General features: G+C 41.7%; 6 protein-coding genes and 1 non-coding gene across 12 annotated transcripts; 3 read left to right on the top strand and 4 right to left on the bottom strand.

Annotated features, from left to right (window-relative positions):
- Positions 1-30873: 30873 nt before the first annotated feature.
- Positions 30874-31861, top strand: LOC132495817 (taste receptor type 2 member 38-like). Its single transcript, XM_060107744.1, is given in 2 exon segments — positions 30874-31607; positions 31609-31861. Coding segments are annotated over 2 exon segments (987 nt in total).
- A 25106-nt stretch (positions 31862-56967) lies between these two features.
- On the top strand, positions 56968-62052 carry PRSS37 (serine protease 37). 2 transcript variants are annotated; one of them, XM_060108720.1, is made up of 5 exons: positions 56968-57001; positions 58653-58794; positions 60321-60571; positions 61196-61332; positions 61912-62052. In XM_060108720.1, the coding sequence occupies exons 1-5, from the start codon at positions 56968-56970 to the stop codon at positions 62050-62052; spliced, it is 705 nt and encodes a 234-aa protein (XP_059964703.1). The 2 variants fall into 2 exon arrangements, with proteins under 2 accessions (XP_059964703.1, XP_059964702.1); XM_060108719.1 differs by having other exon boundaries at positions 60321-60574.
- A 17029-nt stretch (positions 62053-79081) lies between these two features.
- On the bottom strand, positions 79082-88423 carry SSBP1 (single stranded DNA binding protein 1). 3 transcript variants are annotated; one of them, XM_060108108.1, is made up of 7 exons: positions 88352-88423; positions 87615-87681; positions 85561-85621; positions 84757-84897; positions 84463-84550; positions 82484-82572; positions 79082-79241 (listed from the first exon to the last, which is right to left on the bottom strand). In XM_060108108.1, the coding sequence occupies exons 2-7, from the start codon at positions 87636-87638 to the stop codon at positions 79198-79200; spliced, it is 447 nt and encodes a 148-aa protein (XP_059964091.1). In that variant the 5' UTR covers positions 87639-87681; positions 88352-88423; the 3' UTR covers positions 79082-79197. The 3 variants fall into 3 exon arrangements, with proteins under 3 accessions (XP_059964091.1, XP_059964093.1, XP_059964094.1); XM_060108110.1 differs by having other exon boundaries at positions 88293-88361; XM_060108111.1 differs by lacking the exon at positions 88352-88423 and adding an exon at positions 88134-88270.
- A 3333-nt stretch (positions 88424-91756) lies between these two features.
- Positions 91757-91860, bottom strand: LOC132496543 (U6 spliceosomal RNA). Its single transcript, XR_009533443.1, has one exon. It is a non-coding gene; the product is annotated as a U6 spliceosomal RNA (small nuclear RNA).
- Positions 91861-95164: 3304 nt separating this feature from the next.
- Positions 95165-117558, bottom strand: WEE2 (WEE2 oocyte meiosis inhibiting kinase). The gene is made up of 11 exons (XM_060108584.1): positions 117205-117558; positions 112081-112277; positions 110040-110091; positions 107843-108015; positions 106158-106279; positions 100682-100828; positions 99908-100015; positions 99690-99775; positions 98751-98921; positions 96957-97099; positions 95165-95321 (listed from the first exon to the last, which is right to left on the bottom strand). Exons 1-11 carry the CDS (start codon positions 117556-117558, stop codon positions 95165-95167), a joined length of 1710 nt encoding a protein of 569 aa, XP_059964567.1.
- An 11303-nt stretch (positions 117559-128861) lies between these two features.
- DENND11 (DENN domain containing 11) lies at positions 128862-174679 on the top strand. Its single transcript, XM_060108218.1, has 9 exons — positions 128862-129129; positions 151173-151272; positions 152434-152592; positions 164335-164488; positions 168792-168930; positions 169834-169965; positions 170103-170253; positions 170762-170830; positions 172465-174679. Exons 1-9 carry the CDS (start codon positions 128862-128864, stop codon positions 172658-172660), a joined length of 1368 nt encoding a protein of 455 aa, XP_059964201.1. The 3' UTR covers positions 172661-174679.
- Positions 174680-183414: 8735 nt separating this feature from the next.
- AGK (acylglycerol kinase) lies at positions 183415-271068 on the bottom strand. Of its 3 annotated transcripts, XM_060108220.1 has the most exons (17): positions 270525-270740; positions 269711-269856; positions 265257-265374; positions 238582-238621; positions 235657-235736; positions 230488-230563; positions 224978-225070; positions 223233-223265; positions 221803-221897; positions 216382-216451; positions 203364-203443; positions 200406-200463; positions 195124-195271; positions 194566-194660; positions 188192-188262; positions 186142-186226; positions 183415-184721 (listed from the first exon to the last, which is right to left on the bottom strand). In XM_060108220.1, exons 3-17 carry the CDS (start codon positions 265355-265357, stop codon positions 184584-184586), a joined length of 1263 nt encoding a protein of 420 aa, XP_059964203.1. In that variant the 5' UTR covers positions 265358-265374; positions 269711-269856; positions 270525-270740; the 3' UTR covers positions 183415-184583. The 3 variants fall into 3 exon arrangements, with proteins under 3 accessions (XP_059964203.1, XP_059964202.1, XP_059964204.1); XM_060108219.1 differs by lacking the exons at positions 269711-269856; positions 270525-270740 and adding an exon at positions 270971-271068; XM_060108221.1 differs by lacking the exons at positions 269711-269856; positions 270525-270740 and adding an exon at positions 266276-266371.
- Between the last annotated feature and the right edge of the window lie 1787 nt (positions 271069-272855).

Genomic DNA, 272855 nt, shown 5'->3' with positions numbered 1-272855 from the left:
CTGCACGTCCGGAGCCTGTGCTCCGCAACGGGAGAGACCACAACAGTGAGAGGCCTGCGTACTGCAAAAAAAAACAATTATCAAGTGGCCAATCTCATTCTGTCTATTCTTTTTTTTTTAAAGGTAATATAAAAACTTTTATTTTTCTTATGTCTACTCTTATTCATGTCTCTCCTTAACCTTGGGTTATTCTGAAGCAAATCTCAGATTTCATATCTTTTATTCTGAAAATATTTAAGCATATTTTTTAAAAAATAAGAAATTTCACAAAAGCCAAGCAAAATACTGTTATCACACTTAAAATATTTTTTAAATAATTCTTTAATCATCAAATTAAAGAATTATTTTAAAAAAATTTCCCTCATTGTCTGATAAGCATTTTATAGTTTGTTTGTTCTACTCTCATAAGGATCCAATAAGATTTATATATGACTAATTGATTTATGTCTGTTAAGTCTTTTTTAACCAGTAAGGTTTGTTCTGTAGATCTGCCCACAATCTGGATTTTGTTGATTGCATCTCCATGCATGCCAACGTGTTTCTCTATCCTTGTATGTCCTATAAATTATTATATCTACAGTTTTGACAGATACAGTTTGGTTTCTTTTTAACATGAATGGTGCATAGATGGTACAACATCTTCCAGCAAGAGACACATAAAATCCAGCAGTCTCCTTTTTTTTTTTTTTTTTTTTTTTTGCTGTACGCGGGCCTCTCACTGCTGTGGCCTCTCCCGTTGCGGAGCACAAGCTCCGGACACACAGGCTCCGCGGCCATGGCTCACGGGCCCAGCCGCTCCGCGGCATGTGGGATCTTCCGGGATCGGGGCACGAACCCGTGTCCCCTGCATCGGCAGGCGGACTCTCAACCACTGCGCCACCAGGGAAGCCCCAGCAGTCTCCTTTTTTTAAAAAAATGTTCACAGCCATTGGCGAGCATTTCTTTGATCCATTATTTCATTAGGAGTTGTGATGCAGTGACACTGTAATTTTATCATTCTTTGTTCACTTATTAAATGAAATATTCCTATAGAAATTTCCCCTCATCTATCATTTGTTTCATAAAGGTACAGTTTGTATAGGAAAGGCAGGATAAATGTTTGACTCTTTATTTACTGGTTTTCAAAATAAGGAGTAGTTTCCCTAGCATCCTCCAAAGGGGATCAATGAGATTTTTTGGTCCAATATCTTTATGAACTCATAGATTTAAATACACTTCATCTGTATTAATCCATTGATGTTATTATTATTATTAATGCTCATATTGCCCCATCTCTGCCCACTGACAGTCTCTGCAAGTTGGCTCTTGGTACCCTTTGGCACTTTCCCTGCTTGCTGATTTAACATGATAACCTAGGCTCCTTTCCTACATTTCCTGCCCCTCGTCTCAAATCAAACATTTCTAAGGAGTCCTGCTTCCTTTTAGTGGCAACAGTATTTAGAAACTATAATCTGGATAGAGTCTGTGAAATTTAACCTAGAATTCCAGAACTGAAGGGACCTTATGGATCATCTTGACCAGTGCTGCCTTTGGAGCCCCAAGGGGTCCTTGAGGATTTTTAATTTCAAAAAAAATACAGAAATTGCACATTTATCTATGTTAGACTCATTATGAACCCTAGCTAGGGATTACAATATTTTGTCAAGAAGTTGAAATCAGACACTCGGCACTTGCCCCTGCCCCACTCCTACTGAATCAGAATCTCTGGGGTTAAGGCCTGGGTATCTGATTTTTTAAAAACCTCCACAGATGATTCTGATATGCAATCATGTTTCAAAAGCAGTGAACCCATCTATTATAGGTTCACTGTTGGCTCCCTGCCGAACAAACTATAGTATCTCTGCAATGCGCTAGGAATCCTGTGTGCTCTTCAAGTGTATAGAACACTGAGATCGAACACATGAAGCTCATCTTGTTGGGATACTAAATTTAGAGTACTTTAAGCCAAAATTTGGCTTTGAAGTAAAGATTCATGAAGTTCAAAACCTAAAAACATTATCCTTTATATTCAAAGATCCACCATAACTTGGGCTTTGAAGTATCTTCTTATTAGTGAGGAAGGATTCAGCAAAGTCATCCACATTTACTCTTTCCATGCTATGGGAGGTCACAGGGAAACCCAGAGAGCCCAGAGATCAACTCATCTGCTCAGAGGGATGAATATTGGTATCATTTGTCCAGATACGGAGCGTAGCAACATAGCACGTGTCTGAACGAAGAAATAAAATACCACGTTCCTAAGGGTGAGTATTGTGATCGACACAGAAACAGGACTTGAGGAGAGAAAAACCTGACAGCTATTAAAGCAGGGACCACTGGGACCATCAGTGGCACCCGGGCCTCTGTGCAGACTCCCTTAGTCTTTGACCAGGAAGGCACAGACCACCATGCACAAACTCAAATGGGGATTATGCCTCACATGCAGTCCTTTCTAGAAATCTTCCTCAGTGCTTCCATCCTTGGACTTGGTCCTTTGTTTGGATCAATTCTGATTCTGGACTGAGTTGTGGCTCTACCCTCCATGGGCAGCAAGTAAATAAACCCCCCATCACTCCCTTCACATCCTTCCCCTGGATGGCCCAGATATGATTGCATGTACCTCTTTCCTCTGACCCCACTACTGTCCTTCTTTAGAAGGACCTGTCTCTTAGGGGAGGGCACACCATCTTTTACGTTTTGTACAAGAATGTGGACACAGATATAGCACTTCTCCAAAAGCATGAGAAACTATGTAGAGCCATACTTTAATGCAGAAATGCACTGCTCAATAGGGAGTGAAACCTAGAGCTAGTCACAATCAATACACAAACCAGAGGAAGGGAGAAATATCTTGTCGAAAGAAGAAGTAAACAAATCCATTAACAAGTTGAGTGGTGTGATTGGAATGATTCCTAAAATGAGTTTCATTGACCTAACTAGCTTCTTGTATTTCCACAAGTTATGAAAAATTGTACATTAGCCATATCTAGAATCAGACATACTGAAAAGCGTAAAGAGAAAGAAGAGGAGAGAAGAGACTGGAAGGAGCAGAATTATCTATACTAATGGGCCACTGGTTTTGAGGTCTCACAAGTTTAAAATGGTTTCCATTGCTTATGAGACTAAATACTGTGTCATCTATTACCATCTGACTCTTAAAAATCATTATCACTAAGTTTCTGGTCTTCTATGTGCCAGGTATTTTCCAAGCTTGATTAGATATCTGTATAATCCTGAAAGGCAGTTACTTTATAAACGAGAAAACAGGTCAAAACGGTATAAAACTTGTCAGCAACCACAGACAAATGGTGGAGCTGAAATTCACTACCAGTCTGCGCTCCAGGGACTGGCTTCTCGGAACACACACTCCCCGACAGCACCTTCTCCACTTATCAGGTCAAACAATATCTCCTCCAGGACTTCAAATTAATAACCCTCACTCTCTTACTCCCAAGCACTCTATCTAGACTTATAACCCTGATGAGAATCTGTCTTCCCTACTAACTTTGAAGCTACTAGAGGAAAGTGAGTACGAGTTTCTTGCCCCTCCCCAAGTCATCTCTCTCGGCCTGAGAGTCTCAGATACCGATTCCCTTGGCTCTGGGGCAGCTGAGTGGAGCCAGGGCAGAGTCCAGGGCCATTCTTCTGCTGGCAGTTGCCGCCCCTGGAAATCCAGATCGCTTTCAATTAGCCGAGTGATGCCACCTTCCTTTTTTTTTAATCACTGTATCATTTTTAAATTTTTTATTTTATATTGGAGTATAGCTGATTGACAATGTTGTTAGTTTCAGGTATACAGCATAGTGATTCAGTTATACATGTACCTATATCTTTTCTTTTTTTCAAATTCTTTTCCCATTTAGGTTATTACAGACCTGTGCTATAGAGTATGTCCTTATTGCTTATCTATTTTAAATATAGCAGTGTGTTGGGATGTGTCCATCCCAATCTCCCAATCTATCCCACCCCACCCCCTGCCCCAGTAATAACCATAAGTTCATTCTCTAAGTCTGTTATCACTGTATCTTTTTCTTAATAATTGTTTTTTTTTTTCCTTCTCCTTGTGCTCTCTGATGTGGACAGTGCTGGCAAGAACTCCACCATGCCTCAGTGCACGCTACCTGGCAGGTGCTCTAAGTGAGTATTTGCTGATTGGGGAGCAAGACTGAGTGGAAACACCACCACAGGATCCTTTGGCCATGCATGTACTGCAGGGTCCTCTTTCCTGTTTCCCAAGAGGAAAGGTGGGGAAGGAATGGGAACAAGTGTGCCTTCATCCCAGGAACCTCACCAGTAATCACAGGGGCACTAGGGAAAAGGAAAGAAAAAATAAAATTTGGATTTAAAAAATAATATAAGATAGAGGGCAGTTATTTATTTTACAAAAGGATCCAAGTCAAGCTTTCTTTAAATCAATCTTTGAAGTATGAAGGAGTGGTACATCAATATCTCCAGGGAGATTTTTTTTAAGAATATACAGCTACTTCCCTCTCCATTTGACCTGTGTAACGATTGCTCATAACCAGTAATAGCCTTCAAGTGAGTTGTAACATACAAAGAAATGGCTGAAAACCAACTCTTTATAAATGAATAGTTTATATTCTTTACCAGAATATATCCTAGTAAATGCACTTTCTGGAAAACAACACTCTTCACAGCCCCTTCTTAAGCCCAACCACAGCTGAACACAGCCCCACATCCCTCTCCTGCTCTCTGTACCCTCCTACTTCCAGCTCAGAACTGCCCCCAACTCCACTGCAGACCCCCTTTCCCAGGCTGATTATGAGCTGAGCTGTTCTCTGCTCTGAATCCCCAGCACAATGGTTCTGTCTGCTTTTCTTCATCCATATTGTTACAGACTCACTTCATTTAGTATATCTTTATTAGAATGTCAAGGGAAGTCTGGAAGGGAAAAAAGGTAAAATCCTGTGATCAGTCTACCATCTGGAACCCTTCTATGTAGGTTTTAAAAGTTCCCTAGATCACTTTGATGTTCACCTCCCCTCCACTCCTGTTTGAGAATCACTTGGGAAACCTTGAGTTCAGTGGATTTAATAACATTGAATGACATTACCCTATGAGGGGGAGGGGGAACAGCAGGTGTAAATTAAGGACAGTGCAATAAGGGACAAAAATGAAGTAGGAGACAGTAATAAAGAAAAATGAAATACATTTGGAGGGAGTAGTGGGGGATGGGTGGCTCCTTGAAAGTTTTCAGCCCCATCAAAGCACCCCTCCCAACTCTTCCAGTATCTCCAGTATATCAATGCACCCTCTCTAACCTCAGCTCATTTGTGACCAAGGATAAGTTTTCCTAAGGCTTTTCCCCCAAAGGTATGTCTACTTTCTTAGGTTTACAACACCCCTTTTCTTTTTCTAATTGTAAGCTCTTAGGGTGTGAGAATTATGCCTGCTTCTTCTTATTTCCTTCCTAAATACCTACAAGCAGAATCTACATAATCAGTACTTACTGACCAATAACATTTTATTCCTTGACTATTTATAAAATAACCTGAATACTTCCTAATTATAGTACACCATGAAGGTACTTTAGAGGATACAATGATGGTACCTGCCTTAAGTGGACTTAAATTCCAATACCGCTATTTCCTTCTACCCAATAAAGGCAATGTATGGTAGAAAGAAGAAGAGAAGGGATGTGCTCTTTCTTGAAAATCAGAAGACCTTAATTTTATTCCTCATTCTGAAAATAACTAGCCAGATGACCTTAAGAAATTTACTTAAGCTTTCTGGTTCTCTGTTTCCTCGCTTACAAATTAAAGAGGTTGAACGAGAAGATCTACAAAATTCATACCAGCTTTTATATGTCATGTTTGAGTGAGTCACCCAAATTGCTTGCTACTTTACTCTTCTCTTCCACAGAAGATCCCTGTGCTAAATACATCATTGGCATTTTCCTTCTTCATCATATGCCCAAGTTCTCTTTCTGAGAGCATGCTAAGCACAGCTTGAGAAGACCTGAGCTTGCTTTTTAGCCCTACCATTTCTTGCTGTGGTCGCCAAAGAATTTATTAAACACTCTTGAATCTCAGTTTTCTGATGTGTAAAAATGGAACTAAGAATATCTATTACTATCTATCATCATCTTCTTATTGTGAGAATCAAATAAAAACATCTTAAATAATAAAGCATTACATATCCTTATTTATTACTTACCATAGGGAAAATACTCTTGGGTACGAAACAGCATGTTCCTAAGAACTGTGTCAATCCCTCTCTCCGTGAGGGTGGCACCCCACCTTACTCAGTGCTTTGTAAAGTGGAAGATGCACGTTCCTGGCAGCTGTCCTTATGAACTTGTTCTGATATGAACTCCTATCTGTTAAGTGCTTTTACGGCCCCATGGTTCAGGTGACTCACGTGGTACCTGAGACACAGGTGCAGAAATCTAGGAAGAAGCAGCAGGAGCTATGAGCAGCAATCTTGCTCATTCAAAGTCCGATTCTCCACCAGCCCACTCATGGCTCCTCTCCCGGGCTGCCTTGTAAATCACACTATTTTTACTCAAAAAGCACATCCCTTCTCTTCTTCCCTGAAGTCTTCATTCAAAACTCCCCAGCTTGCAAATCTTAAATCCTCAGCTCAACTTAGTTGCTTGATATTTTCTTGCAGCCTCACTGTCCACCCAATCAATGTGTCCTCACACAACCTCCAGATGGTCCTCAGGCAGAAGAAACCTTTTTCATACACTGATGAGAAATCTCTATTTGTCACCATAATACCCTCTTAACATGCAAAAGGAAATTGGGCTGTACCCTTCTCTACAACAAGGATTGCCTTGGTTTTTCTAAAGTAAATGACCCAGCTCTAATCTTTCATACCTGTCCTGTCCTCAATACATCACATCCCCAAAGGCTTTATAAGATATTCCATAATACTAATCTTGCATGTAAAACTCCATAAATATTAATAGCCTTCCATGCCTGCTATAATTAAATTAACTAATGAGATCAAGAGCGATCTCATGTTCACTGGCAAGGAACAGTGTTATCAGAATGCCTATGGAAGTGACCACGTCTCCTTCTCTTTGGTGGTTGCTGACAGCTGTGAAATAGGAGACTGTTCTTCATACTAATATTTAAATTTTTCCCAAATGGTTATTAACATACTGTGTTACACTCTATGAAGAAAAAGCCACCCACCATTTACTAATCAAACTGTAAACACTATATGCTCAACAAAGATTTGGCAAAAGCTACTCAAGTTATTTACATCTGTAATCTGGATGTCCATTTATAGAAATTTAGCCCATAAATACACTTGCGGCTTCAGAGGTCAGATCCCAGGGAGAGGACTGGGGTTGGCTGCGTGAACACAGCCTGAAGGGGGCTAGTGCACCACAGCTAGCTGGGAGGGAGTCCGGGAAAAAGTCTGGACCTGCCGAAGAGGCAAGAGACCATTGTTTCGGGGTGTGCGAGGAGAGGGGATTCAGAGCACCACCTAAACGAGCTCCAGAGACAGGCCCAAGCCGTGGCCATCAGCGCGGACACGAGAGATGGGCATGAAACGCTAAGACTACTGTTGCATCCACCAAGAAGCCTGTGTGCAAGCACAGGTCACTATCCACACCTCCCCTCCCAGGAGCCTGTGCAGCCCACCTCTGCCAGAGTCCCGTGCTCCAGGGACAACGTCCCCGGGAGAACACACGGTGCGCCTCAGGCTGGTGCAACGTCACACCGGCCTCCGCCAACGCAAGCTCATTTAGCATTCCGTACCCCTCCCCACCCCCAGCCTGAGTGAGCCAGAGCCCCCTAATCAGCTGCTCCTTTAACCCCCTCCTGTCTGGGCGAAGAACAGTTGCCCTCAGGTGACCTACACACAGAGGCGCGTCCAAATCCAAAGCTGAACCCCAGGAGCTGTGCGAACAAAGAAGAAAAAGGGAAATCTCTCCCAGTAGCCTCAGCAGCAGCGGATTAAATGTCCACAATCAACTTGATGTATCCTGCATCTGTGAAATACCTGAATAGACAATGAAACATCCCAAAATCGAGGTGGTGGACTTTGGGAGTAACTGCAGACTTGGGGTTTGCTTTCTGCATGCAATTTCTTTCTGGTTTTATGTCTATCTTAGTTTAGTATTTACAGCTTATTATCATTGGTAGATTTGTCTATTAATTTGGTTGCTCTCTTCCTTTTTTTTTGATATATATATATATTTTTTCCTTTTTCTCTTTCTGTGAGTGTGTATGTGTAGGCTTCTTTGTGTGATTTTGTCTGAATAGCTTTGCTTTTACCGCTTGTCCTAGGGTTCCGTCTGTCCGTTTTTGCTTTTTTTAAAATAGGTTTTAGCACTTGTTATCATTGGTGGAATTTTTTATTGGTTTGGTTGCTCTGTTCTTTCTTTTTTTTAATTACTTTTTTATTTTAATAATACATATTTTTATTTTAATAACTTTATTTTATTTATTTAATTTTTCTTTCTTTCTGTTTTTTTTTCTTCTGAGCCATGTGGCTGACAAGGCCTTGGTGCTCCGGCCGGGTGTCAGGCCTGAGCCTCTTAGGTGGGAGAACCAAGTTCAAGACATTGTTCCACCACAGACCTCCCAGACCCATGTAATATCAATCAGCGAGAGATCTCCGTCTCAACACTAAGACCCAGATCCACTCAACAACTAGCGAGCTCCAGTGCTGGATACCCCATGCCAACAAACTAGCAACACAGGAATAAAACACCACCCATTAGCAGAGAGGCTGCCTAAAATCATAATAAGTTCACAAACACCCCAAAACACACCACTGGACATGGTTCTGCCCACCAGAAAGACAACATCCAGCCTCACCCACCAGAACACAGGGACCAGTCCCCTCCACCAGGAAGCCTACACAACTCATGGAACCAACCTTACCACTGGGGGCAGATACCAAAAACAACGGGAACTACAAACCTGCAGCCTGCGAAAAGGAGATGCCAAACACAGTATGTTAAGCAAAATGAGAAGACAGAGAAATACAAAGCAGATGAAGGAGCAAGGTAAAAACCCATCAGACCAAACAAATGAAGAGGAAATAGGCAGTCTACCTGAAAAAGAATTCAGAGTAATGATAGTAAAGATGATCCAAAATCTTGAAAACAGAATGGAGACAATACAAGAAACGTTTAACAAGGACCTAGAAGAACTAAAGAGCCAACAAACAATGACGAACAACACAATAAATGAAACTTAAAATTCTCTAGAAGGAATCAATAGCAGAGTAACTGAGGCAGAAGAATGGATAAATGACCTGGAAGATAAAATACCACAGAGCAGAATAAAGAAAACAGAATGAAAAGAATTGAGGACAGTCTCAGAGACCTCTGGGACAACATTAAACACACTAACATTCGAATTATAGGGGTCCCAGAAGAAGAAGAGAAAAAGAAAGGGACTGAGAAAATATTTGAAGAGATTATAGTTGAAAACTTCCCTAATATGGGAAAGGGAATAGTCAATTAAGTCCAGGAACTGCAAAAAGTCCCATATAGGATAAATCCAAGAAGAAACACACGAAGACACATATTAATCAAACTACCAAAAATTAAATACAAAGAAAAAATATTAAAAGCAGCAAGGAAAAAGCAACAAATAACATATAAGGGAATTCCCATAAGGTTAACAGCTGATCATTCAGCAGAAACTCCGCAAGCCAGAAGGGTGGGGCAGGACATATTTAAAGTGATGAAAGGGAAAAAACTGCAATCAAGATTATTCTATCCAGCAAGGATCTCATTCAGATTTGATGGACAAATTAAAAACTTTACAGACAAGCAAAAGCTAAGAGAATTCAGCACCACCAAACCAGCTTTACAACAAACGCTAAAGGAACTTCTCTAGGCAGGAAACACAAGAGAAAGAAAAGACCTACAATAACAAACCCAAAGCAATTAAGAAAATGGTAATAGTAACATACATATCAGTAACTACTTTAAATGTAAACAGATTAAATGCTCCAATGAAAAGACATAGACTGGCTGAAAGGATACAAAAACAAGACCCTATATATGCTGTCTACAAGAGACCCACTTCAGACCGAGGGACACATACAGACTGAAAGTGAGGGGATGGAAAAAAATATTCCATGCAAATGGAAGTCAAAAGAAAGCTGGAGGGCTTCCCTGGTGGCGCAGTGGTTGAGAGTCCGCCTGCCGATGCAGGGGATACGGGTTCGTGCCCCGGTCTGAGAAGATCCCACATGCCGCGGAGAGGCTGGGCCCGTGAGCCATGGCCACTGGGCCTGTGCGTCCGGAGCCTGTGCTCTGCAATGGGGGAGGCCACAACAGTGAGAGGCCCGCGTACAGCAAAAAAAAAAAAAAAAAAAAAAGAAAGCTGGAGTAGCAATTTGCATATCAGACAAAATAGACTTTAAAATAAAGACTATTACAAGAGACAAAGAAGGACACTACATAATGGTCAAGAGATCAATCCAAGAAGAAGATATAACAATTGTAAATATTTATGCACCCAACATAGGAGCACCTCAATACATAAGGTAAATGCTAATAGCCATAAGAGGGGAAATCGACAGTAACACAATAATAGTAGGGGACTTAAACACCCCACTTTCACCAATGCACAGACCATCCAAAATGAAAATAACTAAGGAAACACAAGCTTTAAATATACATTAAACAAGGTGAACTTAATTGATGTTTATAGGACATTCCATCCAAAAACAACAGAATACACTTTCTTCTCAAGTGCTCATGGAACATTCTCTAGGATAGATCATATCTTGTTCACAAATCAAGCCTTAGAAAATTTAGGAAAATTGAAATCGTGTCAAGTATCTTCTCTGACCACAACACTATAAGACTAGATACCAATTACAGGAAAAAATCCGTAAAAAATACAAACACATGGAGGCTAAACAATACACTACTAAATAACCAAGTGATCATTGAAGAAATCAAAGAGGAAATAAAAAAATACCCAGAAACAAATGACAATGAAAACACGACACCCAAAACCTATGGGCAGCAAAAGTAGTTCTAAGAGGGAAGTTTATAGCCATACAATCCTACCTCATGAAACAAGAAACATCTCAAATAAACAACCAAACCTTACACCTAAAGCAATTAGAGAAAGAAGAACAAAAAACCCCCAAAGTTAGCAGAAGGAAAGAAATCATAAAGATCAGATCAGAAGTAACTGAAAAAGAAATGAAGGAAACAATAGCAAAGACCAGTAAAACTAAAAGCTGGTTCTTTGGGAAGATAAACAAAATTAATAAACCATTAGCCAGACTCATCAAGAAAAAAAGGGAGAAGACTCAAATAAATAGAACTAGAAATGAAAAAGGAGAAGTAACAACTGACAGTACAGAAATACAAAGGATCATGAGAGATTAGTACAAGCAACTCTATGCCAATAAAATGGACAAACTGGAAGAAATGGACAAATTCTTAGAAAAGCACAACCTTCTGAGACTGAACCAGGAAGAAATAGAAAATATAAACAGACCAATCACAAGTAATGAAATTGAAACTGTGATTAAAAATCTTCCAACAAACAAAAGCTCAGGACCAGATGGCTTCACAGGTAAATTCTGTCAAACATTTAGAAAAGAGCTAATGCTTACCCTTCTCAAACTCTTCCAAAATACAGCAGAGGGAGGAACACTCCCAAACTCATTCTACAAGGCCACCATCACCCTGATACCAAAACCTGAAAAAGATGTCACAAAAAAGAAAACTACAAGTAATATCACTGATGAATATAAATGCGAAAATCCTCAAAAACTAGCAAGCAAAATCCAACAGCACATTAAAAGGATCATATACTATGATCAAGTGGGGTTTATCCCAGGAATGCAAAAAGACCATATAATCATCTCAGTTGATGCACAAAAAGCTTTCAACAAAATTCAACACCCATTTATGATAAAAATATCATCCTCAATGGTGAAAAACTGAAACCATTTCCACTAAGATCAGGAACAAGACAAGGTTGCCCACTCTCACCACTATTATTCAACATAGTTTTGGAAGTTTTAGCCACAGCAATCAGAGAAGAAAAAGAAATAAAAGGAATCCAAATTGGAAAAGCAGAAGTAAAACTGTCACTGTTTGCAGATGACATGATACTATACATACAGAATCCTAAAGATGCTACCAGAAAACTACTAGGACTAATCAATGAATTTGGTAAAGTAGCAGGATACAAAATTACTGCACAAAAATCTCTTGCATTCCTATACACTAACAACAAAAAATCTGAAAGAGAAATTAAGGAAACATTCCCATTTACCATTGAACCAAAAAGAATAAAATACCTTGGAATAAACCTACCTATGGAGACAAAAGACCTGTATGTAGAAAACTATAAGACACTGATGAAAGAAATTAAATATGATACAAACAGATGAAGAGATATACCATGTTCTTGTATTGGAAGAATCAACATTGTGAAAATGACTATACTGCCCAAAGCAATCTACAGATTCAATGCAATCCCTATCAAACTACCAATGGCATTTTTCACAGAACTAGAACAAAAAATTTTACAATTTGTATGGAAACACAAAAGACCCCGTATAGCCAAAGCAATCTTGAGAAAGAAAAACAGAGCTGGAGTAATCAGGCTCCTGGACTTCAGACTATACTACAAAGCTACAGTAAGCGAGACAGTATGGTACTGGCACAAAAACAGAAATATAGATGAATTGAACAGGATAGAGAGCCCAGAGATAAACCCATGCACATATGGTCATCTTATTTTTGATAAAGAAGGCAAGAATATACAATGGAGAAAAGACAGCCTCTTCAATAAGTGGTGCTGGGAAAATTGGACAGCTACATGTAAAAGAATGAAATTAGAACACTCCCTAATACCATACACAAAAATAAACTCACAATGGATTAAAGACCTAAATGTAAGGCCAGACACTATCAAACTCTTAGAGGAAAACATAGGCAGAACATTCTATGACATAAATCACAGCAAGATCCTTTTTGACCCACCTCCTAGAGAAATGGAAATAGAAACAAAAATAAACAAATGGGACCTAAAGAAACTTACAAGCTTTGCAGAGCAAAGGAAACCATAAACAAGATGAAAAGACAACCCTCAGAATGGGAGAAATATTTGCAAATGAAGCAACTGACAAAGAATTTCCACAATTTACAAGCAGCTCATGTAGCTCAATATCAAAAAAACAAACAACCCAATCCAGAAATGGGCAGAAGACCTAAACTGACATTTCTCCAAAGAAGATATACAGATTGCCAACAAACACATGAAAGGATGCGCAACATCACTAATCATTAGAGAAATGCAAATCAAAGCTACAATGAGGTATCACCTCACACTGGTCAGAATGGCCATCGTGAAAAAATCTACAAACAATAAATGCTGGAGAGGGTGTGGAGAAAAGGGAACCCTCTTGTACTGTTGGTGGGAATGTAAATTGATACAGCCACTATAGAGAACAGTATGGAGGTTCTTTAAAAAACTAAAAATAGAACTACCATATGACCGAGCAATCCCACTACTGGGCATATACCCTGAGAAAACCATAATTCAAAAAGAGTCATGTACCACAATGTTCACTGCAGTTCTATTTACAATAGCCAGGACATGGAAGCCACCTAAGTGTCCATCGACAGATGAATGGATAAAGAAGATGTGGCACATATAAACAATGGAATATTACTCATCCATAAAAAGAAACGAAATTTGAGTTATTTGTAGTGAGGTGGATGGACCTAGAGTCTGCCATACAGAGTGAAGTAAGTCAGAAAGAGAAAAACAAATACCATGTGCTAACACATATATATGGAATCTAAAAAAAGAAAAAAAAAGGCTCTGAAGAACCTAGGAGCAGGACAGGAATAAAGATGCAGACATAGAGAATGGACTTGAGGACACGGGGAGGGTGAAGGGTAAGCTGGGACGAAGTGAGAGAGTGGCATGGACATATATACACTACCAAATGTAAAATAGATAGCTAGTGAGAAGCAGCTGCATAGCACAGGGAGATCAGCTCAGTGCTTTGTGTCCACCTAGAGGGGTGGGAGGGATACGCAAGAGGGATATATGTATGGGGATACATATATCCCCATACATATATGGGGATATATGTATACTTATAGGTGATTCACTTTGTTATACAGCAGAAACTAATGCACCACTGTAAAGAAACTATACTCCAATAAAAATGTTAAAAAAAATACACTTGCATGTGTGGAAAGCAATGTATGTACAGATACAGGTTCTTCACTGTAACATGATATATAACAGCAAAAGATTGCGAATAGTGTAGATATCTATAGAGAGAGGATGGAGTAAATTATGAAATAAAATAAAACGTAATATTATTCAAAATCATGATATGGTGGGTTTCTTTAAATAAAGATACACAAATTCTTCTATACTCTTCCCTTCAAGAGGTGGAGCCAAGCCCCCCATCCCTCAGCCCATGAGAGTGGGCTGGACTTAGTGACTCACTTCTAACAAATAGAATACAGCAGAGCAGATGGTGTGTGATTCCCAAGCCTGGGATACAAAAGGCATTACATCTTCCTCCTTCCTCTTTCTCTTGGATCACTTCTTGGAGAAGCCAGCTGCCATGCCATAATGACGCTCAAGCAGACCTACAGAAAGTGCCAACAGCCAGCAAGGAACTGAGACCTCCTGCCAACAGCCATGTGAGTGAGGCATCTCAGAAGCAGATTCTCCAGCCCCAGTGAAGCCTTCACAGGACAGCAGCCCTGGGCAGCATCCTGGCTGCAACCCCAGGAGAGACCTTGAACCAGAACCACCTACCTAAGTATTCCTAACCCACAGGAACTGCGAGATAAGAAATGTTCATTGCTTCAAGCTGCGAAATTTTGGGGTAATTTGTTATGCAGCAATAGATGATTAATATACACGGGTAAATGTGACTTTTGAATAAATATCACTTGCATTTAAAAAAATCTGTTTGCCTCCTATCAAAAGTCCTTTTGCATCATATTCAAATATGGCTACTGGCTCTATGGAACAATGATAATTACTTTCTAGCTATAGAAGAGAAACATTTCCTCAAACCTAAGGAAAAAAAAAAACCCTCATCAGCATCATCTGATTCACCTTACTTCCCAAATTATATGGATCTCAGTAGTGAAACCTATAATCTCAATTTGAAATGCAATTTAGAAAAAAATCAAGATCAAAGAAAAAATGTTTTAAAAAACTATTACTTGGCAGTCTGTCATCAATCTTTGGATATTCTATTTCATATGAGAAACATAAACTGTGCAATTTTAATGATAATAATTGCTACCAGTAATTGAGTAACATTCTAAGAAGTTTACATAATCCATTGCATGTAATCTTTGTTATAACCCCCAGTGAGTTATTGCTACCATCTTCGCTTTCAGATGAGGAAGTTAAGCTTTAGCAAGGCCATATAACCTGCCTGATGTCACACAGCTGATGAGGAGTAAAGCCACAATTTGAATACCCGCCCTTTGGACCTCACAGCCAGAACTTGTAAGCACTACCCTGTATTCCATGTAATAATGCCCACAGTGTACTCCAGCTTAGGCTTTTGGTGAGATTGTGCTTTCGTCAAATAGTACCTGGGTCATTAACCAAGTACTTCGAACGTGTGTGGCACTGGGCGAAGCACTTAGGTGCATTATTTTATTTCGTCCCCACAACCACCCTCTAAGCTGAGACTGTATTATCCCCATTTGACAAATGAGCTAACTGAGCCTCAGAGACCCCAGATTGCCTGAGGTCCAGGCAGTCTGAATCCAAAGCCCACTTCCAAATATGATGCAAGTACAGAAAACTTACACATTCGTGATGATAAAAGTTTTTAATTTAAGAGGATGGAGGATGCATGGGAGATGCCTGTGTCCTTCCAAAGACAACCTCAGGTTAGGAAGCTTACAGAAAGAAAAGGAAAGAATTCTGCAACATCTCAGTCTCCACAGCCCCTGGGGGGTTTCAAAGCAGTTTTGTAAGCATCTGTTGTAGTAGTCAATTCACTTGAAGTTTACAACCCACAGGACTGTTTTAAATTCTCTGTGAGAGCCAGGAGAACGAGTTCCCCGTGTTTATCAATCCTTTGTCTTTAGAGGAACAGGAGATCTGATTGCAGTTTATTTATTTACTCATCAATTATTTATTAAGCTCCTACAATGTGCCAAGCACTCTTCCAGGAGCTGGTTATGCAACAACAAACAAAAAGGTAAAAATTCTTGCCCTCATGGGACTTATATTCCTGTGGGTAGAAAAAAAGAGATAAAAAAATAAATGAATATGCTGTGGAGAAAAATAAAGCTTGGGCGGGGGAAGGACGAGGAACGTGAATGAGGGTTGCAATTTTAATTAGGCTGCTTAGGGAAAATCTCATGGAAAAGCTGCAAATTATTACTGTACATAAATCGTGCAGACTCCAACGGTAATTTTTTCCTTGAATTAAAATGGTTATAAGAATAATTGCCAAAGCTCATTTTCCTGGTACTGTTATAATCATTTAGGCAAAGTAGATGGATAAAGCAGGTAGGGCCCAAACTACTGAGATGGCTATCTGAATTCATTAGGAAAAACTGGATAATCAATTTTCATTTTTTTCTGAATTATAGCCATTAGCTGATTTACATATGGCATTCTAAGCGTTCCTTTCAAAAATCCTGTGATAACACAAGGCAAGAGCTCTCATGGAAAAGAGAGGGTTAGTTTTACAGAGGCCAAGAATAACTTGCAAAGAGGACCCCAGTAAGTCACAGCTATTCCTCAAAACTCCTGGGCAAAATTTACTGACTTTGTACACTGTCGTCCGGATACTTAGAGAATGGGAAGGAAAAAAGGAGCTAATCATCTTTTTCTCCCTAGTCTGGTCACATCCAAAGTGCAAAGATCTAAAAGCCAGCTTGACCTGACTTAGCTGTGTGGCCATGGAAAAACTTGAGCCTCATTTTCCTCATCTGAACCCAAAGGGATTGTGTCTAGAAGACAGCTATGACCTACAGTGACCCCAGCAGCAGGGTGTGCAAAGGCTTATCTGCTCCACCACGTTCTGCAGTTTTGGAAATTTTTAGATGGAAAATTTCTTCTTCTAAGGCCATCTATTCCTTAGTATTCCATGCTCAGGGAGCAGTTTATAGAGTAACATTATTAGCCCATCAAAACTCTCATTTGTGAGGGATGCCGGATAATAAAAATCATTGGCATCTGCGGAAGCGTGAGTGAAAGAGCGATGAGCTATCTTCAGTTGGGGGTACAGGACAGAAGGTCCTCCACATCATTTGGTCCTTCTCAGCACAGCAAACCAAAGACCCCTCCCTCTTCCTCCTACCTGCCCACCACACATACACACTGCTCCACACCGTGACAAAGAGCAATAGACAGTTTGGAGATCTGGAGGTCCCTTTAGCACATGAAAGTTGCCATTCAGACCCTCTATCAGGAACCCATGGAAGCTTTTTCTAGTGAGACCTGTGGGACTGATCTTGGTCTCCTGTTTCTCCAGTTGCAACTCTCCCTTCTCACCTCCACGGCCCATCAGAAAAGGAATGCCCACGTGTGTTTAGCTAGACTCTCAACAACTAGTGAGGATACCACCCTCTCTTACTTTGTTTTACCAGAGAGGAGCCTGCAACAATCCATCACCTTCCCCCTTCCCCTAGGCACTTTCATTCCATTTTGACAGGAGACAGTTCAGATGCCAAGTCTTTCCCTTCATAACCTCCTTCCAGACCCCACAGGAAATCACTACACACCAAAGCATGCACACACGCCAGTACTTCACACACACACACACACACACACACACCACATACACTTTTAGACTCTTCCCCATAATAATTCTTTATTTGATCAATAAAGGCACCAAACTCACAGGGATAGAAATATATAGATTTCTCAATTTCCTGACCGCGATGGGTTCTCTAAATACCACTTCTCAGTCACAGCTCCACATCCTTTTAGAGGAACATCCTCAAATGCCCTACTCTAACTTCCCAATTCTAACTCCTTCCCCTCGCTTCCCCCACCTCATCTCAAGAATCAGAAAGAATTTCTACCAGTTACCTCACCCTGAATATTAAATCATTCATCACCACACAGACATGCACACACACATACATCCCAAGAAAAAAAGAGCTGAATTTTGTTTAATATGTGTTTGTGTAATTTTGTGGTTTGTTGTTGATGGGTTTTTTTTGTCTGTGTTTAACCAGTTCACAAGGGCATTTGATTGAAAGAGATGAGCACAAGTCCAGGCACACTTGCACGTATATATCTGTAGCCGTAAGAGAGCACACAGTTTAGGTACATACCTCATCACCCCCGCTGCTGCTCCCTCTCTCTGAAGGATGGGCTGGCAATCAAGGCAGAGCACAGTCCACAGAAAGCAGCCACAGCCCTGGTAACTGATTACTGTACTGATGTGAATGGAGTTCAAAAGCAAATGACCAGCCCGGCTCTTTCTCAGGATCAGATTTGCTAGTTAATTAGTAATCAAAGTCTCCCTGAGGCCGTCATCCCTAAGCCCTTGGGGCAAGAAGTAACCACCCTGACCCCTGGGGCACTGAATGTCTCTGCTGCAGTGAGGACGCTCCCTGTGCCTGGTAGCAGAACAAGACTGACACAAAGTGTAGATGATAAAGAGCAAAAAAAAAATGATCCTGGTGCCCCAGAAGGGCCCCATCTCTCCCAATGACCCCTAATCTCATCCACTGATCTGTGTTTGAAGGAAATAATTCTGAAAATGTTTTCAAAATAGTTTCTTCTTTTCCTGCTTCTAGGAGGGTTATTCTTAAGCTTTCTTATGTTAAAGAGACCCTTTGGCCATCCGGTACCTCCTACGGTACCTCTCTTGGAATTACATTTTTCTTAGAATTACATTTTTAAATGCATGAGACAAAATACAAAATAAGCATACAAAAGAAACCAATTTCATTGAATTACAGTTAGTAGAATACTTTTTAAATTATAGTAATGTATGTTCTTCTTTAATGATATATTGTATTAACTAACAAATCTAGCAGCTGGCCTAATAGCTACTGCAGTTTCAAGATAGTGTAAACAGTATTTTGAGATTATCTTCAACATATGATATAAAAGTATCCGTGACCTCTCTTGGAATCAGTCTTAGGTACTGCTCACACTACTGTGATTTGTGGCCTAATTTTATATTTTGAAAGACATATTAAATGTCAGTATGTCAGCAAAGAAAAAAACATAAACACTTTCCCCTTCCAAGTTCACCTGTTCTCTGAATTAAATGCACAAACCCCAGGTTAAGAACTCCACTCTATTGCTAGGCAGACCCTCCCTCAAAGGACGGCAGTGTCCTTGCCTGGGTGCCACTCCAAGTGATGCCAGTGATCCATGAACCCATTATTGCCAGTCCCAAGGAAATAAGTACCAAAACTGAGGATAAATATTTAGAAGCTTCTATTGCCACTTGTCATGGTAACTTATGTCCATTGACCCTAATAATTAAAAACTGGAGTTTGTGTTTGTGTATATATATGGTTTTTAATTTTCTTTTTCTAGTAATGTATTTTTATTTTAAATCTACAAAAGTCTCAGTCTGTGACATAATGGAAATTTTTGTTTTTAAAAAAACCTGATTTTTTACCATGGATCATTTTAAAAGCTCCGCTCAACTACTGTTATTCCTGGTCATTTGCTTTTATGGGTCAGTGAAAATTCAAGAGAAACTTAGGCCAAGGAACCTAAATTTATAACCTGTGTATCACCGAGAAAAACTAAACAAAAGTCACCATCTATTATCATTATTTCATTGTCGACACAGATTATTAAAATGGAATGAATTTATCTTTTTGAAAAGTTCACTTTCTTGTCCTTATTTTTCTCATTTCATCGACCAACAGAGAAGGAAGCTCAGCTCAGTGTTCTGTGATGACCTAGATGGGTGGGACTTGGGGGGGGCGGTGGGAGGGAGATCCAAGAGGGAGGAGACATAGGTATACATAGAGCTGATTTACTTCATTGTACAGCAGAAACTAACACAACATTGTAAAGCAATTATACTCCAATAAAAAAATTAATTAAATAAATAAATAAAAAGGGAGTTTGTGATTGACATGTACACACTGCTATGTTTAAAATGGATAACCAACTAGGACCTACTGTATAGCACAGGGAACCCTGCTCAATATTCTGTAACAATCTAATTGGGTAAAGAATTTGAAAAAGAATAGGTACATGTATATGTATAACTGAATCACTTTGTTGTACACCTGAAACTAACACAACATTGTTAACCAACCATACTCCAATATAAAACAAAACGTTAAAAGAAAAAAAAGAAATGTTGGGAACCAGTAAGACCTGCAGACCAGGTATTGGGAACCCCTGATCTACTGCATTTGTTTGGCATCACAATGACAAAGAATTTTGAGCTAAAAGAGGAAGAAAAGGAAAACTAAGGTGTATGAAGGCCTGTTGGGTACTGATGCCTTTTGCCGACATTATCTCATCAGTATTCACAACGGCCTGACAGCTGCAAGGGTCTGAACTGTCATGCGGATACTTGTCCACTCTGCATCAGAGCCCAGGCAGACCATTTAGTATTAGCCCGAAAGAACTTCAAAGATCACCACATATAGCCCCCTCATTTTACAGACGGGGAACCTCGAACCTAGCAATTTTGTGAGGTTTGCATTAGTCTAATAACGGAATGTAGTACGTGCGTGTTAACATTTAAAAAAGAAAAATTTTTGGCAGCTATATACTTTGCCCAAGGCCCTGTACTACTCACTGATTCTATGATGTTGCCTGACTAGAGATTTTGAAAAGTGTAGCCACTGGATTTAAAAAAGAGATGGTTCAGGACAGACCAATGTACAGAACTGTGATGCTGAGAGTGGTTTGTGACCCTGGTGACACAGCCTTACTTGAGCCTGAGGATGTCAGGAAAACATGTCTGTCTGGGAGCCATGGGGGCCATGCAACTATGAGAACCAGTAATGTGAGGACAAACCCTCCTCCTCAGAACTCTCCGGCCAAGCCCCTTCCCCAGACCCCGTGGCCCCATGTCTGGATCATGAAGGAGCTCCTGGGCCCCCTCCCTCCTTCCAACTCCTGAAAATACGATAACCGCTTCCTAAACACAAGTCAATTCAATGTTTAGTTATTATACGTGGCTATAAACAAGCATCTATCAGAATAGCAATGACAGCAATATTTATGGAACGCTTACATGGCCCATGCATTATGTTAAATGAGTCACAGGCATGATTTCAATTTCTCCTCATAATTACACTATGAGGCAGTGACTGTTATCACCCCAGGTTTACAGCTGAGAACCCTGAGGCACAAACAGCAACTGCCCGAAGGCTGTGTAACTAACAAGAGGAGAAACCAGAATGCGAGCGCAGGCAGGAGCCTACGCCGGAACACAAATGTGAGCGCTGCGTCCGTAACCTCACAGCCAAGAGCATGTGAAGCATGTGAGAAGTCAAACGGCTGCGCTACAGAAGACAAGGCAGCACTGAGAAATGTCACTGGAAAAAGAACTCCCAACTGGGAGGGACGGGAAAGAAAGAGATTAAAGGCCAAGACAGATGGGAGTGGGAAAGAAGGAGAGACGGTAAGATTTTGGGGGCTAAGGGGTCAGCATAAGCAAGGCACAGAGGTAAGAAAGGATGGGACCTGCTTCAGAAACTGCAGCAGAAAGACAAGGGAAGACGGTTGTGGGAAAGTCAGGAACATTATTGGAAAAGTACCCTAGAGCCGACGCATCACGGAGATTCTGTTAACAAGAAGACTTCCACCAGCAACAGGGACCCATCGCAGGCTGTCATAAACATGAAATAGATTTCCGAGCCTAGGATTTCTCTGCCTAGGACTCAGTGTTCAGGATTATCTGTCTCTGTGAGTCTTTACTCAGAATATTACTTCTTCCCACACCTCCAAACAGAACAAGACATATCCAGAGGGAACACTGTGGGCTGTACAAGCTGCATATCCACTGGAGTGGCCCCGAAGTATGGAACTCTGCTACCCTGAGATCCTCCATGGGCATTCCTTGAAGACCAAAGAGCCAGTGGATCACAGTCTATCCTGGGCAAGAACACCCGTCTCTCCCTGTGCAACCTTCCCAAAACAAAACTTTCTTCAGGCTTCTCTTCTAAAACCTAAAATAGCCATGGTCTAGTTCTCACGGTAAATCGCACTTTTCTTTCTCTCTTTAAGGCCCTCACTGTCATTATGACTCCACCACTCCAGTGTTTTTCACTGTGCACCAGTCAACTTGGCTCATGGCTGCTTCTGCATTTTTGCCTGAGGGCAGCCCTCCACCAGGGCTGTGTCTACATCCTCTTGTCCTCTGTTTTCTGTGAAAACCCCTCTCCTATTGCAAAGCCAAGTTTAAAATCCACTTGGTTATGAAATTTTCTCCAAACACTCAATTCACATTGACATTTCCTCTTTTCTGAACTACTGAAGTAATAGTACATTCAAGAATAGTGTTCTGTCTTATGGGTGAACATACCCCAAAGTGCTCGGGGGAAAGCTAGCCTCTCATCAAGCCCCTGCTGGCTGAGTTCCCTCAGAGTCTCCCCAAAGCCAGACCCACGTGAGGAGCCTATTCTGACCTCCTGAGTGGAGAAGGGACAGATGAGCCCCAGTGTGCGTTCTCCATCCTCCTAGCATTGAACATGGCAATGGATTCTCCCTTCTTGGAATAAAATCCTTATGAAAAGATACTCATCTGTCTGGATTTTACCAGCAATGGACTGTGGGTGGGTTAGATAATCCTGAAAGTATTCCTAAATAAGCTTATTAATCTGAAACAGGTAGATATAACATTGAAATCAAGTTAAATCATCTCCTGGACACTGTTTCCATGTTAAGTCTTCAGCTGGTAGTTTAGTAGTTCCCTGTATGGTGTCATAGAAAGAGCAGGGGGTTTGAAAACAAACTAGCTGGGGTTTGAATATTGGATTCTCTGCTTACTTTCCACAGACCTTGGGCAGTCATTTCAATGCTCTGAAGCTCAATTGCCCTCTCTGTACATTAGGGGTGAGAATATGTGTGACATATATTATTTTGCACCTAAGCTGAGATAATAAGTCCCTGATATCCAGTGTCGGTTTCCCAGTCCCTCCCTAACTTGTCTTTTCTGAAAATAAAGTCAAATAAAACCCAGCAAGCGGTCGCGTTAGCTTAAATTCTGTTAACAACTCCTCCTTCAGTTCATCCACCCCCAGGAAGAGCCTCACTAGCCTGGGCCGGAGGAGGTGTTCTCTTGCATCCATGGACCACTGACAGACAAGTGCGGGGCATCAGTGCCTCCCACAGGGAACCACAGGCTGACGGGGAAAAGCAGCCCAGCCCAGGACTTTGTTCTCCATGGCTCCTTAACACTCCTTCTTCCCCCATCTCTCCCCATCCCCCCACTCCCAAGCACATGCCATCTCCACACCTTCTTGTCACAAAGCATCTCGCACAGCCTCCACAGCCTACAAAATTGTATAAATTGTACCTCTTTCTTTTTATTGCAACCGAGTTCCTTCTTTCATTCCCAAAATAAGCTCTTCACATCAGACGCTATCTGGCAACGGAGAAGTTGCTTAGAGTGAGAGTAATTTCCCTGCCCAGAAATGTTCAAAGAAAGGTGAAAGTAAAAGAGACTTATACTGGGCATTACAGCATTTCCTTCTCTTGTGAAATACCTATTAGTCAGCAGTTTTACACAACCTTTCATCCTTTCCTGCCTCACCCCCACAGACAGGAATAAGTGCAAACACCGGTGTGAGTCCAAGGAGAGAGTTATTAGGAATAATATATTACTTAGTATTCACCTGTTAGTAATAAAACTTTATATTTGTATAATACATGGCAGTTTTCAGAGCACTTTAATCTGTATTATCTCTCTGATCACACAAAGAAATAGAGCAGGAATTTTTTATCCCCATGTATAATGAGGAAACAAAATGATTTGCTAAAGGTCACTCAAATACTGGCCAAGTCCAACTAGTGCTAACTTAGTTTCAATCTCGTAATCCAGTGTTCACAGAGTCTGAGTCAGTAAATCCAGAAATTGCTTTTTCAGACTAAATACTTGTTCATTCATTCAACAGATTCAAAGTTCACTCTCCACCACGTGTCCCAAAGAGGAAAGCTCAGATCCCATCCGTTATCAAATTCTACCATCCTCCCCTCACAGATGGATACTTCTCTTAAGTCCAGAGCTTGTCCTAGAGATTTCTACCATTTCCTCCATGGCTCCCCTACCCCATGCCCAGGGAACTGGCCCAATCCTGTAAGGGACCCCAATACAGTCCTAACTCACTAGTTACAGTTGACTGGACCAGCACTGGACAGCTGATCCAACCTGGTCCAATTGGATTCTCTCTCCCAGAAATTAGGATTTGAGACACAGAGTCTGAATCATATTCAGGCTGTGGGATCATGTCATGTTACTGAGAGGCAAAAATTAAGGTTCTACTGAAAATACCTGTTTGCCCAAAAGAGAACAGGATAGACATATAGAAAGAAGCAGGAGTAAGAGATTATTCAAACCCAAAGAAGAAAAAGTAAAGAGACTAGCTACCAGTATTTTTCCTATTTCTGTTAAGACCAATACACAACAGAATTTCAGGTGACTCTCCTGCTTCTTCACTAAAATACTACTTCTACAATACTACCACCACTGCTTCTACTACTAACCACCATCATCACCACCAACATCATCACCACCACCATCACCATTATCACCATCACCATCACCACCACCATTATCACCATCACCACCATCATCACCACCATCACCACTACCATCACCATCACCACCACCACCACCACCGTCACCATCACCACCATCATCACCACCGTTACCACCACCATCACCACCACCATTATCACCATCACCACCATCATCACCACCATCACCACTACCATCACCATCACCACCACCATCACCACCACCACCACCATTATCACCATCACCACCACCACCGTCACCATCACCACCATCATCACCACCGTTACCACCACCATCACCACCACCACCACCATTATCACCATCACCATCACCACCATCACCACCACCACCATCACCACCACCACCATCACCACCACCATCACCACCATCACCACCACCACCATCACCATCAACATCATCCTTTCCTGCAGCCATGTACTGTGAGTTTCTATACCTGGCAACCAAATAGTCTCTGATGGCCCTGCTATGGCAGGCTCTCATTGTCTCCCTCTGTCCAGTGTAAATACCTTCACGAGAAATTTCTAACCACTCCAGTCCAACCTACAAGCAACATATTGGCAACACTTTGCTGACTTCTACAACCACTTGCAATTGTAGGACCTTCAAATCCCCACAAAGTCCCTCTGAATTATTTGGCCTCCCTACAGAACTGTGCTTTTTAGTTCAGGATACATGTAATCTAGGGGTATGTGGTGACACACTGAGAGGTACGCAACACATCTTCTTGGAAAATCAACTTTAGTCAAAGTCCTTGGAGGAGAATAGGCAATTTGAATATTTGGAATTATGAAAAATATGGCAGTATAAAGTAATGGCATGCATAATTTTTTTCAACATAAAACACTGAATTTACAGAAATCTTCCTGTGAGCCTGCTTCCCCCAGGTCCCCACCCCAGGGGAAACTGTGAAAATAGGGAATGTCTTAAAGGCGCCAATAATGTCTCACAGCCACACACAGGCTCTGGCTATCGTTTTTGCCCTCTCCTCTGGCTTGGCCTCTCTCCCCCACATACTCCCTTGCCATTCCACTCTCTGGGAGTCTCCGTGTCACACCATCTCCCCTGTCTCTGCTAGACAGTGACCCTCAAAGTGTCACTGCTGCTCAGTGTTCTCTTCCTTTTTCCATTACAGAGAAACAGAACAGGGCTGATTGTCATCCAATGTCTCACAGCTCTATCAGCTTTTACTTAAAACCTCTTCTTCCATAATTCATATTAGTGGACAAAATAAAGCTCAAAAAGGGGTCTGAGTACCTTCTAAAGCAATCCCTACCCACAGGTCCCTGCTGGGGAAAGTGACCCAAGTATGTCCCTAATCACAAGATTCCATGCTGGCACCTGTGCTGACTGGACCTGGGCTGGGTACTAACCCATGACAGCCAGTCCTTCAACTGACTGGCATCTCCATACACCGCCTGCTGTGTGAGCACCAGACAACCCAGATTCTCTTTCTGAATGGAACGCACAGAGAATTTGCAGCAGGATCGGTTAGTAGCAAGAGCAAAACTGAAAGGCAGAGAAACAGAAATAAGAGCTGTGTGAGACCATCTTTAACCTCATCTCCCCTAGCATTACCTCTCTGCCCTCCTCCCTTTGACAGTTCAAAACGGACAGGATATGCTTTAAATTCAGGAAGCAGAGACGTCCTTCCTTTTGTTTCCTCTCTTGTGCTTCCTGTTTTCTGCCTCTTCGTGACAAACGAACCCAGACACAGGGCAGGCTGCCTTTCCCTCGGTCCACTTCCTCACTTCACATCCCCAGATGGGCAAATGGACTCAGAGCCCTTCTCACAGGCAAGTTATCAGTTAGTCATTGCGTTCAGCTTCCAGTCACAGTGGCCCAAGCATTGTGACTTAAAGACAGAAAGATATTACCTTTCTCACTTTCTCTGCTCTCTCTGGAGCACGGGTAGCCACTGGTGTGGTTTCGCGAACTCAAAAACTTCAGGGTTGAGATTCTCTTGGCTTTTCGCTCATGGTTGGAGCTCCAACCATAACATCTTAGTTCAGGCACAGAAAGAAGAAAAGGAGACAAGGGCTTTCTAAAAGATCTCACCCAATGTCTTCTTCTTGTGTCTCACTGGCTACTCTTATCTGAAAGCAAGATGGGAAATGCAGTTTATTTTTAGTTAATATTGACATACCCAATAACACAGGGGTTCTGTTGGCAATGAAAAGGAGAGAACTAATAGTCTGCAGGCAATTAGCAATAACTACCATGAACAGAATGGCAAGTTGGATGAGTGGATTCTGCCTAGGTCCACTGCATGCTCCAAACCAAGTTGTACCAGAGTTCCACCTTGGGAGCTTTCAGACGCTGGTCTAGCTTTTAATAAAGTAACACACGCCCTACACCCCATTTCCCTGCTGCTCCTCTCATGTAATCGGAGTGATTGGCAGAGCTGGATTTGGGAATTCCCGGGACTCTTGGCTACACGCCAGCTAAAAGCATCAACATCCTAACTCCTCACTTAGTAACCTTGGCCAAGATATCTAACTAACCTTCCTGAAACTCCACTTTGTCATCAGTAAAATGGAAGTCTCACTACACTCTTCACACAGCAACTCTGAGATTAAAGGACATTCAGCCTGCCATAATAAATGGTGTCTAAAATTTCACTTCTGTGACATACGGGTCACATTACTGCAAGAGTAAATCAACGACTGGGATGAGCTTGCACGGAGAGCAGGCCAGGAATTCCAGGTCTCACAGTGGTCTGGCGCCACCTCGTGGCAGCTGTTGAGTAATGATAGGAAGATTCTGGATCCCAAACTGACTTTGACTTGGGAAAATGGGAGGGAATACATGACTCTTCAGTTCGATTATCTGGGGAGTTCGGAGACGCAAGACTCATCCGCAGGTGCCATGCTTCCTAAGAGCAATTTACCTGTTCTTTCCCACTGGTCTCAGACAACCCTCTGAGGCAGGAGGTAGACAGGCCCCAGGCTGAGCAGCTGGGGTCTGTCCCCTGGGGACAGATACTCCAAGATAAAGATAACGGCAGGGGCAGGGAGGACCTGAGTGCTGCCCAGATAAAAGATAAAGAGACCATATATTTCCGTTCTTGAGGTCAAGGAGACTTCCCCAACTACATAGGAGCAGAAAGGCTCCTCGGGGGCCAAAAAGGGAGGGGGCGCCACCCCATAATAGGTGGTGTCAACCTTCCCATAGCCCTCTGTGCTAGAATCGATCTTGGCTAAGAGATGCACAGGCACACAGGGGAGGATCCGGAGTTAAACCAAATACGGACTCAGAGCCAGGCAAAGCAAGATAACTGGCCAGAGGAAACCCAGAAGAAATGCCCACATAAGTGATTCAAAGCACCACGGAGGCGCGACTCTCTCTCTGAGCCAGCCCATGTGCGCCTATTCACAGGTACTTTTTTCCTCCTAATAAACACTTTACTTGTTTCACTACTTTCCATTTCTTTGCTGAAATTTATTTCTACAAAGCAGACAAGCCAGGGCCTTCTCACTGGCCACTGGCCCTCATGGTCTAGTGGCTAGGATTCAGCGCTCTCACTGTCACGGCCTGACTTCAATCTCTGGTCAGGGAACCGAGACCCTGCTTCAAGCCACTGCAGGCCGAGGCCACCCAAGATCACCTCCATAACTGTCTACCCACAGGGTAAGAACTGAAGCCAGTCCCTAGGTAGGAATGGGGGCAGGTGCCAGACGAGAAGAAGCCAATCATGGATCACTTTATAATTCTCACAGAAGTGAAAGAAACAGTCTTGGTCAGGAGCCCGGCCTCTCCAGTCTCACCTTCTGCTACAAGGCAGCACTGGCCTCGTCTCACCTATCAGAGCACAGGGCTCCTTCCTACCCTGGTACCTTCCTGGGGGCAATATCCTCCATCGTCACCATGGCCCTACTTCAGAACACCACCATCCCAGTCCTCTGTTTCCTGTCAGTTGTCTGTCCCATTAACATTAAATTGCTTCTTTCAGTTATCTCTGTATCTCAAGTCATTTAGCCGTACTCTCCTGTCTAAATTACAATGCTCTCTCTCCGGGAGGAATACACTCTTTCACATATAAACTGCCATCTCTTCCCAATCCCTGTTGTCTTGGCTTACTTCCTCAAGGCCTCATGGGACTTCCCTGCTGTCTCTCCCCCTCCACCCCTTTGCTCTGCATCTAGATAATTAAGCAGGTGAGGGAGAGTGAGGTTGCAGGGACTGAGGAATCTCAGCTCAGGGATGTTCAAACAGGAAGCTCACACTGTTCTCAGAAACGTACATACTTTCTTACAACAGCCAAGATATGAAGGCAACCTCAGTGCCCATGAATCAACACATGAATGGATAAAGAAGATGTGATGTGTGTGTGTGTGTGTGTGTGTGTGTGTATAGTGTGTGTGTGTGAAATACTACTCAGCCATAAAAATGAATGAAAGTTTGCCATTTGCAACAACATAGATGGACCTGCAGAGTATTCTGCTTAGCGAAATAAGTCAGAGAACAACAAATATTGTATGTTTTCACTTACATGTGAAATCTATATATATTTGGTGAGAACATTTAAGTTTTACTCTCTAAGCAAATTTTATTTATACAATTCAGTGTTATACATTGTATGTTATACACTGGATCCTCAGACTTTATTTGTACCCTTTTGCCAACCTCTCCTTATTTCTTCCACCTCCCAACCACTGGCAATCACTGTTTTACTCTGTTTTTATGTTTGACTCTTTTTCTCATATTCCACATACAGTACAAGTGATACCATGCACTATTTGTCTTTCTCTGTCCGGCTTATTTCACTTCGCACAATGTCCTCACGGTCCATCCATGTTGTCGCAAATCACAGGATTCCCTTTTTCTCATGCCTGAATAATATTCCACCGTATCCATTCATCCATTAACAGACCCTTGGGTTGTTGCCATATCTTGGCTATTGTGAATAATGCTGCAGTGAACATGGGAATGAGGACATATCATTGATATCCTTTTGCATTCCCTTTGGATATATACCCAGAAGAGGAACTGCTGGATCACATGATAGTTCTATAACTAGCATTTATTGATTGGACATCATGTGCCAAGCACAATCCCAGTCATGTTACATGTGTCAATTCGGTTCATCCTCCCAACCCTCTGAGGTAGGTATTATTTTGTTCGTCATCTCTATTTCACGTGAGATGAGCGAAGAGGGTTCAGTCACTTGCCAAGTTCTCACAGAGAGGAAGCAGCAGAGCCAGGCCTTGACCTGAAAGAGCTTGGTTCTAGAGCCCACACTCTCAACACAGAGCGCCCTTCAGAGGAGGACATCTGAGAAGGGACATTATGTATGATTATGTACGCAGGACCTCTAGGCCACTGTGAAAACTTGGCTGATATGGTGAAGGAGATGGGGGGCCCTGAAAGGTTTGAACAGAGCAATGACATGATCTTAGTTATATGTTAAAAGGATCACTATTGCTGCTTTGTAGAAAGTGGGGTATGGGCGGGGGGGAAGAAGACAGAGCAGTTGTAAGGCTTCGGCAATGATCCAGGCCAGATACCCACCCCTACCCCTTCATAGCAAGATGCTGGCCTTGTTCATGTTAATACTCCTCTTGCCAAACACAGTACCTGGCATAATAATGATGGTTGAATGAAATCTTTGGCAATGGCAGTCATACTAGTCATACAGGGGAGGAACCATGCACTTGTCCATATTAAAAACATAGTCTATGATCAGTCACCCTCAGGGGTGATAGAAGGCATGCAAATGGAAAGAGGCACCATCTCAAACCTTAGTTCACAGAGAATATATGCTTGGTCTGCTGCCAGTTTCCTTAAAACCCATAAGCAAATCCTGCTCTCCTCTCCACTCATGTGGGTCCAGATGGGCATGCAAAACTGGGCTTGGGAAATCAAAACCTTGTCTTATTTGCATCCCTGATGCCAGGCCATGGTCCTCTGGGAAGGCTGTTGTTACAGAAACACCTGGGTTTATTCAAAGCTTCTGCATCACCTAAGAGATAGAACCATCATTCTTCTACTTTTATGATGAGCCTTTGTGTGTATCCAAGAGATATTCTAAAGCAGCAATATCCCTCTAAGTTTACTGTCAGAATTTTTTATGCACTCACTCTGGGATAGCTCTAGAGCAAGAGCTGGATGTCTTGTGAAGGAAAGGTCGTGGCTCAGAATGTACACTTACCCTTCTCTGCTGGGTGGTATTTGAGTCTTAGATTAGCCAAGTTAAGAAGAGACACCATGGTGAGTCTGACTGCCATTGTAACTGTGCCCTGTGAAGTCAGGAATGCATTTCTGTTCTTTTCAGTCCTGGAGTCTGCAGTAGGGATCCTGGTCAATGCCTTCATTTTCTTGATGAATTTTTGGGTCGTGGTGAGGAGGTAGCCGCTGAGCAACTGTGATCTTGTCCTGCTGAGTCTCAGCCTCACCTGGCTTTTCCTGCACGGGCTACTCTTTCTGGATGCCATCCAGCTTACCCACTTCCAGCGGATAAAAGACCCGCTGAGCCTCTGCTACCAGACCATCCTCATGCTCTGGATGCTCGTGTATCAAGCTGGCCTCTGGCTCACCACTTGCCTTAGTCTCCTCTACGGCTCCAAGACTGTCCATTTCTTTCACACCTTCCTCCTCTGCTTGGCAAGCTGGATCTCCAGGAAGATCCCCCAGATGCTCCTGGGTGCTATTTTTTCCTCCTGTGTCTGCACTGTTCTCTATTTGTGGGACTTTTTCAATAGATCTCACTTCTCAGTTGCAACCATGCTAGTCATGAATAACAATACAGAACTCAATTGAGAAACTGAGAAAATTCAATTTCTTTCATTCCTTCCTCTTCTGCGGTCCATCCCTTCTTTCTTGCTTTTTCTGGTTTCTTCTGGGGTGCTGACTGTCTCCCTGGGGAGGCACATGAGGACAAGGAGGGCCAAAACCAGAGACTCTCGGGACCCCAGCCTGGAGGCCCATATCAAAGCACTCAGGTCTCGTCTCTTTCTTCTGCCTGTATGTGGTGTCCTTCTGCGCTGCCTTCATCTCGGTGCCTTTGCTGATGCTGTGGCACAACAAGATCGGGGTCATGGTCTGTGCAGGGATACTGGCAGCCTGCCCCTCAGGGCACACAGTCATCCTGATCTCAGGCAATGCCAAGCTGAAGAGAGCTGTGGAGACCATTCTGCTCCGGGCTCAGAGCAGCCTAAAGGTAAGGGCGGACCGCAGGATGCCAGATCTATGTTGAGAGTGGACATGAAACGGGCTCTTCATAACTATGCCTCTGATTGTTCATAAAGCCTTCAGAAACCTATTCCAATTTCTTTTCTAAGGTATAACTCCAAGTCTCTCTACTTTACATCCATGATCCCACCCACAGTAGAATAAAATAATAAAGCTCTACGCATGGCCTAGGCAAGTAGAATGGCATTGGTTGTCTAGGTTTGTCTTGATAAAATGAACAAAATAGAGAAGTGAAGTACTCAGTGTAAATTCTTTGTATACTATAGCTTACTAGTGTTTGGTATGAGCCAAACCATGAGAAATCACCTCTTATGAAATGATATCTAAATCCCAAGATAGCATGGTTGGTTTTTCACATGACTGCTATTTCTTTTTTTCTTTTTTTTTTTTTTTTTGCGGCACGCGGGCCTCTCACTGCTGTGGCCTCTCCCGCTGCGGAGCACAGGCTCCGGACGCGCAGGCTCAGCGGCCATGGCTCACGGGCCCAGCCGCTCCACGGCATGTGGGATCTTCCCGGACCGGGGCACGAACCCATGTCCCCTGCATCGGCAGGAGGACTCTCAACCACTGCGCCACCAGGGAGGCCCATGACTACTATTTCTTAACATGAGTGCTAGTGGGACTTCCCCGGTGGTCCAGTGGTTAAGACTCCGCGCTCCCAATGCAGGGGCCCTGGATTTGATCCCTGGTCAGGGAACTAGATCCCGCATGCCGCAACTAAGATCTGGCACAGCCAAATAAATAAATATTTTTTTTAAAAAATAGGTGCTAGCATATAATATTTAAACATATTCACTACTATGGCAATTATATTATCCTCCTCAACCTCCACAATATTCATGGAAACATAGATATGAAAAGACAAACTTGGAAGAACAATGATGTCATCACTTGAGCTTCAAGAGGTACTACATTAAAACGCCTACAGGAACCAGAGGATGGGTCATTTTGTCTGAAAATGCACTGATTCAGAGAGGTACATTCACCTGCTTTAGAGTGGGAGAAAAAGAGAGGTAGATGCTTGCTCAGTGGGTGCCCTGGATGTCAGAGCCTGTGGGGGTGTCTCCTGGTTCTACTTCACTTGCTCACGAGGACAGTGCTTTCTTTGCCTGGTACCAAGCACTGGTCAGTCTAGTTGGGGAACCTGCCAAAATAGCCTCGCTAAAAGGCCTACTCGTGGAGACCGGCATTCTCTGCCTGCCTGCACAGGAATCTAGCCAGGAAGGCTTTCCTCAAATCACATCCTAAATGGCTCAACAGAGAGAAAGGTATACCAGACCTAGATCTTTATGGGCTTCAAAGCACAGCCCATGACCCCAGTGGCTCCTGGTTCTGCCGGCTGCGGGTGCTGCTGAGTACTGCTTCCTCCTCCCAGGACCTGTTCTTGATAACTCCCATCCCTCCTCTCTATGAGAATGGCTGAGGGCTCAGAGCAGTGAATTAATAGACATGTGCTAGTTTCCTATAGCTGTTTTTAGGATGCTTAATTTAGTTTACAGAAATTTGACATTATGTGCCTAGGTGTGAGTTTCTTTTTATAAAATCTGTCTGGAGTTTGCTGATTTTGTTCAGTCTATAATTTGATATTTTTCATTAGAGAAATTATGACTCCTCTGGATAGTGCCCTCAAGAAACTTTTTTATCTCTTTGCTCTCTCAAACAACAAAAAATTTTTTTTCTTTTTTTCTCTTTTCTCTTTTTAAAATTTTTAATGAAATATAGTTGATTTACAATGTTGTGTTAGTTTCAGTGTACAGCAAAGTGATTCAAAGTGATATATATATAATTGAATATATATATTATATTCAATATATATATATTCTTTTTCAGATTATTTTCCCTTATAGGTTATTACAGAATATTGAGTAGGGTTCCCTGTGCTATACAGTAGATGCTTGCTGGTTATCTATTTTATATATAGTAGTGTGTATATGTTAATCTCAAACTCCTAATTTAATAAGTGGAGTGTCAGACCTTTCCCAAAAGTAGTCTCACACACCCCTATGATCCTAGACCACCACTAAGCACCATGTCCAGAAGTGTGCTACTCTCTTCTCCTAGGAAAAAGGACCTGCAGGGCATACTCGCCATACTTAAAGTGTTCCTAATAAAAAATTTATCAATGTGTTTCTCCCTTGAACTTTATTATCCTCATGCATTTTGCAAGAAATACCTTGCAAAAGGTAGAGAAGGAGAGATGCAGAATAGCAGGGGAGCTGCAATTGAATAAACTTAGAAATTTCAACATTAAGATCTGAGGGCAATGCAAAGAATAATAAAACATGTTCTGTTTAGTGTAGAATCTTCCATTTACTTGGGGGAATACACACCATCATATAGGGAACATTTAAGTGGTGACAAGAGGCTGTATGTAATTCAGTGTCAAAATTTTTGGCATAAACAAAATGTGTGACCAGAGTTCAGATCACAATTTAAGTGAAATGACATAAACAAAGGGGTAGAAGTGAGAATAAGCATAGTATATTCTGTACAGGTAGGTCAAGGTCAGATTGTAGAGCCAAGCTCAAGAGCTGAGGCTTCTTCATGTTAATGGTCATAACAAAACCTTAAATAGGGAAGAGACATGATCATAGCAGTGATTTTATAAAGTTTTGTCTGATAGTGTTTTCTAATATTGATTTGAAGGGGAAGAGGTGAAGGTTTTGGGCTATTTGCACTCCAACTGCAGTGACAGATTTGAGAGTAGGATGGGGGTAGTAGGAATGGAGAAACTGAAATAGATATAACAGAGCTTTCAAAAAACACCATCAACTAGTGTCTTGATATGGTGTTTGACAGAGAAGGAAGAATCAAGGAGGCTTTCAGTGTGTGAGTGTGTTGTAATATAATGACTAACAAAAATAAAGAAATTGAAGAAGGAAGTTGGATTGAGTTTGTGGAAATTGGTAAATGTGGTTTGGAACTTATTGCAACTGGACTGACATCATGTCACCTAGTTGAAAAACACCAGTAGAGTCTTGGAAATGAAGAACTAAAATTCAGATTTGAGGACAGAACTAGAAATAGACATATGGTCATCAGAAGAGCAGCTAGTCTGGAAAATACAAATTTTTATTTGGGTTATAAAGGTAGAGGGAAAATGTTGGCAAGGTTGGAGGCCATAAATTCCTGGCCTCCAGGATTCTCAGAATGAGAATCGTTGGAATAGGCCAGATGTGTGTGCACGTGCGTGCGTGCTTGTGTGTGTGTGTGTGTGTGTGTGTGTGTGTGTGTGCCTTCCCAGCACCTTCTTTCTTCTGAGAACAACCACATCCACCTAGGGGTAACTGCTCCTCATGCGCCAGTTAGGATGTTTACCATGATCCTGCCCCTGACTAAATTTGCTGGGTCTTTTCTAGTCTCACCAATGTCTACCTTTGGGATTTTTCTAACTCGATCCAAGAAAAATTTCTAAGACATGAAATACAGCAGCTTTTCCTGGCTATGCTTCCTGCCATATTTCCTATCACAAGAGGAAATGAGCAGAGACAAGAGGTAGATATGGCAAGACCTAGTTTTATTTGGTTCTTGATGTTCCAGAGGTTCAGGTATATCCTTTGCCTGCTTTGGTTTCACTGTACAACCCTTTATTATATGCGATCAGCCAACACATACCACTTTTGCCTAAATTAGTTTGAATTGAATTTTTCACTTGCAACCAAAAGATTCGTGATACAATGATAATACATAACCCATGAATGGAAGAGGGGGATGTGACTGGTGAGTAGTACAAAGAGTTTCAGTTATACTGTAATGTTTCATTTCTTGGATTAGGAGATGGGTGTTTATTATATTATTCTTTATCCTTTTTTGTACACCTGAAATATTACATGATATAGTTTTTAAAATACTGCATCAGAGACTTGACATTACATGTCGTCTAAGTACTTTGAATATGTTGTTGCTGGGGCATTTACATGGAGGCACACCACTGTATAATTAGATTCACTGTGTCCTACAAAAAGTCTGATTTGGGAAAATTTACTTAGCACTAAATAATCTAGTTCACTTTCTGTGCCAAAATTAGTTTTCAGAAATGAAACAGATGACATGAAATGAATTTCTGAGCCTATAAAAAATTAATTTTCAATATATGTTCTCCAATTTCAAAATTGTTGGGCAAATGTTCTATTCATATTTAGAAGAACCTATACTTTAAAAGAACTACTTTCCATTTATGAAGCAGAATGCAGTTAAATATGGCTCCCTGTTAACAGGATTCAAGGATAAATTCTGTACTTTACATCTCAATGCACAATATTAACCTGAAATGGCAATCCACAAAAGAAGTTTTTAGTTCCAAATCAAAGACAGGTAACAATTAAACATTTCTAACTTTCAATTTGTATTTTTTCAATGAATTTAAAATATTGTCTCCAAAATCATACATTTGTGTTATGTGTTCAGTTGAGTAAAAATAAAAAGTTTCATATAGTTCTGGCAAGTGTTTGTCTTATGCTTGGTTAACTTCATTCAGTATATTCATTGTCAAGTACCTATAGGCATTTGAGTTCGTAACCCACTGGTTTATAAGCCACATTACTATAAAAACGTATAAAGGAAAGGTGTATTTCTTCACTCAGAAGGAGGGGGAAAGATCTCTGAGGTTTAACTTTGGCAGAATTACACACAATATCCATCACCAAATAAAATGATGAAATTTGTGGCTTAATGTACCTCCACTGAAGTTAATTCGCTGTTTACACCAGCCATCACCACAAAATCTGCAGGTCTTACCTTTATAATTGTGTATCTGGCCAATTCAAGAAGCCAAGGAATAGTGTTCCTCAAAAATGATTTCACAGAAATCATTAACACCGAAATTGCCACGTTTAAAAAACATTTTCTTGCAGTTTTGCTTTACAATTTCCAAAATCTTAAGGCCGTCTGTTAGCAAAGACACTTCAAGTTTTCTTCTCATGAGTCCATTTTGATAAGTTATATTTGTGTAGTGATTTATCTAGTTTATCAAAGTTTAAAACTTTAGTGGCTTAAATTTACGGTACTTTCTTACCATCATATTTCATAGAATCTAAAATAGCATCAATTGTAAGATACATCCTTATTTTACACACTACAAAAGAAGAAAAATTCAAAGCTGTCAATTAAACAATGCTTTCTTATCAGTAACTATGATATATCCTAAATCCAGAGATGTCATAATGAGAAAAAAAATGTGTTTCTCAGAGTCAGTGAAATATGGTATATTTTAAATCTCAGTGTATATGTTCCTTTGTTAATTTCTAATGTTGCTTAGTAGATGCATGGAGTACAACAGACTATCATGCAGTGAATCCTATTCACACAAAGCCCTGTTTTTTTCTGTAGTTCCAGACCTTTCAAGTGTGTCTGGTACACAGCTTTAATTACCACATCCATGAATATTTTAGCACAGTGGGTTTCTTGACGAATGATGCAATGAGCAGGTTTCAGTTCTTTGCCATTGCGAAATGTTGCCACCGTGGTTTAAATTCAGTAATAAGTCTGACTTTAACACCTACCATCACAGAATTTCCCCCAGTCACGCTTACTAATTTGAACTTTCTATAGTAAAATATCAAAGCTTTTCTTAGTACACAGATATAGATCATTTCTTGAAGTTGTAGATATCATGGGTACCATTTTAATAAATGCATTGGTTGCATAACCTTTTCAATCAATACTCAAGTAAATATAGCTAGCTACTTGTAATTATTATTTATACCCTTGCTTTCATCTGCTGCAATTATAAAACACCACAGATTAATTCCTCTCCAGCAAGTGCTCAGGCAATATTCTAAGCGACAGTACTTCTGGCTATAATATATTCATGAATGTTTGATTCTGTTGAAGTCATATAATTTCTCCTTCACTTCGCAGACAATCTTTAAGAAATTCATTGTCTGTAAAGGATTTTACGGCCACTTTTCCACAAAAGCATTTGGGAGACATTCTCTTTTCATTCAGACATTAATCGTGGAACATCGAGTTCTTCCTTTCAGTTAATTGAGTTTTCATCATATGCCTTCTCTACAGAGCAGATGTTCTTCAATGTGTTTCGTAACTGTATTTAAGTTTTATTTTTTGGTGAAGACACATTTTGCACTTTCAATACATAAAATACTGTTTACTTTTTGCAGAGACAGATGTTCTCTCCCATTTTTCTGGAAGCGTATAGACCCTTCCTTCCACTTTTTGTTTCCCCTCTTTCAGGAGACTTGAAACAACTCTTGCTCTACTCCAGGAAAACAACATGGCCATGTAAACAGGATAATAGCTTGTACAGTAACTGGATTCCTCCCAGTGAGACGGTGAGACAGGAGGCAGCCGGAGCGAGCCCCAGCCCCTGCGCCAATAAACGACTGCCGGGAGGGAATGTGCTTTCAGCAGTGTCAGATCTTCTAGATACCTGGATAGCTACTGAAACCTCCAAAGCTTCGAAATGTTAATTCAGATTTCTTTCTGTTTAACAGATCAAACAGAATCTAGCTGCAATCTGTGGGCCACCAGTTTGTAACCTCTGCTACCAATTTGCAGCCTCTCCCTAATGGGATATGAGAGAGTATTTTTCTGTTTGAGCAGAAAAGAAATGAGGAACTGAGACAAAGAACCATGAGATAAACGCCTAAGAAGGTGCTATTTAGGCTGAATAACTCCGAATGTAATGTGGGACTATTATCTACTGGTGCACATAGCCCTGCAGAATCCTCCTGAAAGTTGCTGAGTTTCCAAACTAGAGAGAAGGGTAGACCCTTTCATCTTACCAAGCTTCCTATCCGTTAGGCCTATAGTCTGGAGACCACAAAGAGGCTCTGAGAGCTCCCAGTATGGAGAGAGTAGGGGCTGGGTGGAGGTCTAACAGCCACAGCCCATGAGCAATTACAAGTCAAACTCTGTATTGCACTTGACTTAGTTCCTAGATCACAATGGTTCTCCATCAGAACTTTAGATATCAATTTATGGTCTTCTGGGATTTAGAATTTTAAAAAAAAAAAAATCTGAAGATTTTTTTTACCTCCTTCTTAGGTTTTTCTACCTAGAAGCCTCTGGAATGTATTTTACCTACTTTTTAAAATTAAAACAAATCACTAGAATTATGCAGGTTTGAATCTAATTTCATTGATTTTGCCTTTCAGTCTTTTCAATTACATTTTCTTCCACAATTTCTTTGGTTATTACTGCTGCTTATTAAGTTTTCGTGTTTTCTCTTCTGCAAACCACAGCATATGTAAATGACCTGCTAGATCTGACATCACATCTCTCTTTCTCTCTCCTCTAATCACATTTCTTTTTTCCTTTTTTCTATGAATTCTGAATTAATATTTTAGTAATATCTTCAAATATTCTCATTTTTTTCTGGAGTATCTAATCTGCTATTCAGACCTCTTCCCTCCACTGATTTTTTTAAATCAATAATTAAATCTTGAAGCATTTGTTTTTTAATTTCATTATATTAGGTCATATTCTTTTTATAAAATCAGTGTTCTCTAAACTCTGAATGAAAACATAAGTGAGATGTTTTCTAACATTTCCTATGACTTTATAGTGACTTTATTTCACAGACAGGCATTGGATCTTTTTTTTTTTCATAATGCTCATCTTATTTTAAGTTATTATATTCTCACACATCCATTGTTTTTTTTTGTTTTTGTTTTTGTTTTGCTATATATTAAACTTTGAAGTAGGAGGTTAGCGAGTCTTTTACCCCACATTTGAAGTTGTGATGGGACCTGATAGATGTTGGAAGCATTAAATATTGTGAGATTTCATGAAGGAAGACGGGGGAAGTATTTTATTTTCTCTGGTTCTGTTTTGCCAGGCTACCTGAGCGGAAAGTCTGATCACTGAACATAGTGTTTCTTCTGCCTGGTGCTGTGGCAGCTTGATAGAAATGAAGTCATGTCCTCCCTACCCAATTGAATGACTGTCCTCAGCAAAAGGACTTCTAATTTATTCAATGAGCCACTGCACAATGTGAAAGCCAAGTGTGAGCATCTCCCTTGGATCTCTGTGCTAGAACCTGACAGCCTTCCCACAGGCTCTACAGCATCCCTTCTCCAAGCTCCACAGCCACACCTCACCTCCAGGCCCTAACTCTTCAGATTAGGGTATATATCATAGAGTTCTCCTAGGGGGTCCTTCTAGTTATTCCCCAAGCAGGCTTATTCTGTGCATTCTGTGAATTCTGGATTGTCACCTTGTCTGAGTGGTAATGTACCTTAAAATAACACAGTAGTGGTGATATGTATGTGAATATAAATTAACTCTATCACAAACTAGGGAGCGGTTAGCTACCATCTGAAGTACTAGAGTCATAATTCATACTCCAGGGTGGTTATTTAAGATATGAAGCTTTCTAATCAGGAATTAATATCTTCAGAAATGGTCTAGCACTTAAAGTTTCCTTATTGAAAACTACAATAGCAAATGTGTTAATTAACATGAAGAATACAACACAAATTTTTAACTGATTAGGAATATTTTGTGGACCCTACAAATGCAGAAATTGCAAAAATCCAACAAACCTAGAAGCCTAATGTCATACTGCAGTGTTCTAAGCAGTATGGATGAGCTGCAGTTACAGCAGTGATGAAGACAGACTCAGCCCTGCTTCCATGATTTCACAGAATCTAGGAGGGAAAGCAAACAAGTGCATTATCATGCACTTTCCCCTCAAGGATAAAATATGAGACCGTATCATGAGACCATAGATATGGGGCACCTAGAGCCAACTGGGGCAGGGAAGGAGAACTGGCAGGAAAATTTCCCTGAAAAAAGTAACATTTAACCAGAGACCCAAAGGATGAGTCAGAATTATCTAGTTAAAGAGAGTATACAGGAATATAGGACTTGCCTGGCAGTCTGGTGGTTGAGACTTCACCTTCCAGTGCAGGGGGTGCAGGTTTGATCCCTGGTCAGGGAGCTAGGATCCCACACGCCTCACAGCCAAAAAACTAAAACATAAAACAGAAGCAGTATTGTAACAAATTCAATAAAGACTTTAAAAAAATGGTCCCCATCAAAACAAAAACAAAAAAAGAGAGTATACAGGAATATATATGTGCTTGGGAAAGGGGAGGTGGTTCTATTAGTGCTTTGTACATACTATATGCTCAATAAATATGTGTCAGGTGAATAAGTGAAGACTTGAATCCAAAAGAGAGTATATAAAGAACCAAAAGTTTAATGTTGCCAGCAGACAGTGCTAGGGGGCTAGCAGATGTAGTGTCATAAGATGTACTGAAAAATCAGAACCTATATCCCAAGTGCCTAGCAGAGTCTCTGGCACATGGTAAGCACTCAACAACATCTGCTGAAAAACTGAACGTGCAAAGACACATAGACCATGTTAAGGAGCCCAAAACTTATCCTAAGAGCAATGGAAAGTTACTAAAATATTTCATCAAGGGAATGATATGATCAAGTCTGCATTTTAGAAAGATCATTCTGACTAAGAGTGGAAAACTGTTAAAGCCAGATTATGGCAGAGAGGTTTCTTTAGAGACTGTTGAGGAGGTCCAGGAGAGAGCAGATGGTGACTGGATACAGGGTAGCAGGGAGAAAGTGGAGGAGAAGACAGGTTTGATAAGCTCTGAGGAGACAGAATCATCATGACTTGGAGTTTTATTGAATGGGAAGGAGGAGAGAGAGAGAAGCCAAGGATAATACCCTCATTTCATGATTTGGGCAACTAAATTGATGGTCTTCCCATTCAGAGAGAGGGAACTCAAGAGGATGAACATGTTTTTAGCAGAGGATGGCAATTAATACACTCAGGGGCATGTCGACACTGCACGGTCTGTGGAGCATCTCAGTGAAAAGTGAAACTAGTCAGAAGACACACCGATCTGAAGCTCAGTAGAGATTGGGGCTCAGGTTAAGACTTGGGAATCATCTTCATGAACTTGGTGACTGAAATCATGAGACTAAGAGAAGAGGGAAAAGTACAGAATTTGAGGAATAGGCAGAGGAGAAGTAAATAAAGGAGAGGGCAGAGAGAAAGAAGGAAAACCAGGAGAATGTAGAATCATGGAGGCCAAGAAAAACAGTATATAACATAGCATGATATGGGCCCCTGTTGCAAGATCAGGCAATATAAAGACCAAATGGCGTTCATTTAATCTATTGAGTAGAAGTCATTACTTGGGGATGTAGTTGTGGTGGAATTCAGACTGGAGGGAGTAAGGAGTAACTGGAAGATAGAGGAGGCAGTGAAAACTGACCATCCTTTCAGGAATTCTCACTTTGGGGATAAGAGGAAACATCAGGTCTCTTTCAATTTCTAGTTTTCTCATGAAATGTCTTGAAAGAATTCCTGTAATATATACATTATAATAAAGCTCAAGAGACAGCATTAGTCTTCCTGTGCTTGAGGTACAAAATAACAACTTTTTTGTAAATATTCATATTCATATCACTCCAAAACTCCGATCAATGAATCACAGGATGTCCGTTCTTCTTCTAGGTTTCCATTCTCAGACATCTTCCTGCAAGTATACACATGGCGGCTAATCAACCAGACAGGTCAATCACAGTTCCTACTGCCACAAAGTCTCACCAGCCCACTGAGCTGGTGTTGTTGCTGCCATTGTCAACATAGGGAGGTGACTCTGAAAATAGGCAGTCCATCTGTTTGGTGCCGGACTCTGTCAGGTTCAACAGTGGATGCTGGAAGATGGCATAAGGAAAACTACATTGTCCCTATTTTTGCTCTTCCTTAGAAGAGTTCTTGACTATCCATTTCAATCCACACACACACAAGCTGTTTTCCCCACAACACACCCACAGTACACCTAGAAGCCTTGTTTAACCATATACTACGTGTCCCCTACAAATTTTTTCCAAGAACAACTGTGGGCATGACCTTCATCTCCCTTAACTCTCTGGTAATTACAGTTTACAGCAGACTCCACTGTCTCAGCAAGATAATTATAACATTACATAATACACTTCCTAAAAACTTAGCGTTTTCATCTTAATATTACTTGAAGACTATCAAAGTCAAATCTCAGTTTTGCTATGTTTTTCATTTCTTAGAATTGTGGTAAATATACATAACATAAAATTTACCATCTTAACCATCTTTAAATGTACAATTCAGCAGTATTAACTGCATTCGTGTTGCACAATCATCACTACCATCCATCTCCATGGCTCTATCCATTTCGTAAAACCGAAGATATTTTCAACATATATAACTGAAAAACAAGTAACATCTAGAGCATTTATAGAAGTCCTATGAAGCAATATTTTTAAAATTTAATAGACAAAATTTTCAAAAGACATAAAAGAGTTTTTCCCAAAAGAAACATTATTGTCAGAAGGAGAAGGAAGAGGAGGATGGGGGCAGAGGATGTTAATCATCACTACTAGTAAAGGTAATAAAATTAAAATGATAATAAGATATTTGACAGTTAATCAGCAAAAAAATTAAAAAGCTTGACAATACCCAGTGTTGGGAGAACTCATAAATTGCTGGAGGGTGTGTAAAAGTGAACATTTGCATGCTCTATGACCCAGAAATTCCACTCCTAATTATATGCTCTAGTTATATACCAAGAGGTGTACTTACAGATATAAAACAATATGTGAATATACCAATACACACACACACACACACACACACACATATACAGAATATGTATCACATATATATATATACAAGAATACTTTCTAAGGTACGTGGTACATTTACAGTAACACTGTTCAAAATAGCAGAAAACTAGAAATAACTCAAATGTGTGTCAAGAAAAGAATGAACCAGTGTGAATTCACATTGAAATATAATACAGCTATGAAAAATAAAATACCATCACATCCAGCAGTTTTGGATGAATCTTAAAAACATTAAGAACTGGGGCTTCCCTGGTGGCGCAGTGGTTGAGAGTCTGCCTGCCGATGCAGGGGACACAGGTTCGAGCCCTGGTCTGGGAAGATCCCACATGCCGCGGAGCAAATGGGCCCATGAGCCACAACTACTGAGCCTGCGCGTCTGGAGCCTGTGCTCCACAGCAAGAGAGGCCGTGATAGTGAGAGGCCTGTGCACCGCAATGAAGAGTGGCCCCCGCTTGCCACAACTAGAGAAAGCCCTCGCACAGAAACGAAGACTCAACACAGCTAAAAAAAAAAAAAAAAAAAAAACATTAAGAACAATTTTCAGGTCTATTTTTATAAGTATATAAGATATTATTTTATAACATAAAACTTTTTCCTTTCCGGACACGTTAAACCTAAGAACGTGTAGTTAAGTTTTATCCAAGTAGCTGAGCTCCCCTTCACTGTCAAATCAGGATTTCCTGACCAGCACAAGTTTTTTAGAATTTCCACAAGGAGTGTTGAGCCCCAGCCTTGAAGCCTTAACAGAGTAGATTGCTCCCCATCACTGACGGTAAGAAGCAGTGTGCTGCTGTTATCACCCACTGAGGAGCAATCAAGAGTCCCCATATAGGACTGGTAACTGGATTTCAGGTATAATAAATAGAAAAGATGACTTAGGTCTTCAGTGTCTTCAGTAACAAATGAAATAACATCTGAAACACAGAGAGAGGAGAATCAGGGATACAACCCAGCTGATTAATGGAAACTTGGTGTGGTTATAGAGATTTCAAGACACCAGTGTCCGATAATATCAATATTTACCACATTAATCACTTAGCCTACCATGTGGTACTAGAGTTCCATACTGTACAAACACTGTACTAAGCACTTTAGGTACTTTTTAAATGTTTTTTAATTTTCACAGGAAAAAAAAAAAACCCTGGGGTGGATACATTTTATCTTATCTTACAGAGTAAAAGCTTAACATTAGGAGACGTACTTAAAGCCATACAACTAGTGAATGATGGTTGGTTCAAGGATTCCGAGTTCAGTCTATTTGATCCTAAATTCCATGTATGTACTTCTCCTCTACATGACCTCCCTGCTTCCCCTCATCCTGTCTGCAGCTTTCCAGAATAGCTTAGCTCATTTCCAATCTCCCAAAGGCTCAAGGCTTCTTGGTTCTATCCATAGTCACAGCAATGCAGCCTTTCTTACAGCTCCCTGACTTTTCCTACTAGTGAATTGCAGGGATGCTCTGAGACTAGTCATCATGATTCCAACAGCAATAAATTCATTAATTAAACAAAAAATAAAAACTTTAATTCTGGCATGAAAACATAGGGAGAGATACTTTGTACTGATGGACACTTAAATATCGAATAATACTTATTCTCTGGAAATAGGTACCTGGATTCAAATTCTAGCTCTATCTTTACTAGTAGCATGAACTTGAACAAATTATGTAAACCTCTATATCTTAAGTTCCTTATTTGTACACTGAAATCATAAATGAACTTCTCTCCTATGGTGATTGTGAAGATTAAATGTGTTAATATATGTAAGTAGCTTGGAGGAATGTTTGGCATATAGTGTGTCCAGTAAATGTTATTTCTTACTAAGGCGGTTTCAAGAACATTTTTATGTTGATAAAGTGCAAAATAATGCTCAGAAAAAAGACATAGACAAAGCCTCTCCATGACCCACCAAATAACTAAACATCAGATATTGACGGATACCTCCCTTCTTTGCCTTACTGCTGTTTCTTTACCAATGATAGCTCTAGCCCTAATATAATCCTCCTACCTCCTAAATAAAACTTTTGAGGTACCCAATTAGGGTTGGGGGACCCCAATTAGGGTTAGGATGTTCCCTCTTCTCAACTGCATCTAATTCTGAACTGACCCCATTTCTCTAACTCCATCTTCAGAATTATCCAGCACAAGCTCAAACCCTGTAAGACACCCCTTCCAACTCCCCCTTAACTGGGACACTTCTGAGGTTCTCTGGAGTGTGTTCTCCCTGATGCATAAAGCAAAATAAATCTCACTTTAAAAAAATTACTGGTTGGGCTTTCCTGGTGGCGCAGTGGTTGAGGGTCCGCCTGCCGATGCAGGGGACACGGGTTTGTGCCTCGGTCCGGGAAGATCCCACATGCCGCGGAGCAGCTGGGCCCGTGAGCCATGGCCACTGAGCCTGCGCGTCCGGAGCCTGTGCTCCGCAACGGGAGAGGCCACAATAGTAGGAGGCCCGTGTACCACAAAAAAATAAATAAATAAATAAAATTACTGGTTAGTGGGTTCAACAAGTTAGATCAAATCTTGCTTTCTCCAATTTAGGAAAGGACAGAGGAAAATATAAAACTATTAATTTTTTAAAAATCTATGTTCTAATTGGGGCTTCTCTTGCTATGTCGATGTATATTTCTGGGTCTATTGGTTTTTCATCTATACACATTACATAGCAAAGGAACAATGACTTGTACAATATCCCCAGCATTTAACGCAATGTCTAGCACATAGTAGAAAATTAATACATATATATTATACAAATGGGTTAACAAGAGATTAGAACTCACTTTGTGTGCAGGGGTCCACTGGAAGGCTATGAAATTAATGCAATGGTTTTATGGATTCATATGTGAAGCAAGCATCATCAGAAGACTAAAAGTTAATATTATGTATACATATGCATGTACTTTTTTTCCAAATCTATATATGCATGCATTTATTTTTTTAATTTACTGAATACTTATATGTACCAGGAAATATTGATATATTGGATGTTAAATATAAAGGGGTATCCAAGAGAAAAGCAGACTTTGTCTTCATGAAATGAGGGAGGTAGACAATAAGCAAATTGTGATGACACAATAAAAAAACAAATTGTGATGAGACAGTAACAGTGTTTTATGAGAAAGAATAATAAGGGCAGTAAATGAAAAATCTAATTTACTTTGGTTGGCAAAGAAGTACTTGCTGGGAAAGTGACCGTTAATCTGAGACATAAAAGCTGAGAAAAAACAGCCATGGGAAGGTTAGGGTAAAGAGTTTCCCAAGAAAGGAAATGCATGTGCAAAGGCTTAAAAATGGGGAAGATGGGCCTCCCTGGTGGCGCAAGTGGTTGAGAGTCCGCCTGCCGATGCAAGGGATACGGGTTCGTGCCCCGGTCTGGGAGGATCCCATATGCCGCGGAGCGGCTGGGCCCGTGAGCCATGGCCGCTGAGCCTGCGCATCCGGAGCCTGCGCATCCGGAGCCTGCGCATCCGGAGCCTGTGCTCCGCAACGGGGGAGGCCACAACAGTGAGAGGCCCGCATACCGCCAAAAAAAAAAAAAAAAAAAAAATGGGGAAGAACTAGGAGTGCTCAGGAATCTGAAAAGAACCAGTGAGACTGAAGCCTAGAGAGCAAGGAAAATATTGGCCTAAGGTGAGCCTGGAGAGGAGGCAGGGACCTCATCAAGCAGGGCTTCAAAGCCATAGTCAGGAATTTGTATTTTATTCTAAGCGTAATAGAAAATTTTGAAGAATTTCATGTATGGGAGTGATATGATACTATTATATTTTTAAAACATCGCTTGCTTCCGATTAGACACAGGGTTAAAAAAGGCAAAAGTAGAAACAGGTTTATTGAAGTAGACCTAGCAAAAAGTGATGCGGCTTGTGTTAATGTGGCAGCAATGAAGATGGAGAAGGTCAGATAAGTAGATGGATATGAGACCTATTTCAAAAGTAGAGTGGACAGGAAATCCAGTTAAATACTATTTTGATAATAAAATACAAATTGCTTTAGCACGTATAGTTAATTCACCTTTTTGTTATTATATAAGTTTTTAATAACATCATAAAAAGACTCAAAATATTTTAAGACTAAAAGGGGTTCTCATGCTCAAAAAGGTTGAGAACCACTGGCATAGGTAGTGTTCTCATTCCTTCTTACTCTAAGCTCTTCCTGTACATAAATCTAAGTCTTATTTAACTCCCATAATCTATCCCTGATTCCAGACCATCTCTCACTAGCTTCTAAGTCTGCACTACCACTAGATCCAACTTATCTCTATCAACAAGATATCCAGGGTCCCTTGAAGTCACTGGGACTTCCAAGGAAAGGTGAAGAACAGATCTTCTCCTAATTAAGACTGAGGTATGTACCTGGCTGAGCCCCCCAACTAAATATTGGTCATATACTCTAAATGTGTCCAGGTTTTTTTCCACCAAAGCCTTGATGCCCTGTGACCCAAGGTACTGTGTCACTCTTAACAGAGCTTTATAAAGTCACTGATTCTAAGAACTCATTAGAAACTTATACATTGACTCTTTTTCCCCCTCCATTTCTTATCAGACCCTGCCTGTTTTTACTTCCCTCTCTACCCAAGTTAGATTCCTTTATTTATCATTTCAACTATGCTCTTATTCTTTGGAACTCCCTTGTCCTAACACCCTTGAGCCATACTTCAACTGGCCAAATCTTAACTCCATTTTAATGCAACTATATGCCTTCACTGTATCTGTAGCTTTAACTTTCTTAATTTCTCACAGAACACATTAACTACACTCTCCTCTTAGAAACAGACTCCCCTGACTTGTATAAAATCACATTTCTAGGGCCTCCCTGGTGGCGCAAGTGGTTGAGAGTCCGCCTGCCGATGCAGGGGATACGGGTTCGTGCCCCGGTCTGGGAGGATCCCATATGCCGCGGAGCGGCTGGGCCCGTGAGCCATGGCCGCTGAGCCTGCGCGTCCAGAGCCTGTGCTCCGCAACGGGGGAGGCCACAACAGTGAGAGGCCCGCATACCGCAAAAAAAAAAAAAAAAAAAAAAAAAAAAAATCACATTTCTATTCCCTCCTGACCCTTAAGGTACTTCACTGGTCTCTCATCTTCTACCCTCCAAAACATGAAAGCTCAACTTCCAGTTGATCCAAGATGGAGTAGCCCCATTCCTCCCAGCTCCTCCCTTTTACAACTAAAAGAACCCTGCACAACAAGCACAACAAACAAACATAGACTCAAAGTTGAAAAGAAGGAAGTGTACTGCCTAGAAAACTGGAGACTTAAGGAACAACATGGCAGTAACTTCCCTGCGTTTACCTTTTATTTATATCTCCAAAGATCCAGGACAGAGCACAGGAGCAGCCCACAACCCAGAACCTCCAACCGACAAAGACAAGAAACAAACAAACAACAACAAAAAAAAAAACCCAAAATGACCTCCAAGTAAAAACCTGCTGCTCCTAGTTACAGGAAAGGGAAATGGGTGGTCTAACAGGACGCCTTATGGACAATACCCACCCTACTCTAACCAAACAACAAAGGAAAAAATGCCCACACACCATGGTTTCACCAGGGCTGAGCAGGCAGCTCATCTTCTATCCCCAATTCCAGTGGAAGCAGGCTTTCTGTTAGACCACCTTTTTCCCTTTCCTGTAACTAGGAGGAGCAGGTGTTTACTAAAGGCTCTAATGGATAAAGGAGGCAGAATGCAATCACAGAAGGGGAAATATAAGCAGAGAATTGGAAATCTCAAGAAAGAACCAAAAAGAAATGTTAAAAATAAAAAACACTAACAGAAATATGCCTTTGATAGGTTTATTAGTAGACTGGACATAGCTGAGGAAAGAATCTTTGAGCTTCCACATGTATCAAAAGAAACTTCCAAAGCTGAAAAAAGAGAACAAAGACTGAAAAAGACAGAAGAGAATATCCCAAAACTGTGAGACAACTATAAAATGTGTAACATATGCATAACGAGAATACCAGAAGGAAAAGAGAGAAGGGAACAGAGGAATAATTGAAATAATAATAACAGAGAATTTCCTCCAAATAAATGACATATCAAATCACAGATCCAGGAAGCTCAGAGAACACCAAGCAGGATAAGTACCAAGAAACTACACTTAGACATATCACTTTCAAACTACAGAAAATCAAAGATAAAGAAACAATCCTGAAAGAAGCCAGAGGGAAAAAAGACCTTACCTATGGAGGAACAACAAAAAAAAAGAATTACATCCAACTTCTCCTCAGAAGTCATGCAAACAAGAAGAAAGTGGAGAAAAATATTTGAAGTATTGAGAGAAAATAAACACCAACCTAGAATTCTGTACCCTGTGAAATTATCCTTCAAAAGTGAAGGAGACATACTTTGTCGACAAACAAAAATTAAGGGAATTTGTTGCCAGTAGACCTACCTTGAAAGAAATGTTAAAATAAAATCTTTAAGAGAAGGAAAATAATATACAACACAAACTCAGATCTACATAAAGAAAGGAAGGGCATTAAAGAAGAAATAAGCAAAGGTAAAAAACTTTTTTCCTATTTTTAATAGTAATTAATATCTATTATATCATAATAGATAACCGCTTGCTTAAAATAATAGTAGCAACTATGTATTCAATTATGTATGCTTACATATACACATATATATGTTAAATGACAGCAATGATATAAGGGACAGGAGGGAGGAAGTAGGATTAATTTGTTATTACAAGGTACCCCACACTACCTGTGAACTGGCATAATGTTATCTGAAAGTGGACTAGGATTAGTTGCAAATGTATATTGCAAGCTCTGGGGCAACCATATATAAACAGGAAAGTATAAAGAAGAGAAGTATAACTGATATGCTAAGAAAGGAGAGAAATTGGAATCATATAAAATGCTCAGTTAAAACCACGAAAGGCAGAAAAAGAGTGGAAGACAAAAACAAACATTCTTATTATTGTTAATAAGAAACAGTAACAAATATGGTAGATATTAATCCAACTATATCAATAATCACTTCTGAATGTCAATGGTCTAAATGCACCAATTAAAAGATGGAGATTGTCAGAGTGGATTAAAATATAAGACTCAACTATATGTTGTCTACAAGAAACCCACTTTAAATATAAAGATGCATATAGATTAAGATTAAATGGATGGATAAAGATATATCATACTAAGACTAATCAAAAGAAAGCAGGAATATCTATACTGATTTGAGACACAGCAGACTTCAAAGCAAGGAAAGTTACCAGCAATAAAGAGGGGCATTATATTATGATAAAGGTGTCAATTATCCAAGAAGACATAACCACCCTCAATGTGCATCTGCCCAGTGAGAGAGCCTCAAATTATATGAGGTAAAAACTGATAGAACTGAATGGAGAAATAGTTGAATCCACTATCATAGCTGGAGGCTTCAACACCCCTCTATCAGAAATGGATGGTTCCTCATCAACAGACAAATGGATAAAGAAGATGTGGTACATATATACAATGGAACATTACTCAGCCATAAAAAGGAACGAAATTGGGTCATTTGAGGAGACATGGATAGACCTCGAGACTGTCATACAGAGTGAAGTAAGTCAGAAAGAAAAAACAAATATCATATATTAATACATATATGTGGAATCTAGAAAAATGGTATAGATGAACCAGTTTGCAAGGCAGAAATAGAGACACAGATGTAGAGAATAAACATATGGACACCAAGGTGGGGGGTGGGATGAATTGGGAGGTTGGGATTGACATATATACACTGATATGTATAAAATAGATAACTAATGAGAACATGCTATATAGCACAGGGAACTCCACTTCGCCGTACAGTAGAAACTAACACAACATTGTAAAACAACTATACCCCAAATAAAAAAAAAAAAAAGAAAGAAATGGATGGTTCCTGAAGGCAGAAAAGTAATCAGGACATAGTTGAACTCAACAGCACCTTCAATCAACTGGATATAGTAAAAAAAATTACAGAATACTTTATGCAAAAACAGCAGAATATATATGTTTTTCAAGCTCACATGAAAAATTCATCAAGATAGACTACATTCTGTGTCATATAAGACACATAATAAATTTAAAAGAATAGGAAACATACAGTGTCTGCTCTCAGGCCACACTACAATTAAATTAGAAATCAATAACAGAAAGATAGCTAGAAAATCCCAAAATACATGGAGATTAAACAACTTACATACAAATAACACATGGGTCAAAGAAATCTCAAAAGGAATTTAAAAATATTTTAACTAAATTAAAATTAAAACACAATTTACCAAATTTGTGGATGCAGGAAAAACAGTGCTGAGAATGAAATTTTTAGCATTGGAGGTATATATTAGAAAAGAAAAAAAAAGATCTAAAGTCAATAATATGTTTTCACCTTAGGAAGCTAGAAAAAGTGGAGCAAATTAAATCCAAAATAAGCAGAAGAAAAGATATTACAATATCATAATAATTAGAGCAGAAATCAAAGAAAATGAAAATAAGAAATAGAGAAAATCAACAAAACCAAAAACTGGTTCTTTGAAAAGATCAGAAAAATCAATAAGCCTTAGCCAATATAACCAAGAATAAAAGAGAGAGGACACAAATTACTAATATTAGAAGTGAAAGAGGAGATATCACTACCGACCCCGTAGACAGTAAAAGGACCATAAAGGAATACTATAAACAACTCTATGTGGGCAAACATGAAAACCTAGATGAATTCTGTGAAAAACATAATCTGTCAAAACTCAAACAAGAAGAAATAGACAACCTAAATATGCTTATATCTATTAGAGACATCGATTAAACAATAACCTTCCAAAACAGAAAACACTGGGCCCAGATGAGCTCACTTATGAATTCTACCAAACATTTAAGTAAGAAATTATACCAATTCTCTGCAAACTCTTTCAGAAGATAGAAGCAGAGGGAATATTTCCTAAATCATTCTATTAGGCTAGCATTATCCTAATACCAAAAACAAAGTCATTACAAGAAAACTACCAAAAAAATCCCTCATGATCATAGATGCAAAAATCCTCAACAAAATATTAGCAAATCAAATCCAACAATGTATAAAAAACATTATACATACACTAAGACCAAGTGGGATTTCTGCTAGGTATGCAAGACTGGTTCAACATTTGAAAATCAATTAGGAGATTCTTCCTTATGTTTTCTTCTAGGAATCTCATGGTTTAAGTATTTAATTCATTCTGAGTTAATTTCTGTGAGTGGTGTAAGACAGTGTTCCCATTTCATATTTTGCATGTGGTTATCCAGTTTTCCCAGTACCATTTGTTGAAGAAACTATCCTTTCTTCATTGAGTGTCCTTGGCTCTCTTGTCAAGTGTCAACTGACTGTACATACATGGGGTTATTTCCAGGCTCACTATTCTGTTTCACTGTTCTATGTTTCTATTTTTATACCAATACCACAATGTTTTAATTACTATAGTTTTGCAGTATAGTTTGAAATCAGGAAGTGTGATGCTTCTGGCTTTGTTCTCAGGATTGCTTTGGGTATTTGAGGTCTTTTGTGAGTCCATACAAATTTTAGGATTTCTTTTCTATTTCTGTAAAAAAAAAGTCATTGGAATTTTGATAGGGATTGCATTAAATCTATAGATGGCTTTGGGTAGTATGGAAATTTTAACAATATTCATTCTTCCAACCCATGAATATGGGATATCTCAATTTGTTTATGTCTCCTTTAATTTCTTTCTTCAAAGTCTTATAGTTTTCATTGTACAGATCTTTCACTTCCTTGGTTAAATTTATTCCTAAGTATTTTATTGTTTTTGATGCTATTGTAAATGGGATACCATAAAACTCCTTGAAGGAATTTTATGGTAGAGAGGAAACTCCTTGACATGGGTCTTGGCAACGACTTTTCTGACATGACACTAACAGCACAAGCAACAAAAGCAAAAATCAACAAGTGAGGCTACATCAAACTAAAAAGCTTCTGTACAGCAAAAGAAACAATCAACAAAATGAAATTGTAACCTACGGAATGGGAGAAAATATTTGCAGACTATATAAAGAGATAAAGGGTTAATATTCAAAACATATAGAGGACTCATACAACTCAAAAACAACAACAACAACAACAAAAACAATTTAAAAATGAGCAGAGGAATTAAATAGACTTTTTTTTCCAAAGAAGACATCTAAATGGCCAACAGGTACATGAAAAGATACTCAACATCACTAATCACTGGGAAATGCAAATCAAAACCACAATGAGATATCATCTCACACCTGTTAGAATGTCTGTCATCAAGAAGATACAAAAATCCTTAACAAATATTAGAAAATTAAATCCAACTGCAAAGGAAGAAATATAATTGTCCCTTCCTGTAGGCGACATGATTGTCTACTAGAAAATGCCAAGGAATCTACAAAAAACTCCTAGAATACATGAGTTCAGCAAGGTCAGGGAATACAAAATCAACACATAAAAATCAGTCTCACTTCTATATACTAACAATGAACATATGAAACCTAAAATTAAAAATGCAATATGATTTACAGTCACTCCAAAGAAAATGAAATAATTAGGCATATAGCTAACAAAATATGTACAGAATCTTTATGCTGAAAAATTTTTAATGTTGAAGAAAGAAATCAAAGAACTAAATAAAAGGAATAACATGCTGTGTTCATGGACTGGAAAACTAAACATAGTAAAGGCAGCAATTGTCCCCAGACTGATCGATAGGTTTAATGAAATTCCTATCAAAATTCCAGCAAGGTCTATTAATTATGGAGAGAAGCTTATTGAACATTTATCAGACATTCAGATGAGGTTTTAAGCCCATAATAAAAGTTTTAGGACTTCCCTGGTGGCGCAGCAGTGCAGGAATCCACCTGCCAATGCAGGGGACACAGGTTCGAGCCCTGGTCCAGGAAGATCCCACATGCAGTGGAGCAACTAAGCCTGTGCGCCACATTACTGAGCCTGAGCTCTAGAGCCCACGAGCCACAGCTACTGAGCCCGCATGCCACAACTACTGAAGCCCACATGCCTAGAGCCTGTGCTCCGCAACAAGAGAAGCCACCACAATGAGAAGCCTGCACACCACAACGAAGAGTAGCCCCGCTCACCACTAAAGAAAGCCCGTGCATGGCAACAAAGACCCAACGCAGCCAAAAATAAAAATTAAATTAAAAAAAAGTTTTAGTTAGGTTCTACAAATGACTGAGCCTGTACAGAAAATGACTACTTCCCAAACTTTCCTGTTCCTAATCCATCTGCTCTCCCTCTCCAACAAAGCTCCACAGCCTCATCTCCTAGTAACGCCCCAATCAAGCATGAGATACCTTCAGTCACTCACCAGTTATCATCAGCAAGGTTAATAGGATACATTTCATGTTGATGCCTGAATCTTGTCCTGAGGATAAGGCTGTAGTGGAAACTAACAGGCACAAAGCAGGGATAGAAGGTATATCCTGCTTGGGGATTCTGAACAGCAGGAGAAAGTGCAGGCGAGAGAACTGGGGATGAGGATTCTACAAGTCTGTCATTTAGAGGCTTCTCCTTCCAGTATTGATCCTTGGTGTAAACAAAATCCTCAGGAACAAAATCTGAGTAAAAGAATGGCAAGTTGAGCAACAGTAGAGAGGCACATGCATTCGTTCAAGTGAGACAAGATTATGGCCTGGGTTGGGGTGACAGCAGTGAGAATGGAAAGATATGGATGGCTTTAAGAGACTTCGGGAAGTAGGATGGACTTTGGGATTGAGTGGTCAGAAAAAGAGAACATTTTGTAAAGTGGAAGGTAGAATTGTCTTCTAAAATAAGGAAAACAAGCAGAAGAATGAATTTGAAAGGCTGGAGGAGTAAGGAGTTTAATTTTGACATGCTAAATTTCAGGAGCTGAGAGGAGACACAAACAATGGTTTCCAGGAGGCAGCTGTATATGTGGGACCAGAGCTCTGGGCTAGAGATACCAATGTGAAGCTCATCAACAGGCAGCAGTCCCCAGTGCCAACGCCTCCAGAAAATCTGCTTTTCTGCTCTTAGTCCTCACATCCTCGAACAAGCCTCAAACTCCTTTCCTGGTCCAGAATCTTTCCAAAAGATCTAGGAAAACAACCTGAAAGGAAAGTATATCTCTTTCCCAAATTTTTACCTGTTTTAACTAATCCCACCCCCACCACAGAAAACCTTCCATAACTCCATCCTGTCTAGGAGCCTCAAATATATTTCATAAACCAGCCCTACTCCCAATGTATCTCTGTGTTCATTGTGAGGTTCAAGAAAGTATGTGTCATGTTAATTTCTCATTCCACACTTCAGGGAATTTGTGTGAGGGACTGTATAGCTTTCCCAGATCCATGAATGCTGGTTAATGAGCTGAAGCCTGGAGTATGTGGTTGAAAAGTGGTGGGTATCCAGTAGTAAGATGTAGATTGTACTTATAGTCTTTCCAGCCATGTGTGATTTGAGAAAATCATTTAAATTCTCTGTTTCGGGTCTGTCACCTACAGGTCAGGAAAAAAGAAAAAATGATACCAGCCCCAACCCTGTCTCGTCTTTCCAGGGTTGCTGTGACACTGGAGTGAGATTATGAGTTTAGGAAACTTTCAGGGTCTAGAATGATACAAAGCATAACTAATTTTACACCTCAGACTAACCTGATATAAAATCACCACTAACAATGTCTGTAAAGAACTTAGCTCAGTGCCTGGGATGCAGTAAGTGCTCAATGAATGTTAATTATTAGCATCCCTGCTCTTTGTGTTCCCAACTAGCCAGGGATGATGGTGGCAGTCTGTTACTGGCTGAGAAATCTTTTCATTGGGTAAAAAAACACTTAGAAGTACTGCCTTCTGAATTGTCACCAACCGTTCAGTAGATCCTAGATCTAATGTAATCTAGAATGTAAGTCATTCTCCAACTGTCAAAATAACCACTCAGTGAATGCTTTCCATGTCCACATTTCCATAGCTCAAAGCTGCTGATCAAACAACCAGACCAAGCTGGTGATGATGGCTGAGTGATGAAACAGTGACCACAGGGAAAGATGAAGTTAGTGTAATAAAGAAGGGAGGGGCTGAAGGAAAGTATAAGTAACTGCCAGGGAGTTCAGAGCAAACCTGAGCACACTGTCTTCCTGAACTAAGGTGGAGAATCCTGTCTCCCACAGCCCTGGTCTGAAAAACTCCATGGGGAGATAAGTCCTAAGCCTGGAGCTCCCTTTCCCGCAGACGGTTTAACTACTTTTAGGCAGATGGGCTTTTAGGGGCAGCAAATAGAGGGACCTGGATCCAGAAGTCTAGGAACTAGGCTTCCTTGTCCTTCCCTAAGAGACCCCAATAGAGGCACAGTCCCCCACCTTCCCTGGAGCAGAAGGGCCTCCATCTGCCTATCTGGAGCCCTCTTCCTCCTTCCTGTTTATGCCCAGAGCTGCTTTTCAATCCCACTGCGTGCCCCCATGCCTAACCACACCCACTGACTCTCCTAGGTGTTCCTGAGGAAAATACTGAGCTGAGAGCTCCATTTTCTGCTGGAATTCCGCACCTCACAAGGAAAGACTTAGACGGCTATGAAATTTATCTTCTGTTTGAGTGTCCTTGCTGGTATGTATCCATGACTTTCTACTCTGTCCTATAAGGCACAGGTTAATAGAGGATGGAGTGAGGCAGAGGCAGGATGTGTGGAAGGTGCAAAAGAAGAGTCAAGAAAAACTGTCAGAAGCATAATTAGGGGTCTCCTCTCTCAGACTCCAAAGGCTCTCGGGACAGGCTGAGCCCCCAGTGCTAGGCTATGGGGTAGGTTATGGTGTACACCTGCCTCAGAGAATGCTCGACAGTGAGTGTTCCACCCTGGTTATTCCAAAATGTGGGCTTCATCACAGTGGGCAAGCCTAGTGTAGTCACAAAGACAGAGTACTCATTTTGACATCTGACATCAAAAGCTTAGAGACTCAGAATGCAAGGAATGGAGAACGTGGGAGCAAAAGATCAAATGCTAGGGCCCTATGTCCTATACTTCCTGACTACCATGAAGTTCTTCTGATGGCAGAATTTGCTGGTGAGGCCTTTCCCACCACACCCTGACTTGCCTAGGTTGCATCACAAATTAGCTGTGTGAGCTTGGACAAGTTAATTAATCTATCTGTGCTTCAGTTTCTACAGTCAAAATGGGGATATTACTACCTACACTATAGAGTCATTGTGAAGATTAAATAAATCCATGTAAAGCACTTAGAACAAGAGCTCAATGTCTCTTGTCCTTAATAATAGTCCACCCTTTTTTCCTTGGGGTTTCTAACTGTGTGACCTCACAGAGAAGGGTGTGGTGAGGTACAGGACTGGGCTTGGGGAGGATTAACATAAGAACCAAGGGCAGCTGAAACAAGAACAATATTTCTGATACTAGAATCAGCCTTCCTCCTCTTTATTCTCTAGTTTTTTTAAATAATATAATTCAGTTATAAAAGCACTGCATGTTCATACTAGAAAAGTTGGAAATATTAAAAAGTAGAAACAATAAACATCATTCATAATCCCACCTCAGTCAACACATGCTAATGCATTGTCTGAATTTACTCCCAGGCTTTACTTATTTTTAATGGTTTATTTTTGTTTCTTTACTTGTTTTTAGACAATTAGATTACTGGATTAAGTGTACATTTTTATTTTTTAACTTAAAGGTTATCAATATTTCCTTTGCTGTTTAATATTCTTTACAAATGCAATTTTAACATATATGACGTTCCATTTGTTCATATACTTTTGTATTTCAATGTCCAACGTTACTGCATTGGACACTCATATTTCAACCATTTAGCTATTATAAATAGTGTTAAAATGAGCACATTTATTAATAATCTTTGTCTACATCTGATTATTTCTTTAGAATCAAGAATTCTTGGCTTTGGAAATATTAGGTCAAAGTTGATGAACCATTTACAATTCTTGATGCCCATTTCTAAATTGCTTTTCAAGAAAACAGAATAAATTCCCATTCCTATAAGCAGTAAATGAGAGTCTCTCTCATTTTACTTTCTTAGACTGAATATTACCAATATTAAACAAAAATGATTAGTATAAATATTAGGTGAAACACTATGTCATTTTGATTTACATTTTTATTCGAAAAAAATGTCAAACATTTTCACATTTCCTGGCAACTGATTACTTCTTTAAAATCATCCATATTTCTATTCAACTAGGAAGTTGTTGATTGTCTTATTCGTTCTAAGAACATCTTATATATGTTTCTCAGGGATATTTTCCCCCGCTCACTCATCTGTGCAGAAAGAAGACCATGCCCCCTATTTGGTATACCTCAAGTCTCACTTCAATCCCTGTGTGGGTGTCCTCATCAAAAGCAACTGGGTGCTGGCCCCTGCTCACTGCTACCTACCGTGAGTGCTGGGCATCCTTACCCACTACAACAGCTACTACTCATTCTGCGTCGGTGGTTCTCAAGTAGAGGCAGCTTCCCCTCCAGGGTATTTACATTTGGCAAAGGCAGACATCTTTGGCTGTCACAATGGGATGAGGGATGGGGGGAGGCTGTGCTAAGGGCGCCTACCCAGCGAACAGAGGCCAGGGCAGGGATGTGGCTAAACACCCTCCCGCGCACAGAGCAGCCCCACCGCGGAGCAGTACCCAGCCCCAAACGTCAGCAGTGCTGCTCTTGAGGAGCCCCGTTCTACGTACTATGCCTCCTCAGTCTCCCGTTGGTTCTTCAAGTTTTTTACTGGCAATAGGAATGTGTTTTGTCAGTTAAGGAACCAGCAGGTAACTGATGGTACACTCAAATTTGATTAAGTTGAGGAGAGTTCATAAAAAGAACTAATGACAAAGGTATGGTCTCGTTACAGGGAAAACACAAGGAATAGTTCAGTCCCCCCGTGTTTAGCATTAGAAAGGTGCAGTTACTACCCCTAGACCGAAAGCGGCGGGGGAGAGAATGTTTACAAGGGGAGAGGGGGAAAGAGAGAGAGAGAGAGAGAGAGAGAGAGAGCGCTGTGCGCAGGGACTGCCTGATAGGGGCTGTAACCATTGGTCAAGAGACAGCCAACAGCCACGCCCTGTGGCAACCTTACAGGAAGAAAGATGGGAGTATAAGTACTCCAACCTCTCCCTTCTCCCTCCCCTTACTTTCTGGTGCTTCTTTTTTTTTTTTTTTTTTTTTGCGGTACGCGGGCCTCTCACTGTTGTGGCCTCCCCCGTTGCGGAGCACAGGCTCCGGACGCGCAGGCTCCGGACGCGCAGGCTCAGCGGCCATGGCCCACGGGCCCAGCCGCTCCGCGGCATATGGGATCCTCCCAGACCGGGGCACGAACCCGTATCCCCTGCATCGGCAGGCGGACTCTCAACCACTTGCGCCACCAGGGAGGCCCTCTGGTGCTTCTTATTGGCCAAATACCAATCAAACACTAGAGGACCAGAAAGCCCACTGACTTAATCCACATATATCACCTTCCAAAGTACAGAGCAGGATGAAAGAGTTGTGAGTAGATCTGATGAAGCAAACAGGAGATACCCAACACTCAAGTCACCTCATTCTCTTACCTCCACCAGAATGGAAATGCCCAATCTGATAGGCTGGAGCTGGAAAGGAGGGAAAATAATATTTCTATGCCATTCATCCTTTTCTTCTCCACTACATTAAGGACACTACATGAAAACACAGTGGTTAAAGGCTCCACCACTCAACTGTGTGACATGGGTGAATACTCTTATGTGCCTCCATTACTTCATCTGTAAAATGGGGATTCAAAATAGAATCCACCTCACAGATTTGTTGTGAGTGGTAAATGACATAATCCAGAATCCAGATAAAGCCCTTGGCAAAGTATCTGGCACACTATAACATTCAACATCAGCTTAGATGATGATGACGATGATGATGATGATTACTTCCAACCCTTTATCCCTCCAGGAACCTGAGAGTGATGCTGGGAAATCTCAGGAACAGAATCAGAGATGGGACAGAGCAGATAATTGACCCTATCCAGATTGTCCGCTACTGGAACTACAGTCATAGTTCCCCCCAGGATGACCTCATGCTCATTAGGCTGGCTAAGCACGCCAACCTCAACCACAAAGTCCAGCCCATTCCCCTCGCCACCAGCACCGTCAAGCCAGGCACCGTCTGTACGCTTTCAGGCTTGGACTGGAGCCAAGACAACAGTGGTGAGTGCACCTCCCACAGAAAGTCAGGGTCATCAGTTATCCCTGAAGAGGAGCACGCATGTCTGTATAGCTGAGAAGGGAGGAGAATGGATGGAGACCAAAGGGAGATACTATATGAGTGGTCTGACAAAAAGAGACCCTCCCCGAAGTCCAAAGCTCCTCCCTTCCCAGGGTGACTAATGCTCCACTGCTTCTTCAGAGCTTTGGCAGAGGGGGCCACCAGGCCACCTGAGTCTGCACAGAGGCCATGCCATTCCTGATCGTCAGAGGTACAATTCACATTAAAGAGTCTGTGCTCCCCTCTCCCATACTGGCTCACTTAACACGTGGAGGACACCTGAGAACTTGAGTCAGGTCACCTCTTATGCCTCCAAGAACAGACACAGAGAAGAAAGAAAACTCTGCTTTTTAAAGGGACATAAAGGCTATTTCAAAATCCTCAAGGTTAACTCTCATAACCATGCACAAAACCATGTCTTCCCTTTGTCTCATTATTTTCTTCAGACATACACAAAACACCAGTTGAAATAGAAGGTGGTAATTGGAGCGCTAAATAACAATTGTGGAAAAAAAAAAACAATTGTGAACAGGAAGGTTTCTTTTATCCCTGTCTTCCCTCAGGCAGACACCCTGATTTAAGGCAGAATCTGGAGGCCCCCATGATGTCTGATGCAGACTGCCAGAAAACCGAACAAGGAAAAAGCCACAGAAACTCCATATGTGTTAAATTTGTGAAAGTGTTCAGTCGAATTTTTGGGGTAATCTTTTCTCTATATTCAAATTTCACTTACTTGTATTATATATGTCCAGTTAACTATTTAATCATGATATTTAAAAAGCTGAAAGCCCACAGCTTCAAAATTTTTTGAAAATTTGATAAGGCTGCAGCAAAGCCCCCCATTACCTTCAGTAAAGGGCCCTCCTTAGAGATGTCTGTATTCATTAAAGGGCATCACGCAGTACCTAGAGTTAATAACACTTTGCTAGGTTTTTATTCTCATAGATGCAACTTTGAAACAGGCATTGCTTTTAAAAATTAATTCAAACTTTTCACAAATTGAAACTGGCTTCACCAGTTCAAACAAATGGAGTTTGACTCATTTTACATGTGAGTTCTAGAAAGGTTTTTCTCTGATTTTCTCAATGTCACACAAGACTAGTTATGACAAAGCTAGATAAATGACTCAAGCTTCCAGTCTCCCAACTCAGTGCTCTTTTCTTGATGCAGCATGCTACCTCTAGACAGGGCGCATCCACATTGCGGACGAGAGGGCTCCTATAGGGAGAAGATCTGACCATATCTGTCTCTCTCCCTCTCTCTGCATGATCCCTTGTAGGAGGTGGCCGTTGCTACTGTCATCTGCAAAGGCAAGCTACAGGGGATCGAGGTCGGACACTTCATGGGAGGGGATGTGGGCATCTACACCAATGTTCAGAAATATATCACCTGGATTGAGAACGTCACTAAAGACAAATAAGACCATACTACTCCCTCTGCATCCCAGTGGCTCTGCCATTGACAATACTAACCACAACTTTCCCCAAATTCAAAATAAAATGTCCAAATAGAAATATTTGGATGTATCACACCAGTATCCTATGTTTCCTTATTTGTGTCTCTGTCCATATCCCATAATGATCTGAAGAACCAAGAACAAAACATGAAATAAGCACTTTCTACACTGTACTGGGTTATATCCATTATCTCATTTAATGCTTATAACAAGCCTTTGAGGTTATCGTTTATTGCTACTTTACAAATAAGAAAATTGAGACTAATATAGGTTACTTAACATTATTATAGCTGGTAAATATCAGAACCTGAAATGGAACCCCAAAATGTCAGATTTTCATCCCTGTGCTCTTAGCCTCGAAATTACAGGCAAGTCCATAGCATCACAACAGATGCTGGCTTCTGTTTTCCTGCTACTTCTCTTAACATTCAAAGGGCTTGAAGCTCTCAATTGTGTCTCAGATCTTGGGTACTGAAATAAACTCTCCCCAAAATGCAGCAGGCTGAAAGGAGAGAGCTAGTGGATGGGTAGGAGGTTGAAAAGAAATGTCAGGACAGTGACAACAATCACAAATCAAGTCCAAAGGGAGGCCTGGCAGCTCCAGAGCAAGAATGAGGAAGTCATTTAGATCCAAGGAGAGCACAGTATCAGGGCAGCAGCAGAGCTTAAGAGGTAGAGATAGTTGAGAGGAGGTGAAAGAAGGGCAGAAATTGGGTTTGGCCTCAGACCATGGGATTAACAAGGTCAAGAAAGCAGGTACCAGTCCTCTGGTTGAGAACTTGGTAAAACATCTCTCCAGGTATCCCAGATCTGGAAGTGATAGAGGAATTCAGGATACCCAAGAGATTTGGTCATATAGAACAAGGAAGGTTAAAGTAATCTCCCAGCAGATGAAGATTCAGGAAACCCCACACTATCCTTGAGTAATATTTTCTATTCCCAAGGTTTAAAATACAATCTATACTTTAATGATGTCTGTGTTAGGCAGAATAATGCCCCCCCACAAAATGTCCACAGCCTAATCTTCAGAACCCATGAATATGTTACTTTACATGGAAAATGCAGCTTTGCAGATGTGATTATGTTTATGGATGCTGAGATTATCCTGGATTATCTGGGTGGGACCAATGTAATCACACTGGCCCTTAAAAGTGGAAGAGGAAGGCAGAATATTTGGCCAGAGAGATGTGACAACAGAAGAGGCAGCAGAGATTCAAAGCATGAGATGGACCTACCTCCCACTACAGGCTTTGAAGATGGAAAAAGGGAGCTACAAGGCAAGGAACATGAGCAGTCTCTAGAAACTGGAAATGACCCTCAGCCACCAATTAGCAAAGAAATGGGAACCTTAGTCCTACAATCCTTGACAGCTTGATTTTAACCCAGTGAAATCTGTCAAATTTCTGACCTACTACTAGTACTGTAAGGTAATAAATTTGTATTGATTTAAGGTAATACATTTTATTGATTTAAGGTGTTCGTGGTAATTTGTTACAGCAGCCATAGAAAACTAATACAACTTTTAAATCCACAGCCCCTAGAAGAACTGCTTTTTATAATGGGATTTAAAAACCTTCAATGGTTCCCGATTGCCCTGAGAATATCTACACTTATTAGAATGGCATCCAAGCCTCCTTGATACTTCCCACCAACCTCATCCCACTCCCAAAATAGAATTTCTAATACTGTCTTGCCACTTGGCATTGCTTCCTGACCCTGTGAAATGTAAATCAGGTTAAAAAGAATGTCAGAGGAAAACATAAAAAAAAAAAAAAGCCCAATGCCCTCTTTCCTTTTAAGGTAGCAACCTGGTCAAGGCACAAACTTAACAAAGTTAGATCCATTCAAAAAAAAAAATTCCTTGAGTTGAAGTCAAGTCTTCGAGTGTTGAATGCAAAGGCAACACTATTCCAGGCAAAGTATTTCCTCTACTCCCATTGCCTATGACTTAGGCATAAGCAAATCATATCAATCACTCTTAGTAGATTGCAAACTGTGCGTGCTTTGTTCAAATGTGTGAAAACTCCCTTAAATGCGGCTGCTGTCTCCTCAAATGATGCAAAGAACAATTAGGCAATAGAAGCAACAAGAAAGATTAGGACTTGTTTAAATCAAAATTACTGCCAATATGACAAAAGATAACTCAAACAGCAGTGTAGATCTGGATCACCATTCCAAATCAGCTGTCCTATAGCCTCAGCCAGAGGATGACCAGAAGGAAGTCTGAGAAATGAAAATAAAATCCATAGTCCTACCTGTCAGAAAATTATCAATTCTGCAAAACAAGCAAGAACAAAACCACAACCTATCTGGAAAGAAAGGACCACAAAAGTTTCAGAATCCAGATGGAAAAAGAAACACTGAATGCATTCTGTGCTCCAAAGCCAATTAAAAGTGACCAATCCCTATTCACTGCCCATTTCCAAAAGCTCACCCAGTAAAGATCACCCAATTTATAACCATAAGAGCTAGCCCTTTAAAAACCCTCTGTAACTCCCCTTCTGTGGACATCACTGATGTTCTGTTCTTAATAAAGTATTCCCTAGCTGGAACGATTATTAATAAATGACTCTGCTCTTGACATAGGCTTTCCTGATGATTTTGTGTGGATTTTAACAGCTTGTATCTAAAGCAAAGGCTCCACTTATTCACTAGATCCCATCCCCTCTCTTCTAGTCAAGAAAATCACTCTGGTACTATTTCTCTTTTGGTCTCTCGGTCTCAGTCTCTCTGTCTCTATCTCTGTCTCTCTCTCTGTCTCTCTCCCCACCCCCCATCAGTCCCATAAACACAGAACCATGTTGTTATATCTCCCATTAAAAAACTGTATTTAGATCTCATGTCCCCTGCCCCGGCTGCTATACTCTCCTACAATTTACAGCAAAACTCCTTGAAAAGGTTGTCTATTTTCACTTTTTTTCACCAATTCCTCTCCATCCCAGTCTCTTGATCCAACTCAAATCTGGCTTTTGCACAGCACTCCCTCTAAAACTACTCTTTCTAAAGTCACCAACGACTTGTATATTTCTAAATCCACAGGTCAATTCTCAGCTCTTATTTTACTTGACATTATCAGCATCAACTGAAAATGTTACTCATTCCCTCTTCCTGGAAACATTTTCTTTACTTGGCCTCCAGGACGTCATCTTTTTTCCATCTATCTCGCTGGCTACTTCTTTTCAGTCTCCTCTATTGATTCCACCACATTCCTCCAACCTCTTAACATCAGAGTTCCCCAAGTTTTAGTCTTGGCCCTCTTCTCTTATCCATATCATCCACTTCCTTAGTGATCTATGCTAGTCTTAAGATTTTAAATATGATGTATAATCTAACAGTTCCCAAATATATATCTCCAGTTTGGACTTTTCCCTTGATGTCCAGTCTCATGTATTTTACTCATATAGTCTACTTTGATATCTAATATATATCTCAAACTTAACATGTTCAAAACTGAACTCCAAGTCTTACCCACAAGTCAACCAGCCTCACCCACGATCTTCCCCATATGAATTGATGACAAGCTGATGACCCTGCAATTTACTCAGGCCAAAAATTTTGGAGTCACTTTTGATTCCTCTCATCTCTCATATCTTATATCTAATCTATAGGTAAATCCTGCCAGATCTATCTTCAAAACATTTCGACAATCTTACCACGTCTCCCTGTCTCCATTGCAATCACCCTGGTAAACCTGGAGCAGTGCAATATCCCCCAACCCGTTTTTTTTTTTTTACAACTTTATTGGAGTATAATTGCTTCACAATGGTGTGTTAGTTTCTGCTTTATAACAAAGTGAATCAGTTATACATATATATCTGTTCCCATATCCCTTCCCTCTTGCGTCTCCCTCCCTCCCACCCTCCCTATCCCACCCCTCCAGGCAGTCACAAAGCACGGAGCTGATCTCCCTGTGCTATGTGGCTGCTTCCCACTAGCTATCTATTTTACATTTAGTAGTGTATATATGTCCATGAGTAAAAGACCAAAGTAAGTATATAAGTGAGGGCCTTGGCAGAAAATAATTTGCATAAACTGGGTAATTCTAGAAGAGTTTTAAAAAGGGATTATTTACAAAATGATGGACAGAGTACAGGGAAGCCATAAACAGATAGTGCAGTACCTCAGGGCTAGGAACAGTGGGGCACCATACCATGATACCACTGAGAGAGAGAGAGAGAGAGAGAGAGAGAGAGAGAGAGAGAGAAAGACCTTTGTGGAGGGGACCTCCTGACCGTAGCTGAGATTTTTCAGTTGGGAGACCCTGAAGAGAGTGAGCTGAGAGAATACACTTCAAAACACAGATCAGCAGACTAACAAGGCATTCTGAGATCATCTTCCACTCCTTCGTTATTCTTGACACTTTCTCCACAAGGACTTAGACATCATGGTCCAGGTCTTTGCATCATTCCCGCTTCTGATACTAATCTGCATGGCAATTGTGTTGATAAACATCCCGAGTACACTCGGACTGACATCAAGACAAATCATAGATAATATCCATTTCTACCAATCAAAGTTCAGTAATCTGAAGAACACAGAAGGAAATCAGTAGAGTTGAGTGTACACAGCAGAGATCAGCAATATATATAAAATGATAAGTGGTATGCAGCCTTCCAAGTCCCTTAAAGTCTTGACCTGGAGAATGCACAATGGCCAGTAATAAGTCTAAGTGAGCATCTTATCAGGATCCTAAAGGCCCACCCTCAAACTATAGATGCATAAATACATTCTGTATGTGGCTAACATGGATAATTTTCCATTTCCATTGCCTCCACCCTGGTCCAAGCTACCAGGATCTCTCATATGAACTGCTCAGTGGCCTCCTAACCCATTTCTCTACTTCTAATCTTTTCTCCGGTAATACATTCTCCATACAGCCACAAGAACGATCCTGTTAAAGTGTAAATTAGATCTTCCACTCCACTACTTAAAACACTTCACTGGCTTCCCAGTGCAACTGCACAAAATATAAACTCCTCATAGTATACTGTACACTGAGAATCTCTTCTAAATATCCTTCTGCATGCAACAGAATTCAAGATAAATTTTATAATATCACATGGTCTGAGTTAAGGAATAGGCTTTATTGGATAAGAGAAAACTTCTACATCCACAACAGAAATGAAAGCATGGTTCCTCCTCGTCCTCCTATGACTACACAGAGGGACCTGGGCACTGTTAGGGTAGCAGTATACATCTGTATGCCCATGGAGATACCTCATCCTCTCTATTGGTTTCACTTCTTATAACAAAAGTGTGAAAGCAACTTTGTCAGTAGGAAAATAAACAGTCTGCCTAATCCCAGAAAATCTGGACTTGGGAAGCCAGCTATTACAGGAGCTGTCTAGGAAGGCCAGCTGACCAACACCTGGGGACCTTAGATGTTCTAGTTCCCAGTGTTAGAAGGAGAAAGTCATCAATTCTGTGGGAATTGAGCTTATGTGAAACACATAAGTGCTTCACAGAAGTGAAAGAAAGATAAACAGGTTATCTTTTCCCAGATAACCTGTTGTCCAGGCAACCTAGATTGAACTCCTAGGGTTATTTTTGGATGACTTTCATCTTTGCAGTATAAATTTCCTATAAGAAGAGTGTTCAAATTTCCCAGTTTGTCCGGAACAATTATGGTTAGGTGCCTGTTGCTCCGAGTAATTTGTTAATAATGCACCCTTTTGGTGTTTTACTCACTGAATACCATCTGGCCCTAAGCTCAGTCCTTGGAACACAGTAGAACCTCAATAAATATATATGGAATAAATAAATTTTCCAGAAGTTTCATTTTTGCTTTTATCTCAAGTTTTAGATTCATTTTCTAATATCGCTGGATTTCAGGAAAAATAATGGAAAATAAATGAACTAGAAATTAAATCTTATTTCTGTACTGCCAATCATTCATCTAACATTTCTTGAGCATCTACTATGTGACAGGAAGTGTACCAGGTACAGGAAATCATGGACTAGAAAGCAAGAGAGACATATCTACAAAAAAATTACATAACGATGTGACCAATGCTTTAAGAGATAGATACAAAATATACATGTTTGCACAGAGAAGGGACCAAATTCTGCCCGGAATAGTCACAGGATTGAAAGAGGAGATAACATTTGAGATATGTTTTTTAAAATAAATGGGAGTTCACCTGGCAGGCAAGGTAAAGAAATGGGAATTCCATGCATTACTGAAATAGATGATGATTTATCCACCAACACATACCCACAGACTATCCAAGCAAGAAAATAATAAACATACATAATACTTAATTACATGCTATGCACTGTTTTAAGGTAGCTAGAGTAAGTCACTTAATTTTCAACACATGAGGTGAGTTCTATTATTGTCCCCATTTTTAAGGAGGAGGAAACTAAGGCTCAGAAATTCTCATAGAGCTAGTAATCAGTACAGCAAGGATTCTGACCCAGGCACTCTGGCTTCAGAATCCATTGCCTTAACTAAAGACCTCAAAGATCACCTATTGATGACACCTCAATAAATACAAGAAAAAAATGGGGCCTTGAGCAGTAATGTTATGTCAGAGACAAGATCTTAGATCCCCTCTTTTTAGATCACACTGCGTCATCTGCTCTGGTTCTTACTGATCCCTATAAACTCTCAAACCATGGGCTGCACCTCAAACCAACAGGTGTTTTATTGAGAACCCTCTGTGTCCCGTTCTCTTCCTTTAACATTACTCCCCATTTATCTGTATAACACATTTTATCAATTAGGGATCTGCCACTATGGCCAAATGGAAAAAATCCCAGAAGATAGTAACCTAGAATACTTGCATCCTTCCCATAGAAATGCTTTAAGCTAATGATGTGACATTAGGCAAGTGTCTTGATCTTTCTGATCCTCAGGTTGGAAATAACTAAAATGAGGAGGTACCAGATAGTCAATATGAATGAATGGTTTAAGGACCTGGGTTCTGGAATCAGGCCTGGATTTGAATCTGAGTGCCACTGCTCATTAGCTATGTGACCTTAGGCAAGCTAATCTTCCTAACCTTAAATTTGCTCATCTGTGAAATAGGCATAATAATAATAGTACCTATTTCACAGAATTGTTACAGTGATTAAATAAGATAGTGACTATAAAAATGTAAAATGCAGGAGTGTTTTTGAAACGTTAGCTATTAATAGGGTCACTCTCCTACACTTAGGATATTTTTATGAAAACTGCTATTCTTTTAATATAATATTTAATACATATAAAAATACATGTAACATATAGGTAAATTATAAAGCAAACAAAATAAGTACCCATAATCCCACCACCCAACTTAAGTAAAACATCACCAGTGGTACCATGGCACATGTGTGCTTCTTCTTTGTCCTTGTTCCTTCCCTCAGCTTCCTTCCCTCAGCTTCCTATGGTAACTCATCTTGAATTCTGTATTTACCATTCCTTTTTGAATAGTTCTATCATATAGGTATCTATCCATTAAAATATTGTATACTTGATTTTAACCTTTATAAAAATAACATGCTATAACAAATATCCTCTGCAACCAGAGCAACATGTTTATAAAAGCTATTCCTGTTACAGGATAACTGTAATTCATTTACCCAGCTGTATGATAATCTACTGTGTGAGCATTTATTTATCCATTCTCTGTGGATGAACCTTGGGGTTGTTTGCAGTTTTGTACTATTACGTACATTATTGCTATGAACACCTTTGGACCTGTTTCTTGGGTCACATGGGTAAGAGTTTCCTATAGAGTGTACCTTAAAGGTTGAATAACTAGGTGAAATTTCAACAATATCAAAATGATTTCTCAGACAAGTTAAGTTAATCTCCCTCAAAAAGAGGTGCCAATTTACAGTCCCCCCACTAGCTTCCATTGGTCTACAACATCCTCCTTCACACTTTGTTCCTTCAAATGTGTTGAAATTCGCTAGCATGGAGGTCTTGAAAGTTCATTGCAGTTTCTGGTTTTCATTTCCTGGATTAATGAGGTTGACCACTTTTTCATATACTAATGGATTATATTTCCTTCTCTGTGAAATGCCTCTGTCTTTGACCATTTTTGTACTAAGCTGTCATTTTCTTATTGCTCCATAGGTTTTCATATATTCTAGATCATATTCTTTTTGCTTTGTAGGTCTTTATATGTTCCAGATTGTATTTCAGTTATATTATTTCAAATATCTTCTCTGCCAGTTTGTGACTTGTCATTTTGCTTTCTTTATGGTGATTTTTGGTTTAAAAAAAGGTTATTTTTAACAGTTAAATTTATCACTCTTTTCTACATTCAAGTTTAAAAAAAAAAAACTCCACACCCCCAAATTATAAAGCCATTGTCCTATATTTTCTTCCCCCCAAATTTTTTTTCTAAAGAAGGGGGAAAGTTCCCCAGTAATTTTTACCTCCTATTTTTTATTTATTTAGGCCACCCCACACGACTTGCAGGATCCTAGTTCCCTGACCAGGGAGGAATCAAACCCAGGCCCCCAGCAGTGGAAACACCGAGTCCTAACCACTGGACTGCCAGGGAATTCCCCTCTTCCAAAATTTTTGTTTTTCCTTTTACTTTTTTTTTTTTTTTTTTTTTAACGGTACGCGGGCCTCTCACTGTTGTGGCCTCTCCCATTGTGGAGCACAGGCTCTGTACGCGCAGGCCCAGCGGCCATGGCTCACAGGCCCAGCCGCTCCGCGGCATGTGGGATCTTCCCGGACCGGGGCACGGACCCGTGTCCCCTGCATCGGCAGGCGGACTCTCAACCACTGCGCCACGAGGGAAGCCCTCCTTTTACTCTTTAAATAACCAAGAATTGACTTTTGCATAAGGTGTAAGGTAGAGATGCAATTTCACTTTTTTCTATTGATTTATGGATGACAAATTTTCCTAGCATAATTTATTGAATAATCTATACTTTACCCAGTGATCTAGAATGCCACTTTCGTCATATATACTTTCCATATATGCATGGTCTGTTTGTGGGTTCTCTATTCTACACCACTGTTCTATGTTTATTCCTGCATCCATAGTATACTTAAATTATCACTGTAACGTTACTTTCAAAAAAGAAAACTATCTTGCCAACTGGCAGAGCAAGCCCCCCATCTCACTCTTCCTCTTCAGGAACATGCTGCCTGGTCTTGGATCTTTGCTCAACAATACATCTTTAGAATCAACTTGTCCGGTTGCCCCAAAACACTTCTGGGAATTTTTGATCTGTAAACATCAACTTGGGGAAGGTTGACATCTTTACATTGTGATGCTTCCAATAAATAAAAATGGCATACCAATGTGTTTAAGTCTTCTTTTAATGTATTTCAGTAAGTTTTATGTCCTCCATAGGAACCACACACCTGGAGACATCTTTCATCTTCTGATGCTCTTGTATACGGCATCTTTTTAAAACTACATTTTCGCTGCTGTTGTTTGCGATTGACTTTGGTATACTGATCTTATTTCCAGCAACACTTAATTACTCATCCATAGATTCTTTTGTATCTTCTATGTAATCACAGCCTTGTAACTTTCTTCCTTTTCTGTCTTAAAACTTTTTCTTTCCCTTCCTGTGCCCTGATACAACAGATTAGTTCCTCCAAAGAGATACCAGAGTGCTCTCATTCTCTCTCTGCCAACACTCACAAATAAGAGGTCATGCGAGCACACAGTGAGATGGTGGTCACCTATAAGCCAGGAACACAGGCCTCACAAGAAACCATGCTGGTACCCTGACCTTGGGACTTCCAACCTCCAGAATAGTGAGAAAACAAATGCCTGTTGTTTACATCTCCTAGCCTATGGTATTTTGTTACAGCAGCCCCAACTAAGACAGCCAATGATGCAAATAAAAACTATGTTATACTTAGGATCCAGTTATTTTCCTGTGGGAAATCTCCTCACTCCAGATTATCTAGTCTGCTACACTGCCAGGAGAAGCGTAAGGGCAGGGCAGTACTTCTTAAGTGTTCCTTTATTTAACAGGGGGCTGTTAACTAAGGGTCCTCATTAGGGACTTCAAGCAAAATTAAACAATATTTATTTGATGAGAGTGTGCTCATATTCATGCTTTTTAAGGCTAATTGCTAAGGTTTTGTGTGTCTTTGTTCCAATCCCCTCCTCAAATTTAGAATGAGACATAAGTTAAAAGCCTCAAGGATTGTGGGAGCAGAGGTGAGATTTTTACTTCTACTTACAGTGGAAGTCGTACAAGAGAAAGGCAAGAGTAACGAGTTGATCATGTATATGGAGATAAAGGTAAGAATGTGTAAATTCGTAAGGATTAGGTTTAACTGCAAAGCACAAATCAGTGGCTTAAACAAGGTAGAGATTTATTTGTGTCTCCAAAAGAAGTCCAGAAGTAGACTGTCCAGGTCTGGTATGGTGGTCCCATGGTCATCACAGATCCCCATTTCTTCTGTCTTCCATCCTGAAGATAGTATCATGCTCCAAGACCACAAGTGGAGATTCAGCCAGAGTCCACATTTCAGACAAGAAAAAGCCAAATGAGGGTTTAGAGAAGCACATAGGATGAGCCTCCCAACAGAGTTAGTTCACTGAAGGAACTTCCCTGGAAACACCATCAAATAACTTCTGCTTATAGCCCCTTAGCAATCCTTAACTGCAAAGGAGAATAGAAATACAATATTTTAGCTGTTCACACTGTCATCCCCAATAAAATATGGATTCTGTAAATGCAGAAGGAGTAATAGATATTGGGTATCATATTAACAACGTTTTGTTGGTTTTTTTTAATGACGTTTCTCATTTTCTGTATTTTATGATGCTTTGACATCTTGGGGCCTGGCAGACCCTGGGAGGGACTTTCCCCACTCCACCCCCAAATGATAGCTGATTCCTAGAAATAGTAAAGGACTTGCCCACGAGCATGCCTTTGATTTGCACACCAAGCAACCCTGAGTTCATACCCCTCATTAGCCTTTCATCAGGCTCCTGAAGTCCAGGACACTATTCCTCTGCCTGAAATCACCCCAGGGCAAGGTACCTGACAACCAGGGACCACCCCTATTACCCACTGCCTGCTGAAATGTATTCAAACTGTCCAATCCTAAACTTGCTCAGCTCTCCTATCCTGTCTCACCCATTCTTTCCCCGTGAAAACAACAATAAAAGCTCTGACCCATGCTTTCCCCTCGGTCCTTCTGCCTCCTGACCTACCCTGGTACCTCTCTCTCCGTGTGGTCCTGGCATGGTGTGTTGCAAGCCCTCCTCTTGAGAACTGTAAGTAATAAACTCTTCGTTCAAAGGCAGTTGTCTCTGTGACTGTCATCATACCATTCCTGATTAGAACAAATCCCATGTACATCGTAAAACAGGTAGGCAACTGGAAATCCTTCCCACAATATGGTTTTCCACAACAGGAAGCTGGAATCCTGGCATCATCTGAAAGTTATCTCACAAAAATCTGCTTACAATGTGTCTGGCAGAAGAAAAATAAAGTCACTCTTGCCTCAGCATCTCTTCTGAGCGCCAGACTCGTTAACTAACCTTCACCCTCCCAAATATAAGCTAGAAAGTCTACAGTTAAACTATTTTCAAAACTAAACTCATCTTCACTCCTCAAATCTGCTGCCACATCCATGTTCCTTAGTCTCTAATAAAATGTCATCATCTACACAGCTGCCCAAGCAGATGTTTCAAAATTATCTTCTGGAGTCCCACGAAGTGGCCTCTGGGATGCTTTCAGGCACCCAGGTAGACCCACGCAGTCCACCAGGGGGGGTCACTAGAGGCCACAGAGCTCTAAATTGCGGCCGGACAGCGTGACCGGGAGTAAGTGTAACACACACCGGATGCCAAGACTGAGGACGGATGGGAAGGGAGTGTATGATATTCCCTTGATGACTTTTTATATTGACATGTTGGAATATTTTGTATACGTTGGGTTAAGTAAAAGTATTAAAATTTAGAAAAAAAAATTATCTTCTGATGGCCTTTTCTCTTACCACCAACACCTGTTCTGTCACCACTAGATCCTGGACAGGAGCTATGCGTTCTCGGTTATCTCCCAACCCAGAGCCTAGCACAGGATGCGGCACATAGTTGGTACGCGACGAATGAGTCAGTGTGAATCCTAACCATCCCTCGTGTCACCTCTCACCCCCACTTTACTAACCTTTCCAGGCTTATTCAGTGGCTTCCTAACTACCGCCAGGCTTTGCTCCTTCTAACCCTTCAACTGTCTTCACAGTTCTTTCTAAAGCACAATTCTGATGAGACATCCCTGTTTTAAAACCTTCTATGGATCCCCATTGCCAAAGTTCTCTGCAAGATTTCAACGCCCTTTACAATCTAGACCCGAGCACCTTTCGTGTTTTATCTTTGAGTGCTTTGTATACTTTTAAGTTTCTGGACCTTCGTTCGTGCTGTTCCCTCTGCTGAAAACTAACCTAACTATTCTCTTCTGGGGCCCACAGGACTCTGTTTCTACCGTGACTAGAGTGTCCCTCCCACCGTATCACACTTGTCTACACAACTCCGGCTTTTACCTCCCCCATCCAACCTCCACCACCCCACACTGCGAGTCCCTTCAGTGCAGGAGTCCTGTTATATTCACCGCTACATCCACGCTGTACGGCTGCATGGCATATAGCAGGTGCCCACATCGCCTCTGAGTGTAAAAAAGATGCCCAGGTTAATTGTAAACAGCCATAGAAGATTAACAACAAACCAAAGAAAAAAAATGACCAAAGTGGAATATGTGCTCAGTAATCCACGGACATTAATAACTCAACAAAAAAAGGTCAAGTACAATAAATTGAAATTAAAATGCTCTCCTAAGTATCTCCTGAGACTTGGTGAGATGGGCATGGTGACTAAGAGATATACCTTGTTTCAAATAACTGCAACAACAGTAATAATAGCCAGCATGTATTGAGCACTTGATTCAGTTACTTTGTGCTAAGTAAGTTACATGTATTACTTACTGTGTTCTTCACAGTAGGCCTATAAAAGTACGACTACTATTATCCCTGTTTTATTCACAGGAAAACAAAACAACAAAAATCAAAGGCATGGAGTGTTAACTCACCAGAGTTCACCCAGCTGCTCTAAGCAAAAATTCAAATGCAGGCTTTCTGACTGCAGAGCCTTAAGTGAACTATTATGACAGACCACCTTTTTCCCAAATGACTGGTACAGTAGAAAAACTAAAAAATGTCAAGATGTACACTTATTTGGACAAATAGGACCCTAAGGTCCAAAGCACGGCAGAGAGCTAATGGATGAAGGGTAAAGAGAGAAAAAGAAAAATTTCAATATTGTGGATGCATGATTCTGACAGCCAAAAAAGCTACACATCATCCTATCACAGACTGTGGGACTAGCACAGGGGCCAAGAATAGTAGTTTTGAGAGGGGACTTCAATGCTGTTGGTGCCTGCCAAAAGTCTCACTCTCTGAAAAGTGAGCCTGACAAATTCTTGAACAATCTTCCTGACAATTTCAATGCTCAGTAGGAAGGAAACCATTGTAGGAAACAATAAAAGGAGCAGACACTCTGAACTTATTTTAACCAGTAAAGAGACACCGCTTGATAAAAAGGAAGCAAGAGGAATATGTAAAGATAACCTGGTAGAGAAATTAAGCGTGACTTATCTTCCTGTGGGATCATCGGACTGAAAATGAGAAAGAATAAAGAGGCGGAGGTATTTCTCCCTCACTCATAATTCTCCCCCCCAACCAAAACCTAGTATGTACTGAACTCCTGGTGTGATCCAGATGCACCTTGCATAGGGCGCTGGTCACAAGTCAGCAGTGGGGTTCTGGTTATGCAGGGCCAATGCAAGCGGGAAGGCAGCAGGAAGGAGATCATAAGGCAGAAAGCAAAATGCAAGCTTCACGTACCCAAGTTCAAACCCCAGGTGTGCCTCTTATAGGCTGTGTGACTTTGACATGTCTCTTAACCTCTCCATTTCAAGTTTCCTCACCTGTAAAACGGGGATAATACTACCTTCTTCTCAGGGTAATAGTTAAATGAGACAATGATAAACAGCACTTAACTCAGGGCCTTGTGTGCAGGTGGTAAGCACACAATAAATGTCAGCCATTAATATGATTATTGTTACCTTGTTAGATATTTCTCTGTAGCGCATTAACCTTGGGATTATCTCTCATTTTCTGCAATGATCTGCTTGTTGTTACTCCCACCAAATCTTCGGGGCACATAATGCAAACCCTGACAGCAAAATAAGTAAAGTGACCCTACCCTCATTTTCATGTTGATGCTTCAGGGCAATCCAACTGAACAACACACATTTACAAAGCCCTAAAATGTCACTGTGCTCGGCTGAGCTGGACAAGGGCAAAAGGGTAGTCTGAGTAAAAGACAACACTGCCTTCAAGAATTACACGATATCTTTTGGGAACAATGAAAAACTACCACTAATTTCCCCTAGATGAGCTGCAAAGGTTAGACTGAAACGCAGTTGGCAATGACAAGTAATCCCCAAAACAGCCAGAGAAACATGTCTTTGGTGTTTTCAGATGTCTTTGGACTGATCAATCATCCAGAGATTTTTAAGAAATGGATGACTCTCTGAGAACTGCACCTTGCAGCAAACAGTGGATCTTATCTGGGCTGGTCTTTAAAGTCAGCCATCCTGGGTTGTGTATGTTTATTAAGAGAATACAAAAAAAAAAGAAGAAGAAAAAAAAGAAATGAAGTGTTTAAGCATGAGATGTTACGATACAGATAATGGGGGAAAAATGCATGAAAGAACATCTAGTTCACCTCTAGCACATGAAGTGGTACTAGCTTAACGTGAATGAGGAGAGCAAGCCTGGCTTGGAAATAATGGAAAGATTTTTTTCCCCAAAAAATGTAAAGAGCTTTATTTACTTCTTCTTATGAAGGTAATACATACCCAATGCTAAAAAAAAAAAAAATTACAAAATTGTAAAAAATAAGGAAAATCATACATAATCTTCTCAGAGATCATCAGAGCATTTTGATTTTTCTCCTTCCAGACTCTTCTAAGTATATATTTATATCAATTACTTTTTTTCAAATATGGGAATAACACCACACATGCTGTTTGATACTTTTTCTCCCACACTTCCATGTATCATACTCATCTTTCTACCTAACCCTGAATCCCAAAATAAAAGTCACAGGGCAGTTTTCTGCAGGTACATCCCCTGACACTGTAAGAACATGAAAAAAGGAAATGCAGGACACAAAACTTGGACTAGAAGACCCCTACGGTCTGTTACTGCTATCAGATTCCACAGGTCTACTCTGAGACTAGGCTGGGAACAGTAGAAAGTTTCTCAGGAGACGGGGCTGCCTGCGGGGGGAGGGCAGACTTTATGCTCCTACAGCCTGCGTGGTTGTGGCCCCCGGGTCTGCAGTATCACACGCACGCTGAGGCCTCCGCACTGAACACCTGACTCTGAAAGCCCTGCTGCCCAGCCTCAGAGCCTCTCAAGCAGTCTCCAGTGGGAGTCTGCAGAAGAGCCCCTCGGCTCACAGGGATCCTGGAGGACACACTCTTCTTCTGCCCTTGCACCCTGGACGCTGAATCGCTTGGGGTTGGTAATTAAGCAGTTTGGTTCAACATGTCACTTTCCCAAAGCACAGATTCATCACTCAGTTTAAACAGGAATACTAATCCGCATTAACTTCTCACAACTTTGAAGGGGCATAAAAGTACCTTTGCTGAGGAAAAAAATTAAAAGTTGCCCAAAAGACAAATTTTATCTACTTTACAATTTTGCCTAAGGAATGTGGCATAAAGGAGTGAGGACTACATCACCAGACAGTTTTAATGTGGGAACTCAAGAGAGCAGACTTAATATGCTGACTAATGGTCCCAGCTACAGGAAAAAAAGAAAAAGATGGTTGAAAAAAAATAATTAAAATTTAAAAATAAAGAAAGATAGCTGATATGAGGAAACAGTAATTAATTTTCTACTGTTCCTGGGCGAAAGAAAGCATAAAGCTAAGGAACTCCATTTTTCCTTAACCAAACTGTGAGTAAAAAATGCTGCTGATGTGTGCAGAAAATACCTTAAAACAAAAAGTCAAGGGTCCATAAAATAATGTGTGAATTCTGAACCTGTTAAAGTCCAGCGGGGTCTAAGCTACAGTTAGCACCACACTCTCTCAGGCAGTGGGGAGAGGACATGTTAAAGTAAAAGATGCATTAAAAAACTGAGTTTGTTTTATGTAATCTTTACTAGTAAATTACTAGTACTCTGTCAGAATCTTATAATAAAGGTAACTGTGCATACACAATTGTACACAGTATGTACATCAGAGACCATGTAGAAAAATAAGAGGAAAATGTCATACCTGGGGCGCTAACCTAGAGAGGCAGGGACTACCCTGAGAGCTCTGTATGAGACTAAAAGGACAGAGAATGGGGTTTAGAAAGATAGAAAATAGTGAAACCAGAGCCTATGTCATCACCTGGAGATGGACTAATCATCCCTAGTTATACTTTAGGTTTTTACTGCTAGTAAATTCTGTTTCACAAATGCTACTAGTGAAATTGTCCAAAAACATAAGACGTGAATAATGTAGGTTCATCTTGAAGCTATTTAGATTAGAGATTAACCACTGTTCAGCAAGCCCCTACAATTTAGGCTAAAGCTTAATATCCCATTGGGATCATTCATGTGTCAACATTTATTGCCTATTCTGTGCCAAGCAATGGTTAAGACGCAGGTACATAAAGAAGATACAGTTCTTGCCTTCTAGTCTATAAACCAAACAGATAAGGAAATCAGTATTTACAACCATGGGATAAACGTATGACGTACAGCAATGCTCAATAAACACTGAGTGGCTAAATCAATACTATAATAGAAGTGTGCACAGAAAAGGGGGGGGGCCTTCCGAAAGGACAGTTATCCCTCTGCCATAACACGGATGAACCTAACAGTTCACTATTTTGTATACTTATACACAGAAACCATCTCTTAAAGAATAAACAACTAGTGAATACCATAACATACAGGAACTACCAAGGTTCATGACACAAAAAGGGGAAGGAGGACAGCAGTCAGGGAAAATATTATCACTCATTTTACATAGAGTATTTTAATTCTTGTCCTCAGAAACTATAAAGACTTATCAAGATTTGGAAACGAGACTGTACCAAACAATGGCCAAAGAAGAATCGTCCATTCTATGCCTTGTCTTTCGTCTGGTCACTCAGAAATATAATGTTATCTGTAAAGAAGCCAAAGCATAAATGTTATTTTCAGAACGCTTTCTCCATCTCGTTTAATCATTCCCCTCTACCACATACATATTTTAGTGCTATTCACTGAAAAGACTTTAGACAAATTCTCAAAATATTATGTTCTTGCTATATTGCTTGCTATGTCCTTGAGAGGTATATACTATAGTTATAATGGAGCTAAAAGCTGGGCTTCAAGCGTTTATGGACAACTCAGACCTTGTGAGAAAAGGTGGGATATTTCTCATCTTCCCTGAAGATAGCTAAGGTCTTCTCAGTAATAACTTTCTACAAAAGAGCTAGTCACAAATTCTGATGCTTGCAGTGCTCAGACAGATGCCATTAAACCAGGGAGCACATCCTCACAGAGAAAAGGATCCCGGCATCACAGTCCACAGGCTGGAGGGATGGAGGAAGGACAGGGTTCAACAAACGGCTCCATCGCACAGACAGACTTATTTATGTTTTTTAAGTCTGAACACTTATATAGAACACATTTTATTTTTAAATTTTAAAACAGAATGAGTTTTATATATTCACTCTTGAGAAAATTTTTACTAATCAGTATTTCAGAGAGAACATTTTTATCCAAAAACATCAGACATTGCTCTTAAAATATTGTGTAGAAAGAGTTAGTTTAGGACAAGCAAAGGAAAAGAAGTAGTATCTCCCGTATAACACCGAAAGATCTACATTCTTAAAACTTCAGAATTATTCAAAATGGTTGTTATATAGTAATTGAGTATTTGTTGATGACTAGTCTTCTAAAACTAGAATGTTTTGGAACAGAATGGTTACTATTTTAGAAGAGATTATCAGAATTGACATCACTGTGTAAAAAAGACAAGCGTGCCACCTGCTGGTGGTTATTTTTAAGCTACATTGATCCAAAGGGGAAAAAAAATATGGCCTATAAAACAGATAAGCCAAATTAAAACTCTATTCCCTTCCATTCTAATGTCACTAAAGACCTGTTCAATTTTACTATTAGCCATAAACCTATGTCAACTGCTTAATCATTCATGCTAGTGAATACTGGTGACAAGGAAAAAAAAAAAGGCAGGTAATTTGAAATGCTTCTATTTGGCCTGGTTTATAACAATTCGCACAATCCAAAATTTGCCCTCACAACAGGTTTACAGTGGAATATGAAAGTGTTAAATGCTTCATTAATACATGATCAATAGATTTTAAACTGTCAATTATTTTATTAGAAAGCTTGGTCTTCCACTGCTGAAATCACAGGGGTAGTTCTATACCATATACAGGTCTAGAAAAAACTTTTTGAATAGGTAGATATGTCTGGAGGTTTGACCCAAGGAGGAACAGGGCAGGGAGGAAGTAATTTACTGTCAAAACACTCAAGAATTATGAAAGCAAACCGGTCAGAAAAAGACCTCATCTAAGTTATCAAGGTCAGTATACTTTCAAAGAAACCAGTAAGAAAATATACGATTATTATTTACAACAAATTATAATTTATCCATATGGCACAGTAGTTAAGACAAATTCTGGAGCAACTGAAAAGAGAAAGATAAGAGGAAAATCTGTCAATTAGGAGACTTAAGTTGTCAGACTTTTTGCCTCCAGAATTGTGAGAAAATTCATTTCTGTTGTTTAAAAAAAGAAAATAAGAGACACTTAAGATACATATAAACCATGTAATATGATGTATGGACTGGTATTTATGAAGCAGTCAAAGAAATTTCAATATTATGACATCTGGTAAAAAAAATTTAACAATAATTTCTTAATATTAGGTGTGATAATAGCACTATAGTTATGTTTTAAAAAGGAATCTGTATCTTTCAGAGATACCTACTGAAATATTTACGGATGATATAATGTCTGAGATTCCCTCAGAATAATCCAGGTGGGAGAAAAGGGGGCTGGGGCATAGATGAAATAATATTGGCCATCTATTGATAATTGTTAAAGCTGCATTATGGAAGTTTTCGTTTCTTACTATTCTCTCTCCTTTTGTGTATGTTTGACACTTTCCATAATAAAAAAATTAATTTTTAAATGATATCTAATTTGGGCATACCTCAGAAGTTCATAAATATTGAGATACTACTATAATAAACGTTCTTTTATTCCCATCTACTTATTTATCAAAACAAGGTTTCTCAGTTTTTATATCGATAAAAAACAAGAGAACAGAATGAATACTTAACTATTTTAGCAATTTATCCAAAAGGCAAAAAATGCATCATCTATCATTAAGATACATTTTCAATAAAATTTTAGTTTGTATAAATATATACTAAAGTTGTTTTGGTCAATTATGTTCTAAAAACAACTGTAATGATAACCCAATTCAAGGAGAAACCTAACATATAGAGCTCTACTGTTGCAGAATATTTTTTAATATTTTTAAATTTCTATTTATGCATGTACTTTTGTTACAGCTAATTCAATGAATGACAAAAGAGTCTTGACTATACAATATACTAAGGTGCACTTCTGAGAAGAAATTGAAATTGAAAAACAAGTTCAGAGAAAGGGGAATAATGTAAAATTTCCAAATGTTGAGGAGTTTGTATCTTTTTTAATGATGATGGATATCAAATTACTATAATATTTAGATCCATTAATACCTTTAAGAGTAACATAATTTTATATTAAAAAAATTTAATGTCAACTTAAACATGTCCAAAGGGGTATATTATTTTCAAAATTCTTGTAGAATTTTCAGAAAAGTTTGAAAACTCTGCTCTAGAGGATATCTTCTTAACCTCCCGAAGCTTCATGTGTCCATCTTTTCTATGTTGTTTTGTATTTTGTTTAATGAGAACAAAAGGAATTTAAAACAAAATCATCATGTTAAGTGCCAAACAGGTTCTGAACAAATCTGCACAAATGTCTAATGCCACTCACTTTAGTATAACTGTCTCGACACATGCTTTTTCCTGTTTAGGCCATGTCCTTCAAAGACACTAAAGGTTTCCTAAGTCCAAATAATAAGTACTGGCATAGACAGTTCAACTGATAAGTTACTTGTGAACGAAAACTGTGAGTACAGAGATAATTTTCTAAAGGAAGAGATAAATGTAGAAACCTGGAGCAAGCCCACAAACCTCACTTGGAATTCTCCTGGTGAAGTGCCTTACAATCTCATTGGCATCAGTACTAACAGCCTCAGGTAAAGTTACAACATAGCCAAGCTTTCAAAAAAGGAAAGGAGAAAAAAAAAAAAAAAAAAGAATAGCTATTATCACAAGAGCCTTACCAGCTATAATTGTTGTTGCTTGTCGTCTCACATTATTTTTATCCATATATTCACCATAGTCTACTTTCCCTTCCACATAAATTCGAGACCTGATATAAATAAAATTTACAGTTTTTAGTCTGGAGATTCTAATGTACTTTACAGGAGAGAGTCAGGTCAGAGAGGGTAAGTATACATTAAGGATGAAACAGATAATCATACAGAACCTCATTTTTGCTACCACTTCTCAAAATTCAGAACTAAGAGTACTAAAACAGAGAGTTCCCTTGTGGCCTAGTGGATTCCTAAGGAATGCTAGCTCTAGGATTTCAGGCTTTCACTGCCAGGGCCCAGGTTCAATCCCTGGTCAGGGAACTGAGATCCCACAAGCCACGTGGTGCAGCCAAAAAGAAAAAGTAGTGAAAACAGAATGTGCACAGACTTGACACACTTAGGAAAAAGGACAATGTTTTCATCCTTGAGCTAACTGTGGTCCTTATGGAAGTTTAAAAAAAAAAAAAAAAAGCTGTTCAAAATTTTAAGCCAAAATTAAAAAAAAAAAAAGCAACCTTAAGACCATGAAGAGCAACCTAGTGGCATCCTTTAAATCTCTATGGTTAATTTCCAATGTGTTATTTTCTGTCACTGCTGATTTTGGATTCTCTAACAGATTTGCTGATTTTTTCATTTATTTTTTAGTTAGTTCCTTTCTATATTAAGGTTCATACACTTACTCTCAAAAAACTTAGATTATTAAAATGCAAAATTTTCAGTTTTAGTATTTCACTCAGAGTTAATTACTAAGACTATACTGCACTCTCTAGAAGGCTGAACTAGAAGACAACTGTAACTCTGATTTCAAAGAGTAGAAAATGGCCATAATGACACCAATTTTCAGTCTAACACCACCAAAAATGTACAATACAGAAAATAGACAAGACTGGTAAAATGACTGGGTGCCAAAGGGAACAGTCACACAGATTCATCGATCAGTAGGTGAAACTGCATATAGACATTTTCCTTGAAATTTCCTGTGTTTATATGTGTATATATGCACATATCATACATACATGACAATGGAGGTACATATAAAGAAAAGGTATGCACTTATTTTAAAAAAATAGAAATTTTAGTTACTGCTGAAATTATTTTACATGAAATGTTTTATTTCTATAAAACAAGTACATTTCTAAACATACTATGACTACAACTGCTGTTAAACACATCCTTTTGTCCTTCTGTGGGTTTGGAAAAGATACTTTTTATACATAATCAATCCAAGCATTCCAAAAGGGAACTACTAAGCTTACATAAAATTATCAAATATGAAATAACTGCTGTGAATATTACCATAATACCTGTGTCAGGCTTCCGACATTCCAGACCCTCTGTTAGGCCATCGTGTGATGCCAAGAGGCAAGACACCTGCCTTCAGGATCCCTGGCCGTGGAGGCACTTGCTCACATGGTACTCGGTACCCTGTGCCTTCTCTCTTACCTCATCAGCTCCACTTAAGTACACATCCTCTTTGCCCTAAATTATAAGTTCTTAAAAGGCTAAACCATGTTAAAACCTTTAAATTAGTCACATATGGCAATGCGTTATGTTTATAGCATTAAGCATTGCATGAATACCTCTTGGGTTAACACAGAGTAATTAGTGGTACTACATAAATAAAGGAGCTACGCAGTCCATGAGAACACGTTACCAGTTTCTTAAACCAGCGGTCCCCAACCTTTCTGGCACCAGGAACCGGTTTCGTGGAGACAATTTTTCCCTGGACGGGGGTGGAGGGAGTGGAGGGGGTGGGCGGGTGGCTTGGGTGGCAAAGTGGGCCATAGGCAGGGGCAGCTGAAGCTTCGCTGCTCGCCCACCGCTCACCTCCCGCTGTGCAGCCCGGGGCCTAACAGGCTGTGGACCGGGACCGGTCCGTCGCCCGGAGGTTGGGGACCCCTGTTTTAAACCATTCAATCTGTAAGATCCTTCTTTCCTCAACTTACCCCTTTTTCACATACTGATATGCCACATCTCTCAGGCCTGGTCGGAATACTGAAATTCTGTGCCACGTTGTCTTTTGACTGACATCACCTAAATCACAAGAATAGGGAATGTGGTTACAAATGCAAGACAAGTGCCAAAGGACGACGTGTCCCAGCAAAACCAATGCCACAATTTCTAAAAGAGCAGAACAGAATTAGAGAAGGTCCTTTCTAAAAGTATCTAATTAGATAATTCACAATAAATAATGTCTACTTACTGCTGATAAAATTAAGAGCCCGGGCTTTTGTACTCACCCATTTGGTGTGTTTCATTTTCCCCTGATCGCCACATCTCATTTGTTGCTAGAGAAAATATTGTGACTGGGTTTTTTCCTTCTACCTGTCTCATGACAGGGTCCTGACCTACTCGACCAAGTAACTGCACACGATTCAGAGCTGAAAGGCAATGTGTAGATAAAACGAGACTGAGAAAAATGTCCAGGGAGGAACAGCTACAAACAGTACTCCAACTTCAGTCTTGGCATTAAGCAAAACCCAAGTTCTAGAAGGTTTGAAAATAAGTTGAAGGGGCAAATAGACAGAGGTTGGGAGGGAAAAAGAGGATTGGCAAGAAAGGAGAAAATATTCAGAGGAAGTAGCCCCACAAAACAAATGTTAAGCTCTTTATCTAAATTCTTCTTTTAAATACCTAAAAAAACTTCTTTAAACTGTCTGTAGAGTAAAAAGAACAAATCTGAATATCTTCATAAATACAAGGGACTATTTCTGTGAAACAACAGCTTTCACAAACATTCACTACTTCAGCCAAATAACACATACCCTTGGAAGACTTAGATAACCAAATAGGACTCAAGGAAATTCTCTGGCAGGAAAGTGACAAGAGTGAGTAAAAACTGACTGGTAAAGGAAGAAGGGCCCAGTTTACAGGAGCCCTGCAGCCTGGTGGGGCAAGGCCAAGATCTGAGAGGCAAATATGAGTCAAGAGCGTGATGACTAACAGATTATAACCCAACGAACACACCTCTTGTGCAACACTGAGAATATTAGCATACTGCTATAAATAACACACTTTAAACTTGGAAATCAGCTACTACTTACATCTTTCGAGAACCAAACTGCCAGCTATTTCAGACTCATGTCTTACAAACTGATGAAGGACCTAAAGTGGAACAAATGAGTAAAACAGCTTTAATCCGGGGGGAAAGGCAAATACAAACAGAAGACCCGTTCACACGTGGTCACCATCTAGTCAGTAGCTCCTATGGCATACATCCACACAAGACGAGGTGTGCCCAGCACACAGAGCCAGAAGGACCACGCAAACACTTCAGGGCAGCCTACTGCAGAAGCCCACAGGTACACAGGAGGTGTTACCCAGTATACCCAAGAGAGCTCATCTACAGTCCTCTCCCGCTTCTTTTGGGGCAATCTTCCTGATTACGGTGCCTCTGTGTTTGCACACAAAAGGTAAATACATACATGTTGGAAAAACTCATGCTTTCGACAGACCAAAGAAAAAAGTCTAAGGTAAACAAACATGATTCTTTGATAAAGTGCAAAGATATGCCTGCCCAAATGGGTCTGTCAGACAAAGGGAATCACTGCCATGTAACAGCAGCACTCAATGATAACGACAGCTATCATTACTGAGTACCCGCTAACTGCTTTACCTCATCAATTATTCCTCAGACTAAATCTATAAACTATGTAAAATTACCACCACTTTATCGATGAGAAAAATGAAGTTCAAAGAGACAGAGTAACTTGCCCAAAATCCTACAGGAAGCAAGTGGCAAGTCACGCCGAGATCCCAGGGCCGTCTGACCCCAAGGCTGCTGCTTTTCCCCCTGCCCTCTGCGGCCTCTTCAAGGACCTTCTGTGTAAGGGCTACTGCCCAGATATGAGGACACATCACTGGGAGCATCACTGGGTTCAGAGAGCTAAGCATTACACCAGAGAAACATGGGTCAAGTGGTGGCACTGTTAATAAGCGACCAATTAAAACAATACCCACTCCGGGGGTGGTACTTCTGGCCATGGAATCCTAGCGCTATGTTTGGGAGCAGAGAGTGAGTAAGAAAATAAAAATGTGAGTTACAACCTATTAAAGATCAAACTGCTAACTGCTACCTGGGTCATGATTCCAGAAAGGTGCTAATCTGAGGGCTCAGATGAGCCAGAGATCCTAAGTTTCACGGGAACAACAGTTTGCCTCATTGGGGGCACACAAAAATCAAGACCTACTGGAGGAGCAGAAATGGGGAAAGAATTAAGTTAACTGGGATACTTTTTAAAATTAAACATTTAACTCTTTTATACACAGCTTTAAAGATATCGTAATATTGTAAAATCGTGTATTAAGACAGGAATAACTCTTCCATGCTTCACATTTCAACACATGAAAAAGTATACGTTTCAAAAGTACGTATAAGTTAGTACGGATCCAAGAATATAGGGCCAACTCTACAGCAGAGTGGGGGAAATGTGAACAGGTTTCACGGAGGAATTGCTTCTTCCTTATCTTCACAAGATGAGTGAGAGAGGTGTTCTAAGGGAAAATCTATAGCACTTCGTGCCCAGATGAGCTTAAGCGAGCAAAAAGGGGTCTAGGCTGGCTCAAGGCTGGCGAGGCTGACTGAGGAGATCAGGGGAGGAGTCTGACTGGGTGACATGGGAAGCAATCCTGGACCTGGAAAACGTGTGGTGATGCTGAGACTTCCCCTGCTCTCCTCAGCACAAGGAAGCAGGGCGGGGTGGGGAGGCAGGCTGACAACACATGAGGCACATGGTCAGAAAAGGAACCACCTGTCTTATTAAAAAAAAAAAAAAAAAAAAAAGCTGGAACAACGGTTCTCATAGTCTGCAGATCAACAACGACCTTCAATGCTCTCTAACTGATCTACGTGCAAGTAGCACATGTTTTTAAAAGTAATTATTCCCATTATACATGTGAACACACTAGAAAAGTTTCGTTTTGCTTTAGTGAACATTATTTACCCAAGTAAAATCTGTCCCCAGCCCTCATGTCAGATAAGTACACCAAGGTGTGTGGGCTCAAAGGACTTTTGCTTCTGCAGGCAAAAGCCTAAAGAAAATTTGATCACTATGGCTTACAGGAACACATCCCAACACTAATATGAAGAAGTGATTACCTGCACTACAGGTCTTCGAAACATGGCTTCTATTTCCTTTTCTTACAATCTAACCTTTAACCTTTTCCTGAAGAAAAAAGAGATCAATTAAGTCCAACAGCAAGAACATGAATTCACTGAGTCCTAAGTGCCTAACTGCATCCTCGACTTTTACGCAACCCACCTTTCGACCGTATCGCATCAACAGCCCTACACAGGGGACGGGAAGGACTCCCTCCTGCTCCCAGAAAGCCCCTCTCGCACCTTCATGCCTCTTATCCCCCTTAACTTCCTCTTCCTCCAACTCACACCAAAAAATCCTGATTCTATCCCCATTTCCGTTCCACTGTCTTCTCAAATTTTATTAAAATGCAAGTTCCCTTCGGGCAGGGACTTCTGTCGGACTTTTTCACTGTTACACCCAATACCCCTAAAACAGTTCCTAAGACATAGTAAGGGCTCAATAAATATTAAAATGTTAGCACGGGGCTTCAATCTGAAACGTGTGGCCATAAAAACTACCGCCTCCAGCCCCGTCACCAAAGACCAAGGAGATCCCTGGGCTTCGCCGCCTCACAGCCGAGATGTGCGGCCGCCCCTTCTCCAAGATGACGCTCCCAACCAACAACGTAAAGGAACTGAGAGGGGCGACGAAACCACGGAGTCTTCTGCGCGAGGGAGGAGACAAGGTCCACACACCGACACAGTACCGCCTCCAGGACCCACGAAGAGCCTTCCGCCCTTTCTCCCTCCCTCACCTGACGCTCAGGTTCCGACAGCTTCCAGGCAGGAACTCATTTCCGGTTGCTGCTGGGACGCAAGACTCGCGAGAAGAAGGAGAAAACGGAAATCCCTCTGCGTGCGTCGTAGAAATGAGGCCGGCCGGCGCCGCGGGAAACACGCCCCCTTAACGCGGTAGTTCCGAGAGCTTCCTTCTGGGCGGGAGCGAATGAGTCAACGCCGCCAAGTGGTTCAGTTAACCTATTTGCAATCTTCTAGCGAAATGAAATTACTATTTGAAGAGGTTCCCGGCCCGGCCCGGGGCTCGGCAAGGTGGACGTAACAAAGGATAGCTGTGCCTCTGGAAAAAACTAGAAAGGTTCAGGCCTCCAAAAGCAAGAAGAAAAAAACAAAACAACAACAACAAAAACAAACAAAAAACGGAAAAAGTAGTAGAGAAAGAGCCGAAAGCGCAAAATTTAAGGGTCACCAAAAAAATGGGAATCAAAATAAGTAGTAATGCAATGTTTTCAAAAGTCAGAATTAAGGCAAAAAATTCATGAATAAAATATGAAAATTTTTATTAAATACAGTATTTGAGCCAGATAGGATCCTAAGGCACCAGGAAAAACGTTTTTATGTATTTTAAAAAAAACTTTCCAAGAACATTAAAGTACTTGAAGAAATATTGAACATCTGAAAATTAGGTGTATTAAAACTAACAACGTTGCTTTAAGTTTAAATATTTTGCTTTTATCAAAAAGATAATTTTACCTTCTTGGCTTTAATGGAAGTAAACTGATTGATAGTATTTTCAAAATCTACTTCTTCGCTTACTTTATTTCCAATTGCAAGAGTTGCTGTGCCTGATCATGTTTCCTGAGGAAGTGGCATTAACTTCAGCTTACTGATCTTGCCTTTATTTAGAATTCTGATATTTTGTTCATTGTGGATTTTTCTTTAATTTTAATATCTTAAAAATATTGCATTAAAGTAGCATTAATCTTGAATGCTGGGTTTCTTGGCCCCACTTAAATTTTGTCTCATTCCCCCTAATCCTGGCTTTGGTAAGGAAGAGGGGAATGGAGGCCCATAGACTGCAGAATACAGGCCAGAGGGAGCCTCCCCAGGCCTGTCCATCACCTGGTCCTGGCACTGTCCAGCTTCTAGAAAAGGTACCCTCCACATCGTTCTAATAAGCAAATCTCCTCCTCAGAACCCTACTTAAAACCTTTCAATGGCCCATTCTTGCCCTAAAAGGAAAAAACACGAACTACTTCATGTGATTTCCAACACATACCCTAACCCACTCTTAAGAGTAGGATTTACTAGTTGGTATATTTCTTGACGCTTACCTCTGTTTTACTTCCACCTTCAAGATGTTTAGTCCTGGAAACATACCATGTTATGCTGCCTTCAGGCCCTGCACAGGCATTAATCATCCCACACTCCACTGTGTTACTACTGTAACATACCCTCTGATGATTTCCTATTTAAAAATCCTATTTCCACTTGAGCTGTGGAGTCAAGTGAAAAACCAAATTCACCCTTTCCTTCAAAGCCAGTTTCCCCCTTCTAAGTTCCTTGTTTGTTTTAATAGTACCAAGATTCTCCCAGACTTGAACTTTGGAATCATCTTTGACACTTCTCACAGATCACCTACATCTGTTCATCCATATCCAATCACTTGGCCCTAAAAGTTCTGTCTTCACTAGCCCACAGATCTCTCCCTCTTTCTTTCTGTTCACAAACACTTTGGGGTAAGGAGTGTGGAAAGGTTTGTTTAAAAAAAAGAAAAGCAGGGCTTCCCTGGTGGCGCAGTGGTTGAGAGTCCGCCTGCCTATGCAGGGGACACAGGTTCGTGCCCCAGTCCGGGAAGATCCCACATGCCGCAGAGCGGCTAGGCCCGTGAGCCATGGCCACTGAGCCTGTGCGTCCAGAGCCTGTGCTCCGCAACGGGAGAGGCCACAACAGTGAGAGGCCCGTGTACCGGAAAAAAAAAAAAAAAAAAAGCAGAAAGCACCATGCAAATTGAAAATAGACACATCTCTGGCAAACTTTTATAACCTTATGAATAACATCTCAGTGGAGAATCTGGGCTAATCTGAATTCTCTCTCAGACAGGAGTTACCAATACACCTTCTCCTTAGACTGTTGGCTGGAGAAAGTTGCAAGTGCTGTTTTCTTTGACAAAGAAAAACATATTAAGATGTATAATGTCATGGAAGAACAGAGTTAAAACATTTTCTTCTGTCATCAAATAGATCCTCCTTCACAATATGACAAATACTTCAGTGTTGCTTTACTCTGTCTTCAGCATCAGAAATGTCCTTTCCACATACTTCCAAAATTCTCTACTCAAATCGTCTTTCCTTCGTTCTCCCAGTTCACTCTCTTTACACACTCAGTCTATCTTGTATTAGAATTTAAATGCCCATGAAGGTGCCTCCTCTTCCCCATTGATTGTGAGCTCTTAGAGAATAAGGACCTTGTTGTGAATATCCAGTTGGCAATTATGCTTTAAACAAGAACAGGCCACAGGCCAGAACAGAGAAACAGAACCTAGAAGGATACTTAAATAGGCCTGAAATTAGAAAATTGAAAAAAAAAGAATCTAGAAGAGTAGCTGAAATGTATTTTTTAATTAAACATACCACTTTTACAAGAATCTACAATTTGCATTTTGGTGAGGAATTCCTGAAACCTCTTCATAGTGTGCATATACCTGCATACACTCTAACATAATCATAAACTTTCTGTAGTTCATCTATGGGCCCAGAAAGTACCTTCCCAATGCCGAGAAGTGGTGAAAGCATCGTGGCTCTAATCAGTTACAATTACCCCTGGCAACAGTGGAATAATTCAGGGCTTTCATCCTTTACAAATCTAGCTGAGAAAGAGACATGTCTATTATATGTGCCCAAGTCCACAAAGTTATCTTTGGCCTTGCCTTTCTTTTTTCCTTATGATAACAGATCAATTTTAATTCTAGCACCTGCAGCTATACAAGGGTGTGCATTATAAACTTCATGGAACTGTTGTACACATTCAATAAAGTGACAACTATGCAATACCACTTAGTATCTCAAAATCAGGAACATACACTGGAATTGTTTAAACACAATCCACAGAATTAAAAACAAAATCAGAAGTCATCCCTAGTTATACTGTCAATTAAAAGTTTTATCACTTACTACTTGATATAACAGTCAATATCTAGTAGGGGATATCGGAAATGATTTCAGATTCTCATCCTGTTGTACTCTGTTGGGAAGGTTTCTTGAGTAGCTATGTGACTGGCCAAAGGTGGGTACAACTAGGACCAGAACAGCATGTAAGGTTCTACCAGTTTCTGTACTTTTTTCCTTTGTCAGTGAAAAGTGAACAGTAAGAATTACTCATCTTTACATATACACAAGGTATGCTGTGAAAGCATATTTGCTAAAAATATGGAACGCTTCACAAATTTGCGTGTCATCCTGGCGCAGGGGCCATGCTAATCTCTGTACCGCTCCAATTTTAGTATATGTGCTGCCAAAGCGAGCACTGGCCTTGCCTTTTTTCTCCCCTAAATTAAAAAAAGTCTCAGCTATGGGCATCAAGTGGTAGAGACCAGGGTTGGCAATGCTTTCTCACAGATAGGAAGCTTTGGACAATTTCAGTGCTGTAGAAGAAGATTTTTTAGGTATTTTAATCAAGTTTTCACTTTGCTTTTAAATCAGTTTTTCCTCAAGCCTCATAACTATTGGAAAATTACAGCACTTATTACTTAAACTGATTACTGTCATGTTTTACATTGATTCAAAAGCAATTTTAGCAATACTCCATAGTTACTATGGCTATTTTTTTGTTAAAATGTTTTTTGAATTTTATTTTATTTATTTTTTATAAGCAGGTTCTTATTAGTTATCCATTTTATACACATCAGTGTATACATATCAATCCCAATCTCCTAATTCATCCCACCACCACCACCATCCCCACCATTTTCCCCCTTTGGTGTCCATGTTTGTTCTCTACACCTCTGTCTATTTCTGCCCTGCAAACCAGTTCATCTGTACCATTTTTCTAGGTTCCACATATATGCGTTAATATACGATATTTGTTTTTCTCTTTCTGACTTACTTCACTCTGTATGACAGTCTCTAGATCCATCTACGTCCCTGCAAATGACCCAATTTCGTTCCTTTTTGTGGCTGAGTAATATTCCATTGTATATATGTACCACATCTTCTTTATCTATTCATCTGTCGATGGGCATCTAGGTTGCTTCCATGACCTGGCTATTGTAAATAGTGCTGCAATGAACATTGGGGTGCATGTGTCTTTTTGAAATATGCTTTTTTCTGGGTATATGCCCAGTAATGGGATTGCAGGATCATATGGCAGCTCTATTTTTAGTTTTTTAAGGAACCTCCATACTCTTCTCCATAGTGGCTATATCAATTTCCATTCCCACCAACAGTGCAAGAGAGTTCCCTTTTCTCCACACCCTCTCCAGCATTTGTTGTTTGTAGATTTTCTGATGATGCCCATTCTAACTGGTGTGAGGTGATACCTCATTGTAGTTTTGATTTGCATTTTGTTAAATGCTTTTTAAAAACTCAACCTGACAGTTTTTATGCAATTCAAGATTGACAGTATGGTTCATACAGAGATTTTTAAGATACCTAACTGTTCAGGCTGAAATGTTGACATTTATCTTTCAGTGTTCATCTTTCTACAGTTTTAGATGAATAGCTTCTATAAATTGGTAGATATGTTAGAGCTTAGTAAAGCACAGTAGTATTTCTTTATAAGATTTCTTTAACTCAAGATTGTCTGTTGGCACCTTAACGTCAGTGTTCATGTTTAAGAAACAGAACTTCATGACTGAGGGTGGAGTTTCTCACAGAGGCCAGGGGTCAACTTTCAACTGAAATGGAAGGGATTAAATCCCGAACCCATTGAGGATCCAGTCCCTCTCACACTCAGTGTCTGTGCAGCTGCCTGCTCTTTTGGTGACTTCCTGCTACTGTGGAGCCCAGCAGAGAGAAATGGAGAGAAACCAACAGTCTGGCATCGGGTCCATTCAGGTGCTAGAACAATCTTTGGGAACGTGGTAGAGAAGGGGTTGTAGACCCTAATAGTAGTTGTCAATGCCTGAGAAGAAAAGTGTAACCACAGAATTCTGGGCTATACATTGCATACTTTTAATAATATACCTGCTTATAAATCGTAAAATGTGGTTGACCCTGCAGCACTGTACCACAAGGGACATGGCTGGTGTCAGGGAGGCAAGAGATAAATTAACTCAGTTTTAAAACCTGAATAATCAACTATACTCCAATATTTTAAAAAAATTAAAATAAAAAAATACATAAGAGTACAGGGGAAAAAAACTGAATAAAGACTCATTCTTTTTTTTTTTTTTTTTTTGTGGTACGCGGGCCTCTCACCGTTGTGGCCTCTCCCACTGCAGAGCACAGGCTCTGGACGCACAGGCCCAGCGGCCATGGCTCACGGGCCCAGCCACTCCGCAGCATGTGGGATCCTCCCGGACCAGGGCACGAACCCGTGTCCCCTGCATCAGCAGGCAGACTCCCAACCACTGCGCCACCAGGGAAGCCCGATTTATTCAATTTTAAAAACTTCTTAATTTGCCTTTAAAAATTAAGGGAAAAGAAGAAAACAAGGCAGCCAAAAAGCCTACAAGCCATGAAGAGGCTAACATCATCAATATGACACAACCAGGAGTTCTCAAATGCCTTTATGACCAACATTATTTTCTATCATAGCTTGGCCATTATTAGCTTTTAGGGCCGTGAAGCTGGGCCTTAAAGTCAAGACCTGTTAGTACCAGCCTATGGAATTCTCTCTCCTATCTACTCATGGTTTCCAACGTAAATTTCTTATTCTTTGTTAGTTACATATTTATAAAGACGAGTGCTTTACTCATATTTGGCTTTGGACAAGATAAAAACCTTTATTTACAAACATTCTATTCCTTTAAAAATATATATACAGAGTAAAGGATTTGGATAAAATAAGTTAAATCACAGGAAGCAAAGCCAACTTTGTTAAAATCAAGGAGAAATTGGTGACAACCAGAGAATCAAAACCAGTTATAACAGTTACAAGAGGCTCAAAGCAAATAGATTGAGGAACAACAAACCACATCAAATTTCCCTTGAACCCTCTACCCAGTGGTTTTGTTCTACAAGTTAATAGCCAGCTCAGAAATTTGAAGTTATGTAGAGTCTTATTTCTACCCACCTCATATGGTGGTGAAGTCATTTACTTAATAAATACAACATCAGGGAAAGGGGTTGGCTCCATTCAGAGAATGCAGTAAGAAAACTACTTGCTCAAAGTGGCTGAAAATTCCTTGAGGAATAAAATCATCTAACCTGGGAAATGTTGTTGAAATCCAGGCACACTTGCTTGTAAGCTGTTACCTCAACTCAAAACAAAATTGAATTCCTTTCTGTTTGCCCGGACAGTCCCTGGGATCCTTGATAGGTAGGTAGGCAGCCTCATAGTCCACAGGCTGCACAAAGGGCTGCTTTCAGTTCAGAAGTCCATGCTTTTCCATTGTGCATCAACAAATCTAAGAAGTGAATGAACTGTTGACAGGTGGTGTTAGGAATGTAGCAAGAGAGAAGAGAAATGGCTACCAATGATAATACCTACGACCATTGCTGCTAGGAAGTCTTGATAGCTGTAGGATCTTGGCTGAAAACGCTAAATTAGGAGTGGCTTTTGAAATCTTTGGGCACCCAAGTCTGTCAGTTTCTCCCTTTACAAGAGAAAGGTTGACACAGTCGGTATCTATTTTGGGGATAAAAGGTGAGTTGGTGTGAAAGGAGTTCTTACGGGGAAGACTGTCCCCAGGTGAAGCTTGAAGACTTGGCACTCTTTCCTCCCACCAGGCGTTTGGTGCTTCTTGATCCCGTGGGGGTCCCAGAGACCCCAGGGACACTGTGGCATTCCTTGGGGGACTGGGCCTGCTGGGCTTCTTTCAGTTCTCTGGAATTAAAGAGGAAAAATGTACGCTACTTAGTTCTAAATTAGAGATAATATTTATGATCAAAACTGATATAGATGTGGCATGGACATACATACACTACCAAATGTAAAATAGATGGCTAGGGGGAAGCAGCCGCATAGCACAGGGAGATCAGCTCGGTGCTTTGTGACCACCTAGAGGGGTGGGATAGGGAGGGTGGGAGGGAGACGCAAGAGGGAAGAGATATGGGGATATATGTATATGTATAGCTGGTTCACTTTGTTATAAAGCAGAAACTAACATACTATTGTAAAGCAATTATACTCCAATAAAGATGTTTTTAAAAAATTAAATTTAAAATTTTCTAAAAAGTGAAAAAAAACTGATATAGATTTTTCTTTTTATTTCAGTATTTATAGAAACAAGCCTGAACTATACACGGAATAGAAAATTAGCTCCTGTGATTATCTTAAAAAATGGCTACCTCACACGTGCCTCAACACACAGCAGGCTTGGCTTACTGAATTCTACTGATTGGGGCATAAATGGTCTTTAAAATTAAAGAAAAATAAGAGAACAACTCTAGAGGCTATATACAAAAGCTCCAGGGGTCCGTGAAGCACAGCCCATGGGTCAAATCTGGCCTGCCACCTGTTTCTGTAAATAAAGTCTTACTGGAACTCAGCCATTCCCATTCATTTGTATATGGTCTATGGCCACTTTCACATCACTCCAGTAGAGCTGAGTCGTTGCAGCTAAGATTATATGGCCCACAAAGGGTGAAATACTATCTCGTTCTTACAGAAAAGTATGCCAACCCCTGGTCTAGACAATTTCAAAAAGCAAAAAAATATTGAGTTGCTTATTAGGAAGGATTACCTGACTAAAGGCTCAGTTAGAGCTTCCACAGCTCATTGCCAAGAAATCACTTGGGGGACTTTTCAAACTAATCATTTTAAGATGGGTTGTGCATCCAAAAGAAACTGGACCTCTAAGTTTATTCTAGACAAGGACCATTTTTCATCTGCTTTTATATTTTCAACAGTTCACAGTATGTAATAATTACTTTAAAATGCCTTCAGAACCGTGCTCAAACATCACTTCCTGACCTTTATAATACCAAGCCCACCCTATCTAATTAATTAATTTGTTAAATGAAGGAATAGATTAATAAATAAATGCCTGCATGAATACAAGCTTACATGCATAAGTAATAGGACTGCTTCCTTTGGCTTGGAAAAATACTTCTTTCTCTAAACATTTGCCAAGACAGAATATGTGCCTGCCCCCAAGATTTAATGGATTTCTAATAGATATCTTCCCTCTTTAACTATGGTTATCTTATATCGGGTGATCATCCACCAGTTACTTTAAAACTCTGGTCACTCAGAATCCTGCTAATTTTTCTTTACCAGTTGTATTTCCTTGTATTCATTTGCATTGACTGGAATTTTCTCTCTCAAGCCATCTAGTCATGGAGCATCCAGCCCCTTGTTACAAAGAGCCCCATGCTACTAGCCTCTTTGTGGGCAGGGGTCCCTGTGTCATACTGTTGGATTCCACTTGAATCCATAGAGAAGACACATCAGACCAGTCATGTCACTGTGAGTAGTACATAAATAGATTCTTTCTCAACTCCAGCGTCCAAAATCTACCTTTCCAGTGTGGCTGTCTTGAACTTTTCCAAGTTCAACTGCTGCTGAAGCTCTTCTGTTTTCCCCAGAGAGGGACAGAGAACTCGACTTTTGGCCAGAGCTGCTGCAGAAGGTCTCTCTGCTGGATCGGGGTGGATCATGTTCTGATGAGGTAGGACCAAAAAGGAGGAAATAGAACCTTCACTGTTGGGAAAATTCTCCCCACCCAAGCCAACTCCAACCCAGGTTCTGCTGGTGGATTTTGTGAAACTCGTTTCTCCTTTGTACAAAGGGAATAAATAAATGAAAACTTAGCTCCACCTGGGACAGGAATATCATCCTTATCTGGTAGCATCAGTCATCCATACCTTTGAGTTGTCCTTAAGTATCATATTTTAGAGCTGGATGAATGATGAACCAGCTTAATTGCCTTAATTTTAAGCAGGAAGAAACTGAGGTCCTGAGATAAAAAGTGGCTTGTCTAAGTTATTGACAGGACCAAGACTAAAACTCGGGTTACCCAACTCCTAGTTCAGCTCACTTTCTACCATAACGTGCTCATTTTTCACTTAAAATTAATTAAGGATATCCCACCATGACAGTATTCCTACAGCATTTATCTTCAGGTAGAGGATGTGTATAGCCTAAAATGACTGGAATACAGTAGAAAATACCTAATATATGGAAATTAGTAGTGTCGAATAATGAAGAAAACACTGACCTTTCCATTTGGGGAGCAACGTTCAGAGCCAGCTCCACCACTTATTATGTAGCCTTGAGCAAGTCACGTACCTTTGCTGAAACTCAGTCTCCCTTTCCTATATTTAGGATAGTGATATTCACCTTCTGGACTATTGTGAGAATTAAATGAATTAACATATGCGTATTACCTAGCACAGGGACAGCACTGAGGTACTCAGAATCAACTAAATCTAAGAGCAATTTACACACAGAAATAGGTGATTAGACTATGAACCGAAGACCACTGTGAGGAAAGGTTTGTCTTCTTTCAGGGAAGCAGAAGTGAGGAAGGACAAGTTTGGAACTAAATTTGAAGTGTTCAGGTAAACTGTGAAACTCAAATTTAATCTCCAAGAGAGTAGATATTTCTAAGGCTATTTTAGGGATTCTAACCATTCCGGTTCCTTAAGCCATGAAGCAAGTCTTACATATACATTGCTTTTCTAGTATAATTCTAGTTTCTTGACAGTGTAGGTATTTTTGTACCTCTCTTTGTTTCAACATAATACCTTCCTTTCCTTGTCCCTTCACATACTCAGGTATCATTAAGGACAAGGAACACATAGATTCCTAAATTAACATTATGCCTTTCTTCTGCTCAAATAACTAGTGGGATTGTCAGTTATCCATTAATAAAGTAACTTATATTTCCTCTATACACACAAAATTCAATTTTTTGAGTAATTTCACTGTTACCATTGACAGTAGTTAAAACCCTGAAATAGGAGCCTAAGAGCAGGTTTGATTTTGGAATTAATCAATTATCGAAAGTGAAATACAAGTCAAGGAACTGCTCTGAGTCTTGGTTTCCTCATCTGCCCACCTCGCAGGGTTATTAGGAAAGGTAAATGAAAAATACACTAGGATTTTTAAACTACAACAAAAGGTTTTCATGATATGCTCTAAGTTTCCTAGAGAACCTTTCAGTCTGTCCTGTTTTTTCTGGGCTTCCTAGTCCTGCTTCCTTTCCCTTCTGTCGATGGCACCACCATTTCCTTTTTCTCACCTATTTGCCATTACATTTTTTAAAAAACAGACATTTCTGTCCTCTCTTCATTTCATTAGAGACGCCACCTTGAGTAGTTGGTGAAATCCTTTGGAGAGCTCCTGAGGAACGTCTGGAAGGTTCCCCTCACGGATGTGATGCCACGCCGCACCATTGGTAGGTAATGACTCTGCTCCCGCGGCCACTGCAATGGTCAATCCCAAGGCAAATATGTCTGCTTTAGGAAGGTGCTGATAATTCTTCAAAACAGAAGACAGGAAGTTCGCCAGTTAGTTCGCCAAGTGAAGTGAGTCTAGACTAAAACACAACTGGTAAGAGAGATTCATTTGAATGCACATGAACTTAAACAGACGCAGTGGGCAAGGTTATAGCTGCTGTGGTTAGTGGTCTATCTCTAGGGAAGACAGAACACAGCACAAATCCACTTGATTAGCAATGCCCTGCCCCAGAGAGTCTGAGGCAGAATCTCAGCGCCATTTTGCTCTCTCAGGCTCAAAGAGGCTTGAAGCATAGATTGACTGATCACAGATAGGAAAGACTCCTCTTTTTCCCCCCTGATTATTATCCTGTAGAAACTTATACCCTTTTCCTAGGCCAGACTCACAGACATCTTAGAAGGTGAGCAATAAGTGAAGGTCATTCCAATGACCAAAGCTGGAAGTGCTATCAAAAGGATAGTAGCATGATAAAGATGGGTTTGACCAATAATGGCTTCCTTCCTACTAGGAAATCCATAAATTTAAGAATTCTAAGAAGTATTAGAAACAGTAAAGGACCTTCACAAAAAATAATAAAAATTTTGATTAACCCATGCTTGAGCCAGCTTTCCCCACGCTTTTTTTTGCAAAAGTTTCTCTCCTATCTTTGGTCTCCATTCTGGATAGAAAAAGGATAATATAAATTTAAATTATAAATATATACTTTTCATTTCTTGCACTGTCAACGTTCATTTGAGACTCAAAATGTTCAATGGATTATAAAATACCCTCCATTTCCCTAATCTATACCTCTTGCAAAATCTCATTAGCCAGGAAGCGACTATCTCCCTCTTCCACTTTGGGCTTGCTTATTGATGTCACATGACCCAAGTCACCTAAAAAAAGAAAAAAAGAAATAGAGTTCTTGAAAAGCATGTCTTTCTTAAAACTGGAATAAATGGAGCAGAATTGTCCGCATAAATTTTATAGGATCATAGTATACCAATCAGGTTACAAGACAGACTCACCAATTTTATACATCACATTGGCAGAGAGAAACCAATCAGCTTCATTTTCAATCTCTTCTGGGACTACTGGAGAGTCACTTTGCATCTTATGACATATGAAGATGTTACCTGAAAAAATACAGAATTGTCGTTAAGTAATGAATCCTAAACTTTTTCACCCGAGATTCTTTTCTGTAAATAACATTTCAGTCACCCTCCTTTTCTGTGTGCATGTAACAAGGCTACCAAGGTTTCTTTTCTTCCATGGAATCTCTCACACTACTTCTGAACAGCTGAGTGATTGATAATACCTATTTCAGTGAAACTTAAACCTCAAACATACTCCATCCTCTGAAGAGGCTGGTGGCCTCAAAACAAAGAAATAATCAAAACCACAAAATAGTAACCACATTTCCTCGCATTTCACATTAATGAGTGCCTAAACCATTCATTGCTGCTCACTTCGATCAGGGCTGAGTTAGAAAGAGTTAGAGCATCAGCTGTAAAAAGTCAAGATGCAGCCAATATGCTGTCACTTATCTATGAGGTAAATTAAACACTTATTTTCATACTTTTGCTTCACTATCTGGGAGTCTTTACTCTCTGTCCTCTAGGCCCAGGGGGGAAATGGCTAAAGCTCTTTAACTGAAATTTGGGCAGGGAAGGGGGAAAGGGGAACTGATGAAAGGGATTCTGCCAGCAAACAGCATCTTTGACACTTGATAGACACGCAGGCATAGATTCTGACAACAGTGGGGAAAGAACTAAATACCGCCGGAGGAGAGCTGTACTGACTAGGTTTGATGTCCAGGTGTGCCATGCCAGAGTTGTGGATGTACTTAAGCCCAAGGGAAATCTGTAGAAGGATGTCTTTGAGTTTGCACTCTTGGAAATGATTGCCAGACTTTGCATTTTCAGATATAGCAGCTTGCAAGCTCCCACCTGGGAAAGAAAAACAGGGAGTAGCCCCACAAAATGAGAGAAAAGGTATGAATCTTATAAACGAAAGCATAGTACGTATTCAATAAATTCCTCATGAGTGAACGCAGTCCAGCAAGTATAAACTGCTTCAGTGTGAGTTTGAAACATAAGATCTGCTCCCTGTCTATACCATAGACATATTGGAAAGAGGAATTAAGGGCCTTTAAAGAGGAAAAGAAAATGCCATATCCTAGGTATCCAATATGTGGCCCTATTGCTTTGAGTATGCCCCAACTAACATTTTTAAAGTTTTACCTAGTTATTAACCAGAAGGCCAATCATCCCTAGTCATGTAGCTACTATGATGTTGATGAATAATTCCATGTTGGTATCAAGCTAGTAATTATAGGCCATTAGTAATTTTAATGTAATTGGCTTCAAGTTTCATTCCATTAAAATATATATCATGAAATAAGAACATGTAATGATTGCTGATCCAAGGAAAATATAAAACCTCCATATACACCTAAACCCTATTTGAGCCACCATGTTTGTATATCAACTATTTATCATTGTTATCAATAAAAAGATAAGGCCCCGGCTCATCTGACTACCTGATCTTAGATGCCCCTATCCTAAGGTATTAGAATGCTTCTGAACCCTTTGTTTCATTAATTAGCATTTGTTGGCAGCCTCTTCAGTCAAATTAGAGACTCCTGGGACCCCCCCCTGTCAGAAAGCCCACAGCTCTACACTCCAAGTATGTATCAGAACAGGAGGATCTGAGATGGTAACTGTACTTTTAAGGAAATCGATATTTTAAAGTATCTATGTAAAACTGAATTTAAAGCTTGAGCTGCCATGTGAAAATAAGTTCAGAAAGCAGAATTCAGCCCCTTTCAGAAACACAAAAAGAGCTAAAGTAAAGGTTATTTTTTTTCCCCTGGGAGTCTTCTTAGGAAAGAATTTATGGACTGTTAAAGACATTAATTAGAAAGGAAGATTAAGTAAAGAAACAGTGCGTTGTGCTTGTTAAACGTGCAGTCACCTCAATACCAAGTTTGCGGATAAGGTTATGAGCTGTGACAAAGCCCCCGGGTCCCCACTAGCCCGGGTGTTCCTTTAGGACAGGGCCCACAGCTCTTTCATCTTCACTGTGCCAAGGTCTGGCATGTAGTAAGTATTTCCTGAACTGAATGTCTATTCTGGCAACAGAGGGAAAAGAAAGGCTGAGTCAAGGACCCTATGAAAGGTATGGAAAGAAAGAAGCATCCTAGGTAACTTAGGATCCACTTAATATGTTCCTTTAGATTATAAGCAGAGGTATTTCTAATCCCCTGAAGAGCTGCAGATATTTAGTAAGGGTAACTAGACCAGTGCTAGCAGCACTTTTAGTTACTCAGAATCTCTATAGGTAATATTAAAGATAGCCAAGAGGTAATTAGAAGAGTAGGGGTTACTGGAAAGTAATCATTTATACGACTGTATTAGAATATCCTTATTTTGCTACAGCTAAAGCTGATTGTCCACACACTCTTATAGAAGAGCATAGTTAACTGTTCTTTACTAAATAGTATTAACAAGGAAGCGTGTGTTTATAGACATAGCAATACTGAATGAGTGTAAACTTAAGTCCTCCTAATCTCACCCAGCTGCACTGGAGCCTTAGCTCTGTAACCCAAGGCTCCCCGCTGGAGTTGGCTCCTGCCAGCATGGTGCCCTAGGAGGAAACAGCCAGCTCCTGGCAGCTCTTTTCAAACCACCTTTGTGAGAGGAGTTGCTGAATTCCTTCCTTTAGATAAAATAAAGATACTCGCCCTACTTGGCAGGAAAAAAAAAAAAAAAAACTTAAGAAAAATATATCCATGTTTTCCTGTCTGCTCGTGAGGCCTAACTGATACCGAAACAAATAAATAGCAAATGCCTTCCAACAATGAAATGCAAAAAGCAGACCAACAATTCAACAGGATATTGTGTTCATACATTTGTATTCTCACAATCTTGATTTTAAGTTGCTACCAACAACACAAAGCATATTTTCCTGCTGGTAGAGTTGTTCCTTACTTGGTGGAAAAATATAACCAGTATTCATGGTGTTCCACAGAAGACACAGACTTCTGGATGTCACATCACTTGAGCAAGTATGAGAACCACCGTTCTAGGGGAACATGCCCAGTAAAACTTCTGTGACAGAGATGTCAAAAGAAAATACTGCCTTTAGGGAGAGATTAATCATCCAGTCCTGAATTGGTTAGAATCCTGGTTGTTGCAGAATCAGCCTGCTACCAGAAAACCTTCAGATTTCTGAGGCTGGCCCAGAGGTGGCTTGTAGGGGATCTTGGCTAGGGTGGCAGAGAAGGAGGGAACTTTTGATTAGTTCAGGGTTCAGGAGGGACAGGAGGGGAAATCAGATGACTGTTAGCCTCTAATAGTTAAAATCTAAGTTATCAAAATCATCTAACTTATAATCAGAGTTAAAACCATAAGCGTACATGTTCCAGCCGGACTGCTATGAGAGGCTAGGGGTGAGGGGTGAGGGTGGGCATGGGGAAACAGGGCATAAGGATGAAGAGGTGAGAAAGAGGGAGAGGATGCAGTGGGGAGGGAGTGGAAGGAATGAGGCACTGACTACTGTACTTCTTCACACATACTTTGGGCTTATTATCCTCTACTTAGAGCCATCAAGCAAAGCCTCAACATGGATTATCCTTAACTACAAACAAGGTATAAGGACATGCTTTATTTTCCATGATCAGTTCACATATGAAAGGTTCAATGTATGTGAATTACATTTTGCTAAATCACAGTCCCATTTTAATTGGCAAGTGTTGAGTGAAGTTGGTGAGCCTCCATGATGAACAAACAATGATTCCCCATAATCTATCCCATCTAGTCAGACTCACTGCCTGGCTTTCACAACCCACTGCAGTCTTCCCACCCTTTACCTTGCTGATCTTATTTCCTCCTGTAGGGTCATCTCAGGCCTGTTAGTCTCCTTACCATCTGCTAGGCCAGACCGGTTCCCAGCACGGTGCTCTTAGCCTGCCTGCTGTTCCCCTAACTGGGTGGTCTTCCTTCTCCTTGCCTAAACTCTAGTAATCCTTCTGCAAGGTCTCATTCAAGTCTTACCTCCTTTATGAGATTTTCTGCGGATATGCTAATGACAAGTATTATCAAGTTCTTACTCTGTATTGGGACTTGATATTGTGCTAGCGTTTGACATATATTGTTGTTAATTTTCAAACTACTCCCTTAAGTAAATATTACTGTCTCTTTACTCATTGAGATTAAATAACATCCCAGTGATCCTACAACTACTATGGGACAGAACTGGATTTTTTTTGGGGGGGGGGGGTACGCGGGCCTCTCACTGTTGTGGCCTCTCCCGTTGCGGAGCACAGGCTCTGGACGCGCAGGCTCAGCGGACATGGCTCATGGGCCCAGCCACTCCGCGGCATGTGGGATCTTCCCAGACCGGGGCACGAACCCGTGTCCCCTGCATCGGCAGGCGGACTCCCAACCACTGCGCCACCAGGGAAGCCCCAGAGCTGGATTTTGAACCCAGGTCTGCCTGACTTTAAAGCCCAGGCCCATCCCACCACATGGCCTCAAGCTCACATTCATCCGCTCTGAATGCTTTGTATCCACAGTTGTACCATATGGCTTTGCATCAGATTGTCTCTTTTGTATTCACTTTAACAGAGCAGATGGAATAAAGCTCCTTGAAGATAAGGACTTACTTACCTTATCTCACGCTACAGTATTTCTCACCCTAGAGCTTAATACAGTGTTGAGCCTATAGAAGGTATTCAAATGTTGAAAAGAATTAGAAGGTGATTTGTAATAGATCACTTCATCTTATTCTTTTTGAAAATTTGAAACTTTTACATTGCCCCAGTTAAAATTTACATTGCCTGCAGGTTAAAATTAGTTGTGTTTCACTTTATTAATTTTTTAATTTAATATTCTCTTTGTTAGTAGCTGAATGTCATGGAAATAAAATCAATCTTCTTTATAGAGAGAGGGAAGAGAGAAAAAGAATAGGGAATCTCAGGTTATGATAAGAGGAAATTAAGAAGAGAAGATGATACGAAAGTCTCAACCTCTCAATCACAAGTATAAGCAAAGGGTCCATTTTTTAATCCCAAAGAAACTATTAGAAAAAGGGATTTGGGGTGAGCTTATTAAGAAAAAAAACTCATGAAGTTCACAGGTAAGGCTATGAGAAAATCAGGCTATAAGGAAACAATAAGGGAAATGCCAAATCATTATTTTATAGGATATGTCTTCTATACCATTTTCTATGTTTTTAGCAACTCGTAATGTTATTTACTTACCTACTTATAAAATCAATCATGTATACGGTGATGAAGCTTTATCACTGATCACTGTCCTCAAAAGCCAGGCTGGACGTACATACTCAGGGCTATCCAGTGGTCATTAAACTTACCCAAAGACAGACTGTACTATTAAAGAAGCTCAGGGTGGGTGTATATGTTGGGGGGGATGCCGTTATCCAATATTACTGCTGCTAAAATATGAATTGCAAAATATGGATGCATCCTAAAATGATGGCAAGCTTCTATTCAACTGGTAGCACTTTTCTACTTTACCACTGAACATTTTGATGAAAATGTATTTCCGAGAATAACAATACACAGCTACTGTTATGTCACCCCTTAATCATAGATTAGAAATATCATGGATTAGAAATATGTTAATCCAAAGGACCACTCTTATAATTTAAGTAGCCCAGAAAAAAAAGGTTTTACTGGTTACGGTGTATATATGGTCCTGAAGGACCTAGGAGAACATATCTGAAGTCACTAAGTTTCAGTCCCAGCACCCCACCCCATGCCCTTACTCTCCTGAGAATACTTAAAGCTCAAAGGTAAGAAGCAGCAAGAAACATGAACAATCCCCAAACACAGGAATCCACTTCAAAATTAATCCAAATTTGGCTCTATAAGTTTACCATCCCTTCCCCAAAATCATAGGGACTATGGCTTACATCTTTTAGAATACCTAGTAAATGGTAAAAGGATGATTTACCATTCAAACCACCAGGGTGAAAGTGTTCTCTTTAAGTATTAAAGTGTGAAGGATGTGATAGCTTCTGTGTATTAGCTGTGCATCAGCTTTGAAAGAAATACGTAACAGCATAAGCCTGAAATTCCTTTCCAGCTCAACTCATTTTCTCCAGCTCTCTGTTTCCAAACAAAACAGTAGTACAGACTTTTAGGTATGACTCTAATATACCTGCCATGAACTACAAGAAGGAGGCAAAGATTTTTTTCTGAGGACTTAAAAGTTCATCGCCCTCTCCAGAGATATTAGACCACGTACTTACCATTGCAATATTCATTCTGGATGATCATGTGGTCATCTTCTGCCCAAGCAGAGTAGTAACGTACCACATGGGGGTGGTGCCCAAGCACCGCATGAGCATAAACTTCATGCATAGCCAAATTCCTAAGAGACGGAAAAGCACTGAGAAAATTGCATCAAGATAATAGACATACAAAGGTTTTTAAAAGACAAGCTATGAGGCATTATTAACAATGGCAGAACATTTACTGAGTGCTCACTGCTTGCTTACTATTTTATCACATTTAATGTTTGTAACGCCTCAGTATGATATAGTGGCAAGGATTAAGGCCTTAGAAAGTTAAGTGACTGACCCAAAGTCAAGCTGGTGATAGTAGATCTAAGACCAGAACCTTGGTTGTCCTGGACCAAAGTCCATGGTGTTTTGATTGAACATGACATATGTAGAGAGGAATCCTAGGTGGTTATTACCTCAGCAGCAGACCTGCTTTAATTCTTTTTTTTAAATAAACAAACTTATTTATATATTTTTTATTTATTTATGGCTGTGTTGGGTCTTCATTGCTGTGCACGGGCTTTCTTTAGTTGTGGTGAGTGGGGGCTACACTTTGTTGCAGTGTGCGGGCTTCTCATTGTTGTGGCTTCTCTTGTTGCGAAGCACACGCTCTAGGCGCGCAAGCTTCAGTAGTTGTGGCACGTGAGCTCAGTAGTTATGGCTTGTGGGCTCTAGAGCTCAGGCTCAGTAGTTGTGGTGCACAGGCTTAGTTGCTCTGCGGCATGTGGGATCTTCCCAGGCCAGGGCTCGAACCTGCGTCCCTGCATTGGCAGGCAGATTCTTAACTACTGCGCCACCAGGGAAGCCCAGACCTGCTTTGATTCTTATTTTCACTGTATCACCATCTAAAAACCCTGATGGGCTTAAGAAGAAATGGACTTGATTGTGGATATTGTGATGGGCCCTCTACCTTCCCTATGAAGGCTAAACAATCATTATAGTCAATATTAAACTCAGCCAGTATGATGTAGTCACAGGGACAGTCTTGGGGGCAGATATTCATTATGCAATAGGAAATTCAACACAAAAAAAGCAAAATATAGTACTTGATCAATTTCATTATTCAAATGAATTCCAAAGACTGATGTCAGATTCAGCATTTTAGTATTATATTCCCCAGAGTTCATAAAAAGCAATGGCTGAATCTGAAAATATTTGTTTTCCTTGTGGAAAGGAAGAACTTTTGAACATTTAGTTCTGGGAATGAAATTTAAATTTTTGTTAGTTTTTCCTTGCTTACAAGGAAGGAAACTTTGAAACTTGACTATTGAATTTATTATTAATGCAAAGTAGAGATAACCAGTGAGTTAATAATAACTTGGTAATATTTCTGATGAACTAAACAGGCACCAGAAGATCATTCCATAAATCTATTCGTTAAAAAAAAAACAGTAAGACCAGTAGTAAAAGCCACAAGAATTACAAAAAACAAAACAAAAACACAACATGATCCCAAATGCTCATGGTATATTTCAGGAAATAACTTATCTCTGATCTTGAAAATTCAGAAAGGTTATGAATGTGAGACAACTTTCAGAGGGTCAGGGTGGGGGTAGTGATTAAAAAAAAGTAGCAAATGACATCAGTGCCCTGATTCAAAATGCTTTGACAAATCCAAGTGTGTATTTCTAGTACATTTTAAAGGTACTCACTCATCTGATGATCCTACCAAAGGTTTCGTGGAGCGTTTTATTGCATAAACACATCCATCCAGCCTCTTAATGCACTTGTAGACCGTACCAAATTCCCCAACCCCGATTTTTTCCACCTCCAAGAATTCTTTTTCATAGCGGGAAGCCATGTTGGTTTCTCGTAGAACACATCTCTGAAATATTTCAGTAAAAAAAATAATTCTCCCTAACATATTGTGAGAATAAAATTAAGGCATATTATTCCTAAATTTCTCTAAGTTTTCAAAAAGACTTTTGAGGCAAATCCATCAATATTCTTGGTGACAAACGCCTCTGCAACCCTGCCACAATTGCTGACTACCTTCTCTGTGTTCTTTATAACCTGTCATACAACTCTGTACTGACATTTCTCTTTGCTACAGTATTACATCTTTTTCTATACTATTTCCTCTGTCTGGCCATACTCTTCTTCCCTATATGTGCCTAGAGGGGACACCTCACTCACAGCCAGAGCTACTGTCCTTAGCTGAAGGAGTGGGTGGGCTCTTGGAGGAGGATGTTAAACAAAGAGAATACCTCTCTTTGACTCTTGTTTACTTGTCTCACACTCTGGCTGCTGATGTTTCATCTCAAGTTGAATAAACATACTGTGTTCAGTTTGCTTCCCAAAAAATCTTAGTCTGGAGAACAAAATTGTCAAATTGATTATTTCAGAATGTGTGCTCAGATATAGCAACCACTCCCACTACTGGCCAACTAGCAACATCACTCATTGCTCTGCTAGTAAATAACTCGAGCAAGTCACTGAACTCCTTTATCAGTTTTCTCATTTGTAAGATGAGGATCATAGCAACTATGCCTCAGGGTCCTGTCAAACATCACATGAGAATTATATATGTTACAAATGTATATATATATATAATTCTCAGTAAATGGTGGCTATGATGACAAAAATATACAGAGATTTATATGAATCTCAATCCAAGCTGATTCGTCTCTGTGAACTCATTTTTTCCCAATATCCTCCTTAGCAAGAATTTTTGCCATCCAACTTTAAGTGCTTAAAATATCTTGACTCTTACTAGCTCTTCATTTTCAACATGCAGTCCCAGCCTGTCTTCATCAACAAGATCTATAATTTCCCTTGCCCTTAGCCAGTCTCAAGCTCTGTTTCCTCCAAGTCTGGATTTGCTAGAGCTACCAGCCCTCTCTCCATCTCCTCTAATAGGAAGATTGTTTTTGCAAAATGATGCTGTAGAATCAGACAAACCTAATTGTTTCCCATGAGGAACCCACACTTTTTTTTTTTTACTATTTTATTTATTTATTTATTTTTTAAACATCTTTATTGGAGTATAGTTGCTTACAATGGTGTGTTAGTTTCTGCTTTATAACAAAGTGAATCAGTTAGGAACCCACACTTCTGATCAGAGGCCTGAAGGTGCTGGTAGTGCTTACCTGCTACCTTACCATCCTCATCTCAGACACCAAGTACCACCTTACCATCCATATCACTCCCTCCCCCTCCCCGACCCTCCCACCTCCCACTTACATGCACTGAACATTATAATGTTATGAAAACATGCCTATGTTCAAGCATCTTAATGGCAATTTAATATTCCACTGACTTTATAATTTACTTGGTCATTCTTCTATTATTGGACATTCAGTACTCCCCCCCCTTTTTTTTTCGCTATTACAGTTAAGGCTGCAACAAACATCTCTGGTGGTAATATTTACAGCATGATTTTCTTAGTTTATATTATCAAATGAGGGCTACTAGATCAACATTATAAAAATCAATGGATACTGACACATTTAAGAGCTAAATTTTACATATAGACCTCTGGCTTTATGCCCTTTTTCTCTGTTTTGTCTTATTCATTTTTGGACCTTAAATATCTTGATTTTCCCTTCACTTCTTCTGGAGTATAGAATTTTCCCCCAGATCAAAGACAGTAGCAGTAGGCTTTAAGAATACTCCAAGGTAATGGTTCAGCAATATATTTGTTAGACATTGTCTGGTAAAGTAACAACTCGCTAAGAATATAGACTCTGATGAGAGCCCAGATAAATTTAGCTGCAAAACATATTTACTACAAGGTGTGTGGAGGGTTGGAGAGGAGAGAAGGGAGAAAGGAGGGAGGCAGGGAGAAAGAAGGAGGCATCAGGATGAAATGACTGTGTCACGACAGCTGGACCAGAGAACTGTGCTCACCTTGGCAGGCAGCCCTTGTTCCACCTTGCCTTCTCCTGGACCAGCTTCCTCACTTGGAAAAAAAAAAGTGATATCAGAGTACGATTAGCACTTATTGAGCCTAGTACTATGCTAGGTTTGGGGACTCTACAAGTAAATAAGACAATTACTTCCCCTCTTCAATCTATATTTGGGCACAGGGATAAACAGAAATTTTCAATGCAAGAACTTAGGACAGGATAAAAACAAGATATCAAGGGATACCATAGACAGCACCCAATTAATTATTTGAAGAGTAAAAGCCTTTCCCAAAAGAGAGGACATGTAAGCTAAGATTCCAAGAATGAGTAGGAACCAGCTAAAAGAAAAGAACAGGGTTTTAGGCAAATGGAACAAGGTATGCTGAGATGCGGATCAAGAGAGTGCACAGAACATATCTGAAACTCTAAGGGCTCTTCACCACCAGTATACATTTCCCCTGCAGCACCCGCCTCCCTTAGAACCCGGCCTGTCTTAGGTTCACAAGCCAACTGTAAGTATAGCAGAATGTGCTCTAATCCTGGCTAAGATGTTTTCAATTACTTTTCATTAAGCTAAGTCTCTGACGGACACCCTCTTTGGCATGAGCAGATGCATCCTGGATCTTTAAGCAAAATTTCAGTTTCTAGATCAGCCAGCTAGGTTCTTCTTCTGGACAAGTACAGGGTAGAAGTGGCAAGTGGAGGACATTACACTCGTGCAAATTAGGTGACACAGGACACTTGTGACTTACATTTAATACTACATTCTAATACTGTATAAAATAACAATGCCACGGTGAAAAAGAGGGGGAAATACCCTCTCAGAATCACTAAGTTATTGTACTAAAATGTCATCACTTTCAGGGCCAGGAATTCAAATCAGCAGTCTTTTCCTGCTAGCTTCAGTGAGAGGTGAAGCCATTCACTCTGAAGGTTTACAAAGAATCCTAAAGAGCTAAAAGCAGTGGAATAGTCAGTAGCAAGAATAGACCAGTGTGCTTGTGCTGAAGTCCTGTTTACTTAAGATCCAGGAAATAGTATTGAGAAAAACCTATTCTGGCTACAAGGCTGATTAATATGTAGTCATGGATTCCAAAAGAACACAGCATATTAACTGTTCTACAGGCTTTTAGATTGTTAGCTGTGCATTTATTTTGCTGAGTACATCTAAGCATAAATGACTGGCCTGTTGTAGAGGTGCTTCCATTCTATAAAAAAGCAGCATGGAGGACACAGTAGAGAAATGTCCCTGAGTAATCTGCATTCTCCTTATTTAGGTGATTTCTACCATTCAGTGGCCTTTGTGGAATAGTGCAGCTGGCTTTCCATTTATTAGCACCTTCAAAAGCAGTACTCTCTTTTTCTCTTCAGCAAGCCTTCCATCACCTGCAGAGAAGTTCAAATCCTTGCTTTATGGCTCTCATCACCAGTCACACCACTAGACTCAAAACAGCAATACACTCTCTGGAATGGGAACTGCACCTTCCCCAACTGCTGGATTCGTAGTAACCAGAGGGGAGCCCTTGAGTGCAGTTCCATAGCCCATTCAACTTCCTAATATAAGACAGATCTACTGCTTACTCTGCCCTGTTCTTTCAAAGAGAAGGCATTTTACGGTACACTTCAGAATGGAAAGGTGTTACGATCTCTGTGACAAAGAAGGTTAAAGCCAGCACTGACATTTAGAAAGGAGGGAATATATATAAACATGGTGTCGACTCATTCAGACAGACTTCTTGTTTATTCTTAATCTTTTTTTTTTTTTTTTTCAGTACGTGGGCCTCATCACTGTTGTGGCCTCTCCCGTTGCAGAGCACAGGCTCCGGATGCGCAGGCTCAGCGGCCATGGCTCACGGGCCCAGCCGCTCCGCGGCATGTGGGATCTTCCCGGACCGGGGCACGAACCCGTGTCCCCTGCATCGGCAGGCGGACTCTCAACCACTGCACCACCAGGGAAGCCCTAATCCTAATCTTTAACACTCCCCCTTCCACTTGGCAATAGTAAGATCAGTTCTCAAAAGTCATAGCAACAGGACACTTACAGGTCGCCTCGGGTTTTCCGCTTGCCGTTGGATTTAAGGAATTGTTTCCTATAGGACTCCGGAGTGAAGGGATTAATATTGATCAGAGCCAGTGAGGTCATCGCATCGGTGAAGGGACCAGGTGTGAGCTTCAGATGCTTAGAGCTTCGGGAGGGGAGCTTCCCTGTTGAAGAGATCCCCGGCTGGCTCACCTGGCCCTGAATGAGGATGACAAAAGACAAATCAGAATGGAGGTAATTTTTAAAAAATGGTTCTGTATCCGTTAGTTAATTAATATTTGAACCAAAGAAAGTTATGGCTGAAAGGGACCTTAGAGGATATCTGGTTCACTGCAAACACTGTAACTGGTTCTCTTATGAAAAATACAGATTCCCAGTCTACCTCTAGATATTTTGATTCCTGGGATCAGCACAGCAATCTGTGCTTTTGTTAAGCTCCACCCTCTTCCCCTGGGCGATTCTGATAGTCAGCTATGAGACCACCAATTCTAGTCCTACCTCTAGCTTTTCAAAGATGACCTTTCAGCTTAAACAAATGAAAATGACTCTAGAAGACCTGGTGCTTATGTTCTCAGACTGTATAGTTAATTTCCCCTCAATTATTCATCCCAATATTTGTTTGGTACCTACTAAGTAGCAGATGCTGGGTTAGGTGCTGAAGGGTCCAGAGGTGAATTCTGGCTCTTAAGGAATGCACAGTCTGTTAATCAGCAGTTCATTGATGTTTCAGAAATAATCACTTTGTAAGGGAAAGATTTCCTAGACTATCTAAACATGGAAAAAGAAGTTTCCAAGTCCACTAAAAATGTAGCACAAATTGAGAAAAGTTCCAGGAAGTGGGGTAAGGAGACTGAAAAGTAATACTCTAAGCCCTTAAGATGCAAGGCTTTGCAGTGGCTACAACTAGCATACCAGTCAATAGGAAAATGTGCAGGGCTTACCACTCCAAGTGGGGTACAGTAAGAGAACATCGGCCTAAAACCTAACCAGAACTAAATCAAACGACATAGGGGAGAAATCAAAGACAAAGAATTCTGATGAGACGGCAGAATGCTATTATGACCTAAGTGCCAGGGGCCAGAGGAATAGCTGGTAATAGATCCTCAAGAGGACAGTAGTAGACACAGGGGCCATGATGTAACCTCACAGTGTAATCATTGCACTGTGAGGCCCTTTGGAAAAGAATTCTATTTTGATATTCTCTGCACATGACGTTTGAGTGTAGAAGCAGAAGCTAGATTACAATATGATTCAGTATATAAAAATGTAATTAAAGAATGTGAGGCTACAAAGAATGGATATTAAACTTACTAATGAATACTCATTATTAGATTAATGATAGAAACAGAAATAAATACTCATTAACTGACTGATAGAAGCAGAAATGAAGGAAGCTATAGAGTCCACATAGTAGCCTAACATTTTTTTAAGTGAAGAAAAATTGACACAGTCAAGAGTTTTGCTGAGGGTTTTACATATGTCTTAGAGTTCAGAGGGTCAACAGCCCTGGGGATATTATCAGACAAAGCCATCAATGACAAACAATTTTCCCATAAGTTTATTGTAAGGGTTGAGTATTGGTTCAAAAGAAATAAACTTATACTATATGACATTTCTCAGTTGTCAATGTGATTCAGGAAATGAATTTAGAATTATAGTAAATCATTTTCTGAAACAATTTTTTTTGTGATGCTGATTATCATATGGAAAATAAAATGCATCTGTCACATATGAAACAGTGGGGCATCCACACCTGGGACGCTGCACATAGTTCCAGTTGCTACAGTTCAAGGACAACAAAAAGGCCTAGAAACTTTTCAGATAAAAGTAAGGAAAAGTATTCCTATCAAGGAAGACTATGAGAATTCCTAGTCTGGAAGTATGAGGGCTGATAGATTTTGTGAACTCCACTTACAATATAGCAAATATATTATGTTAATATGGACTTTATTGCCAAAATGATAGAATTATGAGTAATCCTTTTGAAATCTAAAAGAACACAGCTTGCAACAAGATTTATGAAAGTGAGTTCTGCCTAGAAGTAAAGTAGACTGAAAATTTCTGGAAAGATGACCAGGTTGAGAGTATAAACGTGTTGCAGAGAGTGTAGCTAATTCTATATAAGTAACAGCTCTTACTACAGATGATTAAGAGAAAGGAAATTTGGGGAATAGCTCCTTGACTTCTGAAGATGGTGAGAGGAGAAGGAGGCAACCTCCCACTAAGACACAACATCACAGGGACTGGGAAAGACTTTAAAGGCCCAGTTGGTATAATTAGTTCCCTGATGCTTGAATCCCTGGTACAGTGTTTTTCTACCAAGTGGTCATCAAATAGAGTTGAATGCATTTAGCCCCAGGGACCTTACTGCCTCCTAAGGAAGCTCTTCTATCTCTAGATAATTCTGCTAGGAAGTCCTTATGGGGACCTGAAGTCGTTTCCCATGATTTCTGGTCCTATCCCTCGGGCAAGGCTGAACTAAGCCAATCCTCCTTTCCTCTGCATCCCTATCTTTAGCACAACATTATGAATTATCATCCCCCTGGCCTCTCTCCTCTGACCTTGATCCAAACTATATTTTTCGTAAAGTGTGTACTTTCCCAGTTGCATTTCAAGTTTCCCTCCCAAATGTTGTTTTCTTTCTGTCCCTCAAATCTTGGCATTCTAGGGTCCCTAGCTTGGACCCCTCCTCTTCTTACTCTGGCACACAGACTATGTAAACTTATACACACCCATGGCTTCAACAACTTCCTAAATGCTGATGATATCCAAATATAGATCTCCAACTTAGGTGGTTTTCCTGCATTGCAGAACCACTTATCCAACGATTTACACCACATCTCTTTCTCCAAACCTGTACATCCTCTAAGGTGACCTACCTTGATTCAAGGTACCATCGACTCTGTCAAACAAGCAGGAGACCTCACAACACCCTAGGTCCCTGCTTTTCCCTCAACCCCTCCATCAAGTCAGTTAGCAATTCCTAAGCATCTCTCAACTTATCACTGTCCACCACTATCCAAGTTCAGGCCCTTCTTTTTTCTCACTAGATCTATTATGAATACTGCCCTGCCCCCAGGGTCTCTCCCACTCCATTCCATCCCTCACATGAAGGTCATGATTTTTCAAAACTGCCTCTGACCAAAACCATTTAATGGCTCTCTCAACACTTTCAGGATAAAACCTCAGTGTAGCTGCTACCTACCTACTCTGGGCTCACTGCCAGACCCCTGCCACTCTGAATAACAAGCGGTTTTCCAGGTGTAGCGTGATCTTTCCCCTCCATAGCTTGGTAGATGCTTTTCCCTCAGCCTCGAGCTCTCACTCCCTTCTTTTCCTGGCAAACTGCGACTCATCCTGTAAGACGGCTCTCAAACATTACTTCCTCTGGAAAGGTGTCCTGGATATCTCGAAACTTAATTCCCTACTATTTCTCATCACGCTCTACAAGTCCTCTAGCATACCTGATCTGAACTTTACTTACCGTTGTTGTTTACCTTTATTCATACTTTTTGAGGTAGTGAAGGGTTTGCCAGCAGAAGGTCTGCTAACATATCAAGGTGTTCAATTAAGTTTTCAATGAGTGGATGAAATACACATACTGTGCGTGTCCCCTTGCCTGCTTACTCTTGCTCTGAACTACATGCTCCTAGCCCACTCTCCCCATAATTTCCATGTAGTAAAACCATACCAACTTTCATTGCCCTGCATATGCTTCCTTCACCTTCATTTCTTTCCTGACTACCCACTGAGAAGCGGTCCACCCAGAGAACTCTGACCACTCTTGAATCACCTATCACATAGTATCCGTAGGCACATCTTCCCTGCCAGAGACTGCCTCATGCTCCCAGCCCACAGTGGGTTCTCAGAAAATTAATGGTTAATTGATTGGTTATTGGGACCATTGAAAAACCCACAGACAGACGCATGCGCCTATTGAAGTAGTTTGTCTACCATTCAAACAAGAAGCTTAGTATTTGCTGGTAGTTGTGGTACCCATACTCAGCAGGTACAAAAGAGACCTGCTGGCAGTGACTGTGCTGCCAGAAGCACAGATGTAATAACATGATGATTTAAGCACCTCAAGCTGAGCCAGCAGGAAGCAGAGCTGATTCCAGGCCTAAAGCTCACACACCACGGCACCAGTCTATTAGAGGTAACCCTGCCCCAGTCCTGGCTTTAATAACATGAATGATATAATAGGAGATCAATCACAGCAAGGATAAAGGAATCGGCTTACTTGGGACCTTTACCTATTTGCCACCCTCAGCTTATAAAGGAGTATCAACAAGTTACCTCCTTGTTCACATATAAGAGCCTGTACCTCACTAGACCAAGGAAGGGAGAGGACTTCTTTCTGGAAAGAGCAGCAGCAAAGAGATAAAAAGTATGTTAAATAGTGAATGTGAACATCCTTATATTAGGAAATATTAGTAAATAATCACAGAAAAATAGAGCCAGTTGGCATAATGGCAAGAAAAGTAGACCAAGCCCCAAAGATCATGTTTCTCAGTCCTTTCTCTGCCGTTGGCTGAGCTACAGGCCACTTTCTCTCCTGAGACCTTGGTTTTCTCATAGGTAGAGTACCGGTCAGGCTGTAGATCTCAATATTTTTTCCAGTTCCAATATTCTTTCACTAGGAACTTTTTCCCCACCCAAGATTTATCTGTGGCCTACACCAATGGTTTTAAGAAAACAGCTGGGGGGCTTCCCTGGTGGCGCAGTGGTTGAGAGTCCGCCTGCCGATGCAGGAGACGCGGGTTCGTGCCCCGGTCTGGGAGGATCCCACATGCCGCGGAGCAGCTGGGCCCGTGAGCCGTGGCCGCTGAGCCTGCGCGTCCGGAGCCTGTGCTCCACAAGGGGAGAGGCCACAACAGTGAGAGGCCCGCGTACCAAAAAAAAAAAAAAAAAAAAGACAGCTGGCAAGACACTTAATTCTGTTTCCTGGTAACTTTACACTCTTCTTCATTTTCACCAGGAAATACGTAACTGAAGATAGATAGATACAGCCTGTGAAACAGATCTGTCACACATACATAGGACTGGGCCCTCGTTCTCCGTCCGCGGAACCGAAGGAACACAGACCTCAGCGGCCCGGCTCCCTCCTCCCCAACGATGGACTTACTTTGGGAGTGCAGGGGCCCTCGCAGCGTGGCGGCTTGCCCTTGTCTGGCGGGGCTGGGGTTTCAGGACGTGTGAGAGAGTGTGACACTGGCGTTCTCAGACCCTGACCTGGACTCGTTTGGTCTTTTTCCTGAAATGTGTTGAGGTCACGTACGTTACTAAGGGGAGTTCTGAGAGGCGTAAGCTGTGCCTCCTGAGCAAGTCCTGACTCCTGAACTGCAGACTTCTCTGGGGTTCGGCTCTGGGCCTCCTCGCTCTCTGGTGCTTCCTTCTGCTCTTCATTCTCGTGCTCTTCCTCACAAGAGGAAAAGTTCAATTTCTGCTTCAGTTCTTTGTCCTCAGCGTTGTCACCCATCTCAGCCAAAGAGCTTTACAACCTAGCCAAGAAGGCCTCTCAGCAGAAAACACTACAGAGCTGCAGAAATGAGGAGAAAAGAAAGTAACCTGGCAAGTTCCCTAACTCCAGCCCGGCTTTCCTTCTACCAACTAACAGCTACATGGAGACACACCACTGGTTTATTCACTTAAGTACCACGTATCTGTGTGATCTCAGCTTCTCCTTATTTCCATTCTGATTAAAGAAGCCTCCAGTAACTCGTTGAGCAATTAAATCCAATTATGTATAGAGCTCTTCTGGATATCCCACAGTCTCCCTGCACCCATGTGCAACAAACTACTAGGGAAACAGGTGGATTCTTTAATTTAGCATGGCTTTAAAAATACATATTCGCCAACTGGGAACAAGCTCATTATTGGAAAGAAATTATTTTCACTCTTTTCCACCTACCATTTAGAAATATCACCCTCTCCCCCAGTTCCCACCTACCCAGTGGCTAGCAGCAGTTCCTTAGAATTCAGTATCACCTGGATATCATAATGATCCTTAAACAGCCGCTAACATGTCTTGGCTGGAGTTCATCGCCCTAATAGAGACACACCTGAGATCGCTGCCAGACACACCCGTCCTAATTCAGGCACCTCCACACCCTCCGCCCACCCCCAGGTATTAGCAGTTAAAGCTTTTAGGGAACCGGACACACTTTCACACTGAAAAAAAGAAAGGTAGAAAGATCAGCAAACAGAGAAGCAGATATATGTATCACTTGAAAATGACAATTACTTGGGCCCCAGATGCCTTATTTTGTAAAATATGTTTTCTTACTGTTTAGATATCTTTAACATACATTATTCAATTTCTTTCTCAGAGAGGCCCCTATGGATAGGGGGGGAAAAAAAGCTCTTTGAAGAAAAAAAAGGCACCAATATCACTTTGTAGGAGAAACCATGTGAAAGGCACTACATGAAAAAGGAAAATGATGTACATGAGCCCCTGGTGCCCTCAGGGGAGACTCTGGAGGGCCTGGACATGAGGAATTATTTACACGACAAATGTGGACCCAAAGAGAGATGCTGAGGATGAGTTTGGTCTTGACTGAAACAAATCCAATGTCCCTTCTCTTAATAGTCTTTGGTTACCCATTGCCTGTCACCCATCTTCCATCTTCTCTCTCTTCACCAATCCCTCCACCTCTTTTTTCTCACTCCTTTCCCGTTTCCCACCTGAACTCACGAGAATGTTAATCCAAGTGAAGGTAACTGGGGTGGGGGTGATTGTGAAAGTGTTTCTGCAGCTAAACGCCTTCTCATGCCCCAGCTTCTTGTAGGTGTGCACACCACACAATCCTTCCTTTGTCCTCCCCCAGTCCCTCTGGCCACACAAACTTTCCAAATCACTCAACAGGGTAGCTCACGGCTCACCTTTGTCAGAGACTCGGCATCCCACAGGGGCCAAGGAAAATAGAGTCATCCACAGGGAGGGGAGGCCGGTAAAGAAATTCCTATTAACTGAGACTCTGGGCTTCGGAGTGAGTTTCTTGTTTACAAACCAGCAGGCCATGTGATATAATTCCTTCACTACAACCTTGGTGCTGATCAGTTTCCCCCTCTCAAGGCTGTGGCTAGTCACCTCTCCAGGCCAGCTAGAGGCTGGCTCTGCTCTCAGGCAGGATGGGACCAACCTGAAATCCTCTGACTGTATCACGGGCCTGCAGCCAGGGCACAGGGGCTGGTGTATTGGGTGTTACCCAGTAGGCCAGGTTGGTTTTTATCATCACCCCTGCCTTTCCTCTCTGCCTTGCTAGAATTCTCAATTACCTTTACTTATGACTGCACTGTTTGCCTAGGGAGGCAACTATGCCATCGTGATGACCAACAGATGATTGTGGCTAAGGCTTCAGAATAAGAAAGGTTTAATAACAAGTACAAAAAGAATATTCCCTATTTGGAAAACAGAACAATGAGTATTGGGCAGTTGCCGACCTTGATGGCCCAAGGGAATCCCTGGAGGTGCACATCTGGCCTCTTGCCTGCAGCCCCACTATTTCTGGTGTCATGTTTTACTCTTTTCTGTGTCCTTAGCCCCTTCACATTGTGAAAGATCCCGTCTTTGCTCCAGTGCATGTTAATACCACAGGCATCCATCCCAGGCACAAAGCTTAGCATCATAGTTGAGATGAGGTGTCAAAAGGGGAACCCAAATAACCTGTGACAATAAGAGGAAAAGGAGGGAGGATTTTTCCCTTAATGTGGAACACATGTGGGTGTTCCATAAACTTTTTTGTTTGTTTGTTTTTGCCGTACGCGGGCCTCTCACTGTTGTGGCCTCTCCCGCTGCGGAGCACAGGCTCCAGACACGCAGGCTTAGCGGCCATGGCTCACGGGCCCAGCCGCTCCGCGGCATGTGGGATCTTCCCGGACCGGGGCATGAACCCGTGTCCCCTGCATCGGCAGGCGGACTCTCAACCACTGCGCCACCAGGGAAGCCCCATAAACTATTTTTGAATGGACTCGGGAAAGTAAAATTAATGTATCTCATTTTGTCTAAAATACTCAGTATTTGAATTTTTTGAAGGTGGAATGTTGTTCATATTGATATAGGGATTTCTGCACAGCAGGAAGATAATGTTCCCAGGAGTAAGAGGTACAAGGAGGAAGTCAGCTTTGCATCTTAGGACTGGGTTCCCCAAACCGTGTGCTTGGGGGAAACTCTCCTTCTGCAGACACTGCTGAGTGATGAGAAAGCTCCTAGACTCAGAGCTCCGCTCTGACCAAACCTCAGTTCTGAGGCCTCTGAGACACTGATGGGAAGCACAGAAGCAGGAAAATCCAGCTAATTCAAATCGAATTCACAAGAGGTAGAAGCTTGTATTCACCTTCGAGGTAGACCGTTCCTTTGCAAAAGTAAAGCTAAGGCCGTGGGAAATGAGATATTTGAGGGTCTGTTGCTCCGAGGAGGGACGTGCTAGCCTGATTGTCTCCTCAGTTAGGAGGGAGAAATGTAAAAAATGCTTGGACGAGCCAAAGTGAAGCTCTACCACACTATTTATTGAAGACTGAATTAAGACTGATTCATTCCAGACTCTGAAAAAATACCGATGCTGGATTATGATGTATTTGACGGGACTGCCCCACTGGGAACCACTGGGAGGTCTGGTTTCCCAGATAAGAATTGGACACTTTTACTGCCAGGCTTAATGGGAAGCTGGCAGATTCCAGGACAGGAAGTGAAGACTTGAAGCCAGCTTAAGCTGAAAGCAACTCTCTGGGCTTTGGATGGTTGGGCCTAGAATCTGAAGACCAGAGACACACTTGAGGGAACTCCAAGATGGTGGAGGAGAGAAGTTGACCTTTATCCCCAGAATGTGCCCTGTAGAGGCAACAGTGCAAACTCAGTGTTCTCAGACAAGGGCCCATGGACCTCATCAACATATGGAGGAATCAGCTCCAGCTCACTGAGGAAACGGGACGAGGAGGCAGTGATATCTCTCAGGTCCCTCCTACTTCAAGCCCATCGTCTTCCTTGTCCTCATCTTGCTCAGTCTCTCATCACAGCCGGAAGTGTTTCTCAACCCCGCAGGGCAATGTTTGCAAAACCTTAGAAAAAAGCAGAACATGTCATCACCGACGTGTATTGTTCAGCTCCCTGGACAGATCCACCAGCCACAGTGACGGTGAGCACGTGCTGGGCCTGGACCCGTCCCATCAAGGGTCTCAGGTGCTCCTGACTCCTAGCAGCTCTCTTCCTGTGACAAGGGTGGTCAGCAAAGCCAGGAACCGTGAAGGAGACCTTCTCTTGATCTCCTTCCCACACCAGGAGAGAGTGCACAGAAGCAGCGGCTGCCAGTCGCAATCAGTCTAGTGATAATTACAACAATCATAAACAATATTCACTAGCGGTACTTATATTTGGCCACCACATTTCTTCTTTTGAAGTCCTTGTACATCTATGTCTAATGAGTAGCATTCCCAGCAGAACAGAATTCCAAGGAAAGACTGTGGGCCAGGTAAGATAAAGCCTGGAAGTCATCTCAAAGCTTATGAGTCTATCATGAATACTTTTCTTCTTGTTGTTTTGCTTTTTCTTGTGGAAATGTTCAAACACACCAAAAGTAGAGGAAATATAGTATAATGAGTCCTGATGTACCAATAACCTAGCTTCAAAAATTGGGGGCAGTTTTACAGTCTTGTTTTGTTTACATCTGCAAATTTCTTGGGGGTGGGTGCTGGAGTATTTCAGAGCAGATCACTGATAACATGTCCTTTCACCCATGAATACTTTGGTGTTGTTAGTAAAAATCCTTAATCTATTTATTTGAAATCTACTATATAACTATGTAATGAGTAATCAGATTCTAATGAATTGCTTCTCTTGCCAGAGTTTTCCATTTGCTAGAACTAGAGGATAGTCATCAAAATAGCTGTTATAGGGCTTCCCTGGTGGCGCAGTGCTTGAGAGTCCGCCTGCCGATGCAGGGGACGCGGGTTCGTGCCCCGGTCTGGGAAGATCCCACATGTGGCAGGGCGGCTGGGCCCGTGAGCCATGGCCGCTGAGCCTGCGCGTCCGGAGCCTGTGCTCTGCAACGGGAGAGGCCACAACAGTGAGAGGCCCACATACTGCAATAAAAAAAAAATAGCTGTTATAATAGAGATATACTACTTGTCCACTCACAAGACAGTATTCTTCTTAGAACAGGTACAGAGTTCTAACCTCATATCCCAATAATTTAGAGATGGTTGATATACTGCCCATACTTTAAGGAGCTGATAGTTTAAAATGATATAGATTTATTAGTCTGATCTTTTCTCTATGGGCCACAGTTAGGAGAATTTAAGTGGCACTTGACCATTCCCAGGTTCTCTAAAATTAGAGCAGGTACAAGTTGCCTATGTGACTGAGTCCAAAGCCAGCCCTGCAGCCACAAAGGCGAGATCTCTGTCTCCTCTGTCTCTTTCTCTCTCTCACACACACAACATACACAACACTTGCGTGCACGTACACACACACACACACACACACACACACACACACTCACTGCTTTGTTGTTTTTGGTTTTTTTTTGCAGTACGCGGGCCTCTCACTGTTGTGGCCTCTCCCGTTGCGGAGCACAGGCTCCGGACGTGCAGGCTCAGTGGCCATGGCTCACGGGCCCAGCCGCTCTGTGGCATGCGGGATCTTCCCGGACTGGGGCACGAACCCGTGTCCCCTGCATCGGCAGGCAGACTCTCAACCACTGTGCCACTAGGGAAGCCCCCCACACTCACTGCTTTAATGGGAAGAAATTAGTAGGGATGGAAAAGACGTTCTCAGAGCTGGACCTACTGTACCTCAATCTTGACTCATTCCCTTTCTCTGCTCTGAGGGGTGGGACTCAAGAAGTCCCAAGGAATTTGTCAAACATTCTCAGTCATTTCTTCACACTTCTGACCCAATTACAAGATCCCCACACTAAAGTTTTGCATTCATAAAACTAAGAAAGGCAAGGTTTTAATGATTTTTTTGAAGTGTGATTAGGAATGAAAGCTCTTCCACAGGAGGTGACCAGCAGAAACTCTAAAGACAGAAACTTAAAATATTAGTCTCTCAGAAGAGAGTGTGGGTATGGGGGATTGGAGGAGAAGGAGATTGCTACTCATTATACGTCCTGCATGCAATTTGATTATTTAATCTTTGCCATGTATATATATGCCAAATATATATATATTATATATATATATATATATTTAAACCTGTCCAGAGTGTGCTTGAATCACTTTGCTCACTCCTCTTCATTTCCTGACCTCTGAACTCTGGAGGTCCCTGAGCTCAGTCCCCCAAACTTTTCTCTGTCTACACTCACTTCCTTGGAACATCATCCAGCCCATAGCTTTAAACCCGATCTGTAAGCTGGTGACCTTTGAATTGATATCTGCATCACATACCTCTCTGTTGAACTTCAGACTTGAAGCTACCAAATCAAATCTCCCTCTGGTTGTCTAACAGGCATCTCAATCTCAACACGCCCGAAAACAAACTCCTGATCTTTCCTACCAAACCTATTCCTCCTGCAATTTTTTCATTTCCCAGTAAATGGAAACATACCAAAAATCTGTGAGTGATCGTTGACTACTCGCTTTCCCTGCAGCTGTGCATCCAATCTATGAGAAATTCTTTCAGTTCTCTCAGCCTCCTACTACTGGCATCCCCTGCTTTCCCCCAGCCCCTCTCCACCCAGCAGCCAAAGGGATCCTCCTAAAATGATCCTGCACTCAGATCCTCCAGGGACTCCCATTGCACTCAGAATACGGAGCCCACCCCTCTACTAGGCCCCCAGGGCCATAGGATCCACCCCACAACCTGTCTGATTCCTGCTACCCGCTCTCTGCTCTAGTCTCCTCGCTGTTCCTCCAGACGCCGAAACCTTTCCCATGTGTCTCACTCACCCCATCGCTTCCTTCAGTTGTCTGCTCACAGGTCATTTATCAGAGAGGTCTTCTGCATCAACCCCATCACCCATTCTCTGGTCCCTCACCCTGTTTCACATTTCTTCACAGCACTTACCACTACATCATATATTATATATGCAATGGTTCATTTAAAAAATTCTCTCCCTCATCCCAGCCCCAGTAGAATCTAAATTCCATGAGGATAGGGACTTAACTCTTGCTTGATGCTGTTTTTCCATTACCTGGAGTAAGGCTTGGCACACAGTAGGTGCTGTGAATCAAGGCACACACTATGTGTCCTATGTACCCTTATGATGGACACTACCACAGAATGGATACCTTTTACGAGGTTTCAGATGTTTAATTTCCAACTCCATTGCAAATTTCAGAGGCCTAAAAGGGAGGGATGTGTGGATTTTAAATAACTTAGTAATTTTGAATATATATTCTATTCTATTAATCCCTACACCATTTATGGCTCAACCGGAACTCAGCGTCTGTAGTATGTGATTTACTGTGCTTTCAACTTGGATCCTGCCAACAAGTGCCCAAAGCGCAGATGATTCAGTGCAGATGGGGCTGACGTTATAGTTGTGTGGCTAATGTATAAAGTAAATGTGTCTCCTCCATTCACATTCTAAATTTCACCCCGTTACACCTCAGCTTGTCCCACAATCTGGACTCCTGTTTGGACCACTGGTATTTGCCCTGGTCCACTAATTATGCAGACTGATCATGGAGGCAGAACAACCTATTCCTCACATGGATGGAAGACTACCTGGCCAAATAAAATGGCTTAGTTATATAAAGGTGTTGACCCTCCTCCAGTAAATATGTACAGATGACCCTTGAACAGTGCAAGGGTTGGGCTCGACCTTCGGCATGGTCAAAAATCCGCATGTAACTTACAGTGGGCCCTCTGTATCTGAGACTCCCCTGCATCCGTGGGTCCCCATCTGTGCTTTCAACTAACCATGGATGGTGTAGCACTGTAGTGTCTACTACTGACAACCCACGCGTGAGTGGACTCGCGCCCTTCAAACCTGTGTTGCTTAGGGGTCAACTGTAATTCTCATGCAGTTTCGAATGAACAAAGATCACATTTTTTTGAAACTGGCTAAAATGATTTTAAGTTTCACATGGAAAAATCATTGTCAAAGAAATAGCTGAAGGTTTTTTTAAAAGAGTAAACAGAGAAGACTACCTCTCCTAGAAATAGAACTTTAAATTGTATGTAGAATAGGCAGGTCAGTGGTGAAGAATATATAGCTTAGTAAATATCAGTAATATTAAAAATTTTAGGGTCTCACGTCCTATCACATATCAATATAAACAATGAATAGATGAAGAGATCAAATGTGGAAAATCAATCATAAATAACTAGAAGAAAATAAAAGTGAAGGTTGATCAAATTTCTGGGAGGGGAACAACTTTATAAATGTCAAAGCAACGTGAGAAATCACAAAAAGAATTGATAAGCTTGATGACATAAAATTTAGAACTTCTATATTTCATAAAGCAATTAAGCAGCATTGAAACCATACAGTAAATTGGGAGTAATATTAACAAAAATGATGCCAGACAAAAGATGATTCTTACTGCATAAAGAACTCATGCAAATTGATAACAATTCTTCAGACAGTGTCTTCAGGCAGTGCTCTGAAGAGGAACCACAAATCACCAACATATATTTCGAAACCATGATTAGATTCAGTCACAAAACGTTAACTTAAAACAAAATGCCATGGTCATCTGACAATTGGCCAAAAAAAAAAAAAAGATTTTAAATGGCACTATCTAATTGGGACAAGAGGGAAATGAAACTGATGCCCTTGTACACTTGTGAATCAACAATTTGGCAGTACAATCAAAACATGGATACACCTTAATCCAGTCCTGCCGCCTCTGGCAATCTGTCATGTCAGCAGCCTGAATAGCTGATTGTACTTGCCCTGCCTGTCACCCCTTATTCTAGATTTCATTTTTTGCCTGATAGCTGCCTCCCCTGCTGGGCTATAAGCTTGATGCGAAGGGATGTCTGTTTTCTTCACAGCTGGACTGGGCATAGAATAGGAACCTAGTGTTAGTTCAGAGTGAAATTTAGGCACAACAAAAAAGGGAAGAGCTTGATTGTCTAACAATGAGAATGGTTAAGTAAATAAATTTTCAAACACATACAAGAGAAGGAATTAAAATGATGCATATAAAACTTTCTAATAGAATGGCAAATTGTTCACAGTCTGATATTAAGGGGAAAAAAGAATACAAAATTGATATACAGTATGATTTCAACATGTAAACACAGAAAAGAAAAACAACTAAATCTATCATTTATTTTAAGATATACCATTATTATACCATTATTTTTACATGCCACTAAGAATAAAAAAATGCCCATGATGGGGAGTCTAATATGATACCCCCTACACAACTTTGCCAAGTAAACCTCCCACGCAGAGAGGGCCAGGCAAGGAAGACTGCTTGTCTCAACTTTGTCATCGGGTGCAGAGAAGAAAAAAATCTCATCTAGGAATTAAAAGGCAGGGCTCGCAATAGCTTGTATTTTGAATTCACACTACCAGCGTGGCCCAAAGAACCTCCAGAAGAGAATTTAACTCAGAGTAGTCTCTAGTTGGTGGTGCCTCCAGATGGCTGACAAAAGCAAACACAAATCTCCCTTGTGAGACCCGGATCTCAGTGGGGCTGGCAGCAGTTATAAGTTGCCATAGCAATCCTAACAAGTGAGAAATTTTGCATCCTAGAACTGATGAGATAGGATAAGCAAAACCTTCGCAGGGGCCAATTCAGCGGTGAGATGATAGATCAAAAATACTTTTATATAATGTACTTTATGTACATTGTATTTTTATTGTAGAGATATTTATATAGTGTAGATATATTTTATATGTTTTACATAATGTAGATATATTCTTTGTAAAAGTGAAATAATTTTATTTTAAAATTTAGACATATGGGATTCTAGGGGAACTCATTAAAAAATTTAACATTACCCGAGGGTCTCTGAATGTGACCAGCCTTCATTTCTTGCTGCCTTTAACACTAGTTTCCCACCAGATCTATTCTAATAGCTAAGTTCAATTAATTCCCTTCCTATCATCTCATGAAATTTAGTAGACACAGAGATGATGAATCTGATGGTCAGGTACAGGGCCTCTCTCAGTCTGTGAATGTATGTCAAGCGGAGTGTCATCAGCATCATTAACATTTTTGAACACCCACTATGTGCAAGATACTAGGTTAAGCCTGGCAGGAGGGGGCCAGCTGTGCAGAGGTTTAAGTCTCTACTTTCATTCATTTGCTTAGTTGACAAATATTTGTTGAGCACCTGTTATGCAAGGCACTAGGGTCTGAAGATTGACCTGATGGCTGGTGAGCTAGAACACATGCTTAAATGAAGATTGGAAAAGGCACTAGGTTTAGGGTTTGGACATTTGGGTCTTCTGTTTATACAGAAAATTGATTGAGATGGAGATTATGAGTTTATTTCTTCATATATATATATACAGCTTGAGGGTATTAAACTAGGGAATTCGGGGCTGGGGTGAGGCTCACACAAAAGATCAGGAAAAGGAAGTCCCTTGGAAAAAAAGGAAAGTCAGACTAAAGCTGATGGCTTTGGAAATGGATTAAGGATTTTTTAAGAGTTCCCCATTTTATATTTAGAAGTAACATTTTGAATGCCTCACCCCTTGGGGTAAATCTGGTGGTTAAGTAATCAGAGGAGGTGGGAAAAAGAAATAGAAATAGCCACTAAAATAATGAGAAAGAATGAAGTGAGGAGAGAGACTTGTTCAGACACCCAATTCCTCCAAGGTTCAGGAAGGCTTGGGGTTTGCCTGCCCTTAGAAGGACACTAGGCGTTACCCGGGGGGTGTTGATGAAGAGTGATATCTGTGTACCAGACACGCAATGATAAGATGATTTAACCCCCCTTCCCAAGGAGATCATCAATGACTGCCCAAGGCTGCTGCTTCCAGACAAAAATCTATGACACAACAATAAATGAATCTATGCAGCATTTTACCCTGAAGAATGCAGACTGCTTTCATCTTGGCTATATTTATCAACGTCTCCCCCACCCCCCAAGGGCAAGTAAGTGACCGTCGTCCACCACTCTCTGTAGAGACTAAGTCACTGAAACGGATGGGGAGCCCCACGCAGGGTCCAGGAAGGCCAGGGCCAGGCACTATCCAGCTCATTCAAGGGCACACTGACTGGGTGATACACACACAACTACTCCAGGCCGGACACCAAAGCCCATAGCTTCAGCGGATCAGGCCACGTCCCAAGCGCAAACAACGCGGGCAGCCGGGGCTCCCCGCTTCTGCTTCACTCCCAGCACGGCGGGAGCTCTGAACACACATCCAGGGTTATGTAACACCTATCTGTCACGGTCCATATGGCCAGGGGACTTTCAAAATCATGCTGGCGTATAACAGTTCACGGTGGTACAGTCATCCCACGGAATCCTAGGTGAGAAGGCACAGGTAGACAGATCCAAGTGGCTGCGCGTCCATGTCACCGCACTTTTCCTATCCCCGGGCGCGCAGATGCATCCGTGAAGTCTCAAACCAGGCACGCAGTTCAGCGAAGCCCGTAGGGAAGAACGCCCTCTCGGGCAGGGTCGGAACTCCGCCGAGCTGGGTGGGAGGGAGGCGGGCACGGCGCGGCGCGGGGCGGGGCGGCACGGGGAGGGGCGGGGCGGCCGGGGCAGGTGCGGGCCTGGGGCGGCGGCGGCGCGGCGTGAGCGCGGAGGCCCGGCCGGCCGGCCGCCCGCCCTCCGGCGAGAGGAGTTCCCGCAGCCCGCCCCTGCGCCCGCCCCTCGCCGCCCGCGGCTCCTCCTCGCCGCCGCGCCGCGCCTCGCCTCACCTCGCCATGGTGGAGCGGGGAGACGCGGCGCCGCTGCTGCGTTGGGCCGAGGGCCCCGCCGTCTCCCCGCCGCTGGCCCCGGCCCCGCAGGCTGGAGTCCGGGGCTGGGGCGGCGGCGGGGGCGGCCGGGCGGCCGCGGAGCCGCCGAGGAGGCGGGAGCCCGAGGAGCTGGGTCCCTCCCAGGTGCTGCTGCAGCCCGGGCGTCTGGAGCTGGGCGACGTGGAGGAGGACCAGGTGGTGGCCGTGTTCGTGGTCACCTTCGACCCCCGCTCAGGTGAGAGCCGCTCCGAGACCGCGGGCGGGGAGAGGGTCGCCGCCCACTGGGCTTAGGGGGCGGCGGGGGAGGGGCTCGCTGCGCGCGCACCCGCACACGTGCAACCCCCTCCGCGCCGACCGGGCTACCCTGGGCGAGCCCGGCGCCCCCGGGAGGTCGGGGCGTGGGGCTTTGTTCCCTGCGCCCCTGACCCCCTCTCGGTTGCGTCCCGCTGCCTCTCAGCGGATCCCCAGCCCGCGCGCCCGTCCCCACAGTCGTGTTTGCGCTTCTCCGGTGACAGAGGATCTCGTTTGTGGCCATAGGCACGCTGGCTTTTGTTTTCGTTTCGGGCTCGGTTAAAAGGTTTCTCCCGAGAAGAGGAGGAACGCCCCCCAGGTGAATTCCGTCCGAAACTGATCGTCCTCAGCTTTCATGGTCTCTGCTTCCCGCCCTTGCTCCCCATCCCTCCGTGCACGGTAACTTTGTGAGCGGCCAAGTTTACTCTCTCTGACGGTATTATTTTGAGGAATTGATGCCTGGAGCATTAAGGGGTGGCACTGAGGCATTAAGCTGGAGACCGATGAAAAGAGAAGCCTCCTCAGGTAGGCTTTACCCTGACCATCCAGTAAGGAAGTGTGCATTTTACTGGTGAGAGAATTCATGGGGTTCAAAAGTGAATGAGTAAATACCTCCCTCCGAGAGCCTTAGGTAGTCGGGGAAGGACCCTGCTCTCAGGATTGGAGGGATGAGAGCTGTAGTCTTGGTTCTAGGGTTTAAGAACGCCCAGGTGTGTCTTTCTATCCTAACTCCACGGAGGTTGCTGGAATGGGGAGTGTTTATTAGGGGAAAAAAAACCAGAACAGTTTCTTTCTGGAGTTTCCTTCCTGGTCTGGCAAGGGTGAGGTGTGGAAGCCATTCTGAAAAACTTGATACTGTGCGCTGGAGTGGGAGGAAAAAGGGTGAGGGTCTTGGGATGGCAGAAGATACAATCCAGGGAGGATTATAAACCAGCAAGACCCAGGAAGAAGTAGGAACAGTGGGGAGACTAGGCCTTTCTGACTCCTGTCTGTTCCTTGGCCCCATCCCAGTGGGTTTGAAACATTTTTGACTGTGACCCACCATATGAAATTCATTTTACATACCAGTCAGTGTGCTCACATACGTACATACGTAACTGAAACAGAAGTTTCATGAAACGGTATTAACCCCTTTTACATGTAGTGCATACTGGCATTTTCTATTTTTCTTTTTCTTTTTTTTTAATACTCATCACATAGGCTGGTTGACTCATGTATGGTTGGGACTCCCAGACAGAAAAACTGTTCTTTTTTTGACCAGAGTAACCTTTATTGCTAGACAAAAGCAGATACTACTTTGTAATTAATAATATTCCTTATGCCCTACCCCATGACCTACATACAGTAAATAGATGTGAGCATGAGATTCATTCTGGAAAGTGTTTAAGAGTAACTAGAAGAAATGGAGAGAAAGCGCTAATAGGTTCTGATTTAGCAGTGGTCGCTCTGGCGGTAGAGCCTAGAGAGGGGAAGAGGAGAAGGAAAAAAAAAAAAAAATCCTACACTAACCACAGATGGAGTTAATTACATTGAAAAGCACCACAGAATTGGAACCCTCCCCCTGCCTTGTCAATCACAGCTGGTGAGCATGATTTTGTGGGTATGTGTAAATGGAGTATTTGTGGGTACGTGTGATGTGCACACACACACGCACAAGTATGTACTTGTAATGCTTTTCAGATTAGGGTTAGTGTGGAAAGAAGGGATTTAACTGACACTTGGACACTTGCTTTGTGCAGGCATTTTACTATAATGGTTTTTCTTTTTTTTAAATTTATGTTTATTTTTATTTATTTTTGGCTGTGTTGGGTTTTCGTTGCTGCACACAGGCTTTCTCTAGTTGAGGTGAGCGGGGGCTACTCTTCGATGCGGTGCGCGGGCTTCTCATTGTGTTGGCCTCTCTTTGTTGCAGAGCACGGGCCCTAGGCACGAGGGCCTCAGTATTGTGGCATGCGGGCTCAGCAGTTGTAGCTCGCAGGCTCAGCAGTTGTGGCGCACAGGCCCAGTTGCTCCGTGGCATGTGGGATCTTCCTGGACTGGGGCTCAAACCCGTGTCCCCTGCATTGGCAGGTGGACTCTCATCCACTGCGCCACCAGGGAAGTCCCCTATAATGGTTTTTCATCTAATTCTCATCACCATTGTAATTTGATGATTGTTTATAACCAAGGATGATTAAGTAACTTGGAAATATTAACTAGCCAATAAATACTTGACTCCGAGTCTGGTTGTCTTTCTAGAATACAACACTGCCTGAACCTCTGGCCCCTAACTTTTTATCCTACTGGGTGCAGAGAGGGGAGAGGCTGAGAAGGAGTGGGGGAGGGGAGAGAGTGTGTTTTTAACTTTGGTTGATGGTTTTGTTTTGGTTTTTTTTTGGAAAGCTGCTGTTTCCTGCCCATAACTCTCTTGTCATCTTCTCAGTCCTAATTGGCACTTTACTTCCTGTAAAAAATTGTGATCGTACCTATAGCAAGTAAAAATTATATGGTGCAGTATAATTCTAAGAGTAGAAGATGGAATGAATGAATGCTACTGGGGTTCCCAGGGCTGCAAAGGTCGACACTAGGACAAGGGCCTCAGAGAGCCCATGGAGTGTCCCTTGGGTGAAGGTTGAGGAAATCACGGTCTGGAGAGGGGAGATGGAGGCCCTTGGATGCCCAGTGAGCAGGAGACGTCGCTGGAGCCAGACTTACGTCTCCCAGTTTTAATAGTTCAGTGTCTTCCTCATTCTGCTACAGAGGCAGGTCTGCTATGTATTATTATTATTATTATTATTATTTTTTTTTTGGTACGCGGGCGTCTCAGTGCTGCGGCCTCTCCCGTTGCGGAGCACAGGCTCCGGACGCGCAGGCTCAGCGGCCATGGCTCACGGGCCCAGCCGCTCCGCGGCATGTGGGATCTTCCTGGACCGGGTCACGAACCTGCGTCCCCTGCATTGGCAGGCGGACTCTCAACCACTGCGCCACCAGGGAAGCCCTGTGTTATTATTTAATCTTGGTCCACCAAGGCTTTTGCCTTCCTTAGCCCATGATACCCAAAGTAGTAAAGTGAATACTGGCTTCTTTACCCAAATCAGAACATATCACAGAAGTTCTTCCATGGGAGAAACTGTCTAGTGTTTCTGCGCCTGCCTGTCTGCTCCCCATGTCTCTCCCAGCTGTGGCCTCAGTGTCCTTCCCCAGGAGTTCCTCCCTTCTCCCCAAACCTCCCCAGTCACCTGCTGCCCAGGCCATGGGTATTTCATTCATCTTCCCACCTGGTATAGGGAACTGTTGGCACATGTGCCTGCGAGAGTACAAGAGGGGATGGAGGAGGAGAGAATCCACAGCCGTGGGTCATCTGTCCGGGTGTGTGTGGTCTGGGTGCTGAGAGAGGTGTGAAGGAGGGGTGGATCCTGGTTACGCGCACATTCACACGCTCCTGGGCAGGGATGTACTCAGTGATGCTCAGACCGGTGAATGGGAATAAGAGTAATTCTCCTATATTTTTGGATGCTAATTTTGGGTTGGGCATCTGTAGAAAGAATCAGAGGAGAGGCTGGGGCCATAAAGAATGTTATTTTCATCGGAGTCACGGTTTGAAAATTATGGTTGTTGGATCTGCCGATGTTGTGAGGTCTGTAGGGGCTTCAGGGTCAAGTGACGCAGAGGCTCGCTCTCTCACACACACTCTCCTTCCCCGTCTCTCTCTCTCACTCACTCCCTGCCACACTCAGTCTTTATCTGGAGCAGGGAGTCCCTGGGATGGTGGTGGTGCCGGCCGTGTGGGCTACAAAGCTGCTATTGAAACCAGGCCCAGATGCCGACGATGGGAGCCAAGTGGGAGAGGTTGGCAGCCAGAATACTGGTTTTTCATTGTGTCCAACCCATTATTTAGAGCTTTGGGTTTTAATTTTGATTCTCTTCTTTGGGTCTCTAGTAAAATTTTCGTTCTTTTGTCTGCTTAATTAAGGGAAAAGTTACTGTCACGCTTGGAAATCAGCCTGCTCCCCCATCCCCTCTATGAAGGTGACATAGCTGGCTCGCCATGTGACTGAGGGCTTGTGAGTGGGCCTGGGGTAGGTAGAGCTCTGGATCTACAGTGTATGACACCTGTGAATCAGCCTCACTGGACTGTTTCTTTATAAGAGATTCACTTTCAACAGCTGCATTTTCCCCAGAGTTATCTTGTGAGTGTCTGGGGGAAATTCCTATGCTGTGCGTGTTTGTGTTGGGATGGCTGAGAGGAGGAAAACCTGCTGAGGTTTGTAAGATGTCTCTTTTTCCTTTGTTCTTCCTGATTAGGGATGAATTACCTGTGCCTCCCTCAACCTCTAGCCAGTGCCTAAATTACATCTAAGCCCCTATTTAATTTAGTGCATCAAAATGCTCCTGTGTTCATGTTAAATGAACGTAGTATTCAAAATCACTCACATACACTAATTTTAACCCCCATACATTCTGCGTATAGTCAGCAGAATACAAGCATTTTCTTTTAAACAATGGAGATGTGGAGGCACAGGGAGACAGGGCCAGGTGTAGCATCTGAGGCATAACTTGGAGGGCTGCCCAGGTCATCTGACTCATGCAAATAATAAATGGCTCCAGCCACTGGTGGGAAAGTGACAAAGCAGAATGAGAATGGAATATTTGGAGCGCCATTTTGAGTCTCAAAGAGCAGTCCTACGAATGGCCAGCTCAAAGAGGCCAGGAGAAGGCCGGTTCTGATAGCCTAGGCAAAGAGGCCAAGAGAAGGCCGGTTCGAATGATTAACTCTGCCGCGTCCTTTCTCCGTAGTTTCTATCAGATGTCAGTGGAATACAGCTGTGGTGAATTTCATTAATTCACACATTGGCAAACTCTTTCTCAGGCTGTTGGTGATTCACCTGCTTGCGGTTTTCAGGGAGAAGACAGTTGGTGACCATCTGCAGGGACTTCTGTTTCTCCTCTTGAAAGTGGATGGAAACTAGAGTAGGAGTGGGAATCAAAACAACACCACTTACTGAGTGCCCACCGTGGACCAGGAACTAGCTAATCCTTTCAACAATCTTCTCTGTAATGACGAGAAAAACAGAGGCACAAGGCAGTTAAGTCATATTAAGTCACAGAGCAGAGAGGGGCAGAATTCCTATGCTTCTTCCCACATCACACCACACCACTGCCTGGCGCAAAATGATATGGGGCCCGTGAAATGGAAAGTTTCTTCCATGTAAAATTAATGCATTGGAATTCAGCCATGGATTGGCATATGGCTGACTTGAAATCACCAGGATGAATTTCTTCCTGCCTCAGGTTTCTTTATACTGACTCTTTCTTCCTTTGCTTTGGATATACTCTCATCCTAGGCGGTGGTAAGACAATTCAAAACTATTTCAGACCCAGAGTTGAGTGATGTGGGTTGTCGACTTTTCTGGCGTTAGAGTCTGAACCATATAAGCTTCTGAGGTTTCTTCCATCTCTGGGATTTGGGGGCCTCCTGCAGAAGTGGGGACCACAAGTACACCTGGATTCTTGCCTTTATTCAGGGCTTGTGTGTATGCCGATGGGCAGAGCTGATGGAAAAAGTAAAAATCAGCGCACATGTTGGAGAGGGGAGAACTGGTACAGAGCTCCACTGTTGAGGTCAGAGGAGCCGTAACAGGACCTTGAGCTGAGGCAGCCACTGCTTATGAAATCAAGGGCTCAGGAGGAAATTCTTGATTGGGAACCGCCCAACTCGGAGGGAGAAAAGGAGGAAGGGAAGCCACGTATTTCCCATTAGACAGATTATTTCGGTTCAAGATCATTGCTTTCTCCATTTTGAACATTCTGAGATCAGCTTTCTTAACAGGCAGCAGCAGTAGCAGCTAATATCTATTCTCCCTGGAGAAACGGTGGCTGATGAATTCCAAATACGCTTGGGGGTGTGGTCATTTCACATTGCAACAGAAATAGAAGGCAGAGGCAGCCCTGTATGTAGATAGGACAGAGTAAATCACACCTAGCGTAGGAGCTTGTGAAACATCAGCTCTGGGAGTCCCTGGCACACAGGGCCACGAGGTTCAGACCATCTCTGCGTCTACAGCCAGGCTCGGCATTGCCCTGTGGCTTCCCTGGGTACCTGAGCCGCCAACTCAGTAATCTGTTAACCCACGTTCCTTTGCCTGAGCCCAGAATCTGGCACTGGGCTGCCAAGTTACGTTCCACCAATATTTACTGAATGACTGGCTGAATGTACACAAAGCAGATCGCCACGTTTGTTCCTCGTGCGGTCATGTCCATCCCTCCTAGAGGCGAGGCAGGGCCTGTGGGTACCTGTGATGGGCCCAAGGCGAGGGGGGACATGGAGATGGAAGGAGAGCAAGTCAGGAAATAAGGCACTTGTCAGTGTTGACTCCTCTCTTTGATTGCCTACCCCTGGGATGAGCCCTTCTGTTCAATCTTGCCAGGCCCCAGCTCCCTGGCTGGGTTCCTAAAGTGTAGTGAGGAAATTTGGAAAACCAAATGGCTTTGAGTGTGAAGGCTGAGCCTGAGGTAGGTAGCATTCTGTGTGAGGTTTTTCTGGCCCTAAGTGGCTCACGACAAGGATTGTTATTTCTGCCAAATCACTTTTCCTTTAAGCCTCTTACAAGTTTATATATAAACGGGTTTCTAATTTTTGAGACTGGTGTACTATTTCTGTTAAAGGATGACCTTTAGCCATCATGCTGTTTCATCCTCTTAAATATAACACATTGTCTCAATTATTTTTTGCTTTTGCAAAGTCCTTTATGCTTAGCTTATGGTTTTTTGCATCTCTGTTATTTCAGTTCTGTTTCTTAATTCATATGTTGAAATTTTTTAATTTAATTTTTTTATATTGGGGTATAGTTGATTTACAGTGTTGTTAGTTTCAAGTGTACAGCAAAGTGATTCTGTTATACATATATCCATTATTTTTCAGATTCTTTTCCCATATAGGTTATTACAGAATATTGAGTAGAGTTCACTGTGCTGTACAGTAGGTCCTTGTTGATTGTCTATTTTATATATAGTAGTAATCCCATACTCCTGATTTATCCCTCCCCCCACCACCTTCCCCCTCTGGTACCATAAATTTGTTTTCAAAGCTTGTGAATCTGTTTCTGTTTTGTAGATAAGTTCATTTGTGTCATATTTTAGATTCTACGTATAAGTGATATCATATGGTATGTGTCTTTCCCTTTTTGACTTAATTCACTTAGTATGATAATCTCTAGGTCCATCCATGTTGCTGCAAATGGCATTATTTCATTCTTTTTTATGACTGAATAATATTCCACTGGATGTATTGATATGTACCACATCTTCTATATCCATTCATCTGTCAGTGGACATTTAGGTTGCTTCCACGTCTTGGCTATTGTAAATAGAGCTGCAGTGAACATTGGGGTGCATGTATCTTTTTGAATTATGGTTTCCTCCAGATATATGCCCAGGAGTGGGATTGCTGGATCATATGGTAGTGCTTTAAGGAACCTCCAGATGGTTCTCCATAGTGGTTGTACCAATTTACCTTCCCACCAACAGTGTAGGAGGGTTGCCTTTTCTCCACACCCTGTCCAGCATTTATTGTTTGTAGACTTTTTGATGTTGGCCATTCTGACCGGTGTGAGGTGATACCTCATTGCAGATTTGATTTGCATTTCTCTAATGATTAGCGATGTTGAGCATCTTTTCATGTGCCTATTGCCATCTGTATGTCTTCTTTGGAGAAATGCCTATTAAGATCTTCTGCCCACTTTTTGATTGGGCTGTTTGCTTTTTTGATATTGAACTGCATGAGCTGTTTGTACATTTTGGAGATTAATCCCTTGTCAGTCACTTTGTTTGCAAATATATTTTCCCATTCTGTGGATTGTCTTTTCATTTGGCTTATGGTTTCCTTTGCTGTGAAAAAGCCTTTAAGTTTCATTAGGTCCCATTTGTTTATTTTTGTTTTTATTTTCATTAGGAGGTGGATCCAAAAAGATATTGCTGCAGTTTATGTCAAAGAGTATTCTGCCTATGTTTTCCTCTAAGAGTTTTATAGTATCTGGTCTTACATTTAGGTACTTAATCCATTTTGAGTTTATTTTTGTGTATGATGTTAGAGAATGTTCTAATTTCATTCTTTTACATGTAGCTGTCCAGTTTTCCCAGCACCACTTATTGAAGAGACTGTTTTTTCTCCACTGTATATTCTTGCCTCCTTTGTCCTAAATTAATTGACCATAGGTGCGTGGGTTTATTTCTGGGCTTTCTATCCTGTTCCATTGACCTGTATTTCTGTTTTGTGCCAGTACCATACTGTTTTGATTAGTGTAGCTTTGTAGTATAGTTTGAAGTTAGGGCACCTGATTCCTTCAGCTCTGTTTTCTTTCTCAAGATTGCTTTGGCTATTTGGTGTCTTTTATATTTCCATACAAATTGAAAATTCTTTTGTTCTAGTTCTGTGAAAAATGCCATTGGTAATTTGATAGGGATTGCATTGAATCTGTAGATTGCATTGGTTAGTATAGGCATTTTGACAATATTGAGTCTTCCAATCCAGGAACCTGGTATATCTTTGCATCTGTTGGTGTCATCTTTGATTTCTTTCATCAGCATCTCATAGTTTTCAGAGTACAGGTCTTTTGCCTCCTTAGATAGGTTTATTCCTAGGTATTTTATTTTTTTGATGCAATGGTAAGTGGGATTGATTCCTTAATTTCTCTTTCCGATTTTTCATTGTTAGTGTATAGAAATGCAAGAGATTTCTGTGTATTAATTTTGTATCCTGCAACCTTACCAAATTCATTGATGAGCTCTAGTAGTTTTCTGGTAGCATCTTTAGGATTTTCTATGTATAGTATCATATCATCTGCAAACAGTGACAGTTTTACTTCTTTTCCAGTTTGGATTCCTTTTATTTCTTCTTCTTCTGTGTTTGCCATGGCTAGGATTTCCAAAACTATGTTGAATAAAAGTGGTGAGAGTGGACATCCTTATCTTGTTCCTGATCTTAGAGGAAATGCTTTCGGCTTTTCACTGTTGAGTATGATGTTAGCTGTGGGTTCATCATATATGGCCTTTGTTATGTTGAGGTAGGTTCCCTCTGTGCCTACTTTCTGCAGAGTTTTTATCATAAATGGGTGTTGAATTTTGTCAAAAGCTTTTCCTGCATCTATTGAGATGATCATATAGTTTTTATTCTTCCAATTTGTTAACAGGGTGTATCCACTGATTGATTTGCAGATACTGAAAAATCTTTGCACCCCCGGGAAAAATCCCACTTGATCATGGTGTATGATCCTTTTAATGTATTGTTGGATTCAGTTTGCTAGTAGTTTGTTGAGGATTTTTGCGTTTATGTTCATCAGTGATGTTGGCCTGTAATTTTCTTTTTTTGTGATATCGTTGTCTTCTTCTGGTACCAGTGTGATGGTGGCCCCATAGAATGAGTTTAGGAGTGTTCCTTCCTCTGCAGTTTTTTGGAAGAGTTTCAGAAAGATAGGTGTTAACTCTTCTCTAAATGTCTGATAGAAGAATTCACCTGTGAAGCCATCTGGTCTTGGACTTTTGTTTGTTGGCATTTTTAAAATCACAGTTTCAATTTCAGTACTTGGTGATTGGTCTGTTCATATTTTCTGTTTCTTCCTGGTTTGGTCTTGGAAGACTGTACCTTTCTAAGAATTTGTTTATTTCTTCTAGATTGTCCATTTTATTGGCATATAGTTGCTTGTAGTAGTCTCTTTTGAGTGTATATCCGTGGTGTCAGGTGTAACTTCTTTTTCATTTCTAATTTTATTGATTTGAGCCCCTTCCCTTTTTTTCTTGATGAGTCTGGCTAAAGGTTTATCAATTTTGTTTATCTTTTCAAAGAACCAGCTCTTAGGTTCATTGATCTTTTCTATTTTTTTCTTTGTCTCTGTTTCATTTATTTCTGCTCTGATCTTTATGATTTCTTTCCTTCTACTAACTTTGGGTTTTGTTTGTTCTTCTTTCTCTAGTTGCTTTAGGTGCAAGTTTAGGTTGTTTGAGACGTTTCTTGTTTCCTGAGGTAAGACTGCATTGCTGTAAACTTCCCTCTTGGAACTGCTTTTGCTACCTCCCATAGGTTTTATATCTTCATGCTTTCATTGTCATTTGTCCCTAGGTATTTTTAAATTTCCTCTTTGATTTCTTCATTGATCCATTGGTTTGTTGTAGCATATTGTTTAGCCTCCATATGTTTGTGTTTTTGCAATTTTTTCTTGTAGTTGATGTCTAATCTCATAGCATTGTGGTTGGAAGAGATGCTTGGTATGATTTCAGTTTTCTTTAATTTACTGAGGTTTGCTTTGTGGCCCAGCATCTGATCTGTCCTGGAGAATGTTTCATGTGCACTTAGGAAGAATGTGTATTCTGCTGCTTTTGGATGGAATGTCCTATACATATAAATTAAGTCCATCTGGTCTAATGTGTCATTTAAGGTCTGTGTTTCCTTATTGATTTTCTGACTGGGTGATCTGTCCATTGATGTAAGTGGAGTGTTAAAGTCCCCCACTATTATTGTTTTACTGTCAGTTTCTCCTTGTATGGCTGTTAGCATTCGCCTTAATATATAAGGAGCTCCTATGTTGGGTGCATATATATTTATGATTGTTATGTCTTCTCCTTGGATTGATCCCTTGATCATTATGTAGTGTCCTTCTTTGTCTCTTGTAACAATCTTTATTTTAAAGTCTACTTTGTCTGATAAAAGTATTGCTATTCCAGCTTTCTTTTGGTTTCCATTTGCATGGAATACATTTTTCCATCCCCTCACTTTCAGTCTGTATGTGTCCCTAGATCTGAAGTGGGTCTCTTGTAGACAGCATATATACAGGTCTTGTTTTTGTATCCACTCAGCCAATCAGAGTCTTTTGGTTGGAGCATCTAATCTATTTACTTTAAAGGTAATTATTGATATATATGTTCTTATTGCTGTTTTGTTAATTGTTTATTTGGCTGTGTTGGGTCTTAGTTGCGGCATGTGGGATCTTTGTTGTGGCATGTGGGATCTTTTGTTGCGGCATGTGGGTTCTTCGTTGCAGCACGCAGGCTTCTCTCTAGTTGTGGTGCGCAGGCTCAGTAGCAGCGCGCAGGCTCTCTAGTTGTGGCATGCGGGCTCCAGAGTGTGCAGGTCAGTAGTTGTGGTGCGTGGGCTCCAGAGTGCATGGGCTCAGTAGTCACAGCACATGAGCTCTCTAGTTGTGGTGCACAGGCTCTAGAGCACATGGGCTTAGTTGCCCTGTGGCATGAGGGATCTTAGTTCTCCTACCAGGGATCGAACCCACATCCCCTGCATTGGAAGGTGGATTCTTAACCACTGGACCACCAGGGAAGTCCTGCCATTTTGTTAATTGTTTAGGATTTGTTTTTGTAGGTCTTTTTTTCTTCCCTTCCTCTTTTGATCTCTTCTCTTGTGATTTGATGACTATCGTTAGAGTTGTTTTTGGATTGATTTTTCTTTTTTGTGTGTGTATATATTGTAGATTTTTGGTTTGTGGTTACCATGAGGTTTTGATATAGCAGTCTCTCTCTCTATATGAAAATATACATATATAATTATATATATGTACACAGACACATATATACATATATATATCCAAGATTGTTTTAAGTCTCTGGTCTCTTAATTTCAAATACATTTCGAATATCCTGCATTTGTATTCACCTCTTTGCACAGTTGCTGGTTTTGATACCATATTTGTGGATAATTTCTTATCTTTACTGTATGTTTGCCTTTACCATTTGTAATTTTCTTTTTTCTTATTTCATGAGCTTTCCCATTTGTAATTTTCTTATTTCTAGTTGTGGCCTTTTCTTTTCTGCCTAGAGAAGTTCGTTGAGCATTTTTTGTAAAGCTGATTTGGTGGTGCTGAATTCTCTAAGCTTCTGCTTGTCTGTAAAGCTTTTGATTTCTCTGTCGAATCTGAACAAGAGCCTTGCTGGGTAGAGTATACTTGGTTGTAGGTTTTTCCTTTTCACACTTTAAATATATCAGGGCACTCCCTTCCAGCCTGCAGTTTCTAATGAAAAATCAGCTGATAATTGTATGGGGGTTCCCTTTCTCTTTGTCTTTAATTTTTGTCCATTTGATTAATATGTGTCTTGGCATGTTCCTCCTTGGGCTTATCCTATATGGGATGCTCTGTGCTTCCTGGACTTCAGTGTTTCCTTTCCTATGTTAGGGAAGTTTTCGGCTATTATCTCTTCAAATATTTTCTCAGACCCTTTCTTTCTGTCTTCTTCTGGGACCCCTATAATGCAAATGTTGGTGTGACGAACATCGTCCTAGAGGTCTCTTAGATTGTCCTCATTTCTTTTCATTCTTTTTTCTTTATTCTGTTCCATGGCAGTGGTTTCCACCATTCTTTCTTCCAGCTCACTTATTCATTCTTCTGCCTCATTTATTCTGCTATTGATTCTGTCTAGTGTATTTCTCATTTCAGTTATTGTATTGTTCATCTCTGTTTGTTTGTTCTTTAAATCTTTTAGCTCTTTGTTAAACATTTCTTGTATCTTCTTGGTCTGTGCCTCCATTCTTCTTCCAAGATCTTGGATCATCTTTACTATCATTACTCTGAATTCTTTTTCAGGCAGATTGCCTATCTCCACTTCACTTAGTTGTTCTTCTGGGGTTTTATCTTGTTCCTTCATCTGAAACATATTCCTCTGCCATCTCATTTTGTCTAACTTTCTGTGTTTGTAGTCTCCGTTTCTTAGGCTGTAGGTTTGTAGTTCCTCTTGCTTCTGGTGTCTACTCCCGTTAGGTGAGGTTGGTTCAGGGGCTTGTGCAGGCTTCCTGGTGGGAGGCACTGGTGCCTGCCCACTGGTGAATGGAGCTGGGTCTTGTCTCTCTGGTGGGCAGGGCTGTGTTAGGGCATGTGTTTAGGGGTGGCTGTGCACTCAGGATGACTTTAGGCAACCTGTCTGCTGTTGGGTGGGGCCAGGTCTTGGTACCAAAATGGCGACTTCTGGGAGAGCTGATGCCAATGAATATTCCCTGGGCCCTCTTCCACCAGTGTCCTTGCACCCACAGTGAGCCACAGCCGACCCCTGCATCCCCAGGAGATCCTCCATGACCCGCAGGTAGGTCTTGCCCAGGCTCCTATGGAGTCACTGCTTTGCCCTGGGTCCCAGTGCACATGAAACCTTGTGTGCACGCTCCAAGAGTGGAGTCTCTGTTTCCCCTAGTCCTGTTTAGCTCCTGCACTCAAGCCCTGCTGGCCTTCAAAGCCAAATGCTCTGGGAGCTCCTCCTCCCAATGCCAGACCCCCAGGCTGGGGAACCTGACATGGGGCTCAGAAGTCTCACTCCTGTGGGAGAACCTCTGCGATACAATTATTTTCCAATTTGTGGGTCACCCACCTGCTGGGTATTTGACTATATCATGAAAGCACCCCTCCTAATGTCTCGTTGTGGCTTCTTTGTCTTTGGATGTAGAATACATTTTTGGTAGTTTCCAGTCTTCTTTGTTGATGGTGGTTCAGCAGTTAGTTGTGATTTTGGTGTTTTCGTGAGAGGAGGTAAGCTCAAGTCCTTCTATTCTGCCATCTTGTCTCCCTCTCATATGTTGAAAATTTTTAAACCTCAGAAAAGTTGAAAGAATAGTACAGTGAAAACCTATACATCCCTGACTTAGATATATGTGTCACTCTGCGTTTGTTGACATTTTGTGTGTTTGTTTGTTGATAAAGCCATATTTGCTTTATCTAAAGTCAGTTCCACAATAATGTGAAATACGCTTTCCTAAAAACCACTGTGCTAAGCAAATCATGCAGTAAAAATCACAGGGCTTATGGAGAAGATGGAGTGAGGGGCACAACACTCAAAAACTTTGTCAGTGACACATTAAAGAAAGATAGGTGGGCTTCCCTGGTGGCGCAGTGGTTGAGAGTCCACCTGCCAATGCAGGGGACACGGGTTCGTGCCCCGGTCCGGGAGAGGCCACAACAGTGAGAGGCCTGCGTACTGCAAAAAAAAAAATAAATAAAAAATAAATAAATAAAAGTGGTAGGACGGTTGTACATACGTTAAGTAAGAAATGCATCAATCAATACTCAAAATACGGCACTCTACCTTAAAAAAGACCTACAGTTTGCTTACGAAGGTGGGTGTTGGAAGGGTTGAGCTTGTGAATTATAATGAAGCAGATGAAGAGGGCTTTGTGAAATTGGATGGAAAGTTGTAACACTAGAGGAGATAAGTGTGGCTCAGAACACACATGGTGAACTGTGGTAGCAGACAAATGTTTGAGTGTTGTGTGGGGATGCGTTTTGTGTAGTGCTACAGCTGGGTGCAGTTTTCTGTGTTCACATTTTGAACCTTGAGATCAAAACCACATATCAGCAAACATGAAATTCCCTATGAATTGTTAACATATCGATTGCTTTGGAACAAATTCGGCCAGCATTAAAGCAGAGCTGAGGATGTATAAATATACTTTTTTTTTCTGAACTATTTGAAAGTAACTTTCAGACATCATGACATTGCATTTCTAAATACTTCAGTTTAAATCTCCTAAGAATAAGGCCGTTTTCCTACATAACCACAATATCATTACTACCCCTAGGATAATTAACCTAGGTTAATTAATTTATTACCTTTCTTAATTAATAAATTTTATTTTATTTTTAACAATTTTAGGTTTACAGGAAAACTGAGCAGAAAGTACAGAGTTTCCATATACCCTCTTCCCCTACCTGCCTGCCTGCCCCCCCATTACCTCTATTATTGACATCTTGCATTAGCGTGGTATATTTGTTGTAATTGATGAACCAGTATTTATACATTATTGTTATCTGAAGTTCATTGTTTACATAAGGGTTCACTCTTCGTGTTGTACATTCTCTGGGTTTTGAAAAATGCATGATGTTAGGTATCCACCATAACAGTATCATACAGAATAGTTTTACTACCCTAAAAATCCTCTGTGCTCTGCTTGTTCATCCCTGCTTACCCCCTCATCTTTTTTACTATCTATAGTTTTTCCTTTCCAAAATGTCACATAGTTGGGAGTTTGCAGAATATAGCTTTTTTAGACTGGCTTCTTTCACTTAGCAATATGCATTTAAGTTTCCTCCATGATTTTTCGTGGCTTGGTGGCTCGTTTCTTTTTATTGCTGAATAGTATTTTGTTATATGGATATCCCACAGTTTTTTTTATCCATTCACCTTTTTGAAGGACATCTTGGTTGCTTCCAGTTTTGGGCAATTATATTAACAAAGCTGCTATAAACATTAATGTGCAGGCTTTTGTGTGGGCCTAGGTTTTCAACTCATTGGATAAATATACAAAGGAGCATGATTGCTGGATCATGTGGCAAGAATGTGTTTAGTTTTGTAAGCAGTTGCCAAACTGTCTTCCAACGTGGCTGTACCATTTTGCACTCCCACCAGCAGTGGATGAGGTTTCCTGTTGCTCCACATCCTCGTCAGCATTTGGTGTTTTCAGCGTTTTGGATTTTGACCATTCTAATAGGTGTGTAGTAGGATCTCATTGTTTTAATTGGCAATTCCTTGATGATATGTGATATTGAGCATGTTTTCATATGCACGTTTACCATCTGTATGTCTTCTTTGGTGAGTTATCTGTTCAGATCTTTTGTCCATTTTTTAAATTGAGTTGTTTTCTTAATGTTGAGTTTTAAGAGTTCTTATTTTGGATATAAGCCTTTATCAGATATGTTTTTGCAAATATTTTGCCCCATCATTAGCTTGTCTTTTTATTCTCTTAATGGTGTCTTTCACAGGTCAGAAGTTTTTAATTTTAATGAAGTATAACTTACCAATTTTTTCTTCATGGATGATTCTTTTGGTGTGTGTATCTAAAAACTCATTGCTAAACTCAAAGTCACCTAGATTTTCTATGTTATCTTCTAGAAGTTTTATAATTTTGCATTTTACATTTAGGTATACTATTCATATTGAGTTAATTTTTGTGCAAAGTGTAAGGTCTGTGTCTAGATTCATTTTTTTCCATATGGATATCCAGTTGTTCTAACACCACTTGTTGAAAAGACTATCTTTTTTCCCATTGTATTTGGCAAAAATCAGTTGACTGTAATTGCATGGGTCTATTTCTGGGCTCTCTAGTCTGTTCCATTGATCTGTTTGTCTAATCTTGTGCCAGTACCATACTGTCTTGATTACTATAGCTTTATAGTGAGTCTTAGAATCAGGCAGTATTCTCTTCAGTATTGTATTGGCTAATTTCGGCCTTTTGCCTTTCCGTGTAAACTTTAGAATTAACTTGTCAGTATCCACAAATAGCTTATTGGGATTTTCATTGAGATTGCATTGAATCCATAGCATTAGCAAATGTGAAATTCCCTATGTGCATATTGTTCTTAATATATCAATTGTGTTGGCACAAATTCAACAAGCATTGTACTAGAATTGACTAAATACAGATAAAAACTTTTCCTCAGCCATTTGAAAGTAAACGCAGGGCTTCCCTGGTGGCGCAGCGGTTAAGGACCCACCTGCCAATGCAGGGGACACAGGTTCCAGCCCTGGACTGGGAAGATCCCACATGCTGCAGAGCAACTAAGCCCATGCACCACAACTACTGAGCCTGCACTCTAGAGCCCGCGAGCCACAACTACTGAAGCCTGTGCTCCTAGAGCCCGTGCTCCGCAACAAGAGAAGCCACCACAATGAGAAGCGCATGCACCACGACAAAGAGTAGCCCCTGCTCACCGCAACTAGAGAAAGCCTGCGCGCAGCAACAAAGACCCAATGCAACCCAAAATAAAAAATAGTAAATAAAATAAATTAATTAAAAAAAAAGAAAGTAAATGCAGACCTGACTTCACTCCTAAATACTTGAGTATAAACCTCCTAAGAATTCTGAAGGACATTTTTCTACATAACCACAATATCATTACTACTAGCATTTTTTTTTTTTTTTTTTTTTTTTTTTTTTTTTTTGGTGGTACGCGGGCCTCTCACTGTTGTGGCCTCTCCTGTTGCGGAGCACAGGCTCCAGACACGCAGGCTCAGCGACCATGGCTCACAGGCCCAGCCGCTCTGCGGCATGTGGGAACCTTCCGGACCGGGGCACGAACCCGTGTCCCCCGCATCAGCAGGCGGACTCTCAACCACTGTGCCACCAGGGAAGCCCTACTACTAGCTTTTTAAAAACATGCATATCCTCTATAAAGCTGGGTTTTTGCTTTGTTTTTGTTTTTAATGTCCATCCTGTCTTGTGCTAAGCACTGTGCCATGTTGGGATGTAAAGATAAACAAGCAGAGTTCCTGCCTTTAAGAAGTCCAGTGTCCTGGGGAGACAGACATCTAAGACAGTGATTGTATTAAGCTGGGATGAGGGCCATAGTAGCTTTATCTACTTTCCTTTCATTCAAGGAGTGTGTCAGCAGAAATGTTCTTCCTGTGGGATAAAGGACTGTTCCCAGAGTGGTGTTCTGGAGTCCATGCTCCTTTCTGTGATTCACCAGCCTGACCCTGATGGACCTTTCTTCCCGACCTAGAGGGGCTTGCATCCATCTAGAAGTGAAGGATGTAACTAACAGGGTGTCATTCACTTCGTCTAATTCTTTCAGTTCCTATACAATGAGGATTGGCCAGGCACAGAGGAATAAGAAAGAAGCTTTGAGGACCAGGCTGAGGAACTGGGGGCTTTATTCTTCAGATCAGCTGTATTAAGTAAGAAGACGTATGTTTGGCTATGAATACCAGAGACCCAAATTAGCAGTGACTTAATCAAGATAAGAGTTTAGTTTTCACTTAACAGTCAAGAGATAGCTGGTCCAGGGCTGGAATGCTGGTTCATACCCATGGGGTCATCCAAGGACCTAGACTCAAGTTGGCTCTCGGTCCATCATCCCCTCCTTGATATGTGGGCTGGTGCCCTCACCTGTGTGATTCAAGATGGCTTGTCACCACATCCACATGCCAGGCAGCAGGATGGAAGAAGGGACTACATACTCCTTCCCTTTAAGGCACATTTTGGAAAGCCACACCTCCCTTCTGTGTATATCCCACTGGCCAGAATTACTTGTGTAGCCATACCTATTTGCAAGAAGGCACAGAGAAACATAGTCACCATTTGGAAGGCCATATGCCAGGCTAAGAATAGGAGGTCCTATTCCCTATAAGAAAGGAGGAGTGGTATGTACTAAGGGTCAACTTGCAGCCCCTAATATACTGGTATTTCTTAAAAAAAAAAAAAAAAAAAAACCTTTTGTAAAATTTGGCCCTTAAGGTGCTCCTTAAAAATAGGTCTATTGGCCAAATAATTTTGGAAACATTTAGCATGGTATTGATCTCATAGAGATTCGTAATGTAGAGAAACATTAAAGGCTCTGAGAAGTTCTGCAGTAAAGGAACATGTTTGTCTTTGTTTAACCTAAACAAAGATTGTTTGGCCAAAATCCCCCCCCCCTTTTTTTTTAACAAATTTTGTGTTTTGCAGAAGCCGTAGTCACCTAAGCTTTGGGAAACACTGCTTTGGGAATTATTAAAGTTTCCTTAGTTTGCAGTGATGCAAACATTTTTACAGCCGTTCCACTCCTAGGGATGTAGTCCACAGAAATGTGTGTATATTGTGTCAGTCAAAGTCAAGGTTTAATCAAAGAAGCAGAACCACTGGGAGATAAATAAAGGGATTTATTGCAGGGATTTGATCTTGTGCGATTGTGGGGGCTGGTTAGAAAGTCTGTGTAAAGCTGTTGCCTCGTGTCTGATGATGGAGCTTGAAGTCTCTTGAGCGGACAGTTAGGAAGAAGAGAGTAAAGTTGAGAAGAAGGAGAACAAGCTGGAGCTCACGAGGGTGGGTGGGAACCCAGGTCAGTGTGTCACTGCCCCCTGTTCTAATGATGTGGTGCCCTGACCTGATGAAGCTGATGCTCTTCATTATGGAACTAAGCACACGCCTGGGGTGGGAGTCAGAGAAGCTGACAGAGGATCCGGGGGAGGTGGACCCGTGGGCAGCAGGCCTGGCAGCCACCCCCCAAGTGTGATGAGCCTGCAAGACAAGCAGCAACGCCCATGAGTTACCTGATGCCCTCACACTGGCCTTCCGACATAAACACAACGTGGCTACCGCTTCACTTCGCCTCCCCAGTCTCAAACGGAAATGCGAATTCTGAGAACTGTGAATCAGCCCAGCCAGGTCACGCGTTACAAAGCTACCGCACGTGTAGTCACCAGATGACAAGTATGGAATTGTTCACAGCAGTGCTCTTTGTGATCGCTTCAAATAAGAAGGAAGCTGGTGGCGCAGTGGTTGAGAGTCTGCCTGCCGATGCAGGGGACACGGGTTCGTGCCCCGGTCCGGGAAGATCCCACATGCCGCGGAGCGGCTGGGCCCGTGAGCCATAGCCGCTGAGCCTGTGCATCCGGAGCCTGTGCTCCGCAACGGGAGAGGCCACAGCAGTGAGAGACCCGCGTACCGCGGAAAAAAATAAAAAAAAAGGAAGTAAGCTAAATGTGCATCAACAGTTAAATAGGTAAGTAAGCTGTGTTACATGCATAGGACGGAAGTAGTAAATGAAGAAATTATTGCTACATGCATCAACATGGATGAATCTTGCAAAAAAAAATTGAGCCATAGAAGACAGACGCAAAAGAATACAAACTATGATTGCATTTATATAAATTTCAAAAAGAGCAAAGCTAATTTATCATGTTCGGAGTCAGGATAATAGTTAGCCCTGAGCGAGGGGTAATGATTCGCACGGGGCAGAAGAGTGGCTTCTGTTTTGCTGCTCACGTCCTGCTGCTTGATCCGGGCTCTGCTCACACAGGAACGTTCATGCTGGGAAAACTCACTGTGCTGCGGAACTATGATCTGTGCACTTTTCTAAACTTACCCCTCAGCACAAAGTTTAGGTACATTAAAGTTTTAACAAGTCATTGAATAGTCATGGACAGGCTGGGTTAGAGGAAAGGAGCTAAGAGCAAGTTGAACCCTGCATGGAGTGGCATGGGGGCGGGGAACAAGGCGGCAGATACTAGAAGAAGCAGGTAAGTGAGAGGACAGTCTGCCAGAGGATCCATTGCAGGCTGTCCCTCTCCTAGGCTGGCCATCTGTTGCCATCATGAAGGGTTTGGACCATGTGCACAGGAGGCTCATCAGCTGAAGCACCCACGTGGCACAGATCATGATCGTGTAGATTTGGGGTGAGGGTCAGCACCTTTGTAAGCTTCCTGGGTGTCCTGATGCACAACACAGGGTGAAAGCCACTGGACCGAGGAGACCGTAGACAGGGATGCTAGTGGAAAGACAGGAATGTGGGGGAAGTCGGTGGGTGAAACCTTACCTTTCTCCCCACGTTCGCCCCTCATTCAGCGTGCAGCATGCTTTTTCTTGTCTTTAACCCTGACAGATACAACATTGTTCTAGCCTTTCTGTTGTGTGAAATCTTAATTCCTTTTTTCATGCTTTCTCTTTTAGCCCATTGATTAGTTGTTTGAGTTTATGAGTCCTCTTTTAAAAATTAACTACTTGAAAGTGCCTTAGGCTGCTGAATATAGGATAGGCTGATCCCCTGTGATGTCCACCCCATTCAGAGACTGGGTTTTGTCCAGGTAGACTTGATATGCGGTACCTCTGATGCCCCGAACAATTATCTGAAAGCATTGTTGTCTGGGATTATTAATGGTATTTCTAATGCCTGGGAAATTAGGGTTTGAGGTGTTGGTGAGAAGTTTGTTCTAAAATGAAATCTTACAAGTATCTTAGTATTTTTATTTGGAAAATTTTTGAATGTGCAAGAAAACAGTAGGGCATATTCTGTAACATTCTCTCAAGCCTCTAGGAAACACTGCTCTTGTGAACTTCTCTGATTCCCTCAATCTGATGGGCTGCTTGTGATTGCTACGTTCTAAAATCCCATGTTATCCTCTGTCATAGAATTTACCACACACCACCACCCTCAGCCTCCAGAACTGTAATCACTGGTCTCCTTGTTTATCTCCGTATCTGTCCCTGGAATCTAGTCTGTTTGAGGTCAGGGACTGTGTCTTATTTGACTTTGTAGCTCCAGCATCTAGCTCAGTAGAAACTCAGTAATTAGGGATAAGTGAATGAGCCCTTAAATTCTGCAGGCAAAGAACTGGTGTTTGGACCTTGGGAAAGAGCCTCATTTTGAGGAGAGAGGAGAAGGAGATAGGGAAGGAAGCTGAGCTACATTTGATCAGAGAAGAAGGAAAAGAACCAAAATAGTATTCTATCACGGGAGTCAAGGGGAAAAGGGGAGACATTTTTTTTTTAATTTATTTGTTTTATTTATGGCTGTGTTGGGTCTTCGTTTCTGTGCGAGGGCTTTCTCTAGTTGCGGCGAGCGGGGGCCACTCTTCATCATGGCGCGCGGGCCTCTCACTATCGCGGCCTCTCTTGTTGCAGAGCACAGGCTCCAGACGCACAGGCTCAGTAGTTGTGGCGCACGGGCCCAGCCGCTCCACGGCATGTGGGATCTTCCCGGACCGGGGCTCGAAGCCGTGTCCCCTGCATTGGCAGGCAGACTCTCAACCACTGCGCCACCAGGGAAGCCCAGGGGAGACATTTTTGAGGAATTATCAAACGTCACAAAGAGATCAATGAAAATGCGAATTAAAAAGAGTTTGGGGGTTTGTCAGAGTCATTAGTGGCCATGAAAAGGCAAGATGGAAGCAGGATCTCGAGGGGTTAAGGAGAGAGTACGAGATGAGGAAATGGGGGTAGAGGGTCAAAACATGCACTTAGAAGTGAGGCTGCAAAAGGAAGGAGATTTGGAGGTGGCCAAGCAGAATGGGAGAACCAAAGCCAGCAGCCTCGCTAGGAAGAGCTGTGTTCATTTGAAGGCAGAGATCGGAGGTGCCTTCAACACCCATCCCCTGGCCCTCGGGATGACTCAGGGACTCTGCTGGCACGTAGGCGATGGAGGGATGTGCCACCTGAGCACCTGGTGGTCAAGTCAGTAGTACATTTACTCCGAAGCCATGTGCACTTAGCCCTGCGCTAAGCCCTTTGAATGATTTTGTCTCTTTTAAACTTGTATCCTCCCTTCTTCCCCACAGGAAACATGGTGGAATGGTGCTTACCTCAAGACATTGACCTTGAAGGCGTGGAGTTCAAGTCTATGGCCAGTGGGTCCCATAAAATTCAGTCTGATTTCATGTAAGTACTGCTGGTTGCAAGTCTTCTCTGTACCATTTCCTCTCACTCTGTGCTTTCCCCCAGAGAATAAGGGCTCTCATCGGGGCATTTTCAGGAAGTGTGTGTAAATGCCCTGAAAATATATACTGGTTTGTGTTTTTATATCAGTTTTCTAGCAAGAAGTTCCCAAGCTCTCATTAGGTTCTCGATGAGTTTCATGATCCCAAAATGTTAAGAACTCCTGCCATAGAGGTTCTCTCTCCTTTCCTAAGAAATGATTTGGCCTTGCTTGAGGTTTGGCTTTTTTTTTTTTTTGCAGTACGTGGGCCTCTCACTGTTGTGGCCTCTCCCGTTGCGGAGCACAGGCTCCGGACGTGCAGGCCCAGCGGCCATGGCTCACGGGCCCAGCTGCTCCGCGGCACGTGGGATCCTCCCAGACCGGGGCACGAACCCGCGTCCCCTGCATCGGCAGGCAGACTCTCAACCACTGCGCCACCAGGGAGGCCCGTGGTTTGGCTTTAATAAAGGAATAGAGTTTCGGTTGCATTGCGGTTAACTTAAGACATGTATGTGCTAAAACCTGAAATTCCAGCTTTAAGTAAGGCCAGTTTGTAGTCCTGTGTAATTAAGATTCTTGTGAGGAGGAAATTGAGAGAATGTCAGGGTGATGGAGTAGCTTTCGTCTTCTCCTTGGGCTGAAACCATGACAGACATAAGTGCGAGAAAGGGGAAGGAAACAAAGTGACTGCTCTGGTCAGATGTTCTATTGAAAAGATCAGAGACTCAGGAAGCGAGGAGAGAATCAACGCAGTTTATGCTAATAAAGCAGAGGTGCCGCCATCAGGTCAGTTTCTATGCAGGAGGAGAAAGGCTGTATCCATGGTCGTGGGCGACTGAGCAGCAGGCTTTGCAGAGATCAAGTCCTGGCTCCGGTGGGATGACCCTTGATGAGGTCCACAATTTCTTTGAGCCTTGGTTGTCCCATCTGTGAGGTTGAGGGGCTTGGGCTGATAGTCCCGCTGTGATACTAAAAAAGGATTTTCTCAGGCTGAGTTTTCTCATGTAGAGCCCTGGACGCAGTTATGTCTTTTGTTCGCGACTGCATCTCAAAGGCAAAACACAAAGTCAAATGAAATTTCTCTCTCTGATTTCGAGCCACGCTACACATTGGGTCTCTTTTAGCTATTTCCGAAAGGGGCCCTTCTTTGGCCTGGCCTGCTTCGCCAACATGCCTGTGGAAAGCGAGCTGGAGCGTGGCGCCCGGATGAAGTCCGTGGGCATCCTCTCTCCATCCTACACCCTGCTGTACCGGTACATGCACTTCCTGGAGAACCAAGTTCGGTATGTGGCTTGCACACGGGGTGGGGTGCAGGGAGGGCCGTGGCAGCAGGACTCTGCCAGCTGGTGTGCTGCGATGAGCCCTCAGGGGTAAAGGCTGTCCGTCAGAACAGCAGAGTCCTCACCAAGAACAGCCATGGCTGTGTCTCCCACCTCGGGTGGTGGTCTTCGTGTTTCAGCCAGCGGCCTGCATAAATGATTCTTCATCCTCGAATGAAAGCTGGGGTAGATTTTGCTTTCAGCTTATGTTAATATTGTCATCAATTTTGTTGAATTAATTTGTGGACATTGACGTGATCTCTGCTTACCTTAAACCACAATAATTATCTCCTTGCCCCAGGCAAATAGACTCTCAAATTTTTTTTTTTTTTTTTTTTTGGCGGTACGCGGACCTCTCACTGTTGTGGCCTCTCCCGTTGCGGAGCACAGGCTCCGGACGCGCAGGCTCAGCGGCCATGGCTCACAGGCCCAACCGCTCCGTGGCACGTGGGGTCCTCCCGGACCGGGGCACAAACCCGTGTCCCCTGCATTGGCAGCGGACTCTCAACCACTGCGCCACCAGGGAAGCCCTCAACTTTTTTTTAATCCTAATCATTTATTATTGGAGGTAATTATTACCATTAGGGGTAATAGGAAGGGAATTTTTAACAGAAGCTCCAAAACTATTAATTACTTCATATTTTTTTCATCATGTGAGTAACCTAATTTTATTTCAGATTTTGAAGGGAAAATCTACCCTTAAGCCCTGAAGCACTGTTAAAATTTGAGCACATTTGCCTCGCTTCTGGTATGCATGTGTGTGTACTTTATTTATTTATTTGGTTGTGTCAGGTCTTAGTTGTGGCAGGTGGACTCCTTAGTTGTGGCATGTGAACTCTTAGTTGCAGCATGCATGTGGAATCTAGTTCCCTGGCCTGGGATCGAACCCGGGCCTCCTGCATTGGGAGTGTGGAGTCTTAACCACCACGCCACCAGGGAAGTCCCATGTGTGTGTACTTTAAAATAATATATACATACTTGGCACCATATGACATACATACTTTTATATCATATGCGTTTAAAAGTTATTGTTATTTTAATTTTTGATATAATCTGTCTTGACCATCATCTTTGAAAGAATATGAAATTGTGGGAAAAAAATGTTTATTATTGAAAAATTCATGTGAACGTACAAATGAATTTTAACAATTCTTTCAAATCTTAACACCCAGTGAGATATCCATTGTTAGTATTCAGCGAATGCCATTCTAAAATAGACATAATTTTACAAAAATAGGATTAATATTTTATGAAGATTTAATTTTATCAAATAGGCTAGTTTGAAATATATTTAATTTATTTGTAAATATCAGAGAAAAAGAGTAAGTGAAACTGAAGGAATTGTCAAACCTTAATATTTTTTTCACAGTAAGATATGTTGTTTCTTGGAATGTTCCTCCAGAGTTAAGAAAAAAGACTGCAAAACAGGAAGACACAGTGTCATTCTTATTGAGAAATAACGTATATATAATAAAGCGCACAAATCTTTGTATAGGTGTCATTGGTGCTTTTAGGTTGTGTTTTAGTTGTAGACAGTCAGGTATCTTATACTTCTTCCCAGAACCCCTCCCCGACTTTACTTCTCAACTTTCATATACTGTGAGATTTATTACATTTAGTTCTGTAATCACAATTCCCATGATTCTTAACTCTCAGTTATATGTTTACAACCACATCCAGGGCTTAACTGTGGCTTGCTACGTTTCAGAGCCCGTGATTTATTTCTTGGTTGGTTAGATTTTGCCATCAAGCATCTTTTGTTTCTGTTTTTTTTCGTGAAAGGATCATGGGTGCTGCCTTCTCTGAAATCTTGCATGCTTGATAGTATTGGTCTTTTACCTTTACTCTTGGCTGGGTATAAGATCCTTAAATCTTTTCTTTCTTCCTCTCAGGATGCTATAAATATTGCGCAGCAATATTCTGATATTGGTTGTTTCAGAGAAGTCTCTTTTGTCTAGATCCCTATAGATTCTTTATCTGTGATGTTTCTGAACAGTTTTTTTCTGGGATAGTTTGTCCCTTTTTATCTATAGATATGACATTTATTTTTAATTTCAGGAACCTTTTTTTCTACAATAAAATACTTAACTTTTCCTCTGCATTTTCCCTTCTTCAGGAACATGAGTTATGTGTATGTTTTCTCCCCATTGTCCTCCATATTTTTCATTTTGATGTTTTGTTTTGTTTTTTTTTTTTGTGATACGCGGGCCTCTCACTGTTGTGGCCTCTCCTGTTGTGGAGCACAGGCTCCGGACGTGCAGGCTCAGCGGCCATGGCTCACGGGCCCAGCCGCTCTGCGGCATGTGGTATCTTCCCGGACCGGGGCACGAACCTGTGTCCCCTGCATCGGCAGGCGGACTCTCAACCACTGCGCCACCAGGGAAGCCCTTGATGATTATTTTAGTAGCTCTGTAGTGCTAGAGCTCTCCCATTAGTTTATTACTCGATTGTTCCCTATGGTTAAGCAGTTAACATGCTTCTGAGTGTTTTAACTGCTCCTCTACAGTTTGGAGCTGTGATACATATTTTTCTGTATTTGAAATATTTCCTCAGTTTTGTGTCTCAGAAGTAACATTGAATTTTTAAAAAAACCATTTTTATTGGGATCTTAACACTTGAAAAAAATTATTACTGCTTTTGAAAAATTAATTTCCCAAGGAGGCAATACATTCTCGTGGTTCAAAAGCCAAAAATTGTAAGGAGGTATTCTATTAGAGTCCTGGCTAACTGGTGATAACAGAGGCCTCAAAATACACTGACTCAAATGAAGATTCTTCCCCATGTAACGTTCTAGAAGTAGGAGGGTGGTCAGGGTGAGCAGCCTGCTGTCCCCACAATTCAGGGCCCACGCTGCTTCTCTTGCTATTCTACCATATCCTAAGAGTGATTTTGTGTTCTAAGGTGTTCTTCTCACCTGTTTGAAGCTGCTCACCACTACTATGTCTGCATTCCAGCCCGTAGGGAGGAATGAAGGACCCGGAAGTTGCATACATCACTTCTCATATCCCATTGTCAAGTCCTCAATCACAAAGACACACCTGACAGCAAAGGACACTGGGAAAGGTAGTCTCTAGTTGGGTGACTTTAGGACCAGTTAAAATTCGGGGGCTCCTGCTGCAAACAGGAAGAAGAGAAGAATGGATTTGGAGGAAAGTATAGCAGCCTCTGCTTCAGTTTGCCCCCCTGGCGACCTAGGTATCCATGTGTACTTTTCTTCCCAGACACAGAGGACATTCCTCCCACCCCAAGACATCATAGAGTCTCATCTGGTTAATGTTTCTAGTCTAAAATCCAGGGTTTCTGTGTGATTTGAGGCAATCAGGACATGGTTCTCTTATCCTGGAAGGCTAGGAAAGAACAGACACGTCCTCCATTCCCACCTCCCAGATGCAATATAGAAGTAGAGAAGGAACCACAATACAAGCTCCCATTTGAAAAAGAAGAATGAGAAATAATATGAGTGGTCGTTAGTCCATAATAATAATGAAATTCTGCTGAGCAGGGATGGCAAAGACCCCTTGTCCTCACAGAGCAGTATGCTCCTGGCTACACCGTGGTTCTGCTCACTAGAATCCCCTTGTCCATATTCCTCCATGGCTCCTGGCTTTGCCTTCTGGGGGTTCTTTATCCATTTTGTGCCATAACCACTTTTGAAGCAGGCATTGGTGAACATTGGAGAAAGCTGCATGGCTTTGGAACATGTTTCCTGCTGGTGTGGATTTGGGGGTCTGGTGATTTCTTTAAGGGTTGAGAAGTCAGCGGCTTATATAGGCCAAGAACATGACAGTACAGATGAGATCCGGCGATTTCAGGGTTGTATGGCCGTAGACAAGAATGTGATAATACCGATCCCTCAAAAACTGAATAGGCTTCTTGGTCTGTTTGCTTCCACTCAATTCCATGTAAAAATATCCACTGCCAAAGAGCTTCTCTGGGTCTTAGTTTTTAAGTCAGTAGATGGTGGCCTAGTTACTGATCACTGTTCTTGGCCTATCTATTTTTCCCTGGTTTTAATGGCAACTACCTTGAGACTGTAGCCTAAATCTGGGCTTTATAAATGGGCAGACTCCCGTGTCTGGGAGAGTTCCTTAGAGGCTTTGAGAGAAATTCTTATCTCCTGCATTTTTTTCTTTTTTCTTTTTTTCTTTTTTAACATCTTTATTGGAGTATAATTGCTTCACAATGTTGTGTTAGTTTCTGCTGTACAACAAAGTGAATCAGCTATACGTATACATATATCCCCACATCCCTTCCCTCTTGCATCTCCCTCCCACCCTCCCTATCCCACCCCTCTAGGTGGTCACAAAGCACCGAGCTGATCTCCCTGTGCTATGTGGCTGCTTCCCACTAGCTATCTATTTTCCATTTGGTAGTGTATATATGTCCATGCCACTCTCTCACTTTGTCCCAGCTTACCCTTCCGCTTCCCCGTGTCCTCAAGTCCATTCTCTACATCTTTATTCCTGTCCTGCTGCTAGGTTCTTCAGAACCTGTTTTTTTCTTTTTTTTTTTTTTTAGATTCCATACATATGTGTTAGCATACGGTATTTGTTTTTCTCTTTCTGACTTCACTCTATGACAGACTCTAGGTCCATCGTTTCTTTTTATGGCTGAGTAATATTCCATTGTATATATGTGCCACATCTTCTTTAGCCATTCATCTATCTGTCCATGGACACTTAGGTTGCTTCCATGTCCGGGCTATTGTAAATAGTGCTGCAGTGAACATTGTGGTACATGAATCTTTTTGAATTATGGTTTTCTCAGGGTATATGCCCAGTAGTGGGATTGCTGGGTCTTTTAAGGAACCTCCATACTGTTCTCCATAGTGCCTGTATCAGTTTACATTCCCGCCAACAGTGCAAGAGGTTTCCCTTTTCTCCACACCCTCTCCAGCATTTATTGTTTGTAGATTTTTTGATAATGGCCATTCTGACTGGTGTGAGGTGATACCTCACTGTGGGTTTGATTTGCATTTCTCTAATAATTAGTGATGTTGAGCATCTTTTCATGTGTTTGTTGGTAATCTGTATATCTTCTTTGGAGAAATGTCTATTTAGGTCTTCTGCCCATTTTTGCATTGGGGTGTTTGTTTTTTTTGATATTGAGCTGCTTGTATATTTTGGAGATTAATCCTTTGTCAGTTGCTTCATTTGCAAATATTTTCTCCCATTCTGAGGGTTGTCTTTTTGTCTTGTTTATAGTTTCCTTTGCTGTGCAAAAGCTTTTAAGTTTCATTAGGTCCCATTTGTCTATTTTTGGTTTTATTTCCATTTCTCTAGGTTATCTCCTGCTTTTTGGGTACAGAGGGATTGGTTTTTTCAGTCCCGTGGGGTCCCAAATATTTCAAGTCTCAATTAATTTACATTGCAGAACTCAGAATGTCCACCCTTACGCTGTATATCCCACCATTTCTGCTTGCAAACTGACCAAATCTTGCTTATTTTCATCTTGCTGTTGTAGTAGTAAGATGAAAACTACTAAAAACTAAAAACATCAAGGAGCTATCAGTCCTCTGTTTCTCACTGCTTCCCTTAAAGTTACAAGTTCAGATGATACAAGGCCTGTCTTCCAAGTTATTGAAGTTCTAGCAAAGTTTTTTGTTTGTTTGTTTTTTAAGCAATCTTCCCTTTCTAGCTACTAAGCCAGTGCTACAGTGTGGTTTTTGATACTATGGTAAATCATTCCTAAATATTTTTCTGCTTTAGCTCAAATCCAGGCTAAGTTGCTCTAACAAAGAAACCCAAAATACAGTGACTCAAACAAGGTAGAAGTACAGCTTTTCTAGCATGACAATCCCAGGGGAAGGGAAGTAGTCCAGTGTGGTAGATGGCTTTGTTCCCCTGGGTCATTTCTGGGACCCAAGTCTTTCTGTTTCATATCCTGCCACCTGCTAGAGTATTGTCCTCACCCACATGGTACAAGTTGATTCACCATTGCTAGGTCTTACAGGAAGGGGAAACCCACAGGAATCCCAGAAATTGAGCACATCACTTCTGCCCACATTTCATTGACTTATTCTTAGTTCCTAGCCACACCTAGCAGCAAGACAGTCTAGGAAATGGGGTCCTTAACTGGGTGGCCATGTGACCAGCTAAATTTTGGAAGCTTCTGTTACTAAGGGAAGAAGAGAGTGGCAGTCTCAACCACTGGCGTAAAGTGAAGTCTTCACCCAGTTCCCATATCCATCCAATAATCCCAGTAATCGCTGCTGATTTCCCATGTATCTTTCCAAAGTTCGTGTATGGGTATATACAAATACAAATGTATATTCTTATTTTCCCTCTTTTCATACAAAAGGTGGCATGTTATACATGTTGTTTGCACCTTGCCTTTTTCATTCAACAGTGTATCTGGGAGATCTTCTCATATTAGCACATGGAGAGCTTCTTCATTGTTTCTCACAGTTGTATTACATGCCCTATGTAAAAGAACCATGCTTGCTTTATCAAGTTGCTTACTGATAGACATTTGGTTGTTTCCAGTCTTTTGCTGTTATGAGGCTGCACTGAATACCTATGAGCAAGTATAATTTCACACATGAGTAGTATATGTGTACATTAAATTTCTAGAAATGAAATTGGTGATTCAAAGAGCATATGTGTTTGTAACTTTAATAGATATTGTCAAATTGCTTTACATAGAGATTGTACCATTTTACATGCCCAGCAGTAATGCAAGAGAATGCTGCTTCCTCACAGCATTGCCCACACAACAATACAACTTGTGGATTTTTGGCATTCTGATTGGTAAAACACAGTACATGAGTGTGTATATATATATATATATATATATATATTTTTTTTTTTTTTTTTTTTTTTTTTTTTCCTGCGGTACGCAGGCCTCTCACTGTTGTGGCGTCTCCCGTTGCGGAGCACAGGCTCTGGATGCGCAGGCTCAGTGGCCATGGCTCACGGGCCCAGCCGCTCGGCGGCATGTGGGTTCTTCCCAGACTGGGGCATGAACCCGTGTCCCCTGCATCGGCAGGCGGACTCTCAATAACTGCGCCACCAGGGAAGCCCAGCAATGACTTTTATATAAATTAACTAGACTTGATTTTTGAAAACACTGAATCCATGTTTTTTATATTTATTCTTACTTATGATATCCTAATGTTATTTGTTAATATTTCATCCATAACTCTTGGCTTCAATATCTCCCTAGTTAGAGAGTCTTTTCTATGACTATTTCTTATTAATCAGAAGATATTGGAGAACTACTATATAATTTTAAAGGATTAATTTTAAACCAAATTTTTGACCTTGCTTAGATCATGATTCAAACAACCTACTGTAAAATAACATTTCAGGGACAGTTGGTATAATTTGAAAGTGGACTGGATATTAGTTTGGATTAAGGCACATTATTTTGTTAGGCAAGATAATGCCGTGGTGGTTATGTTATTTTTTAAATAGACTTTATTAGTTAGAGATGTATGCTGACATATTTATGGGTAAAATGTTATAAGGGATTTGCTTTACAACATTACAGGGGAAAGAGTGGTGGGTGGGCGGGCGGATAGGGTATAGATGTAACCATATTGATAAAATATTGTTGAAACTAAGTGGTGGATAATGGGGTCTATTATTCTCTTCTTTCTACTTTTTGTTTATGTTTGAAATTTTCCATATTGAAAAGTTTAAAAAGACTAAATATAAAATTAACATAGAGTTATTGCAGAAAACTGAAAAATGGACAAAGGTTAACGGGAAAAAAAGAACGTTGGGCTTCCCTGGTGGTACAGTTGTTGAGAGTCCGCCTGCCAATGCAGGGGACATGGGTTCATGCCCTAGTCCAGGAAGATCCCACATACCGCGGAGCAGCTGGGCCCGTGAGCCATGGCCGCTGAGCCTGCGCGTCCGGAGCCTGTGCTCCGCAACGGGAGAGGCCACAGCAGTGAGAGGCCTGTGTACTGCAAAAAAAAAAAAAAAAAAAGAATGTAATCCCACTAGCCAGACATATCTGCTGTTAACATTTATATCCTTCTGGTCTTTTTACCATGTATAAATGTGTACATACATATTAATTAAAAAAAAAAGAATATTGAGGTCATTCAGTATCTAAATTTTCTAACTGAAACGTGTGTTAACCTTTCAATGATCATGAATAATCATAGTCCTCATCGTCATTTTGGTGGTTCCATAACATCTCAGTATATAGACGAATTACATTTTATTCAGTTGTTTCACTGTTATTGGGCTTTTAGGCGGTTTCTTATTTTTCACCACCGTGAACATGAGTATCCTTACGGGTAAATGATTGTTCATATCCATATACAGATCTTTAGGCCTCGTTCCTAGAAATGGAATCGTTGGGTTGCAGGGTACATACAGGGTACAATTGGATACAGATTTCAAGTGACCCTTCAGAAAGGTGGTACCATGTCGTACCTGCACCAGCAGCAGGTGGGAATGCCTGTTGTTCTGTACTTGCAAGGCCGGAAAACAGACTGGTACAGAGCAGTACTGAGTACACAGGAGTGATGAAGTGTGATTGCTGAACAGAGGCACCTCCGATACTGACATTGGGTGCATTATTGCCTGGTGTGGTGGCGAAGGGAGGGGTAGTTGCAGTGGGCATCAACATGGACACATAGCTTACGTTGTATCAGTGGAGGGGCTGTGGGCTTACATAGCACCCCAGTGTCTCTGGCCCTTCAGGGGAATCCTTGATCTGGCCCAGAGCCCGTGGCTTCAGGTCAGTAGTGCATATTGTGCCGGTTATCCTCTCATTTTTACATTGTCATGTCTCTGGGGCAGTTTCCATAGATACTTGGGCTGTGTTCCTTAATCCATGTATCTGTGTAGGTAAGATCACCAGGAAGGCCTCCTCCTGAATCATCTTTGAAGCCCAGCCTATCTTCCAACACTCTCAGCCTTGTTGCAGTACCTTTGGGTTTATCTTGGTGTTACACTTCGATAATCAATCTTGTTTACTGCAAAATCTATGTAGTGTTTAAACTTTGAGGCTTTCCTAAAACGGTTGTTTAACATTCATCCGGGAACTATTATATTTATGTCTGTGTTCGCGTTCTGTATTCCATGTGGTTGCCTTGTCCTGTGCCATCAGCCAGTGGTATAGGCTGTCAGGGGACAGGATCCTGAAACTAGCTTTTTGTGTAAGAGACCCTAACCTAATAGTGAGCTTTTCTTTAGAATCTTGGTTCCAGTATAGAGTTTAATGTAGTCAAACAGGTAGGACAGTTAATTCAGAGGCAAATCAACAAGGAACCTAGAAAATAGTAGCCAAAACATAGTATTAGAAATACAATAAAATGCTTCCCACGGTTCTTTTTAAGGAAATTAGGTCCTAATGGAAACACCTTTGAACGTAATTGTCTATCTGTTATTTTGTAGTGATCAAGCTTTTATCCCTTTGACACATCCCTGAAGGGTGTCTGAAGTCGGCCATCAGAATCGTCAGACACAGCTTAGCCCCCATGGATTTCCCATCTAGCGTGTGAACGTTTGTAAGAGTGAAAGGAATGATTATAAACGCACATACCCCCAAGGCCATTTGTTATTACATCACAGGACTGCTTCCTTTTGCAAAGCTTAAAACAAAATGTGTAGGAGCCCCCAAATTAAAGAGCTATCACTCAGAGGAGAGTTTATTTTTGTGATTTTTTTTTTGGGTGTACTTGATGATTTTTTTTTCTTTTTAAAAATGTAAATTTGGGACTTCCCTGGTGGCGCAGTGGTTAAGAATCCGCCTGCCAATGTAGGGGACACGGGTTCGGGCCCTGGTCTGCGAAGATCCCACATGCTGCAGAGCAGCTAAGCCCCTGCGCCACAACTACTGAGCCTGTGCTCTAGAGCCCGTGAGCCACAACTACTGAGCCTGTGCGCCACAACTGCTGAAGCCCACGTGCCTAGAGCCCATGCTCCGCAACAAGAGAGGCCACTGCAATGAGAAGCCCGCGCACCGCAAGGAAGAGTAGCCCCTGCTCAACATAACTAGAGAAAGCTTGTGTGCAGCTACGAAGACCCAGTGCAGCCAAAAATAAATTAATTTTTTTTAAAAATGTAAATTTGCCCGAAGTTCTCTTCCAGGGCTTGGCCTGAATCTTCCCCGTTTACGCACTGTTTCCGAACCCTCCCTGTGCACCTGGCTAGCCTCCGCCCCATGTGCTAGGGAGGAAGGAACCTAGTGTTCTGTGAGGGGCTGAGATGTATGAGGCTCATTTTCTGCTTAACTCCATTTACACCTCAAAATGATATCGCGGTGTTACTAGTTATCTGTGTTTTTAAGGAGGGGGAAAAAAGCAGATTTTGAGAAGTTCAGTAGCTTGACCGAGATCTCACAGGGAAGAAGTGGCAGCTGTAGCCTTGACATGAGGAGCTGTACGTCCCTCTGGAGCAGAGATGTTTGGGGAGCAGCTGGGTACCGGTTGGATTGTGCGAATCTTGAATCTGAGTTTGTGTCAGCGTTTGGAGGAAGCCGGCAATGACAGGTTGGGGGCATCATTGCCTTTCAGCCATCACTGTACCAGGGCCAACCGTAATTGGCGATGCCTCCCCTTGCTCAGTAAAGCTATATTTTGATTCTTTTTCAGTGTAAGAGAATGGAAATTATAGGGTTCTAAAGAAATTTAAATGGACTAAAAAGGTTTTAGTGCCTTTTATTTCTCCCTATATTAGTTTCCTAACGCTGCTCTAACAAAGTACCAAAAACTAGGTGACTGAGAACAACAGAAATGTAGTATCTTACAGTTCTGGAGGCTAGGAGTCTAAAATCAAGGTGTCCACAGGCTTGGTTTCTCCCCAGGGCTCCGAGAGAGAATCTGTTCATTGCCTCTCTCCTATCTTCTGCAGTCTTTGCTCTTCCTTGGCTTGTAGATGCATCACTCTGATCTCTGCCTTCATTTTCACATGGTGTTCTTGTGTGTGTGTGTGTGTGTGTGTGTGTGTGTGTGTATGTGTGTGCGTCCACATTTCCCCTTTTCATAAAGACACCAGTGGTACTGGATTATGGCCTCATTTAAAGTTCAACCCATTGTGCTGTCAGTAATCATAGTGCCAATATGGCACCCACGGTCCTCCTGTGCTTGACCTGAAGACAGGATTGGATTCTCCATTGTCCAGATGCTCCAGGGCCTCGATGTTGCTTTCTTGATTTTGGGGTCAGTTGACAGAACTACCCACAGCCAAGTCTCTGCCACCCGAGCAGGCTAGGTTGGGGAATAAAAGAGATTCTGAGCTTTTTATTACTTTATTACTTGGTGCAAAAATTATAAGCCCTTTGTGACATCTAATAATTGTTTTCCGTTATTTGAGACATTGAGGGGTACTCTTCGTCTTATTCTTTTGTATCAGCAAAGCAAGAACACGACTGTGCTTTCTAAACAAAGAGCAGCTTTCAAGCAGGGAATTTGTGGTCTTCCAGGTTACCCCTTCTCTGGGAAGCATCCTTTGCTTGAGAACAATAGACGTTAGTTACAGTCTGTTAATTCCTCCTCTTTCCCAGGAGGAGGAGGTTGCTTCCACAGCACTGTTGGGGACTTTCAGAGCCTGTGTTGGAGTTTTTCATAAGGAGCTTCTGTAACACCAACAGAGGCGTTCTAGGCGACCTCAAGAAGGGGGTCTTTTAGTTTATCCAGGCCTTTGCCCTCCCCACCCCCACCAAAGTATTACTTCCCTTGGGGCCAGGGCGTGAGTGGCAGGTCTGTGGGAACAGCCATTCTCACTGTGCATGTGTGTCGTGCAGACACCAGCTGGAGACACCGGGACATTACTCTCATCTGGCTGCATTCTACGAGGACAAGAAGGGGGTGCTGCACGCCAGTCCGGGGAGAGGTGGCAGCCTGCCCCCTGTCTACTGGCTGCCTTCCATCCACCGCTACATGTACCCGGAGATGAAGGTAGGTCAGCCAAACTCTCACACAGCCCCGGACTTAGGTCTGGGGACAGCAGTTGTTGATTATTGTTTTAATGAATAAGGAAATTGTGTCTTGGGCTGATGCCCAAAGTCTGCTTTTGATAGAATAGGATTGTAACCTAAGCATTTGATTCTTTTAAAACATAAGGCAAGTTATCTTAAACTAATATGCTTTCTAATACTTCTGTAATCATGGCACAAAGCCGTATTGATAGGCCGGTTGTGGTGGACTCCAGGGGGATGAGGTGGGCCTGATTCTAGTGATTGCTTCAGGTAGTTTAAAGGCAGACATTTGAACTAAAGGTGAAGAGTTTGAGCAGTTAAGATATTTCTTAGTTACAGTAGTTTCGGTATTCCTTTATTGTGTATTTTTTTTTCTGAAGTACTTCTAAATACTAGAATATGTTTATTTACCATTAACGAAACACCCAGCCAAGTGTTAGGCGTTGGGAGGGTACAAAGATCACCCCTCCTCCTCCTTTTTCCCCCATCCCCCTCCTCCATCCTGCACTTCCTCCTTCCCATCTCCCATCCCCTACAGGTGGTCACAAGATACTTCAGTGGAAATTTCAGTCTCCCTGGTAGAGAAATTATGCCACGAGTTCTAGAGAACTCTGGGAAGGCATCTTGGAAGAGGAGTTGGTCCTTGAAGTATTTGGCTGGGGGAATGTGAGGGAAGCTAATTTCAGACTGAAGGAAGGCATGAGCAACAGTGGGGACCATGGTCCATCACTTTGTCAGCACCTTCTGTGAGTTAGACATTCTGCTGGCTATTTATCAGTACCTGTTGCAGCACTCTTTAAAGTGGATTTTTTTTTTTAATCCATGTTTTACAGATAAACCAGTTGAGGTTTATAAAGGTTCAGTGACTTGGTTAAGGCCTTATAGCTGGTAGGAGATAGAGCCAAGATGTAAACACAGGCCTGATGCCAAGGCCAGTGCTCACTCCTTACCCCACTCCACTGCCTTTGTGAGGTCGTGGGCATGAGAAAGCACAGGGCAAGTTCATGGGATGTGAGCAGAATAGTTTGACTGGGATTGAATTTCAATGTCAGCTGGCCAGGAGAGAAAGGATTGGAAAAATAGGTTGGAATCAGATTGTAGAGAATCTTAAATACTAGACCATGGAATTTGAACCTGAATAAGTACCAGTTAGGGTCTTGTTAGGAAAACACAAACTATGTCAGATATTTCAAACTAATTCAATACGGGGAATTGGTAATACAGGAATTGGAAAACCAAAGGCACAGAAAGGTAACAAGATAACCTAAACACTAGAAATGCAGACAGTGGCTACCACCCTATATTAGTTATCTGTTGCTGCATCACAAATTGCCCCCAAAGTAATGGTTTAAAACAGTACATATTTGTTTCTGTGAGTTAGGGATCCAGGCATGGCTTAGCTGGGTCTTGTGCTTCATGGTCTCTCATGAGATTGCAGTCAAGGTTGGGGTCTTATCTGAAGGCTTGACCAGGGAAATATCCACTTCTGAGCTTACGTGGTTGTTGGGAGGATTGAGTTCCTTGAGGGCTGTTGGACTGAGCGCCCTGCGGACTATTTGTTGCCCCCAGTGGGTCTCTCCGCAACATGATGGCTTGCTTCATCAAAGCCAACAAGTGAAAAAGACTGTTGGCAAGATGGAAGTCATAATCCTTTGTACCTAACTGTGGAAGTCACAGCCCTGCAATGTTGTTGCCATATTCTCGTGGTTAAAAGCAAGTTCCTCAAGAGGAAGAGGGGGTTGCATAAGGCCATAAACAAGGAAGAGGGGGTTGCATAAGGCCATAAACACCAGTAGGTGGGGACGTCCCTGGGGGTTTGGAGGCTGCCTGCCACGTGCTCCCGGGCCTGGAGTAACAAAGCGGGAAAAGTGACGTTATCAAAACCGCAGGAGCTGGAGGAGGGGCCCTGCACAGCTGGTCGACCGCTGGCACTGTGCACCTGCCACGTGTTAAGAAATTTTAAGTATATAGTTTGGTGAATTTTTTACAAAGTGAGCACGTACATAAAGAAAAATTTTAAATCAGCTTATAAAGTAGAGGTCAGATTTAAGACTGTTACAGAGGAAAAAAAAAAAACCTGGAAAGTGAGAGGAAGGCAGGATCGCAGTCTCTCTGAGAGGCCCAACAGTGGCTGGTAAATGTTCCCCCAGGGAAATGGGAAAGTGGGAGACAGAAATGTGGGAAGTGAGCCGCAGGAGCAGATACATTTCCTAGGGGGCTACAGGTGAAAGGTGAGGGACGAAGCGTGAACCCCGAGGGGCCTGCCAGCAATGGTGAAGGAACAGGGAGAGGAGAGCGTACCTGGCATGAACGGGCAGAGGGAAGACAGGTGGGAACTGGGCAAGTCAAGAGAAGCAGCTACAAGGCCACGAGAAGGGAAACGGCTTGGAGCGAAAGCAGGAGAAATGTCGGTGGCGCTGTGCTGCTGGGCCGGAGAAGGGTCGAGGCGCAGACTGCAGGGCTACCTCTCTCCGAAGTGAGGAGGGCCCCTCGCCGGGCCCAGGAGGGGCTGCTTCTCGTACCTGCAGGCCTCCGCATGCCCTCCTGCAGTCCCCGCTCCACCCCCCCGCCCCCATCGCGGCTCGCATCAGCCTGGCCTTTAAGGGCATGTGCACCCGCCTCTGCCGCCAGCCTGTACACTGTGCCAGGGCAGGGCCTGGCCTCCTGTTCATTGTGAGAGCCAGACTGCTTAGCTCAGGGCACAAAGCGAGCACGTGGGAAATGCTTCTTGCCAGAAGGCACACATGTCCATGAATGAACGAATAAATAAGTACAGGCAGAATTGAGGGCTGCTAGTTTACTCTAGGATTCTAGGGCCCAGGACACATTTGGACAAAACCCTGCCAGGGCTTCGTGCAGGAGAAGTACACGTTTAGGGCATGAAGATGAGCAGAGTGGGTGCTGAGAAGAACCGGAGGGGCTTTGGCTCTGTTCTGCCTGGTTGGCGGGCGGAGGCCGGCGGGGACCGAGGTGGAAGAGTCGGGAGAAGGGAGGGAAGCAGAGGACGCGCGGATTTTGCGAGAGGGTGTGGCTGGCCGCCCCTCCTCCCGGAGAGCTGGGACGTGGTGGCAAAGGAGTGGCAGAGGGCAGGCGGGGCCCCTCAGGGGACAGCCCTTCCGCAGGCACGGGGCGATGCCTTGGGTAGGGAAGTCCTCTCCTGGGTGGTCCGGAGGAGAGGGGCTGGCGGAGCGCTGCGGCCACCCCGGGGCTCGGGTGGCGGGTGCCCCAGAGGGCTGCCAGGTGTCACACCCAGCGCGCCGCCTTGGCGCCAGTGGCACCTGCCTCCAGAAGCGCTCTCACCTGCATCCCGAACGGGTGAAGAGCCATGTCACTTCTGATGCTTTAGCATGAAAGTGACCTTCCAGAAGGCTCACAAAGCACCTGGCTTGAAGCCTCATGTCTCGTCGGCGACAGTCGTGGCTGCTGCATGTGGCTTTTCCCACGTGCTAAGGGTTCCACACGGTTTTTCTCAAGTGGTCCTTCTAGCCAGATGAAGGATGTGACGGTGGTCTCCCTATTTTACAGATGAGGAAAGAGAGCCCGAAATGCTGGCTGGCCTTCCTGAGGCTTCCTTGCGAGTAGAGGGCAGAGCAGGACTGGCCCCCAGCTTTCTCCGGGTCAGAGCTCGAGCTCTTGACCCCAGGATGTGCCTTGGCGGCAGGGTCCCGGGAGGCGACCCTCAGGGTTGAGGGTCCTCGCATCCAGCACCGAGAGGAGGTGGGGGTGGGCTTAGGTGCAGGGGCTTGTGTCAGGGAGCCCCGGGGGGTAGCCTGTCACCTGTGCCCACACGACACCTCGCATGGGAGCCGGGCCCCTGTACACGTGGGGTCTCACCCGGGACTGTCAGTGCATCCTTTTCTGCCTTCCGGTGCTCAGTCGTGTTGGGAGCTGAGAGTTCTCACTGAGGCGTCCGTCAGACGTCCCTGGGGGTTTGGAGGTTGCCGTCAGTGAGGCGTCCGTAACTGAAGTTACGTCCAGTTTTGCTTCCTCTGCTCCGTGTCCCCCGGGTAAAGTCGTTTAATGATCCCTAAACTTACACTTTGGTGTATCAGGGGAGCTGTTGAATGATGGACCTCTAGCTTAAAGATAAGACTTTCAAAGTGAAAAATACCATTTTACATGGAAGTAACTGTCCCTTATTGAATCTGTTCGGTGGTACCTTGTTTTTTTTTTTGTTCTCATTGTTGGCAGGGGAAGGGGTGGTCAGCACGCACCTGTATTGAATTTTTTTTGCAACATTTCTAACAAGCTATTCCCCTCCCACCCCCTTTTAATTTTTTCAGATCACACACCCAGCTGGCTGCATGTCTCAGTTTATTAAGTTCTTTGGGGAACAGATCCTCATCCTTTGGAAATTTGCCTTACTTCGAAAGCGCATTTTGATATTTTCTCCCCCTCCTGTGGGCGTCGTATGCTACAGAGGTAACTAGAAGCCAAAGTCAGGGACTCTTCCCAAGTTCTCTGCAACAGAAACTGCCCCGGTCTTTCCAGTGTTGGCCAAGGCCAGAAGGGATTGAGCCATATCAGGGCCTCAGGGGTTTTAAGCCTGGGAGTGACACGGTTGGATTAGTGTTGTAGAATGTGGACTCTGGCGGTACGGAAGCCGGATCGGGTAACATGTCAGTAGTCTGGTGAGGGAGAAGGGTCTGGATTAAAGCAGAGAGGATGGATGCTTGATATGTTTAAGAGAGAAACCTGACAAAGTCTGGCGTCTGGGTTGTAAGGTTCTGATGTATGTGAGGTAACAGAGGAAGAATCTAGGATGCTGAGGACGGTGAGGCCACCCGGCGGGGGACCGAGGAGGAGCAGGTGGGGGGCAGTGTGACAGAGTTACCTTGGACGTGACGAGCGTGTGCTGCTCTGAGGCCTTCTCGAGCGGTGCTCTAGGCACTGCTACAGTTGGGTCAGGACCTTGGGGGACAGGCTGGGCCAGAGAGACAGACCTGGGGGTGGCACAGGCCGAGCTGATAGCCGGGGGGTGGGTGCCATCATTTGGGGAGAATGTGAGTGAGGAGGGACGTGCCAGCGTGTAAGATGCAGGCCTGGGAGGTGCGCCAGTGAAGGCGGAAGGCAGAGGGGGTGTTGGCGTGCAGTCAGAAGAGGGGAGGGGACCAGGAGGTGCGGGGGTCGCGGTGGGTAAGAGTTCTGAGAAGGGAGAGGGTCACCAGTGCCAAATGCTAAGCAGGGCCTCGTGAGACGAAGACTGAAACATGTCCGTTGGGTTTGAGCACCTTGGTAAAGCTGACAGCTCCGAGAAGGTGGCCGGCAGGCTGGGAGGGAGGGGCTGGAGGGGCCCGGGTGGCCTCACCTCCGCTGTCCCCGCAGTGTACTGCTGCTGCTGCCTGGCCAACGTCTCCCTGCCTGGCATCGGGGGCACCGTTCCCGAGTCCAAGCCTTTCTTCTACGTGAACGTGGCCGACATCGAGAGCCTGGAGGTAGAGGTGTCCTACGTGGCCTGTAAGTACGGGGCCCGCCCCATCCTGCCCGCACCTCCCTGGCGGGGTCGCCCGGGGCCCTGCTTCCCGGCAGTGTCGGGCTGGTTCCCTGTAGGGCCGTCCTCAGGGGTCCTGCCGCCTGAAGCCCAGCTTCTGCAGGCACCACCGAGAAGATTTTTGAGGAGAAGCGGGAGCTGTACGACGTCTACGTGGACAACCAGAATGTGAAGACGCACCACGACCACCTGCAGCCGCTGCTGAAGATCAACAGTGCCGACCGGGAGAAGTACCGGCGGCTCAACGAGCAGAGGTAGATCAGAGCCCGGGGCTGCCCTGCTGCCCTTGTCGGGACAGCGGGGGGGTGGTGGTGGGGCTCCCGTCAAGCCCGCCTGCCGCCCCTTCCCTCTGGGCACAGCTCTGCCCCCCTGCCGGGAGCCGGGGTTGAGGAAGCTCCCAGCATATACCGATGGGCAGCGGGCATGTGTGGGGTGACTCCTTTCTGGCGGCCTCTGGAATCTGTGAGGCCCGAGGAAGCGTGTTGCTATCAGTGGCGAAATAAATGGCCTCATCACCTCATCCCTATTTTATGGCAGTTAGGAAAGGTGGTCACGTGAGTGGGATTACACACGGGCAGAGCCAGCTCTGGCCTCCAAGCTGCTCTCCCTGCCTTTGGACGGGGGCCAGGGTGTGTGTGTCGCTCTGGATCAGCCTCCTTCCTGAGAGGCGGTGGCCCATGCAGATGCCTGGCCGGTGACCCAGCCCATTGCTGGGGTCCTTGTCACTGCGCCAGAGGCTGACGGTCGTCTCCTCCCCGACAGGCAGATGCTGTTGTATTCCCAGGAGGTAGAAGAGGATTATAACCCTTGTGAAGAGGACCTCTTTGTGCTGTAAGTTGGCCCAGGCGGCGGTCGGGGGCCTCCCCGTGGGTCCCTTAGCACTAAGGGCTTTAGCCTGGATCCCTCCCGTGTTACCTGCTGCAGCCCAAGGATACCCTTTATTGCCACCGAGGGCACTTAGAGCTGGGCTACACACAGAGTCAACCTGAGCCCCAAAATGCTGTTAGGGGGGACCCAGGAAAGTCAAAGCAGCAGGGGAAGGTTATTAAGAGAAAATGGGAGTCCCCGCAGTTGTCTTCCTGCTGGGCATTTACATCCAGATGTCTGCTGCATAGGAGCTCTGTGTGTCCCTCAGGATGCAGGGACTTCTCACTGCATTGCTTCCTTTGAATAGAGCAGTTCCTTGTACTGAGTATTATGGGATAATCAGAAACTTAACTCTTGAATCGAAGGACACTTCTTTCCTTCCGAGCTGTTGGTGGTCAGGGTGGGAGCCATGGCCTTTATACCTCAGAGCATGGATCTCATTCATAAGCAGCTGTGTGAAACAGTGCTCAGTGATAAGAACAGGACTGTAATTGAACCAGAAACAATTTTCCCAGCTTCCGGCTTGGTCTTCCTACCCCGCCTCCCGGGATGGGGGTGGTGAATAGCACTTGCAGTTAGAACTGTTTCTGGCTTTGATACTGGCTTTGATAATTCAACAAAGGTGCAGTACTTTGACTCTAATAAAGTGTACTTTCTAATGCATACATGCTGTTTAGCTGTAAAAGTATCTGGGAACTGAGCAGAGAACCAGCAGTCTCATCAAGGCTTGACACAGTCTATTGAATCTGAAATTCTAGAGCGCCCAGAGCTGCTTTGGGCACTAGGCACCTTGCGCTATGGAACACAGCTGAAAAGTCTAGACAGTTAATGCCTTTTCTGACTACAGTTCATATATTCATACAGTACTGTAAGTTCGTGACATTCAAATCATGCTCTGTGCATAATTAAAACAAAAAAAGCAATCGGAAGAACACAGCTGCGCACAGATGGTGTTGAGCTGTGGCGACGGTACCTCCAGGCTGACTCGACTTCCGCCTTCACTGCCCGCTCCAGCAGGGCTGGCTTCAGGTTGCCCCGTGCCCGCCCCAGCGCCCCTGAGCTCCACCTTTTCTGTGTGGGTGCCTCAGGGCCTGGAGAGCCAATTCAGAGCCCTTCTCTGCCTCTAGGAAGGCTCACCTCCTGCTACGGGCTCTAATTACCCATCCAGGGCTTTGAAGGTGAATTTCACTTTCTCACATTAAGTCTTGACCTCAGAACTGTGTTACCAGTTTTTTTGGTTCTGTTTTCTGTCCTTCTCTTCCCTTTATGACTAAGCAGAAAGAGAGGAACAGAGTTTATGGGGGCCTCTCCCTACAGCTATGTTTAAACCCCTAGTGACCTCCCTCTCAACAGGAAAATAAATTTTTGGCAGTCCGGCCATCAGTTGCTTAGAGATTTTGCTCATCGTACCATGGTTAAAGCCAGTTCTTTGCTGACCTTAGCGGCGCTTGAATAACCGTTTAACTTTTATCCTGTTTTCTTCTTTAAAAGTATATCAAGCAAAGCAGTGTAGTTTTGGTTCCCCATGTGTGGCTTACTTGGTGAGCTTTCGTGTCTTTTCTGCCCTCCCTTTCCCACGTCTTGTCTTGTGAACGCAGGTTTTTCCTAGAGCAAAACAATCGGATATTTCAGACTTTGCTGGAGGTGTCCGCCAGTCAAGACAAAACTCTGACAGCTGAGCATGCCCGGGGCATGGGTCTAGACCCCCAAGGAGACCGGAGCTTTCTTATGGACCTGCTGGAGGCCTACGGCATCGATGTCATGTTGGTCATTGACAACCCCTGTTGCCCATAGGAAGGATGAGTTCACCCAGGCCCCAGATGGCCTGATTTTTCATTAAGTTGACACAAAGGAATACTGTTTATACTTCCAACAAATGTAACTTTTGCAGCGCCTTCCCTCCCTTCCTCCCAAGAGGTAAGATGAGAGCATCTTGGTCTTGTAGGTCGTTGAAAGCTACCGCCTTCAGAGCTGCCGCCGGTTTGGTCTTAGGAGTTATCAAAGCAGATTCTCTCATTGCTTTGTTGAGGGACTTGAGGAGATGGGCGAAGACCGCGTATCACCAGGCGCGGGCCGAGCTCTGGAGACGTGGGGCTGGACTGTTGAGAAAGTCTGTCTGGTCTTTGTCGCTTGACATATCAAGGATAAGACAACTGTCTGTCCAGTGTGGCGTTGGATGTCCACCTGCCTGAAGCAGAAGCTAGACCAGGTGGCTTTTCAAGGTTATTTTCATCAGTCTGGGAGTCTAGTCTTGGGATCACATCCCTTTTCCTGTTCATTAGAGTAAATCTGTGTTTTCTCTGTTCACGTAGGTAAGAGACTTCAAAGAGGGACCAAGGATATTTCTGTCACCAAGTGTGAGCTTCTCTCTAAGGACAGATGACAGGGAGAGGTTGCTTCTCAGTCACCTGAGAACTAAAATTGTAGAATGAAGCCTTGAAAGCTTTCTCTGAGTAAGTTAATGGTGGCCACTCCACGTAATAGTCCGTTTTCTCTGAATCCCCTCCTCTTGGGATGGGCTGGCAGATTCCTTCGGGCTGATGTTAACAGGAGTGTGTACCAGTTTGGAGCTCTCGTAAACAGACTTCTCTTTAGCAGAGACGACATTTGTCGAGCTGAGTAATTGGGACCAGAGATGTGCAGGTTTGTTAGAGAGCAAACGTGGCAGTCCCTCCACCCAGGAAAGTAGTTGGGAAACCTGAGTGTGGATGATGAGCTCCTCCGCTTTGCTCTGGAGCGTTCTGACCTGGGACAGCTCCTGTCGGCCCTGCCTGTTCTCTTTGGCTGGGGCGTTCGGTGGATGCCAGCTTAGGTAAGACGGCCGCAGTCTGTCAGCCAGAGAAGCTAGCTCCTGGCGTAGCGTTTAGGTCTTTTTGTTGGTGACAAATAACTTCTTGCCCTTTACCGTTCCTGCCTGGCTCTGTTATTGGAACAGCCATCAGTTATATCCATGTCTGGGACCAAGTTCCAGCCAGGCAAATGGACACAGCAGAGAGAAATAACTTCCAAATAGATGGATCCCATGTCTTATCTCAAGACTAGCTTTATAGGGCTTATTGCTTTATTTAAAAATATTTTCACTGTAGCTCCTTGACATGAAATTCAAGACTAAAGAAATTCACATGTGGAAATGCAAACAGACATTGATTAATCAAGGTAGCATCTTTTATGTAAGTATATAAATAAGTTTGGGCATTGAATTGTAAACTGTACATTTTTCTCCCCTGTGGGTTTAGCCTTCGTTTCAGTAATACATATGTTTACAAAAGAAAAAAAGAATCTGTGTTTAGAAGCTGAAGCTTCACTGCCTTTTTCCTGGAAGAGTGACTGTCTCCTCTTGCCCCTCGAGAAGAAGTGGCCTTTCTAACTTGGGTCAAGTTAGGGTTACTTTTATACTTTTAGTGGCATCCAAAGGTTCAAGGCTTTCTAAGTTGGGGGTGGGTGGTCAGAAGTAGGGGCGGGCGTAAAAGGGAAGGTCAGATTCTCGTGGAGGACGCAGGCAGACCCTCCTTCTGTGCAGCTGGGGAATTTGTGGGGAGAACACACTCTTTTTAAGCACTTCTGCTCCGGAGACCTTCTGCGTGTGAACGCTTTTGTTTTTGTGGTATTGTAACTCCAAGCTCAGACGTGCTGATGTAAAGGTAGCAGGATGAAGATGAGATGCCTGTATTTCCCTCTGAATGGTGGGCCCAGGCTTCTGTGCTCCTTTTAGCTCCCTGCCGTCCTAGGCAGCTGTCCATCTGGCATCTGTGTCCCCCCGATGCTCACGCAGAGGTCTGGGCTGGGGGTGGTCCTGGGAGGGGGGCACCCATGAGGCAGTGCCATTCTGAGGTCATACGCACCCTGGGCTCGGCTGACCTTGAAGAGGAAACCCAAGAATTGGTTCTTCCCTGCATTGCCAGCTTCGGGGGGTGGGGTGGGGGGCAGGAGTCTAGTGCAGTGCCCTCTGCTGGGCTAGCCAGCACACTGTTGCTCTGTGGTTACCCTCGTCACTGCCTGTCGTCCCCCAAGAATGCAGATGTGGAGCCTTTTCCTTCCGAGGTCAGAGGTCACCATTTGAAGGCTCCCGCCTTCTCCCTGATCTCTCAGGTGAGCAGCACCCACAGCGTCACTTGCTGCCAGGTCTCTGAAAGGGGAATTCGTGGGTGAGGTACCAGGCAGGACTCCCTGCACAGGGACGGCAGAAGCTAGAAGCCACACAGACCTGCTTTTGTGTCACTGTGGAAATATTTTCTGAGAAACCCCCTGCTTTTGTTTGGAAGCTTCGGAGAATGTCCCTCCTTCCTGTCCTCCACAGGGACAGGGCTTACTGTTATTACTGTGGCCTTCTGGAGCAGGTTGGGAGCCTCGGGTACACTGACTGATGGTGGCCTCCTGTCCCTCTAGACTCTTGGACCACCTTCCCCCCTCCCCACGGCCCCCCTGCACCAGCTGGCCTGGTCCTGCTGGGGAACTTTAAGCCTGATCTAACGCCAAGCTGTGAGCCACGTCCTAACTTGGAAACACTGCTGACCTGAGACACGGGGGCTGCCAGGTCATCCCTGAGTCAAGTTAGAAGAAACTCTTGGTGGCGAGAGTCCTTGTGGGACCTAGAATCCAGGCTTGGGGTTTGTTGATGTCTGTAAGGTACGACAGAGTCCTGGTAAAATGGATTTTTCACTTGTGCAGGCTGGGCAGATGGTACCATTCAGCCTTCGGGACAATGTCCAGTTGTCCTGTGGATTAGGGCTCTTCAGGAGTCAGAAATGGTAGGACTTACCTTTCACCAGACCAAAAAGTATGGGCCAAAAAAATAGTTTAGAATTAGCTTTGGCTTTTGCTAAGCGTGAAGCACTCCTTAGGCCTGGTGGAGATCCCTTCTAATGTAAGTGCCTGTACAGCCCTCAGTGAGTTAGGATTGCTGTGGGTCAGCAGGCATCTGTCTCCCATAGCCATCATGCATCCTGGCATCATGTCTTCCATTTGGCTGAGGAAGGGAAGCTGAATTCATTGATATATTGATAGAAATAATTTAGCATAGGAATTTGCATTTATAACTTACCTTGTTTTGTCCCACGTGAAAATCAAGATGGGAAATTTAAGTGTAGCACAGGGTGCAGATAATTCTCAATACCACGTGTGACGATTCATTTATCAGTGTAACTACCTATGATATTTTAGCTAGAAGATAAAGATAAATGAAATCATAGCTGAATCACTGTTTTTCATTCTGGTGGTTATGAGGATGAACTTGCTATTTGTCTTGATACACTGAAAGCCCTTCAAACGCAATAAAAAGGTAAGATTATTCACCTTTAAACCGAGGCCTTTGGGGAACCTTTTGTAAAGGGCAGTGAAGAGTTAACCTTTTAACGGCAGTACAGCAACCCTCCAGGAAGAGGTGGGGACCTCAGGGACTGTTTGTTTTGTTTTGTTTTAAATGAAACTGCAGAGCCCAGGGAATGAATTGAGGAGCTTCCTCCACTCCCAGGACGGATCACACTTGGAGAGGTAGAGGGAGGGGGAGGGCGCTGCTGAATAAAATAAGACAGTGAACTTGCTTTGGTGTGATGACAGTTCTCTACAGTCAAGGTTAGTATGGGGGCTAGCGTGTCTCACATGGGCTTTCATCTCCCCGTTAGGTTCCTGGCTGGTGGGCTCAGACTCTGCGAAAGGGCCAGTCCTCGGGTCTTTTCCCTGCGTTCCTGCTGTACTTAGCGCCCTGCAGTGAGGATCCTGCAGACCTGGGGCTCACTTCAGCAGGCCAGTCCACCCCCTCTCATTTCAGGAAAGTCCTTTTGTGATTCAGGTAGGGGAAGAGGAGTTCAGGGCTCCTTTTACTCCCAAGTCATGGATTTTTAATATTCCATTTGTATTACCAATATACTTCTGTTCCCCGGAGCTGCTGGGGTGCAGAGTGCTGTGGAAAAAGGCTAACTGTGAATTTAGTTCATGTTTTTCTTATAAGAAATGGAAGTTTATTTTTATATCGATATTACTATGTGATGAATTGAGTATGCAGATGTTGGAAGGAAATTTCAAAACTATAATCCTAGAAGAAACGGGCAGTATTGCAATTTGGAAGCAGCTGAGACCCCATTTTGGTGAGTGAATAAGGACTGTCCTGTGAAATCTTAACAAACAGCCTCTTGAGGAGATAAAGTTGACAGTCCGATGGAGGATGACACACATTCACCAACCTTAAGTAAGATTCTTGTATGAAAGGGGGTGAATGTGATCATGCTGATTACTAGGCCTCTTAGCTGGAGGGAGATGGGAGGCAGGGGTAGTTTTATAACTGGCACTTTGACTCATTTGTGGAGCTGGAACACAGGGGCCATTTGGTGAAACTGCACATTTAGAAAGGAAATAAGAATTTTCCAGAGCTAGATAGAGAAATGATGATGGAGAAGTAAAGCCCTGCTTTCATCTCTTTAGCATTTATTCTAGAAGCTCAGCATAGTGGGCTTTTAGAGGTAATAGGATTTAAATTCAGAAAATTTATTTAACTACCATGGAAGGATAGGTATGAATTACCTCTGTGTGCTGTGGAATGCCTCTTTAGACTAATGGTACATCTACTTTGCTTTCTAAGGACAGTTGGGGGATGCAGGGGTGGGGTGTACGGTATTATGAACTAGCTGGAGATGATCCACAAAATGAAAACTCTACACACAGGTCACTGAGTTCACTGGTTGTTAACATATACCATTGACATTGGAGTGAAAAACTCCTTCCTTTGGCCAAATCAAGCAAAGATAAAAGTCTCAAAAAATTTTGAAGGCAGCATCAGGAAATGAGTTTCAGTCTAGCCCTCCAAGACCAGTGAGGAAAGCTGTAGCTTCTGTGCTTTTGAACAGACTGGGTAGGAGACTTTAGGGATACAGAGTAGAGGAAAAACAAAACTAACCTCCTTTGTTTATCCCAAGCTTGTTGGCTAAATTTTTTTATAGGTCTGAGAGAGAAACCTTTTTGAAAAAGAAATAGTTGTAAGCCTTGGGAAAAGTTCTGTTTTTTCCAAGTTAGGATCAGCATAGTCTCCCTGTCGCCTTAAATGTCAAACCCCTACTTTGATTAATACCCCAGTGTAAGAGTTACAGCAATAAGAGAAACGGAATCTGTTTTTGTTTCAAGTATTTACCTCATAGTATGAAATCAGTAAGACAGTTCATAGATCTCACCCTGAATATACTGCATCTGGGTATGTTTTTTTCTCTTCAATGGTGATCATTTTAAAGGCCTAAAGGAAGCTGGGGTTCATCCCAAAGAGTAAATGTTTCTTGAATTGATTTTGTTCTGTGGTACAAATAACATCTGTGTATATCATATGTGTATATATCTGAACCAAGTTGTATGCAGAGAGGTTGATATAACTATATTTACAGAAGACAGTTTTTACAATTAAAATTCACATTTTAACATGAACATGTGTGCTGCAGTCCTTCACTTGGTCCAAGAAATGTGGTTTGTGGTAGGAAGCAGCAACAGCCCAGGCCACGAGCAGAATCCATGGCGCTCAGCACTGACCTCACTTACGGTGATGATGGAAGAAACCAGAGCTGGTGCCTGTCCTCCTTGAGGCCATGGTCTGGATACACATTCTCCAGGTAATGGAAATAACCGTCCCCATTCCATTAGAAAAGCCAGGACTGTGCACCCTCCATCATATCAGACAACTTCTGGAGAAGGACCCCATGGAGACCAAAGCTTTTTGGTTTCACATCTTCCTCCTACTAAAGTTTACTTTAAAACAAACATCTCTCTCTCTCTCTGTCTCTCTCTGTCTCTCTGTCTCTCTCTCTCTGTCTCTGTCTCTCTGTCTCTGTCTCTCTCTCTCTCTCTGTCTCTCTGTCTGTCTCTCTCTCTGTCTCTCTGTCTCTGTCTCTCTGTCTCTCTGTCTCTCTCTCTCTCTGTCTCTCTCTCTGTCTCTCTCTCTTTCTCTCTCTCTCTCTCTCACCTTCTGGGGAGTTACCTATTTTAAGGCAGTAGAGACTCAATTCCTAACATTGTTAGCTCTGTGTTCCAAGCCAGGTTCCCACCTTCCAAGTGACATGACCACGTATTACCTATTTCCTAGGGTTTTGCGAACACAGCTAATCATTCGCACGTGTAAAGCACTGGCACATAGTAATTACAACCGTGCATACAAATTGGCCATGGGGTTAAGCAATAGGCTTTATACTGAACTATATTTAACATAAAATATTTGCTCTGTTTTTAATAGAAATACTCTTGGTTTTTGAGTGAAAGCAGTCTGACAAAAGGTTTGTACTAAACAAGAAGGGGGGACTCGGGTTCTCCTCGGACCCCTCAGCATTCCAGGTCTAGCTGACGAGGGTCTCTCATAGCTGCTGAAACATCCTTTACATGGACCTTATATGGAAGGACAACACAAAGAAGGTAATAGATGATAAGGCAACCATGTTCTCAGTAAATACTCTGAATCAAGAAAACAAAATTTGAACTAGGACATATTTACATTTAAAAATGAATAAAAACTAATCTGAATTAAATATCCTTCCCCAATCATAGGTTCCATTATTTCTATGGAAAAATTAGAATCACTAAAACACATACATGCGGGTAGCCAAGATTCTGTGCTGGTCTTTTGCACTCTATTATAGAATCAATATATGCCAGATTCTCTTGGCTTATGTAGACTGTATTTTCTTATACCACAGCACTCCCTCTCCCCTCCATGGGCAGTATGGAGTGGCTGCTCCTTAGACTGCATGTTTGGACCTGCCTGCTTTTTGTTGTTTTTGCAAAAGCACAGCTTTTAACACCACTCTGAAGAACACAGAGGTAAACAGGTAAGCATTATTTTATGGGCTTTTCAGTCATGGTCTCTTCATAGCTGTTTTATAATCCTTTAAGCATTGGTCTTCACTCTCCAAGGGGTTCGTGGGTGCTGGCATATGCACTGTCCTAAAACTGATTTACCTGAGGGTGAGCCAGCCAGTTCTCCTTTCCCTCTTCCCCCTTGTGCAATTTTCCTTCCTCTTTACGAAAAGAAAACCTTACGTTTCATCCGGCTTACTGTGGTGCACTGCCCTCTGGAATATAAAAAAAACCTCAGGGGCACCAAGGTGATTATCGTGCCTAGCTACCAAATCCTCAGCAAGGTAGGTAAGTTTCTAGTTCTCTGTCTTCAACAAACTAAAGGAGCATCTAATCAAGCTGTTGATAGGTCACTGTGATTTTTGATATGCAACTCAAAAGAACTGCATGACATTGTTATAACAATTTTTTCTATCCCATATGCTTATTTATGTATTTACATCTATAAGGTTAAGCCTTGTTTCATCTTAGCTGTAAATAACATGTGCTTTTGGGAGGAGACAAAATGGTGGAATAGAATGACGTGAGCTCACCTCTTCTTATGGAAACAGAATCACAACTAACTGCTGAACCATCGACCAAAAAAAAAAAAACCGCTGGAACCTACCAGAAAAGATACCCTATATCCAAAGACAAAGAAGAAGCCACAACGAGATGGTAGGAGGGGTGCAATTGTGATCAAATCAAACCCCGTACATGCCAGGTGGGCAACCCACAAACTGGAAAATAATTATACCACAGACGTTCTCCCACAGGAGTGAAAGTTCTGAGCCCCATGTCAGGCTCCCCAGCCTGGGGGTCTGGCAACAGGAGGAGGAGCTCCCAGAGAAGCTGGCTTTGAAGGCCAGTGAGGTTTGATTGCAGGAATTCCACAGGACTGGAGGAAACAGAAACTCCACTCTTGGAAGGGCACACACAGGGTCTCACGTGCACCAGGACCCAGGGAAAAAGCGGAGACCTTGGAACTGACCTGCTAGTATTGGAGGGTCTCCTGCAGAGGCGGGAGGCAGCTGTGTCTCACCGTGGGGACAAGGACGCTGGCGGCAGTAGTTCTGGAGAGTATTCATTGGCATGAGCCCTCTTGGAGGCCATCATTTTCTCAACAAGACCTCGCCCCACCCAACAGCCAGTGCTAGGATACCTCAGGCCAAACAACCAACAGGGTGGGAACGCAGCCCCACCCATCAGCAGGTAGGCTACTTAAAGTCCTGCTGAGAACACAGCTGCCCGATAAACACAACCCCTGACACAGGCTTGCCCACCAGAGGGACGAGACCCAGCTCCACCCACGAGTGGGCAGGCACCAGTCCCTTCCGCCAGGAAGCCTGCACAAGCCTCTTTCTTACACAGCCTCAGCCACCAGGGGGCAGACCGCACAAGCAAGAACTACAACTCTGCAGCCTGCAGAATGGAAACCGCAATCACAAAGTTAGGTAAAATGAGATGGCAGAGGACTATGTCCCAGATGAAGGAACAAGATAAAACCCCAGAAAAACAAGTAAGAGACAGGCAATCCACCTGAAGAATTCAGAGTAATGATAGTAAAGATCTCAGAAAAGAATGGAGGCACAGATCAAGAAGGTACAAGAAATGTTTAACAAAGAGCTAAAAGATGAAAAGAACAAATAGAGATGAATACAATAACTGAAATGCAAAATACACTAGAAGGAATCAATAGAATAAATGAGGCAGAAGAACAAATAAGTGAACTGGAAGACAGAATGGTGGAAATCACTGCCATGGAACAAAACAAAGAGAAAAGTAGGAAAAGAGGAAAATCCAGGAGACCTCTGGGACAACGTTAATAAACACACCAATATTCACATTATAAGGATCCCAGAAGGAGCAGAGAGAGAGAACCTGAGAAAATATTTGAAGAGATAATAGCTGAAAACTTCCCTAGTATGGGAAAGGAAACAGTCACCCAAGTCCAGGAAGCACAGAGTCCCAGGCAGGATAAACCCAAGGAGGAACATGCTGAGACACATAGCAAATTGGCAAAAATTGAAGACAAAGAAAAAATATTAAAAGCAACGTAAAATGTACAAGGGAATTCCCAAAAGGTTATCAGCTGGTTTCTCAGCAGAAACTCTGTAGGCCAGAAGGGAGTGGCACGATATATTTAAAGTGATGAAAGGGAAGAACCTACAACCAAGAACACTCTACCCCACAAGGCTCTCATTCAGATTTGATGGAGAAATCAAAAGCTTTACAGACAAGCAAAAGCTAAGAGAATTCAGCACCACCAAATCAGCTTTGCAACAAATGCTAAAGGAACTCCTAGGCAGAAAAGAAAAGGCCACAACTAGAAACAAAATTATGAATGGAAAAGCTCACCAGTAAAGGCAAACATACCCAGCAACTGTAAGAAGACAGCACAAATGCAGGATATTGGAAATACATTTGAAATTAAAAGACCAGCAATTTATAGCAGTCTATATATAAACAAGATTGTTTTATCAAAACCTCATGGTAACTGCAAACCAAAAATCTACAATAGATAACACACACAGAAAGGAAAAAGGAATCCAAACAACACTAAAAGTCATGAAATCACAAGAGAACAAAAGAGAAAGGAAAGACATAAACAAAATGAAAAGACAACCCACAGAATGGGAGAAAATATCTGCAAACGATGTGACTGATAAGGGATTAATCTCCATGTGACTCAATATCAAAAAAAACAACCCAATCAAAAAATGGGCAGAGGACCTAAATAGACATTTCTCCAAAGAAGACATACAGACACATGAAAAGATGCTTAACATCACTGATTATTAGAGAAATGCAAATCAAAACTACAATGAGGTATCACTTCACACCAGTCAGAATGGCCATCACCAAAAAGTCTACAAATAACAAATGCTGGAGAGGGTGTGGAGAAAAGGGAACCCTCTTGCCCTGTTGGTGGGAATGTAAATTGGTACAGCCACTATGGAGAACAGTATGGAGGTTCCTTAAGAAACTAAAATATAGAAGTACCACATGATCCAGCAATCCCACTCCTGGGCATATATCTGGAGAAAAACATGGTTTGAAAGGATACATGCACCCCAGTGTTCACTGCAGTGCTGTTTACGGTAGCCAAGACACGAAAGCAACCTAAATGTCCATTGACAGAGGAATGGATAAAGAAGATGTGGTACATATGTACAATGGAATGAATGAAATAATGCCATTTGCAGAAACATGGGTGGACCTGGAGATTATCATACTAAGTGATATAGGTCAGACAGAGAAAGACATATCATGTGATGGCACTTATATGCAGAATCTAAAAAAAAAGATACAAATGAACTTATTTACAAAACAGACAAACTTAGAGAAGGAACTTACGGTTACTAGGGGGAAAGATTGGGAGTTTGGGATTGACATGTACACACTGCTATATTTAAAATAGATAACCAACAAGGACCTGCTTGTATAGCACAGGAAGCTCTGCTCAGTACTCTGTAATAAACTAATGGGAAAAGAATCTGAAAAAGACTAGATACATGTATATGTATAACTGGATCACTTCACTGTACACCTGAAACTAACAACATTGTTAACTATACTCCAATACAAAATAAAAATTAATAAAAAACTTAAATAAACAACACAGAAAAACTGCTTTTTGATAAATGAACTCTAGGATAAAGAGCATTCTAATAAAATGTTCATTTTTAATTATCAAAAATTTATAATATCAATTGTATTTCAATAATTTATAACATTTATTATGTACTGAGTTAACACTTGAAGAACAAAAAAAAGTTACTTCCACTTACATTTTTTGGTGGCAAGAAGATAGGTCCAATGGAAAGAAAATTTCAAGCATAAAAACATCATGATACCATTTGCTGAAAGTGGTTTGGAGATACACATACAAGGATAATCGACATTTTCAATGACAAAAAACTTATTTTTGTAAATGGAGGACGACTGTTAAATTGTTATGTATTTCAATTACAGTGAATATGTTTAAGACAGTGATGTAACAGTTTTATTTTAAAATATCAATATTTACATGACACCAGAAAGTCCATACTTTGGCAACTAACTTCCATGAAAAATTTTAGCTGTCAACTTAAAACTGAGGGGATACATGATTTTTCAAAATACTTTTAGGAAGTACATAAGCAGAATAGTGTGTGGACTGCTGCTTTACAAGACTGTGTCCTGTTCAGTTTGGGGGACACCTCTTGTGGTAGAACCACCTGGGGAAGGTGGACACCTTTTTAAAAATGCAGATTCCTGAGCTCCAGCCCCAGACTGAGTTACTAGATTTGGGTTGGGCCCCAAGTAAGTCAGTTTTCAACATGCACCCCAGGTGGTTCTCATGCAAACCAACATTTAAGAAGCACTACTTCAGGGGAAAAAACTAGTGTTTTACAGTATTTCAGCCATGGCTGACGAGGGAAACACCTCAGGTATGTTTTGGATTAAGGAGAGAACTGAAAGACGCTACGAATTGGAGCTCACAAAGTAGCAGCACCCATGGAGGAGCCTGGGGAACGGGACAAGGCAGCAGAAGGCAGGCACTTCCCTAGACTTCCCAGGGCAGCCACAGAGCCCAGCAGGAGAGGAAGAGCCACTCAGCCCAGGATCCTGCTTCCCACTCAGGGGAGCTAACAAGGTCTAGCCCATCTCCATCCATTGAGGGTGGGGATTTCCTGGAACTAGCCTGAGGAAAAGCAGTATTTAGAAGGGATGGACTGTCACAGCAGAGTCAAAGCATGCGCTGCTGGGAAGCTGGCTGCAAAGCTGGGAAGCACTAGAGAGGAGGGTGGAGGGTACTTGCCATGAACAGGCCCTTGGGGTCCTCTGACAGTGCTGCAGGCACGGGGAGGCCTTGGTTCCTTTTTGGTCCCAGGGTAGCCTAAAGTGCAGTCTTGGGCGCCCACTTGCAGCCCGCTCACTGGGCCGTGCTTTGCAGCAGCTGCTCCCTCTTCCGAGGGTCACAGAAGAACTGTAGTTTCCTGGGGAGCAGTTTCACCTCCACGGGCATCGCCTCGTATTCCTCGCTGTCAATGCTGAAGGAGCCCCCTGTTCCCTGTGGAGAAGAGAATATTCACAACAGCTCATGCCCACGCTGGCTGGAATTCATCATCACTGCAGCACCGGAGCAGGTTGTTAGGGAAAAGAGCCTCCTCTCTGAGGACCTGGTCTAATGTTCTTTGAAAAGAGTATTTCGGTGCCTGTGTCAGATGCGGGGCTGGTTCTGGAAACAGCCCTATTCTACCACCATGAAAAAGGTTTCAGTGGCCTCTCCTCCCAGAGTATTTTGGGATTTGTGAAACAAGGTTATCATTTTCAGGTGCTTACTGTAAGACAGGGTCCTGTCACATCTTTAAGGAATTCATAGAACATACATGTATGTCCTTCTCAGCCCTAATCTTTCTCAAATGAAAAGCGAGAAACAGCCAATTGTCTGAGGAAAGCCATTACAGCCACTTGATGATTCTCATGGTTCTTTAGGACTCGCTTAGCTTTGTACCTAAGGTATAGCATCATTAATATTACAGATTCTATAAAACCCTTCTGTAACTCATGCATTTAATTCAACATTTGCTGTGTTGAAACTATGGTGCCAGCCACTGTGGGGACACTTACCTTTTTGAACACCTTAGTTTAATAGCCACAAGTCTTCAGAGGCCACCTGTAGTAAGTTTTTTTCCACGTATAGGTTATTCTACTAAGCTTGGCATTTCCCAGTACAGAAAAATTTACTGCCATCCTGAAAACTGCTTCCAGATCCTTTTTAAAAAATGTGAAGCTAGGACTTCGTGGTGGCACAGTGGTTAAGAATCTTCCTGCCAATGCAGGGGACAGGGGTTCAAGCCCTGGTCCGGGAAGATGCCACATGCCACGGAGCAACTAAGACCGTGTGCCACAGCTACTGAGCCTGCGCTCTAGAACCCATGAGCCACAACTACTGAGCCCACGTGCCACAGCTACTGAAGCCCCTGCGCCTAGAGCCCATGCTCCGCAACAAGAGAAGCCACCGCAGTGAGAAGCCCATGCACCACAACGAAGAGTAGCCCCCGCTCGCTGCAATTAGAGAAAGCCCTTGTGCAGCAACGAAGACCCAACGCAGCCAAAAATTTTTTTAAAAAGTGAAGCCATAATCCACTATTAACATTTGCTAACTGGAGAACTTCGTGGGTATAGTAGCTATCTGCATAATTTACATTCAGAAAAATAAAAGCTCAGGAGACCTAAGGATCACTATACAGAACCTTGGCTTGACAACACCTGAAGTCTTCAGGAGCCCAACTCTAAACCCGTGACTCAGAAGGGGCTTCTGTCATCTTTTCAGGTCTCCCTTAATGTAACCCAGAGCCTGGCACAGTGCTCAGCACGTACAAGGTACCTAAAAAAGGGTCTGTTAATAGGAAGGAGGGGGAAGAAAACAGGAAGGAAGACAGACCAGGAAAGAACCACAAGCTCTGGGACAGCTCACCCCCGCTCACCTCAGGAAGAAGCAAAGTGCAGCGGCTGGCCTGAAGACACTCGGTGCCGTCAGCACGCACCTTGGGGTCTCTCACCTTTTTACTTCTGTTGGTACAGGAAAAAGCAAGCTTGGAAACCAGTGCTGGCAACTGCATTCGACTGCAAGAACATAGCAAGTTCTGCCTGTCTTTTGATGAGATGAAATAGATGAACTCATAATGTCTTGAACCATGGGGTTCTGTGAATAATTTTTCCCCCAGTGATTGTTGCTTAATGTTGAGATACGTTCTAGGTTGAGGTTTATTTATTGCAGAGAACTGTGCTTGAAGTTAAGACTGTTTTTTCTCTGAATTGTTTTTTATTTTTAAATAGTTCCGTGTATACCTAATTCTTGGGATACTTAAAAATCTCAAATTTAAAAATTGGAATGAAATGAAGAAATTCTTTAGAAAAATACTAAACTTTTGATATTTGGTACTTCTTGTGAGTCTATTACTTAAAGGAGAAAATTTTTTATTCTAATTTAAACTAGTTATTTATATGAACAACCAATGATTCTCCATATTGATATAAACAGTCTAGTTAGCATAGTGCATCTTTACTTTGACTACATGGCTTTAGAGTAAAATTATCAGCCTGTCCATCTCTCTCTCTCTCTCTCTCTCTCTCTCTCTCTCTCTCTCTCTCTCTCTCTCTCTCTCTCTCTCTCTCTCTCTCGTGTATATACCCTTCAGCGAGTCAGGGTCAGTGGAAACGGGGTAAAAGCTAATCTCAGAAAATTAGTCCATTCTTTCATCTATGAAACTTCATCCACTTTCTAAAGCAGCTTTACAATGTTCTTATCAGATACCCAGAGGAAACAGACATTACTTGATTTCACTTCCTGTAGAGACCAAAAGGAAACCATGTTATTTCTGCTGCTGAAGATGACAGCAACAATGCAGAACATAATGACTTCGTCTGATTTAAGCAGTATCACCGGTTTTTCTTCCTATTTTTGGATGTCAGTGTTATGAAGGAGATTCAAATACAGCTGGTCCCACTGGCCAGACGTTCAATTAAGACACTGTGTGGCTTCTAGACCCTTCCTAGGAGAAGAAAGACTTTTCCCTTCTTCCTTTTACTACAGTTAAGTAAATCAAAGGCTGCAGAAGCAGCTATTCAGCAACTGAAGAATTGGTACCAAAGGCAAGAATAACACAAACTGGTGAAAGACATTGTACTGCCGGTGCTGGTGCAGAGAATGAAGTAGCCATGGAGACCCAGCTGCTGCAGCAGAAATGTCTAATCCTTAGATGGGCGCCAGAGGGAGCTCTGAGACAGCTCATAAAAAGCTGAGACGATTCCCAGTTGGCATGGTAACACACAGCCGCCTCAGATGCTTTGAAGGCTGGCAGAGGGTTGAGAGCGTTCTTAACCAACAAAATTCTGGCAGAGGTAGGGCTTAATAAATCAGACAGGACTTGGAAGGGTATTTTGTAGTGGAAAAGGGAAAAAAGCCTGGAAAATGTCCAAGGTACTCAATACCTTTTCACCAATGCCCTGGGAAGAGGGCAAGGTGGGCTGACATGAATGGTAACTGATGCTGTGAAGTGCTTCACACTGAAAAAGAGTTTTCCCACACAGTCCCTTGTATGAGACTCAAAAACAATCCTGATAGAGGTGATTATATCACACCATTCTATACACAGGGAAAAGGATTCAGAGAAGGTAATGGATTTGTCCAAGTCATAAGGCCAGTGAGTGGCAAAATCAAGATTTGTACCCAGTAGTTCTGACCCTGAAGGCAAAATTCTGGGCATGATACCACACTACACTGAATCCTGTCATTTCAGTCGAAAGACAAAGACACCTCCCATACTCTGATCTTCCCGAAATGAAAGGGGAAGGCCAAAGTAGGAGAGGTACACTACACATGCCAACTCAAATGAAAAAAGGATGCTACGGTTCCCAAACCAGACAAGTCCTCGGTTGGATCTCTGTCTTGGAGTGCATGGGCACTCAGATTGGTGAAGTCTGAGAATACAAACTACTTAAAGCCTCACTGCCTACAAACCCCCGTCCACTTACCCTATAGTTATGAAGTCTCCTTTGCTGACCGTGTTGGGTTCCATGCAGATGTTCATAAAGTCTTCTTTGCTCTAAAAAGGTTAGGAAAACTAAAATGAATGCTCTCAATTTTGGCTAATGCAGCCTGTTGCCCTCCTTTAGCCTTAGGGGGTCGCGGTTGGAGCTGTGTATTACGGAGGGGACTTTACTTTCAATGACTTTATCCTGAATATATCCTCAGTCCTTTTTTTTCTTTTTACATTAAGACCTTTATTGAAGTGGTATTTACATACCATAAAATTCATCTCTATTGCTTGCTTGTTTTTTTACTACATACATAAGCTAGGTAAAAACTCAGGTTTGGAGGGTTGTCAAGTTCTGTCACTCACTAATCATAGCTGTTATAGTCTCTAGGGTCCCCTCCCTGGCAGGCCAAGCTTTCAGCCCCTCTCTCCCAGCAAGTCTCCACCCTCACTGTACGTCATCATCACGCCGCACTGGCTGGATCAGCTTCTTGATGTGGAGAGCCCCCAGGTATCTGTTTTTTTAAATGCTCTACATGCAAACTTGGTATGTGACCAGAGTTGAAGAGCAGCAATCCTTTTATGCCATGGCAATGTTTTTAAAACTCTACATTCCCAACCACAGAATGTTCTGGAAGAATTGAGCTACAAGGAAGTGGCTACAAAAACAGACTTGGTTCCTGTGCCACTCCCCACCCTCCCCCCCGCCGTCTCCCTACAATTTACCACCAGTTGGTGGCTACCAGTACAAACCTGGCCCTCTGTAAATCAATCCCAACACTTCTGTGTCTGCCTCAAATAGAGGTTTGTTTATTTTTGGACAGCTTCAAAATCTGTAGCCCCAGGATCACCCCCAGGCCTCTGAGAGCTGACAGCCTGTGCCTAAGATTAAAGGGCGCTACCAAAGCGCAACTTGACATCCCAACTAGGAGTTACAAAACACAGAGGGATAACTCTGCTCCAGGGTCACCTTGTGTTAAACGACTTCTTGTCACCTATGTACCATGAACTCTTCTAAGTGCTAGGGTTGTGTCAATTAATGAAAAAAACAAAAATTTCTGCCTACAAAGAACTTACATTCTACCAGAGAGAGTGGAAGGGATAAACAAAACACAACCATAATAAAATAATAAACTTCATGTATATTAGAAGTATGTTAGAGTATATCCATATAAAAATAGTAAACTGTGGACTGTGTATGTATATTAGCATAGACGGCAAATTATAGAGTATATTAGAAGTATTATTAGAGTATATTATAAAAATGAGATAAAAGGTGGTATTGGTGGTACTTTCAGTATACGTGCTACCGAAGCAAGCACGATTGGTGGCGTTTTTAAAGAGGGGTCCAGGTAGGCCTCACTGACAAGGTAACCTCTAAGCAGGCACCTGAAGGGGGTGAGGGCATTGCGGAAATCCAGGGCAAACTCTAGCAAACATCACCTGGAGGGCCTGTTAAAACACAGGTCAGAGCTTATGGTTCAGTAGGTCGAGTGAGCCCCAAGAATCTTCATTTCTAACAAGGTCCCAAGCGATGCTACTGCTGCTGACCCAAGGCCCACACTTTGAGAACCACTGGTCTAGGGAAGCGCAGGCCACACGAAGGGCACTGCCAGGGCAGGGGCCTTAGGTGGGAGCAGGCCTGACGTGGGAAAGAACAGCGAGGAGGCCAGTATGGCTGGAGCAGAGTGAGAAAAGGGGACGAGAGGAGATGGAATCAGAAGGTTCAGGCACTGCAGCAGTAGGGCCTTGTGCACCCCCAAAAGGAAGTTGGCTGTTAGGCTGAGTGAAGTGTGGAGCCACTGGAAGATTCTAAGCAGAGAAATATGATTTGGCTTTTTTAAAATTAAGATCTCTCTGGCTACTGTGTTTAAAGGAGAAGAAAAGGGAAAAGAGCGGGGAGACCCCTTAGGAACATATTGTGATAATCGGGCTAAAAGACCATAGTGGCTTGGATCAGCTGGCAGCGGACACTGTGAGACGCGCTGGCAATATTTAGAAGGTGAAGCCGCCAGGACATCCTCTGAGATTTGATGTGACGAGAAAGAGGAGCCAGATGTTTGGCCTGAACAATGAAAAGGGTGGAATTATAACCGACTGCGTGCAGGAAGACGGAGGAGAAGGCAGGTTTCGGGGGTGGAAGGGCAGACCAGGAGCTCGGTTTGGGACATGCCAAGACCGAAATGTATCTTAGACATGGAAGGGGATAAGTAGATATACGTGCAAGTCAAGGATTTGACTTTTGTTAAGAGTGCACGTGCGAAAATCAATGTGTTGTGCTACAATGACAGATTCAGTGAGAAAAAGCCTTATCTCAGTAGTGGCTGGAAAGGTACTTGATAAAATTAAAGATCCACTCATGATAAAAACTGTGAGCAAACTAGGATAGGGGTGGAAGAGGACTTCCTTAATTTGATAAAGGGTATCTATAAAAAACCCCATCAAACTCAAGAATGAAGCAGTGAAGCCTTTCTCTCAATCAGGAATGAGACAGGGACGCCTGCCATCACTGCTTCTGTTCAGCATTGTACTGAGGCCCTAGCCTATGCGATAAGACAAAAGATTAGAAGAAGGTTAAGTATTTGAAAGGAAAAAATCATATCAACTGCACTATTTGCAACTGATATGACTGAATCTATAGAAAATCTAAAGGAATCCATAAACTTAATAAGATTGTTAGGTTGCTGACGCAGCATCAATATAAAAAATCATTACATGTCCATCAACTAAATCAGTTAAAAATAACAATTTAAGAGATGCTGTTTACAACAGTATCAAAAATTAAGATAACTAGGAATCTACCCAGCAAGACAAAATCTTATAGAGAAAACTATAAAACTTCATTGAAAGACATTAAAAACCTAAATAAATGAAGATACGCCATATGCACACAATAGAAGAGTCAATATTGTAGAAATGTCATTTCTCCTCAAATTGATCTACGGGTTCAATGTAATGCTGATCAATATTATAACAGATTTTTATGTGGAACTTAATAAACATTCTAAAGGATTTATAGAAGTTGAAGAGCCCAGAACAGCCAAGAGACTCTTTAAGAAGAAAAACATAGAGGGACTTACTATAAAACTATAATAATTAAGAGAAACAGTATTACTACAAATATAGAAAAATAGAGCAAAAGAATAGACTAGAAACATCTCCATGTATACAGATACTTGACGTATGGCAGAGGTTTACTGCAGATCAGTGGGGTGTGGGGGGGAAGGACATTTCAATAAATGGTGCTTGGACAACTGGCTTTCTATGTGGAAAGAATATAAAACTGGAGCCTTACCTCCATCATTCACAAAACTTAATTATAGATGGGAGTACCTCTTTTTTAAATAAATATGGAATCATTTGCTGCAAATCATGTTAACCTGGTTTTTCATTTAACAATATACAATGAACATCTTTCCATGTCAATAAATAGAGAACATTTTAAATACATGTACCAAAATGTATTTCTCATCAGTGGCCTGATTAGTTTGTTTCACATATTTTGCTATTATAAATACAGTGAACATAGCTCTACAAGAGATCCTAATTTTCAAGCATTCCACACCCCTCAGGCCTCTTTCAGACTCTGAATGGACGTTTTTTTTAATGATAAATGAACATTTTTAGCTATTACATGGCAGCTTCATTGTCTTTGAATATTTTATTGCATTTGCTTTTATTTTTACAAAGAGGAGAGAAAAAAAATGAATGTGCTGCTGCTGATGATAAGCAGCACAGGATCATATACTTTTATAATTGGCACAAAGATAAAAAGCTCTTGGCACTCTGAATGAGGCTAATCTCGAGCCACAATCACATACATACTCACTGAACTCAATCCATTCATTGGTATTCAGTCATCAGAGCAAAGAACAAGGTTAAAGAACATGAACAAAACACTGGAAGTACATATCATCAGAGATTGAGTATAAAGGAAATGTATAATTAGAAATCTTATCTTTCTTTTTAAGATTCCTCTTTTTAACAGTATTTTTTTTAACCTTAATGCATTCACTTTCACCAACATTTTCAGACTCTGTACATTATGTATCATCTGATTATTTCTGAAGGATAAATTTCTAGAAATATGCTTAATAGGGCCAAGGGTATGCTTACATTTCAGATGCTTAATATATACTGCCAAAATGCCTTGGAGAATGTTCCAATTTCTCTTTCCCTCAAGAAAACCTGACAGCCCATTTCTCTATCCACACCAACAGTGAACAAACACTAGCATGCTTTTTAATCTATGGCAATTCAATATTTAGTATTTTAATTTGTATTTCTTTGATACTGAGCACTTTTTCTGTTTCTTTACCTATGAAATTCAGACAGAAGTTATATCTACCTGATAGTGTAGTTATGAGGATTACATGAGCTGACACTGTGTAAAATTCTTAGGACAGTGCTTATCATGTAGTAAATATAAGCCATTTTTTTCATGTTTATTTCCTTTGTGAATTTCTAATTATGCCCCCTGCTTTGCCCATTTCTTATTGATTATCCTAACAGTTAAGTATAAAGGAAAGCTATTAACTCCTGGTATATCACATCCTAATATTTTTCCCAATTTGTCATTAAAAAATTTTTTTAAAGGTTGATAAATTATAAAGGAAATCTAAAAATGAATGTCATTAAAATTTTTGTTTATAGTTTCTTTTTTATTAGAAGTAGACAAATGCATCAATATGATTTTTGGTCAGATGCCAGGCTTGAAAAGGCCTTGTCCTCCCAAGTTTATATTGATAATCACTTAAGATTTCACTCTAGTGGTTTTTTTTTTTGTTTGTTTGTTTTTAATGCGGTACGCGGGCCTCTCACTGTTGTGGCCTCTCCCGCTGCGGAGCACAGGCTCAGCGGCCATGGGCCCAGCTGCTCCGCGGCATGTGGGATCTTCCCGGACTGGGGCACGAACCCGTGTCCCCTGCATCGGCAGGCGGACTCTCAACCACTGCACCACCAGGGAAGTCCTCTAGTGTTTTTAATAGTTTTATTTTCTCACATTTAACCTTTTAATCCAACCAGAATCAGTTTAGAATGTGAAAAGAGCTATGTGATCCAAATGTTATACAATGGACATGCATTACCTTTATAATTAAAAAACAATCCAATACTCTGAATATTAATATTGGAATCAAACTTCTCACTACACTTGTCCCCCTCATTCATCTTACTACATTCATATGTTCAACTCCATGTGCCAGTTTTCAGACTGACCAGGTTAGTTGTGAACATACTACTTTGATTCACATAAAAGCTGAACATAATATTAGTCCACGGTTAAGGATAGCTTTCCTACTGGCATTCTCATTAACATAAACTACTAAAGTTTTCTCTAGACCAGGGGTCAGTAAACCCTTACTGTGAATGGCCAGATAGTAAATGTTTTAGGCTTTTGGGCCATTCAGTCTCTGTCGTAACAACTCAGCTCTGCCACTGCCACATAAGAGTGGCCACAAACATGGATATGGATGAATATGGCTGTGTTCCAATAAAACTTTACTTGTGGATGTTGAAACTTGAATTTGGTATACTTTTACCTATCACAAAATATAATCCTTCTTTTGACTTTATTCCAACCATTTAAAAATGTAAAATCAATTCTCAGCTTGCAGGCTATAGTAAAATAGGTGGCAGACCAGTTTGCTAACCTCTGCTTTATTTCAAAAAAATTTTAGCGTATTATCTATATCAGCACTATCCAGGAGAGCTTTTTGCACTATGGAAATATTTTATATTTGCGCTTTTTAATATGGTAGCTACTAGCCACATATGGCTATTGAGCACTTCTCATGTGGTACAAGTAATAAGTTTTAAATTTTATTTGTATTAATTTAAATTTAAGCAGCTACTTGTGACTAGTGGCTACCATACTGGTCAGTGCATGTCAATAGATTGGACTCAATATGTAAAACAGAGATGTTTGTGTGTATACATATATAGATCTATATAAATGTAGATGTACATAGAGTTTTCTCTCTTGAGACCTAAATCTACATATTTAATATAGTCACAAAAATAATGGATATTTACTCAAGTAAAAGTTCCACAAATTTTTATTTCTGTGACAAATGGGATTAGGCTAACTCCACTTCTAAAGGCCTTTTGCCCTCAGTTCTCTCAGGCAGAAGCCTTGGCAACAGATACTTGATCAGAGCCCCTTAAGCTTTTAGGCACTTCACTCGCTGCTTCTTCTCATTGCTATTATTCCTCAAAGGCACCCCACATCCTCCTGTTCCTGACCCTTCCACTCTCTATCCCCACAGGGTAAAAATAAAAATACCAAGTTAGTGGAAGAGCATGTAGCCTTTGTCACTTTTTCCCAAATGCTCTTCTACTTTAAAAAAAAAAAAAAAAAAAAAGCACACTTACTGCCAGGTCAAGCTGACTGTTCCGGGTCGTGATGGACAGTTCAAGGGTGGACAGCTGCACTTCTTTCCAGACCTCTGGGCTCACCTCTTGGGGGGCTGTGTGAATGCATTCGATACAGGTCAATGTCTCCCATGAACACCTCAGCACCACCACCACGGCCAGCGACCAGTGGCTCAGATGGCCTCCCAAGCCCATCTGCTGACCAACCCCCCCACCCCACTTAGTTTTCTTTATCTCATACTTTTGATACACAGGTTAAAGGGCCAGGCTCAAAATGGAATCTCTATGCCTGAGACATCCCTATAAAAGTAGCCACAATAACATAAAGGTTGGTGACAGAAAGGGAGTCACTGGGAGTCACAAGTGACACAGGCTGTTCCCATTCATGGGACACTGCTGCTGCCGTTTGGGGCCTGCACTGTGCACACAGAGGGCTGAGTTCAGTGATGCTGGAAAGGCTTTCCCCGCTCTAGAAGAGTCGAACCCTGAGGTGGGGTCCGCTTCAGGCAGGCCTGAGCTGACCAGGGCTTTCCAGTCGTCAGTCCCCACGCTGCTCACCGTCTTGCGACTGTACCCAGTAGGATGCGAGCCTCCGTAATATCCTCCTGTACAAAGAGGGCCGTGGAGGGGTCTCTTCTGCGCCACTGGGAGGTCGCTCTGTGGGTCCCGTGTATGAGAGAGAGGCTTGATGAGTCTGAGGCCACTCCTTTCAATGTGAAGAGACAAAAACCTTTATCATGCAACACGATTCCAAACTCTTGGGGTTTCTCTCTACAAAGGATAGTATTCCACCCATATCTGCTTGAAAGCTAACTAGTAATCTCCTCTCATGGGATGAAATTATCTCTAATTTGGAGTGTGGAGTCCTCAAGCTTCCTTTTCCTATTGAAGGCCTATAGGAACCCAGTGACTGCGGCCTCCACTGCTCTCCTAACACAGAGCAGAGAGGAGATCAACGTGGACCAGCAACCAACCACTGCTTATACTTGTCCAGGAAAACCTCAGTATGCACAAGCATAGAGTCAACCGGTACTTTGACTTAGAGATGGTGAGACAAACATGAAATCCAGTTGTATCACATACCTTCTTCACTTCTGTTATCATATTCCACTCAGAGACCAGACTGATTTAGTCCAGCCTCGAAATCCAGGCCAAGGCCTCTCATTCCTGCTTCAAAGGCCATCATTCTCAACTCTAGATTTGTCTTCTTCCTGGCACCGAGTCCAGTGCCATCCTGGGTCCCATCAGTGTCCCCAGGGATGATGAAAACAACACCCTAGCCTCTCAGCCCTTGACGTCACCTCTAACCTACCACAGCCACCGATTTCCATGGCCACGTCCCGGTCCTTATCGGTACCCGGAACTACTCCATCTTAGAAATCTAAAGCCCTGATATCCTACCATCTAATCACTTCCCATATTCTTCTGGTTGATTCTTTTGTGCCCAATGGCTCTTAGGGTGAACTACTCCCTTGTTCTCAAGTTTCCATGGGGTGAATTACAAAAGAATAACAATTCCAGCTTCTCTCACTCCATCTCTTACTCCTTCCCAAGTCCAGAAAGATCCAACCCCTTCTCTTCTCACTCTGCAAGTGGCCGTCCTGGGGACTCACGCATCTACTGCTTCCTCACGCAGTGAGCTTTACTTAGCAGTCTCTGCCCCGAAGGAGATGTTTTAAGTGGATAAATTCAATTTGGAGTATTAGGAAATCAGATTGTGACCACGTATCCAAGCTGTGTCCCTCACTCCTGCTGACATTTATAAAGCTGGTATGTTGATTTCCATCTGCTTTGTTCCTACATTTGGTTAGTCAGAGGAGGAAGAGAGGGGTGTGATTTGGGGGCCCGTGGAGACCCTAACCACACCAAGCTCTCAGTCGCACTGAGAATCCCAGCCCCTGACCACGCCATTTGTCCTCAGGCCAACCAGATGAACAGTGGGTTACTTTACATCACTCTCTTTTCCCATTGCTTTTGGCCCTTGTGTCTTCTTTCTTCCATAATGTTTGCCCTGAAAAGCCCCTATTCTTGATCGATCTGTCACTAGGTGTCTGTCTGTACTTCTACGTTGTGTTTCAACATTATTAGAAGGGGAAATAAAACACTCCTGCTGAGTACTGACACGGGGAAAACAATCACCCAAACGAGCATATCCATGTCAACAAATTCTTGGTCTAAGGTTGTCCATGCCACTTGATAATCCTTCTAAACCTATTTTCATCTTTCTTCAAAACTCCCCATACTACCATCAACGTCACCACCACCATCACCGCCACCGCCACCACCACCACCACCACCACCACCGCCACCACCACCACCGCCACCACCGCCATCACCGCCACCACCACCACCACCGCCATCACCACCGCCACCACCACCGCCATCACCACCGCCACCACCACCGCCGCCGCCGCCACCACCACCACCGCCACCACCACCACCACCACCACCACCACCACCGCCATCACCACCACCACCACCACCACCGCCATCACCACCACCACCACCACCATCGCCACCACCACCACCATCACCACCACCACCACCACCACCACCATCACCACCACCACTGCCACCACCGCCATCACCACCACCGCCACCACCGCCACCGCCACCATCACCACCATCATCACTGCCACCGCCACCACCGCCATCACCACCACCATCACCGCCATCACCACCACCATCACCGCCATCACCACCGCCATCACCACCATCACCATCATCACCACCACCGCCACCACCACCACCGCCACCGCCACCACCATCACCACCACCGCCATCACCACCACCTCGCTTTCAAAAGATCACTTGCTTCCTGCACTTCAGTGAGAATGTCAAGACATCAGTGAGAACCGCCTTACCTGTTTATGTTTTCATCTGTACCTCTTCTTTATTTCTCTCCTGTCTCAAGGAAAAAGGCATCCCTCCCCCATCCAAGGCTAGTCCAGGACTTTGGATCCCACTCCCTTCCACGTGCTCATGGAACTAGCTGAGTCAGTCATGCTTTTTTTATCCTTTCTCTCTTCTCCTCCCATTCTTTTTCCCTCTGCTTCAGGAAATAAAGACACAGATATCTCTCCAATTAAAAAAAAACAGAACACTCCAGTGGCCCCATGTTTCTCATTAGCTTTTGTCTTTTTATGTCCTTCTTTTCAGAGTCGAGGTCCTTGAGGGAGTGGCTCTACTGCCTCTACATTTTGCTCCCATTTACCCCTGAACTTTCTTCAGTGCAGCTTCAGCTCTTCCACCCACAGGCTGCCAAACCTTCAGCTCTTCCACCCACAGGCTACCGAACCTCACTTTCCTGCCTCTATTTAGACTGTGTCGTTGCTTCTTGAAATCTCATTCTCTTCTTGAAATTCTCTCTTCCATCGGCTTCTATGTCGGTACTTCCTCCTGGAGTCTGTCTTAGCGGTTCCCAGGCATCGTCTCTGGCTCTTTAAATGAAAGCTATTCCTGGCCATCTATTCTCTATAGTAACTTCATTAAATCCATAGCTCAATGCCACTCATACACTTATGACATTTACACCTATTTTTTTTAGCCCAGATCTCTCTGAATTCCAGACCGAAGTCACGACTGTATCGCCACTTGTCTGCACCACCAGTATGTTAAACTCAGTATGTGCCAAACTGAAAATTTCATCTTTCTTCACAAACTTGATTCTACTCTAATATTATCAGCATTAAGGGAAAACTCTAGCTACCAAACTCTAGTCCCTCAAACCAGAAATCTGGGAAGACTACACGCTCTTTCCAGTTTTTGAGGGCTGTACCTCTTTAATCCATCCTCTGTGGTCAATACTCACTGTAACCACCTTATCACCTCTCAACTGGATGATGTTAACAATCTTCTACCTGATGCCTTTGCCTTTAACTACCCACGTCCAACCTCTGGTCCACACTGTTGCCAAACAATTTTTCTAGAGTGAAAATCTGCTCTTGCCACTCCCCTGCTTAAGACTCAATAACCCTGTCGTGCTTTAGTGATACATGTCAGATCCCACATCAAAACCTGCCATAAGCAGTCCTGACCCAACCCTCAAAGTCCCCTTCCCGCCATGCTACTGCATTGGCCATAATTAAAGACTGTGTTACACCACTGTGACTTCACTCATCCTCACCGCTCCGCTTGGAATGCCATTTATCTAGTCCTGTATGTATTTCAAAATCTGGCAGAATGCCATTTATCTAGTACTGTATGTATTTCAAAATCTGGCAAAAGTGTCACCTTCCCTGGGCTGACTTTACCAACCTTCAGTCAGAGGTAAATGCCCCTCCTCTCTGCTTCCATCTTATTCTCTCCATATTTCTCTCTTAGCACTTGCCAAACTGCTGATTTACTTGGACCTCACCCCCAGCACTTGAATACTTCTGGAGGGCAGGAAACCTGTCTTATTTGACTTTGCATTCCAAATATATAGCAGGACTTGCCACACAACAGGTATGCAGTAATTGTTTGCTGAAGAAATGATGGAAACAGTTTACATGCTCCCAGATTCTACAACTTAAATATGTAGTTACTCTATTTCTTCCTGAATGCAATCCCTACTCCACCAATGTAATTATCCCCTCAAGCAACAGCAGTAATGCACTTTACTCACACAATTTGCCTTAGGTATAGAAAGTCCTTGGCGCCCCAAGTTCATTTTAATAATCATGTAGATTGGTTACCCCTAGTACTTTAATGGTTTTGTTATCCATCTGGAATTTATTTAGAAGGTAATGGGAGCTATGTTTTCCAAACATTTTGCAATGGACATATATTATTTTGTAATTCGAAAAACACTCGATACTCTGAATGTTAACATTAAAACCAAACTTTTCACTACATTCAAACTTCACCTGCCAATTTTCAGATTGGTCGAATTATAAATATACTACCTTGATTTGCGTAAAAGCTGAACACAGTATATAGTACACAGATTAAGTATGACTTTTCTATTAGCATTTTCATTAATATACATTGTTGAGCTTTTCTCTATGCCAGTATTTTTCATTGTATAGTCTACAGCAGCATGGCCTGGTAGAACTTTCTCTGATGATGACAACTGTCTCTATACCTGTGCTGTCCAATACAGCAACCACTACCCACATCTGGCTAGTTTGAAAAAGCATAGTTTGAAGCACAAAGCATAGTTTGAAACCTCCTATATTATACACAAGCCTATATGATTAGATACAAAACTTCAATTCATTTCCAGATGCTAATATAGACTTGCAAATAGTTAATGAGATACAGGTTACTGTGTTCAAAGTTTGTCTGGTTAGAGTGAGTGAATGAATAGACAAAGGGAAGTAAAATACTAAAATGAAATTAAATATGGGCTTGGTAATGGAGAGGATAAGTTGGTAGATGAGAGGAATCACAACAGGAATGCTTTCTGCATTTGTATATAAGTAAATATGCCCCGTTTTAGTGTTAGAGCACGCTATATACATCTGTAGCAAGAAATTTATTACTTGAGAATGGACTTGAGGATATGGGGAGAGGGAAGGGTAAGCTGTGACAAAGTGAGACAAAGTGGCATGGACATATATACACTACCAAACGTAAAATAGATAGCTAGTGGAAAGCAGCCACATAGCACAGGGAGATCAGCTCGGTGCTTTGTGACCACCTAGAGGGTGGGATAGGGAGGGTGGGAGGGAGGGAGACACAAGAGGGAGGGGATATGGGAACAGATATATGTGTATAACTGATTCACTTTGTTACAAAGCAGAAACTAATAAATAAATAAATAAATAAAAGAAATTTATAAAAGTTCCAAATACACACATCACAGAGGAACAACAAAATACCAGAGGTCAAGCTTCTACATTGTAAACTGTATTTACCTTAACAGTGCTGAAAAAGTGGGCTACTTTGGTTTTTAGAGGCCCCAGATACCAGTACCTGAGAAAGACCAAGATAAAAATGTAATTAGAATATTAAAAGAACTATCAATGTGCTAGATACCATTCATGACGGATAATACATTAGAATTACACCTTTACCATGAGTGTCTGCTCTGGAGGCTTGGAGACTGTGGTTTAGCATTAAAGAAAGTACTGCAGGAAGTTTTTAATCTGCATTTGAATACCATGTCAAACCGTACATAATTAGTTATACAGCAGCTAGATCCTTGCAATCTACAAGGGATATACAATCAGAGTCTCCTTGAATCTCTAAATGCACAGGTATCACCGTAATATATACCTTCCACCATGGAATACAGTTGAGTATACATTCCAAATGAGTGGGGAGTGATAAAGCCACAATGAGATGCAGTTGCTGGGTGCTGATGTATTACTCATGAGCTAAATGGCTGCATTCTGTACACCGTGTTCTCTCTCACACACAAACATACAATTAAAATCTGTAAATCAGCATAATTTCACATTACTCGTGTTATGCAGCTTGAAAATGGCAAATGTGAAATCTGGGAATGAAGAGGGTCTACTTATTGCTAAATACCTAAAAGCTACTGAAGAGAAAGAGATGCCTAGTTGGAATTAGAAAAGTGGCATAAAGTAGATTTCTCTCTTAAAACTTATCTCTGTCACCTACCAGCCCACCTTAACTGCTCCCTATTTGTTTTGGATCAATATGTGTTTATTTAGCACTTACTATGTATATGGAGGAAACGAAGCAATATAAAGAATATAAAATTCCTGCCTTTGAGGGCTCCTAATTTGAGAAAATAAGGCCCCCCAAAGTAATAGAAAACAAATAAATAAACATATTTATATGACATGGTATAAACTGATCACTATTCATTGGTAAGGAAAGTCAAGAAGGCACAAGAAATCATTAAGGGCCTAAAATCACTGAAGAAGCCGCACTTGCATAATGAATGACACAAGAACAAAGTAAGGGCCTGAGACCTAGAAACATGGGTTGGATTTAGATACATAAAAGAGGGAAGAAAACCATACTAGGCAGAAGGAGTAGTAAAAGTACGGGAAACGCTGAGAGTAACAGCCAGAGCAAAAGCTTTATTTAAAGCAAAGATACACAACTCTGTAATTAGGGGTGCTGACGGATTAAGTTGGGCCTTGAATGCCCAAATAAGGAGTTTAGCTATCCAGCAAGCAATGCGGAACCACTCTAACCATTACCCAGGTTAAGTACCGCGATGCTATTAATGAGGGCTTTGACCATCTAAGTTTTTTGTTTTTGTTATTTTGTTTCAAAGGTTACTCAATGATTTGCTTCTTTTCCCAGTTAGCCAGACAGAAACACATCCCATCCAAGGCAGTTTATTTCTAAACTGCCTGCAGTTGTCTCCATCTGTATCAATAGCAAGTTCTGACACTGCGCTTGCGGTCTTCCTGAGGCCAGCTAGGAATTGGTTTCTCGCATCCCGATTGTTTCTCTCATGACACACAGAGCGACTCAGTGCATGGTCCTAGTCCAGGTATAACAACAACCAGAATTTTAAAATTCACTGCTCAGAAATCAAACAGAGTATGGGCCCGCGTGTGATATTCCTCAAGGGCTGACCTATGCTTGTGCTCAATATATTTAGAAAGCAATTTGCTCTCATCAGACTTTCTCAGGGGAAACTAAGCAATTCCTCTTGGTAAATTGCTGGCATTTGAGATTACAGATCAGACACAAAGATAACTGGAATCAAGATAACCACGGCATACTTGCAAATAAAAGCTGTGAAATATTAAAGAACACAGTGTATGATATAACATAGTGATATCTCTCTTTTGACAGTCCACTGTCAGGAACTTCATTAGCAGGAATAACCAGAAACAAATGAGAGAAATTTCTGTAGGCACCTCCCTGGCAGTCCAGTGGTTAAAAGACTTCGCCTTCCAATGCAGGGGGTGCGGGTTCGATCCCTGGTCGGGGAGCTAAGATCCCACAGGCCACACGGCCAAAAAAAACATAAAACAGGAGCAATATTATAACAAAAATTCAATAAAGTTAAAAATGGTCCACATCAAAAAAAAAAAAAATTTCTGTAAAGAAAATGAGCAGGAATGCCTACAATGTGAAAGAGGGGTTTCTTGATAAAAGCTGTGTGTGAGATCAATCATAATTCATTCAAACCATACTAAAATTGTAAGCCCGTTTTCAAGAAGAGGTAAAGAAAAACTAACACGCCCACCAGCGAGGAGGGCACCTCACGCTGCGTCTGCTCAGCCCCACCTCAGGAAGCCCTGCCCAAGCGGCCTCTCCATGCAACAGAACAGGACACACTCTCTTTCCGAGCCAGGAGCCTATTCTACACGATGAATTCTCCAAAAATAAGCCCGTTCGCATGAAAAGCCAGCGGCGGCCCTCTAATCACCTCCTCCACAGGCCTGTTTCTTCCATCTCCCAACATAGCCAGGCATCTGCCTTTCTTCCTCCTCTGAAAGAGGCGGCCTGGGGTCTGTGGATCTGCTAGGCTTTCAGAAAGAACACCTCTCGTCGGGGGGTCTTCCAACCAGGGTTGTGAAAGCTCCACGAGGCTGTGGCCCCAGCAGTGCCTCTGACTTCGTACCCAGCTAAGGAGGCCACGGGAGGAGAGGCCATCCAGTGCCCCTCCGGGCTAGCGTGGCCTCACCCACGCTCAAACACGACGTCTAGAAAGAGAGATGCACGCTGCTCCTCTTGAGCTTCCGCCAAGCTAGCGTGGAGGAAACCGGAACTCTCCGCCGCCTCTCTGCACGTAAGAACTTAAACCTCGACCTCTGCTATTCACACATAATTCAACCGCACTAACTCCTAGATCACTACATATTGAAACCGCAAAGACAGGGAGAGAATAAGAAGGTGTCTTAAAATCACCACCCGTTAATACAGTGCCCCTTTACTTGCTAACTGAGACGCCAGCTTCTCGGAAGGATCCCCATCGGAGGCCGGTCAGTGCAAACACAGGCTGTTCCTTTTCACCCTGGAAGTGAAACACATTTAAGTTAAATTCATGACGACAATAACTTGGAACTCTCGACAGGTAAGTAACCAGCAAACGTTCATGGCCTACGTTTAATCAAACCAAAATTCTAAAAGGGATGTTCCAAATTTAAGAAATTAATTCTGTGAGTGCTCAGTAGAAGTACTTAAATAAACTGTCCTGTAAAATGAAGCTAACTTTTATGTATTAGGCCTCACGAATCCGCTGGCAAGAAAACATAGTATCATACTTCAGACTGTAATCATTATGCTGATTCTTGGACCAATTAGTCAGGTCAGCCAGAATTTCTTCTCCCTCTTATACTTGTCCAAGGCAAAGATAAGTTAAAGCCTGTGCTCTCTGTGGAGGGCCAAGAGCTATCAAGGAAGATCAGCGTCCTGGTATGTACTCCAGAATGTTTCACTTGGATATCTGAAAATACAGCCAGATATTTGTCATAACAGATCAGGATGAAAAGTGATTTGGATTTAGTCCAGTGCTTTATGGCCAAATACTGCATATTATAATCAGCAAGCTTCTAATAAGTCAGTGAGTTTATTTAGCAATATATAGAAAACACACAATTGAGCCACTGCCTTCAAGAGTTTATACTTCATGATGGGCTTTCCTATATGAAAATATATACACCAGGATTCTGAAAGGGACTTTCCTGGTAGCTCAGAATTGTAGCTAAAGCCCAAGGGTACCCACATTCTAAAGAGAGCTGCCAAATGCCAGACACAACTCCACAGAATTTGCTAAACAGGCACAGAACCAGCTCGGTTTCCACCATGCCATCATTAGAACCAGTGTAAACAGAAGATTAGGAACTGGAGGAGAATCCTTGGCACTGTAAGTTGTTGGCCTAGAGAAAGTGTCTAAGTCTTCTAAGGAGAGGTGGTCCTTCCCCGCTCAGTCCCACTTTCACTCCTGTTCCCGCTACACTGAAACCAGTGAGGGTTTTCTAGGCAAATCACACATGAATAGGGCCAGCCTACCAGTAAAAGACACTGGCCTCTCATTCCTTGGTTGTGTATCTGTTGAAGATTTCCTTTTCTGCTCTCTCCACCTGCTTAAGCAAGAGAAGGAGGAGCTAGAGGGAAATGGCAGTGCAAAGAGGTGATGGTAAGGTAACCCATTACTGGCACAGCAAGGATGTATTAGTCTCCTGGGTGCCTAGTGCCTACTGTGGAAGACAGCAGGGCTTGAGCCATCCTGACTATACTAAGCTAATCATTCATTCATTCATTTTTTTTCATGAATCGTCATTAACGGATATATATTATATATTAGGAACTAGTGATAAAAAATGTCCTCAAAGAGCTCAAGGTATAATGGGGGGTAGAAAGACACAGACAATAACAACACAAGGCAGTAGGTTCAAAGAACAGAGATGTGTATCAAGTATTATGAAAGTACAGAGCAGGTGCAACTGTATAGTGAGTGAGGGAGCCAAGGAGATGGATGGTCAGGGAAAACACAATGTAAGTTTTAAGACAAACCATAAATTTTAAAGAATAAGGTAAAATCTGAACAGACTGATTACTAGTAAGGAGACTGAATCAGTAGAAACCTCTCAACAAACAAAAGTCCAGGACCAGACAGTTTTACTGGTAGATTTTACCAAACATTCAAAGGAGAATTAATACCAATCCTTTTCATACTCTTCCAAAAAACAGAAGAGGAAGGAATTCTTCCAAATTGATTTTTTGAGGCCAGCATTACCCGATACCAAAACCAGACAAGGACAATACAAGAAAACAAAATTAGGACAATACAAGAAAACAAAATTAAAGGCCAATATTCCTGATGAACATAGATGCAAAAACCCTCCACAAAATATTAGCAAACCAAACTCAACCATACATTAAAAGGATCAGACACCATAAATCAAGTAAGATTTATTCCACGGATGCAAGGATGGTTCAACATCTTCAAATCAGTCAGTATGATATGCTACATCAACAAAATGAAGGATGAAAATCATATGATCATTTCACTAGATGCAGAAAAATTATGTGATAAACTTCAACACTGATTTACGATAAAAACTCTCAACAAAGTGGGTATAGAGGGAACATACCTCAACATAATAAAAGGCCATATATGACAAGACCATAGCTTACATCCTACTCAACAGTAAAAAGCCTTTCCTCTAAGATCTTGAACAAGAAAGATGCCTACCCTTACCACTTTTATTCAACATAGTATTGGAAGTGTTAGGGCAATTAGGTAAGAAAAAGAAAGGCATCCAAATTGGAAGGGAAGAAGTAAAACTATCATGATTTACAGAAGACATGACAGAACTAATAAATTCAGTGAAGTTGCAGGATACAAAATCAATACACAAATATCTGTGGCATTTCTATACACTAATAACAAACTATCAGAAAGAGAAAGAAAACAATCCCATTTACATCAAAAATTGCATCAAAAAGAATAAAATATCTAGGAGTAAATTTAACCAAGAAGGTGAAATTGAAAACTACAAGACATTAATGAAAGAAATTGAAAATGAGAAGATATTCTATGCTTCTGGATTGGAAAAATTAATGATGTTCAAATGTCCATACTACCAAAAGCAATCTACAGATTCACTGCAATCCCTACCAAACTTCCAAAGACATTTTTCAAAGACATAGAACATATAATCCTAAAATTTGTATGGACCCACAAAGAAACACTGAACAGCCAAAGCAATCCTGAGAAAGAAGAAAAAAGCTGGAGGTATCATACTCCCTGATTTCAAACTATAATACAAAGCTATAGTGATTAAAGCTGCATGGTACTATCATAAAAACAGACACATAAATCAACAGAACAAACAGCCCAGAAATAAACGCACACATATATGGTAAATTAATTTATAACAAAGGAGCCAAGAATATACAATGGGGAAAGGACATCTCTTCAATAAATGATGCTAGGAAAACTGTGGAGAGTCACATGCAAAAGAATGAAACTGGACCACTATCTTACACCACATAAAAAGATTAATTCAAAATGGATGAAAGACTTCAATATAAGACCTAAAACAATAAAGCTCCTAGAAGAAAACATAGGGGGTAAGCTTCCTGGCATAAGTCTTGGCAATGATTTTTAAATCTGACACCAAAAGCAAAAGCAACTAAAGCAAAAATAAATAAGTGGGGCTACATCATACTAAAAACCTTCTGTTCAGCAAAAGAAACCATCAACAAAATAAAAAGGCAACCTACTGAATGGGAGAAAATGTTTGCAAATCATATATCTGATAAGGGGGTAATATTCAAAATATATAAAGAACTCATATAACTCAACAGGAAAAAAAAAAAGCAATCCACTTGAAAAATGGGCAAAGCATAGAAACAGACATACTGATGCCCAGCATCATTAATCATCAGAGAAAGGCAAATGAAAACCACAATGAGATAATACCTCACACTATTAGAATGGCTATCATCAAAAAGACAAGAAAAAACAAGTATTGTTGAGAATGTGGAGAAAAGGGAAACTTTGTGCATGCTGGTGGGAATGTAAATTGGTGGACCCACTATGGAAAACAGGATGGAAGTTCCTCAAAGACTTAAAAATAGAGCTACCATGTGATCCAGCAATTCCACTTCTAGGTATTTATCCAAAGAAAACACAAAGCGTTAACTAAAAGATATATGCAACAGACACTGCAGAAACACAAAGCATTATTAAGAGACTACTACAAGCAACTCTATGCCAGTAAAATGGACAACCTGGAAGAAATGGACAAATTCTTAGAAAGGTATAACCTTCCAAGACTGAACCAGGAAGAAATAGAAAATATGAACAGACCAATCACAAGTAATGAAATTGAAACTGTGATTATAAATCTTCCAACAGGGGCTTCCCTGGTGGCGCAGTGGTTGAGAGTCCACCTGCCGATGCAGGGGACACGGGTTCGTGCCCCGGTCCGGGAGGATCCCACATGCCGTGGAGCGGCTGGGCCTGTGAGCCATGGCCACTGAGCCTGTGCATCCGGAGCCTGTGCTCCGCAACAGGAGAGGCCACAACAGTGAGAGGCCCTCGTACTGCAAACAAAAACAAACAAAACAAAACAAAACAAAAAATCTTCCAACAAACAAAAGTCCAGGACCAGATGGCTTCACAGGTGAATTCTGCACAACATTTAGACAAGAGCTAACACCCATCCTTCTCAAACTCTTCCAAAAAACTGCAGAGGAAGGAACACTCCCAGACTCATTCTATGAGGCCACCATCACCTTGATACCAAAACTAGACAAACATACTAGAAAAAAAGAAAATTACAGACCAAAATCACTGATGAATATAGATGCAAAAATCCTCAACAAATTACTAGCAAACAGAATCCAACAACACGTTAAAAGGATCATGCACCATGATCAAGTGGGATTTATCCCAGGGATGCAAGGATTCTTCAATATACGCAAATCAAGCAATGTGATACACCATATTAACAAATTGAAGAATAAAAACCATATGATCATCTCAATAGATGGAGAAAAAGCTTTTGACAAAATTCAACACCCATTTATGATAAAAACTCTCCAGAAAGTGGGCATAGAGGGAACCTACCTCAACATAATAAACACCATATATAACAAACCCACAGCCAACATCATTCTCAATGGTGAAAAGCTGAAAGCGTTCCCTCTAAGATCAGGAACAAGCCACTATTATTCATCATAGTTTTGGAAGTCCTAGCTACGGTAATCAGAGAAGAAAAAGAATAAAAGGAATATAAATTGGAAAAGAAGAAGTAAAACTGTTACTGTTTGCAGATGACATGATACTATACATAGAGAATCCTAAAGATGCCACCAGAAAACTACTAGAGCTAATCAATGAATTTGGTTAAGTTGCAGGATACAAAATTAATGCATAGAAATCTCTTGCATTCATATACACTAACAACGAAAGATCAGAAAGAGAAATTAAGGAAACAATCCCATTCACCATTGCAACCAAAAGAATAAAACACCTAGGAATAAACCTGCCTAAGGAGGTAAAAGATCTGTACTCAGAAATCTATAAGACACTGATGAAAGAAATCAAAGATGACACAAACAGATGGAGAAATATACCACGTTCTTGGATTAGAAGAATCAATATTGTGAAAGTGACTATACTACCCAAAGCAATCTACAGATTCAATGTAATCCCTATCAAATTACCAGTGGCATTTTTTACAGAACTAGAACAAAAAATCTTAAAATTTGTATGGAGACACAAAAGACCCCGAATAGCCAAAGCAGTCTCGAGGGAAAAAAAACAGAAATGGAGGAATCAGACTCCCTAACTTCAGACTATACTACAAAGCTACAGTAATCAAGACAATATGGTACTGGCACAAAAAGAGAAATATAGATCAATGGAACAGGATAGTAAGGCCAGAGATAAACCCACACACCTACGGTCAACTAATCTATGACAAAGGAGGCAAGGATATACAATGGAGAAAAGACAGTCTCTTCAATAAGTGGTGCTGGGAAAACTGGACAGCTACATGTAAAAGAATGAAATTAGAACACTCCCTGACACCATACACAAAAATAAACTCAAAATGGATTAGAGATCTAAATGTAAGACTGGACACTATAAAACTCTTAGAGGAAAACATAGGAAGAACACTCTTTGACAGAAATCACAGCAAGATCCTTTTTGATCCACCTCCTAGAGTAATGGAAATAAAAACAAAAATAAACAAATTGGACCTAATGAAACTTAAAAGCTTTTGCACAGCAAAGGAAACTACAAACAAGACAAAAGACAACCCTCAGAATGGGAAAATATTTGCAAACGATTCAATGGACAAAGGATTAATCTCCAAAATATATAAACAGCTCACGCAGCTCAATATTAAAAAAACAAACAACCAAATCCAAAGATGGGCAGAAGAGCTAAATAGACATTTCTCCAAAGAAGACATACAGATGGCCAAGAAGCACACGAGAAGCTGCTCAGCATCACTAATTATTAGAGAAATACAAATCAAAACTACAATGAGGGGCTTCCCTGGTGGCGTAGTGGTTGAGAGTCCGCCTGCCAATGCAGGGGACATGGGTTCGTGCCTCGGTCCGGGAAGAGCCCACATGCCACGGAGCAGCTGGGCCCGTGAGCCATGGCCACTGAGCCTGCATGTCCGGAGCCTGTGCTCCGCAACGGGAGAGGTCACAACAGTGAGAGGCCCGCATACCACACACACACACACACACACAAAAAAAAACTACAATGAGGTATCACCTCACACCAGTTAGAATGGGCATCATCAGAAAATCTACAAACAACAAATGCTGGAGAGGCTGTGGAGAAGAGGGAACCCTCTTGCACTGTTGGTGGGAATGGAACAATATGGAAAACAGTATGGAAGTTCTTTAAAAAACTAAAAATAGAATTACCATATGACCCAGCAATCCCACTACTGGGCATATACTCTGAGAAAACCATAATTCAAAAAGACACATGCACCCCAATGTTCACTGCAGCACTATTTACAATAGCCAAGTCATGGAAGCAACCTAAATGTCCATCGACAGACGAATGGATAAAGATGTGGTACGTATATACAATGGAATATTATTCAGCCACAAAAAGGAATGAAATTGGGTCATTTGTAGAGACGTGGATGGACCTAGAGACTGTCATACAGAGTGAAGTAAGTCAGAAAGAGAAAAACAAATATCATATATTAATGCATATATGTGGAACCTAGAAAAATGGTACAGGTGAACCGGTTTGCAGGGCAGAAATAGAGACCCAGATGTAGAGAACAACCTATAGACACCAAGGGGGGAAAGTGGTGGTGGGGGTGGTGGTGGTGGGATGAATTGGGAGATTGGGGTTGACATATATACACTAATATGTATAAAATGGATAACTAATAAGAACCTGCTGTATAAAAAAAATTTAAATAAAAAAAAAGATACATGCACCCCCATGTTCACTGCAGCATTAATTACAATAGCCAAGATATGGAAACAACTTAAGTGTCCATCGACAGATGAATGGATAAAGAAACTGTGGCACGCACACACACACGCATGCACGCACACACACACAGACTCAGGAATATTATTTAAGCATAAAATAGAATGAAAACTTGCCATCTGGGACAACATGGATGGACCTTGAGGGCACTGTGCTAAGTGAAGTAAGTCAGAGGAAGACAAATACTGTATGATCTCTCTTATATGTGCAATCTAAAAAAACAAAAAATAACAACAACAAAGAAAACAAGCTTACAGATGATACAGAAGACAGATTGGTGGTTGACAGAGGCAGGGAATAGGGGGTGGGAGGAATTTTTTTAATGCAGTCTAACTGTTTTTTGATCCAGCATTTATATGTATGTGTCTCTGTATCTATATCTATATCTGTATAATTCCTGGATTCATTCTTTTATCTATTCATTATAATTTTTGCAGATCAACCTAGGAGGTTCCCAAGAGTGAGCTAAGCGCTATATAGTTTTGAAAGACAAGGAACAAGGCTGAATCATACAGTACTGGACTAGGGAAGATGCATGCTAATTAAAAAAAGAGAGAGAAATCAGGTCCCTTGAGGAAGGACACTATATTACAGTAATAAGTGCATACTATAGTGATTTCCCCAGTCCTTTCCCAAAAAGGAAAACTATATAAAGCATCTAGATTGGGGAGGGTGGGAAGAAAGTAGAGAGAAAGAAAAGGAACGAGGGGAAAGGGTGCTCTAGCCTAAGGGAGAGAATTAACACTATGTGAATAGTTTGCTGTATAAATGGGAACATTTCCCAAATGTTTCTTAAGATGTTAAGTGTTACAGCTGATGATGATGATGATATGATGATGATGATGATGATGATAGAAGATTCCATGTTGAAATAAGTTGGGAAATATCAAACTTATTTGGTTTGAAAGAAGTTATGTTTACTGCAATTCTTTTTAGAGTCTTTAATATGTTAATGTACATTATAAATTTCCAAAAGAAGAAATACAATATACAGCTTTCCTGAGTTGTTAACTGTTCAGCCTTTCTCTGAGAAGACATCTTGCATAAGTAATATTCCTTAGGGAAATGCTGTTCTAAAGCATGTAGTGGAAGCAAGAAGTGCTGAGCTAAGTACTCAAGATTTCCTGACTGGTGCTCTAAAACCATTTTCCCTTTCTTCATGTAGGGGGAAGAATTTTGGGACTCTTCTGTTAAGATTAACCGAAAAGCCTTGCAACCTTAAGGTTCCACGGAATTGAGTTGCTATGTTCCAGCATGGGGTAGGAAAGGAGTGTGAAGAATGTGAAGAGTCTAGAAAAGCAGATGGGCACGGAGCCCTCAGGATTCAGCAGAGGCCTGAGGGTCAGTAGTGGAGACACCAGTCCCAGTTGGAGGACACACAAGCACAGGAAAAATAAGCAAGGTCAGCTGAACAGAGTGGAAGCCAACAGACAAAGCACCACTGTATCTTAGGCCAGTGAAGTTCTGGGCGATAGTCAGATTATGAGATGGAGAGATCAGACAACAGGAACAGATACTGTACAGAAAGACAGGCACACAGCCAGACCTTAGCAGCAAAGGAGGTAAGCTGCTCCAAGTCAGAGGCTCCCCTGGACAGAGTAAATCCCTGCGGGGAAACGGCCTCATGCTCTGGAGAGGAAAACAACTGGGAGAGCTGGTTGGAACAGAATTTAAGGAACAGTGACAAGAAAACGATCCTGGTCAACTAGACAACCGCCCGATCTATGGATTTTAGGGATTTTAGATGAAGAAAAAGAATCAAGGCAGAAGGAGCTCAGGAGCAGCTTTAAGCATTGTTGTATGAGAATGATCAGAGCTGGGGCTTTAACAGAAGGAAGTCAGGAATGAAAGACAGGGGAATGGGGGAGAGTCTCACTCTCACCACCTTCCCTATCTTCCTCATTTGGTTCTGGGTTGGCAGGGTCTGAGTTGAACTGAGAGACCAAGAAGAAAGAACTAGGAAGAATTCCATAAATCTTTACAGTAGTTACTTTAAACTCAAGTTCCAGGCATTGTAGAATGTCCACATGGGAAAACTGCCCTTTAAAAATCATGTGACAGGCCAAGAGTGATCCCACCTAGACAAAGCAGTGAAGGAAAAAGCAATGGACTGTAAGACAGAAAATCCTTATTCTACTTCTGTCTACAGCACAACTAGTCATATGATCAGATAACCCTTTTTTAAAAATCTGTCCAATGAAGATACTAATACACATCTTGCCTCCCTCGCTGAGTTAGAAGTCCTAAGGAGATGCGAACTCACGCTATACAATGAAAACATAAAGCACTATTATAGCTTCCAAGGACTATTTCCTTTATTTTTGCAGAATCTTACATTATATGTTTAATTGTGTTTCAGTTTATTTTTTAAAAGAAGAGGAATCTGGTATCAGGCTTCATCTGCAATGCTTTTCACCACATTCTGAAAGCAATTTCCAGAAACAAAGAAAAAAGAGAAGACAAATTCAGCCTAGCTGGGTGCCTCAGAAACTACAGTAGAGGCTACTGTACTATGTTTTCTAGGAATTGATTTTAAAAGTTTTCTGCTTCCTGGGGTGTGTTACCAATATACAGAGCCTGTGGTAAATTTGATACTGGTTTCATCAATTCACAGAATCAGTATATTTGAAAGAAAAAGATAAAGGAGACAAGAGACATTTAAATGCAAGCACAGTCAAGAATGTTCAGTTAAAGCCTAATTACTCTGGAATGTATTACTTCTCACACATAAAGAAGAAGCAGTAAATCACTCAAGTTATTAAGAGATCTACCCTGATTCACTCCTTTGACAGCAACAATACTTTAAAATAATGGATGCTGACCTGTAGTCTCTTTTCCAGGCTAACATTCCTTTCAGCACATTTTGTGAAAACGATTAAGCTTTATTAGATGCTAAAGAATCAACTGCAACTTAAATTGCTTTTATCCTGACCAACAAGGTCATGGTGGAGAGTCCAGATATCACTGCATAAAGCACAAAGGAAAATAAAAGGGAAATGGGTTGCAAGCTCACGGGTTCATCAACCGTAAACGTGCATATAGCAAATGCCATATAACTAGGAATGACATTTTAGGATTGAAGTTTGGAATCATGACACAGTACGGAGGCTTCTTTCACAGATACTAGGAAACTTGCATGAATATAAAATGTGCATAGCCTTTGGAGGACAACCTGAATGTAGCTGGTACATTCTAAGGCTAAACCTGAGTAAAGTACGCAGGATTCACTGTTTATAGGATTATTTGGCTTTACGGCTCAGCCTTCTTAGGAACCTGCCTTTTCCAGGGGGAAAAAGAAGAAATTTAGATGAAGAAGGAATAGATACTTAACTACCATCAAGCGAGAATATCTTTTCCCTAGGAATTAAACCCTTTTTAGAGAGAAGATTCTGATCAGGAATCAGGAATGGCTACTGGGTCTTCTTCCCTCCAAAAGTTTAATATTGGTAAGATGTCAAACCAAAAAACCTTTTATACGTGCAATGAACACCATATTTACCTCTCACCCAGCTTCACCAGGCCAACATTTCCCCACATTAGCCTTATCTCTGTGTGTATAGTTTGTAGTATTGTTAAATCATTTGCAAATAAATTGCAGGCTTCATCACCTTTCACTCCTAAATATTTCAGCATGTATCTCCCAAGAACAAGGACATACACAGACATAACCATAACACCACTGTCACTCTCAAGAAATCTCACACTGGCATATGACATCTAATATATCATCCATATTAAAATATCTCTGATATCTTTTATGGCTGACACTGTTTTTCATTTTTCCAGTCCAGGATCTCGTACTGGACTTCATTATGATATTTCTTTAGTTTCCCTTAATCTTGAACAGACTGTCTTCTTTTAGATTTCATGACATTGACTTTTTTTTTTTTACAGAGAGGTCAAGTGACTTGCCAGAGATTATATAAGAAAGATGGCTATGTTAACTGACAGATTTAAGAGATCCAGGGGGGATCCAGAATGGTTGCAAGGTTTTTTAGAATGAGTGACTAGACCCTTGAGAAGGTTGGGAAGGTTTTGGAGAAGGAAGAAACTAAATTTAATAATAAGTTTAATGAATAGAGAATCAAATTTAAGGCAGGAATTCGATTCATCAATCTAGTTCATCACTTTATAGAGGAGAACACTGAGGCTCTGAGGCGTTATACAGTTTGTCCAAGAGCATCTCTCTGGGATGGATCCATGTTAAGAGGAAAGTAGAATATGTGAGTGATAATACAAATATTCTGTGGGAAACTGGAGAGGAGCTTGGGTACCACCTAGTCAGCAGATGACTCTCCCCAGACTGCCTGGACAGCTCACGAGTTCACTAGAAAGATCATCGGCGAAGGGATGTGCCCAGAGCACTGTACCGACATTGACATTTTTGAAGAAGCCAAATCAATGGTTGTTTTTAGAATGTCCTATAATTTGGATTTGTTTTCTCATTGTTAGATTCAGTTAGATTAAGACTCATGTTTTGGGCAGAAAACTACATAGGTGATGTTGTATTCTTCTTGATACATCACATCAGGAGGCAGATAATGTCCATCTGTCCCATTATTGGTGACGCTGTTTGATCACCTGGTTAAGGTGGTGTATGCTAGATCTCTCTACTATAAAGGTACTTTTTCCCTTTGTAATTATTAAGTAACTTGTGATAATTTGAGACTGTGTGGATATTTGTTTCTCAACGACCTTTTATCCAATGTGTGTAGCATCCATTGATGATCCCTGTTTGAATTAGTGATTTCATTAGTGATTGCCAAATGGTCATTCTCTAACTCTGTCTTATCTTATACATTTACAATTTGGCAATTCTTCTGTAACATAACTATAGATTCATCATTTTTATTTAATGTATTATAATCCACTAGCATTATTCTTTTTGAGGTTCAAACCAGCCCAAAATTGGCCAATAGGGTACCATCATGCTGGCTCCTACTTTGTGTTGTCTTCATTAGTTTTTGAGTAGTTCTTTGCCTTATTCTTGCCCTGACTCTGAAAGACATCTTTTCACAGAATCCTGTTAAGTTTTATTAGGGAATGGTATTTAGAGACCAAAATCTGGATGCCAGATATGCTCATTGCTGTTGGGTGTCACTGCCTTTAGGCCCCTTCAGTGGGCAAAATGAGCAAATATCTCTCTAGAATAATTCATGAGTTCATCTACAAATCAGTGAGAAAATGTTAGACAACCCAATAGAAAAATGGGAAGTTCTGCTCCTCTCTAGGATGCAGGAAGCAACAAAGAACATTGTTCCCACCCTAAAAATGAGGAAAAGCCTGATAATCTACAGAATCATAATTATTCTTAAGCCCATCAGAGAGCTGACAATGCAAGCCAACCAAGTAACCTGAATTCCAAAGAGAAGGCCCTCCAAAAGACAGATGGGTCACGAGAAAGGTTTTGCCTTTGGCAGAGCATGAGATAGAGAGGTGGCCACCATGCAAACAGGTGAGACGAAATCAGGTGCTGTTCTAAGTGCGTTATATTTATTAGCTCTTTTAATACTCAAAACAACCATATAAAACAGAAAAATTACTTGTGGGCCAAAGGTAATCAGAGGAACTAAAAATCATGATACAACTATACTGAGAGGTGATACAGAGGACTTCTGATAAGAGGCCAAGAGATAAGGTCTAAAACTGATAAACCAAAAAGTAGTATTATATACTTAAACTGAATTATACACCTAAAAATGGTTCTGATCGTAAATTTCATGTTTTGTGGGGTTTTTTTTTTTACCACAATTTTAAAAAGTAGCATCACGAGCATACTAATTAGTGATAACTAGAACAAACAGGTAAAATTATCTTCTCTGGGGGCTTATACTTCAGATAGGAAAGGGTAAGAAGAGGGACAGTTGTTTTCCTTATAATCTTATTTGAACTACTACATTTTTTTAAAGTGTGTATTACTTTGTTAATTTTTTCAAACTCTGATGAAAAGATCTTACCTTGATCTGCAAGACATCAAGTGGAACTGTCTCTCCTTTCACAACGGCAAGTGTAGCATCTGTAATATGTCTAAAAGATAACAATAAGGAAATGATCATGTTGTGAAAAATAAGCAACATCTCCCCCAACACACACACACACACACACACTCAACCACACTCCTACCCAGAGTACTAATAGCTGGGTCAAGAAAAAGACAAATTCCTTCAAAATACTCCAAGAAAGCAGAACAAAGGTGTATAAAAGAATTACTGATACAAATCTAGTGGAAGGCTCTGATACAGACTCAAAGAGAAGGCTTTGGCAAAGAGAAGTTTATACAAGGCACCAAACATTTATTTACCTCACATTTATTGAGTCTCTACATTGTGTCTGACTTTTATCACTGGAAAATATGATAAATAAATAATAATACAACATCTTTCATTCATTGTAAGAGCATGAAAGTCAAGCACTTCAAAAACCATATTCCTTTTTACTCTAATAATCTGAAGGATAGCTAAAGGACAGGATTTGCTGGAGTTACCTTAGCAAAATATAATAAATCCCCAAAATATACACATTAACTCCAATGCTTGGATTACATTCTGGGTTCCCTAGGAAGCAAGTTGAAACTTAAGAAACAGCTTACTTTACTTTTTCATATTTCTCTATCAACATATCTTTATCCCATTTTCCCTCCAATACAGTTGCTATCTGGGAAGTAGGCATCAGTTTAGAAAATGAGATTCAATTTAGGAGAAAGCAAGACACGTGATCACCAGTTTAGATTAATTTGATATGAATACATTAATTTCAAAGGAAGTTATTAGAAAGAATCCTAAAGCTTTGTGCTTGCTCTAAGTAGTACCTAGCACATTAAGAGGTTTAAGAAGTGCTTTTGAGATGCTGACCTTTAAAAAATGTTCCAACTGAAAAATGCCTTTTTCTATTAATTTTTTTCAAAATTCCTTGGCAGAAGATGGTTAAAATGCAACCTTAAATTTATCACTCTCCAGCAATAATTGAAAGTTCTAAATAAAGCAGCACTGTAGCACGAAACAGCTATTTTTTAGGATTATTTATCTGCAACATTCCAAATTCAAAATTCCTTTTTCTCCTGTAGTAATTATGGTACAACAAATCTTGACAGCAATGCAAAAAGCAAAGCCTTGTTCTTTTAAGTAGCCTCAGGCATCTGCCATGTTAAGAGGTCTACAAAATTATGAACCCAGGGCAGACTGACTTAATTATCTAAGAGCCCTGGGGCATGCTTATAAATTAAGTTTTATAAATCTTTAAATTATAAATAGAAGCAGCAACAACATTAGTTTAACTACAGGGAAAATTAGCCCCTAAAAAACTGAAGGCTATCTAAGATCTTGAGGGCAGCCACACTGCATAGACACTGGCTTTTGGATAGGTGAGGTGTTCTCTAAGGGACATGTCCTACCTCGGCATCACTGGCATATCTGGTAATGCTGGCAAGCAGTTCTAATAATCTATGCTGACAGGGGGAAAGACTAGCTATCTAAAGTAACCAAGACCCAAACCAGATAGGATTTGTCTCAGATAAGAAAAAATGTTTAATTCATTGTTTGTCATATTTATAGCCCCTCAGAAATTCTAAACTGGGAAAAAAATATGGCAAACTGAAATGCCGTATTAGGCTGCAGGATGATTGGTAAAGAGCTGAACACTCCCCATCAGACTAAGGCTTGAAGCATGAGAGACGTTTTAATAAAGGCCTGATATATGTCTATGCTTATGCCTGGTGTTTGATATATGGAGCAAGGTTTTTATCTAAAAAAAAAAAAAAAAAGTTAAAAGATAAAAGATGACTCCTAAAACTACAACAGCAAAAATAAATCCACAAAACCAGCCTATTCAAAATCCCAAAGCAGAACTGGACAGCCACATGCAAAAGAAGGAAACTAGACCACTAGCTTACACCATACACAAAGATTAGCTCAAAATGGAGTAAAGAATTGAATGTAATAAGACCTGAAACCATAAAACTTCTAGAAGAAAACATAGAGGGTAAGCTTCTTGACATAAGACTTGGCAATGATTTTTGAATCTAACACCAAAAGCAAAAGCAATAAAAGTAAAAATAAGTAAGTGGGGCTACATGATACTAAAAACCTTCTGTGCAGCAAAGAAAACCATCAACAAAATGAAAAGGCAACCTGGGCCTCCCTGGTGGCGCAAGTGGTTGAGAGTCCGCCTGCCGGTGCAGGGGATACGGGTTCGTGCCCCGGTCTGGGAGGATCCCATATGCCGCGGAGCGGCTGGGCCCGTGAGCCATGGCCGCTGAGCCTGCGCGTCCGGAGCCTGCGCGTCCGGAGCCTGTGCTCCGCAACGGGGGAGGCCACAACAGTGAGAGGCCCGCATACCGCAAAAAAAAAAAAAAAAAAAAAAAAAAAAAAAAAGAAAAGGCAACCTATTGAATGGGAGAAAATATCTGCAAATCATATATCTGGAAAGTGGTTAATATACAAAATATATAAAGATCTCATACAACTCAACAGAAAAAAAATCCACTTGAAAAATGGATAGATAATTGGAATCGACATTTTTCCAGAGAAGACATACAGATGTCCAACATGAAAAGATGCCCAGCATCATTAACCATCAGGGAAATGCAAATCCAAACACAATGAGAGGGCTTCCCTGAGGGCACAGTGGTTGAGAGTCCGCCTGCTGATGCAGGGGACACGGGTTCGTGCCCTGGTCCGGGAGGATCCCACATACCGCGGAGCGGCTGGGCCCGTGAGCCATGGCCGCTGAGCCTGCGCATCCGGAGCCTGCGCTCCACAATGGGAGAGGCCACAACAGTGAGAGGCCCGCGTACCGCAAAAAAAAAAAAAAAGAAAAGAAAACACAATGAGACATTACCTCACACCTGTGAGAATGGCTATTATCAAAAAGATAAGAAATAACAAGTATTGTAGAAGATGTGGAGAAAGGGAACCCTCCTGCACTGTTGCTGGGAATGTAAATTGGTGCAGCCACTATGGAAAACAGTATGGAGGTTCCTCAAAGAATTAAAAATGGAACTACCATATGATCCAGCAATTCCACTTCTGGGTATTTATCCGAAGAAAGCGAAAACACTAACTCAAAAGATATATGCACCCATGTTTGTTTTTCAGCATTATTTACAGTAGCTAAGATATGGAAACAAGCTAAGTGTCCGTTGACAGACGAATGAATAAAGAAGATGTGATATATATGTGAGATACATATATATACATTTGTGTGCACACACACACATACACTGGAATACTATTCAGCAATTAAAAAAGAATGAAATTTTGCCATCTGCAACAACACCGATGGACTTGGAGGGTATTATACTAAGTGAAGTAAGTCAGACAGAGAAAGACAAATACTGTATGATATCTTATATGGGGTGGCGTCTTTAAAAAAACAAAAAAAAACAAGGGACTTCCCTTGTGGCGCAGTGTTTAAGAATCCGCCTGCCAATGCAGGGGACATGGGTTCGAGCCCTGGTCCGAGAAGATCCTATATGCCACGGAGCGACTAAGCCCGTGCACCACAACTACTGAGCCTGCGCTCTAGAGCCTGCGAGCCACAACTACTGAAGCTGGTGCACCACAACTACTGAAGCCTGCGCTCTAGAGCTCGCCAGCCACAACTACTGAAGCCTGCACGCCACAACTACTGAAGCCTGCGCACTAGAGCCCATGCTCCACAACAAAAAGCCACTGTAACGAGAAGCCCGTGCACTGCGAGGAAGAGCAGCCCCCCCTTGCAGCAACTAGAGAAAGCCTGCGTGCAGCAACGAAGACCCAATGCAGCCAAAAAATAAATAAAATTAAATTAAAATTTAAAAAAATCAAGTTCATAGATGATACAGAGAACAAATTGATGGTTGTCAGAGGTGGGGTGTGGGAGGTTGGTAAAAAGGGTGAAGGGAGTCAAGTTATAAAATAAGTCAGTCATCGAAACAAAGACCCAACACAGCCAAAAGTAAATAAATAAATAAATAAATAAATTAATTAAAAAATAAGTCAGTCATGGGGATGGAACGTATAGCATGGCAACTAACGTTAATAATACTGTATTACATGTTTGAAAGTTTTTAAGAGAGTATATCTTAAAAGTTCTCATCACAAGGAAAAACAATTCTGTAACTATTGAATGGTGACAGATGTTAACTATAATTATTGTGGTGGCATACAAATATCAAATCATCGTGTTATACACCTGAAACTAATATGTTTTATGTCAACTATACCTCAATCTAAAATAAAAATCCCAAAGCAGAAAAAAAAAATCCAAAACAGAAAATCACCTGAGTATTATTATTGTTATTGATTCTAGAAGGTTATAACAAGAAATGTCTTGAGAAGATTTCAATTCATTCATTCAACAAATATTTTTTATTGACCTTCCCCAATGTATCACAAAGCTTAAAGATCAGGCAACTGACAATGAGAACCTGCCTGAAAATGATTTGTCCAAGATTATATATATATATATATATATATATATATATATATTTTTTTTTTTTTTTTTTTTTTTTTTTTTTGTGGTACGCGGGCCTCTCACTGTTGTGGCTCCCGTTGCGGAGCACAGGCTCCGGACGCACAGACTCAGCAGACACGCCTCACGGGCCCAGCTGCTCTGCGGCATGTGGGATCTTCCCTGACCGGGGCACGAACCCGTGTCCCCTGCATCGGCAGGCAGACTCTCAACCACTGCGCCACCAGGGAAGCCCCAAGATTATATTTTTAATCATTGTCAAAGCTACGACTCAAATTCAAGATTCCCATCTTCTTGAAAGACTAAATCTTTGTTTACATAATGCTTTTGAAAGAAAAGAGCAATAATAACAACTTGCCTGACTCCTGAGGACACTGTTAGATTCACAACAGTTTAATTTAATGTCAGGGCTGCACTACTTTCTCTGTCTACTTTATCCACACTGCCTTCTACTTTTGGCATTCCCTGAAGGATGTAACTATATTTGGTTGTTTTAGCTCCTTACATTATCAAGGTAATGGAGCCAAGGCTGCTGCTGGACCAGTCTCCACAGGGAACTTGCTATTTGTCATCATGCATACTTAAAGCAAACAAATGATCACTGCAAATGTCCTCACCAGAGAATCTTATAACACAAAAGCACACAAACAGTATGCTTGGGTCAGTGAAGCTATCTTCATAAGTGTCAGAAGGACATCGGTATTCATCTCCATACCTGACCTGAGGACTTCACATTAGATCACCAGGGTCCCACAACCCAACAGAGAAACTTCCCAATCAACCCAACGCTTGAACTCTGATCTCTTCCTCTTAATGATTTGAAGTTTCAGGCTATCAAAACTCAAAAAGAAAATTATATCACACGTGTGAATTTTCCATTCCCAGGCTCGCTCACCCACAAATGCTACCATCCCACATTGACAACCTACTGGACTTTGTTTCCACTTTCGGCAAAGAGTGTCTGACTCAAACTACTGGTCTGGCCCAGTGGGATAAATCCAATGGGAATCTTACTGAAGGTAGCCTGGCGGGGAAGAAAACAAGAGCAAAGTTTTATTGTTATGGTCAGAAAATGAGGTTGAACAGAGAGGCACAGGTGTGTCCACTACGACAAAGTAACTGACCCTGGGCCTGCCTCCCAGCCTTCCTTCCCACACCCCTAGACCAGCAACCAGGTAATACTGAGGAAGCAGGTTCTAGAACAAGGCAGTTCATGAAAACAACATACCTTCAAATTTGGAAGGAATATTTGGGTGCTCACTAATGGCAACTGGTTGAAAGAAATTTGGTTAAGAAAATGAGGGTCTTAGATATTAGATGAATGCATGATTGTGACAGACTGTGTATTATGTTGCCACACTATTTGACACAGTTGCAGATAGAATTCAACTAAAAATGTCTAACATTTGTACAGTGACTGAGGACAGGTGAAAGTGCCTTATAAACTACCTCAAGTATAAACAAGGCTAAGAGAATAAGCAAGGTCAAGTAGCAGAAGAATGACATAGTAGAGGACTTAATTAAAGGCCACAAATAAACAGATACCATAAGGTTCCTACAGATTATTCTGAGCTCAGGCTACTATTACCAAAGGGACTGGGAAGGATCTTCTTTCTTGTTGTTACTTATAAAATATTTTATCACACTTTTCTACAATAATTTAAAGTAATCTCACGAATACCCATGTACCCAAGACCCAGATTGAACAAATATTACATTTTGCCATATTTGCTTCAGAGTTTTAAGAGATAAAGTGATGCAGATACAATTCAAGTCCCTTCTCATCCTACACCCCTTTCCCTTCCCAGAGGAAGCCTTTATCGTGAGGTGGGTGTGATTCCTTTCCATCCACACTGTTAACCTTTTACTACATAGTTTAGGCATCTATTAAGAGTATCTTTGTTTTCTGAATTTTAAAACTTTGTAGAAATGCATAACATACTTTGGCAACCTGCCTTTTTTAATTGAATATTTTTTAGATTTACCACGTAGATATTTATAAACCTAGTTCATTCATTTTAACTGTTGTATGGCTTCCAATATAGGAATATACCACAATTTATTAATGAAGGAATCCTTTGAAGAAAAGATTCTATAAGGAAATTTTATATTTTAAACAACTCTTGGTAAAAGCCATTGGATACCCTGGATTCCCAAAGCAGAAAAGTCCACCATGAGTTAATAAAAGTGTTCCATTACATAGGCAGAAGTACTTTATTTTCTAAAATCCGAGGAAGCACAACTTGTGCCCCTGTTAAAATATAAAAAGGGGAGAAAGGGTAAAAGAAAGAAATAAAGAGAGATTAAAAGAACAGGAAAGTAAGAGTCAAAACGCAATTATTCTTATTTTAAAGCTCACCTCATCTGCTCTTCGAAGAACTCCAGTTATAACCTACAAATGTTTTAAAAAAATTATTATGAACAACTTGTATTTCCTTTATCATAAAAGAATTGGATTAAATTTTCATGGACCACAAGCTTGTTCCTGTTTTCTTCCTAGAAACTATGTCAAAAGAGGTATTGGCTCTTAAAGCACAAACGATTCTCCAGTAAGATCAGAGCTAGATTAGATTTTATTCTCCACCTAGGATCAATAGTACTATAAAGGCTAAGATAAAATAATTATAAAACTTCCACATTATATTAGTAAAATTACGTTTTAAGTTCTATAAGATGGGTATAAGTGTGATGTACACATCAATTATACTAAAGATCCTAGTTTCCTACTATGAAGTACACATATCGGAAAAAAAACAGCACTTTGTTACACTCAGAGAGAAGCCTGCTCTCAATACATGTTTCCTACTGATGAATATGAAGACAAGCTAGATTGTATTCCCTCTATAAAAAGACATTTTTAATTTGAATTTTTACTTAATTTATTTTTTATTTTTAAACTATAATACCCATGTCTTGTAAAAACTGTGAAAAATACCTGAAGAAAAAATACTTTCTCATAAAGCCACCAGGCATCATTAGTCAGTTGTTTATATTTTGCTATATTTCCCTCCAATTCTTTTTTTTAACCAGGGCATATTTTGATGACTAGATTATACCAGATACACAATTTGGTTTCTTTCTTAAAAACATTTTGTAAAGTCAAGGCAAAAGCCAATCTTCTCCCGCATCTCCTGCCTCACTGAGTTTCGGGATTACATGGGGCTGTCATGAGTTCCATTTCATTACTTTGTTGGCATGCTATCCGGATTCTTCACACTTCATTAAAAAGCCATAAACACAATTACAAGATCATTAGCACAGCCTTTTTAAAAGAAGCTTACTAAGGCTTACATGATTGCTAAGTCAAACACAGGACAGTGCCCTGTCCGCTGTTATAGCTCCTGGTCCCTGAACACCAATGAAACCACCAAAATAGAAGCAAAAGACAATGAGAAACAAGGTATGGATGTGACTTACGGTACACAGGATGGGGTGACTGAGTGGGAGGGGTACCTGCGCTGGGCCTTTTAGGGGTTTCCAATACATAATGTAGGTTCTAGTCTATTGCCCTGGAAAAGAAGAGCATTTCCAGGGCAATATACTTACTGTCCTTATTGGACCAAAGCAAGCATTAAGGAAATGGAATTGTAGAACAAAAGCAACGCATACATCGGAACGTGCAGACCTCTGCCTCTAAATGTACCATGAGGAAGTAACATTACATGGGATGGAAACGATGTGAGAATGGACAGATGCATTTTTTAAAAGGCAATTGTTATTTAAGTTTATTTTATAAGAAACCTTCCCATAATTGAAACAGTGATTCCCTAACAAACAGGGCTACTTCATAAGCATCTTCAAAATATAAAAAGCGTTTCACACCCAGCACCATTTTGTACCCTGTTTTATTCCATTTTATCCAACTTAAATATGATAAAACAAAAACCCTTCTATGTGCTGGGTATAGAATTTATACGAAGCAATGAAATAAAAGTGCATGAGAAAAATGTAATGCTGTACTTGTTTCAGAGAGAAACAATCCTAAAAAGAATGGATTACAAAGAAATAATTTCCTTAAATTTTAACCACTTTACGCCACTGCTCCAAGATCTAATTTCTATTTTCCTCCCTTTCAAATGGTTTCAAACAGAAGAGCGGCCACACCTCCTGCAAAGTCCCATCTCCTCCAGCAACAATGATCACATCTGTGTTTTCCAGCAGTTCCAGGAGCTTCTTAGCTTGGCCCTCATAATCTGTCTGCAATACAAAGGAAGCCTTTGGTAAATTTATCATCCTAGAGCCACAAGCCCAAAGGTCTAAAAATATGGGATATTTTCTTTAAAGTTTTACACTGAACCTTTTCTTAAATTCTACATAATTGATATACATGAAAAACTAAACAGCTATCAAAGCAACTATATATGGTTTTTATAGTTTTATATTTTTAGAGCTGGAAGGGACCTCAGAAACCATCTAGTCGGCTCCTTACTTTAAAAATAAAACTCAAACCTAGTAATTTGTCTCGGTTATACAGTCAGCTAGTTAGAGGAATCATTTCTAGTCCAGTGCAGGTTCTATTACATCATTTACCCAGTGACATTCATCTGCAAGCAGCAAGTCAAGTGTGTATGCAAATAAGGAGAAACAGATGTAATAAAAAGAGCACAGATTTGAGAGCCCAGGAGACCCAGATTAAATCCCAACTCTGCTACTTTTTAGCTGAATGGCCTTAAACTCTCAGGATCTTAATTTCCTTATCAATGAAATCATGTGTCCTGGAGGAAGGGAAAAGCGCTTCCCCCTAATACTGTTGGAAAGCAGTATGAAAAGCGACTAGCAAGGTAATTGTTCTTAACTGGCACTGTACTAATAAACGGTTACTGTGGTTTTGTTATGATTGTACATAAAGAAATATAGGCATGGCTCAAAGCAGTCACAAAATGGTGACTAAATGGTATGTAAGCCTCACCATTTGTATTGAGAATACCTCATTTCAGACACATATGTAGACTTAAATGAATGATCTAAGCCACCACCTCTAAAACCAAACACTGAATTTTAACAAATGTAATGCAACTAATACTGAAATAAGGAAACACTCTCTCCTGTTGACACTTTACTAGACACGCTAATAGCCAAAAATTAAAGATTTGGATGTCAGATGGGCTAAAGCACCTGGGCCACTAAGTCACAGTCAACACACAAAAAACGAAGTCCCTACACTAACACCATCTAATCTTATAATGAATGGTTCTACTTTTATCCTGAAAAATGAAATGACTGGCTTTGCAGTTATATATTTGTAAATATTTCTTTTTTTTTCTTACAGTTATCAGTTTATTAGAAAGGATTCAGATGAACAGACAAATGAAGAGGTACATGGGGCAAGGTGTGTGGGGAGCGATGTGGAGTCCCCAGGCCTCTCTGGGCACACCACCTCTCCCCAGATCTCCACAGGTTTACCAGCCCAGAAGCTCTCCAAATCCTGTCCTTCTGAGTTTTTGTGTCGGTTTCATTACATACCCATGGTTGATTAAATCATTGCCCTCTGGTGATTGAGCTCAATCAATCCAAATATTTCACTTTTTAAAAAAAGAATATAGGGACTTCCCTGGTGGCACAGTGGTTAGGAATCTGCCTGCCAATGCAGGGGACACGGGTTCTGAGCCCTGGTCCAAGAAGGTCCCACAGGCCGCGGAGCAACTAAGCCCGTGTGCCACAACTACTGAGCCCACATGCCACAACTACTGAAGCTTGCATGCCTAGAGTCCATGCTCCGTGGCAAGAGAAGCCCGTGCACCACAACGAAGAGTAGCCCCCACTCGCCTCAACTAGAGAAAGCCCGCGCACAGCAATGAAGACCCAACGCAGCCAAAAATAAATAAATATTTTTTAAAAAAAGAAAGAATATATGTTGATCCTGATTAAAAGGATGCTTTGTGAACACCCCAAAATAGGTGATCACTGGGAATCTGCACGGGTTCACCAAGAACAAGGCATTTCAGAGTATCCTCATCTTTGACAGATTACTAGATGAGAAGATCAGGAAATCCAGACAGACATTCTATTGGGTCTTCAGCAAGGCACCTGGCAAGTTATTTGATAATATCCTTGGGGACAAGGTGGAAATAGGTGAGAACAATATACTAGAATACAATTGGGTGAACTGATTACCAATTGAACGTCTACGTTCAAAGTAAGATGCTCAGTGGAGGGACATCAAATTGTAGGTAGATTCCTGGTGACATTTCTTTAGGGCTCTCCATTCAGCCTTTTCCTACACAACACTTTATCAACAACAGAGAGGAAAGGTAATTGACTGAATGCGTAAATGATAAAAACCTGACAATCTTGCCCCTCCTGACTTCTTCAGCCTCATCCTCTCTCCTGTCTCCCCTCGCTCATTCTCCTCCAACTACATTTGCCTCTCACTCTTCCTCAAGCCCCAAGTACACTCCTCTGCAGAGCCTTTGAATGTGCAGTGCGCTCAGCCTGGATGCTTTCCCCAACCTACCAGCATGACTCACCCATTTCCCCCACGTCTCTTCCAAAGGTCATCTTACCAGACTGGCCTTCCTTGGCCTCCGGAACTAAACTAACACCGCCATTATTCTTGGTCTCCTTACCCTGCTTGCTTTTTCTTCTCGGTTCTCATCACCATCTGACAAATCATATGTTTATTTGTATATGGGGGTTTTTTTTGTTTGTTTTTTGTGGTACGCGGGCCTCTCACTGTTGTGGCCTCTCCCGTTGCGGAGCACAGGCTCCGGATGCACAGGCTCAGCAGCCATGGCTCACAGGCCCAGCTGCTCCGTGGCATGTGGGATCTTCCCAGACCAGGGTACGAACCCGTGTCCCCTGCATCGGCAGGCGGACTCTCAACCACTGCGCCACCAGGGAAGCCCTGTATGTTTTTTATCTGCATTCCCTCCTTTTCACTTTGAATGGAAGCTCTTTGAGGACAGAGAGGGAAATCTTGTTTTGTTCAGACTGTATCCTCAACATGTAGAACAGAGCTTACTTTGTAGTAGGTACTCAAATATTTGCAAGAAAAATTGATAAATATGAATAAGTACATGAATGAAAGAACCAAAATTCAAAAAGATATTGACAGATTTAACAGACCATAATTTAAAAGATTACATTAATAGGGATGACACATTTGAGGCTCTGATCTTAAGAGGAAAATTCCAAATGCAACAAAGAGAAAGGATAAAGAGTGGCCTAATGATGCAGAAGAATTGAACCTCATACCTTTCACAAAAATTAACTCAAAATGGATCATAGACCTAAATGTCAGGGCTTCCCCGGTGGCACAGTGGTTGAGAGTTCCCCTGCTGATGCAGGGGACATGGGTTTGTGCCCCGGTCCAGGAGGATCCCACATGCTGCGGAGCGGCTGGGCCCGTGAGCCATGGCCGCTGAGCCTGTACGTCCGGAGCCTGTGCTCCGCAAAGGGAGAGGCCACAACAGTGAGGGGCCCACGTATTGCAAAAAAAAAAAAAAAAAAGATCCTGTTTTCATGCCTTTACCAATGATGCATTAAAATATAAGGATACAAAATGGCTTAAGTAAAGATAAGTAAAAATTATACCAGGTAAAAACTAATCAAAGCAAGCTAGTATGGTTACTAACAATACTAGATAAAATAGACCACAGTAAAAGACAGCATTAGTGCTAAAGAGAGTAACTCTATGACAGTGTCAACATGCAAGAAAAATGAAATAATTTGAAATGTAAATGCATCCACTGACATAGTCTCAAAATATAAAAAAGCAAAAGTGGATAAAACTACATAGAGAAACAGACAAATTTATCTAGTGTGATATTTCAAACACCTCTTTCTGAATAATCTATAGTTCAAAAAGAAGAAAAAAATCAGTAAGGACATGTAAGATTTGAACGACACAACTAACAGACTTGACTTAATGGACATATATAGAACATGGTACCCAATAACTGATATATATTCTTTTTAGGCCTACATAAAACATTTATGAAAACAAACCACATGCTAGGCCATAAAACAAATCTCAATAAACTTAAAATGCTGGAATTATATAGACTACATTCTTTGACCATAACACAATTAAATCAGAAACCATTAACAAAAAGATGTGAGAAAACTTTAGATTTGAAAATTTTAAAACATGCTGAATAACTCGTAGGTCAAACAAAAATCATGATGAAAATTAGAAAACATTTAGAAATGAATGATAATGAAAATATTATATATCAAAACTCCTAGGATGCAGCTGAAGCAGTAAAGTTTATAGCTTTCTAAGAAAACACCAGGAGAGAAGGGTGAAAATTAATTAAATAAACATCCAAGTTAAAATGTCAAAAAGAACAGCAGAAAAAAAGCCAAAGAAAGTAGAATGAAGGAAACAATAAAGACAGACCAAAAGTTAATGAAAGAAACATAAATGAAAGGATCAACAAACCAAAAAATGGTTCTTGGCAAGGATTAATTAAATTGATGCACCTCTCACATGACTGGCAGGCCAAAAAAAAAAAAAAAGCACAAATAAACAATAAAACAATATTGAGCAAGAAAATGATGTATTTCAGATGTTACAGAAATTTAAAAGTTAAAAAGAAGATATTATGAACAACTTGATGCCTATTAATTTGAAAACTTAGATGAAATTCACAAATTCCTTTAAAAAATTTACCTTACTAAAATTAATTCAAGAAGAAACAGAACTTCCTGATGTACTTCTACAGCCATTAAAGAAATTTAATATACAAAAAAATTTCCTTTCAAAGAAAGCTCCAGGCCCAGATGGTTTTCCTTGTGAGTGCAACCAAACACTCCAGGAAAAAACAATATCAGTCTTAAATAACCATTCTCAGATCTCTCATACGTAGAGTCTGCAATATGCATTACAGGTCCTGAAATAAATGTCAGTTTTCTTCCCCACTCTCCCATCCCCAGACGCAGACAACTAGAAGACCGACAAGCTGGAGAAGAGAGTTCAACATCAACATTGCATGGTCAATTGGACTAAATGACCGTTCAATCTCTATGATTTAATGAAAGTGTGTAATATTAAAAATTGGTATACCATAGATTTACAAACATGGTAACAGTGATTTTCACCAAATACACACACCTATGTATATACCACACACATAGCACTTAAAGTCAAGAAAGTGGAGTCTTGAGACATCTTCTAAAATAGCACAATTCCCTCTCATTTACTTTTGTCCCCATTTCTTCTTACCCAAATCTCGAAAATTCTAAAGCTTTACCACTTAAAATTCCTCACCTGAAATAATTCCTCACCAGAAAGAAAATGTTTACCTGTCTGCGGAACTACCAAGAAATTAAATTAATTACTCAAACTTGAAATTTCTTCTTAATAGTCAGAAAAAGAATTCTTACAGCTGTAACAACTTTCATCTTCCAAGAGACAATAGTTCTACGTCCTATCTGTCAGATGACAGGAGCCAAGTTCATGGCTCCATTTAATCCTGTTCTGAAAGTGAAAAGCTGACCGTGGTTGGAAAAAACAATATTATCTTATTAATTATCAGAAGAAGAACACAACATTGACTTCTCTGTTCTTATCTTCTAAGTGATAAGTGATTTCTGCTAAGAAGTCAAGAGAAGAGGATATGTTATAAGGAGGGGTAGCTTGGATAAAATTAACATTCTAGAGCAGTTCTCACCTTAACAATAGTCACATCCATGCCAGATAAGTGTAAAATCGGGGCAGCATTTTTTTCAAATAGAGTCCTGGCTTTGCTGTAGACAAAGGAAAAAAACACAAATATTTTAACACGAGTTCTCAAGAGGAAATATAAAAAGCCCAACCATCTTCTCTAGAAGAGAATAAGAAATAGCATAGAGAACACGTTTCCTCTATTTGTTCAAGGACAGGAAGGCTAGTGAAGAGTAATGAGTTTCTCTGGATATAAACGTGGACTCTTTCACTCTGGGGCCTCCAAGATTTTGCCCCTTGTCTAATACAATAAGCTCTTACCCATGTGGGATGCTTACAGTGCACAATCTAGTTCCTCTAGAGGAAGTGTGTACACTGGATATGGCTCCATTCAGGCAACAATGTCTGATTCACTCAACAAGCATTTACTGAGCCTCTACTGTGTGCTAGACACATCTAGGAACTGGGCAAACAATAGGACAAGGCAGACAAAAATACGTGTAACTGAGGTATAATGTAATAAGCCCTCATGGAACTTATTTACATTCCAGTGGTTGACTGAGAATGTACTAGAAATCAAGGGATACAGAAGCTGCAAAAAAGTCCCCAATTGCGGAGTCTCAAAGTTGAATAGATGTTAAAACATACCAATCAGCTGACTTGTCTTTTACCCAAATATTTTCAACTATCACATCACAAAACAAAACAAAAACTAGTACTTTCAAAACAATCAACACCAAACATGTAACTTTTACATCCACATTTACTCAGTCCTCTTTCAAAAAGATTATTTTTTTTATCAGTGATGCATGCTTCAACTTTCTTAAGAATATTTTATACTAGAAACAGACACAAAAGTAGTGAATGAGGAACATGTAGAGTTATGCACAGACCAACTTCAACATTCTTTAAACTAAAAAGAAATAGCCATCAAATGGAACACAGAACATAAAACATTTCTGATTATGAATTAAAATAGAAACTAAGAAGCTTGAGCAAATTTTCACAGGAACCAAAAGTATACCTTGAACCGAGGGCACACCTGAGCACGTGATAAGCAAATTAAACAAATATATCCTCCCTCTTCTACAGCTCTGAATGCTTATTAGAATGAACATGAAAGGCTAAATGGAAATTTCTCCTTTCCAGATCACCATTTCTGGGGCTTAATCCAAAAATAAAAGGTGAGCTAGTGATACTGTAAACATTTCTCCTTGCAGGGTTGCTTTTATTACTAGGTTGATAAGAAAGGGTCAGGTGGAAGTGGATTAGATCTATCTCTGAGAAGCAAAACTCTGGAGAAGTCTCAATCAGCTGTATTAATCACTTACAACACATCTATAAGCTCCTCTGAGTTAGTTTAAGAAATAAGATTTGGGCTTCCCTGGTGGTGCAGTGGTTAAGAATCTGCCTGTCAATGTAGGGGACACGGGTTCAAGCCCTGGGCTGGGAAGATCCCACATGCCGCGGAGCAACTAAGCCCATGCACCACAACTACTGAGCCTGCGAGCCACAACTACTGAAGCCCACACGCCTAGAGCCCATGCTCCACAAGAGAAGCCACTGCAATGAGAAGCCCATGCGCTGAAATGAAGAGTAGCCCCCGCTCGCCGCAACTAGAGAAATCCCGCACAGCAACGAAGACCCAACTCAGCCATAAATAATAAATAAGTTAATTAATTAATTTTAAAAAAACAAATAAGATTTTCAGAAGTAAAATGAGGTATCACCTCAGAATGGCCATCCTCAAAAAGTCTACAAAGAATAAATACTGGAGAGGGTGTGGAGAAAAAGGAACCCTCCTACACTGTTGGTAGGAATGTAAATTGGTGCAGCCACTATGGAGAACAGTATGGAGGTTCCTTAAAAAACTAAAAATAGAAGTACCATATGATCCAGCAATCCCACTCCTGGGCACATATCCAGAAAAGATGAAAACTCTAATTCGAAAAGATACATGCACCCCAGTGTTCATAGCAGCACTATTTACAATAGCCAAGACATGGAAGCAACCTAAGTGTCCATCAACAGATGAATGGATAAAAATGTGTGTGTGTGTGTGTGTGTGTGTGTAGAATATATTATATACATTATATATAAAGGAATATTACTCAGCCATAAAAGAATGAAATATTGTCATTTGCAGCAACATGGATGGACCTAGAGATTATCATACTAAGTGAAGTAAGACAGAAAGAGAAAGACAAATATTATATATTACTTATATGTGGAATCTAAAAAATAATACAAATGAATTTATTTAAAAATAGAAACAGACTCACAAACATAGAAAACAGTTATGGCTACCAAAGGGGGAATGGATAAAGTAGTAGTATGGGATTAACAGATACACACTACTATATATAAAATAGATAAACAATAAGAATTTACTGTATAGCATAGGGAACTATATTCAATAACTTATAATAACCTACAATGGAAAAGTATCTGAAAAAAATATATGTATGTATATATAACAATCATTTTGCTGTACACCTCAAACTAACACAAGACTGTAAATCAACTATACTTCAATCAAAAAAAGAAAGAAAGAAAGAAGATTTGAACATTTGGGCCTTTATTCACATCTTTGTGATGCCACAGGTACAGAAAATCTCTAAAGCGGAAGGGAAGGCATTTTTTTTCCTTCTAATATGCCATATAAAAGATTGAAAAACAAGTGTTACCAGTAATAAATGTATTATTTATTATATAATTAAGGGTGCGATAGCACCAGAGTTAAATAAAACTTTCTATACCTCTGGCAACCTGCAGGTTCACACGCACACACAAAATAGTTACTCCTTAATGTATTATTTATTAATGCAAAACACAGTTATTTCCTAAAGCTCTAATGTAGTTTTAAACCAGTACTACATAATGAAATAGCTACATGATAAATTATAAGTTATGTGTCAGGTCAGAGCCAAGATGACAAAAATAGTACAGTTAAATAGTGAAATCTTTAAAAAAAAGATGCTGGAGAGTTTCCAAGTGGCTGCTTCCTAGAAGCATGCAAGGATTCACCTTGTTAAAGAGAACCATGACTTGAGAAAAGAAACACTTTCCTTACCCTAACCTGCAGATAAAGGTATTACACTTTTCAACAAGAACCTACCTTTAAAAATGCAAATACACTTAACATGTAAAAGTGTAAATGGAACCTAAAACTTCTCTAAAAAAAAAAGTTTATTCATTTTTAAAAAATGCAAATATCTCAAGTAGGAACTCAAAATGACTGATTATAGCTTCAACAAACTACCATATATTTCAAGAGAATTAGCAAGTTACTAACTTACTAGATCTCTAAAGGAATAGGACCTGGAGCAGTTACAACAACGGAGGCAAAAGGAGAGATCCAAGGGTGGGAGAGCCAAGGAGAGAACCTTCTGACCCAGCCTACAGGTCAGTAATACCAAGAACAGCAGCTTATATTTCTTTTATCAAGTGCTAACTAGGAAATGGAAAGAATGCTGAATACCTTATAGGCATTACCTCATTTAATCCTAAAGAATGACACGGTAACTTTTATAAGGCATGTGCTATTACTTTTCACACTTTACAGATGAGTAAATTGAGGATTTAAGAAGTTAAGCAACACCGGCAGTATCACAGAGCAGGGAAGAGTATACACAGGATACACCCAGTTCCCTGCTAGCTTCTCCCACAGGCTGCCAGTGACTATTTAGTTATCTTGGGTATTTTGATTGTGTTGTGTTAGAACCTTTGTTGATATTTTTGTTCAGTGTTGGTTTTAAACAAGAATGAACAAGAGGCCTTAGGACTGGTATGTTTATGGGGGTGGGAAGTGGCTCCAACAAAGGTGGGCAAATATGATTCAATTAGGTAGAGTAATGGAGCCGATTTAGACAATCTGTAGGTAGATATCTTAAACTGCTGAATTAAGAAGAAATAAGGCGTGACTAGCCCTCACATCTGTGAAGCCACACGCATTACCTCCCAAGAAGTGACTAGAGAAGCTTATTCCAGAGCCCCTGCGTTTCTCTACAATGTTAACCTTACCACTTAGAAGCTACTACCAACTATGCTTTTTGTTGCTGTTCTTATTATCTTAATGTCATTTGACTTCGAACTTAGAGAATCCAATCTAATACATACTTATTAATTTTTCCTCAGTCAGGACAAAAAGAATTGTTCTGGCCGTTAGATAGAATAAAAGCTATCACTTTTTCTCCCCCTCAACCCTTTAATTCTTACTATTTTTAAAAAATAATTTTAAATTTTAAATGATTTCTTCTAAAAGCCACCCAAAGTCTTATTTACCTTTCCAACTGAATGAGAGTTGTACCTAACTAGCAATGTAAAAAAAAAAAGTTTTTATTTCGCTTACGGTACTTTTAAAAATTAATAGACTATTTTTTAGAGCAGTTGTTAGGTTCACAGTAAAAATGAGTGGACAATACAGAGAGTTCTCACACACACCCTGCTCCCCTACACACACACACACACACGTGCACACACACACACACACAAAACCTCCCTCACTTTCAATATCCTGCACCCGTGTGGTACATTTATTACAATAAATGAACATGGACACATGACTGTCGACCAAGGTCCCAGCTATTCTTCACATCTTAATTCTCACAGTTGCCTCCCATGACTCCTCGAGGCCAACCAGACCAGTTTACAGACTTTCCTGTGACACAGCAAAGGACAGTAGTCAGCACTCCTGCCTGTAGGTCGCCGCCCCACGGGCCATTTCATCAGTCGGGAACACTGAGTGTTCTCCCTTGACTGACCTCCAAGACCTAACTCTACATTCACCACTTTGGGAAAGAATGTTTCTGACCTCACAAGGCCACAGTGCTTTCAGCAATCTCTGAACATCTTGTAACAGAGATGGACTCATAACTTACATCACAGCAGCAGAAGTTGTTCCCAAGGGGGCTACCACCAAGCAGATAAGACTGATTCGAGAGTGTTAATTCTGGAATAATTATTAAACTTCAACTAGACCAGTTAGCTAGGCATCAGTTAGCTTTACAGTTATATCTGATTAACCGTGATTTCTACATTACAGTTGAATCTTATTGCTACAAGTGTCCTGAACCTAGTAGCTCCAGTTCCACACAATCCAACCAGCTGCCTAGTATTCTGTGACTCTTTTCCCCTTAAAAAAACCAAATCTATAACAAATCACAAACTGAACTACCCTTTGCAAGCGGCAGGATTGAGAAAGACGGTTGCCTTCTTCACTTGTGCATTGGGAGGAATAAGTTGATTGCCAAACACCTAAAAAGGAACAAAGAAAAGTTTTCAGTAAATGTCTTTCTATTCAGTTAGTGAGCACATATATTCTTTCATTCCAAAAGAATTTACTTCTGGCAGATATGGCGTCTACCCTGGGGAAACAAATGTTCTTTCTGGATTTCACGTTGACAACCCCACCATAAACAACAACAATAAAAGTGCACCTTTATTTAATGAAAATAAGCTGAATTTTATATTGTAATAACACGCCCTGCTTCATTCACCTACTAAAGGTAAGTAACTTTTCTTTTCTCTGTAAGATATGACTAGGTTTATTACAACCAGTAAGTCCGTAGTCTGTCACAACGGAAGTTTAATTTGTCTTTAGTTTTCAGAATATAACCTTTTTCTCTTTTAACTTATTACTAAAGCTTATTCATGAAGAACCTTCATATTACCAGTTAATCTTCGTATCTTCATACACGTAAAAAATAAATCTAATACTCTATTTGCCTCCTTTCTTTGCAACCTTGATAAGTAGCATCAACTGGTACAGGAAAAGAAATGTAATTAATATTTACTAAGCACCTAGTATTTGCCACTTCCACACATATTAATTCTTAGTTCTTAGAAACCAAGGAGGTATTAAATAGTCCCATGTTTACAGATGAGAAAGCCAAGATTCAGAAAGATTAAGTCAGTCAAAGTCAAAGTGTGAATAAATTACAAGCCTAGAATTTATATGAATCTAACTCCAAACGTCTACGCTATCAGCTCTAAAGAGCTAATAAATGATGAGGCAAAGTTAAGACACCCAGAGGACTAGATGCAAAGAGTGAAAATGAGAAGTAACGGGAGGAGGAGGTGGTCAGTAAAAGGAATGAGAATAGGAAAACCCCAAAGAGGGCAAAATGGCGAGTCGTAGATGGTGGGAAGTAGGTCTGGGCCAAGAAGGTAGAATTAAGTACAGAAGCACAAAGTAAAGATAGGAGAAAAATGGAAGTTATACCAAGATTTTTATTAAGTAACTGATCCCAACTCTACCACCTCCCTGACAGCCCACTGGAGATCCTTTGTCACCACTGTCTATTTCTTGCTTTAAAAAAAAATAAACTTCTATTTCTGAATACTTCAGAAAGACATACTATTTCTTTGTAAAAAGTTTCTGTGTACGTTATAATTACTACTCTGTGTTCACTCTTACTGAGTTAGATCTTAACATCTTAACAAATCTCTAAATATTGTAATTTGTTCTTTTTCTATCCATACTATTTCTGAGATTTGGTCAGAAATGATTTAATTAACCTGCCAGATTCCAGATCTACAGTTCTAGATTATTCCTCCTGGTCCTGGGTTTTTAACCTCTAGAAGTCTTATCTACCTGCAACTCATGTCTCAGGTTTACATGAGACTACAATGAGGTGAGTTTATGTGAGATTAAAAAAAAAAAAAATAGGGCTTCCCTGGTGGCACAGTGGTTGAGAGTCCGCCTGCCGATGCAGGGGACACGGGTTCGTGCCCTGGTCTGGGAAGATCCCACATGCCGCGGAGCGGCTGGGCCTGTGAGCCATGGCCGCTGAGCGTGCACGTCCGGAGCCTGTGCTCCACAACGGGAGAGGCCACAACAGTGAGAGGCCCGCGTACCGCAAAAAAAAAAAAAAAAAAAAAAAATCATATTCTTTCAAGAATTTAGACTGAAAAGGGAAGGACACAAACAGGAAAAGTAACTAGAGGGAGGGGGCTATAAGGATGAATTCGCTTCCTTTTTTCAGATGGAAGGAGCTAAATGGGTGTCGGGAAGTAGAGAATTAGAACAGTGGGAAAAGTAAGCAGAGATGGAGTTCAGAACAGAGGTGGAGGTATTTACTTTGCACAAGAAAGGGAGTATCCCATGACCACTCTTCCTTCAAGGGGGAAAGCCTTCCCCTCCCAAGAGGATTTTCCAGTTGCTAATGGAAAATTAGCCTGGGGTAAAGATCACCTCAAATTTAATATTAAAGTTTATTTGAATTGATTTCCAAAACAACTTAGAGCCATAAGAGATAAAAACAACAAAGCAATCGAATTCTTGAAACACGGATTTAGAACAGTTAGGGAATCACTAAAGAGAGGAATTTATTAATAGTGTCTATTGTCATTGTCATCCACGGAAACATTTCAAAAACAAACATGAGGTCTGCCACCCACCTCTCCTACTAAATGCATCATGTCTTTTGTCATTTTTTAGTTTCACGTTTCTTTTTTGGTATTTCTGACATCGTATGCCTGAATGACATAACAAAAAGGCAACTCAGTCGTGCAAATTAATCTGCAATGTATAACGCACACATTTGGAGGGGAGGGAAGAACAAAAATGTGGCCTTAAACTTGAAAGGATTAACAATTCAGCTACAACTAGATAGATGAATATTTAAGTGCAATATCATGGGAGACGGTCTGAATCAGTTGTGCTAAAGAGACAGGCTTTAAAAATATGAATCAACAATTTTAAGAAGATTTGACTTTGAGAGGTAACACCTGTTCTGAACTGATATCCTTGGGGGTTATTCGGATTAGGGATGATTCGGGCTTTAGCCAGATCTTCAAGGACACCTGCAGACATGAACAAATTCCCAGAGTGCCAACCAGTCCAGTTCTGTGTTCTCTGGACTAATCCAGAAGTAAACAAGTCTAAAGGGCTGGGCGTTAGAACTGCTCTTCACCAGACTGTTAACTTCCTCCAGTTCTATTAAGAGTTGGCTGGCAGCCTGATTCATCCTGATAGTGGGGAAAAAATAGCCAAGCTGCACTGATGCAAGGCACTGTGCAAGTCCCCCTGGAACAGCCTGAGATTTCTGCACAGTGGAGATAAGGCGGGTTTTAATTGTTTCATATTAAATGGCATTACCTGAGCTTCTTGACAGGCTGCTCTCCTTAGCAGGTTATCACTATCAAAGTAAACAAAACAGAATGAACGTTAGCTTTAATAAGTAGGTTCAGATCCAAGCAAATCATCATCATTTTTTAAAATATGTATAACTCTTCCCTATAAAATACCCAAGTCAAAGTTTCTTAAGACCTGTAACAAATCATGGGCACATTTGAAAAATACTTTCTCTGAATGAAACCCGGTGTTAGGTTTCCATACTATGGGAGGCATGATAATCCCTCCTCCCTCTAAGATGTCCACATCTGGGAATTCCCTGGCAGTCCAGTGGTTAGGACTCAGCGCTTACACTGCCGTGGGCCTGAGTTCAATCCCTGGCTGGGGAACTAAGATCCCGCAAGCTGCGTGGCTCGGCCAAAGCAAAAAAAAAAAGGATGTCCACATCCCAGAACCTGAAAATGTTATCTTATGTGGCAAAAGGGATTTTGCAGATGTGACTAAGTTAGGATCTGGAGATAAGGAGAGAATCCTGGATTATCCAGGTGGGCCCAATCAAACCACAAGGGTCCTTAAAAGCAGAGAAACTTCAGCAGCAAATATGACCATGGAAGGATGGTCAGAAAGATGCAACCTCACTGGCTTTGAAGATGGAAGGTGGCCATAAGTCAAGGAGTGTGGGTACCCTCCAGAAGCTGTGACAGCAAAGAAATGGGTTCACCCCAGAGCCTCCAGAAGGAATGCTGTCCTTGCCAACACCATCATTTTAGCCCAGTGAGACTTGTGTTGGACCTCTAATCCACAAAACCATAACATAATAAATTTGTGTTGTGTTAGATCACTAAGTTTGTGGTAATTTGTTAGGGCAGCAATAGAAAATGAATGTACATACCCTGCATTTTTCTTATCCAGTAGAAATTATTCAGGTCATTTGCCAGAAATAAATTTAATGTGTAGTTGCTTCTGCTAATGTTTTATCTAAATCAGGGGTCCCCAACCCCCCGGGCCACAGACTGGAACCAGTCTGTGGCCTGCTAGGAACCAGGCCACACAGCAGGAGGTGAGCAGTGGGTGAGCGAGCGAAGCTTCATTTGTATTTACAGCCGCTCCCCATCGCTCGCATTACCACCTGAGCTCCGCCTCCTGTCAGATCAGCGGCAGCCTTGGATTCTCATAGGAGCTCGAACCCTACTGTGAACTGTGCATGTGAGGGATCTAGGTTGCGCACTCCCTACGAGAGTCTAACGCCTGATGATCTGAGGTGGGGCTGAGGGGGTGATGCTAGCGCTGGGGAGCAGCTGCAGATACAGGTTATCATTAGCACAGAGGTTTGACTGCACAGAGACTGTAATAAATCAACTGCCTGCAGACTCATATCAAAACCCTATCAGTGAGTGGCAAGCGACAATTAAGCTGCATCTTACGGAGTAGACTGGACATAAGCAACACACTTCAGGTGTCACTGTCTCCCATCACCCCCAGATGGGATCATCTAGTTGCAGGAAAACAAGCTCAGGGCTCCCACTGATTCTGCATTATGGTGAGTTGTATAATTATTTCATTATATATTACAATGTAATAATAAAGAAATAAAGTGCACAATAAATGTAATGTGCTTGAATCACCCCAAAACCATCCCCCACACACACCCGGTCCCTGGAAAAACTGTCTTCCACGAAACTGGTCCCTGGTGCCAAAAGGTTGGGGACTGCTGATCTAAATCTCTTATTTTTTATATCACAGCCAGATACTCAATTATATCATAAACAGAAAATTTGGGCATGAGGCAAAATTTTGCCTTGCAAAAATGAAAACATTCTATCAGAACATGTTCATCTATTTAGCATAAAGCTTTCTAAAATGTTTGTGCCACTTATGCCTTAAGAGCACTTTAAATGGCTGACTGCCTACTGGGTTCCAGAATCTTCTCCTTGTAAGAGTCAATTCTAATGCATGTTGCTGGCACTGCTAAGATAATAACTTCAACCTGATTAACAACAGTTAAGAAAACTAATACCCAGAAAACATGACCAATAAACAATTTATAGGAAAGAATTAAAAGGAGAAAAGTGTTATTTCACTTAAATTTTCTGTCTAGACCTTTTTCATAATATCAAAGACCTTGAATTTTGCATTTTTATAGTCATTCAAATCTAATTTTGACATTTAAGTTTGGACTAAAAAAATTAAACAATCTTTTGCTTTCTGCCATGGTTGCAGTCAAAGGCTATGGATTTTTCTTCCATAGCCAGGCTGGAGGAGGACCCCTAGGTTTCACAGAAGAGTCAGCTTCTATGAGAAAGTGGAAGTATCTCTTCCCTAAGGGGAAGTATCTCTGCTGCCCACCTGAAACCTAAGGGCAATGACAATGTCCCATTACAATTATAACAACACCAGTACCTCAAAAGCATATACGGTTTTACAACGAAGATTTTAGGGGGACCGATCCCTTGTGAGGTCTACCCCACAAGGCGCCTTCACAGCCAGGTTCGGTCCCCTGCTTGAGTGACACTGCTCCCTACTACCCTGTGGTGAAGGGAGTCCTACAAGCGCCCCTCCCCTCCCCCACCCAAGAGTCACAAATATTCATGTTCTGCTCTTGTCTTCGCTGCCCCTCCATCAACTGCTCTAGGTGACTTAGTCTAACATCAACAAAATATACACACATGCCAGATGAGGTAAATTCAGGGTACAAACTAGTAAAGTAAAAAATAATTAACATGTCAGTAACCCTGTACAGTTGACTTGATCTCTCACACCCATGCCCTTCTGTACAATGATGAGGTAAAATACTGAGCCCTCAGTAACTGCCAGATCATAAAATAAAACTGGGTTCCTTGTAGTCAGCAGAGCATTGGCACCAGATTCCCCCGGGCTCGGCCAACCCTCAGTCGAGCTTCCGTACTGCCTGGGGTACCACTTCCAGCCTCACAGGACTGTCTTCCTGAAACCACTTGCCTCAACATGGTTTTCCTAGTAGACAGAATGACCTGTGCCTCCACTCTCTTATCCTACAAAGACATCCTGTGGATTATTCTGTACAAGTATATGCTGCTACAAAAGCTGAGTACCTATCTCTCTACATCCCTGTCCATTTCCCCCAAGCCAGCTCCTCCTCTTCCTACTAGGGACAGGCCTCCGAGGGCACCAGGCTCCTCTGGGTCATTAGTAGATACCATCTCCCTTACTGAATCAGCCACACTGATGCCTGTGGACCCAGCTGAAAACACAAGACCCCCAAACATATACAAGAATATGGGTAGCACCTTGGATCACTTTTTTCCTCGATTCTTTTTTGTTTTTTTGATGGTTAAACTTGTGATGCTACCAAACGTAAGGTAGACAGCTAGTGGGAAGCAGCCGCATATCACAGGGAGATCAGCTCGGTGCTTTGTGACCGCTTGGAGGGGTGGGATAGGGAGGGTGGGAGGGAGACGCAAAAGGGAGGGGATATGGGAACATATGTATATGTATAACTGATTAAATTTGTTATAAAGCAAAAAAATAAATAAATAAATAAAAAATAAAAAACTTGTGATGAAGTATATTATTAAAGATCTCAGCTCTCTCGAGCTTACTAATACTGCTTGATGTATCAGGCTGCTATTCAATATCAATAGATTTTTTGATAGTTAATTCCCTGGATTTTACCGTGTCTAATGGAACGTGCATGCTGCCAATGCAACCCGTGAGGAAGCCAGAATATGTACCAATTTAGACACTACAAAAGAAATCCTCATTATAATCACACTTAATTTTTTAAATATCAAAAATGGTATTAACCATGTTGATCACGCTCTCTGAACCAAACTGTCTCTAAAAATCAAACGTATCCTCAAAGGAAAAAATATTTCTCCTATTGACATATTCTGATGGTCTACAGAAAGCTCTAAAATCTATTTCAAAAAAGAAATTTCAAAAACATTTTCTGTAATGGCTGCGTTGGTGGAATAGAAAATAACTTAAAATTCACAGAACAACTACTGTGTGCCAGACACTATGGCAGTTGTTTTCATAAACCTTTAATCTCTGCAACAACCTTGCCAAGGCAGGCATTATATTCTCATCTTACTGACGAGGAAGTCCAGGCTCAGAGAAGTGGGAGAGCTGGGTTTCAAACCCATGCCAACCTAACCCTACAGTAAGTGCCTTAAGGCTCTTTCTTTTTAATTTCAGACAATACTGAATGGGCAATACTCCTTTGGATGTATACATTATAGCACATTTATTAAATTTATCACATTACTTCCTAGTTTCATCTAATATAACTCTTAAGATTTACATTCATATAATTTTTTAAAATAAGTTCAGGTGGAATAAAGCTCCCAAAAGTGATTGGTGAAACAAACTTATTTAACACAAAGTGCCAGGTACAGCACCATGAACAAGATTTGGTCCTGATCTGAAGAAGCTTAGGATCCACTTGGCAAAGAATAGCTCTTGGTAAATATCAGTGATATAGTAAAAGACATGTTTCTTGATAGATAATATGCCAGGCACTGTGCTAGATGTCTGGGATATACCAGTGAATAAGCCCAACATTCCCCATCCTCATGAAGTTTACACTTGAGAAGGGAAGAAAGACAATTCGACTGGCAATCATCAAATGATGTGACTTTTATGTGCACCATGAAAGGGGCATATAATAGGGGCATCTAACCTAGTCTTGAAGGAATTAGAGAAGACTTTTTACAGGGACAGTGAAGTTGAGATCTGGGAGATAAATAAAAAGTAGCCAGGCAAAAATAGGGAGGAGAATGCGGGCAGAGGAAAGCGTATGTGAAAAGCCTGCAAGCGCTAGATCACGACCAAGGTAGGAAACTGAAAGCAGTTCGGGACAGCTGCAGGCAGCAAGCCAGGGAGAAGCCAGGTACCAGCCAGACCACCAAGAGCCTTTTTTAACCTATTTAAGGAATGGGGATTTTATCCTAAGGGCCATAAGAAGCCATTAGAGGGTTTTAAGAAGAGAACTGATATGATCAGGTTTACACTGTAGAAGGATCCTTCTGGCTGCAGTGTCAAGAGGGCAAGGGTCAAAGGTAAGATTGAATCCAGGGAGCCCAGGGAGGATTCTTCAGGAATGCAGGTCAGCGATGAGGACTAGAACCAGGATCGAGGTAGTGGGGACAGAGAGAAGACAGATGCAGCAGACATTTGGGAGGTAAACTTACGGGCTGGCTCGTGGGAACCAATGAGAAGGGAGGGGTCAAAGATGGTGCCCACATTTCTGCCTTGACCTTCCAGTGGAAGGCAGCGGGAGGTGGTACCTGTCACAGAGATGGAAGGCAGGAGGAGGGACAGGTGGAGGAGGGAGGAAGCTGAGTTTAGTTTTGGATTGGTCAATCGGAGACAGTGATGCTCCAGGGCACAGCTGGAAATACACATCTGGAATTCCAGACAGAGCTCTTGACTAAAGACACACATGGTAATAGGAGGGGTGAGAGGGGATAAGATCATTTCCATGAGTAGGTGAAAGCAGAAGCCGGAAGAGATACCCTGCACGTTGGGACCCTCCACAGAGAACACCACATGACTCTCAGGTAAATGGAGACTGCACCTCATCTCAAAGCCAAAGGAAAGATGTGGTGGACAAGCAAGGAAAAAGGCTAAGCATCCTTTCCCCTATCTCCCATCATGCTCTTGATGTTGCCTCTACTCTTGGCAAACTGCATGCCTTGCTGTTCCTAAAAGACAGAGCAGACTGCACTTTTCCCCTCCAAGGATGTGGTCATTTTATCCCCTCTCCCTTTAAAAAAAAATCGAAGGCCAAACAATACCACCCACACCCTTACCTCACCACACACAAAGCTGCTTGTCATATCTTTCCTCCTTGATTATAACTGTCTTGAAGTCATGGATAATTCACCCTTTTCTCTTCCACAGCACAGAGCACAGACTCCGTAGGTAATCTAAGATACTCTATAAATAACTTTAATAAATAAGTGGCAAATGTTTGAACATGAGAGACTGACTCACTGTGCCCAGACAGGCAGACTCTGTTCTGGAGGATAAACTGAAGGTTATTCTTTGTAGGAGTATCTGGCATTCTTGAACCAAGAGATCAGCTGGGATGGGTCTTCAGCGTCATGACCACCAAAGGGCAAGAGGAGGGCTCACTGTGGGGCAGGACAGGAGAGGAGGGGAAACTCCAACCAGTCAGAGGAGCTTTACTAGATCAAGAAGACCCAGGGAGGGGGGGTGTATGTTTGCCAGAGAGGGTAATGGAACCAGAACCCTCTAGAAAGTCTAAGTCAAGAACTCCTTTTGGTACACCAGGAAGCACCATAAGAACTGTCCCAGTGGCTGAGTTTGGTGTCAGAAATTCCAGATTGCTAATGAGTCAAGAATCTGATTGGGAAACGAAGACCCTATGACCAGGAAAAAAAAAATAAAGGACTGTATATAAATTCCAGACCCATGCTCTTTCCACTACAGCATGCTGCCTCCTGAGAGAATGGAAGTTTAACACAATTTAAAAGAGGTGCTACAAAATGTAGTCCTATCAAAAAGAGTCCCTGAAGGTCTGCTCAGTACTAAAATGCGGGTTCTTTGACAGAAAGAAATTACAAGCTTCTGGATTAGAAAATGAAAAAATCTGCTGATGTCACCCTGCCTGAGGCTTTAAAAAAATATGAACAATGCCTGCTACCACAGGAAGTGAGATGCTCTCAACTTATTCTGAGCCATAAATGTTTTATTTATTACTTTAGTACTGCAAAATAAGATAAGTTGTTATTTCAATAACAACTCTACACGGAGAGAAAAATCACATGGATCCATCCTATTTCCCAAAAAAGACTTCCCGCTATAGTCTAGAGGCAAACTGTACAGCAATTTCCACCACCAGCTTTTCCCTTCATGCATGCAAACACAGTTTTTGCTTTACACAAAACAGATTTCAAGTCTAGATGTTTGTAACAACTACTTCTACTAATCAAAGTGTATTAGAATTAATCATTATATTGCAGTGGTGGTACCCACTGGTTGTCAGCAGGGATAGAGTGGAAACGGAAGCAAAGATGAAAATGAACCTTTGAGAAGTGACTGTCTTGTGTGTAAGAGGGGAAAGCTCTTTCAAACTACAGATTCCTCCTCAAGCCTATGCCACCTCCAATTCCCCACCCAAGGGCTGCTGCAGTGAGCCTCTGTCATTCATGGGAAAATGCTGACTGCCCCTGCCTAAGAGAAAGGCATGTGACAAAGCCGGAAGAAATGCAGCCCCTTAAACAAGAATGCTTGATCTTTGAGGCCTGAAGAATGTTCATTTGGATAGAAGAAAATGGATAGTATGCAGATTAGAAACTCCAAGAGAACAATGAAAACAGTAATGATTTTTTTAAGGTTTTTTTTTGAATGATTCTTTAAATTCTACAGTGCTTTACAATTTTCAAAAGTTTCACACACATGATTTCATATAATCCCATAACCCTTTTTTCCCCCATCCCTATATTGCCCCTCCCCCTTCCCTCTCTCCACTGGTAACCACTAGTTCGTTCTCTATATCTGTGAGTCTGCTTCTTTTTTGTTTTTTCACTAGTTTGTTGTATTTTTAAAGATTCCACATATAAGTGATATCATACAGTATCTGTCTTTCTCTATCTGACTTATTTCACTTAGCATAATGCCCTCCAAGTCCATCCATGTGGCTACAAATGGCAAAATTTTATTCCTTGTTATGGCTGAGCAGTATTCCACTGTATGTATGTAAGTATATATACACACACACATACCACATCTTCTTTATCCATTCCTCTGTTGATGGACACTTAGATTGCTTCCATACCTCGGCAGTTGTAAATAATACTGCTATGAACACTGGGGTGCGTTGTACCTTTTCAAATTAGTGTTTTTGTTTTTTTGGATGTATACACAGGAGTGGAATATCCTTCCAGATAGATTTCTGTACTTAGGTATATTTAACAATGCAAAGATAAATTTTTTTTTTTTTTTTTTTTTTTTTTTTTTTTTTTTTTTGCTGTACGCGGGCCTCTCACTGCTGTGGCCTCTCCCGTTGCGGAGCACAGGCTCCGGACACACAGGCTCCGCGGCCATGGCTCGCGGGCCCAGCCGCTCCGCGGCATGTGTGATCTTCCGGGATCGGGGCACGAACCCGTGTCCCCTGCATCGGCAGGCGGACTCTCAACCACTGCGCCACCAGGGAAGCCCCAAAGATAAATATTTTTAATAATATAAAGCAAGTCAAGAGCATTTCCCCAAGACTGTTATTTGCCAAAATAGGAAAGGAGGGAAGGAGGGAAGGAGGGAGGGAGTCAGTCAAGTCCATGGTTAGCAAGAATGAATAAGTCAGCATTGAAATTAAAAATCCAGAGAAAGTAGCTTCTCTGAGGAATGAGCTGATACCACAACCCCTTTCGTATCTTGTCTCAATAAAGTCAGTCCACCCAGCAGGGCTTTGCCAAAATATGTTTCACCCCATTTAATATGTAAGATGTGTGATTTACCCCAGAGATATCAATTTACCCACTATTTAACCATGGCTTCCTGAACATTTACACTAATTTTCAGGTCTACAATCCCTGTTTTTACTATCTTTATTGATTTCTTTGTCAAAGTGTTAAAGTTCTACAGCTTTAAAGGTATTTTATCTAAAGCTAAATAAAATGCCTTTATCAAAGGCATCCAAACCCAAGTTCCATTTCCTGACAATGAACATTTTTAAGGCTGGGCAAGTCCTCAGAAATTATCTAGTCCAATGCTTTTCAACCTCCCCCAACACAGCCTGATCCCCATCAGTCAAATGACACGACATTCCATTGGCAAGAGATACACACATACCACACCACACACACACACCCACACACACACACCCCTTATGTGGTGCCAATCCCTAAACCCCACGTGATTCTGGTGTGTCCACTTAATGAGGGAATCCTTCAACAGTGCCATCTCCTTTGAGCTCCTAAAAAATACCCAATTGATCTAGTCTGAGAAACTTCTGGCCTGGGAATTTGCCCATCATTAGACAGAAGTTACTCAAAGACTGAGCAGTAGAACTTAAGCCTTCTCGTTCTCAACAATGGCCTTTTTTCTCGCAACACTCTGCTTTTACTCTGCTCTCTACGGGCATCCCCGAATGACACAAGAAGCAGTCAATAAATCTCCATCCACTCTTTAATCACACACGCAGGCATATGCCTCGGTTATGGTCACCTCAATTCACGATTGGTAACTATAATGATTACTTGATCTCCTGCAAGTAGGCTTAGGAAAAAGCCCAACTAAATCTGACCCCACTCTTTATGCATTAATTCAAAAACACTTATTAGCCAAAGATTCAATCTCTGTCCTCAGCGGGAAGGCCCCATCTATAATAATGGCCAGCAGCGGCACAAAGCTCTAGTTGAACTAGTGCTTATTCTTTCTCACTCTCTGAAATATAGAAATCCAAAAGCTATCTTCCTCCAATCTTACCTGTTCCCAGCCATTTTAGTCTATACATGTGTGCTTAAGTGGAACACGCCACTACTTCTAAATATTTCAAGTACCTTCTAATTCCTCGGGTTTTCTCCACAAAACTTCTCCTCTCCAGTTCAGGATAGGAAATGACTTCATGAAAAATGGCATCCCGAGGGCCCCTCTCATACAATAAACGAGTCATTTGGGTCTGTTCTGTAGAACTTTCCATCAGCCAGAGAGATGGAAATGGGTTTGGCCAGTTATTCCCTCATCCCATTGACCAAGAGAAATGGACATGTAGGAAGCCTAAATTGTCTCTCTTCCTCCTCTTAGAACATGAATTTATTCTATTTTCACCCTCTTATTCGAGCCTCAGCTTTCCCTAAAATACCAATTTCTGTTCCGACTCCACCGCCGTATTAATATTCACAGGAGCTGAGGTCTGAGGACCGTCTCCGGCTAGCTGCTAGGTTACGCTCAAGTGTGGGCTTTGGCTGCCTTTAAAGGGCATCGTTCCTTGAGATGCTACCACTAGCCACTTTTTCAATGACTCCTACCCCTACCTAATTCTCACAAGTATTCTGACATTCTCTTATGGTTCACTTACTTCTTCCACTTTCTGCTCTTTTTTCCATCCATTCATTTTTAGCCTACATGCCAACTCAAACATTCTATGCCACATACTTTTCTTCACATACTGCATTAACATTAACTTTACTAGGCAACCCAAATACTAGTTCTTTCCGTTCTGTCAACCATTATACATTTGCATATACAATTACACACAAATACACATTGAGTAACAATTATATACAAGGTCCTCGCACCTATTTGCATAGAAAAAGAAAAGACAGGGCTTCCCTGGTGGCACAGTGGTTGAGAGTCCGCCTGCCGATGCAGGGGACACGGGTTCGTGCCCCGGTCCGGGAGGATCCCACATGCCGGGGAGCGGCTGGGCCCGTGAGCCATGGCCGCTGAGCCTGCACATCCGGAGCCTGTGCTCCGCAACGGGAGAGGCCCGTGTACCGCAAAAAAAAAAAAAAAAAAAAAAAAAAGAAAAGACAGAAAACAAACAACACAGAGATTATGACAGGTATTCAGGAAGAAAGCACAGGAAGAGAGAGTCCCTTCCGACCTTCCTCCCACCCGACAATGTGCTCTGTATAAATTGCATGCAGAAAGAGGTTATTTACTTTGAGATCCAAGATTCAGCACAGATCTGGATAACTTCTGACCTATAAACACATAAACTAGTAGCTACTATTGTCAGTATTTCTGCAGTTCCAGCACATGCAATATTTGAGATGTCAGTTACTACCTGGGGAAGGGTTAATTTTAGCATCAGCTATGATTATTCTCTCTGCAGTGCTTGGAGCAGCTAAAATCACAGATATAAATACCCCTAAAAATTATGTAAAATCTACAAAACAAAATATAACTTAAATATACCTCTGCCATTCCATCTCAGTCCAACCCCATCCCACTCTACCTCCCACTAGTAAACATATGGAAAACACAGAAAGGAAGCAAAATAAACAACATAGTTTTTTTTTAAAAGAAGAACTCTCTTTTCTAAATAATATGACAAAGAGTTGAAAGGGAAAATAAACTTCACTGCACTTTAAAAAAAAAAGAAAAAAAAAAAGCTTCCCCTATTCCCTATCAAATCTGGGCTGACAGGCATGTTATTTAATTGCCCATAAATGAATTTCTTTAAATAGCACCTATTAATACTCCAAATTTCAGCATCAGCTTGTGCTCAGAAAAAGAGAAAGAGAGAGAGAGAGAGAGAGAGAGAGAGAGAGAGAGAGAGAGAGAGAGAGAGAGAGAAGAAACTTGAAACCGCTAAAACGTAAAACAAACTGCTTTCTTCAGATTGCAACAAAATCTGGAATGAGAAAAAGCCATGAGGGGGAAGAGCCTTGCTACCTTCTGCTGCTGAACCAGCCGGGTCCTGGGCCACTGACTGCAAAGTCAGAGGCTAATGTGAATGGATGTCCAAGTAAAAATAAAACATCTGCTTGGTCAGAAACCGCAGAGATACTGAGAAATAAAGCACAAGGCATTACTGGAACCATAATCTGTACCAAAAGAAACAGCACAGGTCTAGTCAAGTGTGGCTCCTGCATAATTTCCTCCTGAAATCTGACACACTTACCCCTGGACATCCTGTCAGGGTTTCAAACTCAACACATCTAAAAGGGAATGTAATACCGCCTCCTTAAACCAATTCTCCCTGGCAACCTTCCTCTTTCTGTATCACCAATTATCCTAGACCTGAAGCTAAAAAATGATTTCACCTACCCTCCTCTCCTTCAGCCAGACACCCAATCATCTAGTAATAATTACGGCATTTATCTAGTGGCAACTCTAAGCCGGGCACGTGACATGCACCATCTCATTGAATCCTGACAGGTAACCTGCTAAACAAGACCTCACTGTCCCCATTCACCAATAAGGAAAATGAGGCTCTGAGGTTAAGGGAATTAAGTAACTTGACGTGGCCAGTAAGTAGCGACACCCAGACCAAACAGAAGTGTGTCTGCCCACAGCGCCCACGCTTGGGCATTGCTCACTCTGCCACAGCTTCATAACCGCCCTTTAATTTCCCCCCCTAATGCCACCACCCTGGCTCTGGCCTTTCCTACCTTCTACGTGAACCACTGAAACGCCCTCCCAGTTTTCGTGCTTTTCTCCCTCCCATGTCTCTTGCACAGGGAGACGGATTCAATGTCCTAAACTCCACTTCACAACATTCTCCTCTCCTTGAGCATCTTCACTGAGTCTTCACTGCTCACCAAATACTACAAACTTCCTAGAGTCAAAGCCTTCCCCAATCTGGCTTTCCCCACACTATACTGATAAAAACAACTCTAGTGAAGTCAAATTCTTCGCCAATCTCCAAAAATACACTGTGCACTTCTTTTTTTTTTTTTTTTTTTTCTTTTTGCGGTATGTGGGCCTCTCACTGTTGTGGCCTCTCCCGTTGCGGAGCACAGGCCCCGGACGCGCAGGCCCAGCGGCCATGGCTCACGGGCCCAGCCGCTCCGCGGCATATGGGATCCCCCCAGACCGGGGCACGAACCCGTATCCCCTGCATCGGCAGGCGGACTCTCAACCACTGCGCCACCAGGGAGGCCCCACTGTGCACTTCTGAATGTCACCTAGAAGTGACATTCAAGTCATGAATGTCACCTAGAACATTGTCCCACCCAGTCTGCAAGGCCCCACTCAAGACATTTTTGTTATGATGCTTTCTCTAATGAGGAAGGACAAGTGGAAAGGCAGCACTATCTCTGATGGAGAGCTTGCTTTGTGCCAGGTCCAGTTTTAAGAAAATCTGCATGACAGCCCAGTGAGATGCATCCACCATGATGCCCATTTTACAGACAGAGAACTGAAGCACCTTTTCCAGGGTCGCAGACTGGTAAGGGTAAGTCGACATTCAAATCCATCTAGCTGCCCTCCTCTTCACCATGTTGCCCCAGGGGGCTCTCAGAATCGACTTCTCAACTTTCTAACAGGTGGGTCAGGCTGATCCCAACTGAACCCACTGATCAAGCTTAACATCCTCAAAAGCAACACAACCAGACACCGCGTACTTCCTGATGTGATACAGTAAGAAATCCACAACAGGCCTATGAAGCTTTCTTGACAGAAAAACTAACCCTGATTGGAATCACACCTCCAGAGCAGTGCTCCTCAAACTTTACTGTGCACGCAGACCCCCTGGGGATCCAGTTAAAATGCAGGTTCTGACTCAGCAGGTCTGGGTCGGGGTCTAGGATTCTGCATTTGTAATAAGCTCCCAGGAGTGAGCTGTGCTGCTGGACCACGGCTCACGCTTTGAATAGCAAAGCTCCAGAAGCCAGACATAATCACCGGTGGACAAGACACAGGCGAGACAGAGAAACAAGGTAACTCATGGCCGGGACTAGAATGAAGGGAGTGAGGAACCACTTGCCTCAGGTGCAAAATTTAAGGGAGCACCAGAAGACATAGGAATGGAGATAAACATTTTAATACAGTATTTTTAAAAATCAAAATGAACGTAAAAGACCCATGATGAACACAATATCAGAGTTTTAAATAAAGGCAAGACTCAGTATTACTGATTTTTCTTTTTGCTCACATTCCGATATGGCTCTGCCCAGCACTGAACTGTATAAGTTAACCGCCAAATCTGGAGGATGAAAAATTCTAAAGGGCACATGTAGACATGCCTGGTTGCTAAAACAAATAAATACTATGAAAGGAGGAGGGGGTTAGAGTTTACGAGGCTAAAGAACAGACATCAAACGCAATGTGTGAAACTTGTGTTGATACTGACTTGAATAAAACCATAAAACAGAATTTTGGGTCGACAGGCAAAATATAAACACAGACTGAATATTAGATGACGTAAAGGATTTTTAATTTTGTTAGGTCATGTCAATGGTATTGTGATTTTTTTTAAATTCGTTAATTATTAAAGATAAGATACTAAAGTATTTATGGGTAAAATGACATGAGATATATCTGGGATTTGCTTTAAAATATTCCAGAAAAAAAAAAAGTAGAGGAGAGAGATGGGATGAGATTAGCAAAATGCTGGTATCTGTTGAAGCTGGGGGACAATACAGGGGGATTGTTACACTACTCGAATGTGTATGTTTTAAATTTCCATAATAAAACAACGTTTAAGTAGCCCTCTTTGCCTTAGGTGCCCTAACACTGACTTTGTGCCACTCAAACAGGACACAGCACGGAGCGCCTTATTCATCCATAATAAAAGGAGCTGCTTTTTCTAATGTGTGCCAGGAACTGTGGTGATCTTATTTAAATGTCACAATAATGTTGTGAGATACTGTGTGGATGAAGAAGAGTGAAGTTTAGCAAGCTTGAAGAACGTGCCCGAAGTCACACATCAGCAAGTGACAAAGGCAAGGCTTGAACCCAGACCCAACTGACTCAGGGAAGCCCGATTAGAAGCACGACATTCTATCATCCGTCTTACGCCCTGTGGGGCTGAAGGCCTAAGACAACCTCAGTTTATAGTTCATCTCTCATGCTACCTAAGACACAGGAGCCATTCTGAGAGGTGACGAGGAGGCCCTGGTTTTGAATCGGGGCCCTGACACTGTCCAGCCGTGTGACCCTGGGCAAATTACTCTACCTTGCTGTCCCTCAATTTCTTCATCTTTGTAGGGCTATTAATCTCACACTAGTATGAGATTAACAACCGTCTCACAAAGTTGTTAGGAAGATAAAATGAGCTAATAAATGTAAAGTGCTTACAACTGTCTGACACATGGCAAGCACTGATTAAGTGTTAGTGATTATCGTCATTATTGCCACTAAGTTCTCAATAAAATTGAATGACACTGAACACACCCCTCAGGCCAACTCATAACCATTTCGTTTTCCTTCTAAGCAACTGTCTGACCACAGAACTTGAAAGGTGGGCTCCCACCAATGCTTACAGTATAGGAATCAAGATTAATGTTCCTCTGTTCAGAGGGAAAAAAAACTCCAGTATTAATAAAAACCTAGAGACACATGGCCGAGGACCATTGCTATACAGTAAGTCCTGTACATACGAACGAGTTCTGTTCCAAGAGCACGTTCCTAAGTCCAATTTGTTCGTGAGTCCAACAAAGTTAGACTAGGTACCCAACTAACACAATCCGCTCTATACCACTGCTTTTACACTTCCTTCCGGACATCCTGGGCTTGAAATAAAGATCCTATATTACTGTACTCTATACAGTACTGTAAAGTACACAAAAACACAGCCACTTGTAGACGATGCACGCATGTGACAATGTACGCCAGACTCGTGAACTCACTTACAGGATGGAACACGCGAACGCTTGTTCGCATCTTTGAAAGTTCGCAACTTGAAGGTTCATAGGTAGGGGACTCACTATAGTATCACAGTTGCTTTGCAAGTTGCACGTTAAGGGAGGTATAGTGTTTGTGGCATTTAAAATTCTCCGAGAAGGAACCAGGAATTCTGGCTGAGAGGCTAGACGCTCCACAGAAATAAACAGGAGGGAGTCCTGGGTCACAGGCCAAGGTGGGTGGCAGAAGTGGTGCCAGAAGCACTGAGCCAGAGGATGAAGCTGAGAACCAGGAGCCAGAACTAAGCAAGAGCAGAGCTACGGTCAACTGCTGAGCCACGAGGATGAGTTGAGACGCTGTGGAAGGGCTCACCAGCCAACATCACAAGGAGAGAGGCCAGAGCCAGGATGGGCAAGGACAAGGCCCCCACTGAGGAAAGGAACAATCTGAGCTCGAAGGAGGCAGACGAGGGTTCTGACACGGCTTGCGGCTTTTAACTCCTTAGGCCCTGCCTCTTTTGTGGTTATGTTCTGTCACGCTTGAAATTACACTTCTCCAAGCTGTCGTTACCCATGGAAGGTGAAATAAATAAAAGGCTGAGATCTCATTACACCATCTGGCAGATCCTCGTCTTCCTTCCCCACTGGCTGTCTCTCGAATCACTCATTGCTCAGTTACCAGCAGTAATTCGTTTTAACTCCCAAAGTAACTGAGTATATATTATATCAAATTAATTCACAATTACTAGCATGTATTGAACCCTGATATCAATCAGGCACTAGGCTAAGAGCTTTCCAGTTATCTTAATCCTTCAGTGGTCCAGTGAGGAACTGTTATTATCCCCACTTTACAGATGAACCTGAGGCTTAGAGCGCCCAAGGTCATACATACTGTTAGAAGTGCCCCCTTTCTTATGTTACTCTCTATTAGCAGGCTCCTGGCTACTGAAAGGGCTCCAGAGGAGAGAAAGACCATTGCAGGTAACTGCTGACATGATGAACTGAACAACCTGAAACTCGACCTCCCCCAGGGAACCCCGAAAGCTTGGGAAGAGCAGTTGAAGAGGAATGAGCAATACTTAAATTCTCTTTACTTTCAGCAAAGAGGGTCATTTCCTCCTCTTCAGTTGCTCCTACCAGAGTCCTGAGAGCAGCCTCTGCTGCTCCTGTCAACTACTGCAACCTGCTGTGGGGGAGATGATGCAGAGAAAAATATCACAGGTTCTTTTCCTTGAAACTGAGGGGAAGGGAGAAAAAAAAAGGAGAGGAATTCCCATAGGAGAAGAAAACTTATAAATACAGCAACATGAAATGATGCCTGCAGATAAATAATACCTGTGCCAAAAGACAAGTTAAAGACAGCAGCCAAAAATGAGACAGATAACATAACATATGCAATTTCTTCCAAAGCTGTTGAAGAAAAGGCCTTGTTTCCTTAAAAGCAAACTAAAATTTACTCTATCAAACCATGGTCGTTATTAAAATCAACATTGAAATACAGCCAGTTATTATTACTGGCATGTGAATCCTGTATCAGGAGACACTATTTTCCTTTCAAAGGAAAGAAAAAGTCAAATACATATAATACAATAATTTGCTTGCTTTTTAAAATTAGAAATATAAAATATTATGTTCACTATTATGTTCTTGTTAGAAATCAAGAACAAGGAACTTAAAATTCTATAAGTGTAAAATAATAATTATTTTATACTTATCTTCTAGAATACTACCCAGCAAAAAAAAAAAAAAAAAGGAATGAACTACAGATAAATAAAACAATATGGATGAATCTCAAAACCATTATGCTAGAGAAAGAAGGCTTACAAAAAACAATACAGGTTACATTATATGATTCCATTTATATAAAGTTCTAGAAGTGAAAAAAAAAAAAAGAATCTATGGTGGGGAAAAAAACAGAACAATAGTTGCCTCAGGGTGTGGGGGACAGGGATTGACTGTGAAGGGACATGAGGAAAACGTCTGGAGGGGTGGCAGCGCTCTCTATCTTGCTAGGAGCCTGGGTTACACAGGTGTATGCATCTGACAAAGCACAGTGAAAGCCGGCTTAAGATTTGTATATTTCATTGCATGTAAATTTCATAGTAAGGGAAAAAACACTATAAGCAAATACCGAGCTCTGATTACTGATACCCATGGTCAAGTACTCAGGTGGAAGTACACTGATGTCGACAAATTATTAATACTTGGAAATGCATCAAAAAGTAAGACTGAGAGGAGGATGGACAGATGGATGATAAGTGATGAAGCAAATGCAGTAAAATCTAGAATCCAAGTAGTAGGTAGGCAGGTGTTTACTGTAAAATTCTTTCGAGTTTGCTGGATGTTTGAAGATTTTCGTAGACTAGAGGAAAAATAAATGTACTCATCTATAAATTACAAACAGGTAAGGAAGCTAAGAAAAGCGGGGGGGGGGGGGTAGAAAAGTGAAAGGCAGAGTGAAAAGGAAAAAACAGTGAGTAAAAGGGAGAAAAGGAGACGGGGAGTCAGACCAGTAGATGAAAGGCCCACAGAGAACAACCGAGAGCACCCAGGAGGCTCTGAAATGAGGGCTCCGGTCCCTGGGCAGGTGTGTCCAGTTTTCACCTTGTCTCTACTAAATGCTAATAAATGTGTTTTATCTAATAAAGGAGCTTTATTCTATCCAGTGAAAAATGAAATGAGAACATAATAGAACAGTTCTAATAAAGTTATATGAAAGGCATTTAAAAGTTAATATTCAATAATTACAGCAGGATTTATATATTAAAGTGAGCTTTATTTTTCAAAGTTGTCAGAAGCAAAGAAAGTACATGGGATTTAGAACATGATTAACCTGGGTCCAAATCCCAGTTTCACCAGTAAGCAGAAATATGACTTTAGACAAGTTACTAATTTCTCTGAGCCCCAGTTTCCTCATTTATATATGGGAATAACATTACCTCTCTCACAGGGCTACTTTGAGGATTAAATGAGACCATGTATGCACACGGAAACAACTAGCCCAGCACCAGGTACGGCGTAATTATTTAACACAGGTGGTTTTCCTTTCCTCTTATTCTAATAATGCCACCGTTACTTAACACAGCTTTGTGATATTTTTGAGCTGTTGGCCAGGTGAAGAAGAGCAAAAGTGTTCCAGGTCGGGGGAAGAACACAAGCAAAGGGAGAGAGAGGGACAACAGGAAACAGGTCTTTTTCTAAAGTCTTCTGGAACATAGAGGTTGAGTGTAAGGGTGATGGAGAGAGGATGAAAAGGAATCAGAAAAAAGCCGAGAGGAGACAAGGCAGGATCATGAAGGGCCTTTTATGCCATGCTAAGCAGTTGGGTCTTTTTCTTCCAGGCAATGGAGAGTCATTTACAGGTTGTCAGTAGAACAGTGACATGATCAGAGTTCTCTTTTAGAAAGAATATTCTGCTGGCTGGCTGCATGGTACAACTCCAGGGACATGACTCACACAGGATGTCAAGAGAAGCAAGACATGGACTAAAAAGTATCATGACTCTGAAATCTTAAGTACCACACCTGAAAGCCCTCATGTAGTTATGATCACCTAAGAAGTCTACAGAATGAGGATAGGACCTGGGACACCAACCTTTAAGGGACAAGCAGAACAAAAAAGACACCCTAAAGGTAACTGAAGAGGATATGGTCAAAGAGAATCAAATGCGGCAGATATGGACTGAAAGTATCCACTTCATTTAACAACTAAGAGGCTATTAATGACCTTGTCAAGAACAGGGTCAGTCAAATGATGGGAATAAAACCAGATTTTACTAAGCTTACTCTAAAGTGGAGGTAGAGGCTGCAAGTGTGAGGCAAGATCTCAAGAATGGTATAAATGGAAGAGAGAGAGACTAGTAAATAAATGGGGACACACAGCTGAGATGACACGTTTAAGCTAGGAAGAGTTTGACAAATAGGGGCAAAGAAGTAGGAAGGATGAGATTCAAGATACAAGCGAGGAAAAGGATAACCAATGAAGGAGGAAGAACGGGATGCAGATCGGGGTTGGCCTTGGGCAGGAGGATGGCAACCTCATCCAATGAGACAAAAAGAACAGAAATGTGCGTGCAGGGGTAACTGCCCAGTGTTCTTTATTTTCTCTTTGAAGTAGGAGTTAAGGTTGTCCAACAATGAATATGGAGAAGGTGAAGCAGGAAACTGAGGAAATTCATGAATATTTCAAACTAAATTTGTGAAAATGGAAGAGTCACCTGACTATGGGTTTAGTGTATCATTTTCTTCAGGAGGATTCAACAGCCTGGGTTTGTGAATTCACAAGTGGCCAGTCAACGGGGTTGAGATTTTGCCCTCTGAGACTTTCATTCTCTTGTTTGTTCCTTCCTCCATAAATACAATATGTCTCAAGTGCCTTCTATGTGCTGGGTCTTGGGGACAACACTAAGAAAGACAAACAGGGCCCCTGCCTTTAGAGTCTTATAATATAAGAGAAAAAACAAACAGAACAAAAAACTATAATAGTAATAAGTATTATGTAGAAGTTCACAATACCATGGAGAAAATGTAGGAAGTCTGCCTAACCAAGACTGGAGGGGACAGGGAAGAAGGAACATTTGCGACCTGGAGAAACGGTTGGCTGGGGAAGAAGAGAAGGGAAGAGAGTTTCAGGAGGGAACACGTATGAAGGCCCTCTACGGAACCCTGAAACAGAAAGGACATGCCACTTTGGAAGACCTGAAAGTTCTATATGCCAAAGTGTAGAGTGTGGCAGGGCTAGAGCTGTCTACAGATGGGGCCAAGTCATGTAGAGTTGGTAAGAATTTGGGATCTGAGTCTAAAAGCAATAGCAATTTGCATTTTTACAAGACTGCCCTGGCAGTGCTGTGCAAAATAGATTAGAAACAGGCAAGAGTAGATACAAGGAGAATAGTCAGAAAGCATTTAGTAAGAATCCAGGCCAGAGATGATGGTAGTGAGCACAAAGGCGGCAACGGTGAGGAAGGACAACAGAAATCGAACAAAGTAAGTGATATAAAAGAAGTAAAATCACTTAGAATGTATAACTGAATGTGGGAAATAAGGATGAAGAAGGAATGGAAGATGACGTTCAAATTTTTAGTTTGGGAAACTGGATGGTGAGTGGTACTAATCACTGAGAGGGAACAGGTTTGACAGGAAAGCTTTTGATTTTATTTTTAGTCTGTCGAGTTTGAGGCACCTGGGAAGCAACCAAGGAGACAAGTTAAGTAAGCAGCCGAATGCACATATAGGTCTGGAGCTCAGAAGAGGTCTCTATGGAAATACAAACCTGCGGTCTGTCTACCTACGGCTGACAATAAAGCCACGGGGAGCAGATGAGATCATACAGGGAGAGGGTATAAAGTGAGCAGAGGGCCCAGGGCAGAGTCCTAGAGAACTGCTTCTGTAACCCCTGAGTAGAAGGGAGAAGTAAAAGGTGAGAAGGAATGGCCAGAGGAGGAGGAGGGAAAACAGATGCCTGGCAGTCAGAAGCCAAGAAAAAAAAAGTGTTTCAAGGAGAGTCAACTGTGTCTAAAGCTGAGTAATAAAACTGGTGCGACTAATTCAAACAAAGACCACACAGGATGTAGAATGGGTAGGAGGTAGGGAAGCAGAGAGAACCTATTCAAAAAGTTTAACTTAAAATAGGAGGAGGAAATGAGAGAGTGAAAAGGCCAGGGAGGACATAGGAAAAACTGTGTTGAACTGTGTGATGTGTTGAATCAAGGAATCTAGGACAGGAAGAAAGTGAAGAAGGCAGGGATGAGTGACAGATTGGGAAGAAAATGGAGGGCCCAAGGGACAAGAAGTCTTGATAACACTGAAAAAGAGGAGTAAAGGAAGAAAACTGGAATAACAGGAGGCTGAAATGAGAGATTCAGATGCTTAAGTTCCATTTTCAAAAGTGGAACAAGGACAAGTGATGACAAGGTTTAAAAGCATTCAACCAGTGAGAATGGGGAGAGTTGAAAGAGGGCAAAGTATTAAAGTCCCAGGAATAGATTAAGTCAGGGAAAGGAAAGACAAGGTGTTGTTAGGTGGGTTGTTCACATAAACACTCCGGGTATTCAGAAAGATAACAAGATAACAATGCCCTTTTCTCTTAAAGAGAAAAGAACATTGATAAGCCAGGCACCAAAGCCTAAGTATAATGTAGATGAGATCCCAGAAAGCTGGGTGCTTTATGGTTTTATAATATAGCCAGATACGATGAGCCTCAAAGGAGAAAAGATTTTTATAAGAAGATTAAAGAGTAATGGTTTGGAATAGGTACCGAGGAGCTAGGAGAATGGCAACCCCACCTCACAACCCATTTGAAGAGGAGGGCAGCTTCTATTCAAGAGAGCTGCAGGGTAAGATTTTTGCAGGGAAAAAACTAAATTAGTATTATAAAAAATAATGTGAGGACTGCTATGTGAAAAGTTTGGGATTTTTTTTTTTAAAGGACAATAGAAGGAAACTACCTCTACATAATAAAGGACATATACGAAAAGCCCACAGCTGACATCATATTCAACAGAGAAGACTGAAAGCTTTTCCTTAAAGATCAGGAACAAGGGAAGGATGCCCAATCTTGCCACTTCTATTAAACATAGTACTGGGAATCTTAGCCAGAGCAATTAGGCAAGAAAAAGAAATAAAACGCATCCAAATTGGAAACGAAGAAGTAAAACTGTTTGCAGATGATGTGATCTTATATGTAGAAAACACTAAAGAGTCCACACAAATAAGCTATTAGAATAAACAAATTCAGCAAAGTTGCAAAAGTTTGCAAAGTTTACAAAATCAAAACACAAAAATCAGTTGTGTTTTTATACACTAACAATGAACAATTCAAAAAGGAAGTTAAAAGAAAAATCCCATTTACGGAACAGGATAAAAAGCCCAGAGATAAACCCATGCACCTATGGTCAACTAATCTATGACAAAGGAGGCAAGGATGTACAATGGAGAAAAGACAGTCTCTTCAATAAATGGTGCTGGAACAACTGGACAGCTACATGTAGAAGAATGAAATTAGAACACTCCCTATACCATACACAAAAATAAACTCAAAGTGGATTAAAGACCTAAACATAAGACCGGACACTATAACACTCTTAGAGCAAAACATAGGAAGAACACTCTTTGACATAAATCACAGCAAGATCTTTTTTGATCCACCTCCTAGAGTAATGGAAATAAAAACAAAAATAAACAAATGGGACCTAACAAAACTTAAAAGCTTTGCACAGCAAAGGAAACTATAAACAAGACGAAAAGACAATCCTCAGAATGGGAGAAAATATTTGCAAATGAATCAATGGACAAAGGATTAATCTCCAATATATACAAACAGTTCATGCAGCTCTATGTCAAGAAAATGCAACCCAATCAAAAAATGGGCAGAAGATCTAAATAGACATTTCTCCAAAGAAGACAGACAGATGGCCAAGAAGCACATGAAAAGCTGCTCAACATCACTAATTATTAGAGAAATGCAAATCAAAACTACAATGAGGTATCACCTCACACCAGTTAGAATGGGCATCATCAGAAAATCTACAAACAACAAATGCTGGAGAGGCTGTGGAGAAGAGGGAACCCTCTTGCACTGTTGGTGGGAATGTAAATTGATACAGCCACTATGGAGAACAGTATGGAGGTTCCTTAAAAAACTAAAAATAGAATTACCATATGATCCAGCAATCCCACTACTGGGCATATACCCAGAGAAAACCATAATTCAAAAAGACACATGCACCCCAATGTTCACTGCAGCACTATTTACAATAGCCAGGTCCTGGAAGCAACCTAAATGCCCATCGACAGGCGAATGGATAAAGAAGATGTGGTACATATATACAATGGAATATTACTCAGCCATAAAAAGGAACGAAATTGAGTCATTTGTAGAGATGTGGATGGATCTAGAGACTGTCATACAGAGTGAAGTAAGTCAGAATGAGAAAAACAAATATCATATATTAATGCATATATGTGGGATCTAGAAAAATGGTACAGATGAACTGGTTTGCAGGGCAGAAATAGAGACACAGATGTAGAGAACAAATGTGTGGACACCAAGGGGGGAAAGTGGGGGCAGGGGTGGTGGTGGTGGTGGGATGAATTGAGAGATTGGGATTGACATGTATACACTGATGTGTATGAAATAGATAAATAATAAGAACCTGCTATATAAAAAATAAAATTCAAAAAAAGGGGGAGAATTTTTTAAACCCCATTTACAGTAGCACTGAAAAGAATAAAATATTTAGGAAGAAATATTTTAACCAAGGAGGTGAAAGACTTGTATACTAAAAATGATAAAACACTGCTGAAAGAAATTAAAGAAGACACAAATGAATGGAAAGACATCCCATGCTCATGGATTGGAAGGCTTAATATTGTTTAAATTCCCATACTACCCAAAATGAGCTACAGATTCAATGTAATCCCTATCAAAATTCTAGTGGCATTTTTGAAAAAATAGAAAAAACCATCCTAAAATGCATATGGAATCTCAAAGGGCCCTGAATAGCCAAAAGAATCCTGAAAAAGAACAAAGTTAGAGGCTTATCACTAATTTCAAAACGTATTCCAAAGCTACAGTAATTAAAACAGTATGATACTGGCATAAAGAGAAACATATAGATCAGTGGAACAGAACAGAGAGCCCAGAAATAAATTCTCACATATATGATCAAATGATGTTTGACAAGGAGGGCACCTAGGAGACACACTGGGGAAAGAACTAGAAATGGGTTAAAGACCTAAACCTAAGACCTAAATCTATAAAACTCCTATAGGAAAAAAACATAGCGGGGAAGCTTTTTGACTTTGGATTTGGCAATGATTTCTTAGATGTGACACCAAAAGCAAAAACAGACAAGTGGAATCACACCAAGCTTAAAAACTTCTGTGCATCAAAGGACAATCAACAGAGAGAAAAAGGCAATCTATGGAATAGAAGAAAATATTTGCAAATCATGTATCTCATAACAGGTTAAAGAACTCCTACAACTCAACAAATAAACTGATTTTTTTAATGAGCAAAAAACTTGAACAGACATTTCTCCAAATAAGATAAACAAATGGCCAGCAAACATATGAAAAAATGCTCAGTATCACTAATCATTAAGAGAAACGCAAACGAAAACCACAAAATGCCATATCACACCCATTAGGATGGCCAATATCAAAAAAAAAAAAACAGAAAATAAAAAGTGTTGATAAGCATGTGGAGAAACTGGGGTTGTAAAATGGTGCAGCCACTATGGAAAACAGTATGGAGTTTCCTCAAAAATTTTAAAATAGAAATACCATCTGATCCATCAATCCCACTTCTGGGTATATACCCAAAAAAATTAAAAACAGGATGTTACAGCCATATCTGCACACCCAAGTTCAATGTAGCATTATTCTCAATATCCAAGAGGTGGAAGCAACCCAAATGTCCATCAACATATAAACAGATAAAGAAATGTGGTATATACATACAATGGAATATTATTCAGCCTTAAAAAAAGAAGGAAATCCTGCCATATGCTACAACATCAATGAACCATAAGGACATTGTGCTAAATGAAATAAGCCAGTCACAAAAGACAAATACTACATGATTCCACTCATATGAAGTATCTAAAGCAGTCAAACTTACAGAAACAGAAAATAGAATGGTGGTTGCCAGGAGCTGGAAGGAGGAGGAAATGGGGAGTTGTATTCAGTGGGGATAAAGTTTCCATTTTGCAAGATGAAAAAGTTCTAGAGATCTGCTGTACAGCAATCTGAATATATTTAACACTACTGAGTGTACACTTAAAAACGGTCAAGGTGGTAAATTTTCTGTTAGTGTTTTTTACCACAGTTTTTTAAAAGGGGGAGGGAGGGGTGCTAAATAGCACCAGAGCATGCGGAGAGAAGTCTGAGAAAAGGAAGCTATGCAGGACAATGGGGGGTTGCATTCTGAGCAGTGACCTTGAATGTCAAGGGTAGAGACACAGCAAAATGATGCCTCCAGCCTCCTGCTACACTTCTAGTTCAAGCTGTTTCAGATCCAACTGAGAGTGAGGCCTCCGACGTGCCACAGACTTAATGGGCCTTTTTTAAAGTCTCAAGACTACGCTGGCGAGAAATTATTATGGTACCTTAAAGACATCCTGAACAGGGGACACGGTTATTTCCTCACATCTTCACCCAGCAGTAGCAATGGCAATAATCCGCAGCAGGTGGGAGGTTCTCCCGCCTCAAGCCACCTGTGGCCTGGACTGGGTGCTCTTGAATAGGAAATCCTAGTTCCTATCTTGGCAGGAGGTATAAGGTGCCTTTCCTCGAGGGCTCAAATGTTACCGCTCAAATTTGCCGCAAAATGTTACGGAAAGACCCGAACAAACTTTTTGGCCAGCCCAATAGTTTAAAAAGGGAGGGAAAGCTAAACATTATATGCTCCATACACAATTTGTTAAAACATTTCCTCTGCCCTTCTCTTTTTTATATATTAAAATTTTAAGATTCTTAGGTCTGTTCTTTATACGTTAGCTAATGGAATTCAAGTGCTTAGCCTTGAGAATACTTAGAAAGAAAAGGGGGGAATGTTCCATCTTCTCCACACCTGCAAAAAGTAGACACCATGCGCATCATAAATTATCTCTGATAGTGGTGAATTGAGAACGTTCACAGAAGTACCAGTGTGACTCTCCTTTCCAACGTGGAGACTTCCATTATAAAGCCTGTTCAGTTTTCTGTTTAACAAAGCAGTTATTTAGGACACTTGGATGTCAGAGAATGTTGCTATATATTTAAGACATAGCCCTGAATCCCCAAAAGACAGCAATTTGATCGGCTCTCTTAGTAATTTGTATAACTTTTATATAAAAACTGTTTATTTAACTCTTATTACCATGTGAATCCAGAAGAGGAGCTCTGGCACTTTCTTCTCCCCACAGACCTGAAAGGCTAATAAAACCCATGACTGCCTGGAATTCCTTATTCAAACAAAAGGTTTGAATGTCTAAGTTTCATTTAAATCAACAAATGGGTTCATTAGTTTTGTTGTTGCTAAGGGGTTAGATGAGGAAAATCACAGGGGTTGCAGGTAGCAGACTCAGTGTCTAGCAATGGGCACTATTAGAGATCAAGAGACCATAGCGGGAAATGGAAGGACCACCCAAGGACACGTCTGAGTTCCAACCCTCTACTATTACTAGGGAAGTCCCTTGTCTCTCTCTAGGCGGCCCTCAATTTCTCCCCGTTCTGATCTCGCTGTAGTAATCTGTGTCCACTGAAGTACGAGTGTTAATAGCTCTATACAGTTTCCATCTTTCAGAACTGGGTACAACAAGAAGCCTTTGTCTTTGAGGTTTCAACATTTGCTTTCCTTTTACACCACACTGTTTTACAGAGACAAGCACAGCTAAACAGGATTTTAACCGTAGGCCCTTTTGGACTGTTTTGTTGTTGCATGTGAAGGTGGGGGGTATGGGGGCTGTCAGATATTTACCAGTGTTTTCCATAGAGCCAGTGGCCTCCCCATGTCAGCAGGCAGATCCCAGCTGTAGTTTTCTTCCAGTGATTTCGAAGTGTTTTAAAGAACACAGTCATCTTCTCTTAGGGATTTGCTAGATTGGTAGAGGCAGAAAAGAAAAAAATATAATTGTCCAAGGGAATCATGCAGAGTCCCTATGACTGGCTTCGGTTCTTTCATCCTCTCCACGTTTTCCTTCCTCCCTCCTTTTCCTTCCTAGTTACATCATCTTCATCTTCTCACCCACCCACCTACCCTTTCTTTCTTTCTTTCTTTCTTTCTTCACTTCTTTCCACCTAAACTACACTTTTTTCTTCTCTCATCACTTTTTCTTAGAGGGAAGGGGGAGAGAAGCAGGAAGAGAAGGAGGGAATTCTAGGTTTCCTGTCTTTGCTTTCTCCTTACAGTCATTATACCGCTATTTAAGAGTATCTGCTTATCTGGGAATTCCCTGGCCGTCCAGTGGTTAGGACTCGGCACTCTCACTGCCAGGGCCTGGGTTCGATCCCTGGTCGGGGAACTAAGATCCCACAAGACGTGCGGCACGGCCAGAAAAAAAAAGGAAAAAAAAAAAAAAAAAAGAGTGTCTGCTTATCCATTATATATAAAGTGTATATCATCAAATTAGTAATCAAATTAGTAATGTAAAGGGATTATTCAAAATAGGAGAAAACACTAGGCTCTCAATAGAACATTCACAGAAAACTCAAATGAAGAGGAAATGCACATAGCTCTGTAAAAATGCTCAACTTCCTGAGTAATCAAAGACATGCAAATTACAAAGAACTATCACTATTCACCTATAAAATTACCAAAATTTTTAAATGATTATACTCACTGATGACAAAATGAGATAGACACACACTCCTATATGGAAGGTAAACTAGCATAACTTTACTCAAAAACAAAGTGACCATATAAACCTATTCTGTTTCTTTTCGTCACAGCACTTATCCTGGGATGATCCTTATGTGCTAGTGTGCTTATTAACTTACCCACTGGAATGTAAACTCCGTGAGAGTAAAGGTTTTGACTGTTCTGGTCACTGCAGTGTCCCTGTGTCTAAAATAAAACCTGGCACATAATAGCCATTCGGTAAATAACTGTTGAATGTGATGGGGTTCAAGACATGCTACCCCAAAATATGGCACCTTGGCAGAGTGGATATTTTAAGCGGAAGGAGTTCGGGAAAACGGCAGAAGCAGGAAAGTCACCCTGACCACCTCCCCGCCTTGCCCTTCTCCCCTGAAAGAGATCATAAAACCCTCCAGTGAGAGGTGCCTGCCCTATACCCAGCAGGAAGGACCCATCTGTCTCCAAAGAAAAAGGGATGCCAAGAAGAATCCTAACACGCAGGCCTTGCTAAGTTTCCCATTTGCTATAATCACCTCATACCCTTTACCCTGTCATGCTCCTCCACGACTGTCTAAAATAAAATACTCGGGCCTGTTTCCTTGGGTCTTCATTTCTTTATGAAGGCTCTCGTATCATGTAAAACTTATACTGAGTAAACTTGTATGCTTTCCTCCTGTTGATCAGTCTTTGTCAGTTTAATTTCCAGACCTAGCTAGGGACCCTATGAAGGTTAAGCAACACTTTCCCCCAACTACATTAAATCTTTTTTCACTAAGAATTTTTGTTGATGTGGAAAAAACTAAAAGCATAATGTTAAGTAAAATTAGCAGGATTAAAAAGCCTTATGTGGGCCTCCCTGGTGGCGCAGTGGTTGAGAGTCCGCCTGCCGATGCAGGGGATACGGGTTCGTGCCCCGGTCTGGGAGGATCCCATATGCCGCGGAGCGGCTGGGCCCGTGAGCCATGGCCGCTGGGCCTGCGCGTCCGGAGCCTGTGCTCCGCAACGGGAGAGGCCATGACAGTGAGAGGCCCACATACCGCAAAAAGAAAAAAAAAAAAAAAAAAAAAAAGCCTTATGTAATTGGTATTTACCAATTATGTTCAAACATGAATATAAATGAAAAAAAAATACCAGTAGAAATAAACACACAGAAATTTTAAGTAATTCCCTCTTGGTTGTGAGAAAATGGGTGACATTTATTTTACATCTTAAATTGCAATGTATTTTCTAAATTTTCTAAAAATAAATATAAATTATTTTCTAAACAGATACAGAAAATTTTTATGACTTTGTGTGCATGAGGTAAACAGAACAAGGAAAAAAAATCTTCAGCTTTTGGTGAAGATTCTAGTTCTTTTATTACTCCCTTTAACCACAAAGACTCTCTTCTTGACCTAACTTTAATCAGGCTCCTCTGAGCTCTGCTGGACAAGGCCCTAGCTTGGGCTTCCCCCTCCGCCCTTGTAGAATCCAGTTTGAGCAAGAATCCCACTTAGCTTAGTGAAAATCCCCCACCTCCACCGTTGGTATCTGACCACCCTGGATATCTTATCACCCTGGTCTGCCTTCAGCAAGAACTCTACTGAGTCAGCCTAACAAGAATTCCCCTTAACCCTGATGTTCCCTCTTAGTAATTTTCCATCCACTGATGCTCACCCTGCCCCTTGGCTATAAACCCCCATTTGTCCTCGTTGGAGTCAGAGTTGAGTCCAACCTCCTTCCCCCACTCTAAGACCACCACTGCAGTGGTCTCTACATCCACCCAGATGCCTCTCCCCACCCTTGAGTAAAGTCTACCTTACCATTCTTTAACAAGTGTCACTACATAATTTTTTCTTTAACACTACCATTGGTTAAAATTCCTCTCAAGGCCAGACACATCCTTATCACCAGCAACAATGAAGCCAGTGCCAGGGAGCCCACCTTCCTGGGAATCAGAGCCACAGTCCAGGATGGTACACAAAGGAACCCAAAGGCACATGTGATAATTAGATGCCTCTCCATCGCACCCTAAAGCACTCGTTCATTCAGCATGCTAGACTCTGTCCTGGGTGCTAGGCAGAGAAGCACAAGCCTCTATTCTCAAGTGCTGGCAACTGTTAAACCCACAAGTGCAAAACAATTACACAATTTATGATTGTAATACAGTGGGAAGGATGTTGAGGGGTAAGTCATGGCTCTGTCAGAAGCCACAAGAATGACCTAATGTAGACTGGAGGTGACACAGTGGTCCATGGTTGGGGGAAGTCTTCCCCGAAGGCGTGACATTTACCCTGGGTCTTGGAGAATGAGGAGTACCAAATGAGAAGCTAAAGAGATTGATGTGCATAAAGGCATAAATGATAGCAAGGTATGTTCAGGGAAACACAGGTGGGTAGTCAGGTATAAAGAGCAGGGTAAATATGGAAGGTGAGAACAAGGCCTCTCAACCTCTAGTGTAAAACTTGTTAAAAGGCAGATTCTTGGGCATTACCCCCTGAGATTCTGACTTGTTCTGGTTGGGCTGTTAGGGAAACCGAGCAGGACCCTGTGGGGCTCCTGGGCACGAAAGCCTTTCTGTGTCTCCCATTTCTTGACTTTCCGAGTTCCAAAGGGCAGGTTCAAACAGTTGCTAATCAGGGAAGGGAAGGGATACAGAGACAAGGGAGGAGCAGTCAGAAAACATTAGTGCAGCCTCGAGGCAGGGTCCTGGTTCCACCTCAAGGGATACACATAACAATATCTTTGAGCTCTTCCACAGAACTAAAACCCCCAACAAACGGAAGATGGTAACTACTTGATGAAGCAACCTTCATTTCAGAGGTCACAGTTTAATAACCTCGAGAATCACAGAAGCTCATCAGAAGACCACCTGAGGCCAGATTAGATTAAAGGAAAGCAGGCCCTGCATACACCCTGATCCTTATAAGCAATCCCACCCTTGAACCATTGCTATAAAACTCCTCACCAAATCCCCCTGGGTTGGAACACACAGTTTTTGAGGGCATGAGCCTGCTGTGTCCCCCTCTGCCTGGCAAAGCAATAAAGCTATTCTTTTCTACTTCACCCAAAACTCTGGCTCCAAGATTCAATTTGGCACCAGTGCACAGAGGCCGAGTTTTTGGCATCATCATCTTCATTATTAATGAGTACTCCCATGCTTCTAGTGGAGGTCAGCACCACACTTTGAGAAATAATAGTCTGGAGATAAAGGATGGGGAAGGTCGGGGAGGTTCAGAAAAGGTCAGGAAGGACCTTGACTCCACGCTAAAGACTTTGGATGTTACATTGAAAATGATGAAAAACCTTGAAGGGACTTAAGCAAGTGAGTGATAGGATCACATTTGGACTGTAGAAAGATCACTTTGTAGCAGAATGGAAAATGCGCTGGAAGAAGCTGAGCTAAAAGCTAGAGAGCCAGTAGCAAGTTACTACCACAATCTCTAGGCACATAACGAAGGAAGAAGCAAAGGAGACAGAGAGAGGATAGATGTGGCAGATCTTTAGAAAATAGAATCTAGCAGCCATTGGTGATCAACTGATTGTAGGAGGTGAGAGAAGAGGAACCAAGCCAGATTTGTACTTGGGCAACTTACTGAATAGTGATTTCAATCATTAGAGTTGGATTGTAGGTTCATGAAGAAAAGTGTTGGAGATACTGAGTTGGAGATGCCTGTGGGGCATCCAATGGAAATGGTCAATGGATGTCTGGACTTAGCAGTTTGAAGCCAGGAGAAATTGTCTGGATGGAAGATATAGATTTGGGACTCATCAGTGTGAAGGAGATAAAGTTGGAGTACAGGTAAAATATCCAAGGCAAGGACAGAAGTTGGAGAACAATCTAACAGTCGTTAAGAGTCTGTTTTAAGGCCACCCATGACCCACTGGAACTCCCTTTGTGTCACAAATGAATGGGTCTGCGTATTACAAAACTACTGTGGAAACATGCAGGACCTAGTGTAGTGGAAAGAGCACTGGCCCAAGGGTCTTGAGGCCTAGATTCTAGTCCTACTTTTGTTACTTACTGGCAGTGAGAGCCTGGGTAAATCATTTCACCTGTCTCTATGTTCTCATTAGTAAAATGAGGATACACCTGCTCTGATTAACTCATTTGGCTGTAAAGTTCACATCTGTGAGGGGTATGGATGCACCTTGTAAAATTTTCCGGATTTAAGTCATCGTCAAATATGTAATATATTAGCTAGCAGTGTATATGGCTTCTAAGTACCCAATAGAACTCTTATTTCCCAATCTCAGTAAAAACTTAAATTTTTACTGAAAAAAAAAATTTGGCACATAATAGCCATTCGATAAATAACTGTTGCATGTCTCATCCGAAATGCATGGGTTTGGTTTTTTTTTTTTTCCCCCAAGAACTCCCCAATTCTGATTGTATTCGACCTTCCTCACCATGAGGCGGGGCTTTTCTCACTAGACTTGGGACCCCACAATGGGCAGGTTCTGTCTGTGCATCTCTAGCAAACAGAACCTAGTAAAGCACCTGGAATGAACGAACCAATCAACCAATCCACCAAGCGATCAGAAACCATTCGCCCCATTTTGCAAATGAGTTAGCTGAATCGCTCCCCCCGGCCCCAAGAGAAGTGGGTAAGGGTCACGCAAGTTCAAGGCAGCTCTGGGACTAGACCCCAGGCCACCAGCCTCCCGCAGCGGCAACAGGAACCCCGCCGTCCGCAGGGAGCCCTCCCCGCGCGGTTCCGTCCGGCCCTCGCTCCCACCCTCCGCCCGCACCCGGGTCGCGACGCCCACCCCACGCCCCGGGGCCCTCCCCGCCCGCCCGGGCGGGGTCCCCGAGCCCCGCTCCCGGCTCCCCGCCGCGGCACTGCCGCACTCACCAAGGCGGGTCCAGCGCGCAAGCTGCCTTTCCTGTGTGCTCCCTCAAGATTCCCCTGCTCTTTGAAGGGAAACCGCTGCCGCCGCCCTTGGGTTCCGCAGCGGGTTCCTGGCGCGCAAGGAGGGTGGGGTTTGCAGGGGCCGCCCGAGGCGCGCCGGGGCGGGGGGCGTGCCTTCAGTTTTCGATCACTCATTTATTCATCCATTCAGCCTTATCATCCATCCCTCTGTCGCTCAACAATATTTTATGGAAAACCTACCGAGACAAACACTGTTTTAGGACCTGGCACTAAATCGGAGAATAACTAAATGAACAGGGCAATTTCAGGCAGTGCTATGTACCACGAAGAAAACGAAAACAGGTGATAGAAAAGGAGGGGGGTGGGGGGAGAACTATTTTAAGTTAGGCCGTCTAAGTTAGGCCTCTCCGAGTAAGGCGCAATTAATCTGAGACCTGAAGGCGAGAAGGAGCAGGTCAAGCAAAGATCCAGAGGAAAAGAGAACCTGAAGGAGGGCACGGCCAGGGAAAAATCTGTAAAGCCTGAGGCAGTTTACCAAGTTGGGGGCCAGTGCGAGTGAAGCAGAGACAACTAGGCAATAAGAGGTAGCGATGAAGCCGGAGAGGTGGGCAAGACGGGCCATGGTGGTAAGGGGTTCCGACATTATATGGAATGGGATGGGAAGACCTTGAGAGGATTCAGTCCGGGGAATGATCTGCTCTGGTTTGCATTTTAAACACCTCTGGCCACAGTGTAGTGAATAGATTCTAGAGAGCTGCAGAGAAGCCAGGGCCCATGCTGACCACCAGAGGGCAACTCTAATTCTCTGTCCGCCTCCCACCAGTTCCCCCACCCGCACGTGTGCTGTGAGGACCATACCAGTCAGTCAAGGTTTCTTTCTTTTCTTCTCCCATCCATCATTGGATCAACCAACATTTGCTGAGTGCTGCGCATGCGCTAGGCACGGGAGATGCACTCCTGTACAGCACCCACCCCCGCCCATTGTCCCTGCCCTCATAGAGCTTGCAGTCTAGTTTCCCCATTTACTGCTTAAAGACACGCATCTTTACTATCGCCCCCCAGATGAATGTTTTTAGAGAAATGAGAACCACCGACGAGATTATGGTGCAGTAAAGCATACTTGGCCAGGTTCTAATCCTCAGGACCCCACACTACCATTAGGGTGAACTTCCTAGCCCTTCCACCTGTAAATTAGAAGACTGGATCACCGTAAAAAATCTCTTCTAGCTATAAGATGTTGTGATATTCTAGGTATGAGAGACAGTTATTTTCAACTCTCCTTTTCCAACCATCTAAAACATTTGCATTTGAAAATGAGTTGCTGAACTGCTTGCCTGCAGGCTAGAAAAATCTGGAACTTGATGCTGCATGGTCCAATGGGCAGACTAAGCTTTAGAGTTTCAGCAAAACAGTGGTTCCCAAAGTGAGAAAAATTTGGCTTAAATGAATTTTCCATAATTTCCAATCAGAAAATGAATAAATATAGAAAGAAGCTTTTTCTTAAAATATATATCTATACTTTATATATAGATGTATATTTTGTATATGTATACTTTTTATATATGTATACCTTTTCTTGTTGTTTTAGGGCTGATTTTATTTTTATTTTGGATTACACATTGACAGGGAGCTCTACACTCATTTCTGTCTTTAGGGTCAACAAAGAACAGAATCCAGTCTCGCTGGGATGCCTGCATCACGTGTGGATGTGACCTGACCACACTGAATGTGCTCATGTGCATGCTGGCCTGTGAGCGCCCCTGTGAGGACAGCTGTGCAAGCATGGCCATGTATCTGTGCACACGGTGTGGATAGTTTTATGGCAGTGAAAAGAGGCCTCCCTCTGTGGTCTGTGACTTATTGGCAC

Source organism: Mesoplodon densirostris, chromosome 9, assembly GCF_025265405.1.
Source record: "Mesoplodon densirostris isolate mMesDen1 chromosome 9, mMesDen1 primary haplotype, whole genome shotgun sequence".
In the NCBI taxonomy this organism is placed as follows: Eukaryota; Metazoa; Chordata; class Mammalia; order Artiodactyla; family Ziphiidae; genus Mesoplodon; species Mesoplodon densirostris.
This window is presented reverse-complemented; position numbering and strand designations above follow the sequence as displayed.

What these genes read in the sequence shown, in the direction of transcription:
- PRSS37 (XM_060108719.1), top strand. Translation starts at nt 56,968, where the DNA reads ATGAAATTTATCTTCTGTTTGAGTGTCCTTGCTG. An exon ending in CCTGCTCACTGCTACCTACC is followed by an intron (nt 58,795 to 60,320) that starts GTGAGTGCTGGG and finishes TTATCCCTCCAG; the next exon opens with GAACCTGAGAGTGATGCTGG. An exon ending in TGTTCAGTCGAATTTTTGGG is followed by an intron (nt 61,333 to 61,911) that starts GTAATCTTTTCT and finishes GATCCCTTGTAG; the next exon opens with GAGGTGGCCGTTGCTACTGT.
- DENND11 (XM_060108218.1), top strand. Translation starts at nt 128,862, where the DNA reads ATGGTGGAGCGGGGAGACGCGGCGCCGCTGCTGCGTTGGGCCGAGGGC. An exon ending in CACCTTCGACCCCCGCTCAG is followed by an intron (nt 129,130 to 151,172) that starts GTGAGAGCCGCT and finishes TCTTCCCCACAG; the next exon opens with GAAACATGGTGGAATGGTGC. An exon ending in AGAGGTGTCCTACGTGGCCT is followed by an intron (nt 169,966 to 170,102) that starts GTAAGTACGGGG and finishes CAGCTTCTGCAG; the next exon opens with GCACCACCGAGAAGATTTTT.
- AGK (XM_060108219.1), bottom strand. Translation starts at nt 265,357, where the DNA reads ATGACTGTGTTCTTTAAAACACTTCGAAATCACTGGAAGAAAACTACA. An exon ending in TGGATGTGACTATTGTTAAG is followed by an intron (nt 225,071 to 230,487) that starts GTGAGAACTGCT and finishes TTTGTATTGCAG; the next exon opens with ACAGATTATGAGGGCCAAGC. An exon ending in ACAGTCAGCTTGACCTGGCA is followed by an intron (nt 188,263 to 194,565) that starts GTAAGTGTGCTT and finishes TAACCTTTTTAG; the next exon opens with AGCAAAGAAGACTTTATGAA.
- SSBP1 (XM_060108108.1), bottom strand. Translation starts at nt 87,638, where the DNA reads ATGTTTCGAAGACCTGTAGTGCAG. An exon ending in TTCGAAGACCTGTAGTGCAG is followed by an intron (nt 85,622 to 87,614) that starts GTAATCACTTCT and finishes GTTCCACTTTAG; the next exon opens with GTCCTTCATCAGTTTGTAAG. An exon ending in AGCAACAACAATTATAGCTG is followed by an intron (nt 79,242 to 82,483) that starts GTAAGGCTCTTG and finishes GCTTCTTTACAG; the next exon opens with ATAACATTATATTTCTGAGT.
- WEE2 (XM_060108584.1), bottom strand. Translation starts at nt 117,558, where the DNA reads ATGGGTGACAACGCTGAGGACAAAGAACTGAAGCAGAAATTGAACTTT. An exon ending in AACAAGGGCTGCCTGCCAAG is followed by an intron (nt 108,016 to 110,039) that starts GTGAGCACAGTT and finishes GAAATATTTCAG; the next exon opens with AGATGTGTTCTACGAGAAAC. An exon ending in CAATGTGATGTATAAAATTG is followed by an intron (nt 99,776 to 99,907) that starts GTGAGTCTGTCT and finishes TTCTTTTTTTAG; the next exon opens with GTGACTTGGGTCATGTGACA.